This window comes from Podarcis melisellensis (genome assembly GCF_964234715.1).
Source record: "Podarcis melisellensis genome assembly, chromosome: 16".
In the NCBI taxonomy this organism is placed as follows: Eukaryota; Metazoa; Chordata; class Lepidosauria; order Squamata; family Lacertidae; genus Podarcis; species Podarcis melisellensis.
Window position 1 is genome coordinate 30,965,983 of NC_138533.1, and position 288,358 is coordinate 31,254,340.

At 44.5% G+C, this 288,358-nt stretch overlaps 8 protein-coding genes, 1 long non-coding RNA gene and 1 pseudogene across 19 annotated transcripts; 3 read left to right on the top strand and 7 right to left on the bottom strand.

Moving 5' to 3' along the window:
* The first annotated feature begins 1,101 nt into the window (after positions 1–1,101).
* ZDHHC8 (zDHHC palmitoyltransferase 8) lies at positions 1,102–117,484 on the top strand. Its single transcript, XM_081893326.1, has 11 exons — positions 1,102–1,241; positions 88,992–89,113; positions 91,759–91,916; positions 98,621–98,793; positions 100,835–100,937; positions 102,906–102,997; positions 104,112–104,244; positions 105,541–105,646; positions 108,772–108,881; positions 112,194–113,233; positions 116,043–117,484. Exons 1-11 carry the CDS (start codon positions 1,138–1,140, stop codon positions 116,224–116,226), a joined length of 2,325 nt encoding a protein of 774 aa, XP_081749452.1. The 5' UTR covers positions 1,102–1,137; the 3' UTR covers positions 116,227–117,484.
* LOC309359577 (serine/threonine-protein phosphatase 2A activator pseudogene) lies at positions 1,103–46,242 on the top strand (annotated as a pseudogene). Of its 4 annotated transcripts, none has more exons than XR_014173405.1 (2): positions 1,103–1,241; positions 45,129–46,242. The product of XR_014173405.1 is annotated as a serine/threonine-protein phosphatase 2A activator pseudogene (transcript). The 4 variants fall into 4 exon arrangements; XR_014173406.1 differs by lacking the exon at positions 1,103–1,241 and adding an exon at positions 42,122–42,608; XR_014173407.1 differs by lacking the exon at positions 1,103–1,241 and adding an exon at positions 42,669–43,366.
* Positions 117,485–127,429: 9,945 nt separating the features above from the next.
* Positions 127,430–133,475, bottom strand: LOC309359648. The gene is made up of 2 exons (XR_014163892.1): positions 132,810–133,475; positions 127,430–128,859 (listed from the first exon to the last, which is right to left on the bottom strand). It is a non-coding gene; the product is annotated as an uncharacterized lncRNA (long non-coding RNA).
* An 8,998-nt stretch (positions 133,476–142,473) lies between these two features.
* Positions 142,474–160,040, top strand: PGAM5 (PGAM family member 5, mitochondrial serine/threonine protein phosphatase). 2 transcript variants are annotated; one of them, XM_081893472.1, is made up of 6 exons: positions 142,474–142,901; positions 148,883–149,061; positions 150,290–150,415; positions 151,903–151,991; positions 152,644–152,777; positions 159,408–160,040. In XM_081893472.1, the coding sequence occupies exons 1-6, from the start codon at positions 142,624–142,626 to the stop codon at positions 159,556–159,558; spliced, it is 957 nt and encodes a 318-aa protein (XP_081749598.1). In that variant the 5' UTR covers positions 142,474–142,623; the 3' UTR covers positions 159,559–160,040. The 2 variants fall into 2 exon arrangements, with proteins under 2 accessions (XP_081749598.1, XP_081749599.1); XM_081893473.1 differs by having other exon boundaries at positions 152,647–152,777.
* Positions 160,041–161,537: 1,497 nt separating this feature from the next.
* ANKLE2 (ankyrin repeat and LEM domain containing 2) lies at positions 161,538–186,927 on the bottom strand. 2 transcript variants are annotated; one of them, XM_081893272.1, is made up of 13 exons: positions 186,419–186,927; positions 178,613–179,050; positions 176,927–177,121; positions 176,390–176,583; positions 175,106–175,294; positions 173,703–173,825; positions 173,365–173,431; positions 172,870–173,066; positions 169,473–169,579; positions 167,709–167,902; positions 165,192–165,927; positions 164,944–165,075; positions 161,538–163,787 (listed from the first exon to the last, which is right to left on the bottom strand). In XM_081893272.1, the coding sequence occupies exons 2-13, from the start codon at positions 179,037–179,039 to the stop codon at positions 163,565–163,567; spliced, it is 2,784 nt and encodes a 927-aa protein (XP_081749398.1). In that variant the 5' UTR covers positions 179,040–179,050; positions 186,419–186,927; the 3' UTR covers positions 161,538–163,564. The 2 variants fall into 2 exon arrangements, with proteins under 2 accessions (XP_081749398.1, XP_081749397.1); XM_081893271.1 differs by lacking the exon at positions 186,419–186,927 and adding an exon at positions 185,978–186,334.
* An 8,423-nt stretch (positions 186,928–195,350) lies between these two features.
* GOLGA3 (golgin A3) lies at positions 195,351–240,316 on the bottom strand. Of its 5 annotated transcripts, XM_081893191.1 has the most exons (25): positions 239,957–240,316; positions 234,355–234,705; positions 232,964–233,236; positions 230,606–230,718; positions 228,182–228,852; positions 225,757–225,868; positions 223,558–223,864; positions 222,315–222,517; positions 220,559–220,696; positions 218,829–218,990; positions 215,963–216,331; positions 215,223–215,300; positions 213,471–213,734; positions 212,477–212,571; positions 210,329–210,545; positions 209,417–209,560; positions 207,145–207,342; positions 205,971–206,087; positions 205,245–205,384; positions 203,971–204,103; positions 203,215–203,337; positions 202,738–202,902; positions 200,310–200,473; positions 196,676–196,920; positions 195,351–195,978 (listed from the first exon to the last, which is right to left on the bottom strand). In XM_081893191.1, the coding sequence occupies exons 2-24, from the start codon at positions 234,473–234,475 to the stop codon at positions 196,713–196,715; spliced, it is 4,515 nt and encodes a 1,504-aa protein (XP_081749317.1). In that variant the 5' UTR covers positions 234,476–234,705; positions 239,957–240,316; the 3' UTR covers positions 195,351–195,978; positions 196,676–196,712. The 5 variants fall into 5 exon arrangements, with proteins under 5 accessions (XP_081749317.1, XP_081749316.1, XP_081749319.1 ...); XM_081893190.1 differs by lacking the exon at positions 195,351–195,978 and having other exon boundaries at positions 196,531–196,920; XM_081893193.1 differs by lacking the exon at positions 195,351–195,978 and having other exon boundaries at positions 196,531–196,920; positions 230,606–230,691; positions 233,087–233,236; positions 239,957–240,315.
* Positions 240,317–243,405: 3,089 nt separating this feature from the next.
* Positions 243,406–246,317, bottom strand: LOC309358894 (claudin-34-like; the record flags this gene model as incomplete). The annotated part of the gene is made up of 3 exons (XM_081892161.1): positions 246,188–246,317; positions 243,459–244,434; positions 243,406–243,417 (listed from the first exon to the last, which is right to left on the bottom strand). Exons 1-3 carry the CDS (start codon positions 246,289–246,291, stop codon positions 243,406–243,408), a joined length of 1,092 nt encoding a protein of 363 aa, XP_081748287.1. The 5' UTR covers positions 246,292–246,317.
* Positions 246,318–251,456: 5,139 nt separating this feature from the next.
* On the bottom strand, positions 251,457–254,621 carry LOC309358895 (claudin-34-like; the record flags this gene model as incomplete). The annotated part of the gene is made up of 3 exons (XM_081892162.1): positions 254,511–254,621; positions 253,105–254,123; positions 251,457–251,485 (listed from the first exon to the last, which is right to left on the bottom strand). The coding sequence occupies exons 2-3, from the start codon at positions 254,120–254,122 to the stop codon at positions 251,457–251,459; spliced, it is 1,047 nt and encodes a 348-aa protein (XP_081748288.1). The 5' UTR covers position 254,123; positions 254,511–254,621.
* A 7,587-nt stretch (positions 254,622–262,208) lies between these two features.
* LOC309358897 (golgin subfamily A member 3-like) lies at positions 262,209–278,224 on the bottom strand (the record flags this gene model as incomplete). The annotated part of the gene is made up of 6 exons (XM_081892164.1): positions 277,876–278,224; positions 271,101–271,451; positions 269,803–269,952; positions 267,308–267,420; positions 264,864–265,534; positions 262,209–262,566 (listed from the first exon to the last, which is right to left on the bottom strand). The coding sequence occupies exons 2-6, from the start codon at positions 271,219–271,221 to the stop codon at positions 262,209–262,211; spliced, it is 1,413 nt and encodes a 470-aa protein (XP_081748290.1). The 5' UTR covers positions 271,222–271,451; positions 277,876–278,224.
* Positions 278,225–280,935: 2,711 nt separating this feature from the next.
* LOC309358898 (uncharacterized protein) lies at positions 280,936–284,218 on the bottom strand (the record flags this gene model as incomplete). The annotated part of the gene is made up of 3 exons (XM_081892165.1): positions 284,011–284,218; positions 281,354–282,488; positions 280,936–280,965 (listed from the first exon to the last, which is right to left on the bottom strand). The coding sequence occupies exons 1-3, from the start codon at positions 284,112–284,114 to the stop codon at positions 280,936–280,938; spliced, it is 1,269 nt and encodes a 422-aa protein (XP_081748291.1). The 5' UTR covers positions 284,115–284,218.
* Between the last annotated feature and the right edge of the window lie 4,140 nt (positions 284,219–288,358).

Consider the following 288,358-nt stretch of genomic DNA (forward strand, 5'->3'; position numbering starts at 1 on the left):
GTGGCGGCATCCAGCAAGATCTTGCAAGAGCCCTGCAAGATCTTACTGAAACCCAGAAGCTGCCACCTGGTGGATTCTGCCGCCTGAGGCAGCTGCCTCATAGACAGGCCAGCCCTGTTGGCTATATTCTACCTCCACCATCGGAGGCGGTATATACTAGCTGTTGGGAACTGCAAGGGCTGAAGAGACTGTTGTCCTCAGGTCTTGCATGTGGGCTTTCAGGAAGCATCCAAGGCGCACCTGTGACAGCAGGATGATAGGCCTTTGGCTTGACCCAACACAAGGCTGCTCTGGGGCGCGACCTCAACGCCATAAACAAACTGGAGGTTATTCTTCCTAGGAAGAGAAAACCCCTGGCGCAGCCCAAGCCCTGATTCCAACAGCTTCTGCATTGCAAGGTGACCTCCAAAACTTGAAGATCACCCCCCTCCACTAAAAAAATAAACACATTTTAAAGGAGGCAATGCTTGCATTCCCTTCCCACCGGGCTCCATTTTTCGCGGCGAGCTCTCCAGGCGCGCACGCAGGAGACGCCGCCAGCTTGAAAGCGCGCTGCTCTGCCATCGCAAGCATCAAAACCTCTCCATTTATTTTTTTTTAAGCTGGCGGGAGGGACCCTCCGTGGCGGGCGGGGGCCTTAAAGCCCGGCCAGGTAGCTAGGGACCAACTGCAGCTCCTTTGAGGGCAGGGAGGCGAGGGACTGCCTTTCCTCGGCGGCGCTTTCCTGGCCCCTTTAACGCCTCTCTCCCTGCGCGCGTCCTCCCTCTCCAATTGCGCTCTCCGCAGTTCTACCTTAAGGGGCTCGTTGACATCAGCCGAGTGGGCAGGCCTGTGGTGTGGGTGGGATTTCCTGTGCTGGAGAGGTCAGCTGTTCCCAATCCCTCTTTTTTCTCTCACTCCCTCCCCCTCTTTTCTGTCTCATTCCCTCTTTTTTTTCTTCCTCCCTACCCCCTTTCCCCCCTCCCCTGCCTCGTCTCCGCATTGCCAGGGCTTCACCTCCCTCGCTCTCTTTCTCTTTCTCTCTCTCGCGTGTGTCTCTCTCTTTCTCTCCCCCCGACCCCCTCTCCCTCTCCCTCTTTTCTCGGGTGCCTCTCGGACTCTTTGGGATTTTATACCTAGTGATGTGTAACTTACAGGATGCCCAGTAGCATTGGAAAGAGATTTAAACCTACGAAATACATCCCGGTCTCCACAGCAGCCGCCTTATTAGTGGGATCTACTACTTTGTTCTTCGTCTTCACGTAAGTTGGAAAGGAGAATGCCGACGATACGAGCTCCGCGGGTTTCTGCCAGGAAGCGGGGAGTGCGGGTGGGGGGGGGATACAAATCAGGCCTGGTTTGTGGTGCCGGCTGGGTACCTTTCGGGGACTGGGTTGCTATGGAGGAGGCAGGAGAGTTGCTTTGATCCATTGGAGAGGCCCCTGCGTTGGTGGTGATGCTTTCGAGGTGCCCAGATCTCTCTCCCCCCCGCCCTTGGGGGTGGCGATTGCGGCGGCCGTGGCGTTGGGTGGGGTGGCGGGGGCCGCTTCCTACTTTGCAGAGATTTTCCTGGTTATTTAATTCACATCCTCTCGCTCCAGCAGCCTTGGAAAAAAAAAAAGATGCTCGACTCATAAGGAACCACCATTTCGTGGCAAATCAGCCCTATCAGACTTTTGCGGCTGCTTGTCTGTGTACATTTGGAGGCGCCAATTAAATGCTGTCTTCTTTTTCTGTCTCCCTCCCTCTCTCCCCCCCCCCGCGCTCTGCTCCTGTGCGCAAAAGGGGAGGGAAAAAAGGAGGGGGGAGTTGATGTATGTTTTGAGTGAGCATCATCCTGAGAAGTGCAAAAGGCGCTTTTTTTTCCTGCTGCAATTAGCCAACCCAAATCAAGCCTCTTGTTGTTTTTTTATATATATAGGCAGATTCAGCTCGCCAGCCTTGTCCCTCCTTAAGCTGGCTGTGTGGAGCGAAAGAGAGAATTGGCCTCTGGGGCTTTTTTGCAGCAAATGTCTTGTTGGTTTGCAGAGGATGGTGAAGGCTGCCTGGAGAAAATCCTTCGGAGGCAGCACCATTGAGCTTCTGGTTGTGCTGGAAACTCCAGTATTTAATGTGCACATCTTAATGGGGTTCATTCCCTCATTTAAAAGGAAAGGGGGGGGGGAGATTTAAAAGCATTTGCCTTCATACACCCCTCCCCAAATGCTTTAGCTTGGAGGTTTCCAGTAGCTTTCTTTTAGTTTTCTCCTCATTTTAAATTTTGCATGCAAAGGAGGGGATTGTTAAAGCAATTGCAATTACTTGCCTTTTAAAGGAAACCTCTATATAACTTTGATTCCAGCATAGATATAGTTTGTGCTCTGAACTGTTTGTTGGGTCTTCTAGCTCTCTGAATGGTAAAAGAATCCAAATGTTTATTGAGATGATTAGAAAAAAATGCACATTATTCTCTGCTGATTAGCTGTTAGCATGCAGTCTTATTTTCTTTGAATCTGAGCTCAAGGGAAGGTATTTATGGGGATGGAGTATCAAATGTAGGTCTAGCTTGGCTGCAAAAATGCACTGTACGTGTGTTAACACCCAACAAGGGTTCATGTCCTTGGAGTCATTGTTGTACCTTGATGGTAAAATGGGATGTTTGCATGAGAGATCAACGTCGGTTGTGTTGCCCTAATCAAATGGTTCTGGGGTTGTTGCTTTAGTGTGTTTGTATCTGGGACAAATTGTATTTTTATTTTTTTGCTTTGAATGGCACATTAATTGAAAACTGCTTTGGAAAACTCTGGCTATACTTCCTGAATGAGACATAGACATGGCTGGTGGCTAAAGACTTGCTTTCCTCTTCTCTTCTCCTGACTCTTCCCCCTCACCCAGCCCCACCTATTTTGCAGACTTGACCCCTTTCTAATTATAGGCAGTGCATCCAAGCTTAGCATGGCACAAGACATTGGAAAAGTTGACATGTTGTAGGTGTAGGTCTGATTTTCGAAGAGAGTATTCCTAGGCTACCTGAAAGAATTCTGTTTACCATATGAGCTTGCCCGTTTGGTAGGTTCTGCTTCCAGGGCTCTACTAGCGTTCCCCAACTTTGTGCTCCTCCAGATGTTTTGGGATATAGCTCCCATCAGCCCCAATCGGCATGGCTAGTGATCAAGGTTGATGGGCAGCAATATCTGGGGGACACCAGAGCAGGGGAAGATGCCACTGCCTTCAGGAGTGCTCAGTGGATAAAGGGCCTTTTTAGTGGCCGCACCTCGGTTGTGAAATGCTCTACCCAAAGCCAGCTGGCTGCTGTGGACCCTAGTGTCTTTTCAACACGTGGTGAAGATGTATATCACCTCCTTGGCTTTGAATGGTTATCTTGGTGTTTTGCTATTTATTTATTTTTTTCTTTATTGTTGGTGCTTGCTTTAATTAGTATTTCAGATTTAATGAGCTTTTAAAAATTATACATATGTTAATCGCTCTGGAAGCTTTGGCTGGAAGCCAGCGTAGAAAAAACAGTTTAGCTAAATAGAAACAAACAGACAGATATTTTCTGGAAGAGGAGTCGCCGTGATTCAGAAAACCTTGGTATAAGAGCGATATTGAAACTGAGTAAAAAACTATTGGGAGCAATGGTGACCTATGGCGAGAGCCCTCCAAATCCCAGGTGGCCTTTTGTGTGGGGCATGACCCAAAAGCAGTGTTGAACCAGAAATGTTTCAGCTATGACTGTTTGGTCTGGGGACTTGATTTTCACTTTGAACATGTAGTTCAAATTAGCCATGCTGCAATATTTAATATTTGTCTATATTTGGCATTTGTGATATAGGAGGGCAGGAATGAAGCCATAAAGGGCCCTGTGGGATATCAGTGATATTCCAGTCCTATCCTTGTTTGTTCAGCTTTCATGCAAAAACCACAACAGGACACCTAAGTCTCTAATTCCTTCACTTGCAGAAATATAAGGAGAAATGTTGGGGGACGCGGGTGGTGCTGTGGGTAAAACCTCAGCGCCTAGGACTTGCCGATCGTATGGTCGGCGGTTCGAATCCCCGCGGCGGGGTGCGCTCCCGTCGTTCAGTCCCAGCGCCTGCCAACCTAGCAGTTCGAAAGCACCCCCGGGTGCAAGTAGATAAATAGGGACCGCTTACTAGCGGGAAGGTAAACGGCATTCCATGTGCTGTGCTGGCTCGCCAGAGCAGCGATGTCACACTGGCCATGTGACCCGGAAGTGTCTGCGGACGGCGCCGGCTCCCGGCCTCTAGAGTGAGATGAGCGCACAACCCTAGAGTCTGTCAAGACTGGCCCGTACGGGCAGGGGTACCTTTACCTTTACCTTTTAAGGAGAAATGCAGGAGGTAGTCCAACCATTCACTAACAAAGAAGGAAACTTGTTTCTGCTTTCCAGTGTTCTGGGCAGTGAGTACAAAGGCAGTGGGATAATTTAACCACTACAAAACTCTTATTTTAAAATTCTGTTTGATTTCTTTTGTTTAACACAAGGAAACCCTATTCGACTGTCTGCAGTTTGGTTCTGATTCTGAATGTTGTGGCTCAACTTCCCTATTCCTTAAATCAGGCATAGGCAAACTTGCCCCTTCAGATGTTTTGGGACTACAATTCCCATCATCCCACTGGTCCTGTTAGCTAGGGATCATGGGAGTTGCCTGCCTTAAACCCTCTCGCTACAACATTTTGACTATGGATGGTGAAGGCTAAATGGATCTATCACCTTCCTATTTACCATTGCTAGGTGATTGCAGGTAATGCTTATCTGTTCCCAGGCAAGTGGCTATTTGCAAGGCAAGCTCAATGAACTTGTGTAAGCTCAGTGAGGTAGGTTAAGAGGATGTGACTCCAAGGTCACCCAGTGAGCTTTATGACATAGTGGGGATTGGAACTCTGATCTCCCAGGTCCAAGTCTAACACTTTAACCACTACACCACCCTGCCTTCCTAGATTAATTCTGCTATGGGGCAGCTATATAAATGAAGTAGGTAAATAAATATGGGGGAAGTAAAATGTCACTTAGAAGAGGATCTGAAATATTTTCCTTGAAGCTTGCTTTATTCTAGATCGTTTTATTTGATGTTTTAGTGTGCTGTAAACTGCTTTGATTTTTTCCCCTTTAAAGTATAAAGTGGTAGAGAAATTAAATTATTATTATTATTATTATTGTCTAGGAGGTAACATTTTTTTACCATTGAATTATTATTATTTTTAATAATAATAATAATAATTCGATGGTAAAATAATGTTGCCTAGAGACATTCCATTGTAACTACTATAACCAAGGTTTAAGGCGCCATTTGGCAGCTAGCTTATATATCTGATGGCTATATCTGATGCATGGATGGCTTTAAATAATAATAATAATAATAATAATAATAATAATAATAAATATTTATTTATTTATTTATACATACATACATACATACATATATACCCCGCCCATCTGGCTGGGTTTCCCCAGCCATTCTGGGCGGCTCCCAACAGAATATTAAAAACACAATAAAACATTAAGAACTTCCCTAAACACGGCTACCTTCAGATGTCTTCTAAAAGTCAGATAGTTGTTTATTTCCTAGACATCTGATGGGAGGGTGTTCCACAGGGCGGGCGCCACCACCGAGAAGGTCCTCTGCCTGGTTCCCTGTAGCTTTGCTTCTCGCAGTGAGGGAACTGCCAGAAGGCCCTTGGCACTGGACCTCAGTGTCCGGGCTGAACGATGGGGGTGGAGGCGCTCCTTCAGGTCTACTGGGCTGAGGCTGTTTAGGGCTTTAAAGGTCAGCATGAACACTTTGAACTGTGCTCGGAAACGTACTGGGTGCCAATGCAAAAGTGGTTTAGACAAATTAATGGAGGATAAGGCCTCAGTTCCACTGTTGGAGGCAGTATGCCGCATCTCTGAATGCCAACTGCTGAGAATTGCAGTTTGGGAGATTACTAACCACAGTTGTAAAAAAACTCTTTCCAAAAAAAAAGGTCAATAAGTTTTCCATCCGGATTTTTCACTGTTTGAAATATGGCAACCCTTTGTAAAACAACAGCACCTGCACTTTGAAGCTCCTTGCCTATTGACATCTGGATAGTGCTTTCACTGTACTTCTTTTGATACCTGCTTGAAACATTTTTGTTTAGGCAAGACTATCCAGACATGTAGATGTTGGCATTTTTAATCCTTAAAGAAAAAAAAACCTGTTAATTTTAATTATCCCTAGTTGTTTTAAACGTGTTTTTAATCTATAATTTTAATATCTCTTGTAAACTGCTTAGAGCAGTGGTTCACAGTTGGAGTTCCAGGGACCATGGCCTCATTCACGTAACAAAAACTACTGTAAAAATATCAATTTTTTTCAAAAGTAGGGGGTCCATGGCTTAGCTTTTGAAAAACAGGGGGTCTGCAGCACGTAGCTTCGAGTTTTTACAGTGGTACCTCGGGTTACATACGCTTCAGGTTACAGGCTCTTCAGGTTACAGGCTCCGCTAACCCAGAAATATTACCTCGGGTTAAGAACTTTGCTTCAGGATGAGAACAGAAATCGTGCAGCGGTGGCGCAGCGGCAGCGGGAGGCCCCATTAGCTAAAGTGGTACCTCAGGTTAAGAACAGTTTCAGGTTAAGAACGGACCTCCGGAACGAATTAAGTACTTAATCCGAGGTACCACTGTAATAGTAATTTATTATTTATACCCCCCCCATCCATCTGGCTGGGTTTCCCCAGCCACTCTGGGTGGCTTCCAACAGGATATTAAGAACATGATAAAACATCAAACATTAAAAACTTCCCTAAACAGGGCTGCCTTCAGATGTCTTCTAAAAGTCAGATAGTTGTTTATCTCCTTGACATCTGATGGGAGGGCGTTCCACAGGGCGGGCGCCACCACCGAGAAGGCCCACTGGCAGAGGAAGGCGAGTGCGGGGGTCCGGTGTGGTGCGTACCAGGTGTCAGCCGTGAGGGTGGGTGACATTGCCGTCCCGCCCCCCGCTCGCTGCACGGCGTCCCCGGATGCTCACCACACGGACAGCACCTCCAGAGGCTCGCTGTGCGGGCAGTAGGCCACTAGGGACGCTCGCTGTGTAGCTGGCTAGCCCCTCCCTGCTCCAGGAGCCGGGGCAGGTAGCTCCGCCCCTGAGAAGACCCTCTGCCTGGTTCCCTGTAACTTCACTTCTCGCAGTGAACGAATTAAGTTCTTAACCCGAGGTACCACTGTACTACAATTAAGTGGTGTATACATTTTGTTAAATAAATGCATGCACGCACACACACCTACCTTTATTGATCCAATCAGGGCTTTTATGGGGTACCCTGCAGGTTAATGTATCAGCACACAGGCACAGTCTCTCTCTCTCTCTCTCTCTCTCTCTCTCTCTCTCTCTCTCTCTCTCTCTCTCTCTTTCTCTCTTTTTCTCTTTCTCTCTCTCAATGTAGAAGGGTTTGTGTGAAGAGAGTATGCTTGTTGAGTTATACAGAGCAACTATTTATTTCATAAAATTGATATACCACTTGATTGTTTTTTTTGAAAAAACAACAACCCAAGTGGTTTACAAAAAGAATAAAACAATACAACGATGAGTAAAAACCATTAAAACACCGAGAAAAATTAAAACCAACAATATGCTTTAAAAAAACGCATCAGCATTCTAGATACTTAGGTAGGCTCGTCTAAACAAAAATGTTTTTACCAGGCACTGAAAAAGACTACAGTGAAGGTGCCTGCCTGATATCAATAGGCAAGGAGTTCCAAAGTGTGAATGCTATTGCAGCGAAAGATTGATTTCTTACAGATGCGGAACGGGTATTATGTGGCACCTTCAATAGTGCTGGTTCTGCAGAGTGAAGCGGTCGAGAGGGTATATATTTGGTTAAGGTGATCTCGCAGGTGTACTCAGATGCCACTGCTGCACATACAGGCACTCTGCTCGCTGAATGTTACATGCAGATAAATGTATGAGTGCACAACATTCACAGCCTGAGCTTGAATATAATGTGTGAACACCCCTGTTGTGTCTCTGCATCATGTCAATTTGTGTTCAGTAATGTGGGCCCAATTTTGTGGAACTCAACTCCCTTCTAGTTGAAGTCTAGACAGTTGAACTTCAAAGCCAGCCAAAGCCCTCACCTTCATTTTTTACTACAGCAGGCTTTTAAATTCATTTCTGATTGTTTTGTTTTAAACAGTTGTAAGGTACTGAGTCTTCTGTCCAGCTCTTGCAGATGGTTGTAAATTAAGCAGTGTATAAATGTTTGAAATAAATAAAGGGATTTTATATATGTTTTTTTCTCTTTTTAAAGAAAGGCTCAGAGGCCAGGTTTCATACACCTGGATGAGCAATTGGTAGCGGGTCAAAGTCTTTCATTTATTTTCCTCTGCCTTGACAACTAAGCAATCTCTAGGCAACCTTAGATGTATTCTTGCAGATCTCCAAGCCCCACACACGCCTCAGAGGCGCCATTTTGTTTTTGATTAAAGAAGATCTCTATCTGAAACCTTAATGGCCTGGATTCAACTTCATGATGTGTTTGAAACACATGAGGAAGTTAGGGGCATGTTTGTCAAACGGGACCCTGCTCATGTTTGTTTGTTGATCTATCGCTATGTACTTATTGCAATAAAGGACGCGGGTGACGCTGTGGGTTAAACCATAGAGCCTTGGACTTGCCGATCAGAAGGTTGGCGGTTCGAATCCCCGCGATGGGGTGAGCTCCCGTTGCTCGGTCCCAGCTCCTGCCAACCTACCAGTTCGAAAGCACGTCACAGTTCAAGTAGATAAATAGGTACCACTCCGGTGGGAAGGTAAACGGCGTTTCTAGAAGCGGCTTCGTCATGCTGGCCACATGACCTGGAAGCTGTACGCCGGCTCCCTCGGCCAATAAAGCGAGATGAGCTATTCAAAGGGAAGTAGTCAAAGATCCCACTGGAACCCTAAGGCAAAATTAGATTTAAAAAAACAACAACAACCCATTTTTGTGGCAGAAGGGAGTGCGAATGAAGAAACACGAGGGGTTGATGAACCCTTTCCTTGCACACCTCTTGCTCTCTCTTGTAGCTTTGCCCCTCTGGTAGGAGGGAGGGAAGAACTTGGAACAATTTAGAACAGAGAAACAGCAGTCACGGACACAGTTTAGCCCTGTACTACAACTGCAATCCCAAATGTCCTCCTGAAAGCTGATTTCCTGGTATAAGAAGGAGCTGCCAGGACTACAGTATATGTCTTTATTTGTAATTAGAGACATGCAATATTGAACCTGGGACATCCTGCATACAGAGAAAAGCTTTTGCTATTGAGCGGCTCACCTAAATTTGCCAGTAATGTTTACTTTCAGCTAAGTCAATAAAAATCATATGCAGTGTTAATTAAAAGCTTCCCATTTGTAGGTTATGTCTATATTTTTAACTTTGTAATAATGAAGAATCATACTGGACTGGAGGGGTGCTGAACAACTTGCAAGTCGGAATACTTTGTAGGTATCCTATATTCACTTTGGTGGATTGCAAATTGTGCGGAGGAGCTTTCACTCCTTAATATTCCCTCCCCCCCAGTTAGTCTTCAGACACACAGAGAAACATGCATGCGAAACATAATATAGGAGCATAGAGGTGCAGCTCACTCAATTTGTGGCAGGGATTAGCGACTCAAAAAGCTTAGTTCCTTCTTAAATATTGCTTAATTTCCTATATGTATTTTTTTAATTAATTGGGCCAAGTCCCACTTTGAAATGAAGGTAGCTTTCTTCCATTACGCTGCTTAATCGATAAGCTCTTTTACTCTTAATCTGGTCAGGCTTCATTATGGATTGTTGTTTATAACCTTATCCATTCAGCTGGCAACCTGCGCGGCTTGGGTCTTCTCTGATCTGGAAATACCGAAGGCTTCGGCAGCTTGCTTTTGGAAAGCCGACTTTGACCACAGCGCGCTCTCAAATGGGATTGCTTTGAGTGGAATGCCAGTTGGTGGGTCTAATTCGGTCCGCTGGAAGACTAGAGCTTAATTAAAGCTGTTTTGTTCAAACATGGTGTAGATGTCACTTTAAGTTAAAGACTGTGTAACATCTACTAGGGAAGCTGACTGCCGCTGAGAGGCTAAGAAGCTGGCTTAGGTGGCTTCTCCGCTCTGCTCTTTTAAGTGCAGCTGAGAGATTGCAATTAGCTGGTAGTGGGATTTAAAAGGGACGTTCCCCAAACACTTAATCTACTGATGCCCTTCCACATGGCCAAGATAGGAAACTGCTTTATACCAATTCAAATTATTTACCCATCGATGTCATAACATTGACCAGTTTGATTAGAAGCAGCTCTCCTGAATCTCAGGCAGCTGTCTTTCTTATTAATTGCCACTTGGTTCGTTTAAACAGAGATGCCTGGGATTGAACCTGGGACATTCTGCATCCAGGCAACTTTGCTGTCTCAGAGCCATTGCCCTAAATTTGCATGTAACGTGTATTTGTCTGTAATGTTTGTCCACAAGTAAATCACATTCAGCAAAGGTCCCCTGCAATGGTAGTTAAAGACTTCCTGTTTTTGAGATTTTTTTGGATTGTATTGTACAGCCATACCTCTTCTTGCGAACGCTTCATGTTGCGTTTTATCCGGGTTAAGAATGCGGCAACCCTGGAAGTGTTTACTTCCGGGTTTCACCGTGCGCGCATGCGCAGAATCGTTCTGCGCGGTTCGTGCATGCACAGAAATTCTCTGTCGCGCTTCGCACATGTGCAGAAGCACCTCTCTGGTTACGGACTTTTCAGGGTGAGAATGGCACCCCGGAACGGATCGTGTCCGCAACCAGAGGTACCGCTGTATTGTATTGTTTTAACATTTTGATGTTTACTGACCTGGGCTCCTTTGGGAGAAAGGTCAGGATACAAATTTAATAAATAGTACTGGGGTTCTCCGTAGGTCCTCAAGCTCTTTCTCAGAAGAGTCGCTTCTGGGTTGGGTGGGATCCTGACAATTCCTGTGCCCTCTTTCTTGGTTTCGTTCCTCTGGTTCCCATTTCTGGTTCTTGGCTCTCCTCTCAGTGCAGCCTGTGGTGCTGCTGGAGCCTTTGACGTTGGCCAATAAATGTCCAAGGTAAGACGCTAGAGTAGATTGATGAACTCTGCTGCTTTACTTAGAGCTGAATGACCAGAGCATGTGGCTTCTCTCTGACAGCTGCTCTCGTCCTGGGCGTAGCTCAGCCAAGCTGAGAGTTCAAGGCCTTGAAGTGTGCTTATTAAAATTACATGGTAGGGAGTTGCCGGGCCGAATATAAATTCCCAAGATGACTTTCTACGATTGCCATTTGATTTGTTTTTAAGAAACAAAAAAACCTTGCCAACAGTTAAGCAGCCGGTGTGAGCTGGGGTCACAGCCGATCATAATGGATGAATATTGGAGGCGTTGGGCTCAGTGGGAGCATGTCTTCGTTTTAATCCCAGACTTCTGGAAACTGGAAAACTATGGGTTGGCTGTGAGGGGGACCCCTGTTTGAGACCCTTCAGAGCCACTTCCAGTCACTGGTGCCATCTGCATTATACATTTAAAGCAGTCAGGGTGGATAAAAAAAAATTAAAAATTAAAAATCGGATTTTTTATTTGAATCAAATTTTTTATTTAAATCGGATTTTTAAAATAAAATGCTTTTGGAGGGAAAATCTTTCTAAAGATAGTTTTCTATTTAAGTTACATTATAGTCCAAAGGCTATTCATCAGGAAATAAGGATTTGTTTTAAGTTTTTCATGTGTGCTAAAACTCAGTCTAAGCTGTTTTTTTGTTTTTAAATCATTTAATCACATCACCTAACAAACATGTATACATATGCTATAATGTTATTGCTTTAGTTAACTAAATTGTTTAGGGAAATGATTGTTTTTCTCCTTCCAATAAAGTACAGCAGAAAAGTTGTCCAAATATAAACAATAATTTCATAATGACCTGTCTTTGTATTTCTAATAGTATAACCAAATCAGTCATTTTTGATATAACTGTAAAAACTACTCTGAAAATTTATTATTCCAGAAATGAAACCTTCATCTGGTTGTAAATATTAAGATTATTATACCAGCAAGAATGAGTCTTTCTGTAAAAAAATAAAATGATTTAAATCAAGTCTTACTGACTAGTGATTTAAATTGATTTGATTTAAATCAAATCCACCCTGAAAGCAGTATCCTAGCACTTTGCCACTTGACCACTTTGTAGGAAGTCATGGCTTCCTCAAAGTAATAATAATAATAATAATTAATAATGATGTTTTAAAAAATCCTGCCTGAGTTGTTAGGAGACTCCAATTCCCCTCTGAGAGCTACAATTCTCAGAGCAGTTTTAACAGTCAACTCCTCATCCCAGGGAACTCTGGGAATTGTAGTTCTGTGAGAGGAATTGGCCTCTCCCAACAAACTACACTTCCCAGGATTCTTTTGGAATAGCCATGAGTGTTTAAAGCAGCGGTTCTCAACCTGTGGGTCCCCAGATGTTGTTGAACTACAACTCCCATCACCTGTGAGCTCTGGAGTTGTAGTTCAACAACATCTGGGGACCCACAGGTTGAGAAAGGCTGGTTTAAAGAGCTTTAAGGCACAGTGTGGGGGGGGGGGTGCCAGGAGGCTGCGCACAATTTTTGAGGGGGCACAAAACAGGTGCCCCAGGCATGGCCCAGCCTGATGCTCCTTTCCGCCCACCAAGGGTCATGTGCGCAGAAGCACTAAATTGCACTATGCGCCGAAGCGCCGAATTGTGACCTGCGCATGCTGCAGATGTGGCGCTGTGGGTTGCGAACGCTGCGGGTTGCGAACGTGCCTCCCGCACGGATCATGTTCACAACCCAAGCGTCCAATGTACCCAGAATTCTTTGAGGGAAAGAATGTGCTTTAAAGGTCTAGTGCGCACACAGCCTTAGTGGCATGTTGGTTTGGATTTTACAAGTTTTGATAAGCAGTTTTACTATATAGGGTTGTGTTTTAAATGCGTCACGCAATATTTAAGAGATTGTTTTTATAAATAGGTGTCTGATAAGTGTCAGAAATTAAGAAATAAAGTCTAGTTCATTTACTTGGTTTCATCATATCGATGAAATAAGAGCTTTCTTCGCTTTTCTCCACAGACAGAACCCATAAATGGTTTGTTTTCTCAGTCTCCTCCATCATAAACAAGTAGTCACTGATTTCTTTGCAAACACACAATTGTTTCCCTTCCATATTCTCTTATTGTGTCAAACCATTTCTTTAAATGAATCACCATCACTTCATTAGCGGAAAGGCTGATTTTTGTGAATTTCCGAGTCGCATTTGAGTATTGTTCATACACCTCGCTTGATAAGAAATTGAAATGGCTATATTTAGGAAAGCTATTCCTGATGTTGACTCCAGCTCTCTGTCCAGTGAACATATGTGTGACCTAGGCAGCCAGCAAATCCTCTTCTTGTTCTACTAACAAACTCAGCCAGAAGAATCTTTTGCAATCCAAAATAGCTGCTCCAGTAGAACTGAGCTGTGGCCGATATTAGCTCCATATAAGCCATCCCATCTCTTGGGGTGCAGCTGAAGAGGTCTTCTGTGGAATGTCGGGACTGTGTGTGTTGGGCTATATCAAGCATATTCCATTTATAAATAGCAGCAATTTAAATGAAAATGCTCAAACTGGCTGGAAGCATTTCCTTGCCAGGGTGGGAGCGACTTGGTGAATGGTACACGGTTGGGCCGCAGAGTGTTGAGCAAGTGAGACTTGCAACAAATCCTCCTTCCCTCAAGAGGAGTTACCCAGTTTGGATTTGATGTCCCGCTTTATCACTACCCGAAGGAGTCTCAAAGTGGCTCACAATCTCCTTTCTCTTCCTCCCCCACAACAAACACTCTGTGAGGTGAGTGGGGCTGAGAGACTTCAGAGAAGTGTGACTAGCCCAAGGCCATCCAGCAACTGCATGTGGAAGAGTGGAGACGCGAACCCGGTTCACCAGATTACGAGTCTACTGCTCTTAACCACGACACCACACTGGCTCTCAGCAAGCCTGGAACAAGGATACTTATAGTTCTTGTAGTTCGGACCTCTTGTGGTGGGGCAGCTTCAGAAGGATGGGGAAGAGAGATGCCCCCCTCCCCACTTTAATACTGTCATAGGTTTCTGGTTTGGGACTGGGTTGCCAGCCCCGAGTTTTAACACAGGGTTGGGAACCTCTGGCCCCAGGGGCCAAATGTGCCCTCTCTACGTGGAATAGTAATGGAATAGTCTCGTGGTGGGGTGCACATTTTTATTCTTATTTATTTATGATTATTACTTTGTCAAAACAATAAATAATATGATATGATATTATTATAATAATCTGGTTCCCATGAAAGCTGAATTTCTGTTGCTGGCATGGAGGAACACTCATTTTTGTAGATTTCTGCTCCTTCATGCTGAGAGAGACTTAAGATGCTGAAGACCGCCTCCACTCCCGTGACCTTACATTAAATTTTCCAGTGGGCTGCTATGTGAAGATAGCCCTCCCTTGTCCTAGAGATGAGTTGTATATCTGTAGATCTTAATATGGCAGGATCAGGCCGCACATCTTTTTTGAAAGAGTGAATCATTTGGTGATGATGGATCGTTTTTCCCAAGTGTGGCTGTGCAGCTTGTTGGATGTGGATTGTGTCTGCTCAAATATGATTCGATCTGACAAGGCATCTCTGCTGCTCTCTTAGGTTGCCCTTATAATACAGTGAAATTGCTATTTCAATCCAGTTTCTGGTGGACAAGTTCTTACAGTGGTTGCTGTTCCCTTTGAACTAATTAGGAGTACCCGTAATTATGTTAGGCGCTCTAAATTGAATTAGAGAGTTGCATTGTCAACAAAAAGATCCAAACATCACAAGCCAGTCTTCGCAGCAAAGAAGGCTGTCTTCAGAATATAACCTCAAGTTATTTGTCACTATTTATTATCGCAAAGAGCAACAACAAATTAAGAATGGCTTAATTCACACACAAAAAAGTCTTTATAATATGAGGAAGAGTTTTAAAAAGCTGGGCAGATGTTGACTTTGGCTCTGTTCACAGTCCAAATGTGGTTTCAGCTAACCATAGTTTAGAACACACGGCATAGATTGAACTTCCAAATGTGCATTGAACAACCCATGGGATTGTTTCCCGTCGTCTCAGTACTTCTTTGGTTCACTCCTGCCTCCATAGTGTAGTTCTGGAGGCAAAATGAGGTTTAACAGTCAGTACTTCTTCTTGGGGAACCCTGGGAATTGTTTGTTTCTGTGAGGAATCAGGGCCTCCTAACAACCCTCTTCGGGACGTGGGTGGCACTGTGAGTTAAACCACAGAGCCTAGAACTTGCCGATCAGAAGGTCGGCGATTCGAATCCCCGCGACGTGGTGAGCTCCCGTTGCTCAGTCCCTTCTCCTGCCAACCTAGCAGTTCGAAAGCATGCAGTGCAAGTAGATAAATAGGTACCACTCCGGCAGGAAGGTAAACGGCGTTTCTGTGCGCTGCTCTGGTTTGCCAGAAGCGGCTTAGTCATGCTGGCCACATGACCCGGAAGCTGTACGCCGGCTCCCTCGGCCTATAAAGCGAGATGAGCGCCGCAACCCCAGAGTCGTCCACGACTGGACCTAATGGTCAGGGATCTCTTTACCTACTTCTTCTTGGGGAACCCTGGGAATTGTTTGTTTCTGTGAGGAATCAGGGCCTCTTCACCCCTAACAACCTACACTTCCCAGGATTTTTGGGGGAAGCCATGATAGTTTAAAGTGGTGGTATGATACTGCTTTTTGTGTACTGTGCAGATGAGGCCTTAGATTATTTCTGCTGCAAGTGGCAAGTACTCATTCTTTCGGTGGGATTATCACTATCAGTCGCTTCTCAGCTATGTGGGTCACTCCACGCCAAATCACCTGGTGCCATCTGCTCTCACAACTCAGACAAAAAATCACTTTGAATGGTCAGTGACCCTTTTCTGTGGCACTTAATACCATTTTTATACCTTTTTTTGAAAGAGACTACAATTAGCTTGATACCAAAATAAGCCCAATTGGTTGAAAAATAAGCGAAACAGGAGGTTTTTTCTAAACTGACGCAGAAATTGCATTCGCCTAAATCGCACAAAAGCCAAAATTTTCAAAACTTCTCTTTCGCCTAATTTTGAACCAAAAAATATTAAAAAATTAATTTGAGGTTATCTTATAGGTATCTACTCATAAAAAAAATTGAAGAAAATCTGAATCATGAGATCATGGTCGAGTATTAAAATCAGGTGATTTGGCATGGAATGACCCATGTAGGTCCCTGTTGTTACTGTTCCTATATTGCGGTTTTCTTTCAATATCAAAATAAAACATTTTCGAAAGCAAAACAAAATTCTGCAGGTGTTAAAAAGGGCAGCTCTATAATATGTTGAGTGGCTATAAATGAGCCTGTCCATACCTTGGCTTAATGTGGATTGTGATCAAGTAAACAATGTAGTTTTCCTATTTACCGTATTTTTTGCTCTATAAGACGCACCAGACCACTAGACGCACCTAGTTTTTGGAGGAGGAAAACAAGAAAAAAAATATTCTGAATCTCAGAAGCCAGAACAGCAAGAGGGATTGCTGCGCAGTGAAAGCAGCGATCCCTCTTGCTGTTCTGGCTTCTGTGATAGCTGCGCAGCCTGCATTCGCTCCATAAGACGCGCACACATTTCCCCTTACTTTTTAGGAGGGAACAAGTGAGTCTTATAGAGCAAAAAATACGGTAGATTTTCAAAGCATAGGGAATCTCTGGATTTAGGGTGGAGAAAATGTGGGGCAGCAGTACTTGGAGGAGAGGCAGAAGGGATGCATAATCTGCATTAAGGTGAGGTGGAAAGCACTGTGACAAAATACAACCCCACCCCATAGCAGCTGTGTTCCATGCTTCACACCAATTGCTTTTATTGTTATTATTAGTCATTTCTGCATTTGGCAGAGTTCGTCAGCACCGATTTGCTTCCTCCTCCTGAACGTCCTGCTCTTTAGAGAATGTTTCTTTGGAGCTCTAAACTCTTCTGAATTACGTATTAAGGCAATGATCACAAGGCTTTGGGACTCCAGATGGATCTTTTTCCATTCAGGCCTTGCACTATGGCTTCTGACAAGTCTTATTTCTCCCCCCCCCCCCCCATTTTAAATCTTAAGGTGATAAAAGTAGGAAGGTTGTGTTGTTCATTGGGAGTGGGGGAGGGAAATACCACCACTTGCCCAGGAAGAAATACCATTTTGTACTCTGTGAATTTCATAATTGGGGAACTCTGCTCTGGATAACTTCATTGTCTATTGTTTTCATGCCTACTACAAATGGTTGGCAAATTCAAGACCTTCCTTACAATGGGAATGACAAAACGTTGGCCTTCCAGGCATTGGAATCCACCAGCCATCAACTCTAGTCACCATGGCCAATGATCAGGAAGGCTGGGAGTTGTAGTCTAAGAACATCTGGAAGGCCACAGGCTCCCCATCCTGGTCTTTAAAGATCAGTATCTTTTTTGGACAGGGATAGGGTGCTCTGGTTGGGACGCAGGTAGCGCTGGGGGTTAAACCACAAAGCCTAGGACTTGCCGATCAGAAGGTTGGCGGTTCGGATTCCCGCGACGGGGTGAGCTCCTGTTGCTCAGTCCCCGCTCCTGCCAACCTAGGAGTTCGAAAGCACGTCAAAGTGCAAGTAGATAAATAGGTACCGCTCCGACGGGAAGGTAAACAGCGTTTCCATGCGCTGCTCTGGTTCGCCAGAAGCGGCTTAGTCATCCTGGCCACATGGCCCGGAAGCTGTACGCTGGTTCCCTCCGCCAATAAAGCGAGATGAGCGCCGCAACCCCAGAGTCGGTCACGACTAGACCTAATGGTCAGGGGTCCCTTTACCCTTTACCTAGGGTGCTCTGGTTTGTTATGATTTCATTGACTGGCCACTCTGGGAACATGGGAAGCCGAGCTAAATTGACTGGGGGGGGGGGAGAGAGGTTGGAATGTGACCACCACACACACACAAAAATGGTGGAGAACATTTGGAGACAGTTCTAGAAAGTGGCCTGTTTTTCTAGAGAGATGAGAAACAGAAGAATCTCAGAGATTTGGCTCATTAAAAATGTCTTCTGGGGAAGGAGATTGCTTCTTAGGTATCCTGGGCTTCAGCTGCTTAGAGCTTCACAAATCTCAATAAGTAGCTTGGAAGATTATATGGTCCCACACAAGATAAATGAGATTTGGTAAGATGTTCTCAGAGATACGTTTCCTCTTGAGGAGTCTGGCTGTGTTTTCGCAACCGCTGCTGCTTTTGAACAGTCATTAAGGTCTACCCTCAAGGCAGAAAGCAGCATAGCAGTGTAGCCTTGAGGTTGCAAAATACAATTTCCCCTCTGCAGTAAATCCCTTATCATTTGGTTACCTGTTTATACAGATGCATGTGCCCTTTCCTGTATGGCAGGAGCAAGTTTATTTTGCAGGAATCGCCTCCCATCTCTTCACCCATTTCCTCCTTCCCTTAAAAAGAAAACAAAGGTTTGTCATCATATAGCCATTGCATTCATGCCAAGAATCAAGCGGAGCTGTTGGACTCAGCTGTTTTGTTTTTACACACAGGTCTTACGCAGCAGTGTGACTTGGAACGAGTCTTCCCTGAGCCATTGTTTGAAAATTTAATGCTCTAATGCTGTTGTCTTTAAACATTAATTCATCTCATTCTGTGCTGGCACATTTTGTGTGCCAAGTTACATCTCTGGCACTGTAGAACAAGATGAGTGGGGCAGATCTAATAGTCAGAACATGGGATTTAAAGAACTGAAAAATTAACTGGCTTTCACCCCAAATCTGCTGTTGACTTATTATTTACTTATATTGATACTATTATTTCATTAAGACATGAGGCATATCAAAGCGATATTATAATATCACTTTACATATGTAAAATTTTGCTGTTGTGCTACAGAGATCCTGGCAGCATCCATTTGGTGAAATGTTTTCATATCTACTAAATCCTCATATTTAGTAGGAACAACTAATGTGATGTGTGGTTGCTGAGAAAGTGTCCTGCTCTCAGTGTTAGAAATCTCCCTTTATTGGCGCGGGTCCAATTGGCGAGCACATGGAGATTTCTGGATGCCAGGTTAGCGACTTGCATCTCTATCTAGCTGGACTCTCTAGCTTTCGTAAGCAGGTGAGCAGAAGAGCTTATTTTCTGCATTTATATTCCACCTTTTTCTCCAGGGAGTACATCGTTCACCCCCTCCTAAGAAAATCCCTACAATGACCCTGTGAGGTAGGCTAAGAGGTTGTGACTTGACTCCAAGGTCACCCAGTGAGCTTCATGACATAGTGGGGATTGGAACCCTGACCTCCCAGGTCCTAGTCCGACACTTTAACCACTACACTGCGCTGCCTTCCTAGATTACTTCTGCTATGGGGCAGCTATATAAATTAAGTAGATAAATAAATATGGGGGAAGCAAAATGTCACTTAGAGAATGATCTGGAATATTTTCTTTTAAGCTTGAATTTGTTTTATTCTGGATTGTTTTTGTTTGATGCTTTAATGTGTTGTAAACCGCTTTGAGATTTTAAAATAGAAAGCGGTATAAAAATGAAATAAAAAAATAAAAACTTCTCCTGGGGAAGGGGGAAAGGCACTTAGACATTCTGTTGTGGCGACCGTAATCCCGGTTTAAGGTGCCATTTGGTGATTAGCTTAGATATCTGAGTTTCTTCCTGCTCTGCATTGCAGCAAGGCTCAATCAGGTTGTAGGACAAGGAGAGGTCTAGAGGTCTGGATGCACAGAAAGGTTGAGGGTTAGGCAGGACAAAAGGGTCAGGTCTTCTACACCAAAGTCCTCTAAGACAGAAGAAGACAGAGCCACATCTTCAGACCCGGGAGCTGAGGACCGGGACTTATCTGGTAGCAATGGCCCAGGGCTTGCCCTTCCATCACCTTTTTCTTTAATCCCAGAAGAACTCCCCTGTCCAGTCGGCTGCGTGCTCTCTGCCTATTTCTGGTTGACTGGATTCTCTTTGCAGCCTCAGTTCCGGCGAGAGAATTATGCTGACCTCGCGTTTTCCATTGACCTTCCATGAGGTTCAAAGAGAGAGGGGGAGAGAACGGCTTGAGACCTCCTTTGCGTGTTTCCATTGTCATCTTTGTGACCTCCCCCCTCCCCACACTCCAGTTTATTTTCTGCGAAGGCTGTTATTAGTCAGTGGAATCGGGTTTTTCCCAAAGGGAATGGCAGAAGTGCAAACAGTCTGAGCTAATTTAAAAAAAGAAAGAATGGGAGGAAAGGCAAGAACACAGCGCTTTAGAACTAGACTGGGCTTTGGAAAAACAACAACAACAACCCCTGTGTTTGTGGTGGTGCAGAGGAAACACATTAGGATGAGGATGAATGGAAGGTGATTTGCTCCCCACCCGCCCATCACTGTTGTAACTGTTCCGTGATGCAGCTGAAAATGGGTGTTTGACAAGTGAGTTTGCATGTTAGAGCTGTAATTAGCCTTGACATTTCTGCCTCTTTTATCGCCCTTGGATGGTTTCAGAGAATCAGAGGGCTGACAAGGGAGACAGGATGTGTGTATCCCTGCCTCTGAGACCTTCCTTCAGGAGGGGGTGGAGGTGGCACATTTTATATCCTGGCTTCAAGGAACTGGCTGTTGTGGGCAGAAAGGGGTAGGCAGCGTCAGCGCAAAGGGTTGGAGCAGCAAATGTCCCCCACCGCCAAATCAAGGTCTGTGCACTCGCATCCACATTAAAGCACATGGCTTCCCACCCCAAAGAATCCTGGGATCTGTAGTTTACCACATGGAGCTACAGTTCCCAGCACCCTTAACAAGCGGCAGTTCTCAGGATTATACGGGGGAAGACATGTGCTTTCCATGTAAGGCATGGATGTGGCCCATTATCTGAGGCCAGTGATTGAATTTAGGTCGCATGAAGGGGAAAAGTAAAGCTCACAAGCGTCTCCTTCTCCCCCAATAATAAAGACTAATTGGTGGTCTTTTCATGACACTCAGATTTAGCAGCCTGTGGCAGCCATTTCACTCTGCCTAATGGTTAGAGGCATTGAAACCAGCAGAGTTGACTGTTCCTGCCTACTTGCTCCTGCCTCCAGGATTGGTTGAAGGTCAATTAATCCCAATTTACTCGGAGTGGGGCTTTCAGTGTGCCTGCTTCTGTTCCGTGGAACAGCATTCCCGTCGAGATAGATGCTTACTATTTGCACTATCCAGAAACAACTGAAGACATTTTTCTTCCAAAGTCTATGCGCTGCCACTCGAAAGGCACCCTTAATCCCCACCTGTCTCCCATCATGGATCCCAATTCAATAATACGGGGTTTAGTCGTGATCTCCCATCCAAATTCTGACCACAGCCCAATCCACTTAGCTTCAACAAGGTGCCCTCAGACCCTGGGACTGATCTGGTGTAGGACAACTGTAACACATAGTAATAGTTTGCTCAGCCAGCTGTTGTTGTATTGGCAAAGTAGCCTTGAAAGGATCCATCTTTAGCTAGGAAGAGCTGGCAAGAGCCAGCGGGTCTGCAACAATTTTTTAAACCCATCTCGTCCTATTCAAGTCTGGAATATGCTAGAGATTGACTTTCGCTCTGTCCTTATGTTTCATTTGCTTGTAAGCTGCTGGAATGTTTTTTTCCTTGGATAAATATACTCCCAAGCTGTCCAGTTTTGTTGCATCTGCGCCAAGCTTCTGGAAATAGTTTCATTATATGTTTGTATGTGTGTGTACACATATATTTATATGGAATGAATAGTTGCAAGGTTTCCCACTAAGCCTTCCTCTTTGCTGTTGGACATAAGCAATGGCATCAGGTTGGCTCTTATTTCAGATTATGGCGGGCGCAGCAAGGCTTGGAAAAAGCATGCCAATAGGAGCAGATACTCAAAATGGCTTTCTGAGGCCATAAGCCTTTGCTTATGCACATACAATTATTCTTTTGCTTCATGCTTCCGGTGGTGGTTTTGGTGAGCACTAGACAGCATCTTAAAAAGCAGAGACATCACCTTGCCAACAAAGGTCCGTATAGTTAAAGCTATGGTTTCCCCAGTAGTGATGCATGGAAGTGAAAGCTGGACCATCAAGAAGGCTGATCGCCGAAGAATTGATGCTTTTGAATTATGGTGCTGGAGGAGACTCTTGAGAGTCCCATGGACTGCAAGAAGATCAAACCTCTCCATTCTTAAGGAAATCAGCCCTGAGTGCTCACTGGAAGGACAGATCGTGAAGCTGAGGCTCCAATACTTTGGCCACCTCATGAGAAGAGAAGACTCCCTGGAAAAGACCCTGATGTTGGGAAAGATGGAGGGCACAAGGAGAAGGGGACGACAGAGGACGAGATGGCTGGACAGTGTTCTCGAAGCTACCAGCATGAGTTTGACCAAACTGCGGGAGGCAGTGGAAGACAGGAGTGCCTGGCATGCTCTGGTCCATGGGGTCACGAAGAGTCGGGCACGACTAAATGACTAAACAACAACAACAACTGCGGCAAAGTGATTCAGGCAACTCTCTTTCCCCCAGCCGTTATTTATGCAAGTGGCCATGTTTTCTGGGGCTGATGGGAGTTGTAGCTCATCAACATCTGGAGGGCCTAGAGGTTCCCCACACCTGGCTTAGCACAGCAGGCCAAATGGTACACCCAGCTCTGTCGCCCTCACACATTGCTGTTACTCCTTGCTCCCCAGCACCTACGGCCTAAGCTGCTTGCCTGCCATATACCTAACAGTAGGACGAGCCCTGCAAGCTGATTTGTTTTCTCTCTTAATTACGTGTTAGTCAAACCCTTGCAAAGTACCATGTGACAGCGAGTCTTGTCCCGATTGCTCCCAGCAGCAACTGTCTACATGGATATTGCATCACAGTTTCATCTTCTAGCGAGTGACCTATGCCAGCCTTTCAAAACTAACTAGAAGTGACTGTGTGTGAGCTCTGTAAACCCTCTGGGAAACGCATCTTTATGCAAAGCTGATGGCAGAACACTATGCAAGCAGAAACCCCCCACCCAAAAAAACCACCCCTCGGAGCTCTTAAAAGCAGGATGTTCCAAGTGTGTAAACCTAGCTGCAAGCTCCCTCAGAGCAAGAATAGCTGTCTTAATATATCCCCCCCACACTTGTCTAATTATTTCTGAAGCACAGTATTGTTTCAACATATTCAGAGAACGAGGACATTCGCTACAATTCTGTGATTCCATGAATTGGTTTGGTCATTGTGTTTGGCCAGTGTTCAAGACAGTTTAAACCGAAAGAATGAGTGAAGGAGCATCTCCACCCCCATCATTCAGCTGGGACACTGACGTCCTCCTCTGAAGGTCTTCTGCTGGTTCCCTCACTGCGAGAAGTGAGATTACAGGGAACCAGGCAGAGGGCCTTCTCAGGGGCGGAGCTACCTTCCCTGGCACCTGGAGCAGGGAGGGGCTAGCCGGCCACACGGCGAGCATCCCTAGTAGCCTACCGCCCGCGCAGTGAGCATTTGGGGGTGCTGCCCATGCGGTGAGCATTTGGGGGCACCATGCAGCGAGTGGGGGGCAGCGCGGCAATGTCACCCACCCTCACGGTACGCACCACACCGCACCCCCGCACTTGCCTTCCTCTGCCAGTGAGCCTTCTCGGTGGTGGCGCCCGCCCTGTGGAACGCCCTCCCCTCAGATGTCAAGGAGATAAACAACTATCTGACTTTTAGAAGACATCTGAAGGCAGCCCTGTTTAGGGATGTTTTTAATGTTTGATGTTTTATCATGTTCTTAATATCCTGTTGGAAGCCACCCAGAGTGGCTGGGGAAACCCAGCCAGATGGGTGGGGGGTATAAATAATAAATTATTATTACAGTGGTACCTCGGATTAAGTACTTACCCAAAGTGCAAGGGTGCCACTGAGATTTCATTTTTAAAAAGAAGCTAGTCTACCAGAGGTAACTAAAGCAGCGCACAATTTAATTACAAACTGCAGTTATTTCTTCTTCCTTTTAATTACTTTAAATTGCCCCGCCCCTCTTCTAGGAGCTTAAAGCACTTCTGTGGGTTCTCTCTCCTTCTTTCCAACCTATTTTGTTCTCAGAGATTCAGACCCAAGGTCATTTGTGAGCTTCATAGCTGAGCAGAGATTTGAACTGTTTGGGTTTTTTTTTTTAAATCAAGAGCTATCTGAAGATCCAGCGGTGGAAATAACTAAGAACATTTAAAAAGGATTGCCTCTCCAATTTGTTACACTATGTACCAGCTTAGAGGTCATAACAAACAGTTCCTCTCCTCCCCTCCTCTCTCTTCCTCCAGCGTGGCCACAAGAAAATCAGATTTTGCTCCCATTTTTTAATAACCACAGTTTAGTGTCACACCTGAACCCTAAGCTGTAGCTAATTGTAACTGTGGTTTGTTGAAACCAACTGGATTCATAGCCCATGACTGTGAAATTTTCTTGAATTAAATATGGTGCTATAATGGTGCTTAAATTAAAAAAAAAGAAAGGAAGGAGGTACTGTATTTTTTGCACCATAACACTCACTTTTTTCCTCCTAGAAAGTAAGGGGAAATGTCTGTGCGTGTTATGGAGCAAATGCCTGCGGGTGGCGGGGGGGATCTGCTGCAGTTGTGAGCAGAGGATCCATGGTTCCCCTTCCTTCCCTTCTCCGTGGTTACAAAGCATGGATCCACAGGGATCCTCAGGATTTTTGCATTGGGCTACTCCAAACTCACTGTCAGATCACATGTCTGTGGCCACAGCATGAACCACAAAAATTATATATCCACTATTTCTTTTAGAATATTTTTTTTCTTGTTTTCCTCCTCTAAAAACTACGTGCGTGTTATGGTCTGGTGCGTGTTATAGAGCGAAAAATACGGTATTTCTTTTGACATTGAGTCAGATACATATAGAACTGGAAAATGAGCCACAACAAATATTGTTGTTTCATTGAAGGCAGGGTGGGTCTCTCTCTCTCTCTCTCTCTCTCTCTCTCTGTCTGTGTGTGTGTGTGTGTGTGTGTGTGTTACATCCATCTACTGGCGTTTTTGTGTTGCCTAAGCAAATATTGCCGCAGCTTCCTGTGGTGTATGATATAAAGCTGTGCTCCCATTATTTGTATGTACCAGCGCAAAGAAAGTAATTTTAGATAAAGGCCATGTTTTAATAGGACTGTAAATCTAGCAAATGTATTTACAGACAAGCAACTTCTTTTGAGATCTTTCCAGCAGATAAACATTGCAATTTCCTCACATTACAGAAACGAAACAAAAACAAAATAAACACCTATACATAGAGCCAAAAATGAGCAGCATGTTGCTTCAGTTTTAAAAATCTACACTCCAGTGACTACTTTCAAGCATCGCAATTTAGGGCTAATCAAATTTGTTTGTGTTCAGTTCTTGCATACTAAAAGTGCATCATAAATATATTCATACTCAGACGTAATATTCAGCTCCAAAGAAAGACGGGGGGGGGGGGGATGACACAATGCCTAATAACTGTGGAGGCTCAGAGTTTTTGTAGCATATAGATAAAATTCACACAGCATGTGCAGTCATAGTATTAAATCACTGGAAACTGAGCAGGAGGCCAGTTGACTCATCTGTTTTCCATACATGAACTGAGCAATGAACGTATGTATTTAAATGCAGGGCCAGCCCTGCCGTTAGGTAGTTCAAAGCAATGGCTTCAGGTTGCAGATGTTGTGGGGGCAAGATGATGGACAGTAGAACTGTGTGGCTCCCCTTGCTCCCCCTGAGCCACCCTGCTTCCCTCAGATGTTTTAAGTACAGTGGACGCTCTGGTTGCGAACATGATCCGTGCGGGAGGCATGTTCGCAACCAGCAGCTTTCACAACCTGCAGCACCGCGACTGCACATGCGTGGGTTGCGCTTCTGCGCATGCGCAAAGCACGATTTAGCGCTTCTCCACATGTGCGACTGCCGAACCCCTGAATTAACCGGTTTTGGCGTGTCCGTAACCCCCCCCCCCCAAAAAACGCAACCTGAAGCATCTGTAACCCAAGGTATGACTGCATTGGCCTCTGCTCTCCTAACTAGTTGGTTGAATAAGTTTCTGCTTAGTGAATGACTACAGCCAGGGGCCGCCCATCCTGTTTTGCCGCCTGAGGTCAAACGGGAAGCTACCGCCCACTACCCTTGCAGCCGCCAGAGCCTCACTTATCCAGGGTCACATAGATGCAGCTTCCGGGTTCCAGCAAGATTGCATGGAGGCCTCCAGAGATCTCATGTGACCTTTTCAAGACCTGGTAAATGAAGTCCATTGCGGCTGCATCTACTTCTCTTTGCTTCTGCCGGTGGCCATGGTGGCGCCCTTTGGATTCCACCGCTTGAGGCAGCTGCCTCAGTCTGCCTCATGGCCATGACTGCAACAATCTTCGCACATTACTCCCGAGGAGATGCTAAGCATGCTGAATGGAGATCGCAGCTGTGCATTTTAGCTCCATTCCAAAAGTCACACTCCATGCATAAAATGGTCTCCATGCATCTCCTGGCTGCAGAGATTATCTTGACCATGGTGACGGTAAACAGTAGGGCCGGCCACCTCCACACCTTTGCTGGCCATGTTCAGGATAAGCTCTACCACAGGGAGTTTTCTCTATGCATGGGCGCAATTGGCAAGGGCTCTAAATCACAGGGGAGCATAGAGAAAGCTGTCGATTGCAGGTGCTCTCTTTCACATGATAGCAGGAAAAGGAGGAGGAGTGTGGCTTTGGGGGGACATTGGTAAAGGTGTAGCCCCCAAGCTCCTGTTCGACACGCTTATTTCTTCACATGCAAGTACAGTAATGCACAAAGAAGTCTCTGTGTCCTTGTGGAAACGGAGATATAGAATCTATTGGCTATGTCCGTTAACACTACAGTTACAGACAACAGAGGCTGATTCTTCCTTTAATAAGAACCTAGAAAAACCACTGAAACTGATATCTTTCTATTTAACTGATGACTATTTATGTCCCAGATAAGGTTGCCGAATTCTTTCTATCTTCCAATACAAATTAGGAAGCAGATGGTAAATTAAGAACCTAATTCTATAAATGTGTATATGTGTATGTGTGTCTATATCTGTACAGTCGTACCTCGGAAGTCCGTTTGACTTGCAAAACGTTCGAAAACCGAAGCGCTGCTTCTGATTGGCTGCAGGAAGCTCCTGTAGCCAATCGGAAGCCCTGTCAGACGTTTGCAGACCGAAACAGTTACTTCCGGGATTGCGACATTCAGGAGCCAAAACGTTCGGGAACAAACTGTTCAGCTTCCAAGGTACAACTGTATATTGTTATCTGTTGGTATCAAATTAGAACATTCATTTATCCATTTCATTGGGGCATTTTTGGAATTGACAGTGTTGTGTATGAGCCAGAGCCGTGGGGGCCGAGGTCCCTTTGCTGCCCCCCCCCCGGTAAAATATTTGAGGGAGCTGTGGACTCATCCTGTGAGCTTCTGTGCTAGTCCATCACCACCTTGAGAGACAGGTCCCTTGTCTTCTTTATAGAACATTATTTTTTATTAAATATTTCAAGGAACTCCCAATTGCTGCTCCCTGAATGAAGCTCTAGCCTGGGTGCATAAGGCATAAGCCCTTCAGACATTGTTGGACTACAACTCCCATCAGCCTCAGCCAGCATGGCCAGTGGGATAATGGGAGTTGTAGTACTCTGCCCAGATCCAAACCTGATTAGCTTCAGCAATGTGGTGCTTTTTTTAAAAGAAGGAGAGGCTTTGAAGCCCAGGAGCTCCAGGATTTCATCTTGTGGTAGCATCAGAGTTTTGTTCTTTTACCTGGGATGCAGAAGTATATATTCCAGCTGTAAACAGGGAAATAAATAAATAAGTAATGTCCCGGTGTCCCAGTTTGGAAAACCAAGTCTTAAAATAGCCCCCTCCCCTCTCCTCCCTTGTTCTTCCATTCATCAAAAGCCTAAGTTCTGAAATCATCTTGGAATTTTGCTATTAATAAAGCAGGCTACATTCATCTTAAAATTAGCCGTTATTGTGCATATCACTTTCACAGCCAGGCGAGCTCTCGATAACTTATAAACTTATATCTCTCAACGTTTCATCTATTTTTACATTTCTCCAAGCTCCAGTGAGTCACAGCCAACATTACATAACAACAACACCCCCCAATTAAAAGTCTGGAATTAAGCTTGCAGGCAGGTATTAATATATTTGGTTTAGAGCTGTGCACAGGAACATCTAGAGCCACCCATATTATTATTATTATTATTATTATTATTATTATTATTATTATTATTTTATTTATACCCCGCCCATCTCACTGGGTTGCCCCAGCCACTCTTGTCAGCGCAGTGGTACCTCGAGTTACAAACGCCTCAGGTCACAAACGCTTCAGGTTACAAACTCCGTTAACCTGGAAGAGTTACCTCAAGTTGAGGTAACTTTGCCCCAGGATGAGAACGGAAATTGTGTGCGGCAGCAGGAGGCCCCATTAGCGAAAGTACGCCTCTAGTTAAGAACAGTTTCAGGTTCAGAACAGACTTCTGGAACAAATTAAGTTCGTAACTATATTCTCTACTCCGAGAGGCAGTAGCTCCATGGCTTCAGGAAGATGATCTTTCTGATCCTTTCAACAGGAGATACCAAAGATTGAACCTGCATAAAAAGCAATATTTTTCGGGTGGGAAAAATATTGCGCCCGGGAAAGGGAAGTGGGAGTCAACAGACACTCAAGGAATAGTTTCGGAGAAAAAGCTTTTATTTCTACCATCTATGAACTGGTAGAAGGAGCAAGTGTGATAACTCACAAAAAGCATGCACCAGTTCACAGTCATGTGCACAGAACATATATATCCCTTCCAGTTCCCTCCTCCTTTCCTCTCCTCCTTCCAGAGTCCTGCCCCATGAGTTCCTCTGAGCATGAACAGAAAGCTGTCTTGGGACTATTGGACTCTTGGCACCCTTCCCAGGAAAAGGGGAATGAAAGCGTTTCAGCATGTCCAAAGATGTTGCAACCGAATGAGATAAGATTCGTTTCTCAGGCCTGCTTTGAACAGAGCCTATTCATTAGCCTTTAAAAAAAACATTTTGCCTATGCACAGCATCTTGTGAGAAAAGCAGAGAAGAGCAGAGAAAAGCTGTTTTGGATTTTTAGAAGACAAAAGGGAATTTTGGATAGTTTTGAGGCCTGGGGTGATTTCACAGACAGGATTTGGGTATCCTGTCCCTTCACAAGAAGCACTTTTATTAGGAGAAAGGAAATGCTGCAACATTTCCCTCTTCGTGGGGAATATCTTTGGGAATATCAGTTCTTGTGAGGGGAGTACGTATCAGCTCTATGAGGAGAATAGGGGTGTGCTTGCCTCCTAACAACCCCACAGAGGACCTTAAAGTCCATAAATAGCAACACCCTAGAGGTCCCGGGCCCTAAGGAAGTTAGATTAGCCTCAACCAGAGCCAGGGCCTTTTCAACATTGGCTCCAGCCTGGTGGAATGCTCTGTCTCATGAGACCAGGGCCCTGCAGGATCTGATTTCTTTCCGCAGGGCCTGTAAGACAGAGTTGCTCCGCCTGGCTTTTGGCTTGGAATTAACTTGATCCCCTCCCCTTCTTTCTTTTTTCCTTTTTCCTTCTGTGATGGAACTCCTACTTGGGGACTTCCCCGGCTTTTTCTCGCCCATGTAGGACCAGTCTGGATAGTTAGCCTTGGTGAAGGCTAACTATCCCCAAAAAAGTTTTTGATGAGGCTGCATTTTAATGTTGTATTTTAATCTTGTTTTTTAAGTTGTATTTCGATCAATTGTTTTATATCTGGTGTTAGCCGCCCTGAGCCTGGTCTTGGCTGGGGAGGGCGGGGTATAAATAAAATTTATTAGTAGTAGTATTATTATAACAACTCTCAACAGCCTTCATAAGCTATACTCGCTGACAGAGCTTATATTTTCCCATACGGCTTAGTGGTGCTTTGCGCTAGGGCGCCGGCCTCTCAGGGGCACCCCAATGAGTGGGGGAGCTGCGCAGCTTTGCCCGTAGATTCCCCTTTCCGTGCACGCTCGCCAGCTGCGCCCCGTCAAACATATGGCTGGCGGGCGTGCAGCTTGCCTCCCAAGCCTCAAAGTGTGTGTGCTGACCTATAAAGCCCTGAACGGCCTTGACCAGTATACCTGAAGGAGCGTCTCCACCCCATCGTTCTGCCTGGACACTGAGGTCCAGCGCCGAGGGCCTTCTGGCGGTTCCCTCACTGCAAGAAGCCATGTTACAGGGAACCAGGCAGAGGGTCTTCTCGGTGGTGGCACCCACCCTGTGGAACGTCCTCCCACCAGATGTCAAGGAAATAAAGAACTACAGTGGTACCTCGGGTTACATACGCTTCAAGTTACATACGTTGCAGGTTACACACTCCGCTAACTCAGAAATAGTGCTTCAGGTTAAAAACTTTGCTTCAGGATAAGAACAGAAATCGGGCTCCGGTGGCGCGGCGGCAGCAGGAGGCCCCATTAGCTAAAATGGTGCTTCAGGTGAAGAACGGACCTCCAGAACGAATTAAGAACTTAACCCGAGGTACCACTGTATCTGACTTTTAGAAGACATCTGAAGGCAGCCCTGTTTAGGGAAGCTTTTAATGTTTGACGGTCTATTGTATTTTAATATTTTGTTGGAATATTAATATTTGGGATATTAATATTTTGTTGGAATTAGCTGCGCCCCGCTAATTATATGGCTGGCGGGCATGCAGCTTCCTTCCCAAGCCTCTGCGGGGATTGTTCGCCCACAGCAGCATGGGGGAGAGTTGCGCAACCCCCCCCCCATGGCTGGCAGTGCGCAGCTTCTCCGCCGCCCCCACTATCCGTGGTAATTTGGGGGCTCTGAGCGGATATTTACACCCCTGCGCCTCATCTGCTAAAGACGGCCCTGCTCCCAGAATTCTTTGGGGAAAGCCATGACTGTTGTCACCAAGTGATACGATGGTGCTTTAAATTTCTGGTGCTATTGGAGCCACAGTATGGCTGGCAGGGGTCCTCCAGCGTTTCAGGGGGGGGGCATTTCCAGCCTTGCCTAGAGAGGCTGAGGGTTGAACCTGAGGCTTTCTGCATGTAAAGAAGATGCTCTTTCACTGACCTATGGCCCTTCTTCCAGGCCATTTGACTTGTTTATGTAATTTTTTTTGCACCTTGGGTGCTATTCAGCAGAAAGGTGTGATAGAAGCATTTTTATAAATTGATACAATTCCCCTCCCTCAACCTTGTCCTTGCTGCTGCTCTGAAAGCACTGCACACAAGAGCCACATAAATCCATCTTAAAACCACAGTGTCAAATTAACATAAAAATCATTGCCCTGTTTTTTTATCTTTACAACAACCTTTATTTATTTATACATACATACATACATACATACCCTGCCCATCTGGCCGTGTTTCCCCAGCCACTCTGGGCGGTTTCCAACAAAATATTAAAATACAGTAGGCCGTCAAACATTAAAAGCTTCCCTAAACAGGGCTGCCTTCAGATGTCTTCTAAAAGTCTGATAGTTGTTTTTCTCTTTGACATCTGGTGGGTGGGTGTTCCACAGGGCAGGTGCCACTACCGAGAAGGCCCCCTGCCTGGTTCCCTGTAACATGGCTTCTCGCAGCGAGGGAACCGCCAGAAGGCCCTCGGCGCTGGACCTCAGTGTCCAGGCTGAACGATGGGGGTGGGGACACTCCTTCAGGTATACTGGACTGAGGCCGTTTAGGGCTTTAAAGGTCAACACCAACACTTTGAATTGTGCCCGGAAACGTACTGGGAGTCCATGTTGGTCTTTCAAGACCAGTGTTATGTGGTCTTGGCTGCTCCCTGTCACCAGTCTAGCTGCCGCATTCTGAATTAGTTGTAGTTTCCATTAACCCTGTGAGGTAGGTAAGACTTAGAGCAGTGAGGAGAAACCTGTGGCCCTCCAGAGGTCATTGGACTCCAGCTTCCATCAGCCTGAGCCACCATGGCCAATGGTCAAGGCTGAAGGTTGTTGGAAGTCCAATCAGGCTTCATGGGAGTTGAAGTGTAACCATGAATTCCATACCCAAGGTCACATGATGAGAGCCTCACAGCTGAACAGAGATCTGAATCCATGTGTCTCTGGTCTAAATTTCTAGGCAGGAATCAACAAATATTGGATCACCTTTGGTGTCCCAACAAAGTTTGCTCCCTCGAGGACCCCTGCAACAGGAGGGGGCATGATGCTGAGACTGGAAAGGGGTTACAGTGGTACCTCAGGTTACATACGCTTCAGGTTACATACGCTTCAGGTTACAGACTCTGCTAACCCAGAAATAGTGCTTCAGGTTAAGAACTTTGCTTCAGGATGAGAATAGAAATCTTGCTCTGGCGGCGCGGCGGCAGCAGGAGGCCCCATTAGCTAAAGTGGTGTTTCAGGTTAAGAACAGTTTCAGGTTAAGTACGGACCTCCGGAACGAATTAAGTACTTAACCTGAGGTACCACTGTAGTTTAACCTCTGATTTGCTAGTAAAACTGAATTACTGTGTCGTGAAATGATGCATGTCTAGAAAGCGTGTTACCAACGTGAAAAGTTTGGAAAGCTCTGCGCTTGGCCACTCTCACATCGCTTCAGTATTCAATGCATTACCAAGGAGAGCCCTTCCATGCTTCTGGAGTCAGTCTGGCACCGCAGAGCATGCACATGTTTCTCCAGGCACAGAAGAAAAACAGGGGCTCAGCTCAATTTTGCACTCTCACCAGAGCAAAATGAGCACTTGAGAGTGGCCAGCTGGTGAATGAGCTTGTGGATCTTTGAGTGCTGCGCTGAAGCCGTCACACCCAGTGCATTTCTTCAGCTGGAGCATGCTGTATTGCAGTTCTGGCACCTCTTAGGTGGGCACCATTGTGAGCCGGCACTCCCCCTTCCCTCTTTGTGCCTTTGTGTACTCCCAAGAAGCCCAAAACGAACATTTCAAGTCAAAATGGAAGCTGGCCAGCATGTGCGAGTCTACACTTTTCACAGTCTATGACTGCACCTAGCTCCTGGCTGCTCCTAGCCATGATTGGTCAAGCTATGGGGCAGGGCCCATTCATATTTCCTTTTCTTCAATCTACCCCCTTGTAGCAATGGCGGGCTATAAGCTTTGCAGCCAAGCCTCTACTGTTGCGCGCGCACACGTTTGTACAAGGGCCCTTCTGAGTTGTGTTTCCTCTATCTGAATCTAAGAGAACGAGGGAGGCTGGGGCGTATTTATTTGACCTGCACCAGAACCAGGAGCAACCCCCAAACCAGCTAGGGAGACAGCTTGCCGTAGTTGTTAGCCCTTCCGCAGGTGGTTGCCAAATGGGGCTGCCCCAAGTCACCCAGCAACTTGCTGTAACAACTTCATGGTGAGTTCCGGCACCTATTTTTCTTGAAAAAAATGCACGACTCACACCATGCTGACCTTCCAGGCAAGCCAGCTGCCTCCACACCCAAATACCATCTCTCTAGCCCTGCGGAGAACAACATCTGGCTGGAAGATTGTAGGGTGCAGAAAAAGTGCTCTCCTCCCACTGTTGGAAGAATGATTCCTTTGAATGCTTAGAATCACAAGTGCAGAAAATGCTGTTGCACTGCTTTGGGGCTTCCGGTAGGAATCTGATTAGTCACTGTGAGAACAAGGGGCTGAAATAGATGGGCTACTGGGCTGATGCAGCAGGGCTGTTCTTAAGAGGGAGAACCAGATTGTAATGTGTGAGGGTTTTAGCAGCTGGCTGAGAAAGAGATGGGAGAATCTTGGAGATGCATCTTGGAGGAAGTGGTTAGGACTTGGCAAAGATATACAATGGCTGTTATTGACACAGCCACCGGTGATACCAGCTTGACCTCACTGATGTTCCACAGGACCCTGGATTTATTGAACATAATGCTTGCTCAGCAGCAGCAGCAGCAGCAGCGAGAGAAACCACAGTAGTAATTGCACAGAGCCCTAAGTGGTCTGCTGACATCATGTCTTCAGAATAAAGGAACATCTGTACATGCTTGAAGGACCATGAGCCCTTCCAGTATTATTGCATGGCCCAGAGGCACCATTTCAGACTTTGGTAAGGACTGAAATGGCATTTGGCAAGGTTTAAAGATCAGCTCTTGAATAAACCCAATATTAAATTGCAGAAATGCTGGGTGGGGAGGGGAGGAGAAATGTCTCTTTAAAGAGCTTTATATCTCACAATAGTGATGGCCACATTAATTGTTTTGTATTGTTTATTAATTACGTTATTTAATTGATATCTCGCCCTTCCACTCAAAGGAGCCCTTAAGGGCAACCTCACACACAAAAAGTTTAAAGAAGAAAACAGAAGCATGCTTTAAACATCTAAAGACAGTTATTACCCTCACGGCCAATAATTTAAAGGTGCCAGGGACAGTGTCTTTCAAATGCCCGGGTAAACAAGGGTTAAGGAGATTAAATCTGACAAGCACTTTTCCTTAAAAACAAGCAGGGTTTTTTTCCAACTCCTAGGAGTGGGTGAAGGCATTTTGCTTACCGACAGCATTCTGCACTTGACAAAAGTTCTGTATAAATTGCCCTTTGCTGTGGGGCATTGGAAAAACAACAGCAACCTTGTGTCTATTCGACTAAACTTTGTTGTAAGCGTGTTGGCTCATGCCAATTTATGATGGAAGGCTGCAAACATAGTTTGAGAAAGCAAGACTCCCTGTCCAAACTATACATTTAAAGCAGTAGCATGCCACTCTGGATCCCCCAAAGAATCCTGGGAAGTGTAGTTTAAGGGTGCTGAGAGTCATTAAGAGGAAGGCCCCTATTCCCCTTTACCAAACTACAATTCCCAGAGTTCCCTGGGGTGAAGGATTGATTGGTAAACCACTCTGTGCTCTCTGAGTGTTTTTACCTGGGAGAAATGTGCCTTTGATGGTGCCCATCGCTTGCCTGGATGGAGGGTAGACATAGGAGTGGCAAGTGTGTAGGAACTAGAGTATATTTATTGCTCTGCCTGCTTTTGCCCCTGGTCCCACCCAATTTGGCCCCCAGAAGATAGCCCAGAAACTAATGCAACTCTTGGAATTGAAAAGGTTCCTCGCTCCTGTTGTATAGGACAACACCCTTTGTTTCCTTTGCATGAGAGGGGAGTGGAGACTTCTGGCTCCTATTCTATTTGCTTTTGGAGTCTCAGTACGTAAGCGGAGACAAAACAGCTTGCACTTCTGCAAGACCCCCAGGGAGTTACTTGTCCACCCCTCCCTCAAAGATGCGCTCCAATTCCAGCTAGGAAAGTCCAACTCCCTTTCTCTGGACCGAACTAGATGTTATGTGGGAGTTGAATGAGTCAAACTCTCCGTTTCTTCTTCCCGCTTGCTAAAGCAGCTACGGAGGTGGGATTTGGACCAAGGCTGTGGTGCAAGGAAAGGGGACGTTTGCTGTGAACAAGGGTTGCGTTCAAGGGCTGATGTAGCTGGGTGGAGGCAAGGGGCAGGTGACAAGAGCAGCCCCTCACCCTGATTTGCCTCTCCTTTCTCCCATCGCTTGCCCTCCTTTCTCTCTGCCCCAGACAATGGCGGTGGCCAGGAGGAGCAAAAGACACTTTGGTCCTGGCAGTCGTCCGAAGCACTATGCCAGAGGCTCTGGTATGCATGTAAGAAAGAAAGCTTTTTTCCAAGGCTTCCAGCGATACAGGTGCAAATCCCCAAAGGTGCCACTTAAAGAGTTCAAGAACAACTTAAGGAGTCTGAGACCAGGTGATGGGGCAAAGAAGCCTCAACAAACCCACATCTCCCACCAGCTTTTGTTAGGTACTGAGTTAAATAGGATCCAAAATGCCGCAGTCTGATTGGTCCTAGAACAATAAGATTTAGAATGCAGCAGTCTGATTGGTCCTGGAACAATAGGACCCAGAATACAGCAGTCTGATTAGTCCATAGGAGCCACCCAATCCAGCTCCAGGTGGAAGTGAATCCGCAACCTGATTGGCCTACAGGAGAATCCCAGAATTAGCCAATCACGTGGAGTCCATTGTGTAAATAATGTATATAAAGCAGACATTCTGGGGAAACTTCCATTCCTCCTCACCACTATGAGCTGAATAAAGAGCATGAAATCCATTCTCGACTCCGAGTATATTTCAGCTTTTAAAGATGAGACACGGCTTGCTCACAAGTCTCTCTCTACAAGATTGGTTCGCTTGGAGTTGTGGGCTTCCCTGAAGAGTCGGTTCCCAATGGCAGTGGAGACCCCATTCACCTCGCAGAGCTACAATTCCCTGTGTTCTCTGTGAAGACGGAGCGATTATTAAACTATTCTGAGAATGGTAGCTCCATGAGAGGGGATAGAGTCCTCCCACTCGCTCTCAGCACCCTTAGCAAAGTACAGTTCTGAGAATTAATTGGGGGTAAGTGGGTGGCGCTGTGGGTTAAACCACAGAGCCTAGGACTTGCCGATCAGAAGGTCGGCGGTTCGAATCCCCGTGACTGGGTGAGCTCCCATTGCTCGGTCCCTGCTCCTGCCAACCTAGCAGTTCGAAAGCATGTCAAAGTGCAAGTAGATAAATAGGTACCGCTCTGGCGGGAAGGTAAATGGCGTTTCCGTGCGCTGTTCTGGTTTGTCAGAAGCAGCTTTGTCATCCTGGCCACATGACCCGGAAGCTGTACACTGGCGCCCTCGGCTAATAAAGCGAGATGAGCGCTGCAACCCCAGAGTTGGTCGCAACTGGACCTAATGGTCAGGGGTCCCTTTACCTTTAAGTGGTATCATAGTGCTTTAAATGAATGGTGTGGACATGTAAGAATTCTGCAGTTAGGTCTCCCATTGTCGTCTTCTCTTGCTAAAAGTAGTGCCACGGCCCCCTGTTTTAGACCTGGTAGTTGGAGAGTGGTAGTTGGAGGGATGTCCATCTAACCACACACTTCTCACCCTGATTAAAATCACACATCTCCTTAGGGCTGCTTTTAAGCAGGGTGGGGGAAAACACATGAGTGCAATACGAGCTCCTGTATATTTTCCCCTTCAAGGTGAATGGGTAACCGCAAGTGGGTGGGAGATTTGCATCCCGTGGCACTACCTTTAGCAAAAGAAATCGTGACTGATGTTCTAATCTCGGCTTTCCCACGTAAAAGCTAGCGTTCCCACTCCCCTACCCCAAGATTCTCTCTGTTCAATCTGCTATTTCTGCTGCTACACATATGTTGACTCACGCCATGCAGAGCTTTTGGAGATCTCATTCTGGCAGGTGAATTACCCATTCAGGAAACACACACATCTGTTGAAGTCACACTGTTAACGTTGTTTTGTCAAATCCCTGACTCCAATCAAGTAATGATTTAGGCAAAAATCATAGTGGTGTCCATTCACAGTAATCAGACCACCAGATTCATAACATTACAAAATAACATTTGCCAGTGTTATTTTTCAAGAAAAAGAGGTGCAGGAACTCCCCTTGAATTCCTCCCTTGTTCTCTTAGGATGGCAATGGCGAATTCCAGCTGAAAAAAATCTTTACTGAAAGCTCAAGTTTTCAAACTTTTTGAGAGCACTCTTCTTTCTATACTTAAATACTTAAATATGCTAAGTGTTTCTGTGGAAATGGTGCTGAAGCATCTGCCATGGATTGGTTTGCTTGTTAATCTTGGGTTGATTTGCTTGTTAATCTTGTTTGCTTGTTAATCTTGGGTTGATTTTTCCAGACCATCAGTTTTGCCCAGTGAGCATGGGTGAAACTGTAAGCATGGACAACTGTCTGGACTATTTTTTAGAGAGAAAGATTCTGATTATGGATTTCCAGAGAACCTACAAAGAAAAGTGCTTTAAACAGATAAGCAAAAAGCCAGAGATCAAAGCTGGTTTGCACTCAACTACAGTGGAAAAAATGGATTAGGGTCTAATTAGAGGTCTAATTAGAGTCAATGACAGCTCAAAGCTCAGCTTTAAAATGCTTTGAAGTTTGCTTGGAGTGTCCATTGAAGAGGAGAAAAGGCTATGTGGACAAGACCTTTAAAAAGAAGTCATTGCTATGGACTTGGGCTGTGATGTTTACCTGATGAATCAGTTAAAACATAGGAAGATGCCTTGCTTTTGCATATTCACTTAATATGTGTTCTACTTAATAGTGTTAATAAGGCACATTATTAGTCCTAAAATAGCAATTCACAGAGCAATATACATAGTGTTGCCTTAGAATTGCTACCAAATGAAAACTTGTGATTTTACACTTGTACTTAGTCAAAAAGCTGAGAAGCTATTGAAAACCAATGATTAAAATGATTTAAAAAAAGACTGAGGTTGCACAACCTTAATGGGTATTTCTGCATTCTGGTCCCCAGCATACTTCCATTCTGGAAGAAGTCTAGAGAGCTAGAGAAGCTGATTAGAAAATGAACAGGCTGTCCCTGCTCCACAGACAGCTCCCTCACTATGAGCATAGCAATAGAAAGGTGAGGCATGCAGTTGGCCAGAACTAACTATCTTGAAAAAGGCTCTTTGCAGCACTCATAGAGCTAGCTTCTGCAACAACACACAGACAGTATTGGGCGTGAATTTCACTCAGGTACCCAGATTCTTTGAGGCCACCTGCGTGACCCCAAACACATGCACAACATTCTTTGGAGTGGCCGTTTCCTAATATTAGAGACTGTAATATTGAGAAAACACAGTACAATCAAACAATCAATAAACAATAATGCAGTAAAACCAGATGAGAGCATAAAAGGTAAAGGTAAAGGGACCCCTGACCATTAGGTCCAGTCATAACTGACTCTGGGATTGCGGCGCTCATCTCGCTTTATTGGCCGAGGGAGCCGGCGTACAGCTTCCGGGTCATGTGGCCAGCATGACTAAGCTGCTTCTGGCGAACCAGAGCAGTGCACGGAAACACCGTTTACCTTCCCACCAGAGCGGTACCTATTTATCTACTTGCACTTTGACGTGCTTTCAAACTGCTAGGCTGGCAGGAGCAGGGACCGAGCAATGGGAGCTCACCCTGTCGCAGGGATTTGAACCGCTGACCTTCTGATCGGCAAGTCCTAGGCTCTGTGGTTTAACCCACAGAGCCATCCGTGTCCCGGTGAGAGCATATGCACTGTTAAATAGCTATCAGGTACAGTAACGCAAATTCAAACCCAAAATCTGGGCGAATAACTAGGTCTTTAGCTGGTACTCAGAAAGACTTGTTGCTCCATCCATATCTGAGGAAGGTGGGAGAGGGTTCCACAGTTGGGATGCCTGTGGAATGCCTGTCTCTCATGTTGCTGTGCATTGAGTCTCTGACAAGTGTGGCACCATTAAGCGAGCACCCCCAGGCAGGTGCATAAGGGAGAAGGCCCAGCATTAGGTATGGATTTACTTCCAAAGTCTTGGGATTTTAATCACAGCCGTAACCATAGATGGCTTAAGGCCCAAACTGTGTCATCTTGGAAGTGTTTGTGAATCATGCCGTCTGACTCCCTCATGCCCCATAATAGGATGATATGGAAGAGCCTAAGGTCAGTGCCAAATAAGGTGGAAAACATGCCCAGCAGACATAGAAATCTCACTGGAATTATCCTACGCATATGATCACTGTCCAAGTACACTGGGAATTACATTCTGAAAAACCCATGTCGGAGTTCATTCAATCTTCCTCTCTGACGTTTAATATATTTATTTTGCATTGATGCTTTCAAAGCCGTTCGGTCTTTCTAGGCATTTAATGACTCAGAGTTCCAGTGTTTTCTAAAGAATGCTGGCTAACCAACCAATGGAAGACGGATTGCCTTAGGAGTAGATGGTTTATAGCAAAATTACTCACAACGCTCTCGAGAGATGCTATGGCAGTGGGAAATTAAAATGGCAGTTCTCAGCTGCCCAGTGCTAATGCAGAGTCTTGCTTCAGTTGTCTGTGGTTTCATTTTTATTTTCTATTTTGTTTTCTTTTGTTTCTATTTTCTATTTTGTTTACTTTTAAATGCATTCGCTGCTTTTAACTGCTTTTAATTATTTTTAGTGTACATTGCCCTGAGACAGTTGCTTAGAAGGCAGTTAATAAATTGATGATTGTGCCAGAGTTCAACAAGAAGTGTCTCACCTGATGGCATTTTCATTCCCCTCTACAATTCCCAGAGTGGTTTAACAATCAGTGCCTTTTCCCAGGGAACTCTTGGAAGTGTAGTTCCGTGAGGGAATTAGTCTCCCAACAACTCTCAGCACCCTTCTCGACTACACTTCCCAGGATTCCTTGGGGGAAGGCATGACTGTTGTAGAAAAACTTCTTTAAATATACAGTGACTTGGTCTATTGCCCTCAGGTGTGGTGGACAATACCGTCCCATCTTCAGTGTTGATGCAAAACTCAGTTACTGATGCATGGAATGGTGAAGCGAAGGCACCATCTTGTTTTTTTTACCTCAGGCAGCAAAATGTCTCGGGCTGACCCTGTTTCAGTTATTTTTCCAGGGATTATATAACCATCCTTTAGCAGTAGCGGTCGTTGGAATATGCAATTTAGTGGCGATTACATTGTTTTGCTACAGTTAAGCGATTCCTTTTAGTATTCCCTTTCTTACAAAACTGTCTTGACAGCCTAAAAGTATACTTAGAGGGTTAAAGGAGATGATGTAACTTGCCATTAGCTTAATTGCATAGGCATTTTTCTTCAGAAATGTTTGTATTTTGAGGCAGGCCCACCAAGTATTTATAACATCAGCTGCTTCTTTACCGCAACATTAGGGCTGTTCTTGGTTGTTTTTTAAAAATGTGTTTGGCTTAGTCTGGGTGCAGCAAATGTTGCCAGTGGGAACTTGCATTGAAAATGGAAATGGATTGGAACGGAGGGGTGAGCGCCGCATCTCAAAATGGATGGCCCCAGTCATAGGACACTTAACTATTGGCTTCGCCTAAACTTAAATCCCCCTGGTCTAATATCCCTAGTGCTGCAAGATTGTCACAAGAGCGCCCAGACTAAAATTGTCTATCAAAAAGTTCACTCTTGTGGTTTATCACCACAACAGCTACTCACTTTGGGTTTTAGTAAAGCAAACAGTCTAATTTGTCAGTGCTTGAATGATATCGAGCATCAGAACAACTTGGTCACAATTAGGAAATTTTGCCCATGGTATGACTATTTTCCACCTTCCCATTTCAACTCTCTGGCACCCTCTCTGCATCACCTAGCAATTCTAAAATATAAATGTGCTTTTACTCTCTCAAGATTGAATGTATTGCCCTCGGCTGTACTTGAGGGACGATTCCAACAGACTCCACACAAAAAACGCTTATGTCCCTGTGGAGATGGCAGTACCAAATCAGTGGCGCATGCCCTGCTGGCTTGCGCTCTTTATAAAGATTTGAGGAATGAGGTTATCACCCCTCTTTTATTGTCCATTCCGGGTCGCCCAGCCACTGCCACAGTGTCCTTTCTCTTGGCAGATCAAGATGAGCAGGTGACAGCAAAGGTTGCAAGGTTTTTAGATGTGGCAATCAGAATAAGGTCCACTATTTGACTGCTGATTCAGGACCCTAAACTGTGTTTTATATAATCAACTTTTTATTTCTAGTCTTTGTATATCATATTGTTGTTTTATTGCTATGGCCGATGGGTGACGCAAGTAAAGATTCATTCATTCATTCATAGTAACTTTGAATGTGATTCCCTTTTTTACAGATGAGAAAGGTGAGGGGTGGTATCATGACACATCCAAGAAATGGCTCTTATTACAAACTTTAAACCGTTAGGAAAAGGAAACAACCAGACAGTCCTAAAAATGTCTGGATGCTTCAGAATGATGCTAGATCTACAGAGAGTGACAAAAAGCACCCAGACAGAAGGTTCAGCATTTGAAATGAACGGGCTCTGCAGTTCAAACAATTTGAACTGGAGCTAATGGAAAGTTGGACAGAGTTTTTGGAAAGTAAGCTTTGTGATTTGGAGATTTATAATGATAGTGTTTGAGCAACTGCCTCTTTGGTTTTAGATCTTACCATAGCCCAGAATTACTCAGTAAAGAAAGTGAAATGGTAACTTTTAGAAACGCAGGAGGAGGACAGGGTTTTTTTTCACCTAGAACTTGCTGGAACTCAGTTCCGGCACCTCTCAGGTTGGCACCGTTGCCATTATAAAAGAGAACAAGGGAGACGTTCATGGTGAGTTCTAGCACTTCTTCTTCTAGAAAAATAGCACTGAAGGAGGATGTCAGGTGGTGGTGTGGTTGCTCAAGAGCAAATAGGCAAGACTCCGACCAGTCTTTTCCAGGCTTTATTCTTAGTGCAAACTATTGGCAGTGAAGAGCGTTGCACGTTCATGTCTGGCTCAGTTGGTTGCTGAATCTGGGAGTGGTCGGTCCTTGTACCTTCCCCAGCATAACAGTCGCATGACTCCCAACCTTCTCCTCCCCTCCCTGCGCCGAAACCTACTGCACAGAATGGGCGCTGGCAAAGGGGTACTTCCCTCCTCTCCGGTTTGCTCAGTCTCGGTGTTGAGGCTCTTCCTAGCATCCCCTGGTCCCTGCACCTCTTCTCCACTGGAGGTGGGGCTTCCCTCCTCGCCAGAGGAGGAACTGCTTCGCAAGATTTTCGGAGGTTCCCTATAACACAACTGCCCTTCCACCTCGCGCCTCTGAGCTAATGGCAGTTCCCTGACAGAGGAGATTGAAGATTTTAATGTGGGGGACCAACCTGCTTTTATATGGGATTCAAGAGGAGGTGGGTGAGGGAGACAAGAAGGGATTTATCTCAAAATGGCTGCCTTCCCTTCTCCTGGGCATAATCAACACCTGCTTTTCCCACTATCCAAAAAAGGTAGGAACTGTTAAGAAAGCTGTCAAAGACTTCCAAGTCCAATGACACACCTGTTAAGAGCATACAAAATTTGGCACAAGCGATGTACCCCTCTCCTTTAAAGCTACAGGAAGCAGGGTGGGCATTCCTTTTTTCATGTAATAATTCTACCTGGAAGCAAAACCCACATAATTGCTAATGTCAACAAGGCTGCTGCTGTACTGTCAGCGTTACAGTCAGATCTGCTCGCAGAGCTGGAAAAATAAAAGAGGGAGGGCACTTAAGATGATTGGGAGATTGCACTGTGGTACTTTGGTCTTAGAACAGCTTAGTTTATGAACAACTTGGAAACAGAACGCTGCAAACCCAGAAGTAGGTTTTCCAGTTTGTGAGCTTTGCCTTGGAAGCTGAACATGTTTCACTTCCTGTTGAGTGTGTTCCGTTTGTAAATTGAGTCCCCCGCTGCTAATCAGAGGCAGCTTCCTGTTGAGTCTGTCGGCTGTTGAGTCCTGAGCACCCACACAACACAGATGTGATATTTGGAGCTTTTGTTTTTGCTTTAAAAAAAAATTGCATTTTTATTTGTGTGGCTTTTTTGTTTTTCCCCACTGTGACTTTTATGGGACTGGTTGTGACTTCGGCTTGTGACTTCATTTCTGTGACTTGTTTTTGTGACTGTGTGGAACCCAGTTCAGCTACTGATTGATTGACTGTGTGACTGCAGAAATGGATAAAAGCCCCCCTTCCAAACAATGACTATCATCAATGCACGTAAGAAAGTAATTTTAATTTTTATCATCTACAATACTGTCTTTTTTAATTTATAGTACAGTACACTGATTATTGCTTTCATTTTATGGATCAATGGTTTCGTTAGGTAGTAAAATTCATGTTAAATGGCTGTTTTAAGGGTTGTTTTTGAAACAACCATTAATTAATCCATTTTGCATTACTTTCTATGGGAAAGCACGTCTTGGCTTTGGTTTGGAACAGACTTCCAGAATGGATTAAGTTTGGGAACCAAGGTACAGTACCACTGTAAAAGGAAAACATCTTTCCAGAAGATGTCTTCCACACTTGTAGTGGGACGGAAGCAGATTACCCATTTTTTCCTTTCATGTCACTGGAGTTAAACACACAAAGCTGTGGGAAATGAGATAAGCAAATCATGTTTGATTAACAGGTTGTTCATCTGATTTAATAGGTGGTACATTTGCTATTTATGCTTTGAATTGAGCTTTTAGGACCTTGAAAATATATTCACGGTATATTATTTTGCATCAGTAGGTGATAGGACTGACGTGAGCCAGTATATCTTACCATTGCAATTTTTGCGCTAGATGTAAACTGGTGTGTGGGGCTGGCTGGTATTGATCTGGCTTTAGTATTTTAGCAAACCCCAAATATGAGGCATTAAGTTTTGCTTTTGCTACATTCCTGGGCAGGCACAGCCTGGGATGAGACTACTTATTAATAAAGGGAACTCCAAGGAAACTGTACTGCAGAATCTTTCTTCTGCTCAGAGGGCCCTGTTGGCTGCTGGTGAGGAAGCAAGACAGTATTTTCATTTTTTGGGATAGCTGTTACCGTATTTTCCGCTCTATAAGACGCACCAGACCATAAGACGCACCTAGTTTTTGGAGGAGGAAAACAAGAAAAAAAATATTCTCAATCCCAGAAGCCAGAACAGCAAGAGGGATTGCTGTGCAACGAAAGCAGCAATCCCTCTTGCTGTTCTGGCTTCTGGGATAGCTGCGCAGCCTGCATTCGCTCCATAAGACGCACACACATTTCTCCTTACTTTTTAGGAGGGAAAAAGTGAGTCTTATAGAGCAAAAAATACGGTATTTATTCCCTCTTGCTGTTCTGGCTTCTGGGATAGCTGCGCAGCCTGCATTTGCTCCATAAGACGCACACACATTTCCCCTTACTTTTTAGGAAGGAAAAAGTGAGTCTTATAGAGCAAAAAATACGGTAATAACTGGAAGTTTAGGGACCAGGAAATGCAGAACAAACACTGTAGTCATGAGTGACGAGATAAAAATGGTGACAATAAACGTGAAATTATTAGGAATGCAGTCAAGAGGACCAGAAGTAGGAATTATTTGAAAGAAATACTCACAGTAATAATGTTGCGGGAGGGGGATTAATTAATTAATTGCCTTCCACACACCCGGTCTTACGGTGATTGTGTCATCAGACACATCTTACAGTAACTCAGTGAAATATAAGGGGTATGGCAAATAATTTATTTAACGAGGGACTAATAAAGCTAGGGGAGTTGCATTTATTTTACATTCTAATTTGGGCTCAGTTCCTTGACTTAGCTGGACTTAAACAAGGAACCTGGAGGTCTCTTAGACCAAAAAATAAAATAAAATTGTGGCCTTTCATTTGGTGTAGGCTCCTGATCTGAGACAACTTACATGCATCAATTATTTAAAAATATTTAAAAAAAAAAAGTTACTTGTTTTCTCTTGAGGGAAATTCCTTAGAATATGAGAAGTATGCTGGTGACTTCACTGTTGGTTTAACCTGCAGGTCCTTAATAAAGTTTGCCCCTTCATAAAGTTGTTTTAAGAACTACAAGATACAAGGCGGTGGGAGGTGAAAGAGAAGCGACGGCAGCTCAAAGAAGATGGCAGAAAGCAAGTGGTATCGAGAATCCGCCAAGGAGGCACCATGGCCTGCTCCCCGCCCAAGTTTCACGATCCCCAAGAAGGAAATCAACATGGTTCCTGACATGGCGAAGTGGAAACGCTCACAGGCTTATGCAGATTACATGGGCTTCATTCTCAAGCTGAATGAAAGCGTCAAGGGCAAGAAGCTGACCTGCAGTTACAAAGTCTCTGAGCCCATTGAGAAGCTGGTTGATCTCTTAGACACACTTGACAGGTGGATTGATGAAACCCCACCTGTGGAGCAGCCATCCCGCTTTGGGAACAAGGCCTTCCGGACGTGGTACACCAAACTGGACCAGGGGGCTGAGAACCTGGTGGCCACCGTGGTCCCGAGGGAGCTGTCAGAAGCTGTCTCCGAGGTGGCGGTGTACCTGAAGGAGTCCGTGGGCAACCCTACTCGTATTGACTACGGGACAGGTCACGAAGCAGCGTTTGTCGCCTTCCTCTGCTGCCTGTGCAAGATTGGAGTTCTCCGAGTGGATGACCAGCTCGCCATTGTCTTCAAAGTGTTCAGCAGGTATTTGGAAGTCATGCGGAAGCTGCAGAAGACCTACAGAATGGAACCGGCCGGCAGCCGAGGAGTCTGGGGCTTGGACGACTTCCAGTTCCTGCCCTTTATATGGGGCAGCTCACAACTGATAGATCACCCAAACCTGGAGCCTCAACATTTCCTGGACGAGAAGGTGGTGAATGAAAACCACAAGGAATTCATGTTTCTCGAGTGCATCCTGTTCGTTACAGAAATGAAGACAGGCCCATTTGCTGAGCACTCCAACCAGCTGTGGAACATTAGCGCTGTCCCTACATGGGCGAAGGTCAACCAAGGCCTTGTTCGCATGTACAAAGCCGAATGCCTGGAGAAGTTCCCTGTGATCCAGCACTTCAAGTTCGGCAGCCTCCTCTCCATCCAGCCTGTTACGTCTTAAGGAGGTTTTGTAAGATATTCTTTCCTCCATTTCTTTCTCTCTCTTTTTTTTAAAAGAGGGGGTCAGAAAGCACTGGAAGGGTGAAGGGCCAGAGTTCTCCCCATTCAGCTCCACCCTCAAGCTATGCAGCCGATTCATTTCTGCAGATTATATATTTGCAACTTTTTGAGGGGTGGGGGACAAAAAACCAGGAAGATTTCCCTATTCTCTTAAAGACCCTCCCCCATATTTTGAAGAAGGGTTCCCTTGGCCAGCTTGCAGATTGGAAGAGTATACCTCCCTGTTTTTGTATACACACCATCCTTTGAGAGGGCCTACTTTTGGCACTCACGAATGCACCAACCATGAGTGGTGTAACAGCTGCCGCCTCTGTCACCTTCTGCTAAAAATCTGGGCCCTTCGTCTTAGCTCAAGCCCCCCCATGGACTACCCTCCTGTTCCTTGGGCATGGTTTCTGTCACCTCTGCTGTCTGTTGCAAACACCCCCTCCCCACCCCACAAGCACACCCCTTGCCCTAGAACCGCCACCTGACAAGGCTTTCTGCACATGGCATTCTTTCCTCTGGTTTCCTCTAGCGTTGTCAGGAAAATAAAAGAACTGCAAAGATACATTCCCCCAGTTGTTATGGACTAGCTGAAATTTGCAAGACAAATTCAAATGCCACCCCATACAGTGCAGAAATTGTGGTGAGCCCTGACCCTTTGGCAGAGGTTTCTGGGGATGCTTTGATTTCCTCAGTGAAAAACAACCAGGACATTATCCAGACTTCTCCCACCTAGAGGGTACAACCTTTCTACCATCCTCAGAGTCCCTGCAGTAACCCTGTCTCCCCATCCATGCAGACTAAAATCAGGTGAGGGTCATTTTGCAGTCCAGCCAGCTTCTCTGGGGGTGTGGAGCCAGCTTACATAAGACTTCCAGTTGTGTGCAGCTCCCCACTGGAACAACACCTTTCTGCAGCAATCTTGGCAGCAGAGAAGACCACTGTCTTCTTAGCAGGCTTGCTTTGGAGCTATCTAAGGTAGTTAAGGAATGTGGGGAGGAATGGGTAAAAGTAACACTGGCTGAGATGTGACGTTACTTTCATGTTTTCTTTGCTTGCGTTTGTTTTATGCATTTTTTTGCCATGCCTTCCCAAAATTATCAAGGCTGTTGACATAAAGAAAGAAATGCCTCATCTAAGAATGGGTGCTTGATGTGACATGTGGCTTTGCCTATTTGCATGTGAATATACGCAGATTCGATTGATTAAAAGCAATGTGATTAAACAGTGCAGTCCTGTGCTTATTTGCTCAGAAGTTGTGTTCAATGGGACCTACTCCATAGTCAATGTTTCAAGGATTGTAGCTTAAATTTGATGATAGCCCTAAAAATAATGTGTTGTTAGGGTCCATCTTCTTTCCTTGAATGTTACATTTGGGTGGTGTAGTCCAGGGATGTCCAACAGGTCAATCGCGATGTACCGGTCGATCGCAGGGTGTCCCTGGTCAATCATGGTTGATCGTGGGACCCTCCCCCCAAAAAACTTAACAACTCTGGCTCATCCTCCCCCCACAAAAATCAACATATTTGTCTCATTCTCCCCCCAAAAAGCTCAATAATTTTGTCTCACCCTCCTCCCACAAAAGCCCATCAACTTTGCTTCATCCTCCCCCCCCCCCCCCCGGCCAAAGCTCAACAACTCTGGTCAATCCAATGGGTAGATCACTGCCAGTTTTTTATAGTTACAGATAGGTAGCCGTGTTGGTCTGCCATAGTCAAAACAAAAAAAATTCCTTCCAGTAGCACCTTAAAGACCAACTAAGTTAGTTCTTGGTATGAGCTTTCGTGTGCATGCACACTTCTTCAGATCACTTCTTCAGAACTAGTTTTTTTTATAGTGGGAGTAGATCGCAGTCTCTTGGAAGTTGGACGTGCCTGGTCTAGTCCATCAAAATTCTAGGCGGTCCTTATATTCTTGTTTGCTGTGCTTCTTCAATTTGATGGAAAACAGCAAATCGTTAATAGAAACTTCATGATTTTGAAAGGTGTACTGCATTGTGATGTGTGCAGCACAGTCCCATTCCTGTTTACTCAGGAGTATTGAGCTCAGTTGAGCTTGTAGAACACATATTTTGGCTCATGACGCAAAGAGAGAGAAGAAACAAAGTTGATACCGGAAGATGGATTTTACAAAGTGGAAAAACCAGACTTCTCCAAATCTTGTGATGAAGTTCTCAAAAACATTTTTTTTAAAAAGTGTTCAAAATTGCATTAGTAGGAAAAGCGTGTACAGAAAAATGTGTACATTAGAGAAATTAACATACTAAAATACATTATATTAAGGGACCTGGCTTGCAAAAACTCTGTGTAATAGGCAAAATTTGCATACATTAAGAGAAGCACACAAAAAGTTGTACAAAGTTTTGTCATTTTATTTTATTTTTAATTACAAACTGTGCAGAAGTAGGGAAAACTGAACTTAAAATTGGGGAGAACATTTATTTAATTATTCCCCTATATGTATATACTACTTGTAATAAAGCCTCAAAGTGGTTGACAAAAAGAATAAAACAGTAAGTAAAAAAGAATCTCTTAAAAAGAATGATTTTAAACATTAAAAGATTAAAGTCAACAAGAAGCTAGAAAGCAAATTAAAACACATCAACATTCTACATGTCTGGTGTCTTTTTTAGAAGGCCCATAAACAGTATATACAGCGAAGTCGCCTGCCTGAGGTCAGTAAGCCGGAAGTGTGGGTGCTTCTACATTAAAAGATCAATTTCTTACAGATGTGGAACACATATCACCATATTTTTCGCCCCATAAGACACACTTTTTCCTCCTAAAAAGTTAGGGGAAATGTCTGTGCATGGAGGAGGGACGGATGGGAGCCATGGCTCCCCTTCCATGGCTTACACAGGTGTAAAGCAAGCACAGCAGGAGCCGGGTAATCCCTCGGCCCCCATGCTTGGCTGCCCCATTGGGATGGGCGGGTGGGCGCACACCACCCCCTTTGGATGACGCTGGCGTGGGCGATGTCTCACGTCCCCACAGGCGGCATGCTGCCACGCAAGACCCTCCCTCCGCCACTGGTCTTGCCGCGGCAGTAGTGCCTTCCTTTGCAGAAGTGTGAAATTTGAAGGGCGGCTGTGGTTTCATCCTTGTGTTGTGTACAATGGTATGAATTAGGTAGGTTCGACTTCAAAGGGGAATTGAATCAGATTTCTCCCTCATTCCTCCCTCACATGAAAGCCCCCAGAGCTCTCTGCAATGAACAAGGAAGAAAGTCCCACTTCTTTTTGCTTTGTTAAAATAATTGTGTAGGGCCAAACCATACAGTCCTTGGATCTAAGGGACTTAATGTGGGAAGCTTATATGTTTCCATTGCCTGCCCCCCTTACTAGGGGATAAAGTCTCTCTTCATTTGTTAATGACAGTGATAATGGATCTTAATGCCACTGTTGACTGCTGTTCACTTTACATGGTTGAAATATTATTCTGATACACTGGTAGTTTATTAAATAGTTTGGTACAACATTTGATTCAGAATACAGTGGTACCTCGGGTTACATACACTTCAGGTTACATACGCTTCAGGCTACAGACTCCGCTAACCCAGAAATAGTACCTCAGGTTAAGAACTTTGCTTCAGGATGAGAACAGAAATCGTGCAGCGGCAGCAGCAGGAGGCCCCATTAGCTAAAGTGGTGCTTCAGGTTAAGAACAGTTTCAGGTTAAGAACGGACCTCCGGAACGAATTAAGTACTTAACCCGAGGTACCACTGTAATTTTTTTTCTTGTATTCCTCTAAAACCCAGGTGTGTCTTATGGAGCGAAAAATACGGTATGTGGCACATGTAACAGTGTCAGGTCCACATAAGTGGAGTGAGGCATCCCTCGCTTAGATCAGAGAATTGTACAGTTGGAAGAGACCACAAGGGTCATCTAGTCCAACCCCCTGCAATGTAGGAATCTTTCACCCAACATAGGGCTCGAACCCACGACCCTAATATTTTGAGTCTCATGGTCTAAATACATAAGTTGGTCCATTCTTGTCTTAACCCACTGCTGTGGGTTAAGTACACCCTGCTGTGTCTTCTATTGGGGATGAGAATACCTATTAGACAGGTTCTCCAAGGCACACAGTCAAGTCATAGGCCAGAGTCAACCTCCCGTTCTCCGATGAAAGAGGGTGTTTGTATTCAATGCCCATTGTGCATTTCCTCACACCATTTCAACACTTGCCTTCTGCCAGGCTCCCCTTTCTCAGCTGAGGAAGATATTTATAAAGTATGTTTCCAACGGCGGCGCTTAGCTGCAAATTAGCTTACATTATTTGCGTGGCGGAGCACGGAATGTCTTGGCTGGCAGAGGAACGCTCAATTAAGAAGCTAGCATAAATAGTCTTCTGCTCCTGAGGATCCCAGTGTGATCTATGGCGCCATGAGTTGGCTCTTCGAGAGCAGCAGCTGTTGCGAGAGCTTTCCAAGTCCTAGTAGCTTGGGTGAAGAATGAAGTCAATCTTCAAAGAAGTTCCTTTTTTGTCTGGGAGGAAGGGTGAGAAATTAGGAGGCATGATTGCTGTCCCTCGAGATCCCTTTGTCAAGCGGTTTTCTGAAATCCTCTCGTGTTTCAACCATTTGGCATCATCCCCGATGTTCTGAAGAGCTGGTTTCCAAACTGGCAGCCAGTTCAGTAATCTGTGTGCATGCAGTTACGTCACAGAGTTTGCATTTTAGGAGCAAATGCTGAATTGGGAAGCTTGTTGTGTATTCTCAAGAGCTTGAGCTTTCATTTAAATCAGAGAGAGAAACTCATGGCCCTCTAAATGCTTTTGGATTCCAACTCCCATCAGCCCCAGCTGACAGTGGCTTGTGATCAAGGATGATGGGAATCGAAGTCCAGCAGCAACTGAAGGACCACAGGTTTCTTCCTTTTTATAAATATATTCTTTATTGGTTTTAAAATCTCTGTAACATAAGTAACTAACAGAAAAGAAAAAGAAAAAAGAACTGCTGGAAGAAAATGACAATTGTTGTTGTTTAGTCGTGTCCGGCTCTTTGTGACCCCCTGGACCAGAGCACGCCAGGCACTCCTGTCTTCCACTGCCTCCCGCAATTTGGTCAAACCCATGCACTGTCCAACCATCTCGTCCTCTGTCGTCCCCTTCTCCTTGCACCCTCCATCTTTCCCAACATCAGGGTCTTTGCCAGGGAGTCTTCTCTTCTCATGAGGTGGCCAAAGTATTGGAGTCTCAGCTTCAGGATCTGTCCTTCCAGTGAGCACTCAGGGCTGATTTCCTTCAGAATGGACAGGTTTGATCTTCTTGCAGTCCATGGGACTCTCAAGAGTCTCCTCCAGCACCATAATTCAAAAGCATCAATTCTTCAGCGATCAGCCTTCTTTATGGTCCAGCTCTCACTTCCATACATCAGTACTGGGAAAACCATAGCTTTAACTATACGGACCTTTGTTGGCAAGGTGACGTCTCTGCTTTTTAAGATGCTGTCTAGGTTTGTCATTGCTTTTCTCCCAAGAAGCAGGCGTCCTGGGCTTATTAGGAAGAAACAAACCACAACTCCAGTTTCAGACACCGCAGGAAGCCAAGCTTAATTGCAGCTTCCTGGGTCGTTTCTCCTCCTTGCACTGCAGAATGAACAAAAACAGGAGTAATTTTGTCTCATGCGCTAGCGCATCACCCATGCACCATGAACCCTGATAAGACAGTAACCTTGACTTACCTTGGCATGCAAATGCAGCCTCTGCCTAAAGGGCGTGTGTGTATAAGAAGCAGGGCCTTCCTCCTATAACAACACCTCTGTTTCTTATGCGATATTTGAAAGCCACCAGTAGTGGTGATTTCGTGGGATTCTGCCGATGGGGTGTGAAATTGTGCAAGGGCTAACAAAGCTGCCTCTGCCTTCTTTCTCTGTTTCACTGACTCCCGCTGCTGCCTGATCAGAAATGCTGAGTCAGTCCTATGCTAACAGCTGAAAAGCCGAGTCAGACTGAGGACGACTCCTTCAAGCCTGCCAAGGAGAAGACCTCAGCTTTTAAGGGCCAGTCTGCCTTGATAACTGCATGCTTAGAATTGGCCAGAGACCAAGTTGTCTGTCTGTATAACTGTCAGGGATCTAACAAGGGCATGGAATTAATTTAGCATTCTAGCAGGTAAATGGGGTTAGCATATAAATATGTAACTACCCACCATTGCCACATCAACTGTTAGGCCTCCTGCAGTAGGAAGTGACTCCAGCTGGTGCTTTTGGAAGGAAGACAGGAATCTTGCTTACTTTCCTTTAGAATTGGGGGGGGGGGGCGATAGTTAGACCAAATGTTGCAGTTTTGCAAATCTGGATTCTGCACATGCGGGCAGCTATGCCAAAACCTGGCATGCTTTTGCTGTAATTGTGATGTTTTGCTCATTTTGTTTTAGTTGCTGTTTTGTTAATGGTGTTTTATAGATTGTAACTGTTTGATTGATTTGTTAATTGTTTTATGTGATTCATGCTGTATCTTTTATTATGTTATGTGTGGACCACTTTGAGATTCATTTGAATGAAACTACAATAGAAATACAATAAATAAATCCAAATCGTCATGTTCATCCTACAACCGGGAAAGCTTTCTTGCTGTCAAGCTACATCAGGAGCATTATGGATAAAGGTTTTAAGCCTTTCTCACCAAACTATCTGCATTCTCACATTTTATTTTACTTTCTTACCAGGCCATCGCGCCAAATTTGGCCCTATCAGGACTTGTGGTGTTGCTTGCTTGCTTGTTTTACATCTGTGACAGCAATGAAGTATGTAAACAATTTTCAGGCTAGTTAACCCATGATGCAGTGTGACTGCAACCAAGCATATATGTCAGGGGTTCAGGAGCAGAGGCACAGGGGAGAGAGGAAGCGGAGAGCGAAGGGGAACAATCCGAGGGCAGCGTAGGTGAGGATGACAGTGGGGCAAAAGATTCCATGAGCCTGTCCAGCGATTCGGAAGATTCCCAGAAGGGGGCACCGATAGCCAGAGCAAGGGGGGTCCCGGGAGGGACGCACCAGAAGCAAGGGGCCAGCGGTGACTCCCAAAGCAGCAGCTGGAGATCGGGACCAGTTTCCCCACCAGAGCGTAGCGGGGGGGAAGAGTCCCATGTGTCAGGACCGGCTTCCCCTCCAGGGGGAAGAGAAGATGAGTCAGGACTGACCACGCCCCTATCGCTGAGTGAGGGAACAGAGGGGAAGTCAGATCCAGCTAGCCCCCCCCGAAAGGGGAAGCAGTGACAGGAGCAGTGTAACGGTCAGGAGGAAGGTTGCCGGCTGGGCGCGCGCACCAAGTTCAAATGCACAGGCGCGCGGGACAGCCGGGAGCGCGGATTGGGAGCCAAGTCCTAAAGCACGCCGGAGGCAGGGGGAAGAATCCGGGGACTCTTCAGCATCAGAAGAGTCCAGAAAGGGCAACACCCCAGCGGGCAGACGGACCCAGAGGAGAAAGGAGCAAAGGAGGAGGTGGAGCAAGGCTAGGGTCTTGAACTGGTGTCTGGGGGGAGGAGATTCAGACGGAACTTCAGCGGTCTAGGGTTGAGACGTAGAGCTGCGCGCCGCGGCTTTGGAATCGAAACTGAACCTTAATAAAGACTTTTGTATATAACAAGAACTGGCGTTGGTCCTCTGTGAGCTGGGACCTTGGGCAGCTCTGACAATATATATATATGACAGCATGTGGAACTCCTGAAAAAGCAGTCACTGAATGGATCATACAGAAACTCTCTTCCCAATGAATAAAAATCTGAATTCCTCCGATTTGCACACAAGTAACCGGTGCACAACTAGTCTTGGACTCATTCACTGTATTTCAGGTGTTCAGGCACGAGTTCTGTTGCTTTTGTAGCTGAAACAGCACCATCCATTCACAGCAGCAAGGATATCAGCAGGCATTGGGGAACCCCCAGGTTTGCAGAAGTGCATAAAGAAACTCTTTAGGAAAAACTACAACAGAAGGGGCCTAAAATTGGCCTGTTGGAAGCTCAGTGGCCATGGAATCTTGACCGACTGTTTTGTTATGGGGGAGGCAGGATGCAGGGAAATGGAAGGGAGTATCACCGAGAGGGGGTTGGCTGGCCGACTCGGAACAATGAACAGGAAAACTTCACACTGCAATGTTTTGTTGCAGCTCCCCCCAACTAATAAGATCTCTAAATCGGCTTCAACCCAAGTACCGTACTTCTGCTGAACAAATTGGGCCGTTGCAGCGATTGCCGCAGGGTTGCAGGGTTGCAAAACGTTGCTAAATTTGAAGGCATTTCTTGCCATTTTGCTGTCACGTTAAGGTCACAGCTGTCACAGCAGTTTAGTAGCGTAACTGCAGCATGCATGCCCTTAAAATACCACATCTCTTAAAAATGTGGTGCATTGCAGCAATATAGTATTCTTAGTCAGCTCAGGCAGTTTGGGAACAGCCTTAGGGAGCTGTGGGTCCCGGGGCAAGCAGATTTTCTCAGCATGTGATTGGATTATACTTTCAGGGGGGGGGGGGCAAGAGCAGAAAAGGCGTTAAGGGTCTCCGCTGAAATTCATGTAGGCTGGTGACATAATTTGAAACCAGTAGAAGGTCCAGTGGACAGGAGGTGGGGTTTCCCAGGCCCAACATAGTCCTTTGTCCTTGTTCACAACTAGTGAAAGCATGTGTGTCCTTCAGGGGCACAGCTGCCCCATTCAGGACCAGGGAGTCCCCCACACCTGCCCTCCCTCTGCCCCCCAAGAGACAGTGCTTCGGTCTTGCTGGGATTCAACCTCAATCCGTGGACTGCCAATGGATGCTAAAAAGGCAGCAGAAATAATGGCACCTGGCTTTCAAGGGAAGGAATTCCACAGAGTAGCTGCCACAACTCTAAAGGCCTGATTCCTCTCATATGATGGATATCTACAGGAGGTCCTCATGTGCAGAACACAGTGATCAAGGATTATATAAAAGAGTGGGACAATATTTCAGGTGTCCTGGTTCCATAGCTCTTTGCACACCAGGAATCAGCACCTTGAACTTAGCCTGGTAGCTACGATACATGTTGTTGTTGTTGTTTAGTTGTGTCTGACTCTTCGTGACCCCATGGACCAGAGCACGCCAGACACTCCTGTCTTCCACTGCCTCCCGCAGTTTGGTCAAACTTATGCTGGTAGCTTCGAGAACACTGTCCAACCATCTCGTCCTCTGTCGTCCCCTTCTCCTTGTGCCCTCCATCTTTCCCAACATCAGGGGCTTTTTCAGGGAGTCTTCTCTTCTCATGAGGTGGCCAAAGTATTGGAGCCTCAGCTTCAGGATCTGTCCTTCCAGTGAGCACTCAGGGCTGATTTCCTTCAGAATGGAGAGGTTTGATCTTCTTGCAGTCTATGGGACTCTCAAGAGTCTCTTCCAGCTCCATAATTCAAAAGCATCAACTCTTTGGCGATCAGCCTTCTTTATGGTCCAGCTCTCCCTTCATGGATCACTGCCTTGCTGTGGCGAAGGGGCTTCAATAACTCAGAGAAGCTATGAACTATGCCGTGCAGGGCATCCAAAATGAACAGGTCATAGTGGAGAATTTTGACCAAACGTGATCCACCTGGAGCAGGAACCGGCAAGCCACTCCAGTATCCCTGCCAAGGAAACTCCATGGACAAAGACAACAGGCTACGATACATATGCACACTCAACACACACACACACACACACACACACAGTGCCAGTTAGCTTTGGAGGTACTTTGCTACACAATAAAGCACTCCAGGTGTTTCCGGAATCGAATAAAAGAACCCAATCCTAATCACTGTTTACTTGGAAGTCTCATTGTTCTCGCTGCTTAGGATGGTAGCCAAAAATCACACCACATGTTCAAACGTTTTGAAAAGGCAGGGTGGGGGCTGAAGGGAGAGGAAGAAGGTGGTAGGCTGAAGGAAAACGGAACAGTGGACCACACTGCGTAAACTTCTGAAGCTGCCTTCTTCCTGAATTAGGAACAAGGGGGAAAAATGCTTGTCATGGGCAAACTTCCAGATGACCTCTTTATTGAGCATTTATCCTGATCTGCCTGCACAAAGTGCAAGTGGTAGATACACCACGTCCGGTCCTTTATTGAGCATTTATTCTGATTTGTTTAGTGTGAGGTTCTATGATAATGAGCTTTCATTCTGCACCAATCCTGATTTGCTCGTGGGGTGTTTACATGTCTTCTCCCTCCAGGCTGCCTCCAAACAGCCAGTGGCTTGCAGGAGGAATACAAGTACTAACCAGAATCTTTAGGTTCCTTGGATTCTGCCATAGGGTGAAAGTCTGTCTCCCCATTGCATCTAGCTCTACTGTTTTATCCCTACAAAACCGACCCTACCATTGGGCAGTTTGAGGCACCTCCTCAAGTGGCGGATGCCAGGAGAATGGGAGTCGGTGCCGAGATGCTTGTGCAAACCACCCAGCCTACCAGGTGCCTTCTCTGCCAGCCTGTTCTCCTCGGCTGAGATGGACAAAACTGTCCTGTTGTCAGTTGCTGAAGCCGCCAGTCTCCAGCCAGCTTCTATATACACAGGATGATGTGGAGAGGGGCCACCATATTGCCCTTCTTGTCAGGCAGCAAAATGGCTTGGGCTAGCCCTGCGATTCTCAGGCTGGCTACATTTGGGTGGTACAGCCAGTGCTGGATTTATGTATAAGCTAAACAAGCTATAGCTTAAGGCCCCACTCTCTTGTGGGCCACTAAAAAAATTTAAAGGGAAAACATTGGATGTACATTTCCAAAATATAAGATAAAAAACAAATATAATAAAACCTACATACAGCAACAGTGTTCTGTGTTGTGTAGGCTCCTATGGTGTAAGTCATGGGCCCTGCCTGCTAGCCTGCTCCCTAAAATATCACTGGTTTGCTCATTTCTATATATAGGGTGCCTACATTCTGCAGGGACTGGTTGTAACAATTACTTTCATAAAATGCATATTTTGTTATGTGCAAATGGCTTTAGATACTTATTCGGTCCATAAATTACCATATAGCATATATTCAACACAAAAACAGCAACAAATTGTTGTTGACGCATTTCCTCTTTTTTTGCAAAGTGTAAACAGCAACCCCAAAAGCACTGCATGGCTGCTGGGAAATGTGCCTTATTCCAGACCATTCTGTTCCACTAACTGGGGTTGCAAATGTGGTCCGTGCAGGAGGCACGTTCGCATCCTGCAGTGTTCACAGGCTGAAGCACTACATCTGTGCACGCATGTGACGTGGTTCGATGCTTCTGCACATGCGCATGACATCATTTTGTGATCTTGCGCATGCGCGAGCGCTGAAACCCAGAAGTAACCCATTTCAGTACTTCCGGGTTCGGCGCAGTCCGTAACCCGAAAACGTGCAACCTGCAGCGTTCGTAACCCGAGGTATGACTGTATAAAGGGCCCCATTACCTTCAGTAGCTTAGGGCCTCATCAAACCTAAATCCAGCCCTGGGTACACCTAAGTTCTTCCTTGGCTTGGAGAAAACTTTCTAGGACCACATTTGAGAAGCCTCTGATTTCATCAGGAGCGCTTATGATACACGAGTGCAGTACTCAACAGCTTTTAACTGTCCACTCACTTCAGCAGCATTGTGCTTGAGAAGCTGTTCTGGAGATCGCAGTATAGATTTTGCAGGCTCCTAAGTGGATATTTATGCGATGCAAAGCCTTTGAGCTGCAGCGGGGGTTGCGGGGAAGGCGGGGGGAGAGAAAAGATGGGAGTAGTTCTTTTATTTCTAATTATTGTTTACATTTCCCCCTTACCACCCTATACTTTTTATATCTGCCTCTCTCTCTCTCTCCCTCCCTCCCTTTCTGCAGCGAGGCAATCCAACCTCCTCTAATTTTATACAGGGGACCACAGAAAGCAGTAGCTGACATAACACGAAAAATTGCAGATGTTTCAGAGTTCAGAGCAGGAAACAGACAGCTCGTTTTTCCATAGCTCAAGGCCAAGTTCAGTATTGGGCACAGAGCAGTTAGTGGAACAGAATGGTCTGGAATAAGGCAGATTTCCCAGCATCCATGCAGTGCTTTTGGGGTTGCTGCTTACACTTTGCGAAAAAAGAGGAAATGCGTCGTCAAACTGGAGGACAAGCGAGGACACTTTCTTGCGTCAGTGAAAATTTAGAAATAATCCACTATAATTCTTCCAATTTTTAGAATTTGCAAATTTAATAAAGGAAAAGAAGGGAAGGGGGGGATTGAGTAACATAAAATACTTATTTATTGCACTGATATCCCACTTTTTTCTCCAAGGTGTTTGAAGTTTTTCCTCTACCTATTTTGTCCTTGCACTCTAACCCTGTGAGGTAGTCAAAACAAAATAAATAATTTTAAAAAAATTTAAAAAAATCCTTCTAGTAGCACCTTAGAGACCACCTAAATTAGTTGTTGGTATGAGCTTTCGTGTGCATGCACACGAGGTAGGTTAGTCTGAGAAATGTTGACTGGCCCAAGGACACCCAGTGAGCTTTATGGGTGAGTGGGGACTAAAGGTAAAGGATCCCTGGACAGTTAAGTCCAGTCAGAGGCGACTATGGGGTTGCGGCGCTCATCTAGCTTTCAGGCCGATGGAGCCGGTGTTTGTCCATAGACAGCTTTCCGGGTCATGTGGCCAGCAGGACTAAACTGCTTCAGGCGCAACAGGACACTGTGACAGAAACCAGAGTGCACAGAAACACCATTTACCTTCCTGCCACAGCAGTACCTATTTATCTACTTGCACTGGCGTGCTTTTTAACTGCTAGGTTGGCATCAGCTGGGACAGGACAACGGGAAGCTCACCCCGTTGCGGGGATTTGAACTGCCAACTTTCCAGTCAGCAAGCCCAAGAGGCTCAGTGGTTTAGACCACGGCGCCACCCGCATCTCAGTCCAACACTCTAACCACTACAACACACTGTCTCCAGAAAAAATGAAACTTACATCTTTAAGTTAATATAAGCCCTCCAAATGGCCAGATAGGTTTTACCACAAAACTGACGTCTATGTGAAGTATGTTTAAATGTAGCCAGGGCCATAAGGTACTCGGACCATTGTGCAATGGGCAGTGCTTATTTATCCTTCCAGACTCAAAGTATACCGTATTTTTCTGTGTATAAGACACCCCCATGTATAAGACGCCCCCTATTTTGGGGACTCCAAATTAAGAAAACACCCCTCACCACCACCTGTGTATAAGACAAGCCCCAATTTTAAACCTAATTTTTTGGTAAAAACAAAACAAAACACCTTAGTCTTATACACGGAAAAATATGGTAAGTCTCTTGGCAACCATATAAAGTAGGACACATGGCTGCCCCTGAAGCACTTTGGAAAGAAAGGTGCAGAGAACTTGGTGCAGGCAAATGGGGGCATCCATTCTGGTGGTGTTCAGTGCATCTATGTTTCTACAGATCTATTGGGGAAGTGTGTATAAAATGCATATATTTGTGCAAACAATCTACAGAATTGCATTATATTATGGGGAATTGGTTGCAAAAATGTGTAACTTGGAGAATATACTCTCTAAATTGCTGGTAAATTTTCATTAGGGCTTGAAAAACAGCAACAACGCAAACAGATGCAAATACAGTCATACCTCATGTTACGTCCACTTCAGGTTGCGTTTTTTTGTCTTGCGCCCTGCAGCAACCCGGAAGTACTGGAATGGGTTACTTCTGGGTTTCGCTCCTCACACCTGCGCAGAAGCGCCAAATCATGCCATGCGCCTGCGCAGACACAGCACTTCGAGTTGTGGCTTTTCACATTACGGGTGGGCCTCCGGAAAGGATCCCGTCTGTAACACGGGGTACCACTGTATGTGGAAAACCAAGAATCTGAAAGAATTTTTTTTTTTTACAGATTTGTTGAGCCCTCTTGCCATCTTGTATTGATGCATAGCAGGTCTGGACAACTGTTGTCCCTCCATATGTTAGAATCAGTGGCATAGCGTGGGGGGTGCAGGGGGACCAACCGTACCGGGCGCAACATCTGGGGGGGGCGCGTTTGCACTCGCAGCTCTCTGCCCCTACCTGGCTCACTCACTCTCTCTCACTGCAGTGCTGTCTGTGCGAATCCGATCCGAGCCGCCGGGTCGCCGCCCACTGTGGAGGGGGTGGGTGCCAGGCGTGCGGTGCAGAGAGAGAGAGAGGGACTATCTGGGGGAGGGACAGTGCAGTGGCCACCCAGTGCGGAGAGAGAGAGCGAGGGACTATCTGGGGGTGGGACAGTACAGCGGCAGCCCAGCACAGCGCGGGAGAGAACCACACCAGACCAGACCAGGTAGCAGCAAGAAGAAGCTGGCAGCGGCGGCAGGTTAGGGGGCACAAATTACTTGCCTTGCCCCGGGTGCTGACAACCCACGCTACGCCGCTGGTTAGAATCACAGAATTATAGATTTGGAAAGGACCCCAGCAGTCATCCAGTTCAAACATCCTGTAATGCGGGAGTCAGAGCTAAAGAATTCCTGCCAGATGGCCATCCAAATTGTTTAAAAACCTCAAATGAAGAAGAGCCCCCTGCCTTCTGAGGTAGCCCATTCCACTGTCAAACAGCTCTTGCTATCAGAAAGTTCTTCCCAATGTTTTTCGTTGGAATTTCCTTTCTTGTAGCTTGAAGTCATTGGTTTGGCTCGTATACTCTGGAGCAACAGAAAACACGCTTGCTCCATCTTCCATGTGGCAACCCTTCAGATCTTTGAAGATGGCTGTCATTTCACCTCTCAGTGTTCTGTTCTCCAAGCTAAACACACTAAACTGTTCCTCATAAGGCTTGGGTTTCCAGACCTTTTATCAACATGGCCGCCGTCTTCTGCACACTTGTTGCAGAAGTACAAGTCCCATTAGCCCCAGCAAGCACGGCCAATGCCCAGGAATAGATAGGAGCTGAAGTTCAGCAATTTCTGGAGGGCCAGAATCTTCCCTGTCCCTGTTTTACAGTACGGTGTGTATGTCTTTATTGCATTGCATGTTTTGTTGTGCACCGTTTTTATATTCTGCATGGGTGGGTGGTATATGATTGCTTTTATAATGAATGAATGAATGGAATGGAATACTTTGTGTAGTCCTACCACCATCAAAGCTCTCCTCAGCACCCCTCCAACCTGAAACAGCTCAGCAGCGGAATAACAATTGATTTCTCCTGCTGTGGATGCTAGGACCCGAACCAATGGATTCAAGAACTTTCTGTTTGACCGTGGAACGGACTCCATTGGAAGGTGGTGGGTTCTCCTTCATTGGGAGTTTTTAAGTAGACCTTGGATGGCCAACTGTCATGGATGCTGTAGCTGAGATTCCTTGCTTTGCAGAGGTTTGGACTAGATCACCCTTGGGGGTTCCCTTCCGACTTCACGATTCTTGTGTATTTCTCTGTGTCTTTTTGTGCCTGGGATCGTACTTCTTGAAAAGTCATCCTGGGAGCAGCACGTATTTAGCTGCGGTCATGCTTGGCCCGGTTCACTTTCCGTATGCGGTCTGCCGTCATCTGTATCCTGGGACGTTTAGTTAATGAAACAACTTCTCGCCAGATACAGGTCCCACCCAGCCTTGAGGGGGGAGGCACGGCGCCAGGGTTTGCAGCCAGCAACACCAAGTATTGGGTTTTAATCACTAGATTAAGTTTTCTCCCTCGTGCTTTTCCCTTTCGCTATCGCCAAGCATGTCATGTTATAAAACAGTAACGTTTGTTAAGCAAGGCTTGGCTGGCATCGGCGAACCCCCTTGCCCCTGGCTGTGTCGATAGCGGAGTGAACATTTGGCTTGACAGGCTGCCAATATAGACTCCCTGGAAATCAAATTGGGCCAATGGGGGGGAGTAGTTGGGAGAGAACAGGCTTGTCTGTGGATGTACAAAACGCAGAGAGAAGCAGAATGAACACAGGAGATGGAGAACAAAGGGTGACAAGCTAAAGACACAGAGCCTGATCTAGCCAAAAGTTACGCACAAACGTTTTTTAGTCCTCTTAATTTCAGTAAGTGTGCGCAGAAAATCTATCCTCTGTCGCCATATTATTCCAGTAAAACGGATTGCTCACTTGAAGGGAAAGCCCAGTCTTGTGCAATTTTTCCATGCCTTTCCGTTCATGGGATGACATTTTTCAAAACAAGTCGTGCAATGAGCAACAAGGATTTTTGATATTATTATTTTTTTTTTGCAGACTGACCTTCTGTCTGTAAACTTGGAAGTCCTTGCTTCTAAATTCGTGTGCACAGACCAGATTGTAGCCTTAGTTAAGTTTCTTTCCGAACGTACCTAAGTGGGTTGGGGGAAGGTCACTGCAAACACAAAGGTCAGCGATTCCCCCACCGAAAATCCTATTGCCTATTGGAAAGAAAACCACAGTCCTGACAAAATATATATAATTGTCTAATATGCAATGCTTTCTTTGCAAAGTTATTAGCATTTGTGCTCATAACGTAATATTCTAGCTGTAGAGTGTCAAAGCACTTCACAGGGAGGCCTGTGTGCACACCAAACATTTAAAGCAGATTTAAAGCATGTGGCTTTAAATCCTGGGAACAGTTGCATGTTAAGGGTGCTGGGGAACCGCAGCTCTTTGAGGGGTAAACTACAGTTCCCATGATTTTTCAGGTGAAGCCATATATGATGTATGTGCGGGCCTTAATGTGGAGAACTGCTCTCTTCTTGGAATCCTTGTAAAGTAGGGTAGATCTATAGCCTGATAGCAAACTTACTTCTTCTTCCAATGTAGATCCTTCTGTAGTAAAAAAAAAACCTTAAATTAAAAGCACCTTCCATGCACAAGGTATTAGCAGGTTTGCGGGTTGCAGGATTGCAATTAAAAAATAATATTTTTCAGCAGAAAGAAGACCTCAGGTAGGGGAAAATCCCTAAATACAGTCATATCTCGGATTACAGATGCTTCAGGTTGTGCTTTTTTCGGGTTATGGATCCGCCGAAACCCGGAAGTACCGGAACGGGTTACTTCTGGGTTTCGGGGGTCACAAATGGCAGAAGCGCTGAATTGCTACCCGCGCATGAGCAGAAGCGCCGCTGCAGGTCGCAAACGCTATAGCTTAGGGATCCACTCTCTTGGGGGCCCACCAAAAAATTAAAGAAAAAAAGAAAAAAGAAAAAAACCTGGATGTACATTTCCAAAATACAGTGGTACCTTGGGTTAAGTACTTAATTCGTTCTGGAGGTCTGTAATTAACCTGAAACTGTTCTTAACCTGAAGCACCACTTTAGTTAATGGGGGCCTGCTGCTGCTGCCGCGCCGCTGGAGCACAATTTCTGTTCTCATCCTGAAGCAAAGTTCTTAACCTGAAGTACTATTTCTGGGTTAGCGGAATCTGTAACCTGAAGCGTATGTAACCTGAGGTACCACTGTACAAGATAAAAAACAAATCAAATCAAACCTACATACAGCAACAGTGTTTTGTGTTGTGTTGGCTCCTGTGATGTAAGTAATGGGCCCCGCCTGCTAGCCTGCTCTCTAAAATATTACTGGTTTGCTCATTTCTATATATAGGGTGCCTACATTCTGCATGGACTGGTTGCATGGCAACATGTGCAAATGGCTTTAGATACCTATTAGGTCCATAAATTACCATATAGTGTATATTCAACACAAAAAGCAGCGACAATTTGGTGTTGACAAAGGACAGCTGCACATATAAAGGGCCCCATTACCTTCAGTATCTTAGAGCCTCGTCAAACCTAAATCTGGCCCTGGGCGGAGGTAATGGAAAACTGAGGGAAGAAGGAATGGAACAGAGTACTGTATTTTTCGCCCTATAGGACGCACTTTTTCCCCTCCAAAAATGAAGGGGAAATGTGTGTGCGTCCTATGGGGCGAACGCAGGCTTTCACTGAAACCTGGAGAGCAAGAGGGGTCGGTGCGCACTGACCCCTCTCGCTCTCCAGGCTTCAGGAGAGCCGCAGCGCCAGCCCCACAAGCTCGGGGGACAGCTGGGAGGCGCAGCGCGTCTTCCCGCTGTCCCCGGACCTGGTCTGCAGGCGGGCGGCGGGGAGAAGAGCGCTTTGGGGCGAAAATATAATTTTTTTCTTTATTTCCCCCCCAAAAAACTTGGTGCGTCCTATGGGCTGGTGCGTCCTATGGGGCGAAAAATACGGGGTAACTTGTAAGAGGGCATAGAAAGCTGGCTGGAACCCTGAGTTTGAGCTCTCCACACAACAACATTTTGTTGCAGGACCACTTGTTATCCCTATATTGGTGATTGCAAGGATGTGGTCTGTCTTCATTTGATTCTTTTAGAATAAATTTTACCTTGCCTTTAGATCAAGTAATTATAAATGTGGTTTACGGCAGATTGCACCAATACATGCACAAAAAAACTCAAAGCCCGTATTACCCAGGAGCCCTCAGCTCCCTGGCTAATGGATGAGGCCAGTGTGGGCTTCCTTTCAGCTCTGCGGTCGCACGGCAACTAGCAAATGGAGCTGAGTGTTTATTCTAGCAGAGAAGGGGAAGCAAGCTCCCTACAGATGCTCCTTTTCTGGATGATAGATGGGATCAGGCTGGCCTCCTTCCTGTGATGTTTTTTTCTGGGAGTCAAGAAGTATAACTCTATGGCAGAGGTGCTATCCTTCCAAAAATATAATAACAATCCTGATTCACTGTACCATCTGTTAGTCACTATGCTACACTTACATTTGTAGATTCTTCTAGGTTCATTAGTGGACTTGTGCTGGTACCTTTGTGGGGGCTAAGAGCCCAGGTCCGTTAAGGAACGCAATGGCTAAGGAGGGATTTACTTCTGGGTCTCCCTTATACACTCTTTATACTTATACACACTTAGCCATCAGCTGTGGGTCTGCTTTGAGTAAAACTCAGTTGAATTGCAACTCAAAATAAACCGAAGCAGTAATTATGGATGTACAGTGCTACCTCGGGTTACAGACGCTTCAGGTTACAGACGCTTCAGGTTACAGACTCCGCTAACCCAGAAATAATAGTACCTTGGGTTAAGAACTTTGCTTCGGGATGAGAACAGAAATCGTGCGGTGACAGCACAGCAGCAATGGGAGGCCCCATTAGCTAAAGTGGTACCTCAGGTTAAGAACGGACCTCCAGAACGAATTAAATTCTTAACCTGAGGTACCACTGTATTAAGTGTGACTTCATTTGTTGGATCCCTGTTTGGAGAAGCTTTTAATGTTTGACATTTTGTTTTGTCCCTTTATATTTTGTCCCTTTATATTTTATTATTTTGTTACCCCAGAATGGCTGGGGTAACCCAGTTAGATGGACAGGGTATAAGCAATAAATTGTTGTGGTTGTTGTTGTTGTTTTATTACTCAGAGCAGGGCTGGCCCAACATTTTGGTTCCTGAGGTGAACCACAAAATAGCACCAGGGAAGAAGGGGTGAGTGAAGATCTACATCAGGAACAAGGAGGGGTATAAAGATCTGGGAGGAGACCAGCAGTGCCTCCTGTTGGCCAAGAGCTGTCACTGTCATTGTGGTGGCAGCAGCGGCGGTGGCAGCAGTGGCAGGCAATGCATTCCTTGGAGGCCAAATCTGCTTCCTCTGTGGCAGCGTTAGAAACTGGGATAGAAAAGCTAGGAGCCAAATGGCTTCTGGGATCTGGGCTGTGGGCACCAAAACAGAATTTCCTAGTCGCCATTTGGGGGTGGAGTGGGGGATCGGCAACACTTTTTATTTATTATTTTGATAAGCATAAACTAATACACAATTCACATAAGTGACACATTGTTAATATCACATTTTTAGCAGAAATTGTTAATATGTGTTTCATTTGGTGCTTACAATAAAAATATTGGTACCATACTTCAGTTTTCAAAACACTCTTTCTTGTTAAATTTCTAAACATATTGTCTATCCTTAATGTATACTTCGAGGCTTCAAAATACATACATATCAGTAATCCTTGAGTGTCAGCCAGGTGCTCGCAAATAAAGAATCTTTAGGCACAAAAGACACCTGGCGCCCTGCTAATTTCGAACCCTGCCCTGTGGATCCTGCTGCCCGAGGCGATTGCCTCAACTTGCCTCATGGGTGGACTGTCACTCTTTTGCAGGAAGGATTCAAGTGTGTCCTGGAAATTTAGGTTTACACCGTTAAAATGAATTAAAGCACTGTGCTGCAAAATAAAATAAGATGCAACAACAACAACAGACGGCTTGTGGTTACAAAATGCACCATAAAAAGTGTGGGATGAATGAATGGGAAGACATGTAGACCCTCTGCAAGCAGAACAAATGCTCAATAAATACCAGGCATAGACTAACGTAACTACGAGCTTTGTTCAAGCAAATCAGGATGAATGCTGAATAAACAGGTCATCTGGTAGCGCCCTTAAATACCTACAGTTTTTAAAAGGTCTCCAGAAAGGACAGGTGAAAACTCTGGAAGGAAACTTACTACATCCCTCACCCCCCAAATCTCCCCTTTTCCTAGATTTCCTAATTTTGATGGGCAGGAATGGAAGGAGAGGCCATAGGTCAGTAGAAGACCACATGCTTCTCACATACAGAAAGCCCTGAGTTCAGTTCCTGGCATCTGCTTCAGTGTAAGGAAACCTCTGGCTTTGAGAAAATGTCTTCCTTCCACTACTAACTACACTGTTTCGTAGCACACTAGATTCAGCAGAATTTTCATCGTCTTCTCAGTTCTACATTTCATCCAGCCAGATTGCCTCCTTATAAATTTAGCTTGCTGACCTGACACAAATCCTATGACACTGTTGGCTTAATAGCATCGATTAGTAGCACGTGCCACAAAGCCCTTTGAAGGATGTCTTGGTTTCTAACAGGGCATCCTTATTAGAAAGCAAGTTTGGACTGGAATATCAGTTCCCTCTTACAGTAAAAATGGATAAGTTATCTAAATGTCTTTTGGACTGGTGTATTCCCACTGCTCCAACCTCCGTGACAGGTTGCTTCTGTCGGATTTCTGCCTGAAATGAAGGAAGTGTGTTAGAATCATATATGTCAGAAAGTATTCCTGATGTTTAGTTGTTGGACTCCAATGCCCATCAGCCCCAGTCAGCATGGGCAGCAGTCAGGGATGATGGGACTTGGAGGCCAACAAAGACTTGGAGGGCCACATGCTGCCCAGCCCTGTCATAGACCATTCCCAGCTCCCTCAGGCCTATCAAGCCTTGGCCTCAGTCCTGGCCTGTCAGTCTGAACAATATTTTGCCTTGAGTAATGGACCCTAGTGTATATGAAGTTGACTGTGCCTATTTGGGCTGCGCCCTTGCCTCTTCATCACACCATTGTCTGCTCCAACTTGTCTGCTCCATCTTGCCTTTTTAGGTCATGCCCTTCTCCTGGCAGCTGACAACAGGCCCCTTCCAAGGCCATATCAACCACAATTGGCCCAAGGTTGCCGAACCTCTAAGCGGAGGGAGGCAAATTGCCTCAGGCAGCGAGTTGTTAGTTAATTTATTCTTGTGTTTTGACTACCAGGGAAGGGAAAGAGACGTTTGTGGCATCCTCTGCCTCAGGTGCCAGAATAATTTGGTGGGCTTTGGATCTTGTGCACCCTGACTTGGGAGAGGCACCCTGTATTGCTCTCCCCTCAGACATCCAAGCTTCTTGGGGCCTGTATATCTGAGGGCAATGTTGGAAACTAAAATGGCAGCTCAGGCTCAGTTGCCCAGTGAGGGGAGACCACTGAAGATGTTGTGTGCCAAGGGCAGACCTGAGTTTGGGGGCCTAAGACAGTCAGGAATCGTAGTGAAACATCTAGTGTAGAAATACAGGTAGCCTCATATTGAATAACTACATTTAGGGAGCATCTGGGTAGAATGTTGCCTGCACACTTTCCTTTATGTGATTTAGCGAAAACTGAAAATGCAGAGAAAAGGACTGGAATATTTCTGAGGGGGCAAGGCCAACAAAATTTCCCTTTTTCTGTGGCTCCCCGCCTGCCGCCTGCCCCCAGGGCATTTGCTCTTTGGCTTACATCTTGCAAAGTGAGTTACAGAAGCAGCTGTATTGTACAGGGCACTTTAAACTCCCTTTGGCTTTTTAATGATGTTTAACCACAAACAATGGCAGACGCTGAGTCGCTGGCTAGCAATCTGAGTGGGAGTGTGTGCTGCCTGGGTGAGAACGATACTGCTAAAGTTGCTGAACAATGCCTTTTTGTTTTCGGGTGCTCTGCGTGGGGTGCTTTTTTATTATTATGATTCCTTTTTGCAGGCCCTGGATTCAGCCCCTTGTTTTCAGACTTTGTCGCAGAGGCTGTCCTTATCACTGTAGGGTAGATGTTTAACTGAAGGGCTGGATCAGACCAGTTAGTTGCCCATCTAGTCCAGCATCCTATTACCCACCATGGCCAGTTGGATAATAATAATAATAATAATAATAATAATAATAATAATAATAATTTATTTATACCCTGCCCATCTGGCTGGGCCTCCCCAGCCACTCTGGGCGGCTTCCATAGAAACCAAAAATACAGTAAAATATCACACGTTAAAAACTTCCCTTAACAGGGCTGCCTTAAGATGTCTTCTGAATGTCAGGTAGTTGTTTATCGCTTTGACATCTGCTGGAAGGGCGTTCCACAGGGCGGGCACCACTACTGAGAAGGCCCTCTGCCTGGTTCCCTGTAGCTTTGCTTCTCGCAATGAGGAAACCGCCAGAAGGCCCTCCGCGCTGGACCTCAGCGTCCGGGCAGAATGATGGGGGTGGAGACGCTCCTTCAGGTATACTGGACTGAGGCCGTTTAGGGCTTTAAAGGTCAGCACCAACACTTTGAATTGTGCTCGGAAACGTACTGGGAGCCAATGTAGGTCTTTCAAGACCGGTGTTATATGGTCTCGGCGGCCGCTCCCAGTCACCAGTCTAGCTGCCGCATTCTGGATTAGTTGTAGTTTCCGAGTCACCTTCAAAGGTAGCCCCACGTAGAGTGCATTGCAGGAAGCACAGAGGCCTTGAGGAAGCACAGAGGCAGGACACAAGGGCAGACGTCTCCCCTGGTTGCTACTCTAAGCAGCTGGAATCCTGTGGCATTCTGCTTCTTAAAACCAGAAGGCTGTGTATACAGTGGTACCTCTAGTTACAAACTTAATTCGTTCCGGAGGTCTGTTCTTAACCTGAAACTTCTTAACTAGAGGCGTGCTTTCGCTAATGGGGCCTACTGCTGCTGCTGTGCTGCCGACACAAGATTTCCGTTCTCATCCTGGGGCAAAGTTCTCAACTCGAGGTAACTCTTCCAGGTTAGCAGAGTTTGTAACCTGAAGCGTTTGTAACCTGAGGCGTTTGTAACTCGAGGTAACACTGTACTCCATGGGCGGTATCCAGCGAATGCGTTCCATCAACACAAGTATTTTCTCTTGCGCAGTGGTAATTCCTCCCTTCCTTTCCCCAGAAGCATTCCCCCGCCCCCCACATTGGCTCCAGAGGTTTGAGTGGGACTTCAGAACAAATTTAGGGTGGCAGACAGGGTGTTCTGTTGTGCAACTGGAAATCCTTGCACATTACAAGCCGGGGTAACAAATAGCCAGTGGTGTGGGTTGGGGGTGGGGAATTGACTTGGGAAATTTTCTGGAGTTGAAGTCCTACGTATTGTTTGCATCCTGAGAAGAAGAAGAAGAGTTTGGATTTGATATCCCACTACCCGAAGGAGTCTCAAAGCAGCTAACATTTTCCTTTCCCTTCCTCCCCCACAACAAACACTCTGTGAGGTGAGTGGGGCTGAGCGACTTCAGAGAAGTATGACTAGCCCAAGGTCACCCAGCAGCTGCATATGGAGGAGCAGAGATGAGAACCCGGTTCACCAGATTACGAATCTACTGCTCTTAACCACTACACCACACTGGCTCTTTTTTCCAGTTCTCCTAATACAGTGTTTGCAATTAGCATCCATTCATAGTTGCTATTATTTGATGATAACCAAACCACATGGTAGCAAATCCCATGCATTAATGAATCATCGCATGAAATGTTATTGTATGCTTCAGTTCCACTTCTCCCAACAGCTTAAAACAGGTGTAGGGAACCTTTGTCCCTCCAGATGTTGCTGAACTGCATACCCCATCATCCTTGGTCATTTGCCATGCTTGCTGGACCAGTGGGAGTTGTAGTTCAGCAACATCTGGAGGGACAAAGGCTCCCCACACCTGAGCTAAACAAACCCTGAGTTGCTTGTGTTAACCAGCATATGTAAGATTGCTCTTACTTTATTTTTCGCTCTATAAGACGCACCAGACCACAAGACGTACCTAGTTTTGGGAGGAGGAAAACAAGAAAAAAAATATTCTGAATCTCAGAAGCCAGAACAGCAAGAGGGATCGCTGCGCAGTGATAGCTGCGCAGCCTGCATTCGCTCCATAAGACGCACACGCATTTCCCCTTACTTTTTAGGAGGGGAAAAGTGGGTCTCATAGAGCAAAAAATACGGTAATTAATGTACATCTGTAACTTGGATCCTGACAGGTATTGTAAACATTATATATGAATCAAATTACTAAAGAAATGTCTTTATGTAAACTACACACACACGGAGAGAGAGAGAGAGAGAGAGAGAGAGAGAGAGAGAGAGAGAGAGAGAGAGAGAGAGAGAGAGAGAGAGAGAGAGAGAGAGAGAGATCCAATATGAGAGCACTGGATACAAAAACAAACCCAACAAAGAAATATTTCAAAAGGTTCCTAAGGATTCTGAATAAACTTGTATTTCTTTGAAATTGGCTCTCAGAGCTTGTCCCCAAAGGAGGACAAAGGAGGACCATTCCCACCAAGGAGAAGGCCCACTGCACTTTTCCAGATTCTGCTCACACATTTTCACGGGTGCTTGCCTTTGTGAATGAATGATCACAACATCTGCAGTGAATATCTTCACCTCTGGGTTCTCAAGTGCCTTTTCAAGGGGACTTGCAAGCATCTGCTTCAATACCCCGCAGCAAACCATTTGTTAAGCAAACTTGCTTCAGATACCCCCGCACCACAAAAAAGAGCCTCACAGCCGCTCATCTTCTGTGATTATTCTAGACCACCTTCCTGACTTCATCACACCTCTCCCTGCAAATTGTTCGGAGATTTAAATTTGGAACACCTCCACTCTGATGCACAGTTCAAGCCTACAGCACCTGTAACCTTTGCGGCGATATCAGGGATTCTTGCTGCAGTCAAATTGGCTTGACGGACAAGGTGACAGGAGGCTGTGAAATAGAGTGTGGCAGACCACAATTAGGGTGCTTATTCCTAAGAGCAGGGCAGGGGGAAAGACTGAGAACTTGGAAGAAATGGAAAGAGGAAAAACAAGCACACTTCTTTCTTTCTTTTTCCAGGGAGAGGAAAAGTGAAGCAACCTCCCAGCGGGGCCATGCCTTTTACATACTAAACATGAGCAGAACTGACAATGCGACAATACATGTGTGTCTGTTGCACTAAAAGCCAGCAGAGAAATATTGGCCAGATGGCAGTGCAATAGGAGGAAGGAAGGATGATGATGATGATGATGATAATAATAATAATAATAATAATAATAATAATAATAATAATAATAAAATATCCTAGGCAAACACTACTTTTCCTCCCGTTATCTGAACAGAGCTGGCCCTACCATCAAGCCAGGGGTAGCCAAGGTGGTGCCCTCCAGATTTTCGGACTGCAACTCCCATCAGCCCCAGGAAGCATGGCCAATGATAGAGGGTGACGGGAGTTGTAGTCTGGAAAACCTGGAGGGCACCACATTCACTATCTCTACATTAGGCACAGTAAGGCAGTCACTGTGGATGCCAGATGCTAAGGGGCAGGGAATGATGACAAGGTGTCCCAGGACAGAGGTGTGTGCCATTTGGCTTGCCCTGTGCCCTTTTAGCTTGCCCTGCTGCCCTCTGTTGTGGTGGAGGACATTGATGCAACAGCGCATTGCCAGTGTTGAAGTAAGGCTCAACTCCCAGTCTGGTTGTCTTCTGTACATGGAATAGGGGAGCAAAATGGCTTTGACTGGGCCTGCATCTGACCTCATAGCCTGCATTTGGGCATTTTTAACCACTGCTTTCTTCCAAGTAGTTGCCTGACTACTACAGTGGTACCTTGGGTTGCATACGCTTCAGGTTACAGACTCCGTTAACCCAGAAATAGTACCTTGGGTTAAGAACTTTGCTTCAGGATGAGAACAGAAATCGTGCTCTGGCGGTGCGGTGGCAGCAGGAGGCCCCATTAGCTAAAGTGGTGCTTCAGGTTAAGAACAGTTTCAGGTTAAGAACGGACCTCCGGAATGAATTAAGTACTTAACCCGAGGTATCACTGTACAGATGACAAATTACCAAGTAATAGCCTACTGCTATAGCTATTAAAGCAGTCGGTCTGCCAGCAAGTGTCCCTATTTTCCAGGGACGTCCCTGATTTAGAGAAGCTGTCCCCATTTCTGATTTGATCCCAGAATGCCCCACATTTCCTTAGGATGTCCCTATTTTCATTGGAAAAATGTTGGAGGGTAAGGAGTACCCCTGAGACGTCTGAAGGCAGTCTTGTACAGGGAATGTTTAATGTTTTATGGTGTTTTTATATACAGTGGTACCTCGGGATGCGAACAGGATCCGTTCCAGAGCCCCGTTCGTATTCCTGAAGCGAGCGTAACAAGCGACGGTACTTTTGCGCATGCGCGGGTTGCGTTTTGCCGCTTCCGCGCATGCGTGTGACATCATTTTGAGCACCTGCGCATGCGCGAGCGGCGAAACCCGGAAGTAATGCGCTCCGTTACTTCCGGGTTGCCGCGGAGTGCAACTTAAACACACTCAACCCGAAGGGCATTCAACCCGAGGTATGACTGTATGTTGGAAGCTTCCCAGAGTGGCTGGAGCATCCCTGTAAGATGTGTGGAGTATAAATAGTAAGAATATCATTATGGAACAGGACGTCCCTATTTTCATCGGAGAAATGTTGGAGGATTTGCTGTCAAGAACATTCATTTTTGGTAGTTCCACTGTCCTGAATGGCCTGGGTGGGAGACGGCATGTTTTGTGGCAGCCCCTGAGCTGAAGATTCACCCTTTGACCTTAGCCTTTGACATCTGAGGTACATATTTTTGGGCCCACCTTACTCTTTTGACTGCAGTTTGTTTCAACTGCCTTTAATAATATTTTAAAATTGACAGATTTGCCTATCTCTACATGTGGGCAGCCATTATAAACACTCCTGTAACTATTTCTCTTATTGCTCTTCTTTGAAATATTTTATTTGCTGCTGTTCATTTGATACGTTGCGAGTCATTGTGGGCCCAGTCTTGCGGGAAAAGTGGCATACAGATAAACGGATGATCAGAGTACCTAAGCGCATTGAGGACACAATTAATACATTGCTTTCTTGGCTGCCAGCCATAAGTAATATTGTGAGCCCTAACTACGCTGCGAGCCCTAACTGGCTTTCTTTGTTTAGCTATGAATCAGAATGCTGTACATCTCTGCTTGGTCATCACTGCTACATTTAATTATTTCCCCCTGGGCCTTTCAAGGAAAGGTGGCATCTATTAAAGGTTTAATGTCTTACACCCCCTGCTGTGTGCATGGTGAAAAGGTGCAGCTAATAAGCTGGAACGACTTCTCAACAAAGGCGTATACTGTGTTACATTTACAAAATTGCTCCCTTTCCTGCCATTTCCTCGTTTATTAATGCCCCTTGCGCACTGTTTATACTGAGTCGGCGTTGGGGGAGAGATCTGGTTCCAGCAGGGTATTACAATGGGGTGTTGTCGACCCTTAGCCAGAACACAGAACAGAGTATAAAGACAATGAGTATTTTGTCTGTTCCCCCCCCCCCTTATAGCTGTTTCATGTAGGGCATTTTTCCTACCTGGATTTACAGGGACGTAAGCAAGTGATTTGGACGCTCACCTGATTAAAGGAGCTTTGTGCATTCCAGTCAATTCATCTGGCATCCTCAAGTCAGTAACACCTGAGCAGATGCTTTCTAAGGTTGCCAGTTCGAATCCCCGTGAGACGCTGCACGAGTTTTGTTAGCCAAAAAAATGGAAATTGATGGAGAATTGGCAACTTAAGATTTTAGGACATGGGTAGGCAAACTAAGGCCCAGGGTCCGGATCTGGCCCAATTGCCTTCTAAATCCAGCCCACAGATAGTCCGGGAATCAGTGTGTTTTCACATGAGTAGAATGTGCCCTTTTCTTTAAAATGCATTTCTGGGTTATTTGTGGGGCATAGGAATTCATTCCCCCCCAAAAAAAATAGTCCAGCCCCCCACAAGGTCTGAGGGACAGTGGACCGGCCCCCTGCTGAAACGTTTTGCTGACCCCTGTGTTAGGATGTGCAGAAGTAGCAGGTTTAGCACATAGAACAAGAGAGCAAGTAGAACATGTATTCAAAGAAGTGTGAGAAATATGTATATGGGAAATAATTGTATATGGCCAGAAACCCTGGCAGCATTAAGATAAATTCAACAGTGTAATTAATATTGGAGTGATGTAAGATTAAAATGGTTAAAGTAAAATATGAAGGAATGATAGATAAGCAAAATGGACCATGGAAGGAGAAGGAGAGGAGTCACTGGATATATAATATTATGTAAAATGTTTATTTTGAGGTGTAAAATGGGGGGGGGGGGAATTAAGTGTGTGTGAGAGAGAGAGGGGGGGGGGGAGAGAGAGAATCACCATGAGCCTGCTGCTTTGAAAGCCAAGGGAGGCTGTGCCTTTGAAAACTTGCTTTGGAGAAGGGCTGTAAAAGGTAAAGGGTAAAGGGACCCCTGACCATTAGGTCCAGTCATGGCCAACTCTGGGGTTGCGGCACTCATCTCGCTTTATTGGCCGAGGGAGCCGGTGTACAGCTTCCGGCTCATGTGGCTAGCATGACTAAGTCAGTTCTGGCGAACCAGAGCAGCGCAGGGAAATGCCGTTTACCTCCCTGCCGGAGCGGTACCTATTTATCTACTTGCACTTGGATGTGCTTTCAAACTGCTAAGTTGGCAGGAGCTGGGACCGAGCAACGGGAGCTCACGCCGTCACAGGGATTCAAACCGCCGACCTTCTGATCGGCAAGTCCTAGGCTCTGTGGTTTAACCCACAGCGCCACCCGTGTCTCCTAGAAGCGCTGTAGTTGAGTGCTATATCACATGCTCTGGGTTTGCTTCATACATGGCATCTCCAGGTGTAAAAGGATCAGGGAGCCAGTAAAAGAAAATACTTCTGCTTTTGAGACCCTGTAGAGCTGTGGGGACTCCAGTGCCCATATTGGGGCAACGCTCCATTTACCCAAACGGACCAGCCTCCATTGGCCACAAGGAACAGCAGCTGGGACAGAGGGCTCCAAGGTTGACAGTGTATCCCTTCTTAAACCTGGGCTTTGTCAAGTGCCTGGCAATGCCAACCGTGACACAAAGGGTGAGTGCCCTAGCTTTTCCTACTCCAGTTTCCCTACTGGTAATCAAGCAGTTTGGTTTATAATAACCAAAGTGCATTCTCTGTTCAGAGATTAGTTACAGTGAGCAAAAATAAATCTGATTAGCTTAGCTTTGTTAAACTCTTTCGCTGCAGACTTTGCATTGTGACCCACTCTCTTGAAGCTCCTGGTTTTCTCTGTGATCAGCAGCATGTGTAATTATAATTACTTCCCTCCAGAATATATTATTTTCCCGAATCCCAGGGAGACCGGCGAGCCTCATTTCCTCCCCGCCCTTTGCTTTGTGATAAGAATGCCTTATTAAGAAATCCACATGCCTGCTCAGTGTCATTTTTGGACCATGGAGAATGTGAAACACATTAAATGTTGCTACTGAACTGCTGCATGTTGGCGTAGGTAGGAGCTTGCAGTTGTTTGATATACTTGCATGTGTTCATTGGCTTACTGGCTGCCGCCTACTGAGAGCAGAGAGGTGTGGGGAGCTCACGGAGGTGCCAGCGTGGTGGCAGGACTGTCGGATTGACTCTGCCACCTCTCCTGCCCTTCACTGGAGAGCCAGCGTGGTGTTGTGGTTAAAAGCGGTGGACTCGTAATCTGGCGAACCGGGTTCGCTTCCCCACTGCTCCAAATGCAGCTGCTGGGTGACCTGGGGCTAGTCACACTTCTCTGAAGTCTCTCAGCCTCATTCACCTCACATGTATGTTTGTATTTGGACAACATTTCTGCTGTACTTTATTGGAAGAAGAAAAATAATAATTTCCTTAATAACAATTTAATCAAAATTATTTAAAACAATAGCTTCATAGCATATGTATCCATGTTTGTTAACTGATGTGGTTAAACAATTAAAAAACAAAAAACAGCTTAGACTGAGTTTTAGCACACATGAAAAACTTAAAACAAATCCTTATTTCCTGATGAATAGCCTTTCGACAATAAATAAAAAAACTACCTTTAGAAAGATTTTTCCTCCAAAAGCATTTTATTTTAAAAATCCAATTTAAATAAAAAAAATCTGATTAAAAAAATTTTTTTTTAATCATTGATTTTTATGCACCCTGGTATTGGGGATAGCTGGGCAAGCTGTCCAGCAAAGCTCTGGCTGAACTGGACATGCAGGTCATGGCTGGAGCTGCCCTGCCACTCAATTAATTGCTTTAAAGAGAGAGAAAGAGAACGACCTTTTCCTGTTACTGCCTTGTAAGCTGCTGGGGTGTTGCTAGTTTTGGCTGCTGCGAGTTGTAGTCCATAACATCTGGAGGGCACCAGGTTGAAGAAGGCTGATTTTTATACACATAGGTTGCTATGCAGGAGAAATAAAACCGGCAGTGCAACATTGCGTAGTAGGAGGTGATATTCTAAGATGGGGTGCCATTTTTAAAAAAAGGATCGAGGACCAGTCTGTTGCACTCAGCAGTTGCAGTGTTGAGAAGCTTTCTTTTGTGTGCGGTTTCTGCTTGGTGGTGAGACAGAGCTTTCCTTACTAAGAGCAGCTCCCTTCTCTTGCGTTTTCAATTGATTCGCCTTACCCGATCTGCAGTATACTGAATGCACATCACTAGTATTTGGAAAGGGTCCAGGTTGTAATGGAACGCTCCACCGAAACCCATCATATCTTATTAAACTGCAGCGGATTTCTATTCAGCCCAGCTGATTTGAATAATTAAACAGGGTTAAATTGGATAGAGTTGAACCTCAGGGGATTGGGCATCTAGCTGCCTTTTCCTGAAAGGTACTTTGCTCCTCCTCACCTGCTCTTTAAAAATAACGACAATTACAACAACAACCTTTAGTAATAGATAACTGCATTCAGCAAGTTTTCTGCTAATGGGTGGCGTGACTTATATTTTTACTTTGATATAGTCTAATTCGGCCTACACGGTCTAGGCTTCATTCTGAATCAGTGTTAGCGATGAACTGACATTCCTTGGCGTTTGCCTTTGCTTTCGATCTACCTTGATAGAAAATGCTTTCAGCCTTCAGGGCATTGAATCGGCCATCTAAAAGGAAACAGTGAGAAGGTTGTAGGCAGTTGTATTACACATAGACTCCCTGATCTGTCTGGGGATCGTGTGTGCAGAACTGGGCTCTGTGCATTTATCTATAGCTGGATGGTGAATTGCCTGACCTGTCCCATGTTTTGCCTGACCAAAGGTGGCAACCCTACCCCACCCACGGGGGAGTGCATGTCACTGTGCAAAATTAAAATGGGGATGGGATCTGGTTACCTAGTGCCACTCAAAACACCAGAAGGTTAGAAACCTTTTTGTTTTTTGCCAAGTGGGGTGAGGATTGGGTTGTTGTTGCTGCTGTTTAGTCATTTAGTCGTGTCTGACTCTTCGTGACCCCATGGACCAGAGCACGCGAGGCACTCCTGTCTTCCTCTGCCTCTGACAGTTTGTCAAACTCATGCTGGTAGCTTCAAGAACACTGTCCAACCATCTCGTCCTCTGTCGTCCCCTTCTCCTTGTCTTTCCCAACATCAGGGTCTTTTCCAGGGCGTCTTCTCTTCTCATGAGGTGGCCAAAGTATTGGAGCCTCAGCTTCAGGATCTGTCCTTCCAGTGAGTCTCCTCCAGCACCATAATTCAAAAGCATCAATTCTCCGGCCGTCAGCCTTCTTGATGGTCCAGCTCTCACTTCCATACATCACTACTGGGAAAACTATGGCTTTTACTATACGGACCTTTGTCGGCAAGGTGATGTCTCTGCTTTTTAAGATGCTGTCTAGGTTTGTCATTGCTTTTCTCCCAAGAAGCAGGCATCTTTTAATTTCGTGACTGCTGTCACCATCTGCAGTGATCATGGAGCCCAAAAAAGGAAAATCTCTCACTGCCTCCATTTCTTCCCCTTCTATTTGCCAGGAGGTGATGGGCCCAGTGGCCATGATTTTCGTTTTTTTGATGTTGAGCTTCAGACCATATTTTGTGCTCTCCTCTTTCACCCTCATTAAAAAGTTCTTTAATTCCTCCTCACTTTCTGCCATCAAGGTTGTGTCATCTGCATATCTGAGGTTGTTGGACTGGGTAGGAATCAGCAAAAGTCATGAGGCTGCTGGGGTTTGGTGCACCTCCCTACCCAAATTTCATTTCCTATAGGGCAGTTTTCATTCAAAGCAAAAAGCTGAGACAAGCTGGAGTTTTTTTTAATTATTTGCTTTTACCAACAGAGCCCAAATGCTAGATATGATTTCCTGTTTCAAAGCCAGATTGGTTCAACTTACAGAGACAAAGTCCCCCATGTTTCTCCTGAGAAGCACAAATGTTAGCATTCATTTCATTAAATGTAAGTGTGAAATTTCAGTGTCTAATGCACACAAACACCCTTCAAAATGTGGTAGAGAGAGAATAAATGGCTTCTCTATTGTTTGCCAAATCTTATTTAATGACTCTCAACACTTGCCTCCCGGCCAGTCGTCCCTAAATCATATCTAAATATGGTAATATGTTTATGTAAAACAGGAATTTCAAAAGGAATTAAGGATACAAGCAACACTCCAGAGTGTGTTATGCTTTGTATTAATTAGATTGATCTCCAAATGCAACTGCAGCATTCAGAAAATCCTGATTTGTTAGCCCACTTTGCAAATCTTGAATCTAAGGGATGGGTGCATGGAGATTTCCCTTGTAAAGTTGGTGGTAGTGTTAAAACTCAAAACCACAGGGTTTATTTGGAAGGAACCAATCATTATCATCATTAGGATGTAGACATACCCGCCAACATTTCTCCGATGAAAATGGGGACGTCCTATTATTAGTATTATTAGTGCTATTTTTCTAGAAAAAGAGGAGCCAGAACTCCCCATGAAGACCTCCTTTGTTCTCTTAGAATGGCAGTGCTGCCCACCTAAGAATTCCTGCTAAAAAAAAGCCATTATTATTATTATTATTATTATTATTATTATTATTATTCCCTGCCCATCTGATTTGTTTGCCCCAGCCAATCTGGGCAGCTTCCAACATATATAAAAACATAATAAAACATAAAACTTTTTAAAACTTCCCTATACAGGGCTGCTTTCAGATGTCTTCTAAAGGTTGTGTTACTTATCTCCTTATCTCCTTGGCTTATGGATTGCATAACTCCACACCCTCCAACATTTATCTGATGAAAATAGGGATGTCCTAAGGAAAAGTGGGACATTCCAGGATCAAATCTGAAACTGGGACGGCTTCTGTAAATCTAGGACTGTCCCTGGAAAACAGGAACACTTGGAGGAGATAGATTGAGATAATATCACACACACACGTGAACTCGCACATTAAAGTACACAGTGTAACATTGTAAAGCCAACATGATGATGAACAATACACACAGGACTCAACATCTCAATCATGACCATTTTCTAGAGCAAAGATGGTGAATCAGTGGCCCCAGTGGTGGACATTGGGCTTTAAAATCTCAGTGGCGCCCTGTGCGATGCCGAAATTTGATGCCCCTTCCGTTGTTTGCTGTTGTTGCAGTGCCTCCAGGCTTAGCACCCAGTGCGGACGAACTGGTTGGGCTACCCTATATCTGCTTCTGGTGTTGCTGTGAATGTTATGGGACTTCAACTCCCATCATCACTGACCTCTGGCCCTGCTGGCTGGAGCAGATGGGCACAGGAGTCCCAACAGCAAATTGGAGGGCAACAGCTTTCCCCACTCCTCCTTTAGAGGCAGTGTAAATCTTCTCATCTTTGCATTTACTGCACGCTCCATAGTTAACTTATCAAATTCACATGATGTGGGGAGGAGTATTGATTAGGGTTCTCTCCCCCCCCCCCCAGTACTAAACCAATTTAAAAATGAGGATATGATCAATGGCTGTTTGGCAAAATAGAACCTCCATGTTTCAAGGCAGTAGACTGCGGAATGCCAGCTGCTGGGGGGCAGACAGTATGGATAGGCTGTTGCATTTACTTCCTGTTTGTGGGATCCCTGGAGGCATCTAATTTGCCGTTGTGCAAAGCAGGGTGCTGGTTTATTGGACCTGAGCCAGTGTGGTGTAGTGGTTAAGAGTGGTGGACTCATAATCTGGTGAACCAGGTTCAATTCCCTGCTCCTCTACATGCAGCTGCTGGGCGACCTTGGGCTAGTCACACTTCTTTGAAGTCTCTCAGCCTCACTCACCTCACAGAGTGTTTGTTGTGGGGGAGGAAGGGAAGGGGATTGTTAGCTGCTTTGAGACTCCTTAAAGGGACCCCTGACCATTAGGTCCAGTCGTGACCGACTCTGGGGTTGCGGTGCTCATCTCGCTTTATTGGCCGAGGGAGCCAGTGTACAGCTTCCAGGTCATGTGGCCACCGTGACTAAGCCGCTTCTGGTGAACCAGAGCAGCACACAGAAACGCTGTTTACCTTCCCACCGGAGCGGTACCTAGTTATTTGCACTTTGACGTGCTTTCGAACTTCTAGGTGGGCAGGAGCAGGGACCAAGCAACAGGAGCTCACCCCATCGCAGGGATTCAAACAGCCGACCTTCTGATCGGCAAGTCCTAGGCTCTGTGGTTTAACCCACAGCAATAGTGATAAAGTGGGATATCAAATCCAAACCCTCCTCCTCCTCCTCCTCCTCCTTCTACAATCAGGAAGACTCAGTTTATGTTCGGGTGCTCTGGATTCTTCCAGGACACATGCCCTTGTGTGTCACACCCATCACTATCCCTACTTAACACCCTGAGTGCTTTTGCCTGCTGGAGTGTGTCCTTGAATGTTGCGTTCGCAAAGTAAAGGAAGGACTGGACCCTGATTAAAAATCAAGACACGGGGCTTTGACCAGCAAGGCTCTCGGAGAAAAGTGCGTACCCCACACCCCTCACCAGGCCATTTTATTAGCAAAAGAATCTTTTACACAGTGCTCATAAGAACCAATCATATTTCCTCTGAGCATTTCATCAAACCCACGTAGGGAGAAAGTTAAACCACTAAAACTAATTAAGCACAAATATTTCTGGGGTAAATAAGTTGAGAACTACAAAGGGCTAGTAAATAACTTGAGAACTACAAAGGGGTGCATCTGGCAACCCCGGAGGTAATAAACAATCAGTACACATGATAAGAAGGATGCCCAGGAGGACAGTGACCATTATCCCCTTAATGTGAGATCTGTTTCCTGGCCCCAAAATTAACATTTTAAGATTATATATAAGAAACTACATCGAAGTAACTTGCCTACTATCTTTATGGCCCAGGAAGCCTGCCTGGCGAAGCAACTGCTGTGTACACTGTGTACCAGAGATGCAGAGGTGTAGATTGATCAAAAATCATATCAAAATAGTTTAAACCCAGTCAATGCAATGCTTTCATTGCTGACACAGATGGCTTACTCTATATCTGTTATAATTCCTCATAGCAATCCCACCTGATCACTACATCTCTGGATATTTGCACTCCTACACTTGAACTCTTAAGGATGCTTCTTAGTGGTCTAGATGGAGGATAGACAAGGATGTGTGAATGTGAAGACCTTAACCTAATGCACAAAGGTAAAATTCACTTTTATTGCTGTCCTCATGATTGCCCCTGGCATGTGGCCCTTGGAAGCCTGTCCAGAATGGAATGTGGCCCTTGAGCTGAAAAGTGATTCTCTTTTCATGCTTAAGGCTGTTGGTTACCAGAATTAGGCATCGCTGAATGCCCTGCTGTTATTGGCCAGCCACCCTTTGCTTCATTGTCTCTGTGTGTGTTTCTACAAGAAAGAAGTTAGCATTGCCAGTGCAGCAGTGTGAAGAATGAAATAGCTTCTGTGGGAGATTGGGAGGCTTGAGGTGGCAGTCATGCCAGGTGAGCTGCGGCTATGCAGAGAAGAAACCCACCATAAAATCCCTTTCTATGCTCTCTGGGCAGTTAACCTCTGGCTTCTCCAAGGTCATTCACCGTCGTTGCAATTAGGCCTGTAGGTTGAGGTGCCTGGTGGGGCCTCCTCAAAGCCAAGCTGGATGTCAGACCTGCTGGCTGGGGCCAGTGGCGTAGCGTGGGTTGTCAGCACCCGGGGCAAGGCAAGTAATTTGGGCCCCCTAACCCGTGGATTTGCGCCCCCTAACCCTAACCCCCAGATGTTGCGCCCGGTGCGGCCGGCCCCCCCTGCACCCCCCACGCTACGCCACTGGCTGGGGCTGATGGGAGATGCAGCCGAAAACATCTGGTGGGCACTGAGTTGGTGGCGGGAGAGTGAACGAAAACAAGCAATTGATAAGATTTGCTCTCCCGCTAAAGTTACTCCTCCAGAGTGAACTGAGAAAGTCTCTGAAGGAATAGCAGGAGGTACAGGTTGAAAAAGAATGTCCGAATGCCCCGTCTCCACATTGAAATTCTTAGTTGGTTGAGGAAGCCGGGTTGCATGTTAACCAAAACAAAGCTTCCTTTCTCTGTACAGCCAGCCAGCCAGCCAGCCAGCCTTTTGAAGTTTGCTCTGCCAAATGAGTGGGAGAAGTCAGGTTTTAACAGGCAGTCACTTGTGACATTTCCTGGAGGAAAGGAGGTTGGGAAAGGAGAGAAAAGCTGTGCTGAAGGGTGCCGAAACTACAGACTAAAATAAACAGAACATGGGACTGCATTTAGTAAATACAGTTGCTAGAAAACTTCCAGGTGGGGGAGGAAATAAAAATCTAATTTGGTTCCTGGAAGGGTTTACAGTATTGTGTACCCATGTGAGTTTGTTTTTGTGTTTATATCTCATCTTTTCTTCAAGGACCTAGAAGTGGCATAATCGTTTTCACTTCTTCCTTATTTTTTATCCTCACAATAACCCCGTGAGTTAGATTAGGCTGAAAGGTTGCCCAGTGAACTTCATTTCTGAGTTGGGATTTGAACCTTAGTCTTCCAGGTCCTAGTTCAGTGCCCTAACCGCTATGCAACTCTGTCTGCCCACCCCACCTCAGACTATGCAGCTAACCTCTGCCACAGGTAGAGATCTAGGAGTTGCTGACATCCTCTGTCTTCTGCCTCAGAGGACGAACAACATCCTGGGCAAGGGAGACCAACCTGGCCCTTCTATTGGCCAGTAAAGGAACAATTGCAGGAAGTTTGCTTCCCTGATCCTTTTGTTGAGGTGATCAGGACGCGCACATATTACATGTGTGCTAAGGGAACTGCAACTGTGGGGCGTGGGTGGCTCTGTGGGTTAAACCACAGAGCCTAGGACTTGCCGATCATAAGGTCGGCGGTTCAAATCCCCGCAACGGGGTGAGCTCCCATTGCTCGGTCCCTGCTCCTGTCCACCTAGCAGTTCGAAAGCATGTCAAAGTGCAAGTAGATAAATAGGTACTGCTCCGGCGGGAAGGCAAACGGCGTTTCCATGTGCTGCTCTGGTTCACCAGAAATAGCTTAGTCATGCTGGCCACATGGCCTGGAAGCTGTCTGCGGACAAATGCCGGCTCCCTTGGCCAGTAAAGCGAGATGAGCGCCGCAACCCCAGAGTCATTCACAACTGGACCTAATGGTCAGGGGTCCCTTTACCTTTAAGGGAACTGCAAAGGTTGATGATCAGGTACCAGGTCTTGTTCAAAGTCTTGTTAACATATAAAGGTCCTGAACAGCTTCGAACCAGGTTACTCAAAAGACTGTTTGCCCCTGTAGAGAGAGAGACCTGCAAGATCCCTTAGCTCAGGGATCAGCAAACTTTTTCAGCAGGGGGCCAGTCCACTGTCCTCAGACCTTGTGGGGGGCTGGACTATATTTTGAAGGGGGGAAAAGAACAAATTTCTGTGCCCCACAAATAACCCAGAGATGCATTTTAAATAAAAAGACCCATTCTACTCATGTAAAAACACGCTGATTCCCAGACTGTCCACGGGCTGGATTTAGAAGGTGATTGGGCCAGATCCGGTCTACCCATGCCTTAGCTCATCTGGGGAAATTCCTCTCTTGGCACCTTGCCCTGCAGGATGTCGTAGGGCAGTGACTCCAAAACAGGCATAATATGCTTGTGTTGTACATTGTGTTTTGTTTTGATCGTATTGTTTGTTTTGATATGGTACACCCCCTAGAGATTTTTTTTAATATTAAGCACTTTTTAAAAATATTAAGCACTTTATAGATGCTTTCACATCTATAAATAAATACATAAATAAATAGCCTGCCTGCATTCAGTTCTACTGCTAGTGGGCCAGAGAAGGAGCAGCTTTAAGGAGTTTGCCACCCCTCCGTTCCACCCAGAAAGGACACTCTGCTCCAATTCCTACTTTCCTCTGAAGTCCTCATTCCGTTTTCCTTTTGTGAGCCTGCAGGCAGGGATTTATTTTCGTTTAATCTCCATGCAACGCTTAGAACATTTCAGGTGTATATTTCTTGCTGCTTCTGCTGCAGATTTTGTGTGTGTGCGTTTTGAGGTGGGGCAGGGGTTTGCTTTGTGCTAGCAGACAGAGAACATTAGAAATGGCCTTACATTCCTATGTAAAAATACCTATAATAAGACTGGCAGTATGCATGCATGTGCATAATTCAGGAACACTCATAGCACCGAATGTGGTGTATTTCAGAGGTGAAATCGCCCACTTTTGTTTCTCTTTTGTCTTTGCTGTGTGCAGCGGCACCAGCAGTAGCAGCAACAAACCTCAGAAAGGCATTTTGGGGAGGAAACGGCAGGCGCCAGTCATTGGCCATTAAGAGGAATGATGCATAGGCTGTTTTATGTACATCCCCACCCCTAAACTTTTAAAGGTAAAGGTACCCCTGCCCATACGGGCCAGTCTTGACAGACTCTAGGGTTGTGCGCTCATCTCACTCTAGAGGCCGGGAGCCAGCGCTGTCCGAAGACACTTCCGGGTCACGTGGCCAGCGTGACAAGCTGCATCTGGCGAGCCAGAGCCGCACACGGAAACGCCGTTTACCTTCCCGCTGGTAAGCGGTCCCTATTTATCTACTTGCACCCGGGGGTGCTTTCGAACTGCTAGGTTGGCAGGCGCTGGGACTGAACGACGGGAGCGCACCCCGCCGCGGGGATTCGAACCGCCGACCATGCGGTCGGCAAGTCCTAGGCGCTGAGGTTTTACCCACAGCGCCACCCGCGTCCCTAAACTTTTACTTCTCCTTTTAAAAAAAATCACCAAATGCCACATAAAACCATTTTTCTGCCTTGTAAATCAGGTGGTGAAATTGTTGGATCGCATGTGACTCGGATATTCTGGAGCATGGACTGGACACAGGGAGGCAAATGCCAATTCAGGTTTCAAGCAGGTTTATTTGATTTGCATATGCATAGCAAATAGGGACCCGGGTGGCGCTGTGGGTTAAACCACAGAGCCTAGGACTTGCCGATCAGAAGGTCGGCGGTTCGAATCCCCGCAACGGGGTGAGCTCCCGTTGCTCGGTCCCTGTTCCTGCCAACCTAGCAGTTCAAAAGCACATCAAAGTGCAAGTAGATAAATAGGTACTACTCTGGCGGGAAGGTAAGTGGTGTTTCCGTGCGCTGCTCTGGTTCGCCAGAAGCGGCTTAGTCATGCTGGCCACATGACCTGGAAGCTGTACGCCGGCTCCCTCGGCCAATAAAGCAAGATGAGCACCGCAACCCCAGAGTCAGCCACAACTGGACCTAATGGTCAGGGTCCCTTTACCTTATGCATAGCAAATGGTGCAGCACAATATGTTCGCAATCTGCACATCCCAATCAGGGTGCGCCCACTTTTTATAGACTAAATAAACAGAGAGTGAAACTCTACATTCTTAACCCATCAGCCTCTAACATTCCATGTTTCTTCCTTTTGAAGGCTTCTTTGTTCATCTGCCGGCTGTGGCCTTGCTCTCTTGTAACAGTGGCTTTGTTTGTCTGTCCGCTATGGCCTTGTAACAGTAGCATGATAACCGCATGCTGAAATTTCTGTTTCTGAGGACCTTCAAAATGTGGGGGCCCAGTTTGGTTTGGCGATACACACCTGCTCAAAAGATGTGCGGCTTATCAAATATGATACTCTGGCAATTCAAATCTAGCCTTGAAAGCATTAGGAGCATTGGTGGCTGTTCAAAGGGATTAAAACCTTTCAGATTTCAAGGGCAAGAACCATTCAGGAAGTACTAGGAAAGCCTATTGTTTTTGCCTCTCAAAATAATCCGAAAGATGCTATGGATGAAAACAGAGATGTTGATAACTGCAAATAAGCTTATTGCCAAAAACTGGAACTCATGGAAAAGTCCAACCATGAGGGAAAGGTTGCAGAAGGCTTAGCTTGCTAGGATCTTGCGTAAAACTACTGCTATAATCCATGCTCGTGAAAGCAATTCAAGGGCAAGGCAAGTATTTGTTTGTGACTGGGAATTGTTCATCTGTTTTTTTGGAACAATGCATTTACTCAACATAATGTCAAGGAACACATGCTGGCGATGTCATAGACTAGTGATTTGCAATTAACTTAATTGAACCTCCCTTTCTTTTCTGCTCTCGGAGACTTTTTCTTTTTGGCGTTTTTGTGCAATTTGTAATAATATTATTAATATTTGTTTAAAATGTTACCCATTCTGTGGGCGTGGGAGGAAGGGAATCACATCATCTAGTTTGTATCATCTCAGGCCAGCCACACAAGAACAATTTGTACCAAAGTATTTCAGGGAAATCCTTTGTCAATCAAAGCGTGTTACAGCTGGTCTACCAAGCATGGTAGGTATGTTCATAAAAGCAAGCGGCTTTGGCCCAAACTACATGTACAAGGCAACACCTATGTGTTAAAAGTTTATCCTGTTCACATATAAAGTGGGGAATGGAGAAGTAGTGGAAGACAGGAGTGCCTGGCGTGCTCTGGTCCAGGGGGTCACAACTAAACAACTAAACAACAACAACATACAGTATTCCTATCTTACCTTTTGCATTTAAGCTGGCAATTTCATTCACAACTGCTTATCTCAGAACTCTTGCAGCAGTTTCTTTTTTTCCACAGCTCAGTTTATGCCCTATCAAAAAAATGAAAAAAGAAAAAAATCCAGAAAACAAATTATACAAGGAACAATGGTAGGGTGGAGACGAAAGAATTCTTGCTAATGCTTCTAATGATTCACTGTGCCCTTTCTTTAAACTTCACTGAACTCATTCAAATATACAACTCCAGTAAATGAACAGATTTGTTTATGGATATAGGTTTCCTTCCATGATGGAGTTGGTGGCACTAATTTCCTATTGAAAAATAGCCTATTAATTTTCACTGGGTAGCTAATTAGCTGCAGAGTCTAAAGAGGTAGGGCCACCAGTTGTCGGAGGTTGACTTGCCGGGTCGTTTGGGGCAAACCAGGAACATCTTTCCATCATAACGACATTAGACACGGGAACGTCCAAGCAGTAGCTACAAAGGGAGACCCAGGAGCACACTCTAAACATGCTCCCAATTCTTCCTTTGCAGTTGCAGTTTGAACTCAATGCCTTCTGATTTTGGCACCTTCTTCAGTCCCCTTGTGAGCGGGCAGAAAAAGAAGCCAAATTTTAATAAGCCTTGAGTTCAAGCCTCAACCGCAAAAGAAGAATCAAGATTATTCTTGCCTCTTGAAATCAAGCCAGGATTGCACAGGAAAAAACTGAACAGCAGCTGCCCATGGTGGAATTGCAATCAAGTGTGAATGGGTTGGATTTGCAGTGGTGTCCTGGCCCACCCCAGCTAAGGAAGTCTGATAGTTAAGTCTTTATTGATGAAGAAGCACTTACAGTGCTACCTTGGGTTAAGAACTTATTTCGTTCTGGAGGTCTGTTCTTAACCTGAAACTGTTCTTAACCTAGTAGGTAATAGGGCCTCCTGCTGCCGCCGCACCGTCGAAGCACAATTTCTGTTCTCATCCTGAAGCAAAGTTCTTAACCTGAAGCACGATTTCTGGGTTAGCGGAGTCTGTAAACTGAAGCGTATGTAACCTGAAGCATATGTAACCTAAGGTACCACTGTATTTCTGGGTTAGCGGAATCTGTAACCTGAAGCGTCTGTAACCTGAAGTGTCTGTAATCCGAGATACCACTGTACATCAACTCTGAATGTGCTCTGAGTGCACATGCGCACACATGTTTCTAGCCACTGGGCACTGTCCCCCACGGATCTGTGCCTTGCAGAGTAGTTGCAGCGACAGCAAGACCTGCCCTGCCCCTAGCTTATATAAGCTCCCCTGATGGGTTGTGCTTCGACATCCTTTGAACCACATCAGCAAGGCTGAGGAGGGGGGGACAGTGCCCAGTGGCTAGAAACATCCATGTGCATGTGCATTCAGAGCATGTTCAGAGTTGATGTACAGTAGTACCTTGGGTCTTGTCGTCTGAGTAACCCAGGACCTCCATACATGCTGCCCAGGCTTGCAGGAAAACAGTGCAAGAGGCAGCAGTTGCAAGTTACCACTCTCTGCAGCCACAGCAGGCGCTGTGATTCTCCAGCGATTTAACTTCAAACTCCGCTGTCTCTCGAGATGGACAGATGCCAGCAACAACTCTGCTTCACCCCTACTTTTGGCTTTGGGGAATGATGTATTAAAATGTGTTCAGGTTGAGATATTCTGGGGTGGGAGAGATTGACAAGGCAAATCGTTCGATAAACTAAGAATAATTCCAACCCCGCTTTTCTCTTGTATGCAGGTGCCCCTGGTTAACAAGAGCCGTCTCTCCAGCCATCCCGCTATACAATGGGCTCGTGTTCCTGTTTGTACTCGCAAACTTCAGCATGGCAACCTTCATGGACCCTGGGGTTTTTCCACGAGGTAAACCTGGACAGGATGAGGGCGGGTGGCTCGGGGAAAATATGGGCAGGAAGGAATGAAGGCAAACAAACAGATAATAATAATAATAATAATAATAATAATAATAATAATAATAATAATAATAATATACCTATTGTCAATGTACAACCTGTGTACAATGAAATTAACTGAGCCTCTCCCCCCCCAAACACTCAGTCTCATTGCACTCTGTATGCTTGTCTCACAACACACCAACCCCGAAAGTCAGTTGCACTATATTATTTTCCGTTTAGCAGCCTAACAGCCCATGGATAGAAACTGTTTTTTAGCCTACAAAATGGCACAACCAGCCCCCCACTATTAATACCCCTAATAGTGGAGCCCCCCACTACTAATACCCCTAATAGGAAAATTAGTTACCTGATTATGCAGCCTTAATCTGCAGTTTGGAGAACTCCTGTTCAGAGTTCTAGCCAGCCAGCTGTGCCCTGTTCCATCCTCCCCACCATCACCAGTCTTGTCCCGTCTCCTGTCCCCCTGCCTCCCGCAACAGATACTCTGCGTTCTGTTGCTATCAAGCATGCTCAGTCCTCATCAGACTGGTAGGGTTTTTTTTAATGCAACTTAGGTTTTCCCCCACCCAAAGTAGTGGACTTCTGTAACCCTTGGGAGCTCCTCTGAACATGTTGATACCTCCCTCCTGGATGGTGCAATTTTGGCCGAGTCGTGTTCAATAAACAGAGAGTGAGTTTACTCTTGGTAAATAGCAGGGATGGGCAGATGGGAGTTGTAATTCAGTAACATCTAGAAGGGCACAGATTCCCTATCTCTGGTATATTGGAGTTGTTGTTGTTGTTATTTAGATGTGTTAGTCACCCGTATCCCAAATAGGAACGTTCATTGTTTATTTGCAACGGATTGCTGTTGTGAACAGCGACAAATGCTCTTGTCAGGTGTGTGTGTTCGCGTGTGTGTCTGGCTTCAACTCATGCAACATGCCAGCTTTTATCACGTTTGATGGGAGATGTGCTGGTAAACACTATGCAGATTCTTGTCTGGATAGCTTAGCCTCTTTCTTTTGAAGTGTCTGTCCTTTTAAGTCATGAAACTAGCGGCTTGTTCCTGCCTTCTCAGGAGCCTTTAGTGCAATCGCTGCTGATGTTTGTTTTTCTGGGGTTTAGGTTTTATTCAATGCGTTACCTCTGCTGAGATTTCCTAGTGACGCCAAGCCTGTCACAAATGGTAGACGAGGGAGGTAAATTTATTCTGCAGGTGGGCACTCCATGGAATATGTATTTATAAGAGCAGAAAACACTGAATATATAAAATGGGATGTGAGGAAGAAGGGTTATGTTAGCCTAGCCTTCTCCCTTGATATTCTGATTTTTAATGTGCTGGGGTTTTTATTTATTTATTTGCACTTCCACACCTTAGATTTAAAGCACATGACTTCCCCCCAAAGAATCCTGGCAACAGAAGCAGCCTTAACAAACTACAGGATCCCAGGATTATTTGGGCAAAGCTATGTGCTTGAAATACGTGGTGTGAATGTGACTGTACAGTTTAGACATGAGTTTAATGTATCATTCCCTCTGTTCCCAATGATCAGACTACAGTGGTACCTTTGTTGTCATAGTTAATCTGTTCCGGGAGTCCGTTCGCCCCCCGGAACTGTTCGAAAACCAAGGCACAGCTTCCGATTGGCTGCAGGAGCTTCCTGCAGCCAATGGGAAGCTGCAGAAGCTGCGTTGAAAGTTCGGCTTCCAAAAGACATTCGCAAACCAGAACACTCCAGGGTTTGTGGCGTTCGGGGGCCGATTTGTTCGGGAGCCAAGCCATTCGACAAAGCCACTTCCAAGCTGGAGAGGAGGTGGGGTTGCGGGCCCACCCCCTCCCCACGCACGCGGGGGCTGGCTCACAGCCCCCGCGAGAGCAGGGGAATCCTCGGGCACGTCACTGCCCCGGCCAGCCAATCGGAGGGCCGGGGAGGTGTGGCCTAACACATTTAAGGCTGTCGCGCCTGGGGACTTTCCTCTCTTCCCCGTTCCAGCTGTGTGTCACTGGTAGAGAAGAAGAAGAGTTTGGATATGATATCCCGCATTTCACTCCCTTTAAGGAGTCTCAAAGCGGCTAACATTCTCCTTTCCCTTCCTCCCCCACAACAAACACTCTGTGAGGTGAGCGGGGCTGAGAGACTTCAAAGAAGTGTGACTAGCCCAAGGTCACCCAGCAGCTGCATGTGGAGGAGCGGAGACGCGAACCCGGTTCCCCAGATTACGAGACTACCCCTCTTAACCACTACACCACACTGGCTCTCACTGGTAGGGCTATAGTTCAGTGACTGCATCCTCTTGCCTAGACAGTGGTGAAGGGCCAGAGCTGCGCTAGAGCAGCTTCTTTGCATGCAGAAGGTCCAAGTTTCAGTCCCTGGCATCTCCAGCTGGGGCTGGAAGAGAACTCTGCTGGAAAACCCAACAGTGGCAGTGTAGGAAGTACTGATCTAGATGCTCCAATAGTATGACTTGGTACCAGGCAGATTCCCATTGTGTTGCTCTGTATTACGTTGTGCTGTGCTCTTAGCGGTTTGGCGCTAACCATCTTCTGCCTCCATCTAACCATATGTTTTCTCCTCCTTTTCCGGGGACGGGGTTGAAACCTTTGAGCAGCAGACGAAGACGAGGATAAAGACGACGACTTCCGAGCTCCGCTCTACAAGAACGTGGAGATTAAAGGGATCCAAGTACGGATGAAGTGGTGCGCCACCTGCCATTTCTACCGCCCTCCGCGCTGTTCCCATTGCAGCGTCTGTGACAATTGTGTTGAGGTAGGACAAGGTCCCCCTGCCCACTTTGGGGGAAGAGACTCTAGCTCCGTGGTGGAGCCATAACAAAATATGACTCCCCAGTACAGTCAAACCTTGGTTGTTGAACATAACCCGTTCCAGAAGACCGTTCAACATCTGAAACGTTCGACAACTGAGCCGTGGCTTCCGATTGGTTGCAAGAGCTTCTTGCACTCAGCGGAATCCATGGCAGACGTTCGGGTTCCAAAAAACATTCAAATATTGGAGCATTTACTTCCGCGTTTTGGCGTTCGGGAGCTGAAACGTTCAAAAATGGAGCCGTTTGAGAACCAAGGTTTGACTGTATCCTTGAGCATTTTGCGGAGAGGGAAATCATAGCTTAGTTTTAACTAGTTTAATTTTGCTTTTGTTTGTTTTTTAATGTTGCATACCATCCTGGGATCCTGCATTGATATAAAAATGTATGGTGGTAGTATTTAGCATGAATATTTGGCTCAACAGCATTGTGCTTGAATCCCTGGGTCCAATATACTTTTTCAGGCATTGACTTTTTTTGGTGAGGTCAGGACTGTTACTTTTTTCTTTTCTTTTTTAGCTTCAGCCCCCTAATAGCAAAGTATAGTGGAGATTTCTTGCCCGATCTGGTGAAGAATGCAGCCAAAGAGACAAGGACGTATTGTTTGTAAACTAGAGAACTGTGACTCTAGGATGCTACTGTCAGGCAAGGTGTAGCTGTCCTCCATACCAAAATTATTCGGGGTCATTTCTGTTGTGAGGCCATTTCTTTCCATCAGCAGGTTGACTAAAGTTGTGGTGCTAACTCCACTGAACTCAATAGGACTTACTTCTAAGAAAGCAAGAGTAAGATAGAACTCTTAAGTCTTTAACACAATGTTTAAAAGTAGTCAACTGTGTAATTAAAAAGGGAGGGGAAATCTAATCAGTTGTAATAAGCAGGAACTCATTAAGAGAGGTCTCAAAGGCAGCCAGAGTCAATTGTAAAGCATTCTGACTGTAATCACAAGATCGGTCGCAATGAAAACTAACAGAGCAGAATTCATTCTCTGAGAAATAAGAACAGGATTTTAATTCTAACAGCAATTTAAAAGAAACAACCCTAACAAACCTTTAAGCGGGTTTCAACATTCTCTTTTAAAAAAAATAAAATCTTAATTTTGAAATTTACAAACAATTATCAAACAACCAAAATAAAAAGAGAATTCCATAGATTCTCCTGAACTTCCTTCCTCCCCTTTGTGGGTCCTTATGTTAACTTTTTTCCTCCTGCAACCTCTCTATTAATCCCAGTCTGTTAAATCTCCTTTACAACCATAGGTCAACATTAAACTACAAGTTTCATTCCAATCCTATTAATAATATTAACTGCTTACAATGATAAATTATATGCTTTCCCCATTCCTTATTAAAATTTGTGTCTTCCTTATTTCTAATTCTTCCAGTCATTTTGGCATATTTCATCAGTTTAATTTGCCATTCTTCCCTGGTAGGGACTATGTCTTCTTTCCATCTCTGGACAAGTAACATCCGAGCAGCAGTGGTCGCATACATAAATAGTCTTTTCTGATCCATTGGTATTTCGGTACCTAGAATTCCTGGAAGGAAAGCTTTGGGGTTTTTTTTAGAAAAGATTATTTTAAAGATTTTTCTCCAGTTCATTATATAAAAAAAAAAGGTAAAGGACCCCTGACAGTTAAGTCCAGTCGTGAACGACTCTGGGGTTGCAGTGCTCATCTCGCTTTACTGGCTGAGGGAGCCGATGTTTGTCCACAGACAGTTTTTCCAGGTCATGTGGCCAGCATGACTAAGCCGCTTCTGGCAAAACCAGAGCAGTGCACGGAGTGCACGGAAACGCCATTTACCTTCCCACCGGAGCGGTACCTGTTTATCTACTTGCACTTTGACGTGCTATCGAACTGCTAGGTTGGCAGGAGCAGGGACTGAGCAACGGGAGCTCACCCCGTCGCGGGGATTCGAACCGCTGACCTTCTGATCAGCAAGCCCTAGGCTCTGTGGTTTAACCCACAGCGCCACCCGCGTCCTTAGTTCATTATATACCGTTTCCCAAAATTCTTTTACTACTTTACAAGTCCATCACATGTGATAAAAGGTACCTTCTTTTTCCTTACATTTCCAGTATGTATTTGACCTTGTTTTATATATTTTAGCTAATTTACTAGAAGTACCAACAGTACATCATTTCAATGTAATTTTAAATGTAAAGTATAATATGCTGTAAACTTCAAATCCCAGTTCCATAACCTCTCACATGCTGTAAGTTGTATATTATGTCCAAAGTCCCTCACCCAGTGTATCTTAACCAATTTAACCTGTTCATCTTTTGTATGCCATTCTAATATTAGTTTATACATTTTAGAAAGCAACATTCTCATAAGGTTCAACAGGTGTCGATATTATGCTATATTGGAGCCAGATAATTCTTTATTATATTGTATTTAGTGAAGTATTATCATAGAATTTTTGAAGTCTTAACACCTGCTGAACTTAATGACAATGGAAGGGAATGTGGAGATCATCTGGTCCAGTGGTGAAGAACCTCCAGCCTTCCAGGTGGTTTTTTGGGGGGAGGGAATACCCATCTGCCCATCACCTGATGTCATATGGCTATCCTGATCTGTGTGGCCTTAGGGAAGGCAGAAGCGAGGAGGCCCAGAGCAGGGAGGACATACCGTACATCATCAGCTCCCAGTGGCCTGAGATGACTCTGTCACTCTACATACTAGACAATGCAGTTGTTTCAATGTTTTAAACTTGTAAACCGCCTTAGGTGCCTTGGCAGAAAGGTGGTATATGAATCAGATTGATAGATGATAGATAGAAAGATGATAGACAGACAGACAGATAGATGATAGATGATAGATAGATAGATAGATAGATAGATAGATAGATAGATAGATAGATAGATGATAGATAGATAGATAGATAGATGATAGATAGATAGATAGATAGATAGATAGATAGATAGATGATAGATAGATGATAGATAGATAGATAGATAGATGATATAGATAGATAGATGATAGATAGATAGATAGATAGATAGATAGATAGATAGATAGATGAGAGATAGATGAGAGATAGATGATAGATATAGATAGATGATGATAGATAGATGATAGATAGATAGATGATAGATATAGATAGATAGATGATAGATAGATGATAGATAGATAGATAGATAGATAGATAGATAGATAGATGATAGATAGATAGATAGATGATAGATAGGTAGATAGATAGATGATAGATAGGTAGATAGATAGATGATAGATAGATATAGATAGATAGATAGATAGATAGATAGATAGATGAGAGATAGATGAGAGATATAGATAGATGATAGATAGATGATAGATAGATAGATAGATAGATATAGATAGATAGGTGATAGATGATAGATAGATAAATAGATAGATAGATGATAGAGAGAGAGAGAGAGAGAGAGATGATAGATGATAGATGATAGATAGATAGATGATAGATAGATAGATAGATAGATAGATAGATAGATAGATAGATGATAGATAGATAGATAGATAGATAGATAGATAGATAGATAGATAGATGATAGATAGATAGATAGATAGATAAAGATAGAGTGGCGTAGCGTGGGTTGTCAGCACCGGGGCAAGGCAAGTAATTTGTGTCCCCTAACCCGTGGATTTGCGCCCCCTAACCCTACCCCCCAGATGTTGCGCCCGGTGCTGCCGGCCCCCCTTCCACCCCCCACGCTACACCACTGGATAGATAGATAGATGATAGATGATAGATAGATAGGTAGATAGATGATAGATAGATAGAGATAGATACATATATAAGCCACAGTGCCAAATTAAAAAAGAAAGAAAAAATCTACTTCCTTTCCAGCTTCTGCTTGAATGTGGCACTTTTTAAAATTTTCCACCTTTTTCTGCCACCCTGCACAGCAACAGGAAAAGACACCAGATTCAAAAAGCATTGGATTCAATGCCTGTTCACTCAGCCTGCTCCAAGACCCAGACGTTAGACTACAACTCCCATGATTCCTGACATAGGCCATGCTGGCTGGAATGGATGTGAGCTGTCTGGAGGGCATCACATTCTCCGCCCTTGAACTAGATGATGTTGAACTAGAATTTGAAAGAGCCATTTGCACAAGAGAAAGCCCTAATCCAAGCAGGGAGCTCACTGTGGAAGTGCACTCACTGAGGCCAACCTTCCATGGGGGCAGGGATAGGGAAACTATGGCCAGGTGCTGGACTACAACACCCATCATCCCTGAACATTGACCAGGCTGGGTGGGACTGATGGGACTTGTAGTCCAACAACATCTGGCGGGCATCCAGGTTAGGGAAGGTTGCCCTACAAGTTTTCCCCCGAGGAAGCACAAGGAAACCAGGTGTCCTTTTTTCCTCCCAGTTTTCCGAGTGAGACATAATGCAGACCATCTTGCATCTCTTCCCGTCCTGGTTTGCTGTAGCAGACAGCATTCCTACATTATTAAGCTTTGATTGCTTACCGAGGAGAATAAGCAGAGCCATTAACAAACCTTGAATCAATAAGCTTTGTCATCGGACCAAGCCGTCTATTGATTTCCCCCTCCCTTTTTGGCGAGGTGAAACTCCTATGTGCTTATGTATCACGCTGGTGCCAGGAGACTTGGTCACAATGAAGCCTTTATTGGCGTTTCAATGCAGAGGCTCCCTTTAAAAGGCAAGAGTTGTCATTCATTTGTTTCATTCACATCCAGGTTTTAAATTTCACAATCACTTCCAATGGAAAGCATAATTTAAAGGCTGCAGGGCGAGATAGCAAATGCGGGAGACAGCCAGTCCCCACAACCATTCTACTTGCACAAGACAAGCCTAGGCTTCCATTCCCAGCGGCACGGGGGATAAATTGGTTCTGTCCACACATGCCTGAATTTTGCATGCTGCCGTTCCAGTGGCGTAGCATGGGGGGTGCAGGGGGGGCCGGCCGCACCAGGCGCAACATCTGGGGGTTAGGGTTAGGGGGCGCAAATCCACGGGTTAGGGGGTGCAAATTACTTGCCTTGCCCCGGGTGCTGATAACCCACGCTACGCCACTGTGCCGTTCAGTTGGCTCCAGTTTTTGACGGGCCCTTGAGCAGGTAGACCTCCCTCCGTCCCACAAAACTTGTCTTGGAAAGGATGGCAATGGGTAGGGCATGCGACTCAATATAGTGCCCTGCAGTAGGGGCACACAGCCGTTTGGTAATGAATGAAAGATGGAGCCAAATGAGGCCCTACATTCAACACTAATCCCATGAGTAACAATTGGGCTTGTTTTCAACAGCTCATTTGTACCCGGTCATTTGGGGATAGGCCGTGGGCCTAAATTTTGCAGGTGCCTTCTGATGGCTACCACTTTATTTTCCCAGAATGCCCCAGAAGTTGCCACTTTTCATGGGCATTGCTGGGAGAGAGGGGTTGCTGCCACCAGCTGTGCAGGCTGCCATGTTCCTAAGATGGCTGCTATTTTTTTTATCAACCATTTAGAGATAGAGGGAGAGAAGAAATAAGTTGGTTACAATATTGAATGATGACTTCCATCTCCACCACCACTCCACCACCAATGCTCCAGAATGAGGCAACATCTAGAGCAGCGTCTTCCAACCTTGGGTTGCCAGGGTTTTTTTGACTGCATATCCCATCATCCCTAGACATTGACTTAAGCTGTCTGGGGCGGGAGTTGTAGTCCAGTAGTATTTGGGGGCCCCAAGTTTGAAAAAGTCTGTTTTTATATTGCTGTTCATCACCTTAGTGTTGTTGACAAGCAACACTACAGCACACTTTCTACTGTTCAAATTAGAAACCAGGTTATGTACATTTCAGGAAAATGTGAGCGTGAAAGCTTAGCTTTCCGCAGTTTAACTTAAAGTGGTGTTGGTGGGGAGGCAGGGAATTCATCTTCTACCTGGGCATGGGGTGAAGCCATCAGGTACCTTATTTTTCGCTCTATAAGACTCACTTTTCCCCTCCTAAAAAGTAAGGGGAAATGTGTGTGCGTCTTATGGAGCGAATGCAGGCTGCGCGGCTATCCCAGAAGCCAGAACAGCTAGAGGGATTGCTGCTTTCACTGCGCAGCGATCCCTCTTGCTGTTCTGGCTTCTGAGATTCAGAATATTTTTTTTTTCTTGTTTTCCTCCTCCAAAAACTAGGTGCGTCTTGTGGTCTGGTGCGTCTTATAGAGCGAAAAATACGGTAATTACCCTGCCACATACCAAACTATGATGCAGATATAATCAACCCACGTTTTCTCTTTCCATAGAAGTCCACTTTCTCCTTGGGTCTCTCTTTGACAGGAAGGGCCATAGCTCAGTGGTAGAGCATCTGCTTTGCATGCAGAAGGTCGCAGGTTCAATCCCTGGTGTACCTACCTGAAACCCAGGAAAGTTACTGCCAGTCAGTGTCGACAGTTCTGAGCTAGATGGACCAGTGGTCTGACTCGCTGCAAGGGAGCTTCCTGTGTTCCTTTTTTCTAAGCAATGGGGCCTAGGACCAAGTTTAAAAATAACGAAAAGCTCAAGATTCTCAAAATAGTGCAATCCAGCCAGATTCTGTGGTTTTGTTGTTGCCACCTAAATACCGGGCAAAGCAAAGTTGGAAATTTTGGGTGGTATCTGTGATAACGTTGCTTCTTTCCGTAGCTGTATGTTATGCTGTGTCTCTTCATTTCTTTGCAAGGATTTTGACCATCACTGCCCTTGGGTTAATAACTGCATAGGACGGAGGAACTACCGATATTTTTTCCTTTTCTTGCTGTCCTTAAGCGCCCACATGATTGGAGTGTTCAGCTTTGGGCTTATCTATGTTTTACACCATGCACAGAAACTGGGGGCGGCACCCACAGCCATCACGTATCCTTCCTTCAGTGTTTGGGATGTTCAAGAACTGTGCAGAAGGAACCGGGCAGATGGGGCCTCTCTTAGGACCTGCACAAACAGCTGGCCCTTCGGTCATGGTAGTTCTACGACCTCTCCCAGCCGCATGGCCTGTGATTGGGGACGATGGGAGTTCTGTAGCCCAAATAGCACATGGAGGGTCCTGGGTTCCCCATCCCTGGTGCAGATGTTTTACGCAGCTGTCAGCCAACATGGCATGCTGCAGAGTTGGGGATAGGCAGTAGGCCTATCCAAAAGGCCTCCTGGTTTCCTCTTTTTCTGCTGGAGAAAGGCTGTGGCCCAATGTTAGCTGCACTGGCTCCCGGTGGGGTACAGGATCAGGTTTAAGGTGCTGGTTTTAACCTTCAAAGCCCTATACGGCCTAGGACCCTCGTACCTACGGGACCGCCTCTCCTGGTATGTCCCACAGAGGAACTTATGGTCTTCAAAAGTCTGGTGACTTCTGTTTCAGTGTATCTGAAGAAGTGTGCATGCACACGAAAGCTCATACCAAGAACGAACTTAGTTGGTCTTTAAGGTGCTACTGGAAGGAATTTTTTTTGTTTTTTCTTCAAACAAAAACATCCTGAAGGTCCCAGGCCACAGAGAGGTTAGGCTGGCCTCAACCAGAGCCAGGGCTTTTTCAGCTGTGGCCCCAATCTGGTGGAATGCTCTGTCACAAGAGACTAGGGCCCTGCGGGACTTGACACCTTTCCTCAGGGCCTGCAAGACAGAGCTGTTCCACCAGGCCTTTGGCCAGGGCACAGCCTGACTCCCTCCTTTGGCAATCTTCACAGAACTTTAGCCTAATGGTTGCCATCAATTTGATTTGAATTAATTTTATAATGAAATGATTTTAGAATGTTGTACTATTTTATTGTTGTTATCCGCTCTGAGCCCGGCTTCGGCTGGGGAGAGCGGGATATAAATAAAATTTATTATTATTATTATTATTATTATTATTAGAGAACCTACACTGCCTGCAAATGGCGCCATGTTCGATCCTCAGCATAAAGGCCCCAAACTCCCATCTGAAATCCTAAAACGCTGCTGCCCATCAGTGTAGGAAATACTGAACTAGATGGCCAAGGAGTCTGACCCAATATAAAGTAGCTTCCTATGTTCGTTTCTCATATTTCTAGCTGGGTGCAAGGCAAGTTGCAAAGCAGTTGCACTCGGCGTATTAGCACACTCCATCGTTCACCCTTAGCCATGGTTTGGCTTAGTGTTTTGTTTTGAAACAGACCAGTCTCTCTCCCAGCTAGTGCAGAGTTTTCCCTGTCTTCCTTCTACTGTATTTTTCGCTCTATAGGACGCACTTTTTCCCTTCTAAAAAGTAAGGGAAAATGTGTGTTCGTCTTATGGAGCGAATGCAGGCTGTGCAGCTAACCGCAAAGCCACAACAGTGAGACGGAGTGCTGCTCGGCACTCCACCTCGCTGTTCTAGCTTGGGGATGACTGCGCAAAGCTTCTGCAGGGCAGTGGGGTGTCTTCACCCCACTGCCCTGCGGAGGCTTCACAGGCTGTCCCCGAAGCCAGAACAGCAAGAGGCTATCCCAGAAGCCAGATCCCTCTTGCTGTTCTGGCTTCTGGAGTTCAGAATTTTTTCTACTTGTTTCCTCCCCCCCAAACTTGGTGCATCTTATCGTCCGGTGCGTCGTATAGAGCGAAAAATACGGTAATTCTGTTCCCTTTTGTGTCTTGTTTTCTAGATTGTGAGCCTGCAGGCCCAGGGCCTGATAGTTTTTATTCCTCTAAAGTTCTTAGTGTATTTTTAGGCACTTTTATCAATAATAAATTATGATAATGAAGAAGAAAGCTAAGTAAAATCTCTGTAGTCAAAGGCAATATACCACCGAATGGTATTTGCCAGAGGACAAACAAATGGGGGGAAATAAGTTTCACTGGGTCTTCCCTGCCCCCAAATGGAGGACGATTATATTCCAGGTTATTTTTTCTTCTCCTTCAGTCATTTCTTCACCCTGAAGTAGAGAATTTCCTTAATGCAAGCATACAGTATGGCTGTCATGTGTGTGGCGGGTTTGTTCTTTATTCCAGTCATTGGTCTCACAGGTTTCCATATTGTTTTAGTGGCCCGGGGACGCACTACTAATGAACAGGTAAGATGGCATTATTATTATTATTATTATTATTATTATTATTATTATTATTATTATTATTATCAGTAGTAGTAAAAATGTATACCCTGCCCTTAGACTGCATTAGCCGGGCAGCATACATGAAAATATTAAAGATCACATCCAGATTACCATTATTTTGGGGGAAGGATTCAATTGTGTTCTGGAAATTTGGGTTTGCACAGTTAAAGTCGCACAGTTAAAGTTCCACTTATGAAAGTGACAGGGGAATGCACAAAAAAGCGTAAGGTAACGTTTGATTAGCGTTCAATAAAGAGCAGACATCTTATCATCTCCAAACAAGCTCTGTATAAGCAAATCAGAGATGGGTGCTCAATAAACAGTTTGCCTAGAGGAACTCAGCAACACAATAAACACATTCAAAGATGCAAACAGCAAATAGATAAAAGCAGGAATTTGCATGGTAATGTATATTTCCATGGAAACATGTGGCCCTCCAGGTGTGCTTGAACTGCAGTTCCCATCAGCCCCTGCACATGCAGCCAATGGCCAGCAATGATGGAAGCTGTAGTTCGGCAACACCATTTCAAACCCTGACTTCCTTCCCCCTCTTTCTGCAGTTCCTTAAATTTGTAGTCTTCTGCCTATCCAAATTAACTTAATTTGTTCCTTTATTCATCTATTTTAAAAAATATACTCTTATGAAACTGCAGGTTATTACAGTAATCCTGCCAAAGTTCTTATCAGTTTACAATTTGTCTGTAAACAGTCAATAAACCATTTCCATTCTTTTATAAAAAGTTTGTTATCTTGATTTCTTATTCTTCTGGTAAGTTTTGCCATTTCTGCATATTCCATAAGTTTTTGTATCCATTCTTCCTGCTGGGACTTTTACTTCTTTCCATTTGGGGGCAATTAACATTCTTGGTGCTATAGTAGCATTCATGAATACGTTTCCGTACAGTTTGGGTAGTTCTGTCCCTATAATTCCCAAAAGGAAAGCTTCTAGGTTTGTTTGTTTTTACAAACGTTATTTTAAACACCCTTTCCCATTCATTATATATCATTTCCCAGTAAGTTTTAGCCTTACTACAAAACCACCACATATGATAAAAATAACCTTCTTTCTCTTTACATTCCCAACACTTATTTGATTTAGATTTATACATTTTTGCCAATTTACTCGGTGTTAGATACCATTGATATATCCTTTTCATATAATTTTCTCTTAGGCCATAACATGCTCTCAGAATTTTTCCCTGAACTTCTGCTGCCCACCATTGCCAGTAGGGTTTATGTAAATAAAGCCAAAAAACAGCTTTCCCCTACATGTGGGAGGAAAATGGGAAAGGGGATGGGGGCTTTAGGGCAGGGAAATGACAGCCAGGGGAAAGGAAAGTAAGTACTCCCTCGCTCCCCAAGGAGCTTTGCTATTTAAATTTTGTTTTAAAGGCAGCTAGGAACTGCTGTGGGCTGCTGGGAGAGGTTTATTGTAGTCTTCCCCAACTTAGTTGCCTCTAGATGTTGGTGGGACTACAGTTCCCATCATCTGTGACCACTGTCATGCTAGCTGTGGCTGATGGGAAATGGAGTCCCAATAAACATCTAAGGCAGGCATGGCCAAACATGGCCCTCCAGCTGTTTTGGGACTACAGTTTCCATCATTCCTTACCACTGGTCCTGTTAGCTAAGGATGATGGGAGTTGTAGTCCCAAAACAGCTGGAGGGCCAAGTTTGACCATGCCTGATCTAAGGGGAACCAATCTGGGGAAGGCCGGTCTTTTCTGGCACGTAGAATTTCTGGAAGCACCGAGTTGGCCATTACTGGAAAGAGAACTCTGTGCTAGATGGATCTCTGGTCTGAGCAAGGAGGATCCTTCTTAAGGTCTTACGATATGGGGCATAGGTGATCAATGTGTTGTTGGTTTCTAAAGGGTTGATTGATGCTTCACGTACCTGTTCAAAGTGCCCTGAATGTTATAATTCCAGGTGACGGGTAAGTTCCGTGGGGGAGTAAATCCTTTCACTCGAGGATGTTGCGGTAATGTGGAACACGTTCTCTGCAGCCCTCTGGCACCCAGGTAAGCTAGGAGGAGGGACATATGAAACTCTAGCTACTGACCAAGGGTGAATCCCCACTGTGTATAGTATGAGCCTGTTTCAAATCTACCTCCTTGACTTATTCACATGGGGTGGGTGGAGGGAACATATCAGTGGCTCAGAAAAGGTTTGCCCTCTCTTCTCTCACATAGGAGGTGGTGCCTCTTCTAAGATGGTGCTAACAACCTGAAGGTTTTCTTAAAATATACTTGTATTAAATAAATATAATCCTGCATGTTTCACCGGAGGTGTCATCTTAGAAGAGGCAGGAGAGAATGCCTCTCCAATAATGATGCCTTTCTCATGGCAGGCGTCATAATCTAAAAACGAAAATTATATCCTATATACTTTCCCCCTCTTTAGAATGATTGCTTTTTCTCCAGTTTCCACTGTATGCAGTTTTAATGGATTAATCAACTAAAACCATATACTTTCTTCCTTCAAAATTACTGTCCGTCCCCCCCACCACCACCAATTTCAATTGTAAGCAGATTTAATAGATCAATCAACAAAAAAAACCATATACTTTTTTCTCCTTTGGAATGATGGCATTTTCTCCTATTCCCAGATTTAATGGATTAATCAACTAAAACCATGTCCTTTCCCCCTTCAGAATGATTGTTTTTTCCTCCAGTTCCCAACGTTAGCAGATTTAATAGATTAATCAACAAAAACCCATATACTTTTTTCTCTCCTTTGGAATGATTTTCTCCAATTTCAAACATTTTTATTTCACAGCTTTTCGATGCTGCTTGATTGTTATAAAACCCTAAGCAGCTTAAAGTTCACAGATGTAATGAATTATCTAAAGCCCATAAACCAGTGTTTCCCAACCTTGGGTCTTGAGCTGTTTTTGGACTGCAACTCCCATCATCCCTAGCTAGCAAGACCAGTGGTCAGGGATCATGGGAACTGTAGTCCAAAAACAGCTGGAGGGCCAAGGTTGGGAAACACTGCCATAAACAGATCTGTTTAGGCAGAATCTGATGGGAGTTGTAGTCCAAAGCATCTGGATGTGGGCACCAGGTTGGGGAAAGCCGATACATGTCAAGAAGACTTTGTCTTCAAAGGAGAATTGCTTACATACTTTCTCAGGTACATTGTTGAGCCAAAGAAGAAACAGACCGTAAGTGTGAAACCACCGTTCCTGAGACCAGACTTAACTGAGCGACAGATCACAGTGAAGATAAGCGACAATGGCATCCAAGCCAATCTCAACCGGAGCAAGGTAAAGCATTCATGGCACCACAGATTTGGAGTCCCTCCAGACTGGTGGCAGCTTGGGGCGGGTATATTCTGCAACATGTCGTTGATGCAATAATAGGGCACAAATGATGGATTGTTTTCCTTGTTCTACGATTGTACCTGTCCCGTTTGTTATTCTATAATTCTATATTGTTGTAACCTGCCCTGGGACCTCATGGTGATAAGTAAAATACAGTGGTACCTTGGCTGTTGAACTTAATCCGTTCCGGGAGTCCATTCGACTCCCAGAACTGTTCGAAAACCAAGGTGCAGCTTCCAATTGGCTGTAGGAGCTTCCTGCACTCAGTTGGAAGCCGCGTCGGAAGTTCGAGTTACAAAAAACGTTAACAAACCAAAACACTTACTTCTGGGTTTGCGGTGTTTGGGAGCCAATTTGTTCAGGAGCCAAGCTGTTTGACAACCAAGGTACCACTGTAATGCTTGACACTTGAAACTGATAGACATGGTGCATTCAGGACCATTAAGTTAAACGGAATGGAATTTAGCTGGATGCAACCCAAAATAAAATAAATAGTTTGGACCTAACCCTTTAATTGTATTTGCAATCAGAGTGGTTTAAAGACTGAGTTTTCCTTTGAATGCTTGTTTATGGATTGAGCTGGAATTCTAACAGGTACTAGAAATGCAGTCGGAGGGAAATAATAATTTCAGGCTAATTACTTGAAGTAAAAATGCTTGTGTGTGATGCATAAATATATAATCTCATTCATTAGTTTGTTTACTAAGCATGTTGCTACCTCTCAAAGCTAGTAGGAAAACAGATGGAAATGTGATCAAAAGATTCTAGGACTGTGTACGAACTCCTGTTAATTCTGCATCCAGTGAACTCCACTGCAAGTTTGAAAAGAATCTGTATCTACCCTGTATCTATCTTGCTGTTTCTTATGAAATGCTGCATGCTGGTGCCCACACAGACACACACACCCCAGACACAAACCAGTTTTGCTCTGAATTGAGAAGAACCACCACCTAGCTGTGTTTTAAACCAGTAATGTGTTACACAGCTGAGTAATTCAGGGATATGAATTCTGGGGGCTCTGTGCTCTTATGAACCAAATCTAGGAGAATTCCAGGCATTAGCTCATAAGTGTTTTCATTTGCACCCTGACAACTTGGAGAAGGAATTCGAAACATTGCCAAATGCCTGCAAAATGGCATGGTTGGAATCGACCTCCTTGCTTGAAGAGATTGTGCAACTTCTATGCCGCACTCTCTGGTATGGTATGGAAGACCTCATTTGCTTTGTGGTTATTTTCAGTCTAAAGTTAGCCTGGAAGGGCTGGAAGATAAAACCATGGATATTCAGCCTCCTCTACCCCCCAAAGGAGATTCCAGCAAGTACAGTGAGCTGGGAAGCAGCGAAGGTACAGTGTCCTGTTTTGTGCTTTGTACTTTTAAAACCAGGGAAAATATCTTTGGTCTCTTGAAACTTCCTTTCTGCTAGAATGTGAACATAGGTTGAGTTGGTAGCTGTGATCCAGAAAACACTGTCCAGTTGGCAGAGGGGACATAGCCAAGCACATGTCTTGTGTGCACAAGGTCCTAGGTTAAATCTCAATCCTCTCTGGTTAAAAAGATCTCATTGTGGATATTTCACCCGTCCCATTGCAAGAATCTCCTGACAATGTTTTCAGAAAGGAGGGGCAGAATCTGCTCATCGCTTCTTCCGCTCCAGCCTGACTCTGTGGGAGTGGGAGTGTTATCTGTCTAGAGATAAGATGACTGCTTAGGCAACCGTAACACTCATGCAGTCCAGTAGCCTCCATTAGTTTCTAGTTCATTTTTAGTTTGCAGTAGCTGTAAAGGATAAAGAAGTTATGCTTCAGATTCGTCATCTGTGTAGTTCATACTCTGCTGTGCTCTGCTGACTTTGGTACTGAGTGTGGTGCTCACAGCTCAAAGTTGTGAGTCCATTGCACTTAGACCTGCTTCCCTGTGGCGGAAGGTCTCTGGAAGTGCTTTCCCAGCTCGCCTGGCCCAGTTGGGGTTGAAGAGGTTGAGCCCAGTCGTTGGCACTGGCTCAAAGTTGAAGCTGACACTCATAGCAGGTGGTGAGAAACACCTTTATCCACCTGAAGCCTTAGAGAGCTACTGCCATTAGGAGTGGACTGGGCTCGCTAAATCAATGGTATGACTTGGTAAAAGAGAGCTTCAGAGTGATGTTATAATATGGGGGGGGTGGAACCCACCACTTTCAGCGTTAGACCCACATCTTCTAACTAGCCTGTAGCCCTCCAGATGTTGTTAGACTCCCAGCTTTCGTTATCCCTGGCCGCTGACCATGCTCATGGACATCAATGCTCAAGTGAGTTAGAGTCCAACATCTGGGGGCCCCAGGTTAGCCACCCCCCACTTTACAGGGAAGGGCCACCTCTCAGTAAAAGAACACACGCTTTGTCTGGAAATGGTCCCAAGTTCAGTTGCCGCTATCTACAGGGAAGGACGCGGGTGGCGCTGTGGGTTAAACCACAGAGCCCAGGACTTGCCAATCAGAAGGTCGGCTGTTCGAATCCCCGTGACGGGGTGAGCTCCCATTGCTCGGTCCCTGCTCCTGCCAACCTAGCAGTTCGAAAGCACGTCAAAGTGCAAGTAGATAAATAGGTACAACTCTGGCGGGAAGGTAAACGCCGTTTCCATGCTCTGCTCTGGTTCGCCAGAAGCGGCTTAGTCATGCTGGCCACATGACCTGGAAGCTGTACGCCGGCTCCCTCGGCCAATAAAGTGAGATGAGCGCCGCAACCCCAGAGTTGTCCATGACTGGACCTAATGGTCAGGGGTCCCTTTACCTTTACCTTTTACAGGGTAGGTTTGGAAAGACCTGTGTGGAGTCACTGCCAGGCAGTGTAGACAGTACGAAGCAAGACGGACCCGTGTTCTTGCTTGGTAAAAGGCAGCACCTTATGTATTTTATATAAGAGCTAGCAACCTACACTGTTCAAATCAAAATGTGATTCTGCGGGTGGTATTCAGCTAATTTTTACTCAGAGTAGATCTGCTGGCATAAATCATTACAACAAAGTTATGCTCTTTAAATTCAGCAGGTCTACTCTGAGTAAAACTTAGGGGTTTTTGTTGTTGTTGTTTTGAGTAAAACTTAGTTGAACGCCACCCTGCATCTCTGCAGTTTATAGTTTTCCGGCTGGTGTTCTCCGATATCCCTTTGCTGTTCCTCTGGGCCACCCCCTCTTTCCTTTATAGAGTAACAAGATTCAAAGAAAGACAGGGATCTTTAATTGTAGCTATCCCTACGCCAACATCATCCTAATCCCTGTATGACAAAACTGGACCAGCCAAAATGGCTTCTTTGCTTGTACAAATAATAAAAGGTAAAGGGGGGGAATGTTCCCCTTTGGTCTTGGTCTCCCAATGCTGATATATTTGGTTTTTTTGTCCTAGTATTTTCTCTTGATGAAGGTAGTTGGGTGTCTTGGGTGTCTGTCTGTAGAAAAGTAGGGTAAAAATTGAATCACAGAATAGTCTGTTTTCACAGCTTTCCCTAACTTTCCTCAAGCCCCTGATTCATTTCCTAGACGCGCCCCTTTCTCCTCATCTTATGACCTTTTTGACTGCATTGTCCCTCTGAAGAGCCAAACAAATCAGCCAATGGCAGCCAGAGACTCTTGCCTGCTTCACCTGCTGTTCCATCTATGCCAGTCTCTGCCAAACAGTTTATCACCACCTCCAAATCCTTTTGCACATTGTAACACGAAGGAGCTGTAGCTAAGTGGCAGTTTCGTATGCCCAGTGTAAATTATCCAGGGGAACACCTTGTTTATCCAGTGCTACTACACATGTGCTTCTTTCATATGCTTGCACATCAACATGAGCAAATTATTGTCTTATCTGTGACTGTCCCAGCTTGCCTTGAGGTTCCCGGGGGAAGCTGGGTTGAAGTGGTGGAACTTACTAGAAGAGCAGAATCCTATTGTCCAGGGCAGAGTCAAGATAGGTTACAAAGGATTGCATCAGGCAAGCAGGGCAAAGTCTTTCAGGACCCTGGACAGATCACTATGGCAAGGGCTGGTTGGAGCTCACCCAAGGAGAGCTGTTGTCTCAGCAGCATGCTGAGGCCTTATGGTCTGGAGCTGCTGTTAACCCCTCTCCCTCTGAGGATAGGATTTAAAGGGGCATTACCTGAAGCTGCAGGTACTAGCTCCTATGGCATGTTGGGGGTGAGGACTCCATTAGTGGAAGGGAAGCTGTCCACGTCAGAAGCCTAGGAGCCACGTAAAGCCATGTCTTCTGGCCTTGTAGGTCCTGGAGTGAGGAGGCTGCTGATCCTCTACTTCAAAATAGGGCCTCTGTTCTGTCTTTTAAACTTGAGTGGCACTGAATAGTAAAAGACACTATACCTTGTTGAATAATATATGGTGTCTGTTTATATATCAAAACTGAAGAAAGCCAAAGGGGGGCGGGTTGAAGCCAGAGAACGTGACTTAGTGGAAAGAAAGAGAGTAAGTGAGTTTTCTTTCCTCTTCCCCACAACCAGAGAGCAGCCTTTCACCCAAACTGATGAGCCCTCCCACGCCTGCAATGTACAAGTATCGCCCAGCTTTCAGCAACGATCCCAAAGTGCACTACCACGGAGCATCTGAACAGGTAAGCCTATCAATAGTTTGCAGTCTTATGGACATGTAACTGGTAATACGACCCTTTTGAATACAGTGATGCTTACTTCCAGGTCAAGAAGCACAGGATTACATTGTAGTAATATAATCAAAATGTCTTTCCAAAACTAGCAATCATGCAGGAAAAAATCTGCATGAAGAACAAATTTGAACCTCAGAAAATTTTTATCATTCATTTCACTTCTGTATTACTTTATATTTTTAAGGAGGGGAGATCTCAAAGCAGTTTACAAACTACATTAATTCATCAAACCAAACAATCCAGTATAAAACATCACAGAATAAAGTAAAATATAAAGTATACATTCCAAGCAACATAATTAAAAGGGAACTAAAATATTATCTTAAAAGATTTCCAAATAAAACATTAGAAAAGGAGGTCAAGGACAGAATGCACATTTAAGGCAGCAAAGTTAACAAATAATATATATATTTACATTTCAAAAGAAAACTTAACTAAAAGAAGTCAAGTATAAAATGCATATTTAAAACAGTAAAATTAGCAAGAGAATAAAATATTTTCTTAAGCAAAATACATATCTGCTGCTGTTGCTGCTAATCTTGCCAATGGTGGTTCATGGCAGGCGATGACTTGGCAGCCCAGGCTCGATGACCTGGGTCTGCACTAAGAGACAGCCAAGATTATCTCTGTTCTCTTCAGCAGCCTCAGATTTTGCAGCTGGAGTCAATCTGGGCTCTGCTCTCCCAGGCCAGCAAGGGAGGGAGCAAGTCTTGCAGGTCTCACAGCCAAGATGGTCTTTATTACATTTTCTAGAAGAAGAACCAGAGGGGGGACTTCACAAGTGGACCTTTCTGTCCCTCCCAATTAGCTACAGTGCGAGCCATTTTATTTTTTACTCTCTATGAGCTGAAGTTTCTTCTCCTCGCATAAAGCAATCCCTCCGTCCTTTTTAACTTTAAAACTGAGGCAGAGACACCGAGCGAGAACTTTGGTTTTAAGAAACATGCAGGGCTTTTGTTTTTTTGGGATTGGAGTTCAGTGTGGTGACTCATCAGTCTCTCTAAGGGGACTTGTCTGCTGGCTGATGGAGGGAGAGCTTTTGAAAGGGAGCCTTGCGGTGCAAGATTACAGCACTGAGTTAGCCTTGGCTGAAAAGCTTATTATCTCAACCGCTTCACCTTATTATCTTGACAAATGGCTTGCTGCTTCCCTCCGCTATTGCTTTATGTGTGCTCCGGCTAGTGCTGAACTTGTAGCCTGGAACTGAATAGATCGAGCTGAATCTTGGTCAAAAGCAGGATTATGTATACTATGTGGAGCTTCCATGCTCATATGCCACAGAAGCAGGATGCTGAACATTTGTCCAGTCCAACAAAGATCTTTTTGTCTTCTTACAACTTTCTGTATATTGCGGTCCTGGGCAAGAAAAGCAAGCAAGCGAAGAATTGCAGCTTTTAGCCCAGAATATTCAGCATGATACAAGGGACGCGGGTGGCGCTGTGGGCTAAACCACAGAGCCCAGGACTTGCCGATCAGAAGGTCGGCGGTTCGAATCCCCATGACGGGGTGAGCTCCCGTTGCTCGGTCCCTGCTCCTGCCAACCTAGTAGTTTGAAAGCACGTCAAAGTGCAAGTAGATAAATAGGTACCACTCCGGGAAGGTAAACGGCGTTTCCGTGCGCTGCTCTGGTTCGCCAGAAATGGCTTAGTCATGCTGGCCACATGACCTGGAAGCTGTCTGCAGACAAACGCCGGCTCCCTCAGGCAGTAAAGCGAGATGAGTGCCCTAACCCCAGAGTTGGCCACAACTGGACCTAATGGTTAGGGGTCCCTTTACCTTCTCCTTTACCTTTATTCAGCATGATGGCCATGTTCCACCTCTGCTGCTATGCCTCTGAATACCGCTTGTTCGTGGGCAGAGTGCTGTTGAGCTTAGGTCCTACTTCTGTGCCTGTCACAGACATCTGATTGGCCACTTGCGAGCACAGGATGCTGGACCAGATGGTCCACTGGCCTGATCTAGCTGGCTCTTATGTTCTTATCTACCCCCACAAAACAGGAGAAATGATGCAGCTTACCAGTGGGGAGGGCTTGTTGTTTGACTCTGGTCCTGCTTCTCACAGGCATCTAGTGGGCCATTGTGAGACTAGGATGCTGGACTGGGCAGGTGGGCAGGGGAGGTTTGGCCTGATCCAGCAGGGCTGCTCTTATGTTCTTAGAGGGGTTAGATAAATTCAGCAGCCTATGCAGTCAAACAGAGATTGGGAAACAGGTTTTGGGACTTCAAATCCCTTCAGCCCCAGCAGGCCTGAGGGCCCCACCATCTCCACCAAGGACTTAACAATGGGCATTAGGTGTATTTGATGTGCATTTTAATGAATAGAGTAAAAGGTTATGAGTCTTTGACTTTGTATGAACTTAACAGTGCTCAGCTTATTTTTTAAGTTGCTGCTCTGTTAATGTTGTCAATATTATTGTTATAGATCATAAAAGCTGTATTGATTGGTTAATCATACAGGCAGCCCCCTGTTTGTTCGGGGGCTACGATCCAAGGCACCGCACGCATTGGTGAAATTGTGTATCATTGAAATCCACTGAAAAGCCCGCCTCCATTCTGCCCTTTTAGTGATGTTTCAGTGATGTCTTTATGACGTTTTAGGGTCACTTCCGACGCAATGCGTGTATGCACAGTCGTGTGTATATTAAACAGGGCTCTACCTGTATAATATTGACTTTTGCTATAATTATGACATTGATCTTATTTCTTAGTTGCTGCTTTGCTAACAGGGTTTTACAGATTGTAATTGTTTCATTGGTATTTTTAAATTATTTTATATGATTTATGCTTAATTTGTGGTGCTCTTGTTATGTTACTGCTATTTATTGTTTGTCGGCCACTTTGGGATTTATTTGAATGAAAAGCAGCATAGAAATTCCATCAATCCATCAATCAGTTACCATGGCCAATAGTCAAGGATGATGGGAGGCTAGCAATATCTAGAGCAGCAGTTCTCAACCTGTGGGTCCCCAGAAGTTGTTGGACTACAACTCCCATCACCCCTGAGCTCTGGCCTTGTTAGCTAGGGGTGATGGGAGTTGTAGTTCAACAACATCTGGGGACCCACAGGTTGAGAAAGGCTGATCTAGAGGGTCATGAACCCATCATCCCTGCTACAAAACCTTTACTCAGAAGTTGAGTTTAGGAGAACTGTACATTGATGGCAAAAGAGATCTGTCATAGCTTGAGTTGTGGGAACAACCATCAACATTTTACTGCTCCTGACCTGTCTCCCCTCCCTCTTCATATTTACTTTTCCATCAGATCTCCATTCAGGAAGGACACAAGCCAGGATCTGTGATGGAGGAGAATGACAGCAGCCTGGATTACCAGTCAGAGCCCAGCCTGGATATCCCGAACTACCGGAAGAGTTCCCTTCACAAGACCTACCAGTCTTCCCCGCTGCAGATAGATTCCTTTGCTGTCAACTCGAGGTCTTTGAGCCTGAAATCTGCCAGCAGGAGAGGAGGAACAGACAAAATGCCCCTGCATCCCATGAAGTCAGAAGGGGCCACCTCCACACCTTACAAAAGCATCTTTTCCCCCAACTCCCTCTCAAACAGGAATGGGAGCTTGTCGTACGACAGCTTGCTCAACCCCATGTCCCCCTCAGGGAGGAGGTGCATAGCTCATTCCGCCGTGGGCTCCGTCGGGTACCACTCACCGTATCTGTCTGCCAAAATGTGCCACCTGCGGGGCAGGGAGCTTCAGCGCGTGCCCCCACAGAGCTTCAGCCCTGTGCTGGGCAGCTCCGCCCTGCACCCACGTGACCCCTCGCCAGTGCGCTACGACAACCTATCAAAAACAATCATGGCATCCATTCAGGAGAGGAAAGAAATGGAAGAGCGGGAGAAGCTCCTCCTCTCTCACCCAGACTCGGTGTTTGCAGACTCTGGTGTGTACGACACCCCTAGCTCCTACAGCCTTCAGCAAGTCAGCATGCTGTCAGAAGACCCCCGTAGCATAGTCATGAGGTATGGCTCTAGGGACAACCTGATGACTGGCAACAGCTTTAGCGTGAGGAATCCTGTGCTGCAGGCATCCGTTTCTTCGCTCTCAAGTGCGATGACCAGAACGTCAAGGACTTCCACTCCTTCCCTCCAAGCTGACCTAGCCAATAACAATGTCCAGGCCCATCAGGCACTGCAGGGCAGGATGAGCAATGGCTCCTATAAGTCACCCAGCCACCAAGTCCCATCATCCCCCGGGGGGATTCCCAGGTCGCCCTCTTATGGAGGCCCTAAAGCTGTCTCCTTCGTTAACACCATGGAGATAACAGAGGCACAGCCTATGGGGACTCCAAGGTACGGATAAGCTTTCATATCACTGTTGTTGTTGACAGCAGGCATGCAAGAAAAAGGGCGAAGAAACACTTCAAATGAACAAAGAGTGCTTTGGTGCTCACTGATGAAAGACATGTTATTATAGCTCAGTGCCTCTCAGAGTAAAAAAAAAAAAAGCAAAACTCATTGAGCTTGACATCTCTCTCTCTCTCTCTCTCTCTCACACACACACACACAGAGAGAGAGAGAGAGAGAGAGAGAGAGATTCTTAAAATCTAGCCAACTATAGAAACATCTTGAAAAAGGAGTACAGAAATAACTAAATGATTAAATCTTTGTCCACCTTTTTCAAGCTGTTTCTGTAGTTGGGTAGATTTTAAAAGCAGAAGTGTCCCCCCCCTTTTAATGAAAATAAATAAATTCTCAAGCCTCTGAAGCTTCTAAAGAAGGCACTGAGCAATAATTAAGGGCCTTTTGTAGCATCCCATGGAGAAAGAGGCAGGGGTCATCTGAAGTTGCAGGACCATGGATAGCTCCAAGTGAGCAACGTGCTCCAACAAGGGTTGGGGATCAGGCTTAGGCCTTGGGAAATGCTGTCCCCAGGCTTTGCCCCCTGCTGGAGAATGCCATAGCTTTCAAGGGCCAATCATGTGATCTGGACACGGGCACTTCTCTGTTCCATAGCCTCCCTCCTGGTGCCCTCCATGCATTGCTGGCCCAGCAGCATGCAAGGGGAGGCATCTGGCTCCAGGCTCTGATCCTACAGGCCCTGCTGTTCTGAGAGGTTCTTCTGGGATCTCCTGTCTGACAGCCTCAAGCACAGTAGATTTATGATCTCCAGCAGTCAGCTCACAGCCCTGAACTCTTTAGCTGTTTCCTCTGACTCTGTGTCTGGATTGCTGGTGAAACCAGGGTTTAAGACACCACCTGTGGCACTCCTGATGTCTGCGTAGAGGTGCTGCATATAGGATTGCAGTGTTAACCATTAATTAACTAACTAATTATTAATTAATTAATTAATTAATTAATTAATTATTCTACCTTTCTCCTATTTCAGAACCTAAGGCAGCTCACAATATGAATTAAAAACAGATACAGTGGGGTTTTTTTTATTTTAAAAAAATCACCCACCCGTTATAAATATATTGTGACCCGCATCGAGGATATCTGCCAGACCAAATTCTAACCCTATATGAGCTAATGTGGTGTGATTTCTTTGTCTAAAGATATGCGGTGCAGGGCAGCAGCTCGTTTTAAAATTGGAAAGACAATTCCTGGGATAGTTCCTGGGGAATGTAGCAGTTTCATTTGAATGATGCGTGGGAACATGCAGTTTTTTAAAACAACAACAACAACTGGATTTTGCCATGTTTGCATTGGAGTAGAATAACATTTAGGTTTTCCTGATAGGTGTATGGAATCCTCCTCTCCTGCCACTTGTAGGTGGTGGACCTGGCATTTCTGAAGCATTTCATTCTCAAGTAGTATGTTAGAGCCTGTCTTCCTGAACGTGGAGAAGGCAAACATGGGTTGGAATACCTACTGAGCCATGAAGATTACTAGCTGGCATTGGGTCATGGGCTGACCTACCTCTCAGGGCTATTGTGAGGATAAAGTGGGACAACCTTACGTATTCCGTCTTGAGCTCCTTGGAGGTCAGGCAGATAACATTAAGAAATTACAGTGGCAGGACTTGGTATGTTTGTATGTTTCAGCTGAAGCCTGGCTTCACCACCACCTCTGACAGCTAGATGAGACCAGGGCCCTGCAGGATTTAACCTTCTTCCACAGGGCCTGTAAGACAGAGAGCTATTCCACTTGGCTTTCAATTTGAACTTAGCCTGATTTTTATTCCCCTTCCTTCCCTCCCCCTCCACTTTTTTTGAAGATTACCTGCTCTGGGACCCCACAGCTAATTCTCCCCTGGCCTCCTCACTGGTACAAATAGGACTAATTTAGCCAGCTAGCCCTGGTGATCATCTAATGTTTATTGGATGGATTTCCCCCTTAAATTGATTTTTGAATTCTGAATTTATTGTTATACTGTATTTTATGCTGTTTTTTTGTTGCATCAATTAAGTGTTTTAAATTTGTTGTTAGCCACCCTGAGCCCGGTTTTCTGAACCAGGAAGGGTGGGGTATAAATAAAAAATTATCATTATTATTATTATTAATTATTTATTATATCAGTCAGAGAATCAAGTGCAGTTCATTAGACACTGCCTTTTGCCATACTTCAGCCGAGCTGCCCAAAGTTGAAAAATAAATAAAATGGCACATATCTGTTAAATTAAATGTATGCCCATCCTTCTCTCTCTTCTTAAACCAGATTTTTTTTTAAGCGTAGAGTAAAGACTGCTTTGGGTATGTGGGTTAGTGATATTTCAGCCAATCCGTCCTGTACACAGCATGCTTTTTTTCACCATAAACACATGGAACCATTTTCTTCTGAGCTAATTCCATAACACAAAGATGGAGAACTTTTGGCCCTCCAGACGTCGTCATACTGCACCTTCCATCAACCCCAGCCAGCATGGCCAATGTTCAGGGATGATGGGAGTTGTAGTCCAGCATTCTAGCGGGCCACAGATTCCCCACCCCTGCCATAGGGGAAAAAAAGCTGTCTTCCTAAACAAAACTCAGTGACTACAACAATGGTTCATATTAGGTCTTTCTGTCTCCTAAGCAAGTGGCTCTTGCGAATGTGTTCTCTTGGCTGTTCTTTGCAGAACCAGAGCATAAACAACCTCTTGGAAGTTTATGTTGAGCTTTGGCTGCTGTTGCTTTCTGTCTACTAACTCCCAATCCCATTGTCTTTCTTCCAACACAGGGAAGACATCCAGTTGAAGACACCTCACAGTAAAATTAATGGACAGCCAAAAGGAATTTCCAGAGTAGAGTGTCGACTAGGTTCAACGTCTAGCTCTCAGGGGGCCCCCATGAGTCCTGCTAGACACTCAAATGTTAAGAAAGTGTCTGGAGTGGGTGGAACAACCTACGAAATTTCAGTATAAAAAGAAATTCGTAATATAAAGAGCCATCCGCAAACCCGGCCATGAAGCTAGGTGCACTGTGAAGAGTCACACAATAATGCCAACAAGATGAAAAGTAGAAGCAGCAGCTGATGGTGACCTTTCTGTATTATTTTGTGTTGTTTTTATTAAAAAAAAAATACATACACACAATCTTTTTTTTCCCCCTGGCCAAAAACCAGCTGCAGCCTTATTCTTGAAGGAATCAGACTTTGTACAGCTCATTGGAAACTATCCTGAACAGACAATTGGGAACTAATTTAACATCTACTGATGTATGGCACCACAATTCAGAGGTTTTTTGGGGTTTTTTGTGTGTGGAAGAGAATGGGAAAGCTATTGTGCGTTTGTCTCTGTCCACCAAACCTTGTCATGTGGACATTGTCGTGCTGTGGTCTAAAAACAATTTCATGTGGGCTTAGTGTTTTCTCTTAAACTCTCCAGGGTTGACGGAAAAGAATATGAAGGAGCGGCTGGGCCCAACAAGGGTTTTATATATTTGGGTGGGGGTTTGGCCTACAAGTGATCAAACTGTTCAATTGTTTGGAGATGTTGAGTATGTAGCAGTCCATTGCCCCCAACCAGCAGGGTTGGCTTGTTCCTTGCCTACAATGGTTTCTGGTTCATTTCCGGGGAGAATGCAGATTCCTTGTGCCTGTCTTCATGTGCATGGGGACAGATCTGCTTCTTCCATTGGAATGAATGGGGAAGCTCACACGTACATTGAAGGTCATGCCCACGAGTGGCCATGTATGGATCTCTGCATTGGTGAGCAAACACATGAGGAAGAACTCCCAAGTGATGTTGATTGTATCCCTCTTCAACTGAAGGAGGCCAGTGGGTTCCCAGTAGTCATCCAGCAACCATCTTGGAGACTGGTCTATATGGGCAAAATAAGGAAAGGGGCGGTTTTTTAGTTACCCTATTTCCATTTGTGGTTGTGTAGGAGATTGTGTGTCAACAACTGCATCTGTCCATGTCCTAGAACTGTTAAACAAGGAACTTCCATTCTTCCTTGGACAATTTTAGGTAGGTTTTTTTTAAAAAAAGAAAAAAGCCTGTCTTGCTCGAGAGTGGGAGAGAGAGAATCAAATATTCAGATGGTAACCTATTAATGTAAACGGCCATCCTCCTTCCTCCTCTTTTTGTGCTACTGGAGATGGGCTGTAATACAGTGTGTTGTCTTGCACAGGTGCAGTGTGTATAATCTCAATGCAAGGTATTATATGATCTGTTGAAATTTGCTGTGTGTGTGTGTGTGTGTGTGTGTGTGTGTGTGTGCACGCACATGATTGCGTGCGTAACTGATAGTGTGTGATTGTCAGCCGGGCACGTGCCTGTAGGAGATACATTTTATTGCTTGCCTGATGATCAGTGAACGCTAAATATTTAGAGACAAGTCAGGTATATTCCAGTGCTGGTGCTCACACTGGCTAGAGCTCACATGAATGGGAATTTGGAGACAAAAAAAAAAAATCCACGAGCGACTTGTTTACAAAGATTCAAGATGTTCATTCTCTGAATTGGAAAGTGTTTCTTGCCCTGCCGCCCCAGAGTTGTCAATCACGGACACTATTGGATTTGCACGTTTTTAGAGAAAAGCAAGTTGTAAAAGCATTGCATTTAGGGACCTGATGCTTAACGTGATTGCCTTAAACCTTTCTTTTTATTATTCAAATAATTTCTTTTATAAATGTCCCTAAGTGAAGGGGTAAGAATTTTTAAAAAGTTTAACCTCTACATCCAGGTGTATAAATGAGAGGGGACACCAGAGACCATTTGCAGGAGACCTGAATGAGATCGTGACTACAGGGCAGGAAGTAAATCCTGTTCTATTTACCAATTAAAAATAGCCTCCATTAAGTTTATATTTGCTCTGTGCAGGGAAACCTGGAGGTTTTCCCTTGCAGCACAACCACCAGCTATGAGGCAAGGGAGTCTCCAAATAATAACTGAAACAGTGATGTCAGGTGCCAGTCGAACTGGTAGGGTAGAAGGCAGGGAGGCCAACAGTAGGTGGCGCCAGAGCAAATGACAAGCAGAGCCAGCTTATTCTATTTTCTCCCTATCCTCCTCCCTACTGTGTTTTACAAGGGCAACAGTTAGACTAGGACAGAGGAAGGTGACAGTCAGTGCAACCGCTGTATTGGCTGCAAGTAAGGAGGGAGGCAGGTAGGGATTGGCTGAGGGCAGTAGGGATTGGCTGAGGTTGGTGGGGCAGTACCCCATTTGCTCTAATGGACCAACAGCCATTCTGTTTCCTCAGCAGAAGATGGAAAGATGCCTTATGCCTTGTATGTGTTCATCTAGTATTATCTGCCCTGACTTGTCAGCGGCCCACCAAGGGTCTCATGTAAAGAGTCTTCGCCATTAGCTGATCCTGCCACCCAAATTTTTTTCAAGCTGCAGGTGCCTGGAATTGAACCTTTCTCTACCACTAAGCTAGGATCTCACTGCAGCGCCAACAGTCCTGATCTTATTCTTGCCCCCTCCCTGCATTGCTGCACTTAATCACGCACATCAAATTAACTAAACGTGGCAATAAATACAAACACACACGGCTTCAGTGGACCATGCAGCCAAGTCACGTCCAGCCGACTCTCGAAATTCAAAAACTTGAGTGTTTTGTTTTAGCATATTTAGGCCCTCTCAGTCGAGAGCCCTTCAGCCGGCACTGGCACCCTGCAAATTCACACAGCTGATGACAGCCACAGCTGGCTTCCTCTCTGCAGGGTGGTTTTGATAGAAGAGGCATGGATCCTGCACTGGGGCATGCTTCTGGTTCTTCTGGTCAACCACTGATAACGAATGGGATCTATGCAGGCGGGGAGTGGTCAAGTTAATCCTTTCCTCCTCTGCTGCCACCAGAGGAAAATCCTTAATCTGGAGGTGAGGTTTGCATTGGAAGGAAAGTTACCATTGATACCAATGGTGGGATTTCCTCCCCAAGTCAATGCATGCTTCAGAAGTGGGGAGGGCCATACTTTAGTGGCGGAACATATGCTCTGTGTGCAAAAGATCCCAGGTTCAGGCCCCAGCATCTTTGGGTAGGACTGTGACAGAGCCCTGCTTATGACCCTGTAGTGCCATGACCAGTCAGTATAGACAATGCTGAGTTAGATGAGCCAATGATCTGACTCAGTATAAGGTGTTCCTAAGAAGGTTTTCTCCCCAGGATGGCCACATCGCAAGAGGAAGTTGAATTCCCCCCTCCTCTCTTCTTAATCCCATTATAAATGGGTCATATTCCGCCCCCAGCCTCCAACTGATGGATTTTGCATTTGACTAAACCTGCAGATCAGATGCAAAGGTGTATTCAACACCATGTCTGGTTTGAACCTTCAGTGCCTTTTAAGTTTTCTTCTCTCATCCTTGTTTCATCATTCTCCCAACTGTTTTGGTTTCTTAGAAGAGGGGAGTGGGGGGACTGCTAAAAGATTCTAAAGAGGAAACAAAAAAAGGCTGCAAAGGTTCTACGTCTAAACTGCAGACAACCCCCTCCCCCCCCAAAAAAAAATGTTTCATGGGAATGGTACAGGATTTTGCACCCGGATAAGCACATCGCTCTATGAGCATTCTGGATCAGGAAATGTTTCGTGGCACCTGTGGGTTTGTTTATTTGTTTTGTCACTAGTCTTCGTCTTCTGAAGCCAACTAGCCCTGTGGTTCCGTCTGCCTGGGGTTCTGCTATAGGGTTGGTGCAGTGGACGCCATTTCTCAAACTAGAATTTTGAGACCCAGGAGCATCATTCTTATGTTCACGGAAAGGTGCAAGGATATTTATTACCGGAATGATGAACTACCGAGCAAAGTTTCAACAGAACATGTGGGCAGTTTTGTGCCATCTCCAATTTGGAAACAGCGCAATGTCTAGCAAAACGAATACAATCTACTCAGTGCGCACCAAAAAGTGTGGCATCATCTGGTCCTGCCATCCGAGAGAATAAGGGTGGAGGAATCATAGAAAACTGGGGAGGTGCAGATGGAGGAATGTACACATGTACAGCTGCATCACATGTTCCATCATGTATGTGGTATGTATGTGTGAGTGGCTGTGCATGCACAGATCTGCCACCCGAGTGCATGTATGGTTCTGGAGACTTGTGTGAGCCTGCCCTTGCTTCCCTGTAACTGCGCACAGGATCACAGCCTGGGGCTGGACGGCTCATGCCTGCAGACTTCACATGGGTATACGTCCCAACAAAATATATGGAGCTAATTTGGTACCAGAGCATGAACTTGGTCCAAGTGTTTCAGCTGACCAGGGTCATAGAACAGCACATGGAAATTAGACAATGAGTTAGGTAAAGGGACCCCTGACCATTAGGTCCAGTCGTGGCCAACTCTGGGGTTGTGGCGCTCATCTCGCTTTATTGGCCAACAGAGCTGGTGTATAGCTTCTGGGTCATGTGGCCAGCATGACTAAGCCGCTTCTGGCGAACCAGAGCAGCGCACAAAAACGCCGTTTACCTTCCCGCTGGAGCGGTACCTATTTATCTACTTGCACTTTGACGTGCTTTCCAACTGCTAGGTTTCCAGGAACAGGGACCGAGCAACGGGAGCTCACCCTGTTGCAGAAATTCAAACTGCTGACCTTCTGATCGACAAGTCCTAGGCTCTGTGGTTTAACCCACAGCACCACCCGCGTCCCATAGACAATGAGTTAGCCATGTCCATTAATTTCAGTGGGTCTGCTCTGAGTGGGGTTTACCATTGGATACAAGCTGTGGCTTTGCACTGCGCTGCTGAGGTGTTTAAAATTGTTGCAGTTTTAAAATGGGACAGTGAAAAACAACAGTGGTGTGCAGAGGGCTGCCTCGGGATATTGGAGCACCAGTATTGATAGTGCTTAGTGTTCGAAGACAGGATGTGTGTAATTAGACTACAAAGTCACAGCAGGGAAGGGGGTGAGGTCTTCACTTTCGCTGGCACTGGCAACCTAGCACCTGATCCTTTGCATAATAAGCAAACTCCGTGATTTTAGGGGAAAGACAAACATAATGTTTAAGAAGCAATGCGACTAGCTTGGGAATCCTTTTACAGTATTCAGTCCAACCGTAAGGACTCCTTGTCTCCAGGGCAAAACTCTGAAACATAATAATTCTGAAAGTCTGCATCCAAACTTGGCTGGCTGTTCATGATGCTGATTGGCTGGTTTTCCATGACATCGCAAGAAATTTGTCCCTTCCCAATTCTTTGGGATAGTTTTGCAGCTACAGCAACAACAGTGGTACCTTATGTTGTGACAAATACATTGTGTTAGAAGCATTCATGGCCCCAGGGCCCACTTCTGCCCTGCAGAAGAAGATTAACTGGTGCTTGGAGATTATTAGGGCATATAATTCCAATTGTACTTCATCTGCTTTGGTAATCTGTTTGTTTCCAGGCTCAATTTAACGTGGTGATAATTGGCCTTTGAAACCCTAAATGGTTTAGGACTGGATTATCTCAGAAGCTATAGTACCTGCTTTTGTGTGAATCTGCTCAGGCTTTGTAATCAGCCTTACAGGCCCTGAATCTCTACAATATTGTCCATATGTGAGATCTGGCAGGGAGTGCAGGGCATGAGATACAGAGACTTTTCTGTGCTGGCACCACAATGAAGAAACTCCTTTTGGGGCAAATTTGTTAGGCTCCCTCTGTGCCTTTCGATGGATGGTAAAATATTTTCATTCGAGCTAGAATTTAATTAGTGATTAGCATTTAGTAATTTAATTCATTACAGTGTGGGTCTTTTCCTGGAGTTTAAGTACTGTTGTCTTTTGATTGTTGTTTTGATGGAGGTATTATTCTACTGTTTTGTTTTCCCTTTTTGGTAAGCTGCTTTTGTTATCTGTTCATGGTTTGTATTCTGTCCTGTTCCTAAAATAACTGTGCAACCCTATGCATGCCTACTCAGAAGTAAGAGAAGCAAGCCCATTGGTAGGCAAACTAAGGCCCGGGGGCTTGATCTGGCCCAATCGCCTTCTCAGTCCGGCCTGCAGACGGTGCGGGAATCAGCGTGTTTTTACATGAGTAGAATGTGTCCTTTTATTTAAAATGCATCTCTGGGTTATTTGTGGGGCATAAGAATTCGTTCATATGTTTTTTCTTTTCAGAATATAGTCTGGCCCGCACAAGGTCTGAGGGGCAGTGGACCGGCCCCCTGCTGAAAACGTTTGCTGAGCCCTGCAAGCCCATTGAGTTCAGTGGGACAATGCGGCTGTGTATGAGTTTGCAGACTAATCTCATCAGATGCATTGTGAATTCAATGAAGAGGGTTCTCAGGGTCATGAAAGTCTGTATCCTAATAAATGTGTTAGCATTTAAGGTGCCACAAGATTTATTGTGGTTTTGGCTTCAGTAGGTTAGGGATAGCTAAATCATTCAGTTTCTGGACCATCTCACTTCCATAAGTGTTCACGCAAGTCCCTGTTTCTGCATTCATCTTCAATTAAAAAAACAACTGCTCAAAGGTTTGCGTTTAAGTACATATTTAAATATGTATCTTTCGAACACATTTTCTATCAAAATATGCATTCCTATTTTGATTTTTTTAAAAAAAAAACTAAAACTTGAGACCTGCATTGCAAAATTTGGCAAAATGCAAAGACGAATGGCTAGCTGTGTTCCCAGAGTTGTTGCTATGTACTTAACAGATTTGGGACAAGGGCCCAAATACACAGAAATGCATAAAATTAGCATATGCTGATTTGTATCTGTGACAACACCTCTGTTTGTTCCAATCCACACACTAGGTTAGGTAAAGGTAAAGGGACCCCTGACTATTAGGTCCAGTCGTGGCCGACTCTGGGGTTGCAGCGCTCATCTCGCTTTACTGGCTGAGGGAGCCGGCGTACAGCTTCCGGGTCATGTGGCCAGCATGACTAAGCCGCTTCTGGCAAACCAGAGCAGCACATGGAAACGTCGTTTACCTTCCCGCCGGAGTGGTACCTATTTATCTACTTGCACTTTGACGTGCTTTCGAACTGCTAGGTTGGCAGGAGCAGGGACCGAGCAATGGGAGCTTACCCCGTCGTGGGGATTCGAACCACCGACCTTCTGATCGGCAAGTCCTAGGCTCTGTAGGTCCAACTAAATTCTACTCAGAGTAGACACATTGTAATGAAAGCACCTAAGTTAGCCATGTCCACTAATTTCAGTGGGTCTACTATAGGTATGTGCACAATCCATTCATTCAAGCGTCATCATTCACACTGGTTCATATTGGAACTCACAAAGATGGAATCTTGCCTCAACCACAGACACAACCAAACTAGCGCAGAAGCCTCTGTTGGATTTTTTTCTTAATGTTTAAAAGCACACACAATAAGGCAGCAAATAACTTAGGCACGTGGGTGCTAATTGCTGTGCTCTTAAAACTTATTTTTAATATGTAAAAGGGGCAGCTGGTGCACAGAGAGACTGACAGCGGTGCCAGTTTTTGATTCACTGCATTGCACTCGTGTCCTTTCAAGCTATGAAGCCCAAACGGCTGAAAGGCCTTTATCTATTATGTATTGACTTCACCTTTTAACTGATTTAGGATGCAGCCTAGTTTACTGAAATGTCAGCCAAGTGATAGCAGTGCTTACCTGACTTTGTGGGGGAAATATCAGCTACAGATGATTGGTAAAGGTTAATTTCAGTGTTGCCCACTGAAGAGAGACACACCTGAGACTTCAGAATACCTGCTTAAAGTTAAGACCATGGGTAGGCAAACTAAGGCCCAGGGACCGGATCCAGCCCAATCACCTTCTAAATCCGGCCCATGGACAGTCCGGGAATCAGTGTGTTTTTACATGAGTAGAATGTGCCCTTTTATTTAAAATGCATCTCTGGGTTATTTGTGGGGCATAGGAATTCGTTCATTTCCCCCCAAAAAATATAGTGCAGCCCCCCACAGGTCTGAGGGACAGTGGACCGGCCCCCTGCTGAAAAAGTTTGCTGACTCCTGGGTAAGACTATGGACAGTATCTAATGCTAGTCCCATGCAGAGCAGACGCATTGAAACAGATGCACAGGACTAATTTTGGTACATTAACTTCAATAGGTCTACTCCGAGTAGCACTTAGTTGGCTAAAACCCTATTTTTATGTGGGGGTTGGGTGATTCTGAAGCTTTCATTGCCAAGCTGCAGTAGCTGTAGGGATAGAGGTTGAAAACTGAATGCATTTGGGGGAGACATATCATTAGGTTAAGATGTATGATGGATCCGTGCGCACACAAGCTGCAAACAGTACCTTGTTAAATCCAGACACAAGACTCCTCTGGGATGGGGAGATACATTTCATATTAATAGGCTTATGATAGCTCCAGATTCCCCCCCCCCTTTTTATTCTTTGAAGTTTGCATTTAAAATAGCCTGAATGGCCCAGAGACGACAGTAAATTATTCAAATCTTCCTGGAAGTCTGCATCTGCAGATTAGCATTAACCTGAAAAAAGGCAGAGGCACCCAGTTCTGCCCTATTTCTGTCTAATGCTGTGATTCTAAATACATCAGCTAAGAAGAAAGGCCTAGAGAGTTCAGCACGGTTTTGGTGCTCGTACCGGTTAGGACGAGCTTGTCAGGTGTCAATCCAGAGATTCCTTCCGTTTTGCTAAATTTGCCACTGAATTGGGCAGGTTTATGGTGACATAAAGACAGTGGAAGGCAGAAGTGCCTGGCGTGCTCTGGTCCATGGGGTCACGAAGAGTCGGACACGACTAAACGACTAAACAACAACAAATGGTGGCAAACAGGATTGCAGAGGTGTCCGTGGCAGGTGGGGGAGGGAATGGACAAAAGGTGAAAGGTTGTGGAAAGACAGGATAGTTTCCTGAAGCAGTAATAGATTTACAGTGGTACCTCTGGTTACGTACTTAATTCGTTCTGGAGGTCCGTTCTTAACCAGAAACTGTTCTTAACCTGAAGCACCACTTTAGCTAATGGGGCCTCCTGTTGTTGTTGTTGCTGCGGCGGTGGCGGAGCACGATTTCTGTTCTCATCCTGAAGCAAAGTTCTTAACCCGAGGTATTATTTCTGGGTTAGCGGAGTCTGTAACCTGAAACGTATGTAACCCGAGGTACCACTGTAAATAGATACCTTTGGATCAGCACTTAAGCTGTGGATCTCTTATGGTTCAGCACATGCTTCTAAAACTTGGGTCACAAACATCACTGGAGCGAGAGGCAGCAAATGGCACCCTATATGAACAGGGCTATTGCATCCCATAAAAGTTTACAATTCATAGGTGCCAGTTTTGTTTCGCACACAGGCTCTGATCCAGCCAGGATTGTCTCAACCAAGGTGCTCTGAAGACCTGAAGGGGTTGTTTCTCTGTGTACTGATTTGATCTCTCTCTCTCTTTTGTCAGTAATATTATTTATTGCATTTGTTTGTCGTTTTGTTTAATAAAAAAAAAATGCTGCAGGGCAAATTAAGAGGAAGATAAAGTACCAACAGATAAAATAAAAGCCAAATAATTTTTTTAAAAAGAACACTGCCATGTGCTTATCCAAAAATAGAATTTAAAAAAATATGAATCCTATCCCACCCCGCTAAAAGCTGAGCACCACAATTAAGGCTAGAATCATGCAGAAGTATGATTTCAAAACTATAAACCACCAATAGCCTGGGTAAATAAAAATGTCTCTTAAGCCAGTGTCTAAAAAGTGACAATAATGATGCCAGAGCATCATTGGCAGTGGGGTGAGCCCTGAAATAGCCCGTTCTCCATTGAAAAGAGCCTGTTCAGCATCAACTGTAAGCAGGGGAATTTTGGGGAAGGACAGAGCAAGAGAAAATGGAGGGAATTGCTTCTCCTCCTTTTGGTTACCCATTTACCTGACGATTGCTGAAGCAAAGGGTAAAGGTAAAGGTAAAGGGACCCCTGACCATTAAGTCCAGTCATCTCACTTTACTGGCCAAGGGAGCCAGCATACAGCTTCCGGGTCATGTGGCCAGCATGACTAAGCTGCTTCTGGCGAACCAGAGCAGCGCACGGAAACACCGTTTACCTTCCCGTCGGAACGGTACCTATTGATCTACTTGCATTTTGATGTGCTTTCAAACTGCTAGGTTGGCAGGAGCAGGGACCGAGCAACGGGAGCTCAACCCATCGCGGGGATTCGAACCGTGGACATTCTGACCGGCAAGCCCTAGGCTCTGTGGTTTAGACCACAGCGCCACCCGCGTCCCAAAGCAAAGGGTATCCCGTATTATATGACTCAAGGCATATGCTCTGATTTCACATACACCCCATTGGATCTTGGCTAACTCTCTTAACTATCAGGGGGACACACACATCCAATCAAGTTCAAGCAAGCTGGTGTGTTTTTCCAGCTCCTGATTGGGTAAAACAAAGGCCGATGTAAGAATGAAGCTACAGTCCTATAATCTGGGAGTCAAGTCCCATTGAACTTGGTGGAGCTCACTTGTGACTAGATATGAATGGGATTACACAGTCATTTATTCCAGTTGGTTAAATTAGATGGAGTTACCTATGGGGGCCATAACACAACATGCCAAAGATGTAACTTGGGTTCCCTTCATTCTGGTGTTCTACACCAGCCATGGATTCTTTATTATGATCAAGGCAGAATAAGCTGACAATAAATGATCGAGTGCAGGTAAATCTTAGTTTTCTCAAAGCCTGTACTTCAAACACCTTTTCAAGTAAATCTTTGGTGGGAGATGCAGGACAGATGAAAGGAAATGCTTTGCACAGTGCGATAATGGAATATGCAATCGCAAGATGTCTCGGTTACCATCAATGTGGGCAGGGATTGGACAAATTCATGGCAGACCAGGCTGCCAGTGGCCAGGAGTCACTGGAGGTGAGAAGGTATGCTGCACTCAGGTCCTGATTATAGGCTTACAGGTGCATCAGGTTGTTACTGTGAGAACAGCATGTTGGACCAGATAGGCCTTTGGTCTGATCCAGCAGGAATCTTATTACGTTCTTAAATGTGGTCCGTACAATTCAGCTTTTGCATTGAAGTCTCCATCTTACTGAATAAACAGCAATAGTTTTGCATTACAGATTTTGGGGTATGCCATCCGTCTATTCCCATCACTGTCATTTCACTGAGCTTGGCAAACTGCAGTATGTAGGCTTGAATTCACGATAAAAGATGCTGAGATTTCTGGCATTATGTGGGTTTTATATTTGCAGGGAGAGAGAGAGAGAAAGAGAGAGAGATTAGTTTTGATTTTTTGATTATTATTTTTAACTTGAAGCCTTAACATTTTACTTCTTTGTCTGAATTACCAACAGAGAACAGTTTATGAGAGACACTCCATGTACTATGTTTCTGCTTGGGTTGAAGACCAGAATTTACCCTGATATGCTTTTTTTTTAAAAAAAAAATCTAGTTGATGATGACAAAGTAAAGGGCTCTTGCAATGTTAAGGACGGGAGAACAGAGAACATTCCTTTCGGATATATATTTTTCATGGGAATGGCTGACAAGTTTTCAACTGTGTTTTCAGAGGTATCAAAGAGATTTCCAAGGCCTTTATTATTTTGTATATATATATATATATATATATATATAAATATATATATAAGTGAAATGAATTAATCTTTTTTCGGTAGATAACCTCAACTGTAAAAAAAAACCCCAACAACCACACATACATGCACACATGAAAACTATGCAGATGTATGCTTTAATGTTGAAAATTCGATATGCAGCAGCAAAGTTGGCTTGCTGAAGAAGGCAAACCTAGGATTGTGTAAATATTTGCCCAGGTTTATTGTATTATTGGGACTACAAGGGAGCTTCTCCCAAGTGAGGACTACATGCCTGTAGGAGGACCCTAAATCAGGAATGGGGAAACTGTGGCTCTCCCAGATGATGATGGACTACGGCTGCGATCATTCCATGCTATTGGCCATGGCCAACTGAGGTCCATGGCAGCTGGAGCCCAACAGCAACTGGAGGAGTTCCAGGTTCTTCATCCCTGACCAAAATGGTGGCCACTAAAGTGTTTGGAGTGATCTACACCAGAGCCTAAAAGATAAAGACAAAACTGACTGGAAGACTGGAGGCAATGTTGTTACCAAGTGCATGGTTTGAGGACCTTGTCGTTGGGATCTCTTTAACAGTCTGTATTTCACCTGTTCTACTACCTTGAATTTTTGGAATGTATCTGTGCAGGCTTTGTGGACCTCCGTCTGTAATTCTAATTTCTGTGGCTCTCAATACATATGTATATATTTTTCAGCTTCTTGAGTTAATGTGGTGGTTTTTTTGAAGGAGGTGTGTAAAATTGCAGCATTTAAGCACTTTGTTTTGACTTATCGACATAGTGGGTTCTGGGAAAGAAGCACAAAAGTACCTCATATCACAATTTTGTATGGGATATAAGGAGCTGTATGCTGAATCAGACCACTGTTCAATCTTGTTAGTCCATTACTGTCTCTTCTCCACTGTTCTGGCTCCAAAGTATGCCTCTGAAGGCCAGTATCTGGGAATCAGAAGTAGGAAAAGTGCTTTTGCTTCTAGGGCCATCTTGCAGGCTTCCTATGGGCAGCTGCCTGGCCTCTGTGAGAACACAATGCTGGATGATGTTTGTATTTTATGTACTCTGTCTAATTAGTAATGGCTCTTGATTGCGCACTATAGTGTCACCAACAAAACACACACCCTGCAAAAAGAAGAAAAGAGGGTCCATATTTGCATAAAATCTGCGTGTGTCAATCTATGCACGTTTAGAAATAATCACTATAATTTAGGGATCTGCCCTGGCCTTATAACATTTGGTTCAGATCTCACATCACTTCAGGAAGAAACCCAATCTGTTCTGAGACATTCTGTGGTCTGTCCTAATCGACTCATGTGTCAGGTCTGTAGCAACTTCGTTAAAAACGAAACACCATTTCTTATTATGGGGAATGTTTTAAAAATGTCTGTAACTCCCTCCCGCCTTTTGGCAGAAGTAGATGAAATTTGCACACACAGCCACCAGGGTAGATTAAGCCTGCCGAGTTGCAACCAAATAAATCACGGGCCTGTGGAGGCCAGGGACATTATGGGTGAGTGGCTCCTATACATGGCAGAGAACACAGCCTTCACATGTTTAAGAAGAGTGGGATACTCTGGTTGGTCCCTAGCCCTCCATGTCACAGCGTCCATCCCCATTGTTCTCCCTGTGTCGGAGGGGAAACATTGGTAATGAGCACCCAGCTATCAGGAGCAGACTTTAGTCTTCCACATTTCAGCGGCGCCCTGTGCATGCCCAAAATTTGGCACCACCACCCCACCGTTCACCTTCCGTTCAGCTAAATTAACTGTGCCATAGTTTCAATGCCCTGGATCACCCCCTAGGCTCGGTGCCCAGTGTAGTAGAAATGGTCGTGCTACTACAGTGGTAGCTCAGGTTAAGAACTTAATTCGTTCCGGAGGTCTGTTCTTAACCTGAAACTGTTCTTAACCTGAAGCACCACTTTAGCTAATGGGGCCTCCTGCTGCTGCCACGCTGCCGGAGCACGATTTCTGTTCTCATCCTGAAGCAAAGTTCTTAACCCGAGGTAATATTTCTGGGTTAGCGGAGTCTGTAACCTGAAGTATATGTAACCTGAAGCGTATGTAACCTGAGGTACCACTGTATAAATCTGCCTCTGCTGCTATACAGTGGTACCTCGGGATGCAAACGGGATCCGTTCCGGAGCCCCGTTCGCATCCCGAACAGAACACAAGACATGATGGCACGTCTGCGTGTGCCACATTTCGCCACTTCCGCGCATGCGCGTGACGTCATTTTGAGCGTCTGCGCATGTGCGAGCGGTGAAACCCGGAAGTAACGCGCTCCATTACTTCCGGGTTGCTGCGGAGCGCAACTTGAATGCGCTCAACCCGAAGCGCATTCAACTCGAGGTATGACTGTATTTCCATTGGCTCTCTGTTTGGAGAACCATTGGCCCTCCAGATGTTGCTAAACTACCGTATTTTTTGCTCTATAAGACTCACTTGTTCCCTCCTAAAAAGTAAGGGGAAATGTGTGTGCATCTTATGGAGCGAATGCAGGCTGCGCAGCTATCACAGAAGCCAGAACAGCAAGAGGGATTGCTGCTTTCACTGCGCAGCGATCCCTCTTGCTGTTCTGGCTTCTGAGATTCGGAATATTTTTTTCTTGTTTTCCTCCTCCAAAAACTAGGTGCATCTTGTGGTCTGGTGCGTCTTATAGAGCGAAAAATACGGTACAACTCCCATCACTAGTCCATTAGAACAAATGGGGCACAGCCCCACCAAACTCAGTTGGTCTTCAGGCAGCCCCCAGCTACCTGCCTTCTTACTTACAACCTGTCCAGACTGGCTGTCAGCTTGCTCCTCCTCAGTCTTGAGTGTTTCCCTTGCAGAACTTGGCATAATGGGGACAAGACAAGACAAAAAAATCAGCTGCCTCTGGCCTCTGTGTTGGGTCAACTATCGGGCTCCTTGCCTTCCGAACTATCGCTTCCAGTGGCCACCTGGCAAGCGTGCCTGATTGGCTGAGAAGATGGGAGTTATAGTTCAACAACATCTGGAGAGTCAAAGGTTCCCCACACCATCATTGTGGGGCCCCACACTCCCACTGCTGCTTGGGGAGAGTACAGGGAAACTGGAGCACTAAAAAGTAAAAGCATCAAAATGAGAAGACGTGGAAGAAAGCCTCTGTCTGGAAGCTGCATTAAACACACACACCCTTATGCTAATCCCTGTGGACACACTTTAGTGCTATTGTTAGCATCTGTGTGAGAGATGGCCCTGCACGGCCGTCAAGAAGATAATGGGATGGGGTGGAGCAACCGCTGGGCGTAGGAGTAGCACAACCGCAGCTAAGTCCTGATTAATATCCAAGGAAAAGGCACACAATTGATAAGACAGCTTTGGCGTCAGTGTGTGTGTATGTCCCTGCACCAAAACGAATAGGAGTTGGGGATCGTTGCAATGTGGAGTGTTTTTTTGTCCAGCCTCCCAGTCTCCCCACTCCATTCGGCCTTCCATCTGGTTTCCCTCTCCCGGCCTGCCACAGTCAGCTTTCCGTCCCCACGGAGCATGATCAGTCAATGGCAATGAAACATACTCAGAGTTGAGAGTGGATTTTATGCTCTTTATTGAGCTCATAATGGTGAGGAAGAACGGAAGTTCCCCCAGAATGTCTGCTTTATATACATTGTTTACGCAATGGACCCCACGTGATTGGCTAATTCCGGGATTCTCCTGTAGGCCAATCAGGTTGCGGATCCACCTGGAGCTGGATTGGGTGGCTCCTGTGGACTAATCAGACTGCTGCATTCTGGATCCTATTGTTCTAGGACCAATCAGACTGCTGCATTCTGAGTCCTATTGTTCTAGGACCAATCAGACTGCTGCATTTTGGATCCTATTCAACTCAGTACATAACAGGCAACACACCCTTTTATTTCCACTGGTGGTCGGTGTTCATTGGGACTGGTAGGGTGGAAAGCAGGGAGCCCAACAGCAGGTGGCGCCAGAGCCAACGACAGGCACAGCCAGCTCATTCTAGTTTTCTCCCCATCCTCATCCCTGCTGAGTTCTGGAGGGGGAAGCAATGAGCTGGAGGAGAAGGAAGCTGACAGGCTATAATGTCACCCCTGAGTCTGGTTGGAAGCAATGTTGAACTGCAATTCCCATCACCCCTGCTCATTGGTCAAGCTAACTGTGGCTGTTGGGAGTTGCCCCCAGATGTTGCTGGACCTTGGCTACCCCTGGGAGGCAGTGTCAGCCATGGCTCCAACCTTTAGAGAGTACTGCCACCATTAGAACTGTCGTGGATTTAAGATGGTGGTAAAAATTCTCCGTAGGGAAAATGCTGGGAAATGGCAACATGTTCATCCAAATTGAACGCTGCCCTTTTTGTACATTCCAAAATATATATACACGAAACTTTGGAATTATTTTCCCTCAGACAAGACATTTGTTTAAAACACAGTATGGTGTCGCTCAGCAGAATGCCAATCAATGTCGGTTTTTTAATTTAAAAAAAAAAATTGGACAAGGACTTTAAAATTGCTATTAGTGAAAATGATTTCACACGTCTGACAGATCTATTTTTAACGAGGGCTTCAATTATGTACTGTCTGATTCTATGAAACAGACTCACTTGCCATTCATATTGAAATATCAGCATTTGTACCATCTAAATCCTTTACAATTGGAAGAGAACCAGCTATAAAAGGCTCAAATGAGTTTGTGTCTGGAAATTATCTCTCGCCAGCATTCCCCAATCTGTTTCAACGTTTTCAAGCAGTCCAGACAAGCTGAACAGCTCTTTTGAGAGCGGGGAGGGTGCTCTCAGGCACTCATTGTATCTGATTACATATAAAACAGGAGTAGCTTGAGAAGGCTGGGGATTAGATTGTCCTTGTACTGGAGTGATTAAAAAAAACACCCCACAAGCTGATTCTTTATCCTATGATTCAAAGCTTTTATGTGTGGCCTGAGATTTTCTGAAACCTCCAAAAAAACCTTTTAATGCTTTTAATTTCCATAAATTTGCAATATAATTTGGGCATAGAAGTCACCTAAGGCAGCTTTAAACACAACCCTGCAGACCCCATATCGCCTACGAAAAATAAATGTACTCTCTGTTACCTTCTCCTTCCCTCCTCTTTCTTTGTTATGTCCTCTCTGCACCAAATTCTAGATTGTAAACTCTCTGGGGCAGAGCCCTGCCATCTTGTGATATGTTTCATACACATTTATTGCGCTGTTGGATTTGGTTGGCATTCATACCTGTGGTATGGGAAAGCAAAGGTACATAAAGGATTCCACAATCATATAATCAGGAAGTCCCCTGATAAAGGTATAGTTTTACACTTTCTACCTTTCGGCTTGCCAACAAGGAAGCATTTGCGGCATCTTGTCTCTTTAATGTTGGGGGTCTGTATTATGTTCTTCCCATCCTAGTGTTGTCCTGGACTTTCGCCCTTTTAAATGCTGGTGGTTTTGAGCCTTCAAAATGATTTTTTAAAAAACAACAACAAACAACAACCTCCATTTTAAGTGAGAAAGATCAGTGACAACAATGACATGGCAGGGCAGTGCAGTCCACATTTTGATCCTGTGTGGACAACTCCCATTCTTCCTCCAAAGTGGTTGGGGCGTACCTGGTCCTCTAAAGGACCACTGGATGGTTAAGTCCAGTTGAAAGGCGATTATGGGGTTGCGGCGCTCATCTCGCTTTCAGGCCGAGAGAGCCAGTGTTTGTCCACAGACAGCTTTCCGGGTCATGTGGCCAGCAGGACTAAACTGCTTCTGGCGCAATGGGACACCGTGACGGAAACCAGAACACAAGGAAATGCTTACCTTCCCACCGCAGTGGTACCTATTTATCTACTTGCACTGGCGTGCTTTCGAAGTGCTAGGTTGGCAGGAGCTGGGACAGAGCAACAGGAGCTCGCCCTGTTGCAGGGATCCAAACCGCCGATCTTCTGATCGGCAAGCCAAAGAGGTTCAGTGGTTTAGACCACAGTGCCACCCACTTTTTTACCCTTCCTTTCTTATATCCTGACGACAGCCCTACCACGCAGACTAGGTTCAGAGGGTGACTGCCCCCAAAATCATGCAGCGAAATTCATGATGGGGCCTCAAGTTCTAGCCTTAACACTTGCTACTTCATCATTCTGGCTCTTGCCATAAAATACCATCTCAGACTAGTTGTTCAAACCCTGGGGGGGGGGGCAAGCACAGGTGCCACCACAATACGGCCACCAGCGTATACCCCCTAGAATTAAGTATGGAATGACACACAGAGCAGAAGCATGTGGCAAATCGGTGTCCCCCAACTTCCTTTCGCATGGACCACTTTAAAATTACTGAGGTTTACGGTGGGCCCCTTAATGATTGTTCAGCCAACTGTAGCAATGTAACACTTACAGCAAGATGCTGTAGGGTCATTTAATTAACCTTCTGTTGCTTTTTTTATTTCTTATATGCTGCATTTAATTGTATTACAATTTGAACTCCACAGTATTCAAATTGAAATTCAATAAAAGAAACAATAAGACATACAATTAAAAATCAAGATGTCTATTTAATGCAATGCCGTGTACTGCTTCTGGTCTTCAACTGCAAAGTCACAGATATATATACTGTGGACCGCTGGGAGGAGCACAGAGAAAATAAACACCTTGGTGCACCTGTAGCAGCAAAAAAGTGGATGCCTTCATTTGCCTCACCTGAAATAAAACATGTCTCTCCTGTATCCCTCTCTACAGGCGCTGTAATACTCCAACGGTTTGATTTTACCTGGAAAGAATCCTTGTAATACACCAAGCCTAAAGTCTGGCCCGGGGACCTAACATGGCCCGCCAGTTGGTTTAATCCAGCCCCCACAGGCAGTTCCTTCCCTGGGTTCTAAAAAAAAGGTCAACAACTTTGGGGTAAAATCCTTTAAATGTAATGCAATAAAAGTCAATGAGGCTTTTGAGCACGTTTCACAATTTTTAAATTTTGTAAGATGCTTTGTGGGATAAAGATAATATATCTAATGGAACAGGCTCATGCGCCACAGCTTCAGTCTCATGCATGCTTACCTGGGAGTAAGCACTATTGAACTCAGCAAGCCTTATGTCCTTGCCCCACCTGCTGCTTTCCGAACTCCTCTTAACACCTCAAAGCCCACTGTGATGCAACAGGAAGCAAAATTTGGGTAAGTACCAACCAGTCGCCCCCATTTGCCGTAACAACAAACAGACTCCCTACAAATATGAAAGGGAATGAGCCTCTCTTTCAGATAAATTGGAGGTAGTAGATTTCACACTGCAAAAAGTCCTTCTGAATGTTTTCCCTCTCCTGTTTGCAATACACAGTCCTTTTTTTCTAAAATAAATGTTTAGGAGTACTCTCATTTTCCTACTCATATTGAAATACTGCCCGTCAATGAGGGCAAACTTAGATTCACGAAATGTTTAGGGGCATGCGTCCCCCCAGAAAAAAAGCACTGCCCATGCATATATATGCTGCAGAAAATGGCAGCTTACTCAAATCAAGCGTTTTGGGTGTGTGTATAGGGGTTTGATATTTAACAGTCACATCATAGATTTACATTTATTGTGGCCTAAACTCTCGTGGATTAGAGGCCACTTCAAGTAGGCTTACTTGAAGTGGCCTCAAATCCATGGGAGTTTACGCCACAGTAAATTAAAATTGTTTATGTGGATGTTAAATATCAAACCCCTAGGGGTCACTGTTGTTTTTAAAAAGAAGCAAGCGAAAGGAATTCTGTAATTTCAGCTGAATTAAGCTAACCTCCTGTTATGGTTTATTTATATACAGTGGTACCTCGGGTTAAGTACTTAATTCGTTCCGGAGGTCCATTATTAACCTGAAACCGTACTTAACCTGAAGCACCACTTTAGCTAATGGGGCCTCCCGCTGCTGCCGCGCCGCCAGAGCACGATTTCTGTTCTCATCCTGAAGCAAAGTTCTTAACCTGAGGTACTATTTCTGGGTTAGCGGAATCTGTAACCTGAAGCATATGTAACCTGAAGCGTATGTAACCCGAGGTACCACTGTACTGCTTTTTAATCCAAGGCAACAGTCCTGAATGAAGAAGGTCTACGGAATGGTTTGATTTTAGAAAGCCACTCCTCTTGCATCTCCAGTGTTTTGTCATCAACTGTGGTACGGGCTCCCTCTCCAAACCCTGCATTTTGTTTCACATTCTTCATTTAAGGAAGTTTGACATTAGAATACCAAACAAGAGAGCCTGCAGCAGTAACCACCCTGTCTGGGTATCCTATATCATATTCTTGAGTCCCAAATCCAGCAAAGATAGAAAAAAGAACATTAAGAGAGTGGAGGAAAGGTGGAACAAGCCACAAAAAAACACACACTCAGAAATGCAGGGGTGGGGGGAGAGAGTTCGCCACATCTGCACCATATATTTAAAGCTATCTTATATCAAGGCTTCCCCAAAGGTACCCTGGGAACTGTATTTGTTAATATTTCCCGTGACATCTATCTGCAACCTTTAAAAAAACTAGAGTTCCCAGGATTCGTTGGGAGAAGCCAGATTGTATAAGAGTGCTTTAAATGTATGGTGTGATGTGACATGTTATCATCACACCTGTAATATACTATTTGTTCTTTCACAAGTGCTGCAGCAAAATGTTGCAGTGCAGAGCACTCCCGTTCAGGGTTATTCCACTCAGGCTACTGCTTCTCATTCCTTTCTACTCCCCACCACACCTGCTCTAGAGTAAGTCTGTGGTGTGTTCTCACTGAGTCTTCATTGGGCTGTTCTTGGGTTGTCAACCTCTCTTATCCTTCCATAGAGCACTAATAATAATAATAATAATAATAATAATAATAATAAGTGATGTATGGAAGTGAGAGCTGGACCATAAAGAAGGCAGATCGCCGAAGAATTGATGCTTTTGAATTATGGTGCTGGAGGAGACTCTTGAGAGTCCCATGGACTGCAAGAAGATCAAACCTATCCATTCTGAAGGAAATCAGCCCTGAGTGCTCACTGGAAGGACAGATCCTGAAGCTGGGGCTCCAATACTTTGGGCACCTCATGAGAAGAGAAGACTCCCTGGAAAAGACCCTGATGTTGGGAAAGATGGAGGGCACAAGGAGAAGGGGACGACAGAGGACGAGATGGTTGGATAGTGTCTTCGAAGCTACAAACATGAGTCTGACCAAACTGCGGGAGGCAGTGGAAGACAGAAGTGCCTGGCGTGCTCTGGTCCATGGGGTCACGAAGAGTCGGACACGACTAAACGACTAAACAACAACAACAACAATAATTTCTGCAAACCTGAGGCCTCCTGCCAAGACTGCTGGTATCTCCCTCTTGTGCATGGGTGGTGCTGTTTTGGCTTCATGAGCAACAGCACCAATGGCACTCACAACCTGAATATTGGGATTTGATGAAATGGTTTATGATTAGCTGATAAAGTGGCTGGGGAAACCCAGTCAGATGGGTGGGGTATAAATAATAAAATGATGATGATGATGATGATGATGATGATGATTAGAGCTTGTTGACTGCACACACACCACAGATTCAAATTACAATCCCCCAAAGAGCCCTTGAGAAGTGTAGTTTGTTGCAGGCGCTTTGGAACTGTAGCTCTGTCACAAGTAAGTTATAGTTCTCGGGATTCTTCTGGGGGTGAGTGGGGGGAAAATTGCTTTAAATGTATGGTGTGTATCAGGCTTCCTCAACCTTGGCCCTCCAGATGTTTTTGGCCTACAACTCCCATGATCCCTAGCTAGCAGGACCAGTGGTCAGGGATGATGGGAATTGTAGTCTCAAAACATCTGGAGGGCCGAGGTTGAGGAAGCCTGGTGTATATGCAGTCGACAGGCCCCATTGGCCAATCATAATAATTTCATCTAATTCCACTATTCAGCCAAAACCTTACCTGTGTAGTCTAGACTTTTCTGGTGTTTAGTGTCAGAATGACAATCTTGGGTTGCCAGTTCCATTTTATTTATGATATAGTGGTTAGAGTGTCAAACTAGGAACTGGTACACCAGAGTTCAAGTCCCCACTTGGCTATGAAGCTCAATGGGTGACCTTGGGCCAGTCACTGCCTTTCAGCCTAACCTACCTCACAGGGTTGTTGTGGTGGTGGTGATTAAATGAGATGGGGGGAAACAATGTATGCCACACTGAGCTCCTTGGAGAAGAGGGTGGGATATAAATGCAACAAATAAATGCATTTACATTATTACAATTTTATCATTTTAACTTGTACGATCCATTGAGACAGATTTGTAATAGTTGGTATAAAGTAAAGGTAAAGGGACCCCTGACCAATAGGTCCAGTTGTGGCTGACTCTGGGGTTGCGGTGCTCATCTCGCTTTATTGGCTGAGGGAGCCGGTGTACAGCTTCTGGGTCATGTGACCAGCATGACTAAGCCGCTTCTGGCGAACCAGAGCAGCACACGGAAACGCCGTTTACCTTCCCGCCAGAGCGGTACCTATTTATCTACTTGCACTTTGACGTGCTTTTAACTGCTAGGTTGGCAGGAGCAGGGACCGAGCAACGGGAGCTCACCCCGTCGCAGGGATTCGAACCGCTGACTTTCTGATCGGTAAGTCCTAGGCTCTGTGGTTTAACCCACAGTACCACCTGCGTTCCTAATACTTGGCATATACAGTGTTTTTTATAGGTCAAATCGGGAAAAATAAATACAGTAAATGGACAAAGTAGAAAAAATCACAAAATGTTTAGGGGTATGCGTACCCCTGCATCCCCCCAGAAAAAAAGCACTGGGTATATAAATTCACTGATAAATAAATAAATGCAGAGAGACCATAATTACCCTTACAGCTGTTTTTCTTATTTTTTGTGGGTTTCACAAGCAACTGTAGCTCTTGCCACAAAAGGAAGCAAAGAGGAACTGAAAATAACCACAAGCTCTTCAGTTCTCTTTATTACACGTGTACAATTCCATGCCTTTGCAAAACAAAAAATCTTTCGCTCACGGAGGAAGGAGAGGGTGTAGAAGTTGTGACAAGATGTGGTGAAAGAGTGAGAAAATATTGAATGGGATGGGATATTGCATTCACCTGCCATTTTGCAATGCTCATTCACAAAACAGTTTGCAATATAAAATCAGTAATTCATAATAGGTAGGAACAGTAATCCATTAAAATCAATATAACAAATGCTACAGTGTATCCACGCTCTCGTAAAATCTCCCAGTTGGATTACCTGGAGTTGCTTGTGAAAACAATCTGGAGACTTGAGACTGGTCCAAAACAGGGTAGTAAGACTGCTAACCGAGACTGGAAGATCCGTCAGTCTTTTGCCATCTGCACTGATTTCCTGTTTATTTCTGGACTCAATTCAAAGTGCTGGCATTAACCTTTAAGTCCGGCGCCACCTGGTGGCTAAATTGTATATGACAGGTACTGCACAGACTCAGTTTGCCAGCCCAGAGTACTGTAACTAATTTGGCAGCCTGCTGGATCAGACCAAAGAGATATTTTTCTAGTCCTGCCTGTAGTTCTCACAGTGGCGAACCAGGGGCTTATGGGAAACTCGCAAGTAGGACCTGAGCGCAACAAAACTCTCCCCACTTTTAATTCCAGGCAGTTGGGACTCTATGACAGTGGAAGCAGAACATAGTCTTCTTTTAAAGCCATCTAACTTGATGAGCATCAAAGCATCCTGTGGCAGGGAGTTCCATAGCTGAACTAACTACGTGTCCTTTCGCCTGCCCTGAATCTTCCACCATTCAGCTTCGTTGGAGACCCCGGTTTCTACTATTATGAAATAAAGCGAGAAACTTCTCTCTAAGCACTTTCTTGCTTAATTTTATGCGCCTCTATCAGTGAAAAGCCACATATGTTACATCATTGACCAGAACTGAGCACAGTATTGTTGGTGTAATTTGGGGAAATGGGTGAAATTGCATTAGGTGCTTAGAGCATGTCTTAAGCAGCCCACCCCCGTACCCCCACGTCCGGATTCTGCTTAGAGAAAGACCCAGTTGCAATGGGGTGGTTAGAAACAGTTGAAGGTTAATGCCTAAAGCATGACTCATTCACGCACCCTTTCTTTAAGCAATCTGTGTACATGCAATATCATCGGCAAGAGTGTGAGGTATTCACTGAGAGCAAGGTATTTGTGCAAGGCATCAGCAGTGAAGCTAAAGGTATAATATGCTATATGGTAGAGAATTGTGAGCTGGTATGGTAAAGTGCTAGTGGATCTCTGTAAACTAGTACATTTACAAGCTTTACAGTGGTACCTCGGGTTAAGAACTTAATTCCTTCTGGAGGTCTGTTCTTAACCTGAAACTGTTCTTAACCTGAAGCACTACTTTAGCTAATGGGGCCTCCTGCTGCCGCCGCGCCGCCAAAGCACCATTTCTGTTCTCATCCTGAAGCAAAGTTCTTAACCTGAAGCACTATTTCTGGGTTAGCAGAGTCTGTAACCTGAAGCGTATGTAACCTGAGGTACCACTGTATTTCTAAAACCCAGAAGCGCCAGCTTGCGAAGGCAATGGGGTGGAGCTATGACATGCATGTGATGTCGGAAGAGTCAGGGGAGGGCTGGCCCCCACCCTAAAAACATTGAGGGGGCTCAAAAGGGCTTGGCCCCCAAGAGCTGGCGCCCTTGCTAAAACCAGAAGAACTGTGCTATAGGAGATTAGTTCATGATGTACCAGCCTCTCTTAAAGTTTATGTTGCTAGTGTGTTTTAAGCTTGTCTTAAACACTTTATACTTTGAAGTGAACTGAGCAGGCAAGGAGTTTCCTTAACCAAGAACTGTGTAAAAGATTGACTACTGGAAAGAAGGGGCGAATCTACACTGGTTGGATATAGCGTTAAACATGTGTTATAAAAAGGTGACACCAGATGGCGATGTAGAGCAGCAAACCTTCAACAATAGGAAATTGCTTTGAGAGCTACTGTATATTACATTGTTGTTTTTATAGCATTTTTACAGATCAGTGCAGATCCAGCCCAGGAAAACTCTGGTGTTCTGCTGGAAAACTCTGTGGGAGCTATGGACGCTCCACTGATCACACTGGCCGAAATGTGGTGTAGTAGCAACAACAGGTGGTGGGCCTAAGTTTAACAGGTTATGAGTCAACCGACTTCTACAAGTCTAACAAATATTGTATTCCAAGAGCAGTCACACTTCGTGTAAGGGCGTTATGATATGGACAGTCTTATTATCAATCAATTGTAATGATCCCTACCACAGAATTTATATTTTTTTTTAAAAACCAACTACAGCTGCACATTGGGTCAGCATTTGCATTCAGCTATGAAAATTCCAAGATGTGAAGTTCAAATTCTTTTGCCCCAATGTGCATTACTTTACACTTGCTTACATTTAATAATATTTGTTGTTATAATGCCCTTTCACCTACTTTGGAAATATTTTGGGGCTATGTGTGATATATACACATACATATAAACATGGCAGGTGAGGATGGAGTTAATTGGCAATGAACTGCTAGAAGTACAGTCTGCGACCCTACAATTGAAATACTTTTCACAGCAGCAGTGATTGTCAACACAATCGTCTTAGCGTTAATGGAGTCAACCTTTAAAACCCAAATAAGGCACAGAAACCTTTTTTTAGGCCTGTGGATTGTTGAGTAAATGCTGTGGTCATCACCCTCTTAAGCCACTTATCTGAGGGGAATAGGGGTTTCTTAACAACTCGCAACACCTTTAAGAAACTACAGTTCCCATGTCTTTGGGGGAAGCCATGACAATTTAAAGTGGTATGATACTGCCTTAAATGTCTAGTGCTGATACAGCCTAGAGAGAGGAATTGATTGAGTTTTTTTGTGCGTGCTTTTCTGTATTAGTTTTGCACGTACATGCAGATCCACACAAAGCATTTAAATCACATTCAGTGCATGTAATTTTCTGTGATACACATTTAAAGCAGAGGATTTCTCTCAAAGAATCTGTGAACTGTACTTAGGAATGCTACGAATTGCAGCTGTGAGGGGAGAAACTACAGTTCCCAAATATTCTTCGTGTTGTGTGTGCATTGCATGCATTTGAAACGCATGGCGTGGATACGTTAAGTGTCTTTTAAAAATAACCTTGAGAAAAGTCGCCCAGAAAACTCCTGTTAGGAGCGGGAAAGAGCAGATGCAAATACCAAAACAAGCAAACACGTTGGTATAAATTCTTCGGGAAGTAACTGGACGCTAACTTTTGTTTTTGAACAGTTATTTTTATCTGCGAGCTGCCTCGAGTCCCGTCCGGGGAAAAAGGCGGCGTATAAAATATAATTTCAACAACTAGTATTTTAATATATAATTTCAACAACTAGTATTTTCGTGACCCACTCCTAGTCTTTTTCTCACAATTAGATTCATTGGGGAGGGGGTGTTTTATTCTTTTTCTTCTCTTTTCCTTTTCCAGAGTGTATACTCAGGTAAAACCGGTATTTACGCTCTCGCCCCACCCCCACCCCATCTTCATTTTGTATGCGCAAATCATGTACGCGAGGCGAGGCGTTTGTTTCGTTTCCTTTATTCGATTAAAATAAAATAAAAAAAGATTGGAGAACGGGTAATAGAACAGAATGAAAAAAAGGAAACGCGCAAAAACAAGGGAGGTAAAGAGCGCGTGCGCGAGGAGGTTGGCCCCCCCCTTCCCCTCCTCTCCTCACCAGTTTCCTTCAGAAACGCTTTTCTCCTCAGGGACGGAGCAATCTTGTCCCACGCCGGGCGCCGTCGACGGCGGGAGTCAGCTTCCCTGCCTGCCTTGCCCGCCTCGGCAGGGCGGCGCTGTGAAGGGGGCGTGTGACGCCGGCTGCCGGCTGCTGCCTTTTCCTCCTGCTCCTCCCTCTCCCTCAGTCCGCCTTTCCTTCGCCGCTTATTTAGGCTCGGGCGCCCCTTTTCCGCGCCGCTTCCTCGCGCGCTTTCTTCGTCGCCGCCTGCCTGCCTCCCTCAGTTCCTTCCATGGCGTTCAGGCGGGTCGTTGCGGTGGCCGCGGCCGCCGCTTGCGGGTTGGCGGGCGGCTCTGTCTTCTTCTCTGCGGTGCCTCTCGGGAAGCAGCAGCAGCAGCAGGTGGTGGGGAAAAGCTCCGGCGACGCCCCGGTTCCCCTGCCTCCGTCCGCGGCTCCTCCGCCAGGGCTGCTGCTTCTGTCTTCGCCGGCCAACGCAGCCTCCTGCCCCGCCACGGCGCCTGGCTGGCTGGAGAAGCCCAACTGCGGCTATTGGGACGACAACTGGGACAGGTAAAGCGAAGCATCTTCAGGCCTCTTGGCGGGCGGGAGAAAATCCCATTCCCCACCCCCCCCCAAAAAAAAAACACCTCCCCAAGGTAATAGGAGCAGGCCAAGATGCCGTAAGTTGGCAACCCTTCAAAAGCACAGGAGCACTCCAGGCTGCTCTCTGCTGGCAACCCCTCATCCCACCCAACCCCCGCCATGGACTTCGCCATCGTCATATTTTAATCATTCTGTTGCTTTCTTATTTATATAAAGTGCTTTTCCCTTCACCAGAAAAGAAAATGAAAGTGAAAAATGAAACGCTGGCTCTTCCCGGTTGTCGAAAGAGCTGCATCTCCAGACGATTTCGTGGGTTTGAAGTGCAGTGTTGATAAAATGAGGGGGTGGATTTTCCCGGCCTTTGCTTTAAGGAGCTGCTGCCTCTTAATTACATGGGCATTGAGTGGGGGATAGATCATGTGCTTTGTAATAGGTGTTTTGTGTTTTAAGGTTCTGGTGTTTTAAGACATCGTGATGCAGAAATACTTTCATAAATCAGAGTTGGTGGTACAACTTTGATTGACTTTATCGTCGTCTAGTACAGGGATGACAGGCCCTTCGTCATGTTAATACAAAATATGGCGAGAAATCCCTCTTGGGGAATGAGGAAACTTGAGAACTTAGTCAAACAGTGGAACATAAATCTGCTGAAATAAGGATTCTAAAAAGTCATTTAGTCCATGTGTCCCAAAACAGTCAGGTAAATGTCTCCAGGAAGCTGCAAAGCCCAAAGGTAATGCATAACTCCAGGGAATGCTCTCTGGGAACAAGTAGTTGTGGCTTAAGAGCCATTGTCTAATCCTAGTTGAAAGCCATCTAAGTTCCTCACTACCTCTACATCCTGTAGCAGTGTATTTCATAAATGATGTGTTGTGTGATATTTATTATGGAGTTCTGGCATAATATAAACAGATGCAGGGACTCTGCCCTGGCACAAATGAAGGCTATGTTGGGGTCTTTGTTTTGTATGAGCTAGGAGTCCAAATAAAAATAACTTGTTTAAATAGAATTTATCCATTTTGAATGGGGCTTAGTTGATGAAACGTGCATGTGAGTAAATGCAATTCTGTAAGAAAGATGTATGCTTTAAGATAAGTGTCTGAACTTGTTGCAGCGGGCAATCTTCATTGTGGAGAGATGGGAAATGTCTCTCCTAATATAATACAACCATTCCCTTCAGTACCTCTAAAAAAAAGTACAGTTTTTAAAATATCTGCAGCCTAATTAAACAAAAGCACATTCTTAACCCAAACACTTTGAGTAACTTTACTGAATTGCAATCTTAGAATGGATTATCTCCCTGTTTTTCCTGGAGAGTTACGCAGTCTATACACACGATCTGTTTCCTACCATATTTGACTCCCTGCTTGCCATTTTTTAAGGCCCATATTCTCACTGGGAGAGAATCCCAATCTATTCAGTGACTGCAAAATGTTAAAAAATACCTCAAAAAACAAACTTGTATTTTTTACAAGAAGACTTTTCTCTCATCTTTTCAGTGTTCAGTTATGGTTGTACATTTTAATTTGCATTAGCATTTGACTACAGCACTAAATGGCTGTAGTTTTTCCTTACTAACACCTTGAGTGACAAGAGGTAAATGTGATCCAGTGTATTTATTGCCAAACATTTATTCCATTGTATCTGGATGCTCAGGGTGCCCAGAAACCTGATGGTCACTTGTACTCAGCACTTGCTACCCCACCTACCTCTGTCCAGCAAGCAGTTTTATATTTTCAACTATTTCTGCCACAGGTCAAGATTCATCCCTAGTTGTGGCTTGTATTGGCTCGGAGGGCTCCTTACACAGCTTTTAACTACAGGCAGTGCTGAAATGCACATGTATGTTACTGTGAATATGTGATTTACATAGACTTCTGGTAAATCTTGTGAGATGTGGTTGCTGAACTTATATCTGAGAACCACACTTGTACTTCTTGCCACTTCCCTATGTTCACCTTAAGAAATGTTGAGAAACTTAATAGGAGAAGTTGCATTCAGTCTGCCAAGTTTATGAAAGCTTAATGTGAACAAACTCTAATGGATGTCTGCTCTTGAACTGGTATTTATGCTTCACCCTTGTTTGCTGAAGCACAGCTGTGCCTGGGGTGGAAAATGAAAATTGAGGAGTATACCTAGCAATTTTCAGCAGGATGTGGATTCATTCTCTTAATATCCAAGGAGATTTAAATTGGTGATGAGTCAAAATTATGAATTCAGCACTCATTGTTAATAAACTCGACTCTTTACCATGCCACAACAATGCAAATATAATTCCCCACTTAACATATTTAGGTGGTTATGTTGACTCCTGGCAGTTTAGGAGAGTCTTCTACACCAGTATTGGATGTGAAAGGACATTTTAATAATTGGGGTTAGAGAACCTTTAGAGAATCTCAAAATAACAGAAAGTTTCCTGATGAGATCGGGTATAAATCTATTAAATAATATACAGTGGTACCTCAGGTTACAGACGCTTCAGGTTACAGACTCCGCTAACCCATAAATAGTACCTCAGGTTAAGAATTTTGCTTCAGGATGAGAACAGAAATTGTGCAGTGGCTGCGCGGCGGGAGCGGGAGGCCCCATTAGCTAACGTGGTACCTCAGGTTAAGAACAGTTTCAGGTTAAGACAGGGCCTTCAGAATGGATGAAGTTCTTAACCTGAGGTACCACTGGAACGAATTAAGTTACTAACCCAAGGTACCACTGTATCTGCTTGCACTCTGACATGCTTTTGAACTGCTAGGTTGGCAGGAGCTGGGACCAAGCAACGGGAGCTTACCCCGTTGCGGGGATTCGAACCGCCGACCTTCCGATCGGCAAGCCCAAGGCTCAGTGGTTTACACCACAGTGCCATCCGTGTCCCACGGGGCTGATGGTAGGTGTAGTCTAAAACATCTGGAGAGTACCAGGGTAGGGAAGGCTGAGCTAGAGGGAAGTGCTAAGCTCATACTTTTATTTAATTCCTTCCCAGATGGTTCTATCTCTGGTTTAATAACACTAAATCTGAGCAAAAGTCCTCCCACCTCCTAATTTTATAATGGCTTGGCACCACTACACATTGCAGATGTGTGCACAAATAAATGAGAGGCTTATTACGGATATGTCATTTGGTGACATCTGTTCAAACTTGGCTTATTCCCTTCTATGGCACAACACTGCAGTTTCTCAACTGTACCCACCATGGGGAAAACCACTTTTCTGTCTCACTTCAAAGTCTATATTATCTAGCTTTTCTTCAAAATCGTTCTGAGAGCAGTGAATAGGTAAACTCGGAACAGGTGCACAATCATGTGTCAGCTCATATGCTAGAATTGTAAACTTTGGTATTAAAATTTTGCCTTGCTAGCATGTTTCAATTTTTAGCACGTTTAACTTTTATGCTGTGAACTGCCCTGTGATCTTCAGATGAAGGATGGCATACTAATGTAATATATAAGTAATATATATAATAAATATTCTTTGGGTCCCTGAGGACTTTGCAGAGAAGTTCTTGGATCGGTTTGATAGCAATGAACAATTAGTTATATTGCTTGCCAGGCCAATATTTTTCATTTTAAAACTTCAAGTTTTCTTAATTTTGTTAATATTTTTTTTTTAAAAATAGAGTTTATCAAAATTAATTAGCCGGGCAATAGTCCATCTAATTCAATATTGTCAACACTGATAGGCAGCAAATCTTCAGGGTTTCAGGCTTGGACCTCCCTCCCCCCACACTATTTGGAGATACTGGGGATTGAACCTGGGACCTCCTATATGCTTTTCTGCTGAGCTATGGCCCTTCCCCAAAGCTGTGAAGGCCATACATATCTGTCTTCTGTTCTGTATCTCATACCTCTTATCTCATGGTTCTGCTTAAACTGTTAAGTACTAAGATAACTTCTGGGTGTGAACGGGACATAAGACTATCTGTAAATAAACTAAAGGAAAATATGTGGGGTGGGTACAGTTCTGGCTTGTTTCTAACGTCCAGACTTCGGAATCGCATTAAGTGGTGCATGTATTTGCAGTTGTGCTAGTGGTACAGTGGTGCCTCGCAAGACGAAATTAATTCGTTCCGCAAGTCTTTTCGTCTTGCGAGTTTTTCGTCTTGCGAAGCACGGTTTCCCATAGGAATGCATTAAAAATCAATTAATGCGTTCCTATGGAAACCGCCTTCAGACCAGGTCCGGGGACAGTCTGTCCCCCGACCTCTTCTGAAGGCCGGCGGGGGGCGAAAGTCTTTGCTTCCCCCCCGCCTGCCTTCCCGGGAGAGCGGAGAAACGCAGCGCTGCGAAGCAAGCCCATAGGGAAATTCATTTTGCGAAGCGCCTCCAAAACGGAAAACCCTTTCGTCTAGCGGGTTTTTCGTCTTGCGAGGCGTTCGTCTTGCGGGACACCACTATATTGTGGAAACTAAGTTGTTCCTATTGTAGCAGCTTCATCAAGTAGCATTTACAATTTCTTCCCTTAAAAAAAAATCTGATTCAAACTGGGTCAAACTAAATTGGGTTAGTTTCTTAAGCACCAAGTCGGGGTCTGAATCAAATCTAGTGGTTGGTGCACACCCCTACAAAGTATGTGAGAAGAGAAATACTTGGTGCTGCTATATTGCTGTTATGAAATGTATTAATAGCATAAACATCATCAAAAAGATGTACAATATTTAATGTGTTCTGTGTTCTGTTATATATACTTTCTTTTGTGCTAGTCCACTTTGTCTTCCAGAAATTAAAATAACTCTTTGACTCTTCTATAATATTCCAAAACTTTAAAAAACCACATTTGAGTACATAAGCTGATATTTACTTGCAAGAATTTCCCCTTTCATTGCTAAAAGCTGAGACAGCTGTGAGAAATCAGAACAGAAGGAAAAGAATGGGGAAATGTTCCAGATGGATGATGGGAAAACCTACAATCTTGTACCCTGTTGGCAGAAAAGATCCAAAGATATTGGCTGAACTGGTGCATTAATGGACCAGTGAAAATACAGTGATTAATAATTTCAGACACTGGAATGAAACTGAGCAACTCCAAATGGCTGCTTCAGAAGATGAGTCTTGGTATAGGGCTGGTTCATGTACTAGTGCAGTGGTTCCCAAACCCCTCCCCACCACAGATCACTTAAAAATTGCTTAGGATCTTGGCAGACCACTTAATAAATTATTTGCCTGCTGTAGTAGTTGTAGTGCATTGTGCTTAGATGCTGTATGTATTTTTACGCACGCATTCCAGACTCATGCCTCAGTTCTTTGGTATGTCTAAAAGTGTTTCTTTGGGCACCCAGTCATACCTCTAAATCTCTCATTGCACTAGACTCCCGAAGCTATGCATTGCTGCCTTTTCTTTCTGGCTTCACAAACTGCCCCCAAACTGCCTTTCTCAATGGGTAGAAATGAGACATTATTGAGATGTTGAACTTCTTACTGAGGGATTGCGTGGGGGGTATAATGTGAGCATTGTTACAGTGGTACCTCTGTACCAAACACTTCTGGTTATGAACGCTTCAGGTTATGAGCTCCACTAATCCGGAAGTAGCTGCTCCTGGTTGCAAACTTTGCCCCAGGATGCGAATGGAAATTGTGCACCAGAGGGAGGCCCCATTAGCGAAATCGCGCCTCAGGATAAGAACGGTTTCAGCTTAAGAATGGACCTCCCGAACGAATTAAGTTCATAACCAGAGGTACCACTGTAAATCTGGTTGATTTTGTCAAGCGAATACGTTGCACTGAAAAGGATGTTGTTGGGTCACTTCATTTGCATGTCCAGTTATCTTATTACAGGAGTATCTTAACATAGAGCTCTATGTATGTTGTTGGACTCCCCAATTCCCACTGGCCCCAGCCAGCATGACCAGTGGTCAAGAATTATGGGCATTATAGTCAGACATCTGGTGAGCACTATGTTGGCTACCTCTGCCCCATTGCTTAATGATACAGAAATATAAACTTCAAAATGATTTTCAGGAGAGAACCACTGGCTCTTATGAACCTGAAAAAGAAAAATGAAGAGACTGGGGAAGAGGAGGACTCATCTCGTCTAGCCCACTACAAAGCAAAAGCTACCAGACACATATTCCTCATACGCCATTCTCAGTACAACACAGATGGGAACAGTGATAAAGAGAGAATTCTGACCAAGCTTGGTACGTATGACTGGCCTTTTCATACCTCAGAGCTGGGGGAGAAAGCAAACTTGCCAGTTTATTTACTGATTTGATTGCCTCTTGTTAAAATGTGGGGGAGGGAAACTATTCAGTCACCCTTAGTACTTTGCGGCAGAGACCAGAGTGTTGTTCTTAACAGGTAGATTATTCACATTTGAATTGGCATTTAGGCATTGCAAACTTTTGTTGGTCAGCTGTGTAAATAAATAGTTGCAGTAGCTGTGTCATTTCATCCCCAAGTCTGTTGCCCAGCCTTTTCTGCCCCCAGTGCCTTCTCTGCCAATGCTGAAAGAGCAATATTTGGCCTAGTTTGCTGTTGCAGTAAGGAGCACAGCTGGACACATTATTTCTTCCCCTCTTATCCAATATGACTGGCTTTTCTGATGCACAGGAAAACTTTATATTGCAGCATTTCTCTGTAGGTTCACTTGGTCTTGCCTATTAATCAAATCACTAAGTCTAGTGGTTTTCAAATCCCTCTTTCTCTTGCTTCTCATCCCTTTGCTCTTATTTGCTCATTGCCTGTACTTGGCTACCCTAATCCATGTGAAGGTTTCCTACTCTTTGAGAAGATCCCACCCTTGCTGATTGGTATGCTTTGAACTGCCTCCCAGAATACCTGTATGTTGCCCCACCCCCCGCTTCTTCAAATCTTTCAAAGCCCTCCTTTTCCATATAGTTTTTGGCTCAGCACCCTAGTTCCCATCTCCTAGCAACTATTCCTGTCGCCAAGGCTAAGCATATGTAACTGAAACAAATGCATATATTTTCTTTACACTTGCCTACTCTACCCTTCCCTTCTACTTATTTATCCTCTGTTGAATTTTAGATTATAATTTTGTACTGCTATAAAGCATCATACATATATATTTTATAGTATATATATATATATATATATATACATATATATAAAACAATATTATTAAATAGTTTTACAAACAATGCAACCTTCTTCCTGATTAAACAAACCCTTGATTAGCAAGGAGGCCCCATTTGGAATTCTACTTGTGCTTCCACATATTCAGAAATTCCTTGTATCTGTTTGGATGAAGATACAAGTGGAAAGAACAGCAGTGCCAATAACTGTTTGGCATCACTGTGCTGGGACAAAAGGTCTACATAATGTAGAAATCTTATTTTACTGCCCCGCCCCCAGGAATGTGTTAAAAGAGACACACTGCAATTTATACATTGCCTTAATTTTCAGGTCGTGAACAAGCTGAGTTGACAGGGCAAAGGCTTGCAAGCTTGGGACTGAAATTTGATAAAATTGTCCATTCTTCTATGACCAGAGCAACTGAAACAACCAACATCATCAGCAAGCATCTTCCTGGTGAGTGAATTCTCTTGTTTAATCAGGAAACATAATTTGTTCTAAATAGACAGTGTGGCTTTCATAAGCACAGAGTGGGCCATGCAGACTAAGCTGAGTGCATTCTTGAATCAAAGCATAGACATATGGTGCCTGATTAAGCCCTTGCATAGGCATTTTAGATGGGGAATTTTAGTTGGAATTGGGCTTTTTTTTTGTTCCTAAGTTTTATGTCTTCAGTCTGCCTTTATGTCATTAAAAAAACAAAACACTACATTTGTGTGTTACGTGAATTGTTTGCCTGCCCTGGAATATTCTGATGAAGGCCTGTTAAATGTTTTTGATAAACATCTCCCATGTATTCCTAATATATTTACTGTTTATTAATTTTAATTGTGTGAGAACCAATATTGACTGCAAAGTGGGAAAGAACACATAGTGATATGTTTAAGAGAACGTTAGTACATAGAATAATAGAATCATAGAATTGTATTGTACTGTTGGAAGGGACCACAAGGGTCATCTAGTGCAACCATGCAATGCAGGAATCTTTTGCTCAACATGGGGCTTGAACACACGACCCTGAAATTAAGTCTTGCGCTCTACCGACTAAACTACCAAGGTGTTTGCTGCAGAGGTTTGCCCAAATTCTTTCCTCTATGTTAGTGGTGGGGAACCACTCTGATCCCCCATGTCTGGATGTTCTGAGATAAGAGCGCAGGTGCACTGGGTTACCATAGCAACAGAGCAAGCTCAAGTGTATGACTTGCTGAGTCGTTCACCCTTCCATTGGTTCAGGAGATATGCCTACGAGTAGAGACAGGTATAATAGTCACTGGGGCATTGCTTTCATTATGTGACATCTTGTCTGGTCCTGTTCTGATGTTGCGCCTGTCCTGATATTGTTCTGTTTGCTGTCAGGGTCTGACTGAATCTGTGAGAGTTGGGGGAAGAGGTTGTGGGTTTTACACAGCAGCGTTAGCTAGCATGGTGATATATCTTTACGTCAAGGACCAGAAAAAATGTACATAGTAGGTAGTAGCGCTTAGCTTTGTCTTGTGTCTGGAGACAATAAACTCTTTGTTACTTTGAACTGAGTGGGAGGAGTTTTTCCCTTAACTTGGAATTCTAGAAGAAACTGGCTGCTGGAAGCAAGAAATCTCTTAAGACTCTGCTGGGGGCTGCACATACTCTGCTGATACATCACACTGGCTGAGATGTGAAAAACCAATTGGCTTCCACAAGTCACCAACAAGACCTTTTCTCTTAATCTGTCTCTGACACGATGCACGTTACTTGTACAAGGAGTACATTCTAGCACAAAACCTTCAGGTCATGCACTATTCTTCCTTGCTTGTCATAACGAGTTTACAACCAGGGTATTAAAAGATTTTCAGTACCTTTGATATGCTAACTTACTTTGTATAGATGCAGATCTAGAGTTTAATGTCAGAGATGGCCCTGGAGACAAGGCTCTGAAATGCATGTCTGCATTTTTCTTCCCCCAGGGGTGAAGAAATCAAGCACTGACCTTCTGCGTGAAGGAGCTCCAATTGAACCAAATCCTCCTAGTTCCCACTGGAAGCCAGAAGCTGTGGTAAGATTTTTGTATAAGCAATCGCCTTAATGTTGTGTAATCTTTGGCTTTACTTATAGCAATGTAGACCAGTTTCCTCAACTTTCTTCTGTCTGCTAATCCACCCAAAGTGGCACATGCTGATTAACAGAATATTTTATTAAACAAGAATATTTTCATCCAACAGCAAAAGGAATTAACATTTCAATATATCACTAGAGAGAGAACTTTAAAGAATGGGAGCCACAGCAGCAAGGTCCTACCTTTTTTCTTTAATCATTCTGAACTCGGTGAATGAGGAAACACAGAACAAAGCCCAGCTTAATGACCTAATAAACAGGATGAGGCACAGTTAGTAGCACCTCCTATAAGTTATCCATTGCCCAGGCGGCGTAGAGTTTAAAAGGCACGACCCAGCACACTGAGTTTGGTCCAGAAGAGGTATGTTCTGTGCAGTCCATTTCTATTGATAAGATGGACTTCAGATGGTGGAGAAAAATAGCCTTCAGTAGGGCAGTAATCCCAGCAGGTTATTGAGGTTGGATAATGACCTCTGTATCTTGATCAGAAATGTCAAAATCCTTTTCTGTAGCCAACACTAATGGTAAGTTAAAGATGAAAAGCTTGTGCATGTTTAAATATATACACCAATAACCAATTATCTGCCTTTTAGCAGTATTATGAAGATGGGGCTCGGATTGAAGCTGCCTTCCGAAACTACATTCATAGGGCTGATGTAAAGCAGGAAGAGGATAGCTATGAAATCTACGTCTGTCATGCTAATGTCATTCGTTACATAGTTTGCAGGTAACTATGGCATTGAAACAAACTGGTGGGTATGGGAAACCTTCTGATTGGCTCTTCATAACCAAAACAATAATGTGCTAACCCTTAACTTAAGCAATCAAATGCATTTAGCGGTTCTGAGTTATTTGGAGAGGGTGTGTGCACAGTAAAATGAACAGCTGTCCAGAGAGCATATGACTGCCAGATTAACTTGAAGCTTTGCTTTAATCTCTATTTTTGAGTAGGGGATTTTAAAACAAATAGACCTTCCATATGAAACGTATTATGAAATTTAGAAATGGAAAAATGAGAATGCAGCTTATCTATTTCTTCTTGCAGAACCTCCAAATCCTGGACCAGAGTTTGGGTTAGCAAAACAAATTATTACTTAAATGCAAAATAACTGTCTAGCAGGTCTTCTGCCCCCGAGCTGTGAAACTGGATTTCCCTTCTTGCATCAAATAAATGTTCTGAGAGATGTACAGTTGTCCCTCATGTTACATCTTGCTCAACTCTACCATTTTTGGTTGCATCTTCTAAGGCAGTGTAACCTTGGTTTCTTTGAACTGTGCTGAAGACCTGTTTGGGTTGAAAGAGATGCTGAATTTAGTTAAGTGCTTCTGTTTTGGAAGTGCAGCATGAGAACAGAGCATACAGGCTTAAGCATCCATAACTAAAGTGCACTTAGCCTGCACTGGATACTTGGGCTTTTAGTGCTGAAGTTTGAGCTCTCTGGAATCAATTACAATCGTACCTTGGTTTTTGAACAGAATGCGTTCCGGAAGTCCGTTCGACTTCTGAAATGTTCAGAAACCAAGGCACGGCTTCTGATTGGCTGCAGGGGCGTCCTGAGGCCAATCGGAAGCTGCGGAAACCATGCCATAAGTTTGGCTTCCAAGGCAAAGTTCCCAAACCGGAACACCTACTTCCGGGTTTGCGGCGTTTGAGTTCCAAGTTGTTCATGAACTAAGCTGTTCGAAAACCAAGGTACGACTGTACCGTCCAAACTCATTATGTTTAGGTGCCTACTGAAGAAATTTCTGTTTAAGAAGGATTTAGCCCAGGTTGTGACCCAGTCATGTATGGAATATCAATTTATTTTATATCTGAAAAGGTAGTTTTGCTGCTTTTTTTGTAGGGATGACTTTATTGTTTTTAGAGCTTGTTGAATTTATTTTTAGAGATTATGTTTTTATCTTGTACACCACCTTGATGGTTTTATGCTGTGAAGCAATTAATTACTATTCACAGGTTCCATTGGGGGTGGTGTGTTCTCAGAATGAGTTTGCTATCCAGGAGGAGTTGTTGAAAATGTGTGCAGTGGTAGTTTTCTGGGAGGCTTAAACATTTCTGGGAGACATGGAGCCCAGTATGCCATCCATATATTAGACAAATTGAACATTATGAGCTCAGAAAGTTGAGTGTGTTTAGAGTTGCTTTGTTTGCGTAGGCAAGAAACATTAGGTAGGAATAGCTAGTCTGAGATCAAATATTCCATCACAGCTCAGCTGTTTTGAGCTGGACTATCGTGTTGCAAGCCTCATACACCTATCTGCATTTGTTTAACAGTGTATTGCAAACAAGTAAGAAATGAGCTGGCAGTCAACATTGCAAAAGCAAATGAGACCTGAAATTTCAAAAGTTGATAAGATCACCTTTATCTGGATAGGGATCTGCCTTAAGAAATGTCATATCATGTAGTGCAAGCCTGATAAGAGGCTGACCCTGTTCCTGCAACCTTCCACATTGAAACGTGACTATTGCCACATAGAGAGGTTAAAAGCCTTCTTAGTTGCATATTAAAACCTAGGGTGTCTGCTGACCTTTTGCTAGATTATAACCTCCATAACAACCTCTTGTGTAGCTTCCCTTTAATATTTAATATCCTGTCTATATTAGTACACATCTGTTACATTACATTTCTAATAGAGGGTGACATGTGTGCTTGCGCTGGCTAACTAGATTAACAGTGCAAGTGATAAAGAGTAGTTTATGTGTGAACCATATTTCAGTGTATGTAGAAACAGATGGTACGTTAAGCTCTTTGTATGGTTTCAGAGTTGTACTGATGTCTTTCTGCTGAACTTATAACTATCACGCTATGCCAGCAAATGATCATTTTTTGAAAGAGTGATTTGTACTTGAAACCATTGTAGTAACTGACTCTTGCAAAAGATGGACACGGTTGTTGGACTTGAGGCAAGGTGGCTGAGTATTTGTTGTTGTTGTTGTTTAGTCGTTTAGTCGTGTCCGACTCTTCGTGACCCCATGGACCAGAGAACGCCAGGCACCTCTGTCCTCTACTGCCTCCTGCAGTTTGGTCAAACTCATGCTGGTAGCCTCGAAAACACTATCCAACCATCTCGTCCTCTGTCGCCCCCTTCTCCTTGTGCCCTCCATCTTTCCCAACATCAGGGTCTTCTCCAGGGAGTCTTCTCTTCTCATGAGGTGGCCAAAGTACTGGAGCCTCAGCTTCACAATCTGTCCTTCCAGTGAGCACTCAGGGTTGATTTCCTTCAGTATGGAGAGGTTTGATCTTCTTGCAGTCCATGGGACTCTCAAGAGTCTCCTCCAGCACCATAATTCAAAAGCATCAATTCTTCGGCGATCAGCCTTCTTTATGGTCCAGCTCTCACTTCCATACATCACTACTGGGAAAACCATAGCTTTAACTATACGAACCTTTGTTGGCAAGGTGATGTCTCTACTTCTCAAGATGCTGTCTAGGCCTGTCATTGCCCTTCTCCCAAGAAGCAGGCGTCTTTTAATTTTGTGGCTGCTGTCACCATCTGCAGTGATAATTGAGCCCAAGAAAGTAAAATCTCTCACTACCTCCATTTCTTCCCCTTCTATTTGCCAGGAGGTGATGGGACCAGTGGCCATGATCTTCGGTTTTTTGATGTTGAGCTTCAGACCATATTTTGCGCTCTCCTCTTTCACCCTCATTAAAAGGTTCTTTAATTCCTCCTCACTTTCTGCCATCAAGGTTGTGTCATCTGCATATCTGAGGTTGTTGATATTTCTTCCGGCAATCTTAATTCCGGCTAGGGATTCATCCAGCCCAGCCTTTCGCATGATGAATTCTGCATATAAGTTAAATAAGCAGGGAGACAAAATACAGCCTTGTCGTACTCCTTTCCCAATTTTGAACCAATCAGTTGTTCCATATCCAGTTCTAACTGTAGCTTCTTGTCCCACATAGAGATTTCTCAGCAGACAGATGAGGTGATCTGGCACTCCCATTTCTTTAAGAACTTGCCATAGTTTGCCGTGGTCGACACAGTCAAAGGCTTTTGCATAGTCAATGAAGCAGAAGTAGATGTCTTTCTGGAACTCTCTAGCTTTCTCCATAATCCAGCGCATGTTTGCAATTTGGTCTCTGGTTCCTCTGCCTCTTCTAAATCCAGCTTGCACTTCTGGGAGTTCTCGGTCCACATACTGCTTGAGCCTTCCTTGTAGAATTTTAAGCATAACCTTGCCAGCGTGTGAAATGAGTGCAATTGTGCGGTAGTTGGAGCATTCTTTGGCACTGCCCTTCTTTGGGATTGGGATGTAGACTGATCTTCTCCAATCTTCTGGCCACTGCTGAGTTTTCCAAACTTGCTGGCATATTGAGTGTAGCACCTTAACAGCATCATCTTTTAAAATTTTGAATAGTTCAGCTGGAATACCGTCACTTCCACTGGCCTTGTTATTTGCAGTGCTTTCTAAGGCCCATTTGACTTCACTCTCCAGGATGTCTGGCTCAAGGTCAGCAACCACACTACCTGGGGTATACGGGACATCCATTTCTTTCTGGTATAATTCCTCTGTGTATTCTTGCCACCTCTTCTTGATGTCTTCTGCTTCTGTTAGGTCCTTTCCACTTTTGTCCTTTATTATGGAAATCTTTGTACGAAATGTTCCTTTCATATCTCCAATTTTCTTGAACAGATCTCTGGTTCTTCCCATTCTATTGCTTTCCTCTATTTCTTTGCATTGCTCGTTTAAGAAGGTCTTCTTGTCTCTCCTTGCTATTCTTTGGAAATCTGCATTCAATTTCCTGTATCTTTCACCATCTCCCTCGCATTTTGCTTGCCTTCTCTCCCCCGCTATTTGTAAGGCCTCATTGGACAGCCACTTTGCTTTCTTGCATTTCCTTTTCATTGGGATGGTTTTCGTTGCTGCCTCCTGTATAATGTTACGAGCCTCCATCCATAGTTCTTCAGGCACTCTGTCCACCAAATCTAAATCCTTAAACCTGTTCCTCACTTCCACTGTGTATTCATAAGGGATTTGACTTAGATTGTATCTTACCGGCCCAGTGGTTTTTCCTACTTTCTTCAGTTTAAGCTTGAATTTTGCTATAAGAAGCTGATGATCTGAGCCACAGTCAGCTCCAGGTCTTGTTTTTGCTGACTGTATAGAGCTTCTCCATCTTTGGCTGCAGAGAATATAATCAATCTGATTTTGATGCTGCCCATCTGGTGATGTCCATGTGTAGAGTCGTCTCTTGTGTTGTTGGAAAAGCGTGTTTGTGATGACCAGCTTGTTCTCTTGACAGAACTCTATTAGCCTTTGCCCTGCTTCGTTTTGATCTCCAAGGCCAAACTTGCCAGTTGTTCCTTTTATCTCTTGACTCCCTACTTTAGCATTCCAATCCCCTATGATGAGAAGAACATCCTTCTTTGGTGTCACTTCTATAAGGTGTTGTAAGTCTTCATAGAATTGGTCAATTTCAGTTTCTTCAGCACCAGTAGTTGGTGCATAAACTTGGATTACTGTGATGTTAAAAGGTCTGCCTTGGATTCGTATCGAGATCATTCTATCAGTGTAATAAGTTAGTGTAATAAGTTAGTATTACACTAACTTAAAAGAACAGTTTAGTTTCTGGGACTACTGTTCAATTTAATGTATCTCTTTGGAATTCAGGTCAAAGGAAAGATCATGCAGGTCTGCCTCTTTCCTCAAAATTGGGCACACTCATTTAAGTATTTATAGCCTGTACTCCTTGAAGTAATGAACCTTTTTTCTCCCCTCCCCCCCACTACATTTCACCGTTCATACAATCCCAAATGTTTGTTTTAATTTTGAAATTTAACAAATGTTATATGGGCACAATGAAATCCCATGTTTTACATTTCTGAAATTACATATTGGTCTATGGTGGGATTTTTCTCCTGTGCACATAACCACCTCTCTCTTTTGATATTGTTTCACATAAGAAGGCTTGCTGACTACATTGTAACTTTATTTGTCCTAACGTTTCACCTGGTCAGTGTTTTTTTAAATAAATGTAATGGACGCAGACTTTACCATTGTGTTATAAAAAGACTAGATAACTTTATATCTTCATTCGTCTGGCCTTTCACTGCAAAATCACAAATTATCTCCCCAGAGTATATTTTTCTTCCATGTTTACAATTAACAGGCAAAATAGCTTAGCCCGTCTTCTTACTGTGTGTGCTAGGTATTTTCTTGAATGTATTGGGCCTCTAAATCCAAGTAGGATTTTATTAATTAATGGAAACCACAGGACAGGGGAGAGTTCTTGTGCTCAGATCCTGCTTGCTGGTTTCCCACAGGCATCTGGTTGGCCACTGTGAGAACAGGACACTGGCCATTGGCCTGATCTAGCACACTCTTATGTTCTTACGCTATCTCTGAGATCAGTTCCACTGATGCTCATAGTGATTTGTTATTTCCATCAGCTGTCTCTTCTTCCTACCTGGAAGTGATAATCTCACACAATGCAAGAGCCAAAAGGTCCTTTTGCTTGGAATAAATTTGCCTTATGAATTGGGGTTGAGTCACTAGATGGTGAGGGTGGGTGAACCAACCTTGCAAATGAGGGATAGGTAAGCTGGCTTCACCTCTTTGTGTGATGCCTCTGGAAACTTATCTCTGGATTTGCTGGGTGAAGTTTAAAATCCCTCAGTAAGCCTAAAAATGAAAATGAAAAATATCAGGTTGGCCCTGGCTGCTGATTAGGAAGCCCCTCATAGCCACTGGGAGCCTTAGGTCGAAGTTGGGACCCTTGATACTGAAGTGCAGTTCAGTGGATGGCCTTACGCTTTGGATGGCCTTGTGCTCTGTACTGTAGAATCCAGCCTCTTACAGGAATCTCATTCCCACTTAAAGTACCTGCAACTTGCAAAGTGCTATGGTGAATTGTAGGAATGTTAATCAGTTTTGGATAACTCCTGAGGCAAAGCAAGGTTCCCTGGAGGGAATTTTCAGCTTGCTAAAAGTAAGGTGGGATCTGTACAAGGCAGCACATGTTGTAGCAGGGACGTCAGCAAGTTAGCCATCAAAAGCAAGCGGCAGGCAGGTGTTTGCCAAAAGTGAAAGTAGTATCTCTAAGCTTACTGTAATGCCAAGTGTGTGGGGTGGAAGCAAGAGGGCAGGAGGACTCCATTGTGACTGAGACTTCAGATTTGTAATCAGAAGGATTTTACTGTGCTTGCAATGTCATTTATTTCTGTAAAAAAAACCCAAAACCACACCTTTTTTATTTCTCGGTTGCAAAGGGTAGGAGTGTTTCTGTTCTGAATTTGCTATCGTGTACATATTGAAGCTGAAATGCTAATGTGTTCAATGCAAAAAGAACAGTGAAAAGAAGCACAACTCATTTCAAAATGCTGAAGTAACTGCTTTCCTTATCTTTTTCAGAGCTTTACAATTTCCTCCCGAAGGTTGGCTTCGGATATCCCTCAACAATGGCAGCATCACCCACCTGGTCATCCGCCCTAGTGGCAAAGTGGCGCTTCGATTGCTCGGTGACACAGGCTTTATGCCTCCTGAGAAAATCACACGCAGCTGAGTGGGCCTTTTCTGGCACCGCTGGTGCCGCTGTGGTGTACAAGGTTATGGCTTGGTAGGAAATTGTGTTTCACAGTGTACTCAGTGAATGCCTACTCTTTCCCCCACTTCATTTATCTGTAAATAGAAGGGCTGTTCAGCATTGCTGTGTTCATGGTGCTTTTGGCACATTCCACAAAGTACTTCTGCAGTACATTCTCCTGGTCCATTAAAATGAATGGAGACATTACAGCAGTACTTAATGAATGAACCTAAAACCAGAGAATCTACAAACTTAACTCATGTGAGGGTGCCACTTGCCTGGCTGCAACAAGAAAGGTTCCCAGGCTTCTTACCAAAGCATATTGCTGTGTGTGGAGATGATTTCCCCCTCTCTTCTGTGGAAAGAGGATATAGAAATACCACAGGATTAGAAAGCTATTCTTTGCATTGGTAATCGGCAAAATTATTTTTGCTAGATCAGCAAGAGTCGGGGGCAAAGCGGTTTCAACTTAATAATTTAGCTCCCTTACATGTCCGTGTTACTTTAGAGCAAAAGGTTGGAAACTGAAAATGTGCAAAAGGCGGGAACAAGAGTAGACTATGATGCTGCAATGGCTGCTTGAACAGCCCTTCTCACGATGGTATCCAAGGTGAAGAGAGACTATCTAAAAGGAGACTGGAGTTGATTCTTTTCTTCTTGTCCTTCAATATCACATACGATTGTTCTTATCTGAAAATGAGTGTTCTCATTTGCTTTACAAATGCCCCTCTCACACGATTAGTGTAGAAGTCTCAACTGAACCACTCCTCAAGGCCTGGACTTATTAGCAGTAGTTATGGTTACATGTCATTTGTCATTATTCCCATTGAGGCAAAGCACACCTGGGGACACGGGTGCTAAACTAAATTTAGAAGTGAGCCTCCTCCTTACCACCTCCAAGAGCATAGCCTGCACTATTTCTTCAGCATGCTTATTTGTCTTATTTTATAATGTATCAAAACTACTTTTTTTGAAATGGAATCTGCTGTTGGTGAAATGCTACCTGGAAAAAGGTGGTGGTCTGTCTTTCAATCAATGCAAACAAAGTTATCTTTGTAAAATATCTGCAAATATAGTTTTTTATTAACTTTCACGAGGCTTCCTTGATATCAAGAGTTGCTAATAGCAGTGGTTATTTTCTCTTCAGGTAAATAATGCTCGAACAATTGACCTCTTAGCATTTATGGGCTGGTTTTTAGTCTGCTTATGGTGCTTGTAGGTACATGATTTTGCTAATGGAGTGAGTTCTAAGTGTGTGGGGAAGATCTGAAGGGGTGAAACTCATGAGCTAGTGCCAAGCCCTGAATTTAGAGTCCCTTTCAGTGCAGCCGTGGGAACGGGAAGCGGTCACAGCACTGATGGAGCATACCCAAGGGGAGCTACATGGCAATCTTGCCACAGGCGTGGCAGTGTGGAGCCCCTTCCCTACCCACGGGGATCCTTGCACACCCCCAGCCCCATGGCTGTCGCTGCCCAGCTCTATGGATCCTCTTGTCTTGGGCGCTGCTGCTGTTCCTGGCTGCTCCACTCTGCAGTACCAGGTACTGGGCCTCCACTGTTCTTGTTTATTTCTCCTGTTTTGTGTTTTATGTAGGACTGTGCAGAAAATACCAGCTCTAAGGAACTGTAATCAGCAGCAGTTAACGTAAGCACTCTGTTGTTATCAGACCAAACTAGTCCAGCATTTTCTCACAGCAGACGGACATGAAGGCAATGGCACTCTTCCACTCATAACAAGCAGCTGGCGGAGCTGCCTTCAAACGTGGTGGGTATACAGGCATTACGACTAGTAGTCGTTGAGAGTCCTATCCTCTATGAATTGAGTGCAAGTTTGTTATTTTTGAAGCCTGATTCTACCAGGTTGCCGCTGATATTGCTCAGGGGCTGGGGGCGAGAAGGAAGTCCAATATGCAAAAGAATATATTTGCAACACACAAGCACTAAATAGAGGCAAGAGCTTTTTAAATAAACAAATTTAATAAGATTGTTAAAAATTCACTTGAACACATTAACAAAAATGACTCGAATGTGAATTCTAAACATTAATATGTTTCTAACACTAACCCTTTAGACGCCCCCCTGGCAAGTGTTACAAACTGATCGGCTTGTGCTGCGGCAACACAGGGTTATATCCAATGTGAGTCTTACTGAGAGTACACCCACTGAAATTAATGAGCATGATTAACTTAGGTCCTTTAATTTCATTGGGTCTGCTCCAAGTATGACTTGGTCACTACAACCCCTACTCTTAAATACAAAAAGGTATGCATAACAAGGATAAAGCAAAGAAGTTACAACAAAACACTGTCAATTTCTTAAAGTTGGTTTTCTTTTAAAACCAACAGTCTGAAGATTCTAAGCAAGAATGCTCTTTATACACCATAGAGAGCGTCACTTAAGGGGCAGCTGTGCCTTGGAACAGTGGCATATATATTAGCTTAAAGATCAGTGAGTGTTGAGAGCTTATTTTCAATATTGTGGAAGGCATCGTACCTCAGAGTGATAGTGTTTTTAGCAAGCTATTTTAAGTTGGTTTGGACTTCCTAGATAACCATATACCATGGTGACAGATTTATAAAAGCTGACTTCTAAATTAAGCACCTCTAAATATTCCACTACAGAAGTCAAGAAATTCCTTCTATAGTCTCTTGTCAAAGTCATAGAAACCTATATTAGAAGGCAGCTTCAATATGTATATCTCTTGAACGGCACTCTAATTTCTAATGGAAAATTATACAGAAAAGAATAGTCATGTAAGGGAATTGAGGTGCACCCAAGAGAGGCTGTATATTTGCATGCCCATTTAAACAATGGGATAATGATAAAGACCCAGCCACTCTGGAAATATTTATTCTGTAATTTACATTTAGACCACCTACATTAAATATACAAAATAATAAATGGATGGTTACAGCATCTGTTCAAGTCTTTAAACTATAAGGGAACAGCTTAAAAAAAACCTGCATCCAAAAGTGTTGGAAAGTTAAACATGGTTACTGTTTACATAAGAGAACGGCACTTATTAAAAAGCAAGATAAAAATGTTACAAAAGGCACTAATAAAACTGGAAGAATCTAAAGTGCGGTTCTGGAGTTTTGTACCAAATCATCACACTCAGAAACAGTATACAAAATGTTCACACTTGGTATAAGGAAGCCACGACAGCTCTATGTGCAGTAGAGATCTAGGCTACTAAAAAGGCTTGCAGTGAATACAGCCACTAATATCACAGACTTTATCAAAGTCTGAAGGAGTCCTTCCAAAATGTCAAAACGTAAGCTGCCCGAAGTTTGACTATTTTAATGGCAGCTGCATTATCTATTCCAGAAGTCTCCAAAAGGGAATTAGTTCTCCTGTAGCTAACAAACTTTAGCTGTGGTCTTTCATTTAAAAGTTAATGTGCCCTGCCACACCCCCCCCGAAGAACAGCAAAATCTGCCCATGATAAGTGGGATTATGGTAGAGAAATTGTTTGGATACAAAATATTAAGAACATAGGGCACTAAACTGTTTGGCTCTTTTAAAATACCTCTAATTAGATAAATTAACAAACTATAAATTTGCAGTCTACATACATAGAAAAGAGCTTTCCTCCTTTCAGCTCAACTGGAAGACCTTAAAACTTGACAACTTGCCTTGAGTTCCCTTTAATCTACAGTTGCTACAGTGAAAGGGATCCCAGTGAGAAGCGCTGTACAGATAGTAAAATGGACATGGATAAATGTCCATGAAAAGTAACTTCTAGGTTCTAGGAAATGCTTAAACTCTTCAGGTGCTCTAATTTAATTTACTAATCTGCAAATCACCAATAATCTGGTAAATGGAATAAAAATATTTGCTACAAGCAGCCCTTTCTCTGACAGCAATAAATAAAACGAGTTTGGGGTACATTATTTGTGTTTCAACACCCTATTTTACGCCTTCCTTTTAAAAATACTTAACTGAAATTTTAAAAAGAGTCACATTCTAATGGATGAGCGGGTGCTTAGAAGTGATGGCGCTTAGATAACATAACGTAGTTCACATATGCTGGGCTGTACCACCCAGGGCTCCCAGAATCGGGCGAGAAGCTGGCAGCACCTACATTGTACTTCCCAGGACTACCAAATACTGGACTGCTCTTTCCTGGGCTACAGCATGCCAGACCACTTGAAGGGCTTGAAGCTGTTTGAGACTTGAATCTTCCTTTTAGTGATGGAGTTGACCAGCTGGAAGAAAAGACAACACTTTTTATATATCAGGAAAATGTAACAAGGTGGAGAAGTTGAATTGCTGTGAGAACCTTTATTCTAGATATCAATATTAATGCCAACATATAGTTGAGACATTATATTTAAATGCAAGCATTTATCACTGAATTTCATTTGTAAGTAAATTGGCTGCTGTCTTCTAAGAAAGACCTTGTCCAGGTGGTTATGCTTTGAGCACCCAAATACCTCGGGTTAAGAACTTAATTTGTTCCGGAGGTCCGTTCTTAACCTGAAACTGTTCTTAACCTGAGGTTCCACTTTAGCTGAGAGGGCCTCCCACTGCCACCACTGCACAATTTCTGTTCTCATCCTGAAGCAAAGTTCTTAACCCAAGGTACTATTTCTGGGTTAGCAGAGTCTGTAACATGAAGCGTCTGTAACCCAAGGTACCACTGTAGAACAGTTTAGTTAATTACAGTCATACCTCGGGTTGAAGTAGCTTCGGGATGAATATTTTCGGGTTGCACTCCGCTGCAACCTGGAAGTAACAGAGCGCGTTACTTCTGGGTTTCACTGCTCGCGCAGACGCTCAAAATGACGTCACGCGCATGTGCGGGAGCGGCGAATTGCGACCCGCAGACACAGGTTGCGTTTGCTTCAAGATGTGAATGGGGTTCCGGAACAGATCCCATTTGCATCCAGAGGTACCACTGTAGTTCTTAGTAATATGCAAGACTTAGTATTATGCAAGCCTAGAGGTCAACCAGGTTCTGGTGAGAAAGTCTTGGAACTGTGAACCCTTAAAAGTAGCTGCGGAGTTTTGACTTGACCCTGTGCTTTCCTCTGTCCCACCTCCAAACTGGAAGTAAACACTTCTGCTTGTATTTGAACATGACAGGATTGCCAACTGCCTGTCAGGTACTGAAGAAGGCACGATGCCTCTATCTCATGTTTCAAGCTGAGGAGAGAAGACAGAGCGAATTTCCTACCCTGCCAGTAAGAACTAGCTACTGGGGAAAGGTGGGAAAGATACTGGCCAATCAGTTCATTAGCAAGCATTATGCCATGGCCACACTGTAAACCTATAAGCCGTACCACACAGACCAGGTTTAGTCCTTTTAGCAAGCCATACCCATGGAGCACATCAGCTAACTTTTATTGAAACCAAGTATACCTTTGCCGGTCAGAAGGAGAGTAGGACTGAACGGACACACTCCACTTGTAAATAGCAGGGTATTTTTGTGGATCCATCTCTAACCCATGTAATGCTGTTAACACATCATTGTCCAGCTTTGTTGGCTGTTCCCTAGAGACAGAAAGGGAGCTACATTAGGAAAACAGAATCTGGCAGTGCCACAATCCCCAATGATTATTGCCCACAAGACAAGAGGTCAGTTTGTTAAGCAACAGTCCATTGCATACCCTAAGAGAAACAGCTGCTTGGCTTTTTCGTTTGAGGATGGGACTTTTAGGAGACATTGCGAGGACATCTCAGACTGCAATTCAGAATTGCAAGACTCTCTTGTCTCCCCTCCCCGGACATCAGTTTCTGCTGACAGCCTCCCCACTTCTAGTGGTGTTTTTTCTTCTGTCCTTATTTTTGTATCCTCAGCAGCTGCACCTGCCTTGAGAAGCGGTGAATAAGTCTTAGTGAGATGGTCCTTAGGTTTTCTAAGCTGCCTTGTATTTTCCATCTGAGCACTTTCACACCCGCTTTTTGTGGCAGCCTGGCTTGGCTTCTCTGGTGAACGTTCTCCTGCCACCATCTGATCCTGACAAGACAGCTTATCAAATTCTTCCATTAAATTGGAGACCGGAGACGGAAGGCACTCTTCTCCTCGACTTGGGTGCCTCCTATGAGGATTTACTGTCCTATCGCTGGTCACAGGGCTGCAAAATCCATTTTTACTGGCAGGAACTCCTTTCTCCGAGTGCCTATCAGAAGTTTCTGCTGCAGGCATTATGTTTTCAGTCCGCTCAATGGACAGGATGTCACACTCTGAGCTTCTGATGTCGGTGATGGTTGGTTCATTGGATGCAACAGTTCGGCTGCAATTTCTGGCAGCATTCTGCCTGTTCTTCACTTCTTCCAAACTCATATCATCATCATCAAGAAATGCCCCAACAGAAATAGAATTGCAGCTTTTTTTACTTTTGCCTTTAAAACAAAATAAAAGAATTTTGGTGTGTGACATCTCATCTGCCCGATTAGTCAGTTTTTAATAACAAAAGTTCTATATTCCACTTTGTTTTTAAGGGACTCAGCAAGATTCAAACAATGTTAACCGACCCAGCACTGCAATACAAATAGCATTCTCTCACCAATACTGGAAATTGGAGGTTTCCAAATACTGGCTCACATCTATGTCTTGGCTTCGTTTTAGTTACCCTCACTCTATACCACAACTGGGAATGCAAGATGGGGCACCACTACCCTTTACCTGTCAGATACTGCTCCCTGAAAGATAAGGGCTGCTGACTTGAAATCCCCAACCAAAATAAACCTGGACTGATGCTGCCTTGGCTAAAGGGGCATGGAAGACAGCTTGCAATCAAGCAGTAGCCAGGTGATGTGAAAACCTAATTGAGGAAGCTTTGTACAAAGCCTGAAGCAGCTCCTTAGAGCAGGTCTGAGAAAACTACCTAGGGATGAGGGAGCTGGGCTATACCTGCACAGATTGGAAATGTTTTGGGGAAACATTTCTAGCCAGAATCTGGTAATGCTCACACTTCCCTTATACCCAATGAGTGATATCCAACTAAGTCATATCTGACTAAGAGCAGACCCTCTGAAATTAATGGACTTAAAGAGTGACTCATGCCCATTAATTTCAATGACTACTCTTGCGTATGACTGACTAGATATTGCCAATTATGTTAAGTATTCCATCCAACAATCACATGTTCACATGTCCCACCTCCATCTACAGAATGTACAGCTGGTTCAGTGGCGGCAAAATATGCATTTAGGACAACACAGGGTGCATTTTCTGCTTGTCTCTCTTCAACTCTGTTGCTTAATCCTTTTGCTCAGTACACTGATATTCCTCATCCAGTTTGACAGTTTTCTGGGTAGCAGTTACCCCACTTTATTGGGCTGGTATGGGGAGAGACTGAACACAACACCAGTATTTTGCCATCTGCACAGCTACAGCAATTCTTGTGCCTCATTCTTGTTGCAGATGGCATAAACCCAAAGAATCCATCTACAAGCCCTTGCCTTCATAAAACTTGGGAGTTCCCCCCTTAGGCTTACAAACAAAACTCAATTCACAGCTAGGAGCTGGGGAGAGAGATTTTATAGGAGAGACTGAAGTTTTCAAAAGAAATATTATTTACACTGTTTAGAAAACAATCTATTAATTTGTTCAGCACCTCTACTATAAAACAGTTTGATACAACTGTGGGCAACTGTCACTTTGACCTGATTGTTCCAAGTGTAACAGTGGGGAATGTCAGTAAGGCTACAGAGTTCAATTTGTAGCATGGAAGGCATGTTCTGAAAGTTCCGGCAACATGAAAGTGATTTTTTAATTCTTTGGCCCATCCCCAAGAACCTGACATCATAATTTCTGCATTTTTATTATTCCCAAATATACTAACTAGCAGCGACCTTCCAGTTCAATACCGGCCTCAAGGATCGGCATGAAAAGGCATTTGCCTAGAGTTCACATCCCAGCAGGGGTCCCATTAACAGGAGCCCCAGAGACTCTGTGAGAGGGAGCCCCACAGAGAATGCCTTCCCCAAAGGCCCAAGAAACTTATACTGCTCTAACTTATACTTCTAAAGTGTCCTGTGCTAAGCAACTAATCTAACACTGGTAAATCTCAAAACTTGAGAAATTTTTATTAGACTTATTTTGGAACGTCTGAAAAATGATCTATTCAGTAATCAAACATTTTCTAACCTTCAGCTACTAAGAGATGCTTTGCTCTTACCAGAAAGCTGTGGGGTTTTGTATCTGTTGTGGGTTTCATTCTCCCCTTTCTCTTGCTGAGCCTTATAGCTCATTTCCCGTTGACTCAGATATGCTTCTAGCCTTTGTAACCCCTCCTGGGAAGACAGATCAACAAAACAGCCCAGAAATTCCCAGTATTCAACCCACGGGAACCCCAGTTCATGAGCTAACTCCCTGCAATAAACAAGATAGAACGAATCATTTGTGAAGACATAAAATTAATTTGACAAGTTTACTAAAACACATGTTTAATTAGCCAGCCCCAAGTCTGTACATCAACTGTAAAAATCGTTTTAACAAGTGAATTCTGCACCAAGCATGACCATAAACCTTCACCAAATTCTTTTTAATTGTTATAATTCCCACATTTTCAAAAAACAATTCAGAATAATTTCCATCCCATCTTGCTTTCTACTGTCAAAGCATATGAGCAATCTCAACAGAAATTCTATTACTGAATTAAACCTTTAAAGGCACATAAAATACTCTTAACACAAGATGAATTAGACATTCTATGAGAAATAAAGAGACAGCAGCTTTCCAAAAACAGAGCACATATAGATGTATGCACTGGACTGCTAAGTCTACTAGCATTGCTCCTGTTTCTGCAATGTATTTATTTGGCACTTACAAAACACAGATGATGCAAATAAGGCCAGGTGGTAGGAAAAGTGAAAATGTGTAGACAAAATGGTTCGGGAAAGGAGGGCAGGAAAAATGGGGATTGCCTGACAAGTAGAGGAGGTTCCAACATGGCAAAAGACAAGCATGCAAGTGAAGGAAGAGGGGGAAGGAGAATAAGATAGGGAATGAGCCAAATTTGCTAATGGACCAGAAGCTTGACACGGACTTGGAAAACATGGACCCAGGACAAAACAGCGCACTGACTTCTGCACTGAAGACAGAATAAGCCAATGAGGAAGAGGTTTTAATAAAGTAGGCTGTGTATTGCGTGAGCAGGACCAGGAAGGATAAAAATAACAGTGCAGAATTCAACATTCTTAGAATATCAAGATCTTTTTCATATGGTTGCAGAAGTCAACTTTTGTTGGGACGCTATTTCAATTTAAGCACAAAGTGTTCACAATCCTGGATGCTGTGATCAGAGCACGGGCTAAGAGTTTTAGCAAAGGTTGGACGTTTTAGTTGCAAAACAAAATGATTGGGAGTTTTTGTCTTTTGAAACATTCTGGGCCCTTAAGGAGTGAGAGAGATGAAAAGCTGCCATAGCTACATGTCATGGAGGTGCAATCAAAGAAGACAGAATGACAGAAGGCATGGAAATCAGGAAACATGATGACAAATCTTAGAGGTAGATTTGCAGTCATCATCAAGTGATCCTCACTGAGTTCATTTTAAATTCATTTTAAGATCCAGAATATGCTTCAAAATGGACTTTTTAAAAAGCCTGTGTAAAATTTTGTTTTGTTATTGTGGTATTTTGTTTTTATATTGTAAACTGCCCTGTGATCCTCGGATGAAGGGCGGTATAGAAATTTAAAAATAAATAAACAGTCAGTTAAGTTAACAGAACACACTGTCACCTCCAAAGTTCCATTCTCTCTCTGTCCTTATGCACAGATAGACCTTAATAGAAGCTGGGAGCTTTCTCAACAACTGCCTAAGCTTCTCCAGATGCATTTTGTTCTCATCCATAGCATTTTGCCAAGTTTTGATATTTAACACAATTGAAATATCTTTTTTTCCTGTCACTATATTGTTTCATGCATTAATTCTGAAGTACCTTCCAACTCTTTCAACGCCTCTTTCCACATCAGATTTTCTGAGATTGTTAAAAAAACCTGCTCGCTCTCGAGGTGGGGTCTTCCAAAGTCTGTGGAACTCTTCTGCCTTTAAGGGAGGAAAATTGCATTCAGTTACTGTAGTTCAATCTAGAGCATGCTAATCTTCTCTTCCTAAAAAATCTGGAATGAGCATCTTTTAGTCATCCAGAACCATCCAGCTTTCATGCAAACTTCCAATCAACTTAGGGGCCCATCTGATGTAACCCTTTGTGATGCAGAATTTTCTTCAGCATAGTACAGGTCCCAACACCAAATAGCCGTGGGCCACATGGATGAGGCCCACAATGTAACTTCCAGCAGCAACACTGCCCTAGTTTTGGAGAGAAGTTGTACTAGCACTAGAGGAGCTGCAAGATCAGAATGTCCCAAGAAACATTACTTTTGCAACACAGGATTTCAGAAGCACAACTTCTATTTCCTACATTTTAACTGACTCTATCTGAACAATTACACAAATGCAGCACAACACCTACTTTATTTGTTTTACCAAGTTAAAGCTAGTCCTATATTGCTTTGCGAAATAGTGACGATCCATATAACCTCGTCAAATGACAGTTTGCTTCAGTGTGTCCACATTATCAGTTACTGACTCTGTTATGAGATTCTACTCATTAAACTATATTCAAAATGAGTTCTTATTCATTTATACAAAATACCAAGAGCAAAGCAAGCTTTACTGACTTTTAAAAACTACAGCTTACACTAGTTATCAGAGGTCTAGAACACCATGTAAAGTAGTACATGCATATCTTATGCTAAGAAATTAAGAGCATAAAAATGGGTTGTTCCATCCCCCCCCAATCAATATAGCCATTGCACTCTTCCCCCAAATACCTCTTTTTTATCTCTTGCTTGAGTTTGGTTTTTGTGAAATTTCAGTTTTATATGTTATAAGTCTGAGTGGCATATTTACAGTACAAGGGCTGGACATAAATGCCCCCCCAAAAGATAAAATAGTAATTTATCAATAAGCTTGAAATGAATAAATTAATTGAAAATATCTAATTCTTTCCATAGAAAATATCCAATTCTTTTTCATAGCTGACATCTGAAAACAGCAGTTATTTTCTATGTACAGTGGTGCCTCGCAAGACGAAATTAATTCGTTCCGCAAGTCTTTTCGTCTTGCGAGTTTTTCGTCTTGCGAAGCACGGTTTCCCATAGGAATGCATTAAAAATCAATTAATGCGTTCCTATGGAAACCGCCTTCAGACCAGGTCCGGGGACAGTCTGTCCCCCAACCTCTTCTGAAGGCCGGCGGGGGGCGAAAGTCTTTGCTCCCCCCTGCCTGCCTGCCTTCCCGGGAGAGCGGAAAAGGCAGCGCTGCCTTCCCGCTCTCCCGGAAAGGCAGGCAGGGGGGAGCAAAGACTTTTGTCCCCCGCCCGCCTTCGGAAGAGGTCCAGGACCTCTTCCGAAGGCGGGCGGGGGGCAAAAGTCTTTGTCCCCCCTGCCTGCCTAACCGGGGGCTTTTAAATCGCCCCGGGACTGTCCGGGGCGATTTAAAAGCCCCCGGACGGCTTTTGAAGGCAGGCAGGGGGGAGCAAAGACTTTTGCCCCCCGCCAGCCTTCAGAAGAGGTCCAGGACCTCTTCTGAAGGCGGGCGGGGGGCAAAAGTCTTTGCTCCCCCCCTGCCTGCCTAACCGGGAGAGCGGAAAAGGCAGCGCTGCCTTCCCGCTCTCCCGGAAAGGCAGGCAGGGGGGAGCAAAGACTTTTGTCCCCCGCCCGCCTTCGGAAGAGGTCCTTTCGTCTTGCGGGTTTTTCGTCTTGCGAGGCATTCGTCTTGCGGGGCACCACTGTACTGTATTTTTGCATGTGTGCTTAAGATTATGACACTGAAGGGCAATTAATTCCTCTGAGCCAATAAGGTGCTTGGCTATAAAGATAAAATGGAGACCTCTAGGGAGCTATTATTTTGTTAGTTGCAAAGAGCACCCAGTGTGGCACTTTATAAATCTAGTTCTTTATAAACAAGGTTCTGCTGTACTTTCAGGTCTATGTAATGGCAAACAAAGCTAAGTCCAATTTTAACATAACCATAATTAATAGATTGGCTTGGGCTGCAAGACTGCACTACTGGTACCACCTGCACACACTCAACTCCCCTTCCCCACAAAGTGAAATTGTTAGATAACCCATGTTAAAGTAAAATAAGTATAAGTGCCAGACTGTAAAAGGGCCTGCACTGCTGGACGGCACAATGAGGATGCAATGGAGGCAGAAAAGTATGCCTTCTTTGCCGCCTTCACTAGGTAGGTTCAGTGATGAGTCCTCACTATGCTTTGATTGCATTCAACTGGAATTTTCCTCCACTCATTCAAGCAGTCTCCCAGCTTTCTTCACAGCAAGTTCTCAAGTTCACCAAGGCTCGTTTTATTTAGCCCAGATTGAGAAGGGTCACAGGAAATGTTATACCCACAGAGGAGGGTTGGGGGGGGGGAGGAAGAATTTGCATGTGTGGAAGGTCTTTACAATATCTGGGTTTGAAGTAAGCACACTAACCTCACCTGTGTGCTCCTAAACTTGTAGACCAGGGGTAGGCAACCTAAGGCCTGGGGACCGGATGCAGCCCATTCCTCTTCTCAATCCGGCCCGCAGATGGTCCGGGAATCAGCGTGTTTTTACATGAATAGAATGTGTCCTTTTATTTAAAATGCATATCTGGGTTATCTGAGGGGCACAGGAATTCGTCCATCCCCCCCCCAAATATAGTCTAGCCCACCACATGGTCTGAGGGACGGTGGACCGGCCTACGGCTGAAAAAGGTTGCTGACCCCTGTTGTAGACAGTTCTACAGAATGTGCCCGATTCTGCACAGGTGTACTTGATTTCATTTTAATCCAGGTTTATGATAGCCCGAAGTACAGTTGATGCTCGGGTTGCAAACATGATCCATGCGGGAGGCACGTTCACAACCCGCAGGGCCACATCTGCACACACGAGGGTTGTGATTTAGCGCTTCTGCACATGTGCAACCACCGAAACTTGGAAGTAACCCGTTCCGGTCCTTCCAGGTTTCAGCGTGTTCGTAACCCGAAAAAATGAAACCTGAAGCATCTGTAACCCGAGGTATGACTGTAACACCAAAAAGGAAGAACAAGACCAAATATTTTCTTGGTTTCTACAGTGGTACCTCTGGTTAAGTACTTAATTTGTTCTGGAGGTCCGTTCTTAACCTGAAGCACCACTTTAGCTAATGGGGCCTCCTGCTGCCGCCATGCCGCCGGAGCACAATTTCTGTTCTCATCCTGAAGCAAAGTTCTTAACCCAAGGTACTATTTCTGGGTTAGCGGAGTCTGTAACCTGAAGCGTATGTAACCCGAGGTACCACTGTATTACCTTAGAAGGGCTCATTGGGCCTCCATAAGCCCTTACTGTCAGCACAGGATCTTTGGGGCTGCCAAAATATCTGGGTAAAGCAGCATGAGGGCTATCATCTGACTGATCAGGTGACCAAGGTGCTCCAATCACAGGTGGTCCAATCACAGGTTGTGAGGCATTGTCTTCTGCTCTGAAGAGTGGCACATAACACTGACCTAGGTTGCAAATAATTGAAAATGGTGTTAAGTTTCTAGGAATGTTTACCATACACTTAAATACTACCCAGGTCTGTTGTTTCAATTTCCCTACAATTCAAAAATAAAATTCTCACTTGATACTGGATCATTCTGTTTCTACTTCAGAGACCATGTAAGTTTTATTTAATACCCCAGTTACATAAAATAATACATGCCATTTGCTTCTGGCATCGTCCAATAAAAAGTTAAATGATGCTACAATTTTTTGGTATTACTTCTGCAGAACCTCTAAAGACAACCAAGATTAAATACAAACCTTTCAAGTATTCCCTGATTTTCTCTTTCAGATCCACAGTTTTATTTTTACTTCTTTCACAAACTACCTGTTAGAAAAAAGCATCAATGTATTGGTTAAAGAACAGAGAAGTTGCACATTTTGTACTGATCTATCCATTTGGAACAGCTCAATAGGCAGCACTTCTGTCCCAATAATTTATAGGCTTAACTAATAAAACCTCACTGCAAGCTACAAATAATTTGGGGAGGCTTTTGCCAACTTACATGGCAGAAAACTACCAGAGAGCACTAAGGAAAAGAACAGTCACATTTAAACAAAAACCAAAGTGGTCATAACATGTTTTAAGGACAACTTACTTCTGCTGGAGTTTGGTTGTACTTGTTCCTAGGGTTCTTTACAATATCTGGATGTGAAGCAAGCACACTAACCACATCTGCATTCCCAAATTTGCAAGCAAAATGTAGCGGTGTATCAAATCCCTATAAAAAGAAAAAATACAATTATTTCCTATTCTGGACCCTTGTTTCCACCTAAGTATATATGTGCGTTTGGAAAAGCCTCTTCATTTGCATGGGTGAACAAGATCCATGTGACGCTCACTTGAAGTATGTGGAAAGGTATGTGTGTTAATAAATTAAGACTTGGGATGCACATAACCACATATTAACCCCAATACTGCAGGAGTCCACTGGTTGCCCCATTTGTGGGTTAATTTCAAGGTGCTGATTCTTGACTTTAACCATTATCCGACTAGACTTCTGGAATAATAATAATAATTATTATTATTATTATTTATTTATACCCCACCCATCTGGCTGAGTCTCCCCAGCCACTCTGGGAGGCTCCCAATCAAATGAAATTTGGAATTTCATTGCCTCTTGAGATCCACCGTGTTCATAGGCTTGCCCCATTTAGATGAACAATGAAGATTTTTCCTTTTAAGCAGGCTATTTTGGGGTTGTTGATTTTTATTTTTTAAAAAAATCTCTTTGATAACTCATTTAAGTTGCAAAACAGATTATCGTTGTGTTCACCCATCACATGAACCCATAAATTAATGTTTAACTATAGTTTGATACAAATGAGCAATGCGTTGGTGGCCCACTGCTTAAATGTCCACATCTCAGTCCTCTCCAGCTCCTGGGTGCACAGGGAGTAACAAACCACATACTGCAGCTTGTTCTATCATCCAAACCTGAGCCGGGTTAAGCTGCAAACCAGGCCCATAACTCCCCAATTCTAAAACTACATATCTAAAAACATTACTATATCTTGCCTGACAACAGGCTTCCATGGGATAATCAATAGTAACAAAATCAAGAGATAAAAAAATATTGCTTTAAAAGGCAGTGATGATTGAGGAAGGCAGGAGGAGGCAGTGATGTATAACAATCACTGTATGTGGAGGTTGCTACTGCTGCCTCAACTGCTAACATGGCATTAAGCCGCACTGGCTTTTAATTAAGTCTGCGCTGGAGCTAGACTAAATTACTTGCACTTTATTTGTCTCAGTGAGACAAATTAAGTCATGACTAACTTTTCACATTAACAGAGCTATCTTTAGGCTGCAATCCAGTCCTCACTTACCTGGGCCCAAGTCCCCTCTAACTCAAAAGGGCTTAATTTCCAGTGGATATGCATTGGTAGCCTGGATCCAACCCCATATGTTCTTTATTTAAAATAACAGGCTAGCAGTGTTATTCTTCAGTAGCCAACACAAACAAAAAGAAAAAGAAAACAGTGAGACACTGAAACTCACCACTTTATCTGGTGTGTTAAGATAAAGGTCAACAATGTATCCAATACGCTTCTGTAACATTATCTCATCATCATCAGGATACATCAATCGCATAAATTCAGGATTTTCCAAAGTGTCCAATAGCAACCGGCAGATACCAGGTTGATTCTCCTTGGCCGCAACATGCATGACATTGTATCTACAGCCTTCCTAAAAAGAAATAGGCACACATTCACTAAATATGAAATCTGAACGATTTGCTAGAGAGGAATATGCTTACAGCAATGTTGTTGTTTTCCCCCAGATCTTATATACACAAAAATTCAGGAAACACAAACATATACTGTAAAGCCTTCAGTCTACCTGGAGAACTCTTTACTAGCAAGCTGATGGTGTTAGGTCTTGCTAGAGGGGAAATCTAAGAATTTGGAAAACAGCAAACATGGCACATTTGGGGATACTAGTAAAGCCCCACAACAATCTGCTCACAGAACAAGCCTCTCTCATATTTATACAAGTTATTGCTACCATTTGAGCCTGTATGTTCAGTTTTTACAGCTTAAAGCAGGCATAGGCAAACTCTGCCCTCCAGATGTTTTGGGACTACAACTCCCATCATCCCTAGCTAACAGGACCAGTGGTCAGAGATGATGGAAGCTGTAGTCCCAAAACATCTGGAGGGCTGAGTTTGCCTATGCCTGGCTTAAAGTGTAGGGGGGAGGGAGGGAGGAAGAGAGAAAGAGAGAGAGAGAGAGAGAGAGAGAGAGAGAGAGAGAGAGAGAGAGAGAGAGAGAGAAAGAGAGAGAGAGAGAGAGAGAGAGAGAAGAGCAAACCTGTTTGTAACAAACAGGAACAAAATCTGGTTTTTTTAGCACAATGTTGATTGAAAGGATGGAAGATCTGTGTCCCTTGTATGTGTATTTGTGTGTGCATGTCAGCTGTGAGGTGGCTATGACTACTTTTTTGGCATGTAGCACCCAGAAGGGGATGGAAGGTGTTGGTGGTCACTCTTGGTTACAGACTTTCCAAAAACAGCCAGCAAATTTAATTATTTTTTTTTACTGATTTTGTTTTCAAACCTCATCCCCCTCCCAATATCATTTTTTTAAAAAGTGAAGCCCCAAAGTTCTCTACATGAAAGAAAGCCGCCAGAAGCAGCCCAGAAAAACACTGTAGAACTAACACTATGCCCATCTCTTGTGCAGATGAGTTTTGAAGCCATTTCCCTCAGTTAGCAAGTTGGGGAAAGGATGCAAAGGGTTTAATTCAAACTTCGTTTTGGCAAAAGCCAAACCATTCCCACACCTGAACAATTGTCGGGTTGTCTCCAGAGCCAATGAGATAGCGAGGATTACTCCAGATAAGTTCCAAGAATGCTGTTTCATCTCCTTTCTCAACCGCTTTCCGAAGCTTGGCAGTAAGATCCTGCGTACGAGGACTTTTGTAACTGTTGGCTCTCTCTTTACTAACTGTTTCCATCTCAGCAGAGCATAAGCCGTCTATCAAAATAAAAATTGTATTCTACTCATGATGTGATCTTTGCTCATGAAAGTGTGTCAGGTTATTTTATATGCAAACTCTGTATACCTATTGTTCAGAACTTCTAGGCAGGTAAATTAAGAACAGATCCTTCAGCATTAATTTTAAAATAAAGAATATTTATAAGCTTTAAACCAGTTTAGGAATTCACATGATCCCTGTCAAAATAAAGTTCTCAGAGCTACATTTTAAAAGCAGAAAAAGAACAGCACTGGCAGTATTTTAAGTATAAACTACAGTCCCAACTCCAAAAGCCACTTAAGTAGTTAAAGAACTGGAAAACATTTAAAAGCATTCACTTACCTCTGTTGAACACGGAACAAACTTTCACAGGCGACAAAGATAAGGAGGGCTTGTTTGGAGATGGGAAATAGTCGCATATGCCTTTGGCAAATTTCTCTGCATCTTCCCTATTTGTGAAAGCTTTAAATCTTGACCCTTTTATCATTTTAACAGCTTGCAAGGCTTCCTTTTTATCCTCATATACATGCACCCTCTCTGGAACAGAAACAAATCAAATTAGCTTATTTCCATCGTGGTAGTCTGCAGGAGAAAATGCTCAAATGAGTTCAAAATGACTCGGTGAATTTTACTTTCAGGAAAAGAGACTTAAATTCTTATACATTTTTGACAGCAAATTTGTAATAATATGCCAAATTTGGGGGGGTCTTACAGAGAAAGAGAACAATCGTGATAAGATTGCATTAATCTGGTTTATTACAAATCATTCTCATCATGATTATGATGCAACCCTAAACACTTTTTCATCAGCAAGCAAAGAAAGGACAAGCCATTGAAAAATTCCCTACCAAACTACACCAATATGACACTGTCAAAAAACTTTATTGAACACAGTTCTCATTGCCTAAGGCATGCATTCTCCCACTCCCATCTAGAATATCCTCTGCTACTATAATAAAAAAATAACAGTATGATACTGAGATAAACTAGGCTAATTTTTCACTGAAGTTCTGATATTTGTACATATCTGGTATTCTTGCAGCTTAAAAATAGTATCTGTATATTCTAGGACTGACTCCATAAATAGCATTAGTCTCCTAAATACTTAATCTCAAATCTAATCCGATACCAAGTAAGGGTGGAACCGAGATCAGTCTTGAAATATTTTGAGCATCCCAAGAGCTGTTATGTCATCCTTGGTTGTTCGGGATTATGCTTCCTCAAAGAGAGAACATTAGCTTCTCTAGTTTCAGGCTTGCAGCAGTGTTCGAAACTCCCATTGTATTAGGCGCATTTCGCGACAGGGAATTTCATTACAGCAAGCATTTTCTAAGCTCTGGACGTGGTACTGCGCCTAAGATTTCAGATTAAAACTGCAGAGTGGAAGGAAAGGAGGACCCCTTTCTGCCTCCCCACTTCCAGCTACTCTCTGAAGACTGGAGAAAAGACCCTCTTAATAATATTAGGGGGTAGGCAGGGGAAGGACTAGACCATGTGAAAAATGAACATAATATCTTAGCTGTAGTTCATTCATTTTCAGCTTTGTATTCCTGCTACAAAAAAAAGCGCGCCTAGACATTCCATTGTTGTGCCCATAACTTAGGTTTAAGGTGCCATTTAGCTCCCAGCTTTCATCTTAGTTTCTAACACTGGCTTGCAGTACCTATTGAAAACTGCTTAATTGCAAGAATTTCCTTTCAATTTACTTCCCAATGGAATGCTTAATGGTAGATTACCAACAAACTCTTCTACAGTAATAATGAATATAGGAAAAAACTAAAGCTAGAAATACATGAAAAGGCTATATGAAAGAACACATGATTCTGTTTTTTTGCACTTAAAAAAAAATTAAATGCTGGCCACCCTGGACATTTTATAAAAGAGTGGGGTATACATTTTAAATAACTAAACTGTAAAATAAATGAACAATTACTATTCTCCAATAGCACCCTTTTTCCTCCATGAAAGGTACATTTGCTTAACTTGATCTTTAACTACACTGCAGTGGTAAAAATAAAAATAAATTACCATTTCTTGCCAATATATCATCATAAACCGGACATACACCATAGTATAGCAGAGGCTCCTTTGATGGAGTCTGAGAGCTGATCAGAGAATCGTTGTCTGCCTTGTGCATTAGGGCTTCCTCTTCTGGGGGGTTCAAACCCATACTGTACCCAAAATCGCCATCCTCAGAGGAGCCTATGTGACCATTTTGATTCCTTGAAGGTTCCTTTGTTTGCAGTTGGCTGGCAGCAGTTCCAAGTACACCATTCAAAAGCGAGGTTTCTGCCTCTAATTCTCCTTGCTGTTCCAAGAGTGCCTGGGCCAATCTTTTTTCAAAAATTGATCTCGTTGTAAGTGTAAGAGGCCCACATTTCTGTCCAGCTTTAACGATCTCTTCTCTGAGCTCATCAGAAGTTAGCTGCTTTAATCGTGATAAAATAGCATCCATTGTTACCGTTCCTAGAGAGGAAAAACAACCACCACCAAATGAAAAGACGACCAAACAGATTATTTGCTTTGAGGGCTCAAATACTGAAGAGCAATTTCTCCTAATAAGTCAGCTCATTGTTATCAAAGAATAGGTGAGTGAAAGCTAAAGGGGTAACTGGGGCTGTGTGAATCCTATGGTAAGTTTTTAAATCCCTAAAGGAGGAACACTTGCTTGCATGTGAACCTGTTCATTCATTAATACCTTCCTCAGAGGTGGTTGGTCCCATGACGTTCAAATCTTCTCCCAAGGGTTGCTTAGCTTGGCTCTCACTGAGACTAGTCTAGCTGAAGGTGCAGGTTGAAACAGTGTACAGAAAACCAAAGTCTCCAAAGTTAGATACTAGGTTCTCACACTAGTGGATAGCTGCACCAACTGGGAAGAGAAGGGTTGATAAGGTGCTTGCTGGGCAGATCAATGCACTAACTAGAAATGCAAGGGGAGAATTTACACCACTCCTGCACTCTCCTGTATCTGTTTTGGGCATCTGGCCCCCTTTGCAGCTGAAGTATCTTAATAAACCCAGGTGTATAACAAGCATTGCTCAAAGCAACTCTTAAGAATATTTTGTGCCAATCAGGCTTACTAGCTACTTTGCTTCTCAATATTGTCTGGTTGGCCTCTGTTATTTTCTCCTACCGGTGGAGAACCTACAAAGGACTCTATAAGGGCTCTTGTGTCCCCCATAAGAAAATAAGGGCAGATTTTGTTTATTACACTAGCAATCCTGTTCTGAATGCAAAGGTTCAGATTACAAAGACAACTTTGAAATACATCTTATCTCAATCATGTGCATTGTGTGGGAAGATAATAGCACTGTGCAACTAAATTTAAACACACTATGTAATGTTAAAACTTTGTAAGCTCTCAAGTTTACAAATGTTTACTATCAACAAGGCAAATATGTGATTAGCAAATGTAGCTGGATGGCTCCATTGGTAAAGCATGTTGGTTCGAGCCCCGCACTGGGCTAAAGATTCCTCTTTGCAAGGAGTTGGACTAGATGACACTCAAGAGTCCCTTTCAACGCTACAATGCTATGATTCTAATTCAGTAGAGGGGTACAGCACTAAGACAGAAACCCCGGTATTAACCCCTTCCACATTTTTGTAATATTTCCTAATAATTTCAAAATTTTACAGGGAAATATTTAAAACAGTGGGTTTTTTTCATATATAGTAAAGTTAAAGGAACCCCTGCCCATTAGGTCCAGTCGTGGCCGACTCTGGGGTTGCGGCGCTCATCTCGCTTTATTGGCCGAGGGAACCGGCGTACAGCTTCCGGGTCATGTGGCCAGCATGTCTAAGCCACTTCTGGCGAACCACAGCGCCGGTTTAACCCACAGCGCCACCTGCGCCCCTTTTCATATATAGCTACTGTCAATGACTTACAGAATTCAAAGCTATGATTCAGTAAGAGCCTCTTAGGAAACCTGTGTATTCAAATATATAAATTCCAGCCTCAAACAATTTACTCTGTAACTTTATATAATTGTAGAGTTGGAAGGGACCCCAAGAGTCATCTGGTTCAACCTCCTGCAATGCAGGAATCTCAACTAAACCATCCATGACAGATGGCCATCCAACCTCTGCTTAAAAACCTTGAAGGAAGGAGAGTCCACAACCTCCCTAGGGAGACTGTTCCCCTTGTATATTAACTACATGCACTGTTTCTCAAACTTGAGTCTCCAGCTGTTGTTGGACTACAGCTCCCATTATCCCAAGCTAGCAGGACAAATGGTTAGGGATGATGGGAGTTGTAGTCCAACAACAGCTGAAGACCCATGTTTGAGAAACACTGACTAATGCTAGCAGCAAGAATACTGAGCACCATTTCAGTACTTAGTCATTAAGCATCTGGCAGGAAGCTTTAGATCCACGTCTGCTCTTCTACTTAAAAAGAGAATGAAACAGATGCAAGAATTCAACCATAAAAGGAAAACTGGAAGAAGTTTTAAAATAGATTAGAATAAATAGAATATTTCAGTGGGATAAGAACATCAAATATACTCCATCATTTAACCTACTGCCTCTATTTTTAGGTCACAACAAACTTACTGCTCACGTTCCCAGTGAAGTTAATAATTTCAAACAGATTAGCTACTTATTAACATTCAAAGTAAACTGATTCTCCTGGCATAAGATTGTGTTATGGAGGGTGCAGTTAGTACACAAGCCTGCAATTCTCACATGCAATCTGACACTCAATTCTAGGGGTCTTTTGCAATGAGACCTGGCCACTTTCCAGAGGTTGGCACCCCAAGAGTTAACACAGAAAACAGATGAGAAGCAAATGTGAATTTATTCTATCAAGAGGGAATTAACTTGTCTCAAAAGGGAATTTACTAAGAAAATATTAGACAAAATCAATAAGCATGCAAATACTAGTCTGAGTTTAGGAGAATTAGAACCAAATACAGTGGCACCTCAGTTTAAGAACAGCCCTGTTTTCAAACTATTTGGTTTATGAACTCCACAAAACTGAAAGTAGTGTCCCGGTTTGCAAACTTTACCTTGGTCTCAGAACGGAAGCTGAACAGTGGAGGGCACCGGCAGCAGGAGGCTTCATTAGGGAAAGTACACCTCGGTTTAAGAATGGTTTCGGTTTAAGAACGGACTTCCGGAACAGATTAAGTTTGTAAACAGAGGTACCACTGTATAAGAGTTCTTGTTAGAAGCATTCCTAAAAACTATTTAAGAAAACTAGGATGCAGTCAGGGAAAGTAGGTGGGTGAGGATGCTGGCTGGTGGTGCTATCAGAAGAGAATAGATCATGGATGAATTAATAATAATAATAATAATAATAATAATAATAATAATAATAATAATAATTTATACTCTGCCCTCCCTGGCCAGAGCCAGGCTCAGGGCGGCCAACACCAATAAAATTACAATAAAACATAATATGAGGGCAGTTTATTAAAATACGGGTTAAAATACTATTTAAAATGCAGCCTCATTTTAATAGTAGCCCATAAATCAAAACCATAAGGGGAGGGAAACATATGGGTGAGACTGAGTCCAAACCAAAGGCCAGGCAGAACAGGTCTGTCTTGCAGGCCCAGCGGAAATATGTCAAGTCCCGCAGGGCCCTAGGCTCTTGTGACAGAGCGTTCCACCAAGTCGGGGCCAGTACTGAAAAGGCCCTGGCCCTAGTTGAGACCAATCTAACCACCTTGCGGCTTGGGACCTCCAAAGTGTTGTTATTTATGGACCTTAAGGTCCTCCACAGGGCATACCAGGAGATGCGGTCCTGTAGGTACAAGGGTCCTAGGCCGCATAGGACCTTAAAGATCAAAACCAGCACCTTAAACCTGACCCTGTACTCCACTGGGAGCCAGTGCAGCTGGTAAAGTACTGGATGAATGTGATCCCGTGGCAAGGACCCCGTAAGGAGCCTCGTCGCAGCATTCTGCACCCGCTGGAGTTTCTGGGTCAGCTTCAAGGGCAGCCCCGCATAGAGCGAGTTACAATAATCAAGCCTGGAGGTAACCATCGCATGGATCACTGTGTCCAGATCAGGGTGAGAAAGGTAAGGGACCAACTTCCTGATATGGCAGAGATGGAAAAATGGCACCTTTGCTGTGGCTGCAACCTGCGCCTCCATGGAAAGGGTTGGCGTGGAAGGTTACACGCAAGCTCTTGACAGAAGGCGCTGGCTTTATAGTAAGAGAAAAGGAGGTTGTGATGGTAATAAGGGAGTTTGGGTAATGGGACTTTTGGAAAGTGTTTAGGTAAAAATCAGAAGAGATCAGTTAAGATATTTTGAGGGAAGGCTGAGAGAAAAGGGTTAATATTTAGAGTGGATGGCTGTGGATTGTAAAGAAATGAGGACCTGAGTTTTGGAGGTGAAACAACTAAGGGAGAAAAAATGAGCAAAAAAATGGAAGAGAGCAGGAAACAGGAATCTGACTGGAATAAAACAGGATTTTGCCAAATGATGATTGCTAGAAAAGAAAGGAAAAATCAATCCGTTTCCTTGTTCTAAGAGGCTGATTTGTGTTTTTTTTTAAGTATGGGTACATCTTCAGCAGCAAAAGGATAAGGAGATATAGTCCAGCCCCCCACAAGGTCTGAGAGACAGTGGACTGGTCCCCTGCTGGAAAAGTTTGCTGACCCCTGGTGAAAAGAATCACCTCTGTTCTACCAAACATTGTGCCAGTTGGTATAAGGTATATTCCAACAACATAATCAAGGTACAGCACTCTTGAGTAATATTCCACTGCACTTTTTCCTAGCACCTCAAGGATAAAGGCAATTCTTATTTGGCTAAAAACAAAAGTAGAAAAATATTGTGGAAAACTCAAAACACAGTAATTGAGTAAAACAGTGTAGGTGGCATGCCCCATACAAGAAAAATCTATTTAAGAGCAAAGGGAAAAGAAATATGGTAAGGAAGAGCAGGTTGAGATCTGAGCTAACTTTTCTGGGCAAGGTTTTTACATTTAAAGGGTCTCAATAAAGTATTCATGTCAATAAGAACTCCATGTGTGAAAGACTCCCAAACTGTGAGTCAGCGCTGGCAGCTGGAATTCATCTTAATAAATGTATTGATGAGTAGGCAATTACTCTGCAAGTGGAATGTTCCCACGAGTAGGCAGGCTTGCAGCAACAGTTCAGATGTATTAATAGAGGTGTAACTATAAATACAGATCTCTTTACATAGGGATGTCCATCAATTTGGGGGAAGAATCATCCACACTTATTTATAAAAGTGCCCAAAATATATACTAGGTCAAGGTGAAGTACATCTGCAGGCTTAATTAAAAAAAAAAGCAATTAGGAAATCTGCAACAACTGGCTGGGTGAGACTAAAAAACAAAAATCTAAAGGTTTAAGTAGAAAAACTGAGAAATATTAAAGAAATCAAGTGGAACATCAAGAAAGAAGTGCAAGAGAGAAAATATGAGACTACAGGATGTGATAAGACAGGCTATGCTGTACAAACTCATTAACTTTAGTGAGATAAATTTCTGACAGCTTGAAATCTCAAGTTATTAGACCTGAATGAGCAGGGTAAAGTATTTTTCTCTTCCCTATCCCTAGTTCTCTCACTTGTTCTCTCAGGTCCTCCCCCCCCCCCCATTCTTGGGTGCTGGGGTTTAATCAGAGCAGACAGGCTGAGCTTGTTTTTCTGCCAGACAGAATGACAAAGGGAGATGATGGCCTTGACATTAACCCACAGCAAAAGCCATCAAGTCAAAGAGTCTACAGGTAACTGAGGGGTTTTTACACACAGGGTTTTGGCAAGGTGTTCTGGGAACAAGGAGGAAACTGGGCAGAACTCCATGCACACTGGCTGGGAGAAACTGCACCAAGAGAGCAGGGGGTCATGACTGACTGCTGGATCCAACCTTGCTGAAGCTATGAGAGGAGCCACAAGACACTTTTTGGGTATAACGTTCTGGGGCCCCCTCCACTGCAGGCTTCAGGTGTAAATGTGTGTGAATAAACCATATTTCCTAGACACTGCCGACTCTGATGTGCCTTGATTTCCACCGGAGCACAACGCTGGGTGGGTGCTTGGAACCCCCTGGAATCTTGTTATCGCTGAGCAGAGATTGGGGTGGCATGTAACAATATAATGACACTCATCTCCAACATGACAACTACTATGAGAATTAAGCTAAATACTAGACACAAATTATAAATAAGGTTAGACAACATTATGTTCTTGATTAATTAAAACAACTGCATGTTATTTCCACATAATCTGCATGGTATATGCTTACACCAGTCTCCACACAGCTTCCTCTGCTCCTGCTCCTGTTTGCTTCTCACATTAGAAGGATTTCCACTCTTGCGCTTTGTTAAATACCATACACATTTATGTCATTATTATTATTACTGAGTTTTAACTAGGCTATACTTCCAGTAATCATAATCAATTGTTAGCCATGGCGAACTTAAATTCATCATTTTCAACGTGTCTATGATCTAACCCAATATGTATCTGCATTCACTTTGTACACCACCTTGAAGGCCTCTATTGCCCAAAGACCTCCAAATAACAAATGAGACACACAAAAAACCAAAACCACCATATAATCCAGGCACCCCCAAACTCGGCCCTCAAGATGTTTTTGGGACTACAACTCCCATCATCCCTAGCTAACAGGACCAGTGGTCAGGGATGATAGGAATTGCAGTCCCAAAACATGTGGAAGGTGCCGAGTTTGGGGATGCTTGATATAATCCATCCTACTATTTTTTAAGACCAACGCTTAGGGCTTTTTTGCGTCATACAAACTTAAGAAAAACCACCAGGGGGGAAATAAAGAAAACATAAAACCAGAGCCGTCACAGGAGATAAGGACAATCTTAAATGACTATTAAATCTATGAAGGAAAACAAAATACAATGGTACCTCAGGTTAAGTACTTAATTCGTTCTGGAGGTCCGTTCTTAATCTGAAACTGTTCTTAACCTGAAGCACCACTTTAGCTAATGGGGCCTCCTGCTGCTGCTGCGCCACCGGAGCACGATTTCTGTTCTCATCCTGAAGCAAAGTTCTTAACCCGAGGTACTATTTCTGGGTTAGCGGAGTCTGTAACCTGAAGCGTCTGTAACCCGAGGTACCACTGTATTAAAATGTACTTTGAGAAGGAAAAAAACACCATCGCATTTGTTGCCAGTTGTTGCAAAGCACGGACTCTCCACGCACACCAGGGATCATAACTCTACAGAGCCAAACCGAGATACTATATATATATCTATATAGTATGTATGTATGTATGTGTGTGTGTGTGTGTGTATATATATATATATATATATATAAGATCGTTCAGAGATCCCTCTTTCCACAAGAAAGCCCTGATTCTCAGATGCCAAATGTGCACATGCTATAAGGAGAAGAAGCCGCAGGAGCAGAGAGGTCTGTGGGGCGTCTCTCCCTCTCACCTTGGTGGGGGCTCCCACGGCAGCGCTGCTTCTCCTCGGCAGCAGGCGGCGGAGGAGTCGAGGCGGTGGCGGCGGCCAAGGAGGCCCCCTGGGCGGCAGGTCCGGGGCCTTGGCAGCGGCGCCGGCCGCCGGGCCTCCTCTCCAGCAAGCGCAGCATCCAGCCTAGGGCGCCGATCACCGCGCAGGCGGCCAGCAGCTCCCAGGTCGGCCAGCGGGACCACGAGGCCTCCCACAACCCGGCCCAGCCCGGCCAGCCAGCAGCGGCGGCGGCCGCCGCCCAGCGCTCCATCGCTCCTCTCTTCTTCCCTCTGGAACCGAGCGAGGGAAGGAGGGATGAGGGAACCAGTGCGCGCGCGTGCGCGGACGATTCCCACCCCCTCCCGCAAAAGGGGAAAAAAACCACACACCACACCACGCCCTTTAAGGGACAAGTCCAAGTACCTCAGGAAAAGCCTCCCGGCTTCCGTCTCTTTCCCTCGCGCTTTTTTTCCTCCCTCCCTCTCTTCGCGGAGGCGGCCCAGTGCGCAGGCGCCTCGCGCGCGAGGACCTCCTTCAACGGCCACTTGCCACACAGTAAAGCCTCCCTACCCGCAAGAGGGCTGTCTAGTGTACTGCCTGTCAGGGATTTTTATACATCAGTTTAGCGCCTGAGGGAAAAAGGAAATGTCTTTCTCCCAAGTGGCGCTTAGCTTAGTTGAAAGGGGAGCGTTTTATTTATACGGACCCCCCCCTGCAAGATTCCTGCATTTGAAGGGGGTTGGACGACCCTTGCGGTCCGTTCCAGTTCTCTCTGAGGTGAAACTCTTATAATACGGAGCCCCTTCCTTAGAATGGCATTCACGGGCTTGAGGTTGCCTGTTCTTGGTGTGAGGGGGGAGAAATAAGCGAGGGACAGGGACTGAGCGAGGATAAAAATGGAAAGGGTTTTGGCAAGACGCCAGGGTGGGTTTCCTGCCCCCCCTCCCCTGGTTCCCTGACAGGAATTTTAATCCAAAGGAAAACAGATGAGGGAGCATCAGAAGCGAGACCAAATCGCATCGAGCCACGTCACGGATGGGAATGTTGCATGATGGGAAATGAAGTTTCTCTCGGGAGTCCGACGGCGGCCTTGAGCGACTGGGCGCCGCCCCTTTAACCCTAAGGCTAGAACTGCGTTGATGGGAAGGAGGGAGGCGATGTGCCAAACACATTCCCAGAAACAGACGGATTGCAAAGTGCTACTTTTAATTTCTTTTTCATTTTATGTATCGTTTTCAGTTTTACAAGTCTGCACGATATTTGGCCGAATACAAACCATAACTTTATCATCGACTTCCCTTCTCTGTGGTTCATTTTATTAAGCCTTTATTGGTTCAAAATTGGGAAAGGAGTACAACAAGGCTGTATATTGTCTCCCTGCTTAAACTTATATGCAGAATTCATCATGCGAAAGGCTGGGCTGTATGAATCCGTAGCCGGAATTAAGATTGCTGGAAGAAATATCAACAACCTCAGATATGCAGATGACACAACATTGATGGCAGAAAGTGAGGAGGAATTAAATAACTTTTTAATGAGGGTGAAAGAGGAGAGTGCAAAATATGGTTTGAAGCTCAACGTCAACAAAGATCATGGCCACTGGTCCCATCACCTCCTGGCAAATAGAAGGGGAAGAAATGGAGGCAGTGAGAGATTTTACTTTCTTGGGCTCCATGATCACTGCAGATGGTGACAGCAGCCACGAAATTAAAAGATGCCTGCTTCTTGGGAGAAAAGCAATGACAAACCTAGACATCATCTTAAAAAGCAGAGACATCACCTTGCCAACAAAGGTCCATATAGTTAAAGCTATGGTTTTCCCAGTAGTGATGTATGGAAGTGAGAGCTGGACCATGAAGAAGGCTGATCACCGAAGAATTGATGCTTTTGAATTATGGTGCTGGAGGAGACTCTTGAGAGTCCCATGGACTGCAAGAATATCAAACCTATCCATTCTGAAGGAACTCAGCCCTGAGTGCTCACTGGAAGGACAGATCCTGAAGCTGAGGCTCCAATACTTTGGCCACCTCATGAGAAGAGAAGACTCCCTGGAAAAGACCCTGATGTTGGGAAAGATGGAGGGCACAAGGAGAAGGGGACGACAGAGGACAAGATGGTTGGACAGTGTTCTCAAAGCTACAAACATGAGTCTGACCAAACTGCGGGAGGCAGTGGGAGACAGGAGTGCCTGGCGTGCTCTGGTCCATGGGGTTACGAAGAGTCGGACACGACTAAACAACAACATGAAAAAGGGACAAAACTGAACTGCTCCTTGTCCTTAGAGGACGCTCAAATGCCCGGTAGAGTCCGAGAGTTTCCTGTGGTTGAAGATGTAGAACAAACACAGCCATGGCTTCTAGAGTCATATTTCCCAATCGTTTTTCTGAGTGGAACAAAGGTGGAATGGAGATCTGTTGAATGGTTGATTTTTAGTGAAATTATATTAGTTTACCTTCTTCCATGGAAGGTAAGACTGGAAGAAATTTAAAGAATATTTAGTGAGAAACTGTAATATAAGATAATTAGGAAATCCCTAGAAGTAACAGATTAGGCTAAGGAATAGAAAAAGATTAATAATAAAGGTTGTCATGGATGACAATTAGAAGTAAGGTTAAGAAGTTTGTAATGAAAGAACAAAAAAAAATTCCTTCCAGTAGCACCTAAAGACCAACTAAGTTAGTTCTTGCAGTCGTTAAGAGTCGTCAACAGGCTCATCACAGCTATCTGCCAATCACCCATTCCCACCACCCTTCTGAGTAATACCCCTCCCCACCTTCTCACTATATAGAAGGGTCTGGAAACTTCTGTTTCAGTGTATCTGAAGAAGTGTGCATGCACACGAAAGCTCATACCAAGAACTAAGTTGGTCTTTAAGGTGCTACTGGAAGGAATTTTTTTTGTTTTGACTATAGCAGACCAACACGGCTACCTATCTGTAACTGTAATGAAAGAAGATACTGATGTTATAAATATGAAATTGGGAACTGCTAAATATGTAATAGGATGAAATCGAGATTGGAGGGTGTCGAGGAAGTCTTTTAGCAATGCAAATACACAAGGGAATAAGAAGAAAAAAAATCTTTTATTTTGTGTGTTTTTATTGTTGTTAAATTTTTATGTTGTGTCAAATGTAATGTTTTTCTTTTGTGTTTTTGTCTATGTGTTATAAGAGAAAACTAATAAAAAATTGGGAATATATATATATATATATATATATATATATATATATATATATATTAGTTTACCTGAGTCTGTAACCATCTGCTGCAAACTGCCTTGACCTAGACAGGAAGTAATTAATAAAACTTGTTACATTGAAGCCTTGCTGGCTTGATAGGATTTTTTCCCTTGACAGAATGGGTTGAATGGAAAGGAGTGCAATGTAAGGCTGTAGTACCAGCGATATGTACCTAGGTGGCGCTGTGCGGTAACATTGATTGGTCAAAGCTTGACAGATCATTTGGACAGTGCTTTGTACAAATGGTCTACCCAAGTTATTGAATCAGTGGCGCTTCTCCTGTGATCAATTGGCAGTATCGGCTGCCCTTATGTACTGGGGCCGTGTAATAACAAAGTTATTAATATTAGCCTTAAAGGGTAAAGGGACCCCTGACCATTAGGTCCAGTCGTGACCGACTCTGGGGTTGCGGTGCTCATCTCGCTTTATTGGCCGAGGGAGCCGGCGTACAGCTTCCGGGTGATGCGGCCAGCATGACTAAGCCAGTTCTGGCGAACCAGAGCAGCGCACAGAAACGCCGTTTACCTTCCGACCAGAGTGGTACCTATTTATCTACTTGCACTTTTACATGCTTTAGAACTGCTAGGTTGGCAGGAGCAGGGACCGAGCAACGGGAGCTCACCCCATCGCAGGGATTTGAACTGCCGACCTTCTGATCGGCAAGTCCTAGGCTCTGTGGTTTAACCCACAGCACCACCCATGTGCCAATGTTAGCCTTACCTTTAGCAGGTAAGTGTTCATAACAAGCATGTTATGAGGCAACTCGTGGTTTCCTTATGTGTGTAAAGCCTGGATGGGGTTACAGAGTGCTAATACAGTAGTTTTCTGTCTGCTTCCTCCCCACAGGTGTGACATTGCTAGAGGCACTAATTGTTTTTCCTGTTCGGAACAAGTCTGGGCACATCCTAGTGTTTTGCATAACCATTTATCTCAGGCTTGAGCCCACATCCTTGCTGATAGCAGTTGTGAATAAAATGTGTGTTTTTCCTTATCACTGTTCTGTGTGTAGTTATTTCGTCTTGTAGTTATGTGTAGTTATATAACCCTTTTCGCAGAAACAATGCTAAGGAGTACATGCATGGCTACAGAACACTTTAGAATCTATGGTTTTGATTCCCTGCAATAAACTAGGGCTTGGACCATAGCGCAACTGTTCTTCCGATGGCTCAACTGAACATTACCATATAAAATTCCAAAAGGTCAATCCTTCCCCCTTCCCTCCGTTTAGAACACATATTCTATTTTTTCCATATTTTCTCTTTTTCAGTTTGGTTTCAGTATACTTCACACTGCTCAATTTATTCTAATCCTGTCAACGTTTTAATATGTTTACAATGATTTTTCCAGTTATCTACAGATCTTTTCCAATCTTCCCTTACAGGTTCTTTCATCCTGGTCTCTTAATCTACTCGTTAATCTAGCAATTTCTGGCAGTTGATCTAGTTCTAGTGTATCATAGCTGAGAAATTCACCTCCAGCCAGTTACCAAAAGAACTTTGATAAGGTTCCATTTAAAGCCCCTTCTTTGAAGTTGCCACTTCATTATTGCTTTTGCTGTTCTGCAGGATGTCAATATAAACCAGTTCAGTGAGAGCAACAGAGGTTCTGGTGCCACATCTCATCCTCACGGTGATATGATCCTACAGATGCAAGAACCTTTGAATTGAGAATTCAATTATAGCCCACCCAGTAGCGTAGGTAACCCAGGGTGTTATGTGTGTGCAGTCTGCACCAGGTGGGGGGGCGGCGTAGGGGGTCTGTACTGCAGCACATTGGCTGCTGTGTGTCGGGTTGGGATTCTGGGCAACAGGGGGAGCCTGAGGGCGGACACTGTCTAAAAATTTTTTTGGACTTCCTAAAAAAAGTTGCTATGCCGCTGAGCCCACCCTATTTTTAAAACACATATACTGTAGCTTATAAAGCTTGGATAGATACTCTTAACATCCTTCTAACTTTCCTTCTTTAAAACAGGGAAATGGTAGAATTTCAACCCCTAACTTGATCTTGGATAGCTCTCCATTCTTCTGTTGTCTTGGTATACTGACCTTCATCAGCTTGTGAGTCATCTTCCCCATTTCCTGTCCTTTAAAATGTGCTGTTAGCTCTTCAAAATTTGCTGTTTTCTTGAATCACCCCCTCCCCATTATACCATGATAAACAATGGAAACACTTTTTATGAAAAATAGTTTATTGCACAAAACCTGTTCATGAACCTTTATGCACATCCTAATTATTTTTTTCCATTAACATGCTTTTTAAAAAGGTCACAGTCATGAATCCTTAAGTCAAAAACTTCATAACTCTTCCCTTGTTTGGAACTCCCAATTGAACATTGTTATGGAGGTGATGCTTTTCCTTATCAACACAGCAACTGATTGAAACCTTTAAGATGTGACAGAATATGTATGAGAAATTTTCGCTATTATTTCTTCAAATAACTCTGTGCAGGTCGATTCAAGGCAAGGCAGGTTTTCACAGATAATTTCCTAGTGGCTAGAATGATATGCGCCACTGGGACATAAACCATCTAATTCCAGCAGGTTAGCATTAACTCTGAGTTTTCAGGAGGAAGAGTAAAAAGATCAGCACAGTTAGAGCCCTCTTATAAATAAGAATGACAGCGATTAACTGTTTTTAATTGTGTATCTATCATATCAAAGAAGAATTTGATACATTTTGGTTTATAATGATCAGAGTTATCTACCTTTAATGCTCTCATGCTGATCAGCACACCTGCTTATAGATACTCCCACAAGTACTGAATTGTACATACTGAAGAAGCAGTAATGCGCAATACATCCAACATGCATATGTCATTCTAGAAAACTGCTTGTCTTTACCGAAATAGCAATAACATTTTCCTGATAGGAAAAAGAGAACATTGTCCTCCACAAGGAAAAGGAAGAAGTGTGTTAACAGAGTACCCAAGTTTCCAAACAACTTGGAAGACAGTGGAATTAACATGCAACATTCTGCAATAATGCAGACGCTCAATTTAGAGAAGCATAAAATGTGCCTTTTTCTTTTTACTGTAACACTGAAAGACTGCAGAAAATCCCTCAAACAATGCTCCAAAAGGAATGCTGAAGCTTTTTTAAAACAACAACAACAACAAACCATCCTCTGCAATATTCAGACAGAGCATTTTGTGGTTTCTTCCCCATTTTGCAGTTGAAAATATACCTTAATAGGTATTGAAAAGAAGCACATTCCAATAATCTTACACACTGGATCCCTTCAAAATGATTCTTCCGATCTCTAAAAACATGCCAGTGTTAACTGAGGCACCTGTCAACTTGGCTAATCTATGGTTGCTCTGGAAGCTTTTCCTTGAACTATGGATTTAAAAGACTGCACCTTTTAAAAAGGGCACAGTCTCCTAGACAGAGGGAGAGAACAATAAAAGTTCTGAAATTATGTTTGTTGCTAGTTAAGTGTGCTCTCTTTTGCTCTCTCAAGTTTAGACCTATTTCCTTTCTGGTCAAAATGGCATGTTAATAGATATAAAGAAGGGAGGGGAGATGTCTTAAAAGAGAGGAAGGAAGCATTTTCAGCTGGGAAATAAGAAGAGAAATAAGATTTCCTTTCCCAAAGGAGAAAGACATACAAGGCTACATACTGCTTTATGAATATACAATCCGGTTCTGTTTTAAAGAGCTGGTCAGGAATTGGTAAAGGCCTGAAAGAGGTGTGTACCTAATTTAGTATTTAACACATGAACAGAAGTTGTCAAGATTTATAAATACGAGAATCATTCCTGTAAATAATACCGTGTGCTAAGTAGAACAGCAACATGAAAATCCCACTGGTGCAAATTGGGGAGCTGAATATATATTAATCATTACATAGTATTACCTTTGGTGTTTAAATACTATAGAATTTCTTCCTCTTTAAGTTAGCAAGTACATAAGCTTCAAGATTGTGAACAGCAGCAAAAAGAAATCACTCATTACTATTTACTCTGCAAAATAGACTTACTAGTAAAAGCTATTAGCATATCCGGGTTAATCAATAAAGCTTTCAATGTTTCGTCTCGATAACAGTTTGATTAGTCTTATAAAATAAGTCATTGTCACATTAACAGAAACAAAAAAAATTTACATTTTAAAAGTACCTTTCCTTCATATACTATATGCAAATATTAAAATGTTTTACTGCAGTTTCAAAATTATGGTTCATAGTATTAAAAAAAGACTATGGGATGTTTCCAATAAATTATAATCGGAGTAGATCCATTGAAATTAATGGACCTAAATTATTTATGTCCATTAATTTCAATACATCTGCTCTGAATATGATAAACATTGGATGCAAACCGTAGAAAAATCAAATCTTCAATATGAAGCCAGGGTTGTGGTGAGTGGGGTTTTTTCTTTTCTTTTCTTAAATGCAACATGGGAATACCATACTCTGTCCCTGATGGGAAGATGGTCTCTGTATGTTATCTGGAAGGAAACCCACAATAAAACTATCCTTATCCAAAGACATTCATTCCCCTCAGTAAGTTTGTTTAAATTGGAGTCTAATACGGTATGCAGTTTGAGAATGATGCAGAGGCCAAGACCCTCAAAGCCACTTACCCCAGAGTTTTTGTTTTTGCTATCTACCCTGAAAGTCAGGTCAGAACTAAATACTATGGAAGTGGCAATCATGCATCTAGTACCCTGTTTCCCCACTGTAATATCTAATATAGAAATCTTAAATTTTTTCCAAAGCTGGGGTCCACCTTTAATCCCAGCTTGCAACATGGGACGCTTAAAAAACACCAACCGTAAGTGTCTGTTTTGCCTTCCCTGTTTCTCCCCCTTAAGTCAACTACTGCTAAATGTTGTCACTGGTGTGACCCACCTTAGGGTGGGGCATGATCAGCTGTGGCTCCTGGCCCACCCACAGAAGATCATCAGTCAGTAAAACACACCAACATCACTGATGAGCTGCATTTAATATTGCAGGAAATCAGAGGTTGCCACCATTTTTGGTAGTAGCTAGGTGTACACCATAATGTGATGTCACAGAAGACCAGAGCAGGGTGGCAGTGGTGGTAGGACAAGTAGCTATCATTTTCAAAACACCTTAACTTCTAGTTCCGGACTCTGCAATTGCTACATCCCAGATTTCTATACCTTTCAGTCAAGACTGCTGACAATCCATTCGTTCTCTAGCAGTATTTTTTCTCTAAAGCATCTTGGGGCAATATTCAAAACAGAAAGTAAATCAGGCCAAGTCAATGTGCTTCAAAACACAGCAAAGGTGGCTTTCTGTTGTCAGTAATTGAGCGGGGGGGGGGGGGAGAGATAAAAAGAGAAAACCTAAGGCATGTTGTTTCAGCCTGCTAATTATAGCTCAGCAGGGTCTGTAAAGGCAGCTACGTGAGCACTAGGCTCCTAACTAGTCATTAGACCAGATGACGTTGGACTCCAACTCCCATCAGCCACAGCCAGCATGGCCAATGGTTAGGGATGGTGGGTGTGGGAGTCTAATGACTTCTGAAGGACTGCAGGGTCTGGATCCCTGCATAAGGAGAGGGGGAATTAAAGCCAACAAACAAGGGTTACAGGCAGTATGACATTCGTGTTTGAAATATACAGTAAGTAAATTTCTAAAACTCCGTATTTTAGGGGCTGGCTTTCCTTAGGCCCCATTACATACATACATACATATATATATATATATATATATATATATATATATATATATATATGCAGGTTTTGGTGTCCTCGGGTGTCTTCCCGTGTAAAAGTTGGGGTGTCTAGGCGACGTTTCGACGGGGTCTCACTCGTCATCTTCAGGCTGGTGCTTTCGGCTTCTTGTTACTGGAACAGAGCAGGATCTCAGTGTTTGAGTTCCTATAAATACTGTTGAGGGGGTGTGGTGTATAGCCTCCAATGTTCTGGGCAGAGAGGAAGTTCCCAGGCTAGTGTGCCTTTTCTTCTTTTGTTCCTTAATTACTTGAGGGATATCTTGAGTGATTTCTTGAGTGATATCCTGAGTACCACTTAGGTGGGTCATTAAGTGGTACTCAGGATATCACTCAAGAAATCACTCAAGATATCCCTCAAGTAATTAAGGAACAAAAGAAGAAAAGGCACACTAGCCTGGGAACTTCCTCTCTGCCCAGAACATTGGAGGCTATACACCACACCCCCTCAACAGTATTTATAGGAACTCAAACACTGAGATCCTGCTCTGTTCCAGTAACAAGAAGCCGAAAGCACCAGCCTGAAGATGACGAGTGAGACCCCGTCGAAACGTCGCCTAGACACCCCAACTTTTACACGGGAAGACACCCGAGGACACCAAAACCTGCATTCCTGTACCCGTGAAAATCTACGAAAGCAAATATATATATATATATATCTCATTTTCCAACCAAAATATAAGATGCAAAAAAAATTAACAAAGCAAAAATAAAACCCAACCCCTGGTGATTTGTAACCTACAGAGTAAGTCCACTTAAAAACAGATACTCCAGGACAAGAACAGAGTCGAAGTATTTATATACACCCTGCACTGGAGGAGTCCTCAAAAGACTGGAACAACAACAACAAAAAAGGTGCAAAATGCATCTGCCAAAGTGAAATCAAAGCTCTCCACTGGCCTTTGGTTGTGGATCCTCAATCTTTTTCCTTTGAAGTAGTCCCAATTGATGCAATGGAACTACTTCAGAGTTGGTGGTTTTGAGATTCATGGCCACCAGTAAGTTATTGGTTAGAACTGGTCGTCTCTATCAATCAAGGGTGTGTCTCTAAAACAAAACAAACAAAAAAAGGGATTCAATTACCAGCCTAGGGTGTGTGAAAGTTCTGGTTCATATTCTCATGTCTACAGCAGACCAAGTCATTAGTCTTATTTGGCCATTCTGAATTCATATAAAATGTACCATGTGAGCAAGGGGTCATGGGGAGAAATGCACTCAGCTCCACCCACCCCTGTCATCCTTCCACTTATGGAGGGTGAAGCCCTGATGCAGAGAGCTCAATTTAGAACCTCAGTCCCTGGCCCTGATTATGCAATCCACAAATAGAAAAGACTCCTTGTTTCAAACCTTTGCCCTACATGAGTCTGGGGGTGGGGCGGGGGAAGGAGCTTAGTGTGCTCACTTCTGCTCACATAGCTTTGCATATCAGCAAAATCCTCAGCCTTCTATATGACTTTTTTTTTTACTAACAAAAAAAAAAAGGGTTGGAAGTGGCGTAATGAAGCCCACATTCCTCTGCAACAAAAGTCACTTTAGCCACTTCTGAACAGATGAAAATGTCTTATTGGAGACTAAACATCACATTTCTTTTTCCTCCAAGACAGATTAAAATGTATTTTAATATACCGTAGCATTATCTTCAAATGTTTTGGCTCTGACATTTCCCCCCCTACTCAAAAGGAAGAACAGATGGAGATCTCTAAAACTTGGTTTCAAATAGGGCTGATGAACATGTATCACATACTTCGAACAGCTGTGAAGTGAAGCAACAGGCGAAGAAGTCACTGCATCGGCTCTTCATTTTCCCCAGCACTTAGGTTATTATCCTTTAGGTCTACAACGGAGAGGCTCTGGTTGCCCGTCGTAGTTGCAGCAAAGTTAGATGTAAAGTCCGTTAGTTGCCCTTCTATCTGGGTCCATGAAGACATCGATTCATGGACTGTTATCGTATGCTCTTCCATCTGACGCTGAAGGCTGTCCATCTCCTGCCTTGGTTAAGCAGAAAGGAGCAAAGGGTGGGATAAGAATGTAATATGAGCCCTAATGGATCAGATCAAAGTCCCGTCTAGTCCAGCAGATGCCTCCAAGAAGCCCACAATGAAAACGGCAACCCCGCTCTCTGTTGCTCAGCAATCAGGATTGAGTGGCAAACTGACGCTAAACATGGAAATTCTGATTTGTTGCTTTCATCTATAGCAGGGATGTCCAACAGGTCGATCACGATCTACTGGTACAGCGGCTCTCAACCTGTGGGTCCCCAGATGTTGTTGGACTACAACTCCCATCATCCCTGAGCTCTGGCCTTGCTAGCTAGGGATGATGGGAGTTGTTGTCCAACATCATCTGGGGACCCACAGGTTGAGAGCCGCTGTACTGGTAGATCCCTGCGAGGTTTTGGTATATTGCGGTCGATCTCTGGCTCCCTTTCCTTAGCGTCACTAAAACTGACTACTGCCCCGGCCTCCATTGTTGTTTGATCTCTGGGAGGGAAGATGAAAAGAAGCTTTGTCTGTGCTGCTGATTTAATCCAAAGTGATTCCTTTGTGAGCAACTTAAAAGGTAAAGGGACCCCTGACCATTAGGTCCAGTCATGGCCGACTCTGCGGTTGCAGCACTCATCTTGCTTTATTGGCCAAGGGATCCAGCGTACAGCTTCCGGGTCATGTGACTAGCATGACTAAGCCGCTTCTGGCGAACCAGAGCAGCGCATGGAAACGCTGTTTACCTTCCCGCCGGAGCGGTTCCTATTTATCTACTTGCACTTTGATGTGCTTTCGAACTGCTAGGTTGGCAGGAGCAGAGACCGAGAAAGGTTGGCAGGAGCAGAGACCGAGATCGGCAAGTCCTAGGCTCTGTGGTTTAACCCATAGTGCCACCCACGTCCCTTTGTGAGTGACTTAATCCCCCCCCAAAAAGCTCAACAACTTGGAACTGATCACTGTAGATCACTGCCAGTTTTTAATTCTGAAAGTAGATTGCAGTCTCTTGAGAGTTGGCCACCCCTGATCTATAGCATTTGCAATTCTTCTAAGTGCCACTGTTCTTTACGTAGCTAAAATGATACCACCCACACAAGAGAAGTATCAGCAGCCTTCATGGAACACTAAGGCTTGTGGAAACACAAAGCATCTTGGGGAAGGGGGAGGAACCAAAACTATCCAATGATTACTAAGAAGGCTAACTTGTTTGGGTGGGGAGACAAAGGGGAAAGAAATGGAGTACCCCAGGAGAGGTTATGGCTGGCTAGCAGGGGCATTGGAGTACTCTAGGCCACAACATTTGGTTACAGGTCTCTCTAGTCATAACCATCGGCAGACTTATTTTCCATGACTTCGGTTTAAAATGAGGATAAGACAATCTAAGCTGGTGGCCGTTGCCATGCTTACGGTAGAAAATTCCAGAAATTAAGTTATGTGAAGGTTGTTATTTGGTTGCCCTTGAACCTAGTCTCAGTCAGTTTTCATTGGATGAAATAATGAAGTCAGAAGGCAAGACTACAGATGAAGGCTGAGTGGCAGCTAGCGGTATTTCCACAAGGGGATGGGTTTATATCACAGGATTCACCAAGAGTTCAGGAAGACACATTTCTGGCTGTCATAATGCAGACTTGAGAGAGATTACAGATCTTGATTATCTATAACCTCTCTTAAGTCCAGTTACAGATAGGTAGCCGTGTTGGTCTGCCATAGTCAAAACAAAAAAAATTCCTTCTAGTAGCACCTTAAAGACCAACTAAGTTAGTTCTTGGTATGAGCTTTCGTGTGCATGCACACTTCTTCAGATACTCTCTTAAGTCTGCACTGCGATGGCCAGAAAACATGTCTTCTATATTAACATCTATATTATAAGAAAAAATACAGGTTTTCCATTTTCACAATGGTAACATACAAGAGTCTATATCACTTTAACGGTAGCGTTAACAAGGGGGCAGGAAACCAACTTTAGAGGTGTAATGTGGGGTAATGGTTAGTGCTGAACCAGGACTACTCAGTCATGAAGCTTTCTGGGTGAGCTTGGGCCAGCCAAATGCACATCACAGATTTATTGCAAGGTCAAAGGTGAAGAACTGAAGAGAACTAGGTACACTGCCTTGAATTCTTTGGCAAGGAAAGTGGGATATAACGTATTTTTTGCTCTATAAGACTCACTTTCCCCCTCCTAAAATGTAAGGGGAAATGTGTGTGCATCTTATGGAGCGAATTCAGGCTGCACAGCTATCTCAGAAGCCAGAACAGCAAGAGGGATCGCTGCTTTCACTGCGCAGCGATCCCTCTTGCTGTTCTGGCTTCTGAGATTCAGATTTTTTTTCCTCTTGTTTTCCTCCTCCAAAAACTAGGTGCGTCTTGTGGTCTGGTACATCTTATAGAGTGAAAAATACGGGAAATGTAATAAATACAAGACAGACACTGTGTTGCAGGGATAAACCTGTGGCCCTCCAGACGTTCTTGGACTCCAGCTCCTATCAACCCCAGCAAGTGTGACCAAAGGTTTGGGATGATGGGAGCTGGAGTCTAGCAACATCTGCAGGGCAAAGATTCCCCATGCCCTGCCATCGTGTTTACTTTGGATTGGAAAGGATGACTCCTTTGGCACCCTGCCTTGTTGGTATTTATCAAGCGAAAAGAACAGTATCAAAAAGCAGAACCGGGAGGAAAACAAAGTGTTAGGTAAGAAGGTAGAACTGAATAGTGACAGAGGGCAATGTACACGGCAAGGAAAACAATTAAATTGTACGGATAGAGGCTTCTACATTTAGAATCACAGAGATGGAGCACTTAGCCTGCAATCCTAACCACGTCTACTCAAAAGTAATTCTGAACCAAACATGTTTGCAGAAGTGGATCCCATTGTGGGACTTACCCCCTTTGTGCATATGTCTGGGATTGCAGTTCTAGGTGCGCTTTCTTGCGAGTAAGTAAGCCCCATTGAACACTCTAGGACTTACAACTCTGAGCAAGCATGCATAGGATTGCGCTGCTAGAGGAGCGACTGTATACTAAATGGGAGTGAATAGAGACGAGTTATGTGCTTATTAAAGATAGTTGTGTCTCGGGGGGGGGGGAACAAACAAACAAAAAGTAATTCTGAACTCCAAAGCAAGTGTGAGTAGGATGGCAGCCTTGGTCTCTAACCCAATATCCTACTAGTTGTCATTTGATAATAATATATCTTAAAAGAAAAAGAAAGAAAAAGAAAAAACCCCTAAAAGCAGAACATAAATACTGACATATTTCCAACACAGAAGACCTGAGCATTTCAGACAAAAAAAGCAAACACCATCTGTCCATGTCACTGTTCATGAAGCTGCTACAATACTTGTAAGTAGTAATATGCAGGTTTAAAGAAAAATACCAGAGAGACAGCAGGATTTTACTCACTTGAGTTGCTGGAGGCAGCTGTTGAGGTTTTTCAAAGGCTCTTTATTCACAGCTGCTGAAGGTTTCAGCAGCTCTTCCAGCAAAGCTGCCGGGACAGGGCAGTCAGGAATCTTCACTGGAGTCACCGGGTTTGAAGGATTTGACTCTCCCTTCAGTGTTTTCCTCTTTTTGAAAGAAGAAACAAATCAATCCACGTGCAATAAGCAGCAGCTCTCTCTACTGTGAAAACCTGAAGCACAGTTCTTAAGACATGCTTTCCACCAGCAGAAAAAGGTCATTTGTAAGAACTCAATCTCTTACCATGGCAGCAATTAACGCTTTGGAACTCCTGCTTAGTGATTTACTGTACTCTTTTCGGCACCTGTTTAGACAAGCCAACCCAGATATCTAGAATGCGGATTTAATTTATTGCTGGTTTTAAATTTTGAACACCTTAATTAGTTATAATTGTTTTTGCCAATAATATTAATGTCTTTTTTGTAAGCTGTTTGAGGTTTCTTACAATCAAGTGGTAAATAAATTTTATTAAATAATAGATAGATGATAGATAGATAGATAGATAGATAGATAGATAGATAGATAGATAGATAGAAGAAGAAGAAGAAAATATTTTGGAATTAAATAGGGCTGGCATCCTGCTCAATTGACTACACTCTTTAATAAAGTTGCCCCAGACTGCATAAAAATTGTTGTGTTTCCTTTGTGTGAGGCATACGGTAGGACAGGACCTATGGTCTACAGCACAGTTTGGCATGTATGAAGCACATATTTTAATTATTATTTTTCTCTTTTCCTCTTGCCTTTATATAAACTGCTATAGACCATAATTGCTGCCGATACACTACGTTTTTGCTGCTTGTTAAAATTATAATGGTTTTAGCATATACACTTTGACAAAAGTTTGTTGGTGTATTCAGAGACAATTCTCAGTGTTTGTTGTTTTATTTTTCATTTTCTGTAACTGCGTAATTATTGCGCATTATATTTTTTTAATAATAATTTATTAAAATTGACTATGCTCCCACTAGACCCCCAAATACGGTCAAGACATTGAATCAGCCATGAATGCCACTGTATAAATGGCAGCTTAGGTTATTTTATTATCTGTTTCCCATTTCATCCAACTTAGAGCTATCAGCTTTGAAATAAGCCACAATGATAAATCGAGGGTTTGGGAGTTAGTTAACATCTTGGCTTGTTCCGAAGCTGGTAACAACTGTTTTTCAGTTCATTAGAAGCTTCCTATTTTAATTGCAGCTTGTGAAAGTTCAATAAGCCAAGACAGATGGTTCAAAGCAACTCATAATGCAATGCATTTGTACTGGGGGGCGGGGGACACTCTCTCTCTCTGTGCATCCTACCTGTGTGCACAATCCCACTTCACTCAATGTACGACAATTATGAACCAATAAAAGCTGGATTCTGTGACCAGTCTAAAATGAAGCACGTCTCAATTTACGTTGTTTCTTCTTTAGCGAAAAGGCAACAGCTGCTTCTAACACTTCACCAGGCATTTAAGCTTAAGTTAACAGCCATAAATGCCACTGTGTATTTGTTTCATTTGGTCTTGCTCTTATAGCGCAAGTGTTCTCAGGGAAAAGCCCTTTTGTTCTGCTGTTGTTTCTCAAGTACCATCAATTCCTGGGGCCTTGCCTTTTTTGAGCTTAGAGATAAGACTCTTCATTTCTGAGATGGTTACTGGAGGACAATTTGGAAGGTTACATGTATTTACCCTTTTATTTGGGGTAGTAATTGCAAAGGTTATCTATCCTACTCCATCCTTGCTCTCAAAGGAATGAAACAGGGATGCATATGCCCCTACTCTTTTTATATAAATTATTTGGCAGGAAGCAGACACGGGTGGCGCTGTGGGTTAAACCACAGAGCCTAGGACTTGCTGATCAGAAGGTCGGCGGTTCGAATCCCCGCGACGGGGTGAGCTCCCGTTGCTCGGTCCCTGCTCCTGCCAACCTAGCAGTTGAAAAACACGTCAAAGTGCAAGTAGATAAATAGGTACCACTCCAGCGGGGAGGTAAACGGTGTTTCTGTGCGCTGCTCTGGTTCGCCAGAAGCGGCTTAGTCATGCTGGCCACATGACCCGGAAGCTGTACGCCGGCTCCCTCGGCCAATAAAGTGAGATGAGTGCTGCAACCCCAGAGTTGGTCACGACTGGGCCTAATGGTCAAGGGTCCCTTTACCTTTACCTTTTACCAGTGGAACATACTTATTATCCTAGTCTGTCAAACAAACCCCTGCCAATTCTATTATATGTAGAAGATGTAGTACTTTTGTCTCTGATAAAAAGTGGGCTTGAGGCAATTGCTGAGAGCCTTGGGGAGTTATTGCAAATTAATTATGATAAAACTAAGATTATTGTGTTCTCTAGGAAAAGGATGAAATACAGATGAAGATTGTGTTTCTTAAGTACCTTTTTCATCTTTCCATGCTTCAAGTCCAGCTTCAGTTGCTGGTTCTGCTGCAGTAGAGTCTTCATGCTATTCTTGAGTTCAGTCACTTTTGCCTGAAGCGTGATCTTATCTTTTTGGGTTAAGGACAAATCATCCCGAACTATCTCCAACTCTGTCTTGATATTCTAGAATGAAGAAGGAATATTGGAGACATTGACCTTCTGCATTAACCAAAGATCATTCAAAAAAAAGGAAAGAGGTCACTTTTTTTAAGATGGTAAGCCTCTGCCTATCTACTCAGAAGCAAATCCCATTGAGTTCAATGTGGGTAACTCCCATATAGAGTTATAAGATTGCAGCCGTAGTCTTACAAGTCTTATAGAATCTGAACTCTGGTGGAGGCTTGGAACGCTCCATAAACCTTTTATTTCATTAGCATTTTATTATGTCTCGTAACAGATCTTCCATGACAACTGGCTGACAGTCCAATGAAATACCTGTAAAACAGCTTGTACTCCTTCCAACTCCTTCTGGTTACGTTGCTCAGTCAAGTCCAACTGCTGCTTCAGGGCTTGGATTTCTCTCTCTTTCTGCTCCACTTCCCACTTGAGATCTTCAACCTAAGAAATGTGGTTGTGGGGTTTTTTTGGGGGGGGGTTGTATTTCAAAATATAATTACATAAGAAGCTGCAATACTGTAGGTCAATTAAATCACATTGAAGTTCAGTGAGATTTAATAAAAACAGGAGAGGAGCCCAGTTGGGTCAGACTAAATGGTCTATTTAACCCAGCACTCTATTCTCACTGTGCCCAAACAGATGCCTCTGCAAAGCTCGCAATTTTGCATAAAATGTGCATTTGCTAATTTATGCATATTGATGCAAAACCTAGAACCTAAAATGCCGCAGGAGGAAGGCCGGCAAATTCGCACTCCAGGTAAATTCTTCAATTATTTTGCTCCCAACTCCAAATCAGTTGTTTTAAATTCATTTACTCTCAATTAATTTCCCAAATAAATTCAGTTTGCTCTCAGTTGATCCCATTCATCCCTCCACCCCCACCATAATCTCTAGATAAGGTAATTTTAAATTAAACATATTTCACCCCATTGATGCCCTGTTTAATAACCTAGATTCACCCATCAAATCACTGCCCACTCGGAAAAAGATAATGTCAAATGTCACACCACTAACAATGCCCCTAGATCGACATTCATATAAGGAAGCAGAGAATGAGCAATACTGATGCTTCACCTCTTGGTTTTCTGCAGGCTGCTTGCTAAGTTGCTCATCCAGCTGCTTCTGGAGGAGTTGGAGCTGGGAACGAGCTTCTGCCAGCTCTTCCTGGAACTGGGACACTTCTGCTGAATGCTTCCCATCTTCAACTCTAGAAGAAAAAGACAGATTCACACCACGGTGAGGAGAACACAGCTCTCAGATTGCAGGGCACACCTCTCGAGGAGGCACGGCAAGAACACCGAGGGGAGATAAAATAAACTGTACACGTTAAAGTTCGTTCAATACAGTGGTACCTCGGGTTAAGTACTTAATTCATTCTGGAGGTCCGTTCTTAACCTGAAACTGTTCTTAACCTGAAGCACCACTTTAGCTAATGGGGCCTCCTGCTGCTGCCGCACCGCCGGAGCACGATTTCTGTTCTCATCCTGAAGCAAAGTTCTTAACCCGAGGTACTATTTCTGGGTTAGTGGAGTCTGTAACCTGAAGCATATGTAACCCGAGGTACCACTGTACATTATCAACCAAGGTTGCAATTATGCTAGAATGAAAATGGGGGACTGTAACCATCAAAAGCAGGCAACCAAAGAACCACAAAGTAGGAGAACTGCTGTGTGTGTTGCAGTAAGAGGCACAGAGCAATCAGCGGATAGAATTCTTTCAGAGCTGCTTCACAGAGGAGAAAGAGAGCCCCCTCCTGGGGATAAGGCAGATAATTGCATCCATGCAGCTTCCTTCAGTTACCAGCTCTCCATTCTGGCTTCCAACACAGCTCAGCCACCTGACTCCATCCCTTGACCTCCACTTCTTGGGCAACGTTCTGCACTTGTGCAGGCTCCTCCCCACATATAAAGGCTTCCAAATGTGTGGAAACCAGTGGGGTAGAACCAGGTGGGATGTTGGGGGGCAGGCCCAGCGGGTTGGTACTTTATTTGTTCTGGAGGTCCGTACTTAACCTGAAACTGTTCTTAACCTGAAGCACCACTTTAGCTAATGGGGCCTTCCTGCTGCTGCCGCGCCGCCAGAGCACGATTTCTGTTCTCATCCTGAAGCAAAGTTCTTAACCTGAGGTAATATTTCTGGGTTAGCGGAGTCTGTAACCTGAAACATATGTAACCTGAAGCATATGTAACCCGAGGTACCACTATATTCATGTGTTCGTCCTTCATTCATGGTTAACCCATGAGGGTGCCTTGCAATTCCTCCTAAAATATATGTTTTTTTTGTCCAAAAACACCAAACTATACATATTTTTAATAGAAATGTAGTTTCAGGTTCCTTGTGATACTCACTGCAGTTTGTCCACTTCAGCCTGAAGGGCTCGGATGAGGACTTCTTTGGCCTGCAGCTCTCGTTTCACCTCGCCAAGTTCAAGGGCAGCTGCTTTATAATGACGCCGATTATGCGCTGCCTCAACTTTGACTGTTGCAACCTATAGCAGCAAAGAGCATCAGTGTATGGATCATTATATCTCCGCCATCCTACCCCATCCATTTCCCTGACCCCATCCCCCATGTGTGCTGCATCTCTGTTTAAGGACCACAAGCCTACAACTCAAGATTGCCCCTTCTCCATCTTTATCACCTGCGATTTCTCACTCTCATTCAAGGCTGGGGAGCCTTTGGCCCTCCAGATGTTGATGGACTACAACTCCCCCCATCCCAGACAACTGGCCACACTGGCTGGGGCTGATGGGAATTGTAGTCCAAAAACTTACATGCACTACCTTGGCAATCATAGCAAAAGCCTGTCATGTGACGATTTTGGCATCCTCCTGCTGCCAAAATAGGGACTAGGGAGGTCTTAGCGTATCAGAGGCCACCCACTGAGCCTGTGGCTTCAGCCAAGATCTGAAATGAAGGGCTTTACAGCTCATTTAACGATAATCATGCAACAGTCCTTAATGGCTGCTGCTCATTTATATGCATACCACACACAGGGCCCTCTGCCCAGCTGTGCAGGCAAGTCTTAAAATGCTCATGGTGAAAAGTAACACACACACACACACCAGTTCTTACCTGTTCTTTAAGGCTGTTGACTTTTGTCTTCTCCTTTTCCAAGGCCATCTTCAAGGCTTGGATTAGTTGCTTCATTTGCTGGTCTTCCTCCTCTTTGCGCTTCAGAACTGCCTGGACCTGGGCCATCAACAAAACCCACAAGGTGAACCCTCCCGATACAAAGGACTTAACGCTGGTGTCCTTGGGCTTGCTCATTGCATTGGCTGATGCTATCTGAGAGCAGGTGTGCTTAACTAAGGCCCCAGATGCTCTTTAAAGCAGCATCATACTTGGAAAAAGTCAACATACCACTTGAAAAAGCCAATGATTCTCCCAAAGAATCATGTGAAACGTAGTTTGTTAAGGTTTCCGAGAGTTGTTCTGAGACTCCCATTCCCCTCACAGAGCTACAGTTCCCACAGCACCCTGGGAAGAGGGATTGGCTGTTAAACCACTCTGGGAATTGTAGCTTGATGAAGGGAATAGGGGTCTCTGAACAACTCTCGGAAACCTTAACAAACTACATTGCCCATGGTTCATAGTGACAAGGAGCTGTGCATTCAGCATTGTGGAACCAGTTTTGTGAAACTCTCTTCCTGTTGAGTTTGATTTCAATTCCTTTCCAGCAGGCTTTTTAATCAAACTCTGATTTTATAATGAGTTTTAGCTCATTTTAAGTCTTAGTGTATTGAGCCTCTTGTGCACCACTTAGAGCTGACAGTGATTACGTGTTGTACAAGTGTGTGTTTTTGTGTGTTTATCCCCTGCTTTTTCCCCCTGACGGGGTTCAAGGCAGCTTACAGATAAAAACAAGAACCACTAAAAACATGGGGTGGGGGCGGGAATTAAACATTGAAATTATTAAAACTATATACAATCTGCTTTAAACATGCAAATAATTACAATAAAAACAGCACAGCACCAGCCCTTCATTAAAAGCAGTCAGTTCCCAAGTTGGAACAAGACGGTCTTCACTGGACAGCGGAAGAACAACAAGGAGGGAGCCAGTCTAGCTTCTCCAGGGAGGGAGTTCCAGAGCCTGGGGGCAGCCACCAAGAAGGCCCTTTCCCGTGTCCCTCCAATATGATGCATCCCTCCTATGTAATATTCACAGACTGCTGACCAAAATGAATGAGAACCTAAAGAACTGGAACCGATTTACAGCACCAGCCCAGGCAGAAATGGCTCAGAGTACCTGAAGATTCAGCTGCACCAGGTCCGCCTCTCTCTTTGCTAGCGCTGCTTCAAGGATGCGGTTGTGTTCCCGCAGAGCTGCGTTGGACTGGCCGAGACCAGTGAGCTTCCCGCGTTCATGCTCCAGCTCAAGGGAGAGCTTCTTGTTCATCTCTTCCAGTCGCTTTATCTTTCGCCGGAAACCCCTGGCTTCCTGAAGCTAAATGAACAATAGGAACGATTACTGCAGTCACTATAAGGAATCACTTTGCAGGCTCACTGAATGTCACTGAGTAGCAAACAATGAAGAAACCCTGTTTATAAACCGATGAATTATCTGTTAGAAGTTCCCAGACCCTAAAGTCATCTTCAGAGGCCCTTCTGCTCGAATACCTGTCAGATGGCTTCTAGGGTCTTTTCAGTAGTGGCACCTAGTTATGGAATGCACTGTCCAGAGAGGCTCATCTAGTACAGATTAAAGCCTTTCTGAGTTCCATTTTTTATGCTTTTAAAGCTATTTGCTTTATTTCTGTTGCTGGCTTTATTCAGATGCTGTTTTATATCCAATGCTACTGCCATAGTTGGAGGCAGGATGCTTCTGAACACCAGATGCTAAGAACCACAGGAGGAGAGAGTGGTGTTGCACCCAGGTCCTGCTTGCAGGCTTCCCATAGGCATCTGGAAGGCCACTGGGAAAACAGGATGCCAGACTGGATGGGCAATTGGTCTTACTCATACCCACTGAAAGTAATGGGCATGACTAAGTTACATCCAGTAATGTCAATGGGTCTATTCTGAGTAGGACTAAGTTGGATATGACACTAGAATCAAAGAGTTGGAAGGGACCCAGAGGATCATCTAGCCCAGGCATCCCCAAACTCAGCAGATGGTTTTGGGACTACAACTCCCATCATCCCTAGCCAACAGGACCAGTGGTCAGGGATGATGGGAATTGTAGTCCCAAAACATCTGGCGAGCCAAGTTTGGGGATGCCTGATCTAGCCCAAACCTCTGCAATGCAGGAATATGCAGTTGTCCCTTATGGGAATCAACCCTGTAACCCTGGTGTTATCAGCACCAGGCTCCAACCAACCGAGGTATGACTATGTTTGTTTGTTCATTTGTTTGCTTCACTTCTTGGTTCCACCTTTTGTCTGTGCACTGCCCAGATAACTTTTTTTGGCTAAAGGGTGGTACAGAAATATAGCTAGTGAAGTAAAACAATCAAACTGTATTCCAGACTTGTATCTGTTTAAAAAACTATCACCTTAGTTGCCCAGATACTTGCACAGCATGGAGGAATTAATTTTTTTTTCAACCAAGCTTTTCAGGTTGTTTAAATACAAATCTAAAAGATGGTTTCGGGACAGACCGCTGTGGAGTTCCTACTTTTTAAATGGGCTGTAGAAATTTCCAGTGTTTTCAACTAAAAAATTATCACGCGTTAAAAGGAAATCACTTCTTCCCGGAGGAGGAAAGCGAGATAATGAGTATATTTGTGTAACTGCAGAGTTGAGAAGTGTTATGTATAGATTCAGACCCTGGAGGCATCCTGATCAAAACAATTTAAGGTACAGATGTTGCATCAGGTTGACTTCAGCTGGTGCACCCGCGAAACTGGTTCTGTCCGGACCTGGAGGAGGATGTCCTTACATCATCTGCATTCATTTCGATGTTGTCCTATGCTGCACAGCTGAGCTTCCCGCACGGCAAAACTCACAAATCAATGCCCAGTCTAGAGCATCGTAGTGCCTCATGTTACACTGGCTATCGTGCATTAACCAGAGGGCTAAGGAATCTGTTAGGCCTTGAACCCAAGCACCACATATGGCATTACAACAACAAGCATTCGTACAGCTTTTTTCAGTGCTCAAGATGCTTGACATATACATACATGTAACAATGCTGGAAGGCAGAGCAGGATTGCCCCCAGAGTGGCTGGGGCAACTCAGTCAGATGGGTGGGGTACAAATAATAATAGTGTTGTTGTTGTTTTTGTTATTTGCCTTCTGTACAAACGCTAACACGTACATTCATGGCTCCACCCACTTTTGCCTCTGGCCCCACCCACCACAGCATGCAGACCCTAGAAGGCTGCCCAGAAAGGAATGTGGCCCTTTGGCTGAGATATATTCCGCACAACAGCTGTAGTTCATAGGTCAGTTTCTGAACCAGGCTGCCTCCACTAGACAGATCTAGACCAGTGCTGATCCTCAGGAACTGGTTACATGCATCCAGCCTATAGAAGCACCACATCAAGGAGATATAGGATAACAAGAAGCCAACACAATTACCTCGTCCTCAAGTTCAAGGACCTTCTCTCTGTACTCCTCCAGTTCCTGGCTGGTGAGCGAGATCACTTCTTGCAGCTCCTTTTCTAGAACCATCTTACTGTGGCCGAGAACCTCCAGTTCTGTCTCCAGTGCCTGAATCCTTTCCTGAAAGCGAAAGGACAAAGTAAGTCTAGTTAGGCATCTCAGTTGGGGTATGAATTCAATTGCTTAAAGTTTGGGTGTGGAACATCGGCCCCACAAGCAACATTAGGCCCCACAAGGCCATTTCGACGATGCCACACCCCTTGCCATCATATAGATATAGATAGATAGATAGATAGATAGATAGATAGATAGATGATAGATGATAGATAGATGATAGATAGATAGATAGATAGATAGATAGATAGATAGATAGATAGATAGATAGATAGATTAGATAGATAGATAGATAGATAGATAGATAGATAGATAGATAGATAGATAGATAGATAGATAGCTCAGCCAAAAGGGGTTTTGCAGGCCCTGTGCAAAGCACTCGGCAGAACCTTACCATCAGTTGATCGTCGGGTTGTGCAGAGTCCATCACAAATCACTCTGCAAAATCCAGCAATAAGCTGATTCTCAGAACTTGCAGAGCGCTTGGAAAGGCACTCTGAAAGGGTTCTGCAAAACTCAATGATCACTGGGTCTTGCAAATAGTTTCAAGGCATGTTTTGCGGGCTGCACATCTGCCCAAACAGTTTGATTTCAAACTGTGCAGGCCCCCCAAAATGGGTCACCTGATGTCTTCTGGACGTCAGGTGGGTGCCCTCACCCCCCAGTGGTCTCCAGTGAGGGAAGGAGATAGACAACTGACTCACTGGGTCAGATCCAGTTCCCCACTCCTGTTTTAAGTGAGTGAAGTTAGGCCTGCTCAGGAATTTTGCTTACTAGGCCAGCCTGGCTGTTTTCACTGTCAGAGATTTGTGCCTTCAACTTGGCCAGCTCTGCTTCAGACGATTCTTTTGCTGAGAGGGCTTCCTGTAGCCGGCGACTGAGGATCCCAACTGCATTCTCGTAAGCTTTGTGTTTTGCTTTCATCTCCTTCTGTGCTGTGCTCAAATCTGAGCCCAGTCGTTTCATTTTTTGCTTCTGTTCAGTAAAGGCCCTGAAAGTAATATGAAAAAACTACCTCAAAAAAAGCTCCACATTAAGATGAACGAGTAGGACCACACCTTCTGGACATTTAAAGGTTCCAGCCAGCTATACACTCTTCCATGATGCGAATAAGCACGTTTCAATCTGAACTTAATCTATGGTTTATAAAAAAGTTGACATAACTTAATAGACAGGGAACCCTCTATTACAAACTTTCCTGGCCCTGGTACCAGTCTGATCTCAAAAAATGTAACCTGGAGAGCATTTAGAAACATCCTGAGATTCTCATGCCTTGCATAAAGGTCAGCAGGTGTAAATCTAGGTACCCTGAAAATCTACTTAACACCTGAATAGAAAGGTAAAGGTAAAGGTACCCCTGCCCGTACGGGCCAGTCTTGACAGACTCTAGGGTTGTGCGCTCATCTCACTCTATAGGCCGGGAGCCAGCGCTGTCCGCAGACACTTCCGGGTCACGTGGCCAGCGTGACAAGCTGCATCTGGCGAGCCAGCACAGCACACAGAACGCCGTTTACCTTCCCGCTGGTAAGCGGTCCCTATTTATCTACTTGCACCCAGAGGTGCTTTCGAACTGCTAGGTTGGCAGGCGCTGGGACCGAACGACGGGAGCGCACCCCGCCGCGGGGATTCGAACCGCCGACCATGCAATCGGCAAGTCCTAGGCGCTGAGGTTTTACCCACAGCGCCACCCGCGTCCCTTAACACCTGAATGGGTGCCATCAAAATAGCAGTGGGATAAGTTGGAGACAGAAGGCAGACAAAGATGACCAGTCTTAGTCATTGTTCACTAGGATCATGTTCTCTTTCAACTGTTAATTAAGTGAAATGGGCAAAGTGGGGAATAGGCAGGAAACTCTGAAATAAACCCAACAGCACAATAACTAGGGAAATGATAGGAATTACTCTCTCAAAGTCCCTCTTCATTTAATCCGCACAACTACCCTATGATGTACGGTTAGGGCAAGAAGCAGTGATTTGCCCAAGGTCACCCAGTGAGCTTCATGGCCAAGGGTTGAATTGAACCATGGCCTCCTAGGGCCTAGTCTAGCCACGCTACTACACAAGCTCATGCCCAAGCCTCATTGAAAGCGGGACTGCATTAAGCCCCATACGAGAACTTTCCAATGGGCTATATCCCTTAAGTCAGATCAGTCTGTATTCCGAACTGCTAGCTTAAGGACTACCCAACGCCTGTCACATTTTGCATCAAGGATGTTGCAACAGAGCTGCCCCCCGCTAGGAGGGGTGAGGGGGAGTCTACTTAAGACATTGGTATCACTCTAAATCTAATCCAACCTGAATCTGACCCAGAAGACTGATATGGCATCAGTGGTACACAGCATATGCTAAAGAACAAACAGCCTTAAAAGCAGAACGTTGGCAACGTTCCCAACAATAATTCCACTGTAGTTTGGCACTAAAGAGGATTAAGTAACAAATGGGATCACAAACATGCACCGCATTAACACAGGCAAGCAAATTAATCATACCACACAATTAGACCAAGGCATATTGTAAGAATCAAAGCCACTCTTTTGGCTTTAATGCTTTTTAATCTGCCTTAAATACATTTTTAGTCTCATTGGGCAAGAAAAGCTTATCTTATTTTAAAGGCAATTGAAGCTACTTCAGACTACCCATTTACCTTTAATTAAAAGAAAAAACTCCCATATAAATAGTGAATGTTTGTGATCCCAAGATGTCAAAAACTAATTTGGTGCTGCTTTGTTCTTAGATTACCATTATGTGACAAATGACATCAATGCTATAGGAATCAGAAACCCAGATAAAAGGCAAAAAGAAGTCTATGCCCCCATTAATAGATTGCAGATTCCCCCCCCCCCCATAGGCACTTGATGAACAAAATCAATGAGTACTAGTTGCTGTGGCTATTCTAGGCAAGGTGTAATCTGTCATACTCACATTTTGGTTTCCTGCTGCATTTCGTCAACCTGCCGTTTTAATACTTCATTCATTTCAGCTAGAGCAGACATCTGTTCCCTGTCAAACTGCAATGTCTGAAAAGCAGGACAGGAGAACTGTAAGCTACATGTTCTTCTGTAATAAAAAGGTCTTAATTTTATATACTTGGGCAAAGGCGACACATTCAGTGGGTGAACTCAAACAAAACTAATTTGTGGACCTTTTATGGCCCACAAACAATCCAATTTACTCTGGGATGGTAATTTGTGAACTGCCTTTCTAGATCACTCCAACATCTATGCAGGTCAATGTTCACTGTCATTATAAACCATAGTTTATCATGATGGGAATGAGCCTTGCTTTCCCCATGTCTCATAGTTCTGCCCTTCCCCTCCATCCTACTCCATTGCAGGCACAAGGAATTAGGAAGGTCTCACTTGTGGGTTTTTTAATGAACCACAGCTTGTTTTGCCAGCTGAACCGTGGTTAAATTTAACAATGGTTTATCCTGAAACAAGGCAACTTCAAGCCACAGTTGGCTGACTTCAAATAATACATTGTTCAATATAATAATCATAGATTTGTAGAGTTGGAAGGAACCACCAAGGGACATCTAGTCCAACCCCCTGCAATCCGGCAATCTCAACGAAATCATATATGACAGATGGACATCCAACCGCTGCTTGAAGACCTCCAAAGGAAGGAGAGTCCACCATCGCTCATAAAACAAGTTTCAAATTATACACTAAACAATGATTGTAAAGGAAGTAAAAACTTATGATTTCCCCATTGTGGCCATGCTGAAGGGAGAAGCAGGAGATCACGAGAGCTTTGGGAAAGGCTAGGCTCATTCACATCACAGTTTACCAGGGATGGAGGGCTTGCTGCCCTCCAAAAAAATGTCCACAGCATAGCTACTCTCTACGTATTCCAACAGGCTGATCCGAAGCATTATTATGGACGTTAAGGAGGACAACAAAGGCTTCATCTGAACCTGCAACTCTCTCTCCATGTCATCTCGCTCTCTTTGGACTGCTTGCAACTGGCTTTCCAATTCCTCCATCTGCTGCTGAACTCGAGACACCTCCTTCCCCAGCCTCGAGTTCTCAACCTCCACGGATTTCTTTTCACCCTGAAGCTGGAGCAGCTCCCGTCTTAACTCTTTCACTTCAGAGTCCAGCCTCTTCTTGGTGGACTTCAGTTCACTGATCAGCTGGTCCTTTGAATTTGCATCTCTCCGATAAGCTTCCACCATCACCTGGAAAAGAAATTGATATGCTTAGCTTTATTATTATCATTATATATCATTACATATTTATTTACACCCCGCCTTTGATAGGACTCAAAGGAGGCTTACAGTTAAAAATAAGACCCACGGGGGGACGGAACCATTTTTTAAAATTGGTAAAATATATGTATACAAAACATATTAAAACCAAACCAATAATTACAATAGGGACAGCACGGCACGAACCCTTTCGTTAAAAGCAGTCAGTTACCAAAAGCCTGTTGGAAAAAGGAAGTGTTCACCTGCTGGTGAAGGAGGGAGTCAGCCTAGATTCTCTAGGGAGGGAGTTGCCTGCATGTGGGAGCAGACACCAAAAAGGCCCTCTCCCACGTTCCTACCAAGCAAGCCCGTAAGGCTGGCAGGACTAAGAGAAGGGCGTCCTCATTTTAGAAGAAGAAGAAGAGTTTGGATTTGATATCCTGCTTTATCACTACCCAAAGGAGTCTCAAAGCGGCTAACATTCTCCTTTCCCTTCCTCCCCCACAACAAACACTCTGTGAGGTGAGTGGGGCTGAGAGACTTCAGAGAAGTTTGACTAGCCCAAGGTCACCCAGCAGCTGCATATGGAGGAGCGGGGAAGCGAACCCAGTTCCCCAGATTATAAAGACTACCGCTCTTAACCACTGCACCACACTGGCAATTACACTATATAAAACTACAGCAGGAGTTTTGACCCCTTTTCCGCTCAAGAGCCACATTCCCTTCTCACCAATATTCCAAAGGCTGCATGCCACTGGTGGGTGTGGCCACAGGCAAAAGTGGGTGGAGCAACAATTAGAAATTTTTGCCTTTGTAAAGGAGGCAAGTTTTGACACACACATACCTCTATTCTCCGTCCAGGTTCAAGGACATATTCAAGCACTCAAGGAGGAAGAGAAGTAGGGTTGGTGGGATGTATGGCATGTGAAGAGTTCTGAGAGCCAGACAGAAAGGCCTGAAGGGTGATATTTCGACCCCCAAGTTCCCCAGTCATAAGCTGACATCCTTATGAGCCATTTATTTATTTATTTTTATTACCATACTTTTCCATGTATAAGACTAGGTTATTTTCTTTAAATATCATGCTTAAAAGTGGGGGTTGTCTTATACATGGGTAGTGCATAGGGTGAACGTTTGATTAGTTGCTGCTGTGTCTGTCAACAGCTATTGGGCATGTTATTGGTTGTTGTGTCAAGGGCTGGTGTGGATTGGCTGATGCTCCGGCAATTGGGCGGGTGATTGGCAGCTTCTGCTGGTGAGGGGACAGGCGATAGGCAGATTTTGCATTGCGTACGAGTGATTTTCGGCAATCCCCCCTAAAAAAAGCTGAACAACCCTGTGCAATCCCCCCCAAAAGTGAAAAAAGCTCAACAACTCTGAGCCACCTCCCCCCATTTTATTAAATTTGAATCCCCCAAAATAGTTGGAAAATATACACGGAAAAATACGGTATTTTAAAACACTTATATAGACACACACCTTTTGCTGAAGGAACTGCTCCTTGACCTTCTGGGTTTGCTTCTTGAGACTGGCACTCTCAAGCTGGAGATTTTCTACCTATGGAGGGTGGGGAATAATAATATCAATATTACTTGGGCACTGAACGAGGACTAGAGAAGTGAACTACTTTTGTGGCATCCAGAATTTTCTCAGGTGTAATTTCTACAGCACATGATCCCAAAGTGCACCCTGCTGATTAATAGCAACAGCCAGAACAGGGGAAAAGAAGGGAAAAGTTGCTTAAAAGCCACTCTGGAACATAAGTGGCATATAAATCAATTAATAGGTTTTTTTTATAATGGGAATTGTGGTCCAATAACACCTGCAGGGCACCACATCGGCCATCCCTGTTCTAAAAGGTTTGTGAATTTTGCAAGAAGTTCTGTAAGGAATGATATTAGAAATATTGCAAAAATGGAGAAGGGAGACGTGGTATGTTAAGAGATGTAAAGGCAATATTAAGTTAGGAAATGCGTAAGAAGTGATTAAGACGGAGGATTATCAGAGGTGCTGATGGAAGTCCAATAAGAATGTATTTGTGATAAATTGTGTGGTATGTTTTATAATTTTGCATGTTAAAAACCAATAAAAATATTTAAATAAAAAAATTATTAAAGGTTTGTGAACATTTTCTGTGCAGGTTGCCCTGGCCTACAGGTGTGTTGATGATTATAAGTGCATAAAAGAGCAGAAACACAATTAAGAAGAGTGTATATTACCTGGCTTGACTTTACAACTATTTCTTGTCTCAGCTGCTCCAGAACATCTGATGCCGCCTCAGTGCTCTCTCCTAAATGTTGGACTCCTTCCTTCAGTCCTTCTTTGCCGCCTTTTGCTACCTGCAGAGCCACTTCCAGGACAATCTTCTCGTTCTGCAAATACTGGATAGTGTCGTCTTTTGAGGTGGCTTCTCCCTGCAATTCCGTCAGCCTGGCCTCCAGCTCATCATAACGTGTCTGGAGGTCGCCCAGTGACTGCTCTCGGGTCTGTAGTGTCTCCTGGGTGGCAGTCAGCTGCTTCATGAGGTCCAGCTGCTCCTGCTGCAAAGCCGCAACCTGAAGATCTCGTTGATGCAACGTCAATTTCAGCTGGATAGAAGGGGAAATGTGTTAGGGTGTTCTCCCATTATGAATGCACACATCACGTACCCAGCGCTTAAGATCTATAGAGTGGGAGTGAGGAACCCATGAACCCTCCAGATGTTGCCTGACTACAGCTCCCATCATCCTTGACTGCTTGACCCATGCTGGCTGGGGCTGAACGGAACTGGAGACCAACAACATCCAGGCAGGCACAGGTTCCCCATCCCTGAGCCTAGAGTACTATCACCTATGGCAAAGGCAGCCAGCATGGTACCACGAGATGTTGTTGGACTACAACTCCCATCATCTATGACTACTGGCCATGCTGACAAGGGCTGGTGTGAGTTTTACCCAAAAACATCTGGAGGGAACCAAGTTGGCTACCCCAATCCAAGGGATTAGGTCAGCGGCAGGAAGGGACAGAGCATTTCCTAGGGTTGCATTCTATGGAAGTCAAGGTGCAGAATTCAGCGGCCAGGATGCTCACCAGAGAAAGGTTTAAGCACATTACACTGATCCTGGTCCGACTGCACTGGCTAGCAATAAGTTTCCAGACCCAATTCAAAGTGCTGGTTTTGACTTATAGAGCCTTAAATGGCTCAGGACCGCAATATGTCAAGGACCGCCTCTTTCCATATGAACCTACTCAGATCCTGAGATCATCTTCTGAGGTCCTCCTTCATGTGCCTCCTCTTCAGGAGATCCAGAGGGTGGCAGCACGAGAACAGGCCTTCTCTGCAGTGGCTCCCCATCTGTGAAATATTCTTTTCAGGAAAATTCACTTGGCGCCTTTAGGCGCCAGGCAAAAATGTCCCTTTTTAACCAGGCCTTTGGTTGATCTGATTTACATCCTATGCCATTTTAAAATGTGTTTTTTGTGGGGGGGGCATTATTGGGTTGTTTTTATTTTTATTATGTATTTTGTGATTTTATATATTGATTTTATTCTGTGAACTGCCCTGAGACCCCTGGGTATAGGACGGTACACACAATCAATCAATCAATCAATCAGGCGTAATACATTACTGTATATAAGAAATAAAAGAAGTAATAAAAATCCAGTTAAAAATCCAGTTACAGATAGGTAGCCGTGTTGGTCTGCCATAGTCAAAAGACCAGATGCCAACTTTGCTGCCACATACACCCGGACAACACCATTACTGGTCCCAACAACATCACACATACCATCTCGGGACTATTTAATTGCTCATCGTCTAACATTGTGTATGCCATCAAATGCCAACAGTGTCCTTCAGCTCTCTATATTGGACAAACAGGCCAGACCTTACGCCAAAGAATAAACGGACATAAATCGGACATCAGGAATCACAAGACAGAGAAACCAGTAGGAGAACACTTCAATCTCCCAGGACATTCTATACAAGATCTCAAAGTAGCTGTTTTACTACAAAGGAATTTCAGAAATAGACTAGAAAGAGAAGCTGCTGAATTGCAACTTATTACCAAACTTAAAACCATGGAGAGACCTGGTCTGAACAAAGACATTGGATTCTTATCTCATTATACATGACAAAGCCATTTTTCACCTTCTCACCCCTTGCTTTTTCCTGTAAGACCTATTGCAGTCGTTAAGAGTCGTCAACAGGCTCATCACAGCTATCTGCCAATCACGCATTCCCACCACCCTTCTGAGTAATACCCCTCCCCACCTTCTCACTATATAGAAGGGTCTGGTAACTTCTGTTTCAGTGTATCTGAAGAAGTGTGCATGCACACGAAAGCTCATACCAAGAACTAACTTAGTTGGTCTTTAAGGTGCTACTGGAAGGAATTTTTTTAGTTAAAAATCCAACAGCATCTAGCACAGTGCATTGCAATTTCTACAATAGACCAAAAAATAAAATAAAATTAAGTGGTCCCCCTAGACCTGCAGCAATTTTCATGCGGCTTGGAGTAGAGGGTTGGAATTTGAAACCAGTGTGGTAGGCAAACAAGGATGATGTGGAATGTAGACGTCTAATAGATGAGGGACGCGGGTGGTGCTGTGGGGATGTAGATGCGCTGTGGTCTAAACCACTGAACCTCTTGGCTTGCCAATCAGAAGGTTGGTGGTTCGAATCCCCGTGACGGGGTGAGCTCCCATTGTTTGGTCTCAGCTCCTGCCAACCTTGCAGTTCAAAAGCATGCCCCCTCCCAAAAAAGCGCAAGTAAATAAATAGGTACTGCTCCGGCGGGAAGGCAAACGGCATTTCTGTGCGCTGCTCTGGTTTCAGTGTTCCATTGCGCCAGAAGTGGCTTAGTCATGCTGGCCACATGACCCGGAAGCCGTATGCTGGCTCCATCAGCCTGTAAAGTGAGATGAGCGCCGCAACCCCAGAGTTGCCTGTGACTGGACTTAACTGTCAGGGGTCCTTTACTCCTGTTTGCTGGATTGCATCTCCTGCTTCCAGTTTTGTTTCTCTCCAGTCGTAAGATGCAAACTTGGAATAGGCTTTTGCAAAGCTTTCTGTGAAAAGCTCTTTGCTCTACCAGATGCATATACCTGTTCTAGCTCCTGCTCCAATATTGCTGCAGAATCCGCCATTTTCTGAAGCTGCTCCTTCTCATCCTCAAACTCCTCCAGTTTTCTCTGCAAGTCCTCTTCCACCATGGTCTTAGCCTCTTGGATCTGCAAGAAGGCTGCCTCCTGGTCTAACATGTCAGCCTGTCAGGAAGAAGCAGACAATTCTAATGAGTGAAAGAGGAAGTGACCAACACAATACAGGCAGGAGTTTTGGGAATCAAACAATCCAGTCCTTCATTCTCTTAATAAGTTATGTAACCTTAATCAAGATTGCTGAGCTCTGAAGAAATGACTCTTCAGGCCAATGTTGATGTTAGGCTATACATATGGTTGATCTTCCACTTATTCATCACCCCAAATATTTTTAAAATTAAATTAAACCCCACCCCAGATACCCCAAATTAGTCCAATTACTAAACCCAGTACCCCAAATTAATTTCCCACCCAGATGATCCAGAATCTGCTCCAAAAAAAATCACTCACTTACCATATTACCCTCTCCAAATTCAATAAATAATGTGCATTCTGATTTCTTTTGGGTGGTACAGGGTGGCAGGGGAAGCATTTTACGACAAAGCTGTCCTATTATTCTAATAATAATAATAATAATAATAATAATAATAATAATAATAATTTTTTATTTATATCCCGCCCTCAGAACGGCTAACAACAGTGAATATTTAACAAATATTCAGACCAGAGGGCAAGCTAGCAACTGAACAACCACTGCTAAGCACCATGTGCTGTACTGCAAACTGAGACTGCAAATGCTCCAGGGAAGCAGAAAAATGGTGTTGCTTCTTTATTTCCCCTTGGCCTTGCCCCACTAACTATGAATGATGATTTTAAATCCACACGGAAACAGGCAGTGGCAACTAAAATCTCACCCCTGGGCTTCTCTCATTAAGCAATGTGTAGCAGACACAGAGCGCTAATTGGGTCTAGCCAAGACCCCAAGTTTTATTGCCAATAAATCCATCAGGTACTCTGCCTCCCCCACGGCATATCTAACTAATCTCGACGTCCCTAAGCACCAGAGGGTCTTTACCCTGGCACAATGTTGTGCCCTCCCTTCGGCTGTCATTGAAGGTTGATACAGGAAGATTGCTTACTCAGTGAGACAATGCCCCTTCAATTCTGGACAAGTAGAAACAATAGAGCATGTGCTTCTCCAGTGCCTATATTATAGAGACATTTGTATTAGCCTCAGCTCCCCACTACAGTGGTACTTTGGTTTATGAACTTAATCCGTTCCGGAAGTCCATTCTTAAACCAAAGTGTTCTTAAACCAAGGCGTGCTTTCCCATAGCAGCGCGGGACTCAATTTACAAATGGAACACACTCAACAGAAAGCGGAACATGTTCTGCTTCTAAGGCAAAGTTCACAAACCAAAACACCTGCTTCCGGGTTTGCAGCGTTCTTAATCCAAGTTGTTCATAAACTAAGCTGTTCTTAAACTAAGGTACCACTGTACTCCATAAGTACCCAGGACGCACAGGATAATTCCCTACCCCCACTCCCCCACCCCCAGCTATTTTTAAGGAAAATCATCCCCCCAAAATGGACATTTTAGCCATTTCCGCCCAGACACTGCTTCTGACTGCAATATTCTTGCAGTATTCTAAGCTATTACAATTCTGAAGTTTTAGAGATCCCCATATTACAGGAAGTACTAAGAGAGTCCAAAGAAAATTCCTATGAAGTTTACCTCAATATTTTGCAACTGTGTAGCTATACGCTCCTTCTCTTTGATGGACCTGTGCTGAGTCTCTGTTAACTGATGAGAGAGTGTTACGTTCTCCAACTTGAGATGTTCCAACATGCCCACCTGGGTGATTTGACCAGCCTGTGGAAGACAGTAAGGGAAGAGAGAAAAAAGTCATACTAAATGTTGCTTAACAGCAGTTCAAAGGGGAAGGGAACTGAACCAGTCGGGTTAGGATTCATGTCCTCTGTTCCGAAGAAATATACAAATATTTTATTTTATTGGACGTGCTTCGGAGGCCCTGCTCTCAGAGCCATCTCACGATATTTGAGAGATGGGAACAATCAACTGGGCTTTCTTTGTGGTGGTTCCATGGCCTTGGAATAACATCATGACCAAGGCTCCCTCTCTGAGTGTCTTCTGTCAGAAACTGAAGACACTCCTTTCCAGTGGGCCTTTCAACACATGATTTTAGCTGCCACATGTTTGAATGACATCAGGACCAATGCTGGATACCACTGCTCCCAATTGACTGTATCTGGACAACCATCTCTCACCTTCTTAAGAAGCTGGGATATGCATGAATCTTCTCCCTGCCAGCACAGCTTCTCTGCTCCTCTCTTCACCTAAAGCCATGATTAAACCATGAAGCCTATAGTTCCTCATTTTGTCCAGTCTTGGAAATGTGTTACCAGGTTTGGAACAAGCCACAATATTAAACCATGGGTTGTAGATGATTTTAATACCCAACTTGTTCCAAAGCTGGTAACCATAGTTTCCTGGGTCACACAAAACAGGGAACTATGGTTAATCAGATGTTTCCCTGCCTAATCATGGCTCCTGACAAAGGGAGGAGTGATGGGGCTCTCATTTTAAATAAATAATCTTCAGGGTGTCTAACTAGGGTTGCACCACATCTTAGGTTTCTAGATGGCAAGGCACCAATTGTCCAATTCCATAGTGGCCTAATTTGGCCCCAAGTGTCAAATACATGGAATCACAGAATCACAGAGTTGGAAGGGACCCTGAGTGTCAACTGGCCCAACCCCCTAGATTGCAGGAATCTCAGCTAAAGCATCCATGACAGATGACCACCCAACCTCTGCTTAAAAACGTCTAAGGAAAGAGAGTCCACAACCTCCCGAGGGAGACCATTCCACTGTTGAATAGCTCTTACTGTCAGAAGGTTTTTCCGTATGTTTAGTTGGAATCTCCTTTCTTCTAACTTGAAGAAGAAAGGAATATTTATGTATGGATATACCAAGGGTTGCCAATTTGGTGCTCCTCCAGATGTTTTGGGTCTACAACTCACACCATGCTGGTTGAAGCTGATGGGAGTTGGAGGACAACACATTAGTTTCCCCTGATATACATGCAAATAATGAAGCAATGGTTTCTTGAAATATGTTGTGTGTTGTGTGGAAGACCGCCAGGGCAAATCACCTTTCAGCTGCTAAAGCTCACTAGATGCATCCTGGCCAAGCCTATCAGCCTAACTTACTGGGGAATGGGTGTAGCTCAGTAGAAGAGAATCTGCTTTGCATGCAGAAGGTGCTAGGGTTCAACCCCTGGCATCTCCAGTTCTTACTGGACAAGAACCCTGCCTGAAATTTTAGAGAGCCACTGCCAGTCAGTGTGCAAACTACTAAGACAGCTTGACCATTGGTGCGTATAAAACAGCTTCTGCCATCTCATTTGCAAGATATTATTCCCGCACCAAGAAGTGCCACAGCAGCCAACAAGGGAGAGTTCCCCTTACCTGTATGTTTGCCATCTCACTCTGTAGCCTAACCCTTGCCTCCTGGGCCACCACCAGCTGCTGCTGGTACCAGTGCCGCACTTTCTGCAGGGACGCAATCTCTGTTTGAGACGACTTCAGCTTATTGGTCAACGTGGTGCGGTCCAGTTGCACCTGCTGGAGCTGACTTTGCAACGAGGAAAGCTGCTGTCGGAGATCATGAACTAAGAAGCCAAGCGAAATCATTCGAAAGGTTATGAAGGTCGATCAGCAGCAACGATCAAGCAATAAGCATCTAATTTTATAGACATTTTCATCACACCTTTAAAAACAATTACTGTAGTTCTTAAAAGGTAAAGGACCCCTGACAGTTAAGTCTAGTCATGAATGACTCTGGGGTTGCGGCGCTTTTTAAAATTAATGTTTTTCAATTACATGTTTTATGCTTTGTTGCAGTTAAGTCAACTGCAATAGAGGCCTCTCTCTGACTATAGGAAAGATGCAGAAGCTGCAGAAAAGGGCAACACAAATCTATGATCGCTAAAGTGATTCAGGCACCTGCTGAAAATATTTTTGTTTGTTTGTATATTTATTTTTTAAAGCTCCTCATCGGTCTTACCTTTGCTTTAATGATGATGGTTTTATAGATTTATTTGCATCTATCTATCTATCTATCTATCTATCTATCTATCTATCTATCTATCTGAGGGACGCAGGTGGCGCTGTAGGTTAAACCACAGAGCCTAGGACTTGCCGATCAGAAGGTCAGCGGTTCAAATCCCCGCGATGGGGTGAGCTCCTGTTGCTCGGTCCCTGCTCCTGCCAACCTAGCAGTCTGAAAGCACATCAAAGTGCAAGTAGGAAGTGCAGCGGGAAGGTAAACGGCGTATCTGTGTGCTGCTCTGGTTCGCCAGAAGCAGCTTAGTCATGCTGGCCACATGACCCAGAAGCTGTATCCCGGCTCCCTCGGCCAATAAAGCGAGATGAGCGCTGCAACCCCAGAGTCGGTCACGACTGGAGCTAATGGTCAGGGGTCCCTTTACCTATCTATCTATCTATCTATCTATCTATCTATCTATCTATCATCTATCTATCTATCTATAATCCATTTGTAGATTTTAGCTGTGTTTTCTCTACCATTTTATTGCTACACTGCTGGGAGGCCTTTCGGATCAAGCCATTTAATAAATATTTTAAATAAATTTACAAAGCACCGCTCGATAAATAATGACTGTTAAGAATAAAGAGAGCAGCACCTACTCACCTGTGCTATCCTTGCTGAGGACACTTTTCTGCATGTCTTCCACCTTCCCCATCAGTCTTTGGTACTGCTCTTCTGCCACCTGCAGGTCGTTGTTGGAGGCAGCCAGGCTGGCATTCTTGGCCTCCAAGGCAGCCTGAAGTTCCGCCATGGCTCTTTCCAGGTCCCAACAAGACTGCTTCAGAGTGGCCACCTCCGAGTTCAGCGAGTCTTGCCTCTGCTGGCTGCTCTGACTGTGCTCCATCTGGGACTGAAGCTTCATGTTCAAAGCAGCAAGCTGGGTTTGCAGTTCCGTCTTTTCTTTGAGAGCCTGAGCAAAAAAAAAATGATTAAAAAATAATAATTTTAAAATGATGGTTTCACAAGGCACTGGAAAATCAAATGAGGTTCATAGGATTCTTCAGTACCTCCTTAAAATCCAGCTTTTGCATAATCTTCTACAAATGTCACCCTCAACTGAAAAAGAAAACCCCACCCCACCCTAACTCCTCTACAGCCTCTTTTCTCCTCAGTGTAAAACTACAGCTTGAAATCCCACAAACTATTTATTTTATTTATGGCCTGCCTTTCTCCCAATGCAGAACCCAAGGTGGCTCACAACATGCCACAGAATTGCACACCAATCCATTATAAATATTGAACAACAATTAAATAAGCTATCATATATAAAAAACCCACCAAATCAAAACAACTTAGGACCATTTACGCCACCCACCCTTAGAAGTAACAGGTAAAGGGACCCCTGACCATTAGGTCCAGTCGTGGCCGACTCTGGGGTTGGGGCGCTCATCTCACTTTATTGGCCGAGGAAGCCGGCATACAGCTTCCGGGTCATGTGGCCAGCATGACTAAGCCACTTCTGGCGAACCAGAGCAGCGCATGGAAACACTGTTTACCTTCCCGCTGGAGCACTACCTATTTATCTACTTGCACTTTGACGTGCTTTTGAACTGCTAGGTTGGCAGGAGAAGGGACCGAGCAATGGGAGCTCACCCCGTCGCAGGGATTCGAACCGCCGACCTAGGATCCGCCGACCTAGGATCGGCAAGTCCTAGGCTCTGTGGTTTAACCCACAGTGCCACCCGCGTCCCTTCAGCCTTAGAAGACCCTGCCACAAAAGCCAGTTAGTGTCCAAAGGCCTGTGGGAACAAAACAGTTATTGCCTGCTGGCAAAAGGAAAACAAAGAGGAGGCCAGGCGAGTCTCCGGTGGAAGGGAGTGCCACAATCTGGGAGTAGCAATGGAAAAGGCCCACTCTCATGCCCTCCCAAATGTGCCTATGAGGCTGGCGGAACTGAGAAAAAGGCCTCTCCTGAAGATCTCAAAAGCTGACTGGCTCACAGAGGGAGATGCTGTCCTTCAGACAGCCTGGAATCAACTGTATAGGCCTTTGTAGGGAATAATCAGCATTCTGAATTGTGCCCAGAAACAGACATGCAGCCAGTGGAGCTGTTGCAATAAGGTGCTGCAGTAAGGTTCTGCAATAATCTGCCTGCAGCATCTTGGACCACTGAAGTTCCTGAACACTTTCCAAAGGCAGACACACATACGGTGTTTTAGAGTATACCAAATAACAACCACAACAATTTATTTATATGCCACCCATCCGACTTGGTTGCCACAGCCAATTTGGGTGGCTTCCAACAAATTAAAACATTAAGAACAGTAAAACATCAAACATTACAAACTTCCCTATACAGGGCTGCCTTGTGACTAAGGCATGTGTCCCTGTTCCCAGATCAGACATCTCCAGGAACGAGTACATATTGTGCATTGGTTTTAAATATGCAAGCACACTCCCAGCCGCTGGTGAAACCTGGGCATCTACACTCAGGGTTGAATCTAGGAGCACATCCAAGCTGCGAACCTGAGCTGTCAGAGGAATGTCACCCCACCCAGCACAGGTTAAATCCCAATTCTCTGATCTGCCTTCCCACCAACCAGGAGCATCTCTTTCTCGCTTAAACTTCTATTTGTTCACCCTCAGCCAGCCCGTTAATGACACCAGACCCTGATTTAAGCCCTGAAATAGCATTCTCACGTTTAGATGAAAAAGAGACAGATTGGTGTCATCAGCATACTGGTGGCACCGAACCCCAAAACTCTGGACATCCTCTCCCAGCAGTTTCATATGAAGGGTGCCCATTCCTGCTTTAAGTAGCCTCAGTAACATCCTGTACAGAAGGGGTGACGTCATTTGTACCTCATTGGCTTCCAATGACAGCGCTTCAAGCTGCCCTTCGAGACGCATCTTCTCTTTGAGGACCTGCAACATTTCGTCATGCGTGCCTGCGATAGAACTCTCCATCGATATACTGGGGAGAGACAAAAGTGTGCGCACACTTTATCAATGTACACGTTGTGCCAGTGATATACATGGCTATTTCGCAGCTCATGATATCGTCCCTGTTATTTTCTTATTTAGGAGCATTTGTACCTGGCTGTTCTTTCAACAACAAAAAAAGGCTCCCAGAGTGGCTTACATACAATGAATTAAAACAAGACAGTCCCTGCCCACTGGTTTACAATCTAAAAGATTTGACACAAAAGGAAAAAGAGGATGGAAGAGGGGAGAAAACGCAAAAGCAGGCACCAATTCTTTAAGTAAACGATAGCCCCTTACTGAAATACCACCAGGATGGAAAGAGTACGAAGGCAGGAGAGACATGATGGAGCTGGTTTTTCAGCAGAGCTGACAGGATGGGCCTTGTTTCCCAATAGATTTTCCATAGCCCCAGCTGAGATACTAAGGCAATCTGATTGTATTCCAACCCTCCTTGCTGACATGGCACTGCTGCTGCTGCTGCCGCCACCACCACACTCCATGAGCGCGGCTGCCATTTGAAAACATCAAAGTGACACTGTATCATGAGACTGAAGCAGGATGATGGCACAGAATGATGACAACGATGCAATGTGGACCATTGCTAAATGCCCTTGGGAACTCTTTACAGCCAACCTACACTTGCTCAGAAAATTTAGTCCCTTTTGAGAATGATGGAGAGTAGATTTTCTGAGCCCTGCAAATGGACACTTTAAAAAAAACTATGGGGTGTTTAATTTTTTTATTTCATTCAAATAACTTTCGAGCCAAAAGGATACCTAAAAACTGGCCATTAATTTATAAGAAAGATGGAAGGGAAAGAACAGCAACCACAATCGGCATTGCAATATTGACCACTTGCTAATTCTATACTTGTCCTAAAGAGATGGGCACTGAGAAACTCATTATAGTATCATGGGCGAGTAAGCTTCTGAAAACCAACAAGTAATTCCATTCTTAAAAGGGCTAAAGTGGATAAGTGCATCTAGGGCAGGAACCCTTGTGTCTCGTTAAGTGCTAAAAGCTGGAAAGATCTGTGCATGGATTAAATACTTAATGGGTTGTGTGAGAAGGATGCTGTAAGGTTCATAAACAGGGGGACACACTGAAGGTCCTCTTCTATGACAAAATGCTGAATGCGATTCAGTCAACCAACTGACACAGAAAGAGGTCAACCCACAGGGGCGGTCTGGGTGCATATTGTTCACTTATTACTTAAGGCATTTATAGCCAGCCCTCTAGACAAAAAGGCACTCAGTAGCTACATACTGAGTCACATCATTGGTCATTCTGGCTTATCTACACTGATTGGCAGCAGCTCTCCCAAGTTTCAGAAAAGGAGGCTCTCCTACCTAGAGATGCTGGGGATTGAACTGATGACCTTCCGCATGGCAAAGCAGTCATTCTACCACTAAGCTATGGCCCTTCCCCAATGCATTGCAACTACACTTACTCCATGCATATCCCACCTTTGTTTCATGATGGATCTCAAGGCAGCGTACATGAGCTGTAGCTTTGGGAAGAACTGCAAGCTCAGTAGCAGAGTGTTAACACCTTGCACGATGAAGGTTGCAGGTTCAACTCCTGGTGTCCCCAGGTAGGGCAGGGCAAAGCTCCTGCCTGAAACCCTGGAGAGATGCTGCTGGTCAAAGCAGACAATGCAGAATGAACTAGGGCCAATGGTCTGATTTGGTATATGGCTGCTTCCTACCTTCCCAGGGAGTCTCCCACCCAAGCTGCTGCCATGATGGCTCAACGCTGCCTCCAGGAATCAAAGGCAGCATATGTCTCTGAATACCAGTCTCTGGGGAACGGTAGCTGTGCTCATGCCCAGCTTGTGGGCTCCCCAGGAGGCACCTGGCTGGCTGCTGTGGGGACTAGAGGGGCCTTTTGGTCAGACCTATCAGGACACTTCTTGAGAGCTGCTGTGAGTCAAGGTAGGCCAGGGATGGGGAGATCAGAGCCCGTCCAGATGTTGCTGGACTCCAACGTCCGTCAGCCCCAACCAGCATGGCCAGTGGTCAAGTGTGATGGAAGCTGTAGTCCAACAACATTTGGAGGGCAACAAGCTCCCCATCCCTGGAGTGGACAGCACTGAGCTTGATGGACTTGCCAACCAAGTCAACACAGAGCGCCTTCATATAACAGTCCAAGTTAATGCTCTTCACCAAGCTGACTGCACACTGCAGAAGATGCCACAGCACCTTTCACAGCAGAGACAAATGGTATTCCTTCGCAGACAAGTCAAGGCAGGAAAATATTCCCTGGAGGTTCAAATGTTTGAAAGCCATTACAATGCACTTACCTGCTGGAAATGCTGTCCCTCCTGCTTCTCACTTCCCCATTGACTTCCTGATCGTCGGGGTGGTGCTCTGTCGCAGCAGCAGCCTGCAACACTTCCCTGATGGAAGGAAACTGTCCAACTGCATCCAAAGGGACCTCCTGGCCATTTACAGTCAGCGAAGTGCCCTGCCTGCTTTCGGAATTGAGCAAAGCGCCATAGGGACCCCTTCCCGATAAACTACTGTACGTAGAACTGTCGCTCTCGTTGCCGTCCAGCCTCAATCCTGCATCACTTCCGTCAATATCAGAGATGCTATCTCCGGCCAGGGAGGAATTCTCCAGCCGGTCATCTGGATCAGGGGTTAGCCTGATCTCAGACACAACAGATGTCAGGCTGCTTCGATTCTGCTTCAGGGAGCCACTTGGTGAATCAAGCGGAACATGCCCTTCTGCATCTTCAGTTCTATAGTCTGCCAGAGACCGGATTCTACTTGACCTGTTAGATTTAGAACTTTTCCTTTCTTTTGATTGTGTCGGAAGCCCCAGGCTTCCCAGTTTTGGTCCCCGCGGGACGCTGGTTCGCAAGAATGAGTATTCTTTTGTCATAGACACAGTGCTGGCCCTCGGCAAAGTCTCTGGATGTAACATCAGCTCAGGATCGAGGGTACTGGAGGGACGGCTTTTAGCTGTAGACTGCTTGGACAAGAAAAAGAAGATGACAAGCAGAAGTATAAATGGAATGCAATTTCTGATCACCAAAGTCTTTTATTTTAAACCAATCAACTGCCCGTCTGTAAACAAATGGAAATCATCCTAGAACGGCAACCAAGGTTTCTTTTTGAGGTTCCTGAATGCAAAAGTCAGTCTCCTCCTTTCAGTGCGAGAACTTTAAATGTAATACTTCAAGTTTATATTTAAATTTAATATTTAAAGTTACAGCTTATTCTTCCTTCACCACCAGATTTAGGGATGGCAAACACCCCCGCCACATCAGTATGGTTAACACATCAAAATGGCTCTACCTGAACAAACAAGTGTCAGGCCAATTGGTTTTTTGAAAGATCCGTGGGTGGACATCAGTCTGGTTTGCACATCACACGAAGTCAAACCATAGCTAAGAACGTGGGCTCTGAGAGGGTGAATCTCAGCTACTCTGCTCCTCCTCAGTCTTTCTGCTATGAGCTGCACTGAGCTGAGCTGAGCCATGGCATGACATGGTGTGTTGTTTGAACAACATGCTACACCAAACAATGGCTTGGTTGAGTGCAGCAGCTGGACACACAAGGAGACCACCCATTCAAGTTAAGTCATGGAACCAGGTCACTGATGAGACAAATACTGTTGTTTTCACTTATCTGTGATTGTATGTAATGGAAATAGGGAGCCTGTGGCCCTTGAGATGTTGTTGGACTGCAACTCCCATCAGCCCCAGCCAGCATGGCAAATGATCAACGACGGCAGGGCTTGGGAGTCCAGCAACAGGTTCTCTATTGGCACACCAGAGTGAAAGTCAAAAAAGCATCAGCCTCAATGGCAAATTGTCCGCTAGCTTTTAATATAGATGGGAGGGGAAAGTAACCTTCTAGGGCATGCACACTGTATATGTTCAGAGAATAAAGAGGGTGAATGCATGCTCACTACTTAGCACACTACTGGCATGTCCATGTGATATGGTAGTGTCATCTGCCACCCAACACAGAGTTATGCCTGGGGCTAGCCACAGCACTTCCAAACTCAGGGTACTGCAGTTAATTATAACTAGAATTAGTGAAAACATGCCAGGATCAAACCCATAGTATAGTCGTACCTTGGAAGCTAAACAAAATCCATTCCGGACATCTGTTCGACTTCCAAAACGTTCGACAACCAAGGTGCAGCTTCCTGCATGCAACTGGAAGCTACAGAAGCCACGTCGGACGTTCAGCTTCCAAAGAACGTTCGCAAACCGGAACATTCACTTCTGGGTTTGCGGCGTTCCAGAGCCAAAACATTTGACTTGCAAGGCGTTCAACTTCCAAGGTACGACTGTATCGGATCCTGGCTTAATGACCAACAAAGGCTTTAAACAAACAACAGTTCCTCAGGTTTAGATGTCACAAGGAACTGTGGTTTGTGTAAAACCATAAGCAAGAGCTTCTGCAGAAGATAGGGGAATGATGGTTGCATAAGCCCAATGTTCACCACAGCTTGTTCATATAGCAAGAGAACATGACATGGCTATCTGTTACTTCTGAATGGGGCCCGTTGTCTGTGAAATGGCTCCTGGCCTTTAAAAGGGCTGAATGGAGATATGTAGATCACACAGCTGCAATGACCCCCTCCACAAACGGAGTCCACCCCACAGCATCACCTCAAATGATGCATTGCAGACCAAGGAGCAGTTTACAGGATTTCCCAAGTCATTAGAATTCATAAACACCAGAGAAACCACTTGCTAGGCTCTTACTCTCTCCTGGTGCCTTTTTACACGATACTGTTTGAGCTGTTCTTCAAGGCGCCTTCTTGCCTGAAGTCTGATTTGTTCTTCCTTCTCTAAAGGAAGAGAAGAATCGGCTGAACCTACAGGATGAAAGACAGGTTTTATGTATTTAGATGTGTGTGTATCTATTACTAGGCTAGGTAGAAATGTATGTTGCTTAGCAAAAATTAGGGAAAAGGTAAAAACAGCAAGAGAGGCAGAAGAGTGACAATTCTATCATTTCAATTACTAGACTGAAAGGTTGCATGCTTTTTGGGGGGAAATGAAGTTAATTTAGTGAGCATCCAATGAGGTTTCTATCTACCAAGGTTTAACAGTACCCATTCTGTACCCTGCCCAGAATGGGACCCAGTACCTCAAAGACACCAACAAACAAAGAAATTTTGGGATGCACTGTGAGATTGTTAACAATTGGTCATGGAGAAGATGCAGCTCAAGGGAACAAGGACTAGTCAGCAAGACCCACCTCAATGTATAATTTGGTTACATCTGAAGATTCCGCTTGCTTTAAATTGGACGCAAAGCAAAGCAAATTGGACGCAAAGCAAATTCAGAATCCTCCATTTTTACATCCCCACAAGGGTCAGGTCAGTAGAGTCTCCTCTTACAAATGAGGAACTGAGGCACTGTGACAACCTCAGGTCACTGTGAGCTGAGCAGAGGCTTGGATCCAAATTCCCAGGCTTCTCCTCCAACGGGCTATCCACTGAAATGCATCATATCCCGATATAAGTTGTTCATAAAAAGCTGGCTTCAGTCCCGCTTATATGTGAATTGCGTGGAAGGACTGAGCTGGGCGATGCCAAACTTATTTCCGTAACTCAAGGGCTAATCAACATGGTGGCCTCCAGATGTTGCTGGATTCCAATTCCCATCAGCCCCAGCCATTGTGGCCAACAGTCAGGATGACGGGTGTTGGGAATCCTGCAACATCTGGGGGAGGGCATTATGTTGACTACCCCTATCTCAAGACTTACTACAATATTCATGCAGATAAGCAAAGCATGCGGTTTTAGCCAGGTGAGCGTGCAGCTGGAAAAAGTGCCCCAAACCCCAACGCCTTGTGTAAGCACTGATATTAAGAGTGCACAGTTTAGGATCCACAGCTCTTCAAGCAACTTGTTCACAGCTCCCTCCAGATTAAGAATACTGCCTGTTGCGGAACCCTAATTGCCATGTTTTTATTGGGTTGAGGGAAGGGTGGGCAGCCACAGGACAAGTTGACTGAACTGTGGTCTCGCGGTTAGATTTGAAAACAGATTATTGCAATCACTCTCAGTGGTGACATCCCACTTGTAGAAAGCTCTCCACAAGGAAGGTTTGTTTGACCTTAGCTAAAGTTTCACCCCAAGTATTTTAATTATGTGCTTTTCTTCCCTGCCAATTGGTTGGGGTTTTTTTAATGCTGCTTGTTTCATATTTGTTTCATTACATTAACTTTTAAAACTATGGACCATTTTAAAAACTTAGATATAAATGCCCACAGATAAACAACTAGCTAAACCTCAAGTGTTTTGGGCTTTTATCTAAACAGGTGATGTTGTGCAAGGTTACAGGCTTGTAAGTAAGTGCAACAAACAGTTATCAGCCTGCAAAAACATATATACGTACTAATATACCGTATTTTTTGCTCTATAAGACTCACTTTTTCCCTCCTAAAAAGTAAGGGGAAATGTGTGTGCGTCTTATGGAGCGAATGCAGGCTGTGCAGCTATCCCAGAAACCAGAACAGCAAGAGGGATTACTGCTTTCACTGCGCAGTGATCCCTCTTGTTGTTCTGGCTTCTGAAATTCAGAATATTTTTTTTCTTGTTTTCCTCCAAAAACTAGGTGCATCTTATGGTCTAATACAGTATGTAGTCTGTATTCTCATGCTGGCCAAGGAGAAGATTCTAGTAGAAAAAATATAGCTTTCTACCAAGTAGGCTATTCATCTCTCCACTGCCAGCACTTTTATTCACCTGCATGGAATTCCTGGTCACCTATGGCAAGCTGTAATTATTCTGAATTTGCACATGTCTAACTGGAATGCAAAAAGAAAAAAAAGGAAAGCAATAAGGGTCCTTTGTTTTTAACAGTGTTTTAACGGCAACATTTATGCAGCCCAACAATGTTAAGTAAAGTAAGTGTGTTAAATACAGAGTCACAAGCACCAATTGACACAGAGCAAAATTACAGTATCAGATCAAGCTTTCTTGAAGTGATATTTGGAGACAGAGTCTGCAGAGGCCAGGAGAGTAATGGAAAGTGGGGGAGGGAGCTTTTTTCTTTCTTTCTTGGAGCAAGAGAAAAAAACAGGGGGCTCCGCCATAAACAGATGCTTACACAATTTAGTTTCTTGCATGGGAAGGCTTAGTTTGAGGGACTGCAACGCTTCCTTCCTAAGCACTATGCCCTCAGCACTAGCTCCCTGAGACGACTTTAGGTTGTCATGGAAACCGGGCACACCTGGAGCTGGTACTTCCCCACGTGGGCTGCCGTTGGGGTCAGAAGAGACAGGGTAGCGAGATGCTGGTCCATTCGCACATGGCACCTCGCAGCTGTTTGGAACCAGGCATTCTCCTTCAGCTGGCACTTTGCTGTCATTTACACTAGTCACTGGAAAAGAGCAGAATATTGGGTTGCACTAGGTTCACATCCCTTACAAACTTAGGGGTAGAAGGATGGGTCTCCAGTCTGTTTCCCCTTCCTATAAAGAGAGGATATCCTAGGTCTTTAAAGCATCCCTGCTATAAGAAATACCTTGGCAAAGGCCCACCTGGTTTGACTAGCCTGGGACCTTTGGCTGTTCAGAAGAAAAGCACTGGGAACACAGGCAACAGCATTATATGAAATCTGTAAAGGGTATTATCTACCCTGACTGGCTGCGGCTCTCTGGGTCCTCAAGCAGAGCTCTGTCAAATTGCCTGCTCCTGACCCTTCAACCAGACCTGCTAGGACAAGGATGGGGGAATTCAGGCACAGGGGCCTAACGCAGATGGCCATCTGGTCCTATCCAGCAGGGCTCACCTTATTTGATTCGATTGGGTTATTTAATTTCCGTATCACTTAATATATTAAAAACATGTCTCAGCGATGTACAAAAAACTAAAGCAACAACGGGCAACTTAAACAAAATATTTCAAAAATACACAGCTACAAAAAATGTACATTAAAAATTAAATATATACCGGTATTCAGTTTCCTTCTGACACACCACTACCCTCAGCCTCTGGATTCTCACCCAGGGTCTAAACCAACTCTCAGCTCACCAACCACAGCAGTGGTTCTCAAACTTTTTTCTCTGTGCCACCCTTTAGGAATGAAAATTTGCTCGCAACGCACCAAATTTAGCACTTGATGCTCTTGCTCTCATTCTGAAATTAAAAAACGGATACCATATTATACTATACTGTACTGTACTGTACTGTACTGTACTATAGTGAAACATTTGAATTTTTCTTTGATGGTCCTTTAATCTTCCTGCCACCCTTGTCATCCTCTCCTGTCACACCAGCGTGGCATCCCATGTCCTTTGGGAACCACCGCACTAAAATCTCAAAATGAGGAGAGATCCTGGAAACAGTGGACATCACCTGTGTCTCTCGGCAGGCCCAAAGTGGGATGGCACTTCCTCAGGTTGTCCACTGCCCGCCTTATGTCCTTAGCCTGACTGCGCTACCTTCAGAAACACATTCCTCGCAGCAAGACAAATCTGATCTGCAGAAACAGCTTACCATGAAGGCCATCTCCTTCTGCTGGCCGCTCCAATTTGGCCTCCATCTCCACAGGCTGCTCAGAGCTGTAGGGCCCCCCGTTGCTGGCTTGCTTCTCCAGCAGGATCACCGAAGAGTCCATGGCAGATGCTATTAAGATGCAGGGGAAATATTTCCCCAGCTGAACAAAACACACTTTTCAAGAGAACTGCCGAGTCCTGGTTCTATCCATCAGAAGAACTGCCAGCAAGGAGGCTGCGCAAGAGGACACAATACCGGGCTTCTCATCTGTAGTTTTACAGCAGGCAACTCAACTCAGTCCAAGTCCGGTCAGCAGGCAGCTCAGGATTTCCACGAGATCATTGAAGTAGCCTGAAGGGGGGGGAGAGCAATTACTAAGCTGCATCACTCTCTAGAGCAGGCTTCCTCAACATCGGCCCTCCAGATGTTTTTGGCCTACAACTCCCATGATCCCTAGCTAGCAGGACCAGTGGTCAGGGACGATGGGAATTGTAGTCTCAAAACATCTGGAGGGCAGTGATTGAGGAAGCCTGCTCTAGAGACAAAAAGGCATTTTATTTTTTGTTTAAAAAAACCCCAAAACAACCCATACTATTACAGTGGAACAATCACATGCAGTATTTAAACCAATAGCTAACTGATTCTCTTTATTTGGACTCTCTATATAGGGAAAATGGCACCATCCATACACAAGAGGGAAATAATAGCTGGCTTGGCAGAACACAAAAGTTTCTGGAAGTAGGAAGAATTTTTTTTGGAAGGGGGGACCATGGGGAAGAGGGAACCCCAAAACAGTCTAGTGAGGGAATGCACATATTCAGCAGCCCCATAACATGTTGGGGGAGGGGTTGGTGTTTATGTTGGGAGGGAGAACAGAAAATGGAGAAAGGGAAGGAGAATGGAATGGAGTACAGTGGTACCTCGGTTTACGAACTTATTCCGTTCCGGCAGTCCATTCTTAAACCGAAACCGTTCTTAAACCGAGGCGCGCTTTCCCTAATGAGGCCTCCCACTGCCGGTGCCCTTCCACCATTTGGCTTCCGTTCTTAGACCGAGGTAAAGTTCACAAACCGGGACACTACTTCCGGTTTTGGGGAGTTCGTAAACCGAATAGTACATAAACAGGGCTTTCTTAAACTAGGTAACACTTTATCTTGGGAAAGGTTATGGCTGGCTAGCGGCAACTCCACACTGTGACATTCTGTTCTAGATCCCACTTGTGTCCATCGAAAACCTAGATCCAAACATTCTTGTTGCGCTCTAGCATGTACCAGACACAAAACCCTTGGCAGAACTACATGCAGATGAAGGGGCAGGAAATGCCTTACATAGGATTCACTGCCACAAGATAGGTAGGGGGCCACCAAGATGCCTACAGGAAGCCCACTAGCAGAAACAAAGCTCAGCAGCACCTCTCCCCAGTGGTGATCCCATTAACTGGTATTCAGAGACATCCTGAAGATGCCGACCGAAGAAGCAGAGCTTGGGCTTAGCCTCCATGAATTTGTCTACTCTTTTAAAGCCATCCAAGTTGGTGGCCATCAACTTGTTGGTGTGAATTCACTCCTATGGAGAAAGAGTAAAAAAAAGAACTACACTTAAAGAGGAAATCTGCCCCCTCTTCTGAATTCTGCATGGCAGGTCCATCATAGGCAGGGATCCTAAGGCTGACTATTTGTTTATCTGTTTATTTCATATCTATCTATCTATCTATCTATCTATCTATCTATCTATCTATCTACACACAGCTACACATACACAAATTTTCCAATTCCAAAATCTCAAAGTGCTGCACCATCCAAACAAAAATCATTAAAATAAGCAAACAACCCAGATAATCATGGAACATAGTTGCAGCAACTACAGCAGCCAGAATCAACAATAACAAAACACCCTCCTTGAACTTGACTCGGTGGCTAATTGGCAGTGCAGGTGTTGTGCAGCAGATGCCCCACTGAGCAACCTAGCTGCAGCTTCTGAGCCAATCTCAAGGGTAAGCTCTTCACAGAGCACATCACAGGAATCCAGTTGTGAGGTTACCCTCAAGGTTCCTAAGCGTGAGTCACAACAGCTTAGGCTATCCCTGCCCAAGAATGGTATTAATGACTGGGTGATCATTATCATAGACCTCTGGCTTCTTTAGATGTTGTCGCACAACCTCCTCTTTAAGGGTGGCTGGAGTAGTAATACATCCACCACTTGCTTGACCCACCTGCCTAACCTGAATGATGGGGAAGAACTGGGAGGACACACAGTACAGCAAATAGCTACAAGTGTTGTGTCCACAATCTCAGGCACCATCAACTGAAACTGGTCCCACAGAACTCAATCTAGTTCAGGGGATCTCAAAGGGTGGTCCATGGCAAGCTTCATTCAGACAGTTCTGGGTCTGTGAAGAACAGTGGGAGCAGCAATTGTGGAAGGTGAGCACAGTGCATTAAATATCAGATTTTTACTTGGATTCTTATTGCTCTCTCTTTTTCTTCTATTATGTTTTATGGTTTATTATTGTATTGTATTTTATATTGTACTATACAGAATTCGAAATGCGATATAAAATAATACAATACAGAAAATGAAAGAAGCCATAAAATTACAATTTAAAAATGTACAGCTTCTGGCACAGCACATTACAATTGCTGAAGCAGGCAGAAGAAACATTCTAAGGGTTTGCCAAGACAATTAGCAACCTTCAAGAGGTCCACGGTGGAAAAGGTTTGGGAACCACTGGTCTAGCTTGACTGGTAGTGGCTCTCCAGGGTGAAATATTGCCCATTATATGCCACCTGACCTTTTAAAGTAGAGATGCCAGGGGTCAAACTTGGGATGTTCTGCATGCTAAACAGGTAGGCTCTACCACTGAGCTACGGTTGCCCAGGAGGACACAGAACCAGCTCTGATTTTTGCAGGTGTTAATAACCGCTCGGCTTGCATAGTAGCACAACACTCCCAATACTTAAACAAATAAGCTTCTGATAAAAGGGCACTCCCTAGAAAGCAAGGTTTGCTTAGCCCACGTGTAGTATTCAGAGCATACTAGCATTACTCTATGTAAAGAAACAGCTAGAGAAATAAGCAAAATCATTCTAAGTGACCAGGTGGCTTGATATGACCCACTTCCTCACAAACTCAGCTTCCCTGCTCTCCGTTCCTTAGATGCAATAAGGAAATAATAGTTACTTGCCTTACAAGGTTATTGTGAGGTTTACATGGTAAAATATATGAAGCACCTAAAACTAAACGCATACCAAGAATGAACAAACAAGGTACAAAAGCAGCCAACGTAAGGTGCCTCCTGTAGCTCTTTAAAGCACAACCAGAGTGTCAAATGTGAAGCTATTATAGGACTGCACTACACAACCAGTTTGGAAACGGCAGCACAGAGCTGTATCTAGAGTGTAGATGGTGAAATGAAGATGCAATAAACAAAGCACCAGACAGGTGCAAGTCCCAAGTAACCCACCCACACAAGAATTATGAAGTTACTGTGCATGAAACATATATCTGTACACTGACGGCACTAGCTGGATCGGAGCGATGATGAGGCTGCCCCTTGCAATAGGCATAAACTATTTTCATTTGCAGTTTGTACCACCAGTTGCCTTTTATTTTCACCATTCCCACTGACAGCTAGACTATTTTATCCTTCCGTGCCCAGACAGTTTCACTTACAGGACTAAGCACTTGTTTATTGAAGTCTTCTACATCTGGCAGAGCAACCAACACTCATATCATATTGCAGACGAATGAATTAGGACAAGAGTGGGCTGTGAGGAGGGTTCACTGCTGTGCAAGGATGGTCAGTTTGAAAAGAGAGACATGATAGCAAAAGTTGCATTGGAGAGGAAAGAACAACCACGGAAATCAAATGGAACCTTTAGACCAGCAGAATTTAAGCATCCTACTTTAAACGGAGCCTTTCCTCATCAACTAGTCCTCTAAGGCAGCCTTTCTCAACCTTGGGTCCCCAGATGTTTTTGGCCTACAACTCCCATCATCCCTGACCACTGGTCCTGTGAGCTAGGGATCATGGGAGTTGTAGGCCAAAAACATCTGGGGACCCAAGGTTGAGAACCACTGCTCTAAGGAACCTCTGAGATACCAAAGAACCTGTGGCCCTCCCGCTGTTGTTGGACTACAATTCCCAGCATCCCTGAACACTGGCCATGCTGGCTGAGGCCAATGGGAACAACAGCTGGCAGACCACATGTTCTCCAACTCTGTTTTAGAGAGATCAAATTGAATGAGAGGATAGATCATGCACCAAAAATAGCAATCCCTGTTGAAAATAATAGAGCACTATTATGTGACTTTGTTGTTTAGATATGGTTTGTGTGATCAAAAGCCTTGCAAACTCATACTTTTCACCAAGAATTAAAACATAACTGCCATTTATAAATATTTTAAGTCTCTGGGACTAAAGCAGTTACTGTTCCCTACTAAGATATACAATTGAAGTGAGGGTACTGAACAAAACAGAAAAACACAGGCTTTGTATCATTAAACAAGGAAAGTAGGTTTTCAGGAAATTTAGAGTAATTTTCATAGAGTAACTTGCATCAAAATGTTTTCTGGTGCTCTAGGGTGATCTAAATTTAGCATTTTACTCAGCTGCTGACTCCCAATAATTCACTCAGACCTAAGGCTATGGTCAGAACCTCAACAGGTTTGGATCTGTTGGAAAAAGATCATTTTTCCTGGTTTGCCCAAGAACCCTGATGAATATTGCCTCGGGGTTCATGAATGAAGAAACTTGAGGCAGAAATACAATGAAAAACCAACATACATTCAGCTCCGATACACTCAGACTTCCAAACACTGAGTTCCTTTCCATCCTAAAAGTTAATAATTTGCTCCAGCCAAGCGCAGAACTCGGCCAACATCTTCTCATGGAGCAACCTTGGGCCAGTCACTCTGTTTCAACCTCTCAGAGTTGCAGTGCATATAAAAAAAGGGAGGGGCCATGCACAGTGCCCTGAACTCCTATTCTAAGAAGAACTTCAAAGCACATTATTATTATTATTATTATTATTATTATTATTATTATTAATTTCATTCCAGGATACATAGCTCTTAGGCTGCAATCCTATGCCTACCTTCCTGAGGGTTAAGTCTCACTGAATTAAGTAGAGCTTACTTCTGACTAGGCATGCATAGGATTGAGAATCAACCTCTTAGATTTTTAAACGTATTTATGCCACTGAGCATTCAAATGTTTCCTTAAAATGCACAACATCCACTATTGCGTCCTCTCCTTTATAGGTAATACACATAAACACACACACAAAAATAGGATTGGTCTGCCCTGGAATTCTAAACACAGTACCAGATATTTCCCAAAATACATTATATGCACTAATATGTTCCCTCTCTCACACACAGAGAAGGACACAGAGGCTCCCCTCCCTCTCCAGCTCAGCTGATCTCCTCCACCCTCCTCCTCCTCCTCAAAACAAACATCTGCCTGCCACCTCCAGCCACCACTGTCCTCCCCCCTGGCAGCCACCCTCCAACCCCAAGACACCCAGCTGCTGTGGAGGGGCGGGGGTCAAGCCAATCCCCCCACCCACCCCCAGCCAGGCCCCATTCCCTCCCCACTGACCTGCCCGAGCTGGACTCCCATGTTTTCTCTCCCTCCCTCCTGCCCGAGACGTGGCGCTGCTACAGCATCTCCAGCCCAGCCAAAGCGGCGCGACGTTTTTTCTCGTCCCCCCGGAAACAACCGCCCGGGTTGTTGGGCCGAGAACCGTCGGCGCGGGGCTAGGTGTGTGATTATCTCCCCTTCCGCCAGCAAAAAAGCACCTCCCGGATCCCGCCCCCGCCACAGTGCGCCAAAGCTCGGAGGAAAAGACGGGGGTGGGAAGGAGGGGAAGGTGAGGAGTCAAAACAAGGGTGGGGCCGTCCCGAGGGCGGAACCAGGAAAGGGAATCGGTGTTTCCCCACCACCGCTATGCACACGGCGGCGGACGGTTTATGTGGTCGGACCTGCCGGGAGGGAAGTTGCTCTGGGTGGTTTTGTGACGTTTGAGTTTCTGCTACCCCGCCTGGTGCCAGATAACTGGTCTAAAACTTTCTTTTGTTTTTGATTTGTTTTTTTGGCACGGGTGGGGGAATCGCAGAATAGGAGCGGTTCAGTGTTTAGGGAGCCAGATGCATAAGAGGACAGGGCTTTTAGTAGTGGTGTACAAAAGGGAATTTCAGAAGGTGCGGTTCGAAGGGCAGCAATTCGCTTTTCTATGCAGCTATTTAAATGTGCAGGAGCGCCTGGCCTCCCCTACTCAATGGCCATGCATTGCTTTGTGTTGTTGTTTTTAAATATCTTTAATAGATTTTTCTATCCCCCCCTCCCCATCCAACATTATGCACTTCCCACTCCATACCCTCCAAACACAGGGTCCTTATAGGAAAACATTGTCCCAAAGTTGTCAGGTGCAAGTGAGGTGGGTGGGTGCCACTGTGAATGATAATCCGTTGTGTGTGCAATAAAAAATGATGTCCTGTCATAAAGTTATCCTCTTGTCCTTTTCAAGCTAATGCCTTGTCTTTAGTTTTTCAGAGACTTCCAGTATCTGCGTTTTCTGTTTCCACTGTGATAGCTGAAAATGTTCCAGTTTTGAGTACTGGTTCATTGAGGGTGCTGAGAATTGAAGCTCTGTGAGGGGTAAACCACAATTCCTGTTATTCTTTCTGGAGTGAGGAATATGCAGCCCGAGTCCAATACATCTCTCCCAGCCAGCCTTCAGCTAGCCTGCCTAAAGATGGATCCTAGACCTTCTTACTCCTAGCAACCCCTGCTCAAAACTTTATTTTCCTGACACCTCACACGCAGTTACCCTGGCAACCTTCCAAGCCCAGGAATTCCTCTGCAGTTTATATTTCTCCCTTCACACCTCAAATAATCAAAATCCTATCATTTATTAATTTCTAGAGTTTAGGGGGTCCCCCCCCCCAGGCTATCACAGTATGTAGAAGATCCCTATTGGAGTTTTTGTTCTTGTTTAATTATGTACAGTGGTACCTCGGGTTGCAGATGCTTCAGGTTACAGACGCTTCAGGTTACAGGCCCCATTAGCTAAAGTGGTACCTCAGATTAAGAACAGTTTCAGGTTAAGAACATCTCCAGAATGAATTTAAGTTCTTAAACCGAGGTATCATTGTATTTTGTGTTCTCGTTTTGTATTTTTATGTTTCTGAAATCCTGGAGAGCTGCTTCCAGTCAGTTTACGTAACACTGAGGTAGATGAACCAGTAATCTGACTTGAGTATAAGGCAGCTTCCTCTTTTCCTATGACTCACGATTTAAAAGCAGTTTTGATTTTATATTTCCTGCTGTAGGAATGGAAATAGTTGAAGTGTGGTGTCCAGGAGCGGGGGGGGGGAGGGGCTACAAACCCCACCCCTATTTTCCAGAGGACCTTTCTTCAAGTTAGAAGACTGCTTCAAGCCAGAGATGCATTTCAGAGGCAAAAACAAAACTGACCCCAAATGGAAGCCTAAAACAACTCACAAGTTTGGGCATAACAAAAGCAAATACAATCATTTTGCTTCAATTCAAAGTTTACAACTCCTGTAGACTTACTAGATTTACATGTTCCTACTTTCCTTTGTGTTGGCTGGGCAACATGAAACAGAAAAAGAAAAAGAAAGGAAAGGTGAACCCCAAAGTGCTGAACATTGGTTTTCTTTGAAAAACACTCTAGCAAATGTGTTGTGGTGCCTGACCCATTTTGAGTAGCTGCTGTCCATCAAAGGCAATACAGTGGTACCTCGGGTACAGAAGCTCCGGGTTACAGACTCCGCTAACCCAGAAATAGTACCTTGGGTTAAGAACTTTGCTTCATGATGAGAGCAGAAATTGCGCGGCGGCGGTGTGACAGCAGCAGTGGAAGGCCCCATTAACTAAAGTGGTACCTCAGGTTAAGAACAGTTTCAGGTTAAGAACAAACTTCTGGAACAAATTAAGTTCTTAACCCGAGGTACCACTGTATTGTCAACAAAGGCCAGATCCCTCTGCCGTAAGCAAAGATGAACGCCGCACCCCATAGACGAATTCGACTGGACATAACCGTCCAAGGGTCCTTTATATACCTTTTACCATCAGAAGCAAAATTGTCTTATTTTCAGAATCTTGTTTTGATATGAGCATGTTTATTATTTCTTATAAGGAAAAACCTGCTCTTTTCCCCTTATGGGGTACCCAAGAGCCCATACAGAGTCCTCTTTTTAGGTTCTCTATCGGTAGGAGAAAATAACAGAGGCCAACCAGAGAATATTGAGAAGCAAGGCAGCTAGTAAGCCTGATCTTTATTAAAGCTGTTGCAACAGGGTGCTCCCCTCACACACAGTATGAATAACCACACCCTAGGCCAACCCCAACCTCTCTCACCACCAAAGGAACACAAGCGAACAGCAAAGAACCTGCACAAACAACCCTGACACCAAACCCTACATATAGGAAGTAAAATAGAAAAATCGCCACCCAACCCCACCCCCACCCATCTTTCCCTCCCCCCTCCACCTCTTTCCCCTTTGCTTCCTAATGTCTCAACAAATGAAAATGATTTGTAAAAATGTTACATGGGGGGGGGGGTGAAACATGAGAGAGAGAGACATTGCACACTTTTGTAGATCAACAAAATCTTAAATAAATAAATAAATACTAGTCATAAAAAAGAGGCTTCCTCACCTGAAGGACATCAAAGCCCACCTGAAGTCCCAAAACAAAACTATAAGATCCTGATCCACGCAGATCCATGCATGTATGGAGCGATCTGCGTGGATCTGAATCTGATAGTTCATGACTCCCTGTTTTAGGGAATCACATATATAATCGTATGTTTGGGGACATCAGGTGGGCTTTGATGTCCTTCAGGTCACCTTTGGGGTGTATGGCTTTCCTCCATCTCAACCACGCAGGATTCCTCTGGAATGACAAGATCACTTGCCCAGCTTTCCTCCATCTCAACCACGCAGGATTCCTCCGGAATGACAAGATCACTTGCCCAGCTTTCCTCCATCTCAACCACGCAGGATTCCTCTGGAATGACAAGATCACTTTCCCAGCTTTCCTCCATCTCAACCACGCAGGATTCCTCCGGAATGACAAGATCACTTGCACAGCTTTCCTCCATCTCAACCACGCAGGATTCCTCCGGAATGACAAGGTCACTTGCCCAGCTTTCCTCCATCTCAACTGCGCAGGATTCCTCTGGAATGACAAGATCTTCCGCATGGGTTTCCTCCATCTCCACTGCGGAGGATTTCTCTTGAATTACCAGGTCCAGCAGAGAACCACACTTCGAACAAATAGTTAGACTCTCGCTTTTCACTGCACTTCCTGGGGTAATCACTACTACAGTTGCTATTTGAGATGTATCTGTTGCGGTGGTCCTGATGCAACATCTCTCCATCCCAACCAATGCTGCACTCAGCAGCTGGAAACCCGCAGCGATATAGCCTAGATAAATAGAAGGTCCAATATGCTGCTCACTGGGAATTTGAGGCAATTCAAAAGCTTCTGGGAAGACAATTTCCTCATTTTGTAAGACAGCAGACATGTTCCATGTCACGGAAATCAGGACGAGTATCCCTGCACCTAAGTTCAGGAGAGCTGCAAGCCTAAAAAAGGTTAACACAAAATCCTCATGTTTTCTGGGCTTGAACACGTTGTATAAGGCAAACAAAATTAATCCTAGGGCCGCTGAATTCATGATGGAAGCTAGGGCCATTAAATCCTGTGCAATAAAAATTTCCATTGGGAGGGTTGGATGTTGCTCATTGAGATTTTCACAATGCCAAAAAGACTTGCCGTCGTTAGAATGGTCTTTCCACAAACAGACCTGCCAGATTCCTATCCAGATGTTTCCAGACCCTATTCCTTTGATGTTGTCCACACGCCACACTCGCCAGTTGACAACGGCTGTTGAGGCAATGCACATCGGCAAGGCCAAAATATCCATTAGGAATGCGGATAATTGGAGGCCGGACACTAATCTCAGCCACCTGACCACCAGGGAGCCTTCTTTCACCCGCATGGGGGGTTTGGAGAGGAGGGGAGCAGGGGAGACCTTGGCAGACATCCTGGAAACAAAAGAGAAGACAACATGCAGTGAGAGAGGGAATAACAAGTATGTCAAGTCATTGAAGGACACCCTCCCTCCTGCATTCTTCCTTCCATGCACAGAAAGAAGCAGCAAAAGAAAGAGTTCCTGCTCTCTCCCACGCCCTGGTTAGGTATAGACATCTGATCCAGAGAAGCTGACACTCATACTTTCTTCCAGCACACTGCTACTGATTTAATATACTCTTGCATTGTTCCTGTGAAAATGGCCAGAACCTCAGCAACCTGTTGTGGATGGGAGCTGCTCATGATTCGCTGTTCTGCTATCTGCTACTGCAGCTATCCTTTTCCACTGAGCATAAACACACCTGATGGCATAGTGAGGAAGGTTTAATCCATAAACTTACGTGAAATGCCTTCCTCAGCTAGAGTCTAGCGTGCCAGGAACAGAGCAGCTATTTGCTAGGTGTTCCTAAGCCTCAAGAAGACTGAGCTGTTGGGCACTGAGCTGACGTTCGCCTGAGCAGCCAGCCAGCCACAGCAGCAACTGCTCTGCAGAATTCTTAGGTCAGTTACAGGCCAGTTAGAATCCTGACAACTACACAAATCATAACTCCAGGGTACTGGTCGTTTGGAACATCAGGAAAGTGGAAAATGGGAGGGAACTCAGTTCCCTTCTTTCCCAATGCAGAGTGTCTATTCCAGGACACTGTAGTTAAAACGTGTTCTTCCTGAAGTCAGATTCAGAGCAGTTCCAGCAATAAAAATGGTGATACAGTATGTGTATCTCAGTACAGATTTGTTTGATGGGCCTGAATGCATTTCATAAAGGATCTCCCTGTACAAGAAAGGCTAATAGCATGAGGCCCTGAACCATAAGAATTTCCTTGGCAAAATTATTGAAGACTCCTTACAAACCTATCATTCTTCTTCCCCATCCCATCTTGTTTGGACATTATAGTAAGGGAGAAGAACTTAGCTCTTTTCCTTTGCACTGGGACCACATGGAATTTGTGCCATGGGACCCCATCCCTCACACCAATACAGGCAATACCATTTTCAGAACCTAGGTGTCCATGATTTAAAATCGCTTTCCTAAGACACTTCCATCAAAATATTTGTGTTGCTTTCTTCCTGTTCCTTTCTGTGTTGATGCTCCGAATGTGAGCTGCTCAGCTGCATGCCGTTTCCACTGAAGTGTGAGTGTGTGTGATTAACATTCGGCCAAGCAATGGGCCTAAATCCATCTATTTCACCCGAAATAACTTTGGGAGCCAGCCTTTAAAAATCTAAAGTAGATATCAAATTCAGAGGAATTAAAAGCTGTCATCTTTTTGACTATTTTAAACATCTTAGAACATACACAAATGTTAATGTTTGAAGGAAGGCAGCAAATGGGTCATTGGAGCCATCCATTCATTTCAGGAGTTGTGACCATTGATAAGATGGAGCACTTTCACATCGCAGGGCAGTGTGCAGTGCTTTTAAAAAGGTAAAGGTAAAGAACCCCTGACAGTTAAGTCCAGTTGCGAACGACTCTGGGGTTGTGACACTCATCTGGCTTCACTGTCCGAGGGAGCTGACGTTTGTCCGCAGACAGTTTTTCCGGGTCATGTGGCCAGCATGACTAAGCCGCTTCTGGCAAAACCAGAGCAGCGCACAGAAACGCCGTTTCTTGTCTGGCCGGAGCGGTACCTATTTATCTACTTGCACTTTGACGTGGTTTGGAACTGCTAGGTTGGCAGCAACTGGGACCGAGCAACGGGAGCTCACCCCGTCAAAGACGCAAGTCCAGTTCTGTATCTGCATGACATCATCCACACCCAAATGCTCTCCCGTTCTGTTTCCCCCACATAATCAGGATACACCATCTCCATAGAAAACTCTGCTCAGTGACACCCATGCAATAGAAAAGTGCTGACCGTCCTCATGCAGATACACTTCCGTGCATGGGTTTGGCCGACAAGTTCTTCCCGAGTGTGGGGATGTTTTCAGGGGCTCTTTGCTTTTCCCTGCCTCCCCTTTCATCCTCACCTGAGGAGATCTTGGCCATTCTCTTGACAGGGACCTCCGTTCTCTTCATTCCTCCTTCTCCCCGTCTGGTTCACCGAGCAAATAAGAGAGAGGAGGTTTGATGCAAGTCAAGGTGCGCAATGGATCTTCAGGGCATTTGGAAAGAAGAAAAGGTTCAGGAACAAGCGACGCAGCAGCCCCCCAAGCGTAAAAACACATTTGGACATATTGCTCATGAGATTTGCCCCAATGAGAAAATAGCAAAACACAAATAGCTGCCATGTTGGATAGCAAACAATGGCTGCCATATGGTGTGGTATGAAATAAAATTGCCTGGCTGTGAGTGTGAAGGCTGCTCCTCACAAGGCCCTTTCCACCTGGCCTAGGGGGCAAGGCCCACTCTCACCAGCCCTACTGAAGAGGCTCCTCATGAGGCTGAAGGAACATCACCCCACTGTGAGGCGTGAGGGCCGCTCCCTGCATGTAGGTTAATTCACAAGCAAAGGCAGTGAGCTCCTTCAAGGTGTTTTGTTTTTATGTAACCGTTCAGATTTTGCAACACTTATTTTGATTGCTAATGCTTTTGCTTGAAAAACTTCAGTCATGAAAGAAATAAGAGTGAAACAAGCTCCTGAAGTCATTGGCGTAAGCCAAAAGCAGGAGGGAGAAAGCGATAAGTTTTCAATCATGATTGGCAGGCCAATTGTGAGAGGAAGGGACTGTGGTCACTGTTTTGCAGGAGCGATTCAGTTGCATGCTGACCATGTCACTTTGCCCAATTAAAGCAGAATTAAAGCACTCTGGTGCAACAAATCCACTTTTTTAAAGGACTTATTTGCAGTTATGGGAGTGACAGGGCAATGCAGTAAAAAGTATAGGGTAAATTCCTGATGGTGGAACCCAGAAGCAAATCAGAATGAATGCTAAATAGAGTTGGCGTAATCTAAGGTAAAGGTAAAGGTACCCCTGCCCGTACGGGCCAGTCTTGACAGACTCTGGGGTTGTGCGCCCATCTCACTTAAGAGGCCAGGGGCCAGCGCTGTCTGGAGACACTTCCGGGTCACATGGCCAGCATGACAAAGCTGCATCTGGCGAGCCAGAGCCGCACACGGAAACGCCGTTTACCTTCCCGCTGGTAAGCGGTTCCTATTTATCTACTTGCACCCGGAGGTGCTTTCGAACTGCTAGGTTGGCAGGCGCTGGGACCGAGCAGCGGGAGCGCACCCCGCCGCAGGGATTCGAACCGCCGACCTTTCGATCAGCAAGTCCTAGGCGCTGAGGCTTTAACCCACAGCGCCACCTGCGTCCCTCCACAGCGCCACCTGGCGTCATCTAACCTCCACATAAATTTTGTGCAAGCAAATCAGGATGAGTGCTTAATTTCATTCTATATATATATATATAGAATGAAATGAAATATATATATATATATGCCTTGTGAATTCTACCTTCACATACAATGGTCATTATGCTTTCACGCACTTTCCAGTAGATGGCACCATCTACTGGAAGGTAAAGGTAAAGGTACCCCTGCCCGTACGGGCCAGTCTTGCCAGACTCTGGGGTTGTGCGCCCATCTCACTCAAGAGGCCAGGGGCCAGCGCTGTCCGGAGACACTTCCGGGTCATGTGGCCAGCGTGATATCGCTGCTCTGGCAAGCCAGAGCTGCACACGGAAACGCCGTTTACCTTCCCGCTAGAAAGCGGTCTACTGGAAGATAGCAATAAAAAGCTCTGCCTTGAAAATGTCGTCTTCCAAATTAGCCGGGTTGACTGCTAATGCAGTAACTGCATCAGTTAGCCCCAGGGTCAGTGGTCCAGCTGGACATGTGCCAAGGCCCAGGTGCCAGCACAGAGCCCAATGCCTACCTATCTCCCTTTTCCTGATGTCAGGAGTGCGTGGTGGCGGCAGAGACAGCAGAGCCCTCCTTTTTGTGCCCCTTTAGCCCCATCACTGCTGCGAACAGCAGGTGAAATAATTGTACTTCAGTCCTCATAGGCAAAGATATAAAGGTGGAGAAACAAGCATGCTTTGATGAAATGTCACAAAATAAGTGGGGCTTGCTAATACAATTAGCAGTTATCAGTGTGAAAAGGGCGAATGAACTTTGTCCTTCCCATTTCACAGGTAAAAGAACTGAGGAATTGAGATCCCTGTTGTGCAATCCTGCATTGAGATTCAGATTTCCTCGGTCTTTTCTACAAAGAAATAATATCTCACATAGTAACTATAAAAGTAACATGACTTTCCACAGAACCAAGCTACCTGATCCTCCTGCATGCCCCAATACATTTTATTATTTTATGATTATTTGCTCAATTTGTACCCCATCCTTCCCAGTGAATTCAGGGGGGCAGTGATTTGTTACAAGTGGGCCTCCCCGATGAATGTAAGAGGCAACTCTATCTTTCTGTGTACCTCCCCCTATACATTCAAGCAAAGGGGGCAGCCATCTTGTGTTACTGCCCCAGGAACTGCTTAAAGACCTCCAAAGAAGGAGACTCCACCACACTCCTTGGCAGCAAATTCCACTGTCAAACAGCTCTTACTGTCAGGAAGTTCTTCCTCATGTTTAGGTGGAATCTTCTTTCTTGTAGTTTGGATCCATTGCTCCGTGTCCGCTTCTCTGGAGCAGCAGAAAACAACCTTTCTCCCTCCTCTATGTGACATCCTTTTACATATTTGAACATGGCTATCACATCACCCCTTAACCTCCTCTTCTCCAGGCTAAACATGCCCAGCTCCCTTAGCCGTTCCTCATAAGGCATCGTTTCCAGGCCTTTGACCATTTTGGTTGCCCTCCTCTAGACACGTTCCAGTTTGTCAGTGTCCTTCTTGAACTGTGATGCCCAGAACTGGACACAGTACTCCAGGTGAGGTCTGACCAGAGCAGAATACAGTGACACTATTACTTCCCTTGATCTAGATGCTATACTCCTATTGATGCAGCCCAAAAAAATCGCCACGCAACCCCACCCAACCCATCTTCTCCCCCCTCCACCTCTTTCCCCTTTGCTTCCTAATGTCTTAACAAATGAAAATGATTTGTTACATGGGGGGAGAAAACATGAGAGAGAGACATTGCACACTTTTGTAAATCAACAAATTCTTTAATAAATAGATAAATAGATACTAGTCATAAAAAAGAGGCTTCTTCACCTGAAGGACATCAAACCCCACCTGAAGTCCCAAAACAAAACTATAAGATCCTGATCCACGCAGATCCATGCATGTATGGAGTGATCTGCGTGGATCTGAATCTGATAGTTTATGACTCCCTGTTTTAGGGCATCACAAAGATAATCGTATGTTTGGGGACATCAGGTGGGCTTTGATGTCCTTCAGGTGACCTTTGGGGTGTATGGCTTTCCTCCATCTCAACCGTGCAGGATTCCTCTGGAATGACAAGATCAAAGGGAATCGGTGTTTCCCCACCACCGCTACGCACACGGCGGCGGACGGTTTATGTGGTCGGACCTGCCGGGAGGGAAGTTGCTCTGGGTGGTTTTGTGACGTTTGAGTTTCTGCTACCCCGTCTGGTGCCAGATAACTGGTCTAAAACTTTCTTTTGTTTTTGTTTTTTGTTTTTGCACAGGTGGGGGAATCGCAGAATAGGAGCGGTTCAGTGTTTAGGGATCCAGATGCATAAGAGGACAGGGCTTTTAGTAGTGGTGTACAAAAGGGAATTTCAGAAGGTGCGGTTCGAAGGGCAGCAATTCGCTTTTCTATGCAGCTGTTTAAATGTGCAGGAGCGCCTGGCCTCCCCTACTCAATGGCCATGCATTGCTTTGTGTTGTTGTTTATAAATATCTTTAATAGATTTTTCTATCCCCCCCTCCCCATCCAACATTATGCACTTCCCACTCCATACCCTCCAAACACAGGGTCCTTATAGGAAAACATTGTCCCAAAGTTGTCAGGTGCAAGTGAGGTGGGTGGGTGCCACTGTGAATGATAATCCGTTGTGTGTGCAATAAAAAATGATGTCCTGTCATAAAGTTATCCTCTTGTCCTTTTCAAGCTAATGCCTTGTCTTTAGTTTTTCAGAGACTTCCAGTATCGGCGTTTTCTGTTTCCACTGTGATAGCTGAAAATGTTCCAGTTTTGAGTACTGGTTCATTGAGGGTGCTGAGAATTGAAGCTCTGTGAGGGGTAAACCACAATTCCTGTTATTCTTTCTGGAGTGAGGAATATGCAGCCCGAGTCCAATACATCTCTCCCAGCCAGCCTTCAGCTAGCCTGCCTAAAGATGGATCCCAGACCTTCTTACTCCTAGCAACCCCTGCTCAAAACTTTATTTTCCTGACACCTCACACCCAGTTACCCTGGCAACCTTCCAAGCCCAGGAATTCCTCTGCAGTTTATATTTCTCCCTTCACACCTCAAATAATCAAAATCCTATCATTTATTAATTTCTAGAGTTTAGGGGGTCCCCCCCAGGCTATCACAGTATGTAGAAGATCCCTATTGGAGTTTTTTTTCTTGTTTAATTATGTACAGTGGTACCTCGGGTTGCAGATGCTTCAGGTTACAGACGCTTCAGGTTACAGGCCCCATTAGCTAAAGTGGTACCTCAGATTAAGAACAGTTTCAGGTTAAGAACATCTCCAGAATGAATTTAAGTTCTTAAACCGAGGTATCATTGTATTTTGTGTTCTCGTTTTGTATTTTTATGTTTCTGAAATCCTGGAGAGCTGCTTCCAGTCAGTTTACGTAACACTGAGGTAGATGAACCAGTAATCTGACTTGAGTATAAGGCAGCTTCCTCTTTTCCTATGACTCACGATTTAAAAGCAGTTTTGATTTTATATTTCCTGCTGTAGGAATGGAAATAGTTGAAGTGTGGTGTCCAGGAGCGGGGGGGGGGGGGCTACAAACCCCACCCCTATTTTCCAGAGGACCTTTCTTCAAGTTAGAAGACTGCTTCAAGCCAGAGATGCATTTCAGAGGCAAAAACAAAACTAACCCCAAATGGAAGCCTAAAACAACTCACAGGTTTGGGCATAACAAAAACAAATACAATCTAGATTTACATGTTCCTACTTTCCTTTGTGTTGGCTGGGCAACATGGAACAGAAAAAGAAAAAGAAAGGAAAGGTGAACCCCAAAGTGCTGAACATTGGTTTTCTTTGAAAAACACTCTAGCAAATGTGTTGTGGTGCCTGACCCATTTTGAGTAGCTGCTGTCCATCAAAGGCAATACAGTGGTACCTCGGGTACAGACGCTCCGGGTTACAGACTCCGCTAACCCAGAAATAGTACCTTGGGTTAAGAACTTTGCTTCATGATGAGAGCAGAAATTGCGCGGCGGCGGTGTGACAGCAGCAGCGGAAGGCCCCATTAACTAAAGTGGTACCTCAGGTTAAGAACAGTTTCAGGTTAAGAACAAACTTCTGGAACAAATTAAGTTCTTAACCCGAGGTACCACTGTATTGTCAACAAATGCCAGATCCCTCTGCCATAGGCAAAGATGAACGCCGCACCCCACAGACGAATTCGACTGGACTTAACCGTCCAAGGGTCCTTTATATACCTTTTACCATCAGAAGCAAAATTGTCTTATTTTCAGAATCTTGTTTTGATATGAGCATGTTTATTATTTCTTATAAAGAAAAACCTGCTCTTTTCCCCTTATGGGGTACCCAAGAGCCCATACAGAGTCCTCTTTTTAGGTTCTCTATCGGTAGGAGAAAATAACAGAGGCCAACCAGAGAATATTGAGAAGCAAGGCAGCTAGTAAGCCTGATCTTTATTAAAGCTGTTGCAACAGGGTGCTCTCCTCACACACAGTATGAATAACCACACCCTAGGCCAACCCCAACCTCTCTCACCACCAAAGGAACACAAGTGAACAGCAAAGAACCTGCACAAACAACCCTGACACCAAATCCTACATATAGGAAGTAAAATAGAAAAATCGCCACCCGACCCCACCCCCACCCATCTTTCCCTCCCCCCTCCACCTCTTTCCCCTTTGCTTCCTAATGTCTCAACAAATGAAAATGATTTGTAAAAATGTTACATGGGGGGGGGGGAACATGAGAGAGAGAGACATTGCACACTTTTGTAGATCAACAAAATCTTAAATAAATAAATAAATAAATAAATAAATAAATAAATAAATACTAGTCATAAAAAAGAGGCTTCCTCACCTCACCTGAAGGACATCAAAGCCCACCTGAAGTCCCAAAACAAAACTATAAGATCCTGATCCACGCAGATCCATGCATGTATGGAGCGATCTGGGTGGATCTCAATCTGATAGTTTATGACTATATAATGTTTGCGGACATCAGGTGGGCTTTGATGTCCTTCAGGTCAGCTTTGGGGTGTATGGCTTTCCTCCATCTCAACCACGCAGGATTCCTCTGGAATGACAAGATCACTTGCACAGCTTTCCTCCATCTCAACCACGCAGGATTCCTCTGGAATGACAAGATCACTTGCCCAGCTTTCCTCCATCTCAACCACACAGGATTCCTCTGGAATGACAAGATCACTTGCACAGCTTTCCTCCATCTCAACCACGCAGGATTCCTCCGGAATGACAAGATCACTTGCCCAGCTTTCCTCCATCTCAACCACGCAGGATTCCTCTGGAATGACAAGATCACTTGCCCAGCTTTCCTCCATCTCAACCACACAGGATTCCTCTGGAATGACAAGATCACTTGCACAGCTTTCCTCCATCTCAACCACGGAGGATTCCTCCGGAATGACAAGATCACTTGCCCAGCTTTCCTCCATCTCAACCACGCAGGATTCCTCCGGAATGACAAGGTCACTTGCCCAGCTTTCCTCCATCTCAACTGCGCAGGATTCCTCTGGAATGACAAGATCTTCCGCATGGGTTTCCTCCATCTCCACTGCGGAGGATTTCTCTTGAATTACCAGGTCTAGCAGAGAACCACACTTCGAACAAATAGTTAGACTCTCGCTTTTCACTGCACTTCCTGGGGTAATCACTATTACAGTTGCCATTTGAGATGTATCTGTTGCGGTGGTCCTGATGCAACATCTCTCCATCCCAACCAATGCTGCACTCAGCAGCTGGAAACCCGCAGCGATATAGCCTAGATAAATAGAAGGTCCAATATGCTGCTCACTGGGAATTTGAGGCAATTCAAAAGCTTCTGGGAAGACAATTTCCCCATTTTGTAAGACAGCAGACATGTTCCATATCACGGAAATCAGGACGAGTATCCCTGCACCTAAGTTCAGGAGAGCTGCAAGCCTAAAAAAGGTTAACACAAAATCCTCATGTTTATTGGGCTTGAACACATTGTATAAGGCAAACAAAATTAATCCTAGGGCCGCTGAATTCATAATGGAAGCTAGGGCCATTAAATCCTGCGCAATAAAAATTTCCATTGGGAGGGTTGGATGTTGCTCATTGAGATTTTCACAATGCCAAAAAGACTTGCCGTCGTTAGAATGGTCTTTCCAAAAACAGACCTGCCAGATTCCTATCCAGATGTTTCCAGACCCTATTCCTTTGATGTTGTCCACACGCCACACTCGCCAGTTGACAACGGCTGTTGAGGCAATGCACATCGGCAAGGCCAAAATATCCATTAGGAATGCGGATAATTGGAGGCCGGACACTAATCTCAGCCACCTGACCACCAGGGAGCCTTCTTTCACCCGCATGGGGGGTTTGGAGAGGAGGGGAGCAGGGGAGACCTTGGCAGGCATCCTGGAAACAAAAGAGAAGACAACATGCAGTGAGAGAGGGAATAACAAGTATGTCAAGTCATTGAAGGACACCCTCCCTCCTGCATTCTTCCTTCCATGCACAGAAAGAAGCAGCAAAAGAAAGAGTTCCTGCTCTCTCCCACGCCCTGGTTAGGTATAGACATCTGATCCAGAGAAGCTGACACTCATACTTTCTTCCAGCACACTGCTACTGATTTAATAAACTCTTGCATTGTTCCTGTGAAAATGGCCAGAACCTCAGCAACCTGTTGTGGATGGGAGCTGCTCATGATTCGCTGTTCTGCTATCTGCTACTGCAGCTATCCTTTTCCACTGAGCATAAACACACCTGATGGCATAGTGAGGAAGGTTTAATCCATAAACTTACGTGAAATGCCTTCCTCAGCTAGAGTCTAGCGTGCCAGGAACAGAGCAGCTATTTGCTAGGTGTTCCTGAGCCTCAAGAAGACTGAGCTGTTGGCCACTGAGCTGACGTTCGTCTGAGCAGCCAGCCAGCCACAGCAGCAACTGCTCTGCAGAATTCTTAGGTCAGTTACAGGCCAGTTAGAATCCTGACAACAACACAAATCATAACTCCAGGGTACTGGTCATTTGGAACATCAGGAAAGTGGAAAATGGGAGGGAACTCAGTTCCCTTCTTTCCCAATGCAGAGTGTCTATTCCTGGACACTGTAGTTAAAACGCGTCTTCCTGAAGTCAGATTGAGAGCAGTTCCAGCAATAAAAATGGTGATACAGTATGTGTATCTCAGTACAGATTTGTTTGATGGGCCTGAATGCATTTCATAAAGGATCTCCCTGTACAAGAAAGGCTAATAGCATGAGGCCCTGAACCATAAGAATTTCCTTGGCAAAATTATTGAAGACTCCTTACAAACCTATCATTCTTCTTCCCCATCCCATCTTGTTTGGACATTATAGTAAGGGAGAAGAACTTAGCTCTTTTCCTTTGCACTGGGACCACATGGAATTTGTGCCATGGGACCCCATCACTCACACCAATACAGGCAATACCATTTTCAGAACCTAGGTGTCCATGATTTAAAATCGCTTTCCTAAGACACTTCCATCAAAATATTTCTGTTGCTTTCTTCCTGTTCCTTTCTGTGTTGATGCTCCGAATGTGAGCTGCTCAGCTGCATGCAGTTTCCGCCGAAGTGTGAGTGTGTGTGATTAACATTTGGCCAAGCAATGGGCCTAAATCCATCTATTTCACCTGAAATAACTTTGGGAGCCAGCCTCACTGCACAGCTATCCCTCTTGCTGTTCTGGCTTCTGGGATAGCTGTGCAGCCTGCATTCGCTCCATAAGACGCACACACATTTCCCCTTACTTTTTAGGAGGGAAAAAGTGAGTCTTATAGAGCAAAAAATACGGTAATTCCTGAATCTAGGTTACAGGTCACAGGCTCACACCCTGTTCATATCTTGAATGTGCCCTTAAGACAGGATTTGTGAGGAAAGACAATGGGGAGGTTTCCCACTTTGACCTTGCAGAGAAATATTTGAGGTCAATTTGTTCAGGAACTCTTATGTGGGGTTTCAGACATGTGGTTTATATATACAGTTATGAATATATATATATATATATATGCTTTCGTAGATTTTCACGGGTACAGGAATGCAGGTTTTGGTGTCCTCGGGTGTCTTCCCGTGTAAAAGTTGGGGTGTCTAGGCGACGTTTCGACGAGGTCTCACTCGTCATCTTCAGGCTGGTGCTTTCGGCTTCTTGTTACTGGAACAGAGCAGGATCTCAGTGTTTGAGTTCCTATAAATACTGTTGAGGGGGTGTGGTGTATAGCCTCCAATGTTCTGGGCAGAGAGGAAGTTCCCAGGCTAGTGTGCCTTTTCAAACCCAGACCCTCTCCACAGATAAATTACAGACACCATCCAGTAGCCAAACCATGGTGGCACCTCCGGATGCTGCACCCCCCTGCAATCCCTACACAGATCTGGCTGACACAGGCCACAAAACCACAGCTCGCCCCTATACACGAAGCCAAGCCAGAGCACAACTAAGTGCAGTACAGCCATCTTCTCAGAAAAACTCTTCACAAAGTTCAAGAGGTCAAGACACAAAGACTTTAGCAACTAATCCACACCTAATGACCCACCTAAGTGGTACTCAGGATATCACTCAAGAAATCACTCAAGATATCCCTCAAGTAATTAAGGAACAAAAGAAGAAAAGGCACACTAGCCTGGGAACTTCCTCTCTGCCCAGAACATTGGAGGCTATACACCACACCCCCTCAACAGTATTTATAGGAACTCAAACACTGAGATCCTGCTCTGTTCCAGTAACAAGAAGCCGAAAGCACCAGCCTGAAGATGACGAGTGAGACCTCGTCGAAACGTCGCCTAGACACCCCAACTTTTACACGGGAAGACACCCGAGGACACCAAAACCTGCATATATATATATATATATATATATATATATATATATATATATGACCTTAAAATTCTTATTATTATTTATTGAATTTATATATTAGAGAACACTTTATTCTTTCCTGTGATGAAGAACAATTGCACTTGAAACTCATTATGTTACAATACATTTAGTGGAGTGTTTTTCAAATAAGTTGGTCTTCAGCACCTTGGACCTGGCTCCCTTTGGTGTTGTTGTTTAGGCTGAGTTTTGGTTGCTGGTTTTTGTTAAATTGATTCACCCCCATCTCCTTTTTACAGCATGGAGCAACCAAGAGCTTGATTAACAGTTGCAAGGACTAAATAAACTGCACCACAGAAACCAGGCAATGTTCACTGGCAGTCATCAAATGAGTCAAGTGGAAAATACCATGTGTCTATACCATGGGTGGAATATATGAAAGAGCTAGAATTTATGTTTTAAGATGACCTGTGACCTTTTGGTTCTGCAACAATAAATCCACAGCCTCCCCAAATGGGGTATTGAAATTGTCATCTTAACAACTAATAATTTGTTGCCTTTTAATTTGCCGCTTGAGGCAATCCACCTCATGGCAGAACCAGCCCTGACTTGTGTTTACAGCCAACTTTTCCTGCACTCTCAAATTCATGCCTCTTGTGCTACAACATGTGGCCAGTAGAGAGCATCGTAAGCCTCTCAAATAAATTGTCATGCATCTATTGAAATGGACTTATGCCTCAATAAATGTAGTACCATGCAGTCCTAACCATATCTACTCAGAAGTCCTTTTGGGGCTTACTCCCAGGTTAAGAGATGTTTGGATTGCCTTGGTCATTTTTGCAATAAAAAAAAAAGGTGGGCTGGATATAAGTAGGAGAGAAAGGAATACATTAGCATTCATTTAGAATGCTTTGGGACACTTACATAGCAGAGGCCATGCCCTTCCTCTCAATTTCTAATGAAATCTTCATGATCCATCAAGAGAGGACTGTTAGTTCCAGTTCATATAATTGCTACGCAGGTTAGCTCAGAGAGAGATGTAGTGTTTATACTTTGCAGGGAAAAGGTCCCAAGTTGTCTCTGGCACCTCCATATAAGAGTGGAGAGAGCCAGTGTGGTGTAGTGGTTAAGAGCGGTGGACTCGTAATCCACCCTAAACCTACACTTAACCCTAACTACTCCCCTATGTAAAAAATAAAAATATACAAAGTATATACAGAATATGCACAGTTGTGCACAAAAAATAAAAATAAAACAAAGAACAGGAGACAAGACTTGCTTTGAATGGCAGCCTCAGAGAGAGCTACACCTTTTGTGGCAAGGAGGGCATCCCGAAGATTCACAGCATAAGATTTGCAGCAAGGGACTCCCTTCTGTCTCTGATAGAACTGCTAGCTGAGGGCTCAGAATGCTTGCCTTCTCTCCATCTCTCAACTACCTCCATTCCGGTTAACATATTGAGTGTTTCCGCTCTGTGTACTGTGATATACAGATCAAGAACAAGTTCTGCGAGGAACTAGACCAGGATGTCAGGAGCCTGCAAATACCTTCTTGGTAGTGGCGCTCGCCCTGTGGAACGCCCTCCCAGCAGATGTCACGAACATGGTATGCTCTACCAAGGCAAAACACTCAGTGTCCTGGAGACATCTTAGATCTCAAGTCACTGGCACCAGCTGGACTGGATTGTCACCAGGTGATTGCACTGAACTGTGTTGGGAGCCAGTGTGGTGTAGTGGTTAAGAGCGGTGGACTCGTAATCTGGGGGACCGGGTTCGTGTCTCCGCTCCTCTACATGCAACTGCTGGGTGTTCTTGGGCTAGTCACACTTCTTTGAAGTCTCTCAGCCTCACTCACCACACAGAGTGTTTGTTGTGGGGGATGAAGGGAAAAGAGATTGTTAGCTGCTTTGAGATTCCTTAGGGTAGTGATAAAGCGGGATATCAAATCCAAACTCCTCCTCCTCCTCCTCTTCTTCTTCCTGCTACACGGAGCTACCACAGCACTGGTCACTCCCTGGTAGTGAGCAAAGAGGACCTGTAGCCAATCTAAGGTTCTGCACTTTGGCAGGAAGAACCAGCTGCGCCAATATAAGTTGAGGGACACTGGTTTGCTGGTAGGGAAAAGGATCTAGGGATCTTAGTGGACCACAAGCTTAACATGAGTCAACCTGAGAGAGATGCAGCAGCAGCAAAAAATGCTAATTCTATTTCAGGCTGCAACAACAAAGGTGTCCAGATGAATGGAAGACAATAAGACAATGAAATTCAAGACAGTAACAATTTATTGTGCATTTATTCATAATCCATTAAAAAATATTTATTTTTATTCCATTCTCTTCTAGTTCTTTTTCTTCTTGACACGTGGAGTTACACAGGGAGTAGATCATATATCCCAAGGAACGGAAAAACTTAAAATTCCATGAGATCTTTTGAGGCAAAATAATGTTAACAGTTTTCGGATCTCTCTCTGTCCCCTGCCCTGTCCTGTCTTCTGCAAAACAAAGATGTCAACCCTGTGCCCAGACAGCAAGACCCTCCCCCCTCGGCCTCCCTGAGGTGGTCCAGAGGGAAGAAGAGCAAGGCATAAGGCACCAGCTGGGCTGCTGGAGTTGCCAGAAGGAGGCCTGCAAAATGCACCCAACCATCTTAGGGACTCCTCTCTGCATCTGTGTAGGGTTTACTCTGGAGCCTTTTCTTCCCGTGAAGCCATCCGATGGGATCCCTGTCAGTGTTTGTAAAAAAAAAAAAGAAAAAGAAAGGAAAGGCTTCTGACCTCCCTTTGTCTCCTCAGACCCTTGTCGGCATAAAAGAGTCCACAAGAATATCCTTGCAGAGTGCTTTCTGCTTTTATTCTTAAAAGTCTTTTTGCAAAAGCAACTGACCAACTGTACACACCTCAACACTACCAGCTTTCACTAACTAACCAACCAACCAACCCAACACCAAACTAACATTTCTCACTCTATATATACAATCCGGTGCAGACCGCTGACTCATGCTGACACAGCTTTTTTAAGCATTAAAGAAACAGCGGCCATTTTAGCCGTGACACCCCTTTTGTTTCTTAAATGCGAAAAACCCCAACAGGTTACATACATACAGTACACTATATACATAAACCCAGTTTTGTCATCAATTCATTATGACATGTTGCTGGCAAAGGCTTGGTAAACAAATCAGCAATATTATCCTGTGATTGACAATACTCCAGTTTGATTACCCCATTCTGTTCACAACCTTTAACATTTGCATGATGGATAGCAATATGTTTTGATGCAGATTTCATTATTTCCAAGCCCGCTAACGCAATGCACGATTGGCTATCTTCATACACTTCATACTACTTTACAATCTAGATCTTTTAGTATCTGTATAAACCACATGATTTCATTGCATGCTAGCAACAGGCTCCCATATTCTGCCTCACAGGATGAGGTCGCAACAAATCCTTGTTTCTTTGACCTCCGTCCAATTATGGAATTGGCAAACATCATAACCATTCCACTTGTAGATTTTCTAGTAGCTACACAGCTTCCCCAGTCCGCATCAACAAATACTTCTAGTTTTTCGTCTTGTGTACTAGATATCTTCAAACATACATCTAATGTCCCCTTTAGATATCCGATAAGCCTTTTCAAAGCACACCAATTGGCAGTACTGGGTTTAGATACACGTTGGCTCAGAACATTTGCAGTGCATGCAATGTCTGGCCTTGACCACTGGCTTAAATACAGCAGTGATCCTATTTAGAGTGATACAACTCAGGCTGATCAAATTCATCCTCACACACTGTCTTTGGGAAATCTGGTGTCATGGGAGTCTGAACTGGCTTGCAGTTTTCCATGCCAAACTGCTCTATCAAACAAAGAATTTTCTCTTTCTGGCTCAATAGGAAGCTTCCATCAGCTTCCTGACATACTTCTACTCCCAAGTGATTGCTTACAGGCCCTAAGGCTTTAAGCTTAAACTTCTTTTCCAGTTGACTTGTGAGCTTCTGTATCTCATCCGTGGAACTCCCTGCTACAAGCAAATCATCAACAAAGACTCAGAGCATTAGATATTTGTTGCCTGTCCCCTTGGTGTACAGGCATGGATCAGCCACACTCCTTTTAAAACCAAGTTTTACAAGGGCTTCATTTAAACACTGGTTCCAACACCTTCCACTTTGTTTGAGACCGTAAACAGCCTTTTTTAAAGGCCAGACTGCACCATTCCCTCTTCAAACCCAGGGGGTTGTCTCATCAACACTTCATGGTCTAAATTTGCATGCAGATATGCAGCATCAACATCAAAATGGTGCACTGCTAATTGTCTTGCAGCAGCAATAGAGAGCATTAAACGAAAAGTTTCACTCTTTACAGTTGGAGAAAACACTTCATCATAACTCTCCCCTTTAATCTGAGTGAACCCTCTGGCTACTAATCTGGCTCGAAAACGTGGTTCCCTTTTCCTTTTATAAACCCACTTGCATGACACCACTCTGCCACCAGGTGGCGGCATTATGACCTCAAACACTTTGTTATGTTTAAAAGAGTCCATTTATTCTTTCACAGCTTGTTCCCACAAAGAACGTTCCCCAGCGGGTAAGTATAAGACTTCATTATAACTTTGTGGTTCCACACAACTCACATTGCATACTCTCACTCCTCCTAGGGTCAAACGCTGAGGAGGTACACCCTTGTTTGAACGCTGGGAGCGCCTAGGCACTATTACTTCTCCCCCCCCCCCCCATCTCTGGGTCTTCTTCCTCTTCTTCTATAGAAGTATTATCTATTGCCACATCTTTTGGAGAAATCTGTGCCTCCTCCTCCTGCTGCTCCTGTGTTGCCAATGGCTGAGAAGAAGCCTCTTCTCTTACTTGCAGAGGCAGTAGGCAATCTGGGTTGGCATGGATCGCAGTCCATCCTGTCCTGGTCAGCAAAGTCTGTGCTTCGTGACAGAACCACGCGTTCTGGGCGTAAATTGAAACGCCACCCTTTGCCATAGGGTTGATATCCCACAAACCGCAGTCTCTGCGCTCTAGCGCCCCCTTTCTGGCGCTGAGCTTTGGGGATATTTACATGAGCCCAAGAACCCAGTTATGGAGCATTGTCCACTCTGGTTCTTTCCCAAACAACACACGATAAGAAATATCTTTTATAGATCTAGACCAGGTTCTATTAATCAAAAGGTTTCCTGTAAGGAAAGCCTCACCCCACAGCCTATGGTTGTGACCCTATCCTGCATACACTAGCAGGCAATCCTTTACTGACTGTATTACAGCCCCACGTCTTTCACACAGACCATTTTCAGCAGGGCTATAAGGGTTAGTCAAACGGTGAGTGATCCCCTTACGTCGCAACCATGCTCCAAATTGTTTGTTCAGAAAATCTGTGCCCCAAACTGTTTCCAACTGCACAACAGGGCGAGCGAAGAGCTTTTCAGCTTGGGCAACCCAATTCTCTGAATGTGGGGAAACACTCCGATTTCTGCTTTAACAAAAACAACCAACTAAAACATGATTTATCATCTATTACCAGAAAAGCATATCTGGTGCCCCCTTCAGTCTTCTGTAGAAAAGGGCCTATCACGTCACAATGGACAAGTTCTAAAACATCTTTAGATACTCTGTCACTTTTAGAAGCCAAAGGCTTCCTCTTAGATTTGGCCATTTTACATACATTGCAATCTTTCTCACTTAAACTTCAATTTGTTCACCCTCAGCCAGCCCGTTACTGACACCAGACACTGATTTAAACCCTGAAATAGCATTATCACGTTTAGATGAAAAAGAGACAGATTGGTGTCATCAGCATATTGGTGGCACCGAACCCCAAAACTCTGGATATCCTCTCCCAGCAGTTTCATATGAAGGGTGCCCATTCCTGCTTTAAGTAGCCTCAGTAACATCCTGTACAGAAGGGGTGGCGTCATTTGTACCTCATTGGCTTCCAATGACAGCGCTTCAAGCTGCCCTTCGAGACGCATCTTCTCTTTGAGGACCTGCAACATTTCGTCATGCGTGCCTGCGATAGAACTCTCCATCGATATACTGGGGAGAGACAAAAGCGCGCGCACACTTTATCAATGTACATGTTGTGCCAGTGACATACATGGCTATTTCACAGCTCATGATATTGTCCGTATTATTTTCTTTTTTGGAGCATTTGTACCTGGCTGTTCTTAAAAAAAAAAAAAAAAGGCTCCCAGAGTGGTTTACATACAATGAATTAAAACAAGATAGTCCTGGCGCACTGGCTTACGATCGAAAAGATTTGACACAAAAGGAAAAAGAGGACGGGAGAGGAGAGAAAAAGCAAAAGCAGGGACCAATTCTTAAATTAAACGATAGCCCCTTACTGAAATACCACCAGGATGGAAAGAGTACAAAGACAGGAGCAACATGATGGAGCTGGTTTTTCAGCAGAGCTGACACGATGGGCCTTGTTTCCCAATAGATTTTCCATAGCCCCAGCTAAGATACTAAGGCAATCTGATTGTATTCCAACCCTCCTTGCTGACATACCGCTGCTGCTGCTGCCGCCACCAAACCCCATGAGCGCGGCTGCCATTTGAAAACATCAAAGTGACACTGTATCATGAGCCTGAAGCAGGATGATGGCACAGAATGATGACAACGATGCAATGTGGACCATTGCTAAATGCCCTTGGGAACTCTTTACAGCCAACCTACACTTGCTCAGAAAATTTAGTCCCTTTTGAGCATGATGGAGAGTAGATTTTCTGAGCCCTGCAAATGGACACTTTTAAAAAAAAACTATGGGGTGTTTAATATTTTTATTTCATTCAAATAACTTTTGAGCCAAAAGGATACCTAAAAACTGGCCATTAATTTATAAGAAAGATGGAAGGGAAAGAACAGCAACCACAATCAGCATTGCAATATTGACCACTTGCTAATTCTATACTTGTCCTAAAGAGATGGGCACTGAGAAACTCATTATAGTATCATGGGCGAGTAAGCTTCTGAGAACCAACAAGTAATCCCATTCTAAAAAGGGCTAAAGTGGATAAGTGCATCTAGGGCAGGAACCCTTGCGTCTCGTTAAGTGCTAAAAGCTGGAAAGATCTGTGCATGGATTAAATACTTAATGGGTTGTGTGAGAAGGATGCTGTAAGGTTCATAAACAGGGGGACACACTGAAGGTCCTCTTCAATGACAAAATGCTGAATGCGATTCAGTCAACCACCTGACACAGAAAGAGGTCAACCCTCAGGGGCGGTCTGGGTGCATATTGTTCACTTATTACTTAAGGCATTTATAGCCAGCCCTCTAGACAAAAAGGCACTCAGTAGCTACATACTGAGTCACATCATTGGTCATTCTGGCTTATCTACACTGATTGGCAGCAGCTCTCCCAAGTTTCAGAAAAGGAGGCTCTCCTACCTGGAGATGCTGGGGATTGAACTGGCGACCTTCCGCATGGCAAAGCAGTCATTCTACCACTAAGCTATGGCCCTTCCCCAATGCATTGCAACTACACTTACTCCATGCATATCCCACCTTTGTTTCATGATGGATCTCAAGGGAGCGTGCATGAGCTGTAGCTTTGGGAAGAACTGCAAGCTCAGTAGCACTTGCATGATGAAGGTTGCATGTTCAACTCCTGGTGTCCCCAGGTAGGGCAGGGCAAAGCTCCTGCCTGAAACCCTGGAGAGATGCTGCTGGTCAAAGCAGACAATGCAGAATGAACTAGGGCCAATGGTCTGATTTGGTATATGGCTGCTTCCTACCTTCCCAGGGAGTCTCCCACCCAAGCTGCTGCCATGATGGCTCAACGCTGCCTCCAGGAATCAAAGGCAGCATATGTCTCTGAATACCAGTCTCTGGGGAACGGTAGCTGTGCTCATGCCCAGCTTGTGGGCTCCCCAGGAGGCACCTGGCTGGCTGCTGTGGGGACTAGAGGGGCTTTTTGGTCAGACCTATCAGGACACTTCTTGAGAGCTGCTGTGAGTCAAGGTAGGCCAGGGATGGGGAGATCAGAGCCCGTCCAGATGTTGCTGGACTCCAACGTCCGTCAGCCCCAACCAGCATGGCCAGTGGTCAAGTGTGATGGAAGCTGTAGTCCAACAACATTTGGAGGGCAACAAGCTCCCCATCCCTGGAGTGGACAGCACTGAGCTTGATGGACTTGCCAACCAAGTCAGCACAGAGCGCCTTCATATAACAGTCCAAGTTAATGCTCTTCACCAAGCTGACTGCACACTGCAGAAGATGCCACAGCACCTTTCACAGCAGAGACAAATGGTATTCCTTCGCAGACAAGTCAAGGCAGGAAAATATTCCCTGGAGGTTCAAATGTTTGAAAGCCATTGCAATGCACTTACCTGCTGGAAATGCTGTCCCTCCTGCTTCTCACTTCCCCATTGACTTCCTGATCGTCGGGATGGTGCTCTGTCGCAGCAGCAGCCTGCAACACTTCCCTGATGGAAGGAAACTGTCCAACTGCATCCAAAGGGACCTCCTGGCCATTTACAGTCAGCGAAGTGCCCTGCCTGCTTTCGGAATTGAGCAAAGCGCCATAGGGACCCCTTCCTGATAAACTACTGTACGTAGAACTGTCGCTCTCGTTGCCGTCCAGCCTCAATCCTACTTCACTTCCGTCAATATCAGAGATGCTATCTCCGGCCAGGGAGGAATTCTCCAGCCGGTCATCTGGATCAGGGGTTAGCCTGATCTCAGACACAACAGATGTCAGGCTGCTTCGATTCTGCTTCAGGGAGCCACTTGGTGAATCAAGCGGAACATGCCCTTCTGCATCTTCAGTTCTATAGTCTGCCAGAGACCGGATTCTACTTGACCTGTTAGATTTAGAACTTTTCCTTTCTTTTGATTGTGTCGGAAGCCCCAGGCTTCCCAGTTTTGGTCCCCGTGGGACGCTGGTTCGCAAGAATGAGTATTCTTTTGTCATAGACACAGTGCTGGCCCTCGGCAAAGTCTCTGGATGTAACATCAGCTCAGGATCGAGGGTACTGGAGGGACGGCTTTTAGCTGTAGACTGCTTGGACAAGAAAAAGAAGATGACAAGCAGAAGTATAAATGGAATGCAATTTCTGATCACCAAAGTCTTTTATTTTAAACCAATCAACTGCCCGTCTGTAAACAAATGGAAATCATCCTAGAACGGCAACCAAGGTTTCTTTTTGAGGTTCCTGAATGCAAAAGTCAGTCTCCTCCTTTCAGTGCGAGAACTTTAAATGTAATACTTCAAGTTTATATTTAAATTTAATATTTAAAGTTACAGCTTATTCTTCCTTCACCACCAGATTTAGGGATGGCAAACACCCCCGCCACATCAGTATGGTTAACACATCAAAATGGCTCTACCTGAACAAACAAGTGTCAGGCCAATCGGTTTTTTGAAAGATCCGTGGGTGGACATCAGTCTGGTTTGCACATCACACGAAGTCAAACCATAGCTAAGAACGTGGGCTCTGAGAGGGTGAATCTCAGCTACTCTGCTCCTCCTCAGTCTTTCTGCTATGAGCTGCACTGAGCTGAGCTGAGCCATGGCATGACATGGTGTGTTGTTTGAACAACATGCTACACCAAACAATGGCTTGGTTGAGTGCAGCAGCTGGACACACAAGGAGACCACCCATTCAAGTTAAGTCATGGAACCAGGTCACTGATGAGACAAATACTGTTGTTTTCACTTATCTGTGATTGTATGTAAGGGAAATAGGGAGCCTGTGGCCCTTGAGATGTTGTTGGACTGCAACTCCCATCAGCCCCAGCCAGCATGGCAAATGATCAACGACGGCAGGGCTTGGGAGTCCAGCAACAGGTTCTCTATTGGCACACCAGAGTGAAAGTCAAAAAAGCATCAGCCTCAATGGCAAATTGTCCGCTAGCTTTTAATATAGATGGGAGGGGAAAGTAACCTTCTAGGGCATGCACACTGTATATGCTCAGAGAATAAAGAGGGTGAATGCATGCTCACTACTTAGCACACTACTGGCATGTCCATGTGATATGGTAGTGTCATCTGCCACCCAACACAGAGTTATGGCTGGGGCTAGCCACAGCACTTCCAAACTCAGGGTACTGCAGTTAATTATAACTAGAATTAGTGAAAACATGCCAGGATCAAACCATAGTATAGTCGTACCTTGGAAGCTAAACAAAATCCATTCCGGATGTCTGTTCGACTTCCAAAACGCTCGACAACCAAGGTGCAGCTTCTGATTGGCTGCAGGAGCTTCCTGCATGCAACTGGAAGCTACAGAAGCCACGTCGGACGTTCAGCTTCCAAAGAACGTTCGCAAACCGGAACATTCACTTCTGGGTTTGCGGCGTTCCAGAGCCAAAACATTTGACTTGCAAGGCGTTCAACTTCCAAGGTACGACTGTATCGGATCCTGGCTTAATGACCAACAAAGGCTTTAAACAAACAACAGTTCCTCAGGTTTAGATGTCACAAGGAACTGTGGTTTGTGTAAAACCATAAGCAAGAGCTTCTGCAGAAGATAGGGGAATGATGGTTGCATAAGCCCAATGTCCACCACAGCTTGTTCATATAGCAAGAGAACATGACATGGCTATCTGTTACTTCTGAATGGGGCCCGTTGTCTGTGAAACGGCTCCTGGCCTTTAAAAGGGCTGAATGGAGATATGTAGATCACACAGCTGCAATGACCCCCTCCGCAAACGGAGTCCACCCCACAGCATCACCTCAAATGATGCTTTGCAGCACCAAGGAGCAGTTTACAGGATTTCCCAAGTCATTAGAATTCATAAACACCAGAGAAACCACTTGCTAGGCTCTTACTCTCTCCTGGTGCCTTTTTACACGATACTGTTTGAGCTGTTCTTCAAGGCGCCTTCTTGCCTGAAGTCTGATTTGTTCTTCCTTCTCTAAAGGGAGAGAAGAATCGGCTGAACCTACAGGATGAAAGACAGGTTTTATGTATTTAGATGTGTGTGTATCTATTACTAGGCTAGGTAGAAATGTATGTTGCTTAGCAAAAATTAGGGAAAAGGTAAAAACAGCAAGAGAGGCAGAAGAGTGACAGTTCATCTCAATTACTAGACTGAAAGGTTACATGCTTTTGGGGGGGAAATGAAGTTAATTTAGTGAGAATCCAATGAGGCTTCTATCTACCAAGGCTTAACAGTACCCATTCTGTACCCTGCCCGGAATGGGACCCAGTACCTCAAAGACACCAACAAACAAAGACATTTTGGGATGCACTGTGAGATTGTTAACAATTGGTCATGGAGAAGATGCAGCTCAAGGGAACAAGGGCATCAGTTCCAGCTCTTGGGTTTGACTAGTCAGCAGGACCCACCTCAATGTATAATTTGGTTACATCTGAAGATTCCGCTTGCTTTAAATTGGACGCAAAGCAAAGCAAATTGGACGCAAAGCAAATTCAGAATCCTCCATTTTTACATCCCCACAAGGGTCAGGTCAGTAGAGTCTCCTCTTACAAATGAGGAACTGAGGCACTGTGACAACCTCAGGTCACTGTGAGCTGAGCAGAGGCTTGGATCCAAATTCCCAGGCTTCTCCTCCAACGGGCTATCCACTGAAATGCATCATATCCCGATATAAGTTGTTCATAAAAAGCTGGCTTCAGTCCCGCTTATATGTGAATTGCGTGGAAGGACTGAGCTGGGCGATGCCAAACTTATTTCCGTAACTCAAGGGCTAATCAACATGGTGGCCTCCAGATGTTGCTGGATTCCAATTCCCATCAGCCCCAGCCATTGTGGCCAACAGTCAGGATGATGGGTGTTGGGAATCCTGCAACATCTGGGGGAGGGCATTATGTTGACTACCCCTATCTCAAGACTTACTACAATATTCATGCAGATAAGCAAAGCATGCGGTTTTAGCCAGGTGAGCGTGCAGCTGGAAAAAGTGCCCCAAACCCCAACGCCTTGTGTAAGCACTGATATTAAGAGTGCACAGTTTAGGATCCACAGCTCTTCAAGCAACTTGTTCACAGCTCCCTCCAGATTAAGAATACTGCCTGTTGCGGAACCCTAATTGCCATGTTTTTATTGGGTTGAGGGAAGGGTGGGCAGCCACAGGACAAGTTGACTGAACTGTGGTCTCGCGGTTAGATTTGAAAACAGATTATTGCAATCACTCTCAGTGGTGACATCCCACTTGTAGAAAGCTCTCCACAAGGAAGGTTTGTTTGACCTTAGCTAAAGTTTCACCCCCAAGTATTTTAATTATGTGCTTTTCTTCCCTGCCAATTGGTTGGGGTTTTTTTAATGCTGCTTGTTTCATATTTGTTTCATTACATTAACTTTTAAAACTATGGACCATTTTAAAAGCTTAGATATAAATGCCCACAGATAAACAACTAGCTAAACCTCAAGTGTTTTGGGCTTTTATCTAAACAGGTGATGTTGTGCAAGGTTACAGGCTTGTAAGTGCAACAAACAGTTATCAGCCTGCAAAAACATATATACGTACTAATATACCGTATTTTTTGCTCTATAAGACTCACTTTTTCCCTCCTAAAAAGTAAGGGGAAATGTGTGTGCGTCTTATGGAGCGAATGCAGGCTGTGCAGCTATCCCAGAAGCCAGAACAGCAAGAGGGATTACTGCTTTCACTGCTCAGTGATCCCTCTTGTTCTGGCTTCTGAAATTCAGAATATTTTTTTTCTTGTTTTCCTCCAAAAACTAGGTGCATCTTATGGTCTAATACAGTATGTAGTCTGTATTCTCATGCTGGCCAAGGAGAAGATTCTAGTAGAAAAAATATAGCTTTCTACCAAGTAGGCTATTCATCTCTCCACTGCCAGCACTTTTATTCACCTGCATGGAATTCCTGGTCACCTATGGCAAGCTGTAATTATTCTGAATTTGCACATGTCTAACTGGAATGCAAAAAGAAAAAAAAGGAAAGCAATAAGGGTCCTTTGTTTTTAACAGTGTTTTAACGGCAACATTTATGCAGCCCAACAATGTTAAGTAAAGTAAGTGTGTTAAATACAGAGTCACAAGCACCAATTGCCACAGAGCAAAATTACAGTATCAGATCAAGCTTTTTTGAAGTGATATTTGGAGACAGAGTCTGCAGAGGCCAGGAGAGTAATGGAAAGTGGGGGAGGGAGCTTTTTTTTTTTTTCTTGGAGCAAGAGAAAAAAACAGGGGGCTCCGCCATAAACAGATGCTTACACAATTTGGTTTCTTGCATGGGAAGGCTTAGTTTGAGGGACTGCAACGCTTCCTTCCTAAGCACTATGCCCTCAGCACTAGCTCCCTGAGACGACTTTAGGTTGTCATGGAAACCGGGCACACCTGGAGCTGGTACTTCCCCACGTGGGCTGCCGTTGGGGTCAGAAGAGACAGGGTAGCGAGATGCTGGTCCATTCGCACATGGCACCTCGCTGCTGTTTGGAACCAGGCATTCTCCTTCAGCTGGCACTTTGCTGTCATTTACACTAGTCACTGGAAAAGAGCAGAATATTGGGTTGCACTAGGTTCACATCCCTTACAAACTTAGGGGTGGAAGGATGGGTCTCCAGTCTGTTTCCCCTTCCTATAAAGAGAGGGTATCCTAGGTCTTTAAAGCATCCCTGCAATAAGAAATGCCTTGGCAAAGGCCCACCTGGTTTGACTAGCCTGGGACCTTTGGCTGTTCAGAAGAAGAGCACTGGGAACACAGGCAACAGCATTATATGAAATCTGTAAAGGGTATTATCTACCCTGACTGGCTGCGGCTCTCTGGGTCCTCAAGCAGAGCTCTGTCAAATTGCCTGCTCCTGACCCTTCAACCAGACCTGCTAGGACAAGGATGGGGGAATTCAGGCACAGGGGCCTAACGCAGATGGCCATCTGGTCCTATCCAGCAGGGCTCACCTTATTTGATTCGATTGGGTTATTTAATTTCTACACCACTTAATATATTAAAAATATGTCTCAGCGATGTACAAAAAACTAAAGCAACAACGGGCAACTTAAACAAAATATTTCAAAAATACACAGCTACAAAAAATGTACATTAAAAATTAAATATATACCGGTATTCAGTTTCCTTCTGACACACCACTACCCTCAGCCTCTGGATTCTCACCCAGGGTCTAAACCAACTCTCAGCTCACCAACCACAGCAGTGGTTCTCAAACTTTTTTCTCTGTGCCACTCTTTAGGAATGAAAATTTGCTCGCAACGCACCAAATTTAGCACTTGATGCTCTTGCTCTCATTTTGAAATTAAAAAACGGATACCATATTATACTATACTATACTATACTATACTGTACTGTACTGTACTGTACTGTACTGTACTGTACTATACTATAGTGAAACATTTGAATTTTTCTTTGGTGGTCCTTTAATCTTCCTGCCACCCTTGTCATCCTCTCCTGTCACACCAGCGTGGCATGCCATGCCCTTTGGGAACCACCGCACTAAAATCTCAAAATGAGGAGAGATCCTGGAAACAGTGGACATCACCTGTGTCTCTCGGCAGGCCCAAAGTGGGATGGCACTTCCTCAGGTTGTCCACTGCCCGCCTTATGTCCTTAGCCTGACTGCGCTACCTTCAGAAACACATTCCTCGCAGCAAGACAAATCTGATCTGCAGAAACAGCTTACCATGAAGGCCATCTCCTTCTGCTGGCCGCTCCAATTTGGCCTCCATCTCCACAGGCTGCTCAGAGCTGTAGGGCCCCCCGTTGCTGGCTTGCTTCTCCAGCAGGATCACCGAAGAGTCCATGGCAGATGCTATTAAGATGCAGGGGAAATATTTCCCCAGCTGAACAAAACACACTTTTCAAGAGAACTGCCGAGTCCTGGTTCTATCCATCAGAAGAACTGCCAGCAAGGAGGCTGAGCAAGAGGACACAATACCGGGCTTCTCATCTGTAGTTTTACAGCAGGCAACTCAACTCAGTCCAAGTCCGGTCAGCAGGCAGCTCAGGATTTCCACGAGATCATTGAAGTAGCCTGAAAGGGGGGGGGAGCAATTACTAAGCTGCGTCACTCTCTAGAGCAGGCTTCCTCAACCTCGGCCCTCCAGATGTTTTTGGCCTACAACTCCCATGATCCCTAGCTAGCAGGACCAGTGGTCAGGGACGATGGGAACTGTAGTCTCAAAACATCTGGAGGGCAGTGATTGAGGAAGCCTGCTTTAAAGACAAAAAGACATATTATTTTTTTTGTTAAAAACCCCCCAAAACAACCCATTCTATTACAGTGGAACAATCACATGCAGTATTTAAACCAATAGCTAACTGATTCTCTTTATTTGGACTCTCTATATAGGGAAAATGGCACCATCCATACACAAGAGGGAATAATAGCTGGCTTGGCAGAACACAAAAGTTTCTGGAAGTAGGAAGAATTTTTTTTGGAAGGGGGGAGCATGGGGAAGAGGGAACCCCCAAAACAGTCTAGTGAGGGAATGCACATACTCAGCAGCCCCATAACATGTTGGGGGAGGGGTTGGTGTTTATGTTGGGAGGGAGAACAGAAAATGGAGAAAGGGAAGGAGAATGGAATGGAGTACAGTGGTACCTCGGTTTACGAACTTATTCCGTTCCGGAGGTCCATTCTTAAACCGAAACCGTTCTTAAACCGAGGCGTGCTTTCCCTAATGAGGCCTCCCGCTGCCGGTGCCCTTCCACAGTTTGGCTTCCGTTCTTATACTGAGGTAAAGTTTGCAAACCGGGACACTACTTCTGGTTTTGCAGAGTTAATAAACTGAACAGTACGTAAACAGGGCTGTTCTTAAACCAAGGTGACACTTTATTTGGGAAAGGTTATGGCTGGCTAGCTGCAACTCCAAACTGTGACATTCTGTTCCAGATCCCACTTGTGTCCATCGAAAACCTAGATCCAAACATTCTTGTTGCGCTCTAGCATGTCCCAGACACAGAACCCTTGGCAGAACTACATGCAGATGAAGGGGCAGGAAATGCCTTACATGGGATTCACTGCCACAAGATAGGTAGGGGGCCACCAAGATGCCTACAGGAAGCCCACTAGCAGAAACAAAGCTCAGCAGCACCTCTCCCCAGTGGTGATCCCATTAACTGGTATTCAGAGACATCCTGAAGATACTAAGCAAAGAAGCAGAGCTTGGGCTTAGCCTCCATTGATCTGTCTACTCTTTTAAAGCCATCCAAGTTGGTGGCCATCAACTTGTTGGTGTGAATTCACTCCTATGGAGAAAGAGTAAAAAAAAGAACTACACTTAAAGAGGAAATCTGCCCCCTCTTCTGAATTCTGCATGGCAGGTCCATCATAGGAAGGGATCCTAAGGCTGACTATTTGTTTATCTGTTTATTTCATATCTATCTATCTATCTATCTATCTATCTATCTATCTATCTATCTACACACAGCTACACATACACAAATTTTCCAATTCCAATATTTCAAAGTGCTGCACCATCCAAACAAAAATCATTAAAATAAGCAAACATTTTCATATTTTTCGCCCTATAGGACACACTTTTCCCCCTTCAAAAATGAAGGGGATATGTGTGTGTGTCCTATGGGGTGAATGCAGACTTTTGCTGAAGCCTGGAGAGTGAGAGGGGTCGGTGCACACCGACCCCTCTCGCGCCCCGGGCTTCGGGAAGCTCTCCGCAACCCTTGGGAGCCCAGCGTGACTTCCCGCCGGGCTCCCTAGGCTTGCGGATAGCAGCCTGTTCTGGGGGCTGGGGTCGGGGGAAGCTCGGGCTTCCCCCACCCCAGCCTCGTGCCTGGGGGGGAAATAATTCTTTTTTCTTTATTTCCCCCCCAAAAAAACCTAGGTGCGCCCTATGGGGCGAAAAATACGGTATTTGTTTATCTGTTTATTTCATATCTATCTATCTATCTACACACAGATACACATACACAAATTTTCCAATTCCAAAATCTCAAAGTGCTGCACAATCCAAACAAAAATCATTAAAATAAGCAAACAACCCAGATAATCATAGAACATAGTTGCAGCAACTACAGCAGCCAGAATCAACAATAACAAAACACCCTCCTTGAACTTGACTCGGTGGCTAATTGGCAGTGCAGGTGTTGTGCAGCAGATGCCCCCTGAGCAACCTAGCTGCAGCTTCTGAGCCAATCTCAAGGGTAGCTCTTCACAGAGCACATCACAGGAATCCAGTTGTGAGGTTACCCTCAAGGTTCCTAAGCGTGAGTCACAACAGCTTAGGCCAGGGGTCTGCAACCTTTAAGACAAAAAGAGCCACTTGAACCCGTTTCCGAATATAAAAAAAAAACTGGGAGCCGCAAAATTCGTCATTATTAAAATAACTTTTTTGTCACTTTTTTATTATTTCTTTGTTTGACCCCTCAGAATTACTCCTCCTCATAGAAATAAACGTTAAATTAACAGGTTACCTTTTTGTGTGTGTGTGTTCTTCACTCCCCTTCAAAGCAGTGACCAGCGTACATGCCCCCTTTCAATGCAGTGACCAGCGTACATGCCCCCTTTCAATGCAGTGACCAGCGTACATGCCCCTTACAATGGGGCGGGCGGGCGGGAAGGTGACGTCGGGACGGTGCATGACTAACGCATGCACCGCCCCCATGCGATGTCACAGCCAGTACAGCGCCCGCCACAGTGGGGAGTGTCGGGGCGCACAATGCGCCTCCTCCCCTCGCTAGTATCCGCCCCGGAGCCGCGGCAAAGGTGTAAAAGAGCCACATGCGGCTCCGGAGCCGCGGGTTGCAGACCCCTGGCTTAGGCTATCCCTGCCCAAGAATGGTATTAATGACTGGGTGATCATTATCATAAACCTCTGGCTTCTTTAGATGTTGTCGCACAACCTCCTCTTTAAGGGTGGCTGGAGTAATAATGCATCCGCCACTCGCTTGACCCACCTGCCTAACCTGAATGATGGGGAAGAACTGGGAGGACACACAGTACAGCAAATAGCTACAAGTGTTGTGTCCACAATCTCAGGCACCATCAACTGAAACTGGTCCCACAGAACTCAATCTAGCTCAGGGGTTCTCAAATAGTAGTCCATGGCAAGCTTCATTCAGACAGTTCTGGGTCTGTGAAGAACAGTGGGAGCAGCAATTGTGGAAGGTGAGCACAGTGCATTAAATATCAGATTTTTACTTGTATTCTTATTGCTCTCTCTTTTTCTTCTATTATGTTTTATGGTTTATTATTGTATTGTATTTTATATTGTACTATACAGAATTCGAAATGCGATATAAAATAATACAATACAGAAAATGAAAGAAGCCATAAAATTACAATTTAAAAATGTACAGCTTCTGGCACAGCACATTACAATTGCTGAAGCAGGCAGAAGAAACATTTTAAGGGTTTGCCAAGACAATTAGCAACCTTCAAGAGGTCCACGGTAGAAAAGGTTTGGGAACCACTGGTCTAGCTTGACTGGTAGTGGCTCTCCAGGGTGAAATATTGCCCATTATATGCCACCTGACCTTTTAAAGTAGAGATGCCAGGGGTCAAACTTGGGATGTTCTGCATGCCAAACAGGTAGGCTCTACCACTGAGCTACGGTTGCCCAGGAGGACACAGAACCAGCTCTGATTTCTGCAGGTATTAATAACCGCTCAGCTTGCGTAGTAGCACAACACTCCCAATACTTAAACAAATAAGCTTCTGATAAAAGGGCACTCCCTAGAAAGCGAGGATTGCTTAGCCCACGTGTAGTATTCAGAGCATGCTAGCATTACTCTATGTAAAGAAACAGCTAGAGAAATAAGCAAAATCATTCTAAGTGACCAGGTGACTTGATATGACCCACTTCCTCACAAACTCAGCTTCCCTGCTCTCCGTTCCTTAGATGCAATAAGGAAATAATAGTTACTTGCATTACAAGGTTATTGTGAGGTTTACATGGTAAAATATATGAAGCACCTAAAACTAAACGCATACCAAGAATGAACAAACAAGGTACAAAAGCAGCCAACGTAAGGTGCCTCCTGTAGCTCTTTAAAGCACAACCAGAGTGTCAAATGTGAAGCTATTATAGGACTGCACTACACAACCAGTTTGGAAACGGCAGCACAGAGCTGTATCTAGAGTGTAGATGGTGAAATGAAGATGCAATAAACAAAGCACCAGACAGGTGCAAGTCCCAAGTAACCCACCCACACAAGAATTATGAAGTTACTGTGCATGAAACATATATCTGTACACTGACGGCACTAGCTGGATCGGAGCAATGATGAGGCTGCCCCTTGCAATAGGCATAAACTATTTTCATTTGCAGTTTGTACCACCAGTTGCCTTTTATTTTCACCATTCCCACTGACAGCTAGACTATTTTATCCTTCCATGCCCAGACAGTTTCACTTACAGGACTAAGCACTTGTTTATTGAAGTCTTGTACATCTGGCAGAGCAACCAACACTCATATCATATTGCAGACGAATGAATTAGGACAAGAGTGGGCTGTGAGGAGGGTTCACTGCCGTGCAAGGATGGTCAGATTGAAAAGAGAGACATGATAGCAAAAGTTGCATTGGAGAGGAAAGAAGAACCATGGAAATCAAATGCAACCTTTAGACCAGCAGAGTTTAAGCATCCTACTTTAAACGGAGCCTTTCCTCATCAACTAGTCCTCTAAGGCAGGCACCCCCAACCTGCAGTCCTTCAGATGTTTTGGCCTACAACTCCCATGATCCCTAGTTAATAGGACCAGTGGTCAGGGATGATGGGAATTGCAGTCCGAAACATCTGGAGGGCCGAAGGTTGGGGATGCCTGCTCTAAGGAACCTCTGGGATACCAAAGAACCTGTGGCCCTCCCGCTGTTGTTGGACTACAATTCCCAGCATCCCTGAACACTGGCCATGCTGGCTGAGGCCAATGGGAACAACAGCTGGCAGACCACATGTTCTCCAACTCTGTTTTAGAGAGATCAGATTGAATTAGAAGATAGGTCATGAACCAAAAATAGCAATCCCTGTTGAAAATAATAGAGCACTATTATATGGCTTTGTTGTTTAGTTACGGTTTGTGTGATCAAAAGCCTTGCATACTCATACTTTTCACCAAGAATTAAAAGATCACTGCCATTTATAAATATTTTAAGTCTCTGGGACTTACTGTTGCCTACAAAGATATACACACATACAATTGAGGTGAGGGTACTGAACAAAACAGAAAAACACAGGTATCATTAAACCAGTAAAGTAGGTTTTCAGGAATTTAGGGTAATTTTCATAGAGTAACTTGCATCAAAATATTTTCTAGTGCTCTGGGGTGATCTAAATTTAGCATTTTACTCAGCTGACTCCCAATAATTCACTCAGACCTAAGGCTATGGTCTGAACCTCAACAAGTTTGGATCTGTTGGATTTGTTGGGAAAAAATCATTTTTCCTGGATTGCCCAAGAACCCTGATGAACATTGCCTCAGGGTTCATGAATGAAGAAACTTGAGGCAGAAATGCAATGAAAAACCAACAACATACATTCAGCTCCGATACACTCAGACTTCCAAACACTGAGTTCCTTTCCATCCTAAAAGTTAATAATTTGTTCCAGCCAAGTGCAGAACTCGGCCAACATCTTCTCATGGAGCAACCTTGGGCCAGTCACTCTGTTTCAACCTCTCAGAGTTGCAGTGCATAGAAAAAAAAGGGAGGGGCCATGCACAGTGCCCTGAACTCCTATTCAGAAGGCAGGAAAAAATCACATATAAGGGCATAAATACATCTCCATTGCTCAAGTCTCCATCCTCTTCCTTTTAGCCAGCTGGATGCCTCTCTGTTACGCACAGAACACACACTACATTAGATTGTTTTTGTGCAGAGATCTAAGAAGAACTTCAAAGCACATTATTATTATTATTATTATTATTATTATTATTATTAATTTCATTCCAGGATACATAGCTCTTAGGCTGCAATCCTATGCCTACCTTCCTGAGGGTTAAGTCTCACTGAATTAAGTAGAGCTTACTTCTGACTAGGCATGCATAGGATTGAAAATCAACATCTTAGATTTTTAAACGTATTTATGCCACTGAGCATTCAAATGTTTCCTTAAAATGCACAACATCCACGATTGCATCCTCTCCTTTATAGGTAATACACATAGAAACACACACAAAAATAGGATTGGTCTGCCCTGGAATTCTAAACACAGTACCAGATATTTCCCAAAATACATTATATGCACTAATGTGTTCCCTCTCTCACACACAGAGAAAGACACAGAGGCTCCCCTCCCTCTCCAGCTCAGCTGATCTCCTCCACCCTCCTCCTCCTCCTCAAAACAAACATCTGCCTGCCACCTCCAGCCACCACTGTCCTCCCCCCTGGCAGCCACCCTCCAACCCCAAGACACCCAGCTGCTGTGGAGGGGCGGGGGTCAAGCCAATCCCCCCTCCCCCCACCCACCCCCAGCCAGGCCCCATTCCCTCCCCACTGACCTGCCCGAGCTGGACTCCCATGTTTTCTCTCCCTCCCTCCTGCCCGAGACGTGGCGCTGCTACAGCATCTCCAGCCCAGCCAAAGCGGCGCGACGTTTTTTCTCGTCCCCCCGGAAACAACCGCCCGGGTTGTTGGGCCGAGAACCGTCGGCGCGGGGCTAGGTGAGTGATTATCTCCCCTTCCGCCAGCAAAAAAGCACCTCCCGGATCCCGCCCCCGCCACAGTGCGCCAAAGCTCGGAGGAAAAGACGGGGGTGGGAAGGAGGGGAAGGTGAGGAGTCAAAACAAGGGTGGGGCCGTCCCGAGGGCGGAACCAGGAAAGGGAATCGGTGTTTCCCCACCACCGCTATGCACACGGCGGCGGACGGTTTATGTGGTCGAACCTGCCGGGAGGGAAGTTGCTCTGGGTGGTTTTGTGACGTTTGAGTTTCTGCTACCCCGCCTGGTGCCAGATAACTGGTCTAAAACTTTCTTTTGTTTTTGATTTGTTTTTTTGGCACGGGTGGGGGAATCGCAGAATAGGAGCGGTTCAGTGTTTAGGGAGCCAGATGCATAAGAGGACAGGGCTTTTAGTAGTGGTGTACAAAAGGGAATTTCAGAAGGTGCGGTTCGAAGGGCAGCAATTCGCTTTTCTATGCAGCTGTTTAAATGTGCAGGAGCGCCTGGCCTCCCCTACTCAATGGCCATGCATTGCTTTGTGTTGTTGTTTTTAAATATCTTTAATAGATTTTTCTATCCCCCCCTCCCCATCCAACATTATGCACTTCCCACTCCATACCCTCCAAACACAGGGTCCTTATAGGAAAACATTGTCCCAAAGTTGTCAGGTGCAAGTGAGGTGGGTGGGTGCCACTGTGAATGATAATCCGTTGTGTGTGCAATAAAAAATGATGTCCTGTCATAAAGTTATCCTCTTGTCCTTTTCAAGCTAATGCCTTGTCTTTAGTTTTTCAGAGACTTCCAGTATCTGCGTTTTCTGTTTCCACTGTGATAGCTGAAAATGTTCCAGTTTTGAGTACTGGTTCATTGAGGGTGCTGAGAATTGAAGCTCTGTGAGGGGTAAACCACAATTCCTGTTATTCTTTCTGGAGTGAGGAATATGCAGCCCGAGTCTAATACATCTCTCCCAGCCAGCCTTCAGCTAGCCTGCCTAAAGATGGATCCCAGACCTTCTTACTCCTAGCAACCCCTGCTCAAAACTTTATTTTCCTGACACCTCACACGCAGTTACCCTGCCAACCTTCCAAGCCCAGGAATTCCTCTGCAGTTTATATTTCTCCCTTCACACCTCAAATAATCAAAATCCTATCATTTATTAATTTCTAGAGTTTAGGGGGTCCCCCCCCAGGCTATCACAGTATGTAGAAGATCCCTATTGGAGTTTTTGTTCTTGTTTAATTATGTACAGTGGTACCTCGGGTTGCAGATGCTTCAGGTTACAGACGCTTCAGGTTACAGGCCCCATTAGCTAAAGTGGTACCTCAGATTAAGAACAGTTTCAGGTTAAGAACATCTCCAGAATGAATTTAAGTTCTTAAACCGAGGTATCATTGTATTTTGTGTTCTCGTTTTGTATTTTTATGTTTCTGAAATCCTGGAGAGCTGCTTCCAGTCAGTTTACGTAACACTGAGGTAGATGAACCAGTAATCTGACTTGAGTATAAGGCAGCTTCCTCTTTTCCTATGACTCACGATTTAAAAGCAGTTTTGATTTTATATTTCCTGCTGTAGGAATGGAAATAGTTGAAGTGTGGTGTCCAGGAGCGGGGGGGGGGGGCTACAAACCGCACCCCGATTTTCCAGAGGACCTTTCTTCAAGTTAGAAGACTGCTTCAAGCCAGAGATGCATTTCAGAGGCAAAAACAAAACTGACCCCAAATGGAAGCCTAAAACAACTCACAGGTTTGGGCATAACAAAAACAAATACAATCTAGATTTACATGTTCCTACTTCCCTTTATGTTGGCTGGGCAACATGAAACAGAAAAAGAAAAAGAAAGGAAAGGTGAACCCCAAAGTGCTGAACATTGGTTTTCTTTGAAAAACACTCTAGCAAATGTGTTGTGGTGCCTGACCCATTTTGAGTAGCTGCTGTCCATCAAAGGCAATACAGTGGTACCTCGGGTACAGACGTTCCAGGTTACAGACTCCGCTAATCCATAAACAGTACCTTGGGTTAAGAACTTTGCTTCATGATGAGAGCAGAAATTGCGCGGCGGCGGTGTGACAGCAGCAGTGGAAGGCCCCATTAACTAAAGTGGTACCTCAGGTTAAGAACAGTTTCAGGTTAAGAACAAACTTCTGGAACAAATTAAGTTCTTAACCCGAGGTACCACTGTTTGTCAACAAATGCCAGATCCCTCTGCCATAAGCAAAGATGAACGCCGCACCCCACAGACGAATTCGACTGGACTTAACCGTCCAAGGGTCCTTTATATACCTTTTACCATCAGAAGCAAAATTGTCTTATTTTCAGAATCTTGTTTTGATATGAGCATGTTTATTATTTCTTATAAGGAAAAACCTGCTCTTTTCCCCTTATGGGGTACCCAAGAGCCCATACAGAGTCCTCTTTTTAGGTTCTCTATCGGAAGGAGAAAATAACAGAGGCCAACCAGAGAATATTGAGAAGCAAGGCAGCTAGTAAGCCTGATCTTTATTAAAGCTGTTGCAACAGGGTGCTCCCCTCACACACAGTATGAATAACCACACCCTAGGCCAACCCCAACCTCTCTCACCACCAAAGGAACACAAGCAAACAGCAAAGAACCTGCACAAACAACCCTGACACCAAATCCTACATATAGGAAGTAAAATAGAAAAATCGCCACCCGACCCCACCCCCACCCATCTTTCCCTCCCCCCTCCACCTCTTTCCCCTTTGCTTCCTAATGTCTCAACAAATGAAAATGATTTGTAAAAATGTTACATGGGGGGGGGGGGGAACATGAGAGAGAGAGACATTGCACACTTTTGTAGATCAACAAAATCTTAAATAAATAAATAAATAAATAAATAAATAAATAAATAAATAAATACTAGTCATAAAAAAGAGGCTTCCTCACCTCACCTGAAGGACATCAAAGGCCACCTGAAGTCCCAAAACAAAACTATAAGATCCTGATCCACGCAGATCCATGCATGTATGGAGCGATCTGCGTGGATCTGAATCTGATAGTTTATGACTATATAATCGTATGTTTGGGGACATCAGGTGGGCTTTGATGTCCTTCAGGTCACCTTTGGGGTGTATGGCTTTCCTCCATCTCAACCACGCAGGATTCCTCCGGAATGACAAGATCACTTGCCCAGCTTTCCTCCATCTCAACCACGCAGGATTCCTCCGGAATGACAAGATCACTTGCCCAGCTTTCCTCCATCTCAACCACGCAGGATTCCTCCGGAATGACAAGATCACTTGCCCAGCTTTCCTCCATCTTAACTGCGCAGGATTCCTCTGGAATGACAAGATCACTTGCCCAGCTTTCCTCCATCTCAACCACGCAGGATTCCTCCGGAATGACAAGGTCACTTGCCCAGCTTTCCTCCACCTCAACCACGCAGGATTCCTCCGGAATGACAAAATCACTTGCCCAGCTTTCCTCCATCTCAACCACGCAGGATTCCTCCGGAATGACAAGGTCACTTGCCCAGCTTTCCTCCATCTCAACCACGCAGGATTCCTCTGGAATGACAAGATCACTTGCCCAGCTTTCCTCCATCTCAGCCGCGCAGGATTCCTCTGGAATGACAAGATCTTCCGTATGGGTTTCCTCCATCTCCACTGCGGAGGATTTCTCTTGAATTACCAGGTCCAGCAGAGAACCACACTTCGAACAAATAGTTAGACTCTCGCTTTTCACTGCACTTCCTGGGGTAATCACTACTACAGTTGCTATTTGAGATGTATCTGTTGCGGTGGTCCTGATGCAACATCTCTCCATCCCAACCAATGCTGCACTCAGCAGCTGGAAACCCGCAGCGATATAGCCTAGATAAATAGAAGGTCCAATATGCTGCTCACTGGGAATTTGAGGCAATTCAAAAGCTTCTGGGAAGACAATTTCCTCATTTTGTAAGACAGCAGACATGTTCCATGTCACGGAAATCAGGACGAGTATCCCTGCACCTAAGTTCAGGAGAGCTGCAAGCCTAAAAAAGGTTAACACAAAATCCTCATGTTTTCTGGGCTTGAACACGTTGTATAAGGCAAACAAAATTAATCCTAGGGCCGCTGAATTCATGATGGAAGCTAGGGCCATTAAATCCTGTGCAATAAAAATTTCCATTGGGAGGGTTGGATGTTGCTCATTGAGATTTTCACAATGCCAAAAAGACTTGCCGTCGTTAGAATGGTCTTTCCAAAAACAGACCTGCCAGATTCCTATCCAGATGTTTCCAGACCCTATTCCTTTGATGTTGTCCACACGCCACACTCGCCAGTTGACAACGGCTGTTGAGGCAATGCACATCGGCAAGGCCAAAATATCCATTAGGAATGCGGATAATTGGAGGCCGGAAACTAATCTCAGCCACCTGACCACCAGGGAGCCTTCTTTCACCCGCATGGGGGGTTTGGAGAGGAGGGGAGCAGGGGAGACCTTGGCAGACATCCTGGAAACAAAAGAGAAGACAACATGCAGTGAGAGAGGGAATAACAAGTATGTCAAGTCATTGAAGGACACCCTCCCTCCTGCATTCTTCCTTCCATGCACAGAAAGAAGCAGCAAAAGAAAGAGTTCCTGCTCTCTCCCACCCCCTGGATAGGTATAGACATCTGATCCACAGAAGCTGACACTCATACTTTCTTCCAGCACACTGCTACTGATTTAATATACTCTTGCATTGTTCCTGTGAAAATGGCCAGAACCTCAGCAACCTGTTGTGGATGGGAGCTGCTCATGATTCGCTGTTCTGCTATCTGCTACTGCAGCTATCCTTTTCCACTGAGCATAAACACACCTGATGGCATAGTGAGGAAGGTTTAATCCATAAACTTACGTGAAATGCCTTCCTCAGCTAGAGTCTAGCATGCCAGGAACAGAGCAGCTATTTGCTAGGTGTTCCTGAGCCTCAAGAAGACTGAGCTGTTGGCCACTGAGCTGACGTTCGCCTGAGCAGCCAGCCAGCCACAGCAGCAACTGCTCTGCAGAATTCTTAGGTCAGTTACAGGCCAGTTAGAATCCTGACAACAACACAAATCATAACTCCAGGGTACTGGTCATTTGGAACATCAGGAAAGTGGAAAATGGGAGGGAACTCAGTTCCCTTCTTTCCCAATGCAGAGTGTCTATTCCCCATCCCATCTTGTTTGGACATTATAGTAAGGGAGAAGATCTTAGCTCTTTTCCTTTGCACTGGGACCACATGGAATTTGTGCCATGGGACCCCATCACTCACACCAATACAGGCAATACCATTTTCAGAACCTAGGTGTCCATGATTTAAAATCGCTTTCCTAAGACACTTCCATCAAAATATTTGTGTTGCTTTCTTCCTGTTCCTTTCTGTGTTGATGCTCCGAATGTGAGCTGCTCAGCTGCATGCCGTTTCCACTGAAGTGTGAGTGTGTGTGATTAACATTCGGCCAAGCAATGGGCCTAAATCCATCTATTTCACCCGAAATAACTTTGGGAGCCAGCCTTTAAAAATCTAAAGTAGATATCAAATTCAGAGGAATTAAAAGCTGTCATCTTTTTGACTATTTTAAACATCTTAGAACATACACAAATGTTAATGTTTGAAGGAAGGCAGCAAATGGATCATTGGAGCCATCCATTCATTTCAGGAGCTGTGACCATTGATAAGATGGAGCACTTTCACATCGCATGGCAGTGTGCAGTGCTTTTAAAAAGGTAAAGGTAAAGAACCCCTGACAGTTAAGTCCAGTCGCGAACGACTCTGGGGTTGCGCCACTCATCTGGCTTCACTGTCTGAGGGAGCTGACGTTTGTCCGCAGACAGTTTTTCCAGGTCATGTGGCCAGCATGACTAAGCTGCTTCTGGCCAAACCAGAGCAGCGCACAAAAACGCTGTTTCCTGTCTGGCCGGAGCAGTATCTATTTATCTACTTGCACTTTGACGTGGTTTGGAACTGCTAGGTTGGCAGCAACTGGGACCGAGCAACGGGAGCTCACCCCGTCAAAGACGCAAGTCCAGTTCTGTATCTGCATGACATCATCCACACCCAAATGCTCTCCCGTCCTGTTTCCCCCACATAATCAGGATACACCATCTCCATTGAAAACTCTGCTCAGTGACACCCATGCAATAGAAAAGTGCTGACCGTCTTCATGCAGATACACTTCCGTGCATGGGTTTGGCCGACAAGTTCTTCCCGAGTGTGGGGATGTTTTCTGGGGCTCTTTGCTTTTCCCTGCCTCCCCTTTCATCCTCACCTGAGGAGATCTTGGCCATTCTCTTGACAGGGACCTCCGTTCTCTTCATTCCTCCTTCTCCCCGTCTGGTTCACCGAGCAAATAAGAGAGAGGAGGTTTCATGCAAGTCAAGGTGTGCAATGGATCTTCAGGGCATTTGGAAAGAAGAAAAGGTTCAGGAACAAGCGACGCAGCAGCCCCCCAAGCATAAAAACACATTTGGACGTATTGCTCATGAGATTTGCCCCAATGAGAAAATAGCAAAACACAAATAGCTGCCATGTTGGATGGCAAACAATGGCTGCCATATGGTGTGGTATGAAATAAAATTGCCTGGCTGTGAGTGTGAAGGCTGCTCCTCACAAGGCCCTTTCCACCTGGCCTAGGGGGCAAGGCCCACTCTCACCAGCCCTACTGAAGGGGCTCCTCATGAGGCTGGAGGAACATCACCCCACTGTGTAGGCTCCCTGCATGTAGGTTAATTCACAAGCAAAGGCAGTGAGCTCCTTCAAGGTGCTTTGTTTTTATGTAACAGTTCAGATTTTGCAACACTTATTTTGATTGCTAATGCTTTTGCTTGGAAAACTTCAGTCATGAAAGAAATAAGAGTGAAGACAAGCTCCTGAAGTCATTGGTGTAAGCCAAAAGCAGGAGGGAAAAAGCGATAAGTTTTCAGTCATGATTAGCAGGCCAATTGTGAGAGGAAGGGACTGTGGTCACTGTTTTGCAGGAGCAATTCAGTTGCATGCTGACCATGTCACTTTGCCCAATTAAAGCAGAATTAAAGCACTCTGGTGCAACAAATCCACTTTTTTAAAGGACTTATTTGCAGTTAGGGGAGTGACAGGGCAATGCAGTAAAAAGTATAGGGTAAATTCCTGATGGTGGAACCCAGAAGCAAATCAGAATGAATGCTAAATAGAGTTGGCGTCATCTAACCTCCACATAAATTTTGTGCAAGCAAATCAGGATGAGTGCTTCATTTCATTCTATATATATATATATATATATATATATATTTTTTAAAAAGCATCTGCACGAGCCCCTTTACTGCCTTGTGAATTCTACCTTCACATACAATGGTCATTATGCTTTCACCCACTTTCCAGTAGATGGCACCATCTACTGGAAGATAGCAATAAAAAGTTCTGCCTTGAAAATGTCGTCTTCCAAATTAGCCGCGTTAACTGCTAATGCAGTAACTGCATCAGTTAGCCCCAGTGTCAGTGGTCCAGCTGGACATGTGCAGTGGCGTAGCGTGGGGGGTGCAGGGGGGGCCGGTCGCACCGGGCGCAACATCTGGGGGTTAGGGTTAGGGGGTGCAAATCCACGGGTTAGGGGCCGCAAATTACTTGCCTTGCCCCAGGTGCTGACAACCCACGCTACGCCACTGGACATGTGCCAAGGCCCAGGTGCCAGCACAGAGCCCAATGCTTACCCATCTCCCTTTTCCTGATGTCAGGAGTGTGTGGTGGCGGCAGAGACAGCAGAGCCCTCCTTTTTGTGCCCCTTTAGCCCCATCACTGCTGCGAACAGCAGGTGAAATAATTGTACTTCAGTCCTCATAGGCAAAGATATAAAGGTGGGGAGACAGAACAAGCATGCTTTGATGAAATGTCACAAAACAAGTGGGGCTTGCTAATACAATTAGCAGTTATCAGTGTGAAAAGGGCTAATGAACTTTGTCCTTCCCATTTCACAGGTAAAAAAACTGAGGAATTGAGATCCCTGTTGTGCAATCCTGCATTAAGATTCAGATTTCCTCGGTCTTTTCGACAAAGAAATAATATCTCACATAGTAACTATAAAAGTAACGTAACTTTCCACAGAACCAAGCTACCTGATCCTCCTGCATGTCCCAATACATTTTATTATTTTATGATTATTTGCTAAATTTGTACCCCATCCTTCCCAGTGAATTCAGGGGGGCAGTGATTTGTTACAAGTGGGCCTCCCCGATGAATGTAAGAGGCAACTCTATCTTTCTGTGTACCTCCCCCTATACATTCAAGCAAAGGGGCAGCCATCTTGTGTTACTGCCCCAGGAACTGCTTAAAGACCTCCAAAGAAGGAGACTCCACCACACTCCTTGGCAGCAAATTCCACTGTCAGACAGCTCTTACTGTCAGGAAGTTCTTCCTAATGTTTAGGTGGAATCTTCTTTCTTGTAGTTTGGATCCATTGCTCCGTGTCCGCTTCTCTGGAGCAGCAGAAAACAACCTTTCTCCCTCCTCTATGTGACATCCTTTTATATATTTGAACATGGCTATCATATCACCCCTTAACCTCCTCTTCTCCAGGCTAAACATGCCCAGCTCCCTTAGCCGTTCCTCATAAGGCATCGTTTCCAGGCCTTTGACCATTTTGGTTGCCCTCCTCTAGACACGTTCCAGTTTGTCAGTGTCCTTCTTGAACTGTGGTGCCCAGAACTGGACACAGTACTCCAGGTGAGGTCTGACCAGAGCAGAATACAGTGGCACTATTACTTCCCTTGATCTAGATGCTATACTCCTATTGATACAGCCCAAAAAAATCGCCACCCGACCCCACCCAACCCATCTTCTCCCCCCTCCACCTCTTTCCCCTTTGCTTCCTAATGTCTTAACAAATGAAAATGATTTGTAAAAATGTTACATGGGGGGAGAAAACATGAGAGAGAGACATTGCACACTTTTGTAAATCAACAAAATCTTTAATAAATAGATAAATAGATACTAGTCATAAAAAAGAGGCTTCCTCACCTGAAGGACATCAAAGCCCACCTGAAGTCCCAAAACAATACTATAAGATCCTGATCCACGCAGATCCATGCATGTATGGAGTGATCTGCGTGGATCTGAATCTGATAGTTTATGACTCCCTGTTTTAGGGAATCACATATATAATCGTATGTTTGGGGACATCAGGTGGGCTTTGATGTCCTTCAGGTGACCTTTGCAGTGTATGGCTTTCCTCCATCTCAACCGCGCAGGATTCCTCTGGCATGACAAGATCAAAGGGAATCGGTGTTTCCCCACCACCGCTACGCACACGGCAGCGGACGGTTTATGTGGTCGGACCTGCCGGGAGGGAAGTTGCTCTGGGTGGTTTTGTGACGTTTGAGTTTCTGCTACCCCGCCTGGTGCCAGATAACTGGTCTAAAACTTTCTTTTGTTTTTGATTTGTTTTTTTGGCACGGGTGGGGGAATCGCAGAATAGGAGCGGTTCAGTGTTTAGGGAGCCAGATGCATAAGAGGACAGAGCTTTTAGTAGTGGTGTACAAAAGGGAATTTCGGAAGGTGCGGTTCGAAGGGCAGCAATTCGCTTTTCTATGCAGCTGTTTAAATGTGCAGGAGCGCCTGGCCTCCCCTACTCAATGGCCATGCATTGCTTTGTGTTGTTGTTTTTAAATATCTTTAATAGATTTTTCTATCCCCCCCTCCCCATCCAACATTATGCACTTCCCACTCCATACCCTCCAAACACAGGGTCCTTATAGGAAAACATTGTCCCAAAGTTGTCAGGTGCAAGTGAGGTGGGTGGGTGCCACTGTGAATGATAATCCGTTGTGTGTGCAATAAAAAATGATGTCCTGTCATAAAGTTATCCTCTTGTCCTTTTCAAGCTAATGCCTTGTCTTTAGTTTTTCAGAGACTTCCAGTATCTGCGTTTTCTGTTTCCACTGTGATAGCTGAAAATGTTCCAGTTTTGAGTACTGGTTCATTGAGGGTGCTGAGAATTGAAGCTCTGTGAGGGGTAAACCACAATTCCTGTTATTCTTTCTGGAGTGAGGAATATGCAGCCCGAGTCCAATACATCTCTCCCAGCCAGCCTTCAGCTAGCCTGCCTAAAGATGGATCCCAGACCTTCTTACTCCTAGCAACCCCTGCTCAAAACTTTATTTCCCTGACACCTCACACCCAGTTACCCTGGCAACCTTCCAAGCCCAGGAATTCCTCTGCAGTTTATATTTCTCCCTTCACACCTCAAATAATCAAAATCCTATCATTTATTAATTTCTAGAGTTTAGGGGGTCCCCCCAGGCTATCACAGCATGTAGAAGATCCCTATTGGAGTTTTTGTTCTTGTTTAATTATGTACAGTGGTACCTCGGGTTGCAGATGCTTCA

Coding starts and splice junctions, on each gene's coding strand:
- ZDHHC8 (XM_081893326.1), top strand. CDS start 1,138: ATGCCCAGTAGCATTGGAAAGAGATTTAAACCTACGAAATACATCCCG. Junction 98,794..100,834: donor GCGGCACCCACAGCCATCAC/GTATCCTTCCTT, acceptor GCAAGCATACAG/TATGGCTGTCATGTGTGTGG. Junction 104,245..105,540: donor CCAATCTCAACCGGAGCAAG/GTAAAGCATTCA, acceptor GGTTATTTTCAG/TCTAAAGTTAGCCTGGAAGG.
- PGAM5 (XM_081893472.1), top strand. CDS start 142,624: ATGGCGTTCAGGCGGGTCGTTGCGGTGGCCGCGGCCGCCGCTTGCGGG. Junction 142,902..148,882: donor TGGGACGACAACTGGGACAG/GTAAAGCGAAGC, acceptor AATGATTTTCAG/GAGAGAACCACTGGCTCTTA. Junction 151,992..152,643: donor ACTGGAAGCCAGAAGCTGTG/GTAAGATTTTTG, acceptor TCTGCCTTTTAG/CAGTATTATGAAGATGGGGC.
- ANKLE2 (XM_081893271.1), bottom strand. CDS start 186,266: ATGGAGCGCTGGGCGGCGGCCGCCGCCGCTGCTGGCTGGCCGGGCTGG. Junction 169,580..172,869: donor GCCCAATGAGCCCTTCTAAG/GTAATACAGTGG, acceptor CCTCCCTTAAAG/GCAGAAGAGTTCCACAGACT. Junction 163,788..164,943: donor TCTCCTTCTGACCGGCAAAG/GTATACTTGGTT, acceptor CTTTTCTTCCAG/CTGGTCAACTCCATCACTAA.
- GOLGA3 (XM_081893191.1), bottom strand. CDS start 234,475: ATGGACTCTTCGGTGATCCTGCTGGAGAAGCAAGCCAGCAACGGGGGG. Junction 207,343..209,416: donor TCCTTGAACTTGAGGACGAG/GTAATTGTGTTG, acceptor TTGTTCATTTAG/CTTCAGGAAGCCAGGGGTTT. Junction 206,088..207,144: donor TGGTGCAGCTGAATCTTCAG/GTACTCTGAGCC, acceptor TTGATGGCCCAG/GTCCAGGCAGTTCTGAAGCG.